The sequence below is a fragment of the Talpa occidentalis genome, unplaced genomic scaffold (genome assembly GCF_014898055.3).
Source record: "Talpa occidentalis isolate TD23 unplaced genomic scaffold, MPIMG_talOcc4v2.1 talOcc4.3, whole genome shotgun sequence".
Taxonomy (NCBI): Eukaryota; Metazoa; Chordata; class Mammalia; order Eulipotyphla; family Talpidae; genus Talpa; species Talpa occidentalis.
In genome coordinates this window covers 88,616,551-88,867,800 of record NW_023603184.1, presented here as the reverse complement: position 1 = coordinate 88,867,800, position 251,250 = coordinate 88,616,551, and the positions used below count along the sequence as shown (strand labels likewise).

The window sequence follows — 251,250 nt, the reverse complement described above, 5'->3', positions numbered from 1 at the left end:
CTCTGCCATTTTTTGACTGGATTATTTTCTTGTTTTTGCTGAGTCTCATCAGCTCTTTGTAGATTTTTTGTGATCAGTCCTTTATCATTAGTGTTGTGTGCAAAAATGTTTCTCCCAGTTGGTGGGGTTTCTCTTTGTTTTTGGTATTGTCTCTTTTGCTGTGCAGAAGCTCTTTTAATTGGATGTAGTCCCAGCTGTTTATCTTTGCCTTCACTATCACTGCTTTGGGTGATGTGTCTGTAAAGATGTCTTTGATGTGCAAATCACGTAGTGTTTTGCCTATATTTCCTTCTATGTATTTTATGGTTTCAGGTCTTATGTCTAGTTCTTTAATAATCCATTTTGAGTTGATTTTTGTGTAGGTGTGAGGTAGTGGTCAAGCTTCATTCTTTTGCATGTAGCGACCCAGTTTTCCCAGCACCATTTATTGAACAAACTTTCTTTGCTCCAATGCATAGTCTTTGCTCCTTTGTCAAAGATTAGTTGACCATAAATCTGTGGGTTCATTTCTGGATTTTCTATTCGATTCCATTGGTCTGTATGTCTGTTCTTGTTCCAATACCATGCAGTTTTGATGATTATGGCTTGTAGTAGAGTTTGAAGTCTGGGAGTGTGATGCCTCCATTTCCTTCTTTTTTTTTTCAGTAGAGCTTTGGCTATTCAGGGTTTTTTGTGATTCCATATGAATTTCATCAATAATTGTTCTATTTCTTTGAAGAATGACATTGAAATTTTGATTGGAATAGCATTGAATCTGTATATTGCTTTTGGTAGGATGGCCCATTTTAAATAATGTTATTCTTCCAATCCATGAGCAGGGGATGTCTTTCCCTTGTTTGTGTCTTCTTCTATTTCTTTTAACAGTGGTTTTATAGTTTTCTTTGTATAGGTCCTTTACCTCTTTTGTTAATTTATTCCCAACATTTGATTTTTTTTTTGTTTCGATAATAATAAAGGATGGTTTTTTGATTTCTTCTTTTCTTATATCATTGTTTGTGTATAGAAGGCTCTGACTTTTGCGTGTTGATTTTGTATCCTGCCACTTACTGAATTGATTGATGAGTTGAATTAGTTTATCTGTGAGATTTTGGGGTTCTCTATGTATATTATCATATCACATCGCAAATAGTGATAGTTTGACTTCTTCTTTTCCTATTTGGATTCCTTGTATGTCTTTCTCTTGTCTTATTGCTCTGGCTAGGACTTCCAGTATTATATTGAAAAGCAGTGGTGAGAGTGGACATCCTTTTCTTGTTCCAGATCTTAATGGAATGCTTTCAGCTTTTCACCATTGAGAATGATACTGGCTGTTGGCTTGTCATAGATGGCCTTTATGATGTTGAGGTATGTTCCTTGTATCCAAGAATTTCAAGACTTTTATCATGAATGGGTGTTGCACTTTGTCGAAAGCTTTCTCAGCATCTATTGATATTATCATATGGTTTTTATATTTCTTTTTGTTGATGTGTTGGATAACGTTGATTGATTTTCAGATGTTAAACCATCCTGTGCCCTGGAATGAATCCAACTTGGTCGTGGTGAATTATCTTAGTGGATACATGTTGGATTCTGATAGCTAAAATTTTATTGAGGATTTTTTGCATCAGTGTTCATTAGGGAATTGGCCTATAGTTTTCCTTTTTTGTGTTGTCCTTATTCGGTTTGTATTAGTGTAATATTGGCTTCATAGAACGTGTTTGGTATTGTCCCTTTCTTCTCAATTTTTTGGAAGAGTTTGTGAAGGATAGGCACTAATTCGTCTCTGAATGTTTGGTAGAATTCATTTGTAAATCCATGAGGTCCTGGGCTTTTGTTTTTGGGAGGTTTTTTGATTACCATTTCAATTTCGCTGCTTGTAATTGGTCTGTTTAGGTGTTCTATTTTCTTCTTTTTTTAGCTTTCGGTGATTGTAGAGTTGTAGGAATTTGTCCATCTCCTCTAGATTGTTGAACTTGTTTCCATATAACTGTTCATAGTAGTAACTGATTATTCTTTTGATTTCTGCTGTGTCCGTTGTGATTTCTCCTCTTTCATTGATGATCCTGTTTATTTGTGCTTTCTCCCTTTTTTCCTTTGTGAGCCTGGCTAGGGGTTTGTCTATTTTATTTATTTTTTCAAAGAACCAGCTCTTGGTTTCATTGATCTTTTGGATTGTTTTTTTAGTTTCAATTTCATTTATTTCTGCTTTGGTTTTTATTATTTCTTTTCTTCTACTGGTTTTGGGTTTTTTTTGTTGTTCTTTTTCTAAATCTTTGAGCTTCGAGATTAGGTTGTTTCTTTGAGTTCTTTCTTGTTTTTTGATGTGAGCTTCTATTGCTATATATTTTCTCCTTATTACTGCTTTTGCTGCATCCCATACATTTAGGATATTGGTATCCTCCTTGTCATTCAATTCAAAGAATTTTTTAATTTCTTCTTTGATCTCCTCGTTAGTCCAGTGGTCTTCCAATAGTGTGGTTTTTAATCTCCATGAGGTAGGATAGTTCCTTGCCTTCTTTTTATGGTTTATTTCTAGTTTGATGCCTTCGTGGTCAGAAAAGATGGTTGGTATGATTTCAATCTTGGTTGTATCTGTTGATGTTTGTCTTGTGCCCCAGTATGTGATCGATCCTGGAGAATGATCCGTGTGCGCTTGAGAAAAATGTGTACTCTGTTTTTTTTGGGTTTAGTGTTCTATAGATGTCTGTTAAGCCCAAATGCTCTAGGTCCTTATTTAGAGCTTTAGTTTCTTTACTTATTTTTTGTCTTGTTGATCTATCCATTGTTGATAGTGGTGTGTTGAAGTCTCCCACTACGTATGTGTTTTCTCTGATGTCTGTTTTCAGAGAGGACAACAGTTGTCTGATATATTTTGGTGCTCCTTCGTTTGGTGAGTATATGTTAATGAGTGTTATTTCTTCTTGAAGTATTGTCCCCTTGATCATAATGTAGTGACCACTGGGGTCTCTTTTTATTTTTTTGAGTTTGAAGTCTGTTTTATCTGATATAAGTATAGCTGTTCCTGCTTTCTTTTTTGGTCCATTTGCTTGTAGGATTGTTTTCCATCCTTTAACTTTGAGCCTATTTTTATCTTTTGTAGCTAAATGTGTTTCCTGGAGACAGCAAAAGGTTGGGTTTGTTTCTTAATCCAGGCTGCAACTCTGTGTCTTTTTATTGAAGAGTTTAGGTCCATTTACATTTAGAGTTAATATTGATATGTTAGCATCTGTATTTGCCATTGTGTTTGTCTTTCCTTTGATTTTATTTATTTATTCTTTTAATAACTACTTTTTTTTTTTTTTGGTCTTCTTTCGTTGTTATTCGTCCCTGTGAGGTTCTGGCTTTAGGATTCCTTGTAGTATTTTTTGGAGTGGGGGTTTAGTCGTAATGAAATTCTAGAGTTTCTGTTTGTCTGGGAAGATCCTTATTCTTTCTTCATAGAGGAAGGAGAGCTTTGCGGGATAGAGTATTCTTGGTTGGCATCTGTTTTCTTGGAGTCTGTTGACTATTCCCCTCCACTCTCTCCTTGCCCGTAGTGTTTTTTCAGAGAAGTCTGATGTCAGCCTGATTGGTTTTCCTTTGTATGTTATCTGTTTCTTCCCTCTTTGCCAGCTTCATTATTTTTTCCTGTGTCCTGGATTCTTGGGAGCTTTACTATTAAGTGTCTTGCTGTATTTTTCCTTTCGTCGTGGAAGTTTGGTGTTCTTCTTGCTTCTTGTATATCAATTTTCAGCTCCTTCTTCGCATTTGGGAAGTTCTCTTCAATTATCTCCTGGAATATTTTCTCTGTTCTGTTACATCTCTCTCTCCTCTCCTTCTGGAATTCCTATAACTCTTATATTTCCTTTCCTCATGGAGTCAGATAGTTCCCGAAGTCTTTCTACATTCTTTTTCCTTCATACTTCTCTTTCCTTTTCTGTTTTGGTTCTTTTTATTTCTGTGTCTTCAAGAGTACTTATTCGTTCTTCCATTTCATCTATTTGCTTTCATTGCTTTTCCCAGAGTTCTTTAGCATCTCCATTAATTCTTTGATCTCCTGCATTTCTTTTACTTCCCTCTTTAGGGACTCAATTTCATTCTTCTGACCATTGTTTTCCTTCTTTAGGGACTCAATTTCCTTCTTCTGATCATTGTTTTCCTTTATGACTTCTATCATTTTTTTAATCATGGCAATTTTAAATTCTCTTTCTGGAAGGTTCAGAAGTTCTTCCAAGTTGCTGTCGTTGCAATCTGGGGAGTGGTTTTCTTTTTGTGGTGTGCTTCTTCCTGAGGAGTTGTTAGGTTGCGTGTGGTTCTTCTACTCCCTACTGTCTGTTTTCTAATTTGTCGTATGCATTGGGACACTGTGTTGCTCGGACTGGCTGGCATCTTGGGTCAACTTCTCCGCTCCCCTCTGGCTCCTCCAGGAGCCATCTCTGGCTTCTGGGGGAGCTTTCTGCTGGTTTTAGGCAGTCTTTACTGAAGAAATGTTCCTGTTCTAAAATGGCGAAGCGGGATGCAATCCCTGCGCCTCCAGTCTCAGGCACACTCTTCTGCGCACCCGGTCTGCCCCGGACGTGGGTGCCTGCTCCCTCTGTGGGCTCAGACTGCTGGTCGGAAGGGGCCTGGCGTGGGCTAACTTCCCATCTGGCCACTGGGTCCTCCAGAAGCCTTCTGCCCTTTTCAAGAAGTCTATGGGGTGTTAGTGACTTTTTTTTCTGGTCGCTAGGTGGCACCAGAGATCTCTCCTATTGTCCTTGGGGGGCTGTTTTTCGACACCCCCCCACCCCCCCCCCGTGGGACAGGGAGCAGAGGGAAAATGGTAGGGTAAACCTCAACGGCTTTGGGGTGCTGTGTCTGCCTTGTGCCCCACCGTCGTGGAGAACCCACGCCCCGAATTTCGTGCCCCGGGTCTCAGTTCCAAAGCCCTCAGTTCCAGGACGCGGGCTGTAGCCCAGTTCAGTGGTGCAGGAATGGCGCCTTTTGAATCCCGCTCCCGTGCCTGGGCGCCTGGTTCCTGCTCACTCAGGGAGGGACTTTCACCTCAGTGAGGGCCTCCGCACATCTCCCTGCAAGCCTAGGTCGCAGGCGCGGGGACCTGGGCAGCCTCGATTCCAATCCGTGTTTGCTTTTTTTCCCCATCCGCGTTTGCTTTTCAAGCGCGCCAAGCGCGCCGCTTTCTGTGCAAGCTTACCGGCAGCCCGGGCTGTGTGCGGGTCTCCCGGGGGTCTTTGTTCTTCTCTAATGGCACCTGGAGCCGTTCACTCACCGCCATGGCGAATCCTGCAGGGTTCTCCACAGCTCCCGTTCACGGGGTGTGGTGGCTGAGATAGTTCCTTTCCACTCCCAGTCCCGCTTGCTGCGTCGTTTGTTCATGTTGGCCGTTTTGGTTTGTTTTTTTCCTCCTCTCTGCCTGTCGGAGAGTGCCGCCTCTGTGGGTGGGGGAGGGGAGCAGGGTTCTGCGCTTCCCTCCCTTCTAGTCCTCTTTTATGGCCACTTTCTTCTTCAGGCAGTTTGCTGGAGTCGTCCGTTTATCTTCCGTGTCCCAGTTCTCACTGGGACCTGCCGCTTTTCCTCCCTATTAATTTTTTTTAATGGGAGATCTTACTCGCAGCGTCTCCTCGCCGCCATGTTGCTCCGCCCCCTTCAACATTTATTCTTTTTAAATTAAGAGTCTTACCAGGACCTCTGATAAATGTAAAAGTTTGTATAAAATATACTTATTGTGTCTGACTAGATCATTGTCATCTATAGCACATACTCGTGTTCTTTTTATTTTTAAAAGCTCAAGTTTTGTAATTTATATTACTTTAATCTATTATCTAAAGCAATGTAAAACAAGCTATAATGTTCTTAGTAAGGGATAAGCTAATCTTCAAAGATTGTGTTCTTTTCATCAAGCTGAATTAATATGAATAGAAATATATATGAGTTATTATCACTAAAGGAGCAATGAATTGTTTTTAATGCTGTCCTTCTGTCAGGAAATGGCCTCTACATTTCTTTGAGACATTTAATATTATCTAATTCCACTGGAAGACTACTCTGGATGTTCAAGGCATGATTTTTTTTTAAAAAAAAAACATGTTTTTAAAGTAACAGATAATATCAAGAGAATTGAAGAAAATAATACAAATTTAGAGACTAGATTTTAATTCTACCATGTGGGCTGGGCTTAGAAGACATTAACAGTGTAGTGGTCATACAAAGGGTCATACAAACAGTACATAGAGGTCATATTAATACCTACTGAATGTTTACCAAATAAGAGTTTACATTAAAAAAAGCACCAGGGCCTCTTTGGCGGCGCAAGGGGTTAAGACACAACCTATGAAGCTATTCGCAGCCACTGCAGCATGAGTTTGATCCCCGGCCAGGGAGGTGACCCATATGGTGCAGCAGACCTCTCCTGACTCAGCCGCTGCTCCCCTTAGCAGTGCATTTCAGTCAATCCACCTATTCTGTTCCCCACTCTGTCTCTGGTGAATCCTCTCACCAGAGGTGAATCCCACACCTCTGACCTGTACCCCAGCTCTTGTATGCACAAATAAATTAATCTTTAAAAAAAAAAAAGCACCAGCAGTGGAATGAATAATGAAATAGTGTCTGGAAAGCATTCATGATGAAATATAACACTTCTTGAAAAACCTATAAGTAAAATGAAAAAGAAGATCGCCCTGAATATCACTGAAATTTAGAACTGATAATAAATACAAAAAAACTATTTTCATTAACTTCAAAGATATTAGACCCAGTAAAGAAAAAAACAAGGTACATCTGAGGGAAAAAAAAAAAAAGATGGGGAACTCTTCTTTCATGCTTTCATGCATGGATTATAAATAACTCATGGGCAATCTGAACACTGAGACCCAGATTCCAAATCCAAATCAGTACTCCTGTTTGTAGAGTGAGGCGATGAGTTTCCGTATAACACAGTGGAGTGTGTGTGTTTGTTGGAATGTAGCCTTTTTGAAATCTAGTATCTGGGGGCTTCTTGGTGCTCCAGAATTTGAGTGTGGAGTTCCAAATAGTAGGAATAGTAAAAAACCGTAGAAGTACTCCAGAGGAACAAAGGAAATTGGATGAATTCCTACTGAGCATTGAAATTTTGCTAAGAGATGTTCATATGTGAACCCTCTCACCATTAGCTATAGTTCTAAGAAGGGAATTTAACTAGCACACATGTCGATAGTGAGTGAGACCACAAGCGGACAAGCAATAAGAAATGCTTGGACATAATGCAGAAATATCTGTACATAAAACTTATAACTTTCAAAGTGGTGTTTCTCATGTGGAAGCAATACTCAGACATTTCTGGAATTATAACAACTTAGAAAATACTATATATCTCTTGGGGAAAAAGAGGGGAATGTTAGGATTTTTATTTCATCAAACAAAATATACACCCCAAATTTATTTTGTAATTTACCATGGATGAGGAGGAAAGATGGGTTACTCAAATCTTTTTGATATACCCTTCCTTCCTTTCTATAGCATCAATCATTTACCTATTCTACCTGCATTTATCTTCCCTTGTGAAGCTGAAGGTATGTAGAATGTTCTAATTTTACTATTATTTATCTTTTTATCCCCTCATTACTAATAATTTTAGCAGCTTATGTCATCCACATTTTTGTTACTAAGTGATAAGTTTTAAAAGTGTATTTCTTCTATTTAAACAGAGAAAATACTATGGCTTTGTATGTGCATATTTAGAACTTTGGGAATGCCCTCAATAAGACTTAAAAGGGTTTTTTTTTTTTGGAATTTATTCTTGTTGGTTATTTTTCTCAGTTACATGCCTCCCTATGGGCATGAGCATTAATGAACAGTTTAAAAATAATAATAAAAGGAGGCAAGAGTACATGGGGAAGATGAAGCAGTTCTAGAAGGAAGAATTCTAAGTGATAAAATGTGGTAGATAGAATATATAAAGAACAAAGAAGGGCATATTCAATCAATAAGCTTGCTACAAAAAGAAAACAAAGAAATTAAAAAAAAAAAAACCCAGGGAAGAGAACTGAGTTAACAATAATTTATCTCCTGGAATATTTTAACAAGTTACTAATAAGCAGCTTGAAGTGAAAAGGTCAGTTTGGATATTTTAATGACTTTCAGCACACTTTACCTTTTTCCTCGCAAAGAGGCAAAGAGAACATCATTTTTTGCAATGCTGTAAATTAATATGTGTATGGTGAAGGTAGGGAAATCAAGAGAGATGATTAGAGTGCTCTCCCCCTTGTCCACTTTGTTTTCTGACACCGTGCAGTGGGACATTGTGAACATTTTGTTCCTACGCTTGGAGGTAAAGCTGATCTAAAAGACTCATCAGAAATATAGACCCTATCCAACCACTATGGAGAGCTGTGTGGAGCTTTCTGGACCTACTAAACATAGAGCTTCCATATGATCCAGCAATTCCACTCCTAGGTATTTACCCAAAGGACACAGAAACATCAATTCCAAAGAACACCTGCACCCCTATGTTTATAGCAGCGCTATTTACAATAGCTAAGCTTTGGAAACAGCCTAAATGCCCAAAAATAGATGACTGGATCAAGAAGATGTGGTACATATACAACATGGAATATTACTCACCATTCAAAAAAGATAAACACATGCAATTTGCAGCAACATGGATGGTGCTGGAAGGGATCATGCTCAGTGAAATAAGCCAAAAAGAAAAAGAAAAATACCGGATGGTCTCACTCATAGCAGGAATCTAGAAAGCTTAAATAAGGGACCAGGAAAATGAATAACTATAAGAAAGTGAAAATCAAAATCAACAAAAAACTATGAACCAGAGACACTTTTTGGGGGGTGGGGGGCGGGAGGGGAGGGATTGGGGTCAGAATGGGGGGTTTGCAATTGTATGGGGGAATATAAAAATAAAATTTATTATTTAAAAAAAAGAAAAAAGAAATATAGACCCTAGTATAAGAAAGTTTATCCAGTGCCCTCTTGAAAGAAGTTTTGACAGACTGAGAATGGAGAAAATTAGTAAGCAGTATAATGATGAGTGTCTGGAGGGCTTGAACTGGGAAGACAGCCAGAGTAACTGGGCAGAAAGGCAGGGGAAAATGCAAATTTGGATGCCAATGATAAACTTGGTTTATTTCTAATTTTGCCCAAAGTGACATCAGAAAACTATGTCCCCAACAGGTGATATCTGATCACATTGACATAAGAAATTGCCTGGGAAAGGCAAATGGATTCATGTGCTAAGCAGTGTTTTAAAACCGTTTCTATTATTCTATAGCGGTTTTGTTAGGACACCATGGAATTCTTAATTTAGCCTCTTCAAAAACTTGTTATGAAATACCTATTACAAGACATGCTTGAAGAATCACAATTTCATCACAAAATTTCTCTGACTCTAACAGCCTGTAGAGATTTGGAAATTATAACAGTATTATAAATTAATAAGATTCTTACCTACTCTGACTGACAAGAGTTCATGGCATTAATTCATTCCTCATTCCAGAAGATGGAAGGTGATGAAAAATATCATCCAAATCATATGGATTTGATGACTAAATCTAGTGACTGGACTTGTTCTTTTGTTTTAGGGTTTTTATCTATCTGAATTGATGAAAGTCTCTCAATCTACAGTTTAAAATCTAGTTTGTTTTTGCCTTTTCAACTACAATAGGTTTTGGCTGTCCATAGAGGATCTCTAAAATGACTACCACATAAATTGTTCCACCAACCTTTCAATAATTCTTTCAAAGGCTGTCAGTTTTATGCTAGGCCCTCCTATATTTGTCATTGCTGTTGGTTGAGCAATTTCACTGAGTCTTTGTTCAAGGCCACAAGACTTTTTTTCCCCCTGCTAACCTCCACCTATCTATTAAGGTTCAAGCTATTTCTGGTGGAATTGCAAAGCATTTGGACTGAAGTCAGAAATCCGACTGAAGAAATAGAAAAATGGAATCCAATAAGGACAGACTAGAACATAAACTAAATTCTTAGTATCAAGATCTCTCTTGAATTTTTTTCCTCTTTTTTTAAAAAATATTTATTTATTCATGCATACAAGAACTGGGGTACAGGCCAGATGTGCAGGAGGGTGAGAGGATTCACCAGAGACAGAGTGGAGAACAGAACAGGCAGACTGACTGAAAGACACTGCTGAGGGGAGCAGTGGGCGAGTCAGGGGAGGTCTGCTGTGCCATATGGGAATCTCCCTGGCAGGCCCGGAATTAAACCCACACTGCAGAGGCCGAGGACAGCTTCACAGTGCTGTTCTCAACCACCTCCACCACCAGGGTGGCCCAAATTTTTTTCCTCTTATGAATTTTTAAGAGTACATGGCCTCAGTTTCCTTTCTGCAATAAAACTTATACACATCGAAGAATAGAAGCTATAAAAACCACCCCACATCTTAAACTTGCTTTTATTCCTGTACAATAGGTTTAGGTTTTGAGAACAAACATTCCTCCAATTGTTTGATCTTCAAATACAGGAATTAGCTGTAATTCTTTATTTTAATTCACATTTCCATTCAGACATCTAGTTTTGTCAATTCTGACTCCTACATGTCTCTATAATCCAATGCCCATTTATCTTCATTTTTACTTCTTTATTTTATGCCAAGCTCATCTCTTTCCTAGCTTATTATAATAGCTTTCTAACTGGACACCCACACTTAAATAACCTTCACATTGTTTTACTGGAATGGTTTTTTCTAAGAAAGAAGTGAATTATGATAGTCTTATATTTTATATGAGTCACAAAGATAAAATCCCAAATACAGCAAGCAGATCTGGTCTTTTCAGAATCTGGTGTGTTCTTACCTCCCATGAACAATTTTATATACCCCATATACACTGTAAGCCCCACATTTTGCTGAATGAGTCATGTTCTCTTTTGCTCTCTCTTCTACTCTAGCTACTTTTCTCACTTTGTCAACTTTGCAAACATCAAATCATTCTTCAATATTTATTACTTCTTCAGTAAGCCTCCTCTTGAATTCTCTTTCCCCAGTCAGGGAAAAAAATGACCCAGTCTCTTGACTTCCTAATTATCATGGACACGATTCTGTTCAATAACTCTTATTACTAAATATTCACATGTACATCTCTCTTCATCAGACTCCAGCTGTATGAATTTGGGAACTGCATACTCTTGGCTTTTAACACAGTACTTCATGGACGATAAAAGTGTTAAAACTATCTCTTGAAAATAATATATGAACTCCACGTATTTAAGGTAGTTTTACAGATATAGTGATTTTTAACATAGTTTGATATTCTCTTAATCATGTATGTTGTTCCCATTGCTTTTCAGAAACCCCTTACAAATTATTGTTTTACATTTTTACAGTTATAAGCTTCATCAGAATGGCAGTCTATTAAGGTGAACTGTTTTGTTTGCACAACCCCCCGTAGCATCAGAATCTTGTTGACTGCCCAAAGATGCTTGCTGAGGTATATGCACAGGGCATTTTCAATAATTAACACATCCAACCATACTAAATTAGAACTAGCTGAGGAGAGAGAAAGTGAACTTTAAAAAGATGTTTGCCAGAAATTCATCTGGTAAGAAGCCATTTCTGGAAAATAATCTGTGCTAATGAGAAAAAGAAGTGAAGAAAAAGTGGGATGTGGGCTTTGCTATTTTCAGTTCTTTGTTTTGCTTTCAACAAGGTGTCTCCAGTCCTTGCTGTGAATATTGTACATGCTGTCTGGGTCTCATACTCTGAAAAGTGCAAATGAAATCACGCCAAACCCTGGCACATGACATGTGTGGGAAGGCTACCTGAAATCATTAACTTAAAGGCAATTACCTCTGAAGATAGTTCTGCTGAAAACAAAAGACACATTAATTTGTTTCATTATTTTGGACATGCAAAGTTCCAAAAGGAACATTACAGACTGAATAAACAAGCAAAATTACAACAAATCATGATCACATTTTCAATTATTAACCATTATTTGTGTTCAGATCCTAGAAAAAAAAAGGGTTAGACAACAAACTCCTGGACTGTCTCTCAAAAAAATCAGAAGTTGTATCCTATGTTAATTGATAAGAATTATAGAGGACAGGGCCTCCCCTGGTGGCACAGGCAGTTGAGCACAGCGCTGTGAAGCTGTCTGCAGCTTCTGTGGCGCCGGTTCGATCCTGGCCCGCCGGCCGGCAAGGGTCCCACATGACGCGGTAGACCTCTCCTGCCTCACCCACTGCTCCCCTCAGCAGTGTATTTCAGTCAATCAGCCTGTTCTGCTTCCCGCCCTGTCTCTGGTGAATCCTCTCACCCTCCTGTGCATCTGGCCTGTACCCCGGTTCTTGAATAAATAAATGAATAAATCTTTAAAAAAAAAAAAGAATTGTAGAGGATATTTTTCAGTAAAATACCATCAATCTTAGTAGCTTCAGTGTGAGAGAAATTGCCATTTACAGTTTTAACCATAATTTTTTTCCCTCTGATCATTCAGAAAACCCAAACCTCCGTTCCCCCTTTCATCTGTTCCTTTACAGTTCACAAATAAATAACAAGAAGTTATTAAACCTACTCTGGCTTCACTGCACATATTCCAAATAAGTAAGTAGGCAAGGAAATAAATAAACACGTTAGAGTATATTCTTCTGTCCTTACATGAAACACCTAAGAGAAGTTTTGCTTTTATCCCTTTGTCATTTCCTTTTGTGGCACAAACTCCGCTATGAAAGATAAAATCCCAGGACACAATGAAGCATACCTAATACCTCCTTTTTTTAAAATAAAGAAATGGAATTTTCTCAGCTAGCTCTTGTAGAATGCCACCACTTTCCATATTTGTCACAGAACAGCAAATTTTCTTCAGTGTTACACAATCAAAATATGACAATTTATGGAATAGTTTTTTCCAGGTGAGGGGCTCACTTAACACAGAAATATACAAGACCTGGGATGTTAATGAATCAATAAATTCTCATGAGTTCTAAAAAATCAGGTAATTTGTGGCTGTCATTATCTTCTATCATAAGCAAAATCCACCATCATTCTGATATTTATTGTCTGATTGAGACCACACAGAGTTGACGGTGTGAGTCCGAGGACAGCAGACACTGTTGTCCTCTCAACTGTACACTGTGCTTGGAGAATAAAAGACCTTCATGTACAAAAAACAAAATCAAGATCATAACCCTGCTTTTAGGTTGAAAATCATTATCTCTACCCAGCAAAGAGCATTTCTGTGCTCTTTACTATCTATACAATCTTAACAGAACCTCATCTTTCTACTAAACCTGAAGGGGATGGAAATTTCCTGTTTTAATGATTCCTAATAACTGATATATTGGCACCAGTAGTGTACAGATGAACGGCACCTTGCAGACTACAGGGGACTGCACAGTGGTTTTACAAAGTATGTTTACATATTCATTTCATATTTATATTTGTTCAAATGGGAAATATACCACTCCAAAGTTATAGACCTTGAGCCTCCCTGGCGTCACAAGAGTTTGATCCCCAGCCAGGGAGGTGATCCACATGGTGCAGCAGACCTCTCCTGTCTCGCCCGCTACTCTGCTCAGCAGTGTATTTCAGTAGATCTGCCTGTTTTGCTCCCCACTTTGTCTCTGGTAAATCCTCTCACACCCCATTCCCTGCACCTTTGGACTATACCTCAGTTCTTGTGTGCATAAATAAAGAAAAATAAAACTTTAAAAAATGTATATGCTTTTTTTTTAATTATACCTGCATGACCCCATATGATAACCAATAGTCAGGTATGACTACTGAACATCTGAACTCTGGCTAGTTTGAATTAAGATGTGCTGTAAGTGCAAAATACAAACAAGTTTTGAATACTCAAAATAAGAGATGTAAACACTCTTACTAAAAATTTCTGTATTGACTGCACATTGAAATGATGGTATTTTTCATATATTAGATGAAACAAAATATATTATTAAAATGTATAAATTTATATCACCCATTTCTTTTTCCTTTTTTTGTCTTTATAATGTGGCTACTAGAAAATTTGAAATTCCATGTGGCTGATGTTTCAGCTCATACTGTATTAATAATGAATAGCATTAGACCATATTGTAAAATTCAAACACTCTTCTAAATAATCAGTTGTGATTTCAGTCTCATATATATAAGCTTCTTAAAATTCACATGTATCAATAATGATGATCTCACTTGAAATAAAATGGCTTTTCTCAAAACTGTGCTTCCCAATATCATCTTGGACAAACACCACTTTCTGTGTTCTGTGTGGATTTCTTTTTTCTCTGAAAGGGCTATATTGCGCTATACTATCAAGTGTCATCTGTTCTTGTGAGGATTATTTGTGCTGCAAAACTCTCAACACCTGGATACTCTGCTTGAGTGGACAGTTTTTCCAGATGATGAAAGTGTCTGGAACTACATTCTCATCTTGGGAGGATGGTGCAATCGTTTAACAGCTGTTCTCACAAGTTGGTGTACATGGCAATGCTGAAGGAAGTTCATGAAAATGCTAAATTTCCAGGTGCCTCCTTCCTTTAAGTTTGATTCAGAAAGTTTGGGTGGTAGCTAGGAGTTCATTTTGTCATATTTTCATGTAATTCTGATGTAGGTAGTCTGTGGACTACATTTTGGGAGGAACTATTATAGAGAAAGGACTGTGTGTATATTTGGAAGCAGAGATATAAAGGTCTCAACAAATGGTAGAGATGTTGGTCATCAGATTCCAGATCTTATAATTTATGTGTTTATAAAACTATATATTTTTATATTTCCCCTACATAAATCAGTGGCACACCAGTAGATAGAAACTAATCAGAGATTGAATGGTTATGGTTTTGAATTTCTGAGTTTGTAAACGACAAGTTTTTTTTTTAATTACTCAAATTTCAATTTTATCATCTATAAAATGAAATAGAATAGTTTGCATCACTAGAAGGTACAGTAAAAATACTGTTTTTGATTCTTTAAGCTTAAATACCAATGCTGTCTTATCTAGATTAATCTCTGGTAAGATCCAGTATAAAACCTGTTCTGTAGCTTGAAGTTAAAATACAATCTAAGTTAGAAATCTACCACCATTCGGATATTTATTCTCTGATTCACACCACAGATAAGACACTTTCAGGGCCCTGGTGGCACAAGGGGTTAAGCACAGCACTGTGAAGCTATCCGCAGCCTCTGCAGCATAAGTTCATTCCAGGCCGGCCAGGGAGCTATCCACATGGCACAGCAGACCTCTCCTGTCTCGCCCGCTGCTCCCCTCAGCAATGTATTTCAGTCAATCCGCCTGTTCTGTCCCCCACTCTGTCTCTGGTGAATCCTCTCACCCCCTGCACCTCTGGCCTGTACCCCAGTTCTTGTATGAGAAAGAGAATTAATAATCCTTAAGTTATATTATGTTGTATTGGCTGAAAGATCGTCAATTATTGTAATTGTTGATCTTCTTTGTCCTTTGCTATTTACTGACATTATTTATAAAATGCATATGGGTTATTTCCAGATCTCAAAGCAATCTGAACATTGTATTCTCGAGTCAATTATTCAGTTTTTCTATATGTCATGGTATGTTAATCTAGCAGGATGTGACATGAGTATGTGATATATGTGATTGATTTTTAATAATAGATCAGTACATGTAACAGAAAAAATGAAGTTACTACCCTTGTATTAATGAAATCCACCAACTTCAGTCCTTTTTCCTACTTTATCCATCCTATATATGGAATCCCTCCCCCCCAAAAAAACCTTAAATAAACATAGCAATTTTTCCCAAGAATCATTTTTATGCAATTGAGTGATCATACTGTTTGAGACATTTTACTAAATACATCATTGTGGGTGTGGTAAGTGAAAAATCACGGTACATGCCTTGCAACATAAAGTTTAGCAGAGATAAAGTCATTTGGAATATAATCAGCATTCATTAAATATTTGATGACTATATAAGTAATAAGTGAGTTAATGAATCAGAAAGGGAACAGATAGAAATGTAGCTAAGCAGTTCTGTTAAAATTCAAGAAGACATAATTGCTAACTACCAAAGATTGCTTATGTTTTATATGAAAACTTTGTTAGGTGTCAAAAGCTATATCCTGTGTTAAAGGAGGAAGAATTTTGAATGCTCCGTAAAATTGTCATAGATACCATTGTGTTTAAATGTTACAGCAAAGGCTGAAGTTTTTTGCATCTTCTCAAAGGAACTCCAGTTGTCAGCTACAGAGGTGAGGCCTAAGGAATTAAGAGAAATGCACTCAGAATGTCAAGTCCACAATAGAAAAGATCACTGGGTCACACAAAATTTAGATGCCAGGATACAAATCTTTCATTAGGTGGTTTTTCACAAGAGCAGAAACACTCAGTGTTTACATTTATAAACTCACATCTATAGCATCGGAACAGAGCACATGGGGAGACTAAAGACAGGGAGGCCCAGCATTTGTTGAGGGGAGGTTGTGTGCTAGACTCATTCTGTTATCTCAATTAATTCTGATACTAACACTGAGAGCTAGGCATAACTCTATTTTTCAGCACAGGAAATTAAGTTCCTATATCCTCAACTACCTAACAAATCCATATGGTAAGTAAATGTTGGATCCCAAATGATACTTTTAATTCTTCAATTTCCTATGAAATCTCTTCCAAAGCAGCTTCCCCTCAAGGAAAAAATATTGCTTTGCTGCCATGTGAATAATTTCTGGTATCACTAATGTTAGTTTAGACTTCCTGTTCACTGAGCCTCTGGTAACCTCTAATGTTAGATGCCATACAACTTCTAATGTTGAATGCAATACAAAAATGAGAAACAAATAAAAAAATATCAATTTTAATATGTGCTTACATTCAATGCAAATGACTCTTCATTTCTAAACAACATGGAGGCCGAGAGTACAAATAGGGCCGTCAAAGAAATAAGCAGAGGCTTTCTGTTCTCTATTCGTCTTCAGAACAGTCCGCCGGAGGAGCCACCTCTGTGCCTTGAATTCCGCTGCAGGTCACATCATTTTATCACAACCAATTAAGAGAGCTAAGAGGAAAATAAACAATTAGCAATTTGGTCAAATCCAGTAGATTTTTCTGTCTAGCTATATGTGTGTTTTCACTTCACAGCAAGTTTGAAACTGTGAAAACAACCACAGAAACAAAAGAACAGTAGTTGATGCTTTTAAACTGTTCACATTCTGTGTTACTTTCATGCAGTTGCTGTCGGTTGTTAAGGAAAGAACTTACTATGTTGAAATGAAAGACAAATTTGGGAGAAAATGCACACATTCGTGCTAGAAAGGGAGAGATGGCAAACTCTAAACTAGTCCCGACTCAGACTAGTGAGAAAAGATATATAATTGCCAGTAGCTCATAGGACTCTAGATCTAAACAATGGGCAGCCAGGTCTTTGGAAAATAGACACTGCTGAGGTGTGAATATTGATTCTCAGTGGAAAGACACCTGGAAATTCCTTACTTGCATGCTGAATTGAATTAATGGAACTGTTATGAAGTGCTGCCAATTTAAGCAAAGACAATACTATGATTCCCCTCTGTAGAATTATTCCTTCCCACGCCCTTTCATTTTGCAATAGACCTTTCTATTCTTGTACGTGCCATACTTTTTAGGAGTCATTTATTTATATGCTCATCTGCCTCCATTTAATTGTGAACTCTTGATAGCAGCGACTATATTGTATTTATTATTTTTTCACTGCATCCTCAAAGCCCCAAACACAATGCCTGGCACAACTGGGACAGAGTACATTCAGACAGCCACACAGACAGTGCCCATTATGAATGAGCTACTGCCTCCCTGCTTGGTCTAGGTCCTCAGACACATACATTGCTGCATTTTATACTCCTCTTCATATCTCCATTAGTACTTTGGCTCCTGTTCTTTTGCCTGTGGCCTCACATTTTCTCCCCTTACAAATGGTACTTCACACTGTATCTACAGCGATCTATTTCAGTTATATGCTACTCAAGTTGTTACACATGGTTTCAGTTAGGTTTATTTTGTCCACTTGTGAGGACATCCCAAGCTCATCTACTATGGCTTGTTGGAATCTATACATGAATTGGTGCATGAATTTGACATTAATGACTGAGTTGAACTTTTCCATGAAATAAAACAAGGACCGTTGATAACATATAATGAAACAAAAATTAAGATTGACCTAATTCTGTGAATCTATACTCATAAAGAAATGAACAGATTTTACTTATTTAACCATGTCAAAATAATTTTTAAGTGATTTTAAAAATTATTGATTTTCCTGGAGAAACTAATTTTAGAGAGAAACTTAAATACACACACAAGGAAAGACAACGAAATCTATCTTTATTTTTGAAGACTCTTGTGCTTAAACACAGAAAATTACCATGTGAATTAAAATCTAAGGTAGTTTTAATTTGCATGAGTTCACAAATCCTCATATTCATTGCACAGAGCTATACACTACAGCATTTTCAACATGGCCCATGAAACTGACTTCGTTTGTAGGTTGTCCCAGTCCTTGTTTTGACTCTGTTCACACACAGATTCAGATGCATTTTAATCTCCAGCTCAGCCCATACGGTCACCCCATGAGTATTCAGAATAATTCTCAGGTACATAGTCACTCAGCTTTAAAACAAAAGAGTGAGCATATCAAGCATGTAACTTATTCATCATCTTCAATATAGTCATTGATGAGGCTCAGAGAACAGTTAAAAAATAGACTGAAGGCTATTAATTTCCAATTCTATTTAATAGCAGGATCAAAGGCTGACTCTTCTCCCAGTGTGAGGGACATGCACGGTGAGAGAATGGATACTCAGAACCGCTTTCTCCACTGAACTGGGGTTGAAGCCTCAATCTGAGTAGGAGTTCAGGATCTGTTCTGTGATTTCTGTTGCTAAGCAACCGCTTCCTTTGTCTGCTTTGTTCAGAACAGTTGCTTTATTTATACTTGGTTTAAATGATGCAGATCATAATGTGAAATCATAAAAGAAAATAGGGGAAAAATATATTAAAATTGTTCCAGGGAAATTGCAATTCTGTATGAAAACTAATGAATGTTGATGCAAATAAAGTTCTCACAAAAAGCCCAAAGAACTGTAACTCAGCAGGTCTCATCTACCTGATACTTTCTGAATAGGATATAATAACCTAAAGTCAACTTTTGATATCCTCTATGGCCAACCAAGTAAAATAGTTAGGCAATAATTAAATAATGTACAATCATCTTGAGATCAATTTGCAGGGGAAAAAGTAAAATTTTTCATATATGATATTTAAGATATTGAAATAATTTGGAGATTAAAATGTGTTAAATTAAAAAAGTAAATTAAAAATAAAGTAGACAGAATAATGTTTAAGGATATGGGGGAGGATAGGTATGTTTTTAAACTTTTCAAAATCTGAAATATAATAAATTTCTCAGCAACTCTTACCTATTGTAAGAATTTACCTAAATAATCTTGATTGATAAAAACCTCACCTTTAGTCTATCATATGTGACCTTCTAATGGTTCTGAATTTATTGTTTTAAAGGTGAGTTTTGAGTGAAGCAAAAACAATAATACGATCTGATTGTTATTTCTTGAGTCTTGCCCATGCCTTACATAGTCATTCTTTTTCTCACTAGGTAGTCTTAATTTTTTATTATAACAATAAATATTAAGAGACAACAAGAACAATATATTTTAGCACTTTAAAGATCTGAATTCATTTTATCTTCAAAAGGCCCTATTTAGAAAATACAGTATTATAATCATCCCCATTGTATAGATTAAAAGCAAAGCAGAGAGGGATGAAATAATTTCCCCAGGCATCCAACCAGTAGGTTACAAAACAAGGATTTATACTCACATACACTGATATGAATCCCACCTCCTGAGCTATTAATCTAGGAGTTGTGATTATTTACCCTGTGACATAGCTTTGTGCTTGACTGATTTCTCTCTAAACCCTCCTTGATTTGGGTTTTCACAAAATAAAGAGTTAAATCAATATCATTCATCTCCATCATTATTATTCTGATGCCTACGAACCATGGGTTATAAAACATTTAAACTGCATTATTTGAGCTATGTTAAGCCCATCTAAAATGTGTCCTATTCATGTCATTAATTTTCATGCCTTTCCCACTGTTGCCTACAGTGATACGTTCTCATATTGCTAATGTAGACTGGTTTGTTTGCATACTAAAATGTCTTCAGGCCTTTGGTTTCTCATTATGTAGAAAAGTGTTAAATAAACACTAAGAATTAAGGACCAGATACATGAGTGCAGAGTATGTATAAAATCTGACTACTAGTTTTGAGGTTAATAAAATTTAGTCTTCTATTATGCTGAGGTCTCAGAATGATATTTTTCAATGTTCTCATAATTATAAATCTTTTGTTTTTTTGTTTTTTTGAACTCTACCTCAGTATTATTCCATAAAAATAGTTTGACTATTTTTTGAGGTAATAATAAGCATGGTGTCATAGAGGTGTTGCTACACCTATGTCTGAATGAAATTTTAATTTGACAGAATAATGTTTACTTTTAGCCTATACAGGGGCATTACTGAAAGAGGAAGTAAGTATAACATGAGATTTTAATGTCATTAGGATTTGTTGTTTTAAGGTTAAACTTCAATATTTCAATATAGGTCTGCTTTGCTTTATTATACATGCAATTGGCTTTTGATAAAGTCTTCATATCCAAGTCAATAATTCCCAAACCTTTGGTCCAAGATGAAAACAAACAGTATTCAAGATACATTAAGACCATTTTTTCATCATTGTGTAGCTTGGGTTAGATTCCATGTAATATTCCTCAAGAAAGCCAGTGTTTACATTGACCTGTACTTACTGATTATGATTTTATATTCCTTTTTTTTCCCCAAAAGAATAAATGAGAGTTCTCTTTTAAGAAATTTTAATTTCTATGTCATTTTCTCTGTCTGGGAATGGTTGAATTTTTCATAGAGACTCAGTACTAGAATCCAAACTTGATAGCTGAGATCCGCTTTAAGTATAAGGTAAAATCCCCTAGACTGTAGACTTCCACCTCTGTTCAAAAGATAGATCCACTCAAACATAATAAAGTGGGTTTCTGTATTATCATATATTTTCTTTTTTTTTAAGATTTATTTTATTTATTTATTTATTTAAATAATAGATTTTATTTTTATATTCCCCATACAATTGCAACCCCCCATTTTGACACCAATCCCTCCCCTCCCACCCACCACCCCCCAAAAAGTATCTCTGGCTCATAGTTTTTTGTTGATTTTGATTTTCACTTTCTTATAGTTATTCATTTTCCTGGTCCCTTATTTAAGTTTTCTAGATCCCTGCTATGAGTGAGACCATCCGGTATTTTTCTTTTTCTTTCTGGCTTATTTCGCTGACCATGATCCCTTCCAGCGCCATCCATGTTGCTGCAAATTGCATGTGTTTATCTTTTTTGAATGCTGAGTAATTTCCATGTTGTATATGTACCATATCTTCTTGATCCAGTCATCTATTTTTGGGCATTTGGGCTGTTTCCAAAGCTTAGCTATTGTAAATAGTGCTGCTATAAACATAGGGCTGCAGGTGTTCTTTGGAATTGATGTTTCTGTGTCCTTTGGGTAAATACCTAGGAGTGGAATTGCTGGATCATGTGGAAGCTCCATCTTTAGCAGGCTGAGAAATCCCCACACAGCTCTCCATAATGGTTGGACCAGTTTGCACTCCCACCAGCAGTGCAGAAGAGTTCCTTTTTCTCCACACCCTTGCCAACATTTGTTGTTGCTAGTTTTTTTAATATGTGCCATTCTCACTGGTGTAAGATGGTATCTCATGGTAGTTTTGATTTGCATTTCCCTGATGACAAGTGATGTTGAACATTTTTTCATATGCCTGTTGGCCATTTGCATTTCCTCTTCAGAGAAATTTCTTTTTAGCTCTTCTGCCATTTTTTGACTGGATTATTTTCTTTGTTGTTGTTGAGTCTCATCAGCTCTTTGCAGATTTTTGTGATCAGTCCTTTATCATTAGTGTTGTGTGCAAAAATGTTCTCCCAGTTGGTGGGGTTTCTCTTTGTTTTTGGTATTGTCTCTTTTGCTGTGCAGAAGCTCTTTAATTTGATGTAGTCCCAGCTGTTTATCTTTGCCTTCACTATCACTGCTTTGGGTGATGTGTCTGTAAAGATGTCTTTGATGTGCATATCCCGTAGTGTTTCGCCTATATTTCCTTCTATGTATTTTATGGTTTCAGGTCTTATGGCTGAAAGCAATTCCATTAAGATCTGGAACAAGACAAGGATGTCCACTCTCACCACTGCTTTTCAATGTAATACTGGAAGACCTATCCAGAGCAATAAGACTAGAGAAAGACATATAAGGAATCCAAATAGGTAAAGAAGAAGTCAAACTATCACTATTTGCAGATGATATGATAATATACATAGAGAACCCCAAAAACTCCACAGAAAAACTAATTCAACTCATCAATCAGTTCAGCAAAGTGGCAGGATACAAAATCAACACGCAAAAGTCAGTAGCCTTCCTATACACAAACAATAAATCTGAAGAAGAAGAAATAAAAAAAAACATCCCTTTTATTATCGAAACAAAAAAAAGCAAATATTTGGGAATAAATCTAACAAAAGAAGTAATGGACCTATACAAAGAAAACTATAAAACACTGTTAAAAGAAATAGAAGAAGACACAAACAAATGGAAAGACATCCCCTGCTCATGGATTGGAAGAATAAACATTATTAAAATGGCCATCCTACCAAAAGCAATATACAGTTTCAATGCTATTCCAATCAAAATTTCAATGTCATTCTTCAAAGAAATAGAACAATTATTGATGAAATTCATATGGAATCACAAAAAAACCCCGAATAGCCAAAGCTCTCCTGAAAAAAAAAGAAGGGAATGGAGGCATCACACTCCCAGACTTCAAACTCTACTACAAAGCCATAATCATCAAAACTGCATGGTATTGGAACAAGAACAGACACACAGACCAATGGAATCGAATAGAAAATCCAGAAATAAACCCACAGATTTATGGTCAACTAATCTTTGACAAAGGAGCAAAGACTATGCATTGGAGCAAAGAAAGTTTGTTCAATAAATGGTGCTGGGAAAACTGGGTCGCTACATGCAAAAGAATGAAGCTTGACCACTACCTCACACCATGCACAAAAACCAACTCAAAATGGATTAAAGAACTAGACATAAGATTTATTTTATTTAAACAAGAACCGGGGTACAGGCCAGATGTGCGGGAAGGTGAGAGGATTCACCAGAGACAGAACCAGAACAAGGAACAGAACATGCAGACTGATGAAATACACTGCTGAGGGGAGCAGCGGGGGGTGGGGGGGCCCAGGAGAGGTCTGCTGCACCATGTGTGTTGCTCTGAGGCTGATTAAACCAGCACTGCAGAGGCTCCAGACAGCTCCACAGCTCTGTGCTCAACCACCTGTGCCACCAGGGAAGCCCTATCATATATTTTCTTGTTAAATATAAATTACTTTTATTTTATAAAACCAATAACAGGCAAGAAGTATCTTAAGCTCAAATTATGTTAACTTAAAAAAGCACAAAATTATGAAGTAACTATTTCAGCAAAACAAATTATTGATATAATACCAATTCTATTTCTCAAATATGTGTCTTATGCACATGATTTATGTTTGAGCAATGGAAAGTCACCAAAGAAATGTAGTGTTTTCCCATAACTGCTAGAAAATAATCACTCAAGATTTATATGCAACACTTGAGTTTATATCTTTATTTTATATTTCATATTTTAATTTTTGCTGAATTTATCCATATTTGCACCTTGAGCAGCTTGTGATAGAATATCTCAAGCTGTTTTTTAATCTCTGATTAATATAGCATTCCAGGATGAGAAATTAACTTTAGACTAAAAGGAATTGCCTTCTAGGTAAATAAAAGTGTACAATGTACCACAACATTGCAACCTGTCTATACCAAAAATAGAACTATAAACAATTCTGGATGGCCCATAACTTGTCAAATTACCATTTATTACTTAAAATTATTAACAAATTGTATTTTGTACTCGAGCCTTAACATGTCAAATAACTGAATATTGAATCAAGGAAAGCTTCATTGCCATTTATATTTAGAGTCATCAAAGGGTACATAATTATATGTCATTCATCATCATTTACAACCATTTAAGTGTTTGATAATTAATAATGCTTTTCTCCTATAGAAATGCAACATCTGTCTATTTCTAGAGAAGGGCATTGAAATAGCCATATGTATTTAAGCTGACAATATTTATTGGTCCATAATGAGGTGGTACAAATAGAAAAAATGTCACTTGTGAATAATACATTTATATTAGCTTAAGTATAGAAAAAAATCATATGCTGATGAGAATGATGAAATTTGAAATATTCAGATGACTATGAAATGTGACCTCTTAATCCACTTAGGTCAACTCAAATTATTCCTAATTATGACTTTTTCTCTTGCAGAAAATTAGAGTTTCTACTCATTTGTTTATAAAAATCTGTCTGTTACAGGACAAATCTGAGAATTTCAGTCTAATTAAATGTATAAAACATTTATAAAAACAAAAAAAATTCAACTTAAGAAGATATTTTCTTTATATATTTATTGATAGAAATGAGATTTTTATGTTATGTCCACATGCCAAACAATTAGGCATAATTATATGGAGCTCTTAGAGATATCTGGATTCCTTGTTGGAAAGTCACTATTCTTCTGTTGTATTTCTTAATAAATTCTGTGCCTCCAGGATTTTAACAACTTGATATTTTAATGATTGTGGATTAAAACCATAGTCATTCAATACACAGAGAAGCTTTAGTGCATTCCAGGAGTTACCATCAGCAAGAGCAGCAGGGGTGAGCTTTACTAAAACAGTTTTGCCACAATGTGCCTATAAAATTCTAGCTGTTCTTAAATATTAGTCCTCATGTAGTTTGCCTCCTGGAAGTGAAATTCTTTGCAAAATTCTTCAATTCAAGTTCTTGCCCTGGGCATATGAATGGGTTTAGAATCAAACAAAAAATAGAAACAGCATACCCGCTTACTGATTCTACACATTCTGATGTCCTTTCTATTTTCCCCTTTCTTCTCATAAACACATGCTGCTACATTTAAATGGAAACAAAGTATATTTTTTAAACATGTTATTACATTATGTGCATTTGTCCTGTAGCATGTGTTCTAAGTTCCATACAATTTTTCAATTTTAGCTTACATCTGGTACTTTATATTTCATTACCCCATTTTGCCATAATTAAATTCCCTTTTTTGGAGATGCTTTAAAATTTGGATTAAAGCACCCAGTAATACAGGTAGTAAAATCATGTCCAGGACCTAAGCTATTCTTGATAAACTAAAATAGACTCACACTAAAAAAGACTCACCCAGTCTTAGGTGTTTCATCAGACTGGCAGGATGGATTTTTAGCTTTAGTTTTCACTCTCTTATGCATTAAAGAAGCAAGATTTTCCTTTCTTAAGTCCTTAATTTTCTGGTGATGTGATGCTTTGGATTGTTGCTTAATGTGGTACATAGGAGGAAAAAAGCATGAAAGAAGACAATCAGAGAGGATTGTTTGTGCCACATTCATCATTACATATACCTTTAGATAGTGTTCATGGAGTATGACAGGAGGGTGTGTCTGATTTGTCCTTGTATTTCTGCTGAAGAGCATTGTGTGGTCAAGGATTGATTTTTGAATTTGAAATAGGTAAAAAGGGAAGAATTTGAATAAAATATAAGCATGAGGCACATGGATGAAATTTAAAGAAGAATTCTACAATTACATTTTAGGGAGTTTTTCACCTTGTAAGAACTGAAAAACAAATTACATATCCAAATCTCTTCCAGCCTAAATTCATCAGCCAAGAGAACACAGAGGAGTGTTATAAAATCTACTGCCACATGGGCCTCCCCTGGTGGCACTTGCAGTTGAACATAGCGCTATGAACCTGTCCACAGCCTCTGCAGAGTAGGTTTGATCCTGGCCAGCAGGTGAGATACCCCATGGTGCGGCAGACCTCTCCTGTCTTGCCCACTGCTCCCTTCAGCAGTGTACTTCATTCAGTCTGCCTGTTCTGTTCCCCATGTCTCTGGGGAATCCTTTCACCCTCCTGCACACCTGGCCTGTACCACTCTTCTTGTATGCATGAATAAATCTTTAAAAAATAAGAATAAAAAAATAAAATCTCTTGCCACAGACAAATGAGATTTGAAAGCAGTCTAAAGCACCTATAGCTTAACAGAAACTAGATGTCATGGGGAATGCTAGAGTCAGATTTCTGGTTCCTTCCCAAAATTTTCTCCACTTCCTTGGTTCATATCTTTTTGTTCTTTTTCCTTTTGTTATTATTATTTTTTTACATCATTCTTCATTTTTATACAATATCTGCTTTATCATCTTGGATATAGCCCTCATGGAATTCCCACCACTAGTTCTCCAGGTTCATATATCTTAATGAGTATACTGCTCAGGGAACTAGAGTTCTTACACTTTTCCTTTTGTCATTAACCTTATTTCCTAGGGCTGGACTCATATTCTGATATTTTTTTCATCTCTGTTGGCATGTCCTGTATTAAACACAAAATTAAACTTGACTCTAAGTATTGCTACCCAGATGCTGAAAGATAATTAATTTCCCTTCCCTTCCACCTCCACCTGAACTTTCACACTTAATGGATCCTCTAAATGTCTAAAACCAGCCTACTTAGAATTTTTGTTTTGATTAAGTTTTAGGGTTTTTTAAAGCTTTTTGACCTTACTTTTCTCTCAGTTCAGAAGAGTCGCCTGTCCTGCTTGATTTTCTCATTTCCCTTGTGCTTGCTTTTCCCTAAAGCCACCATTAGCTTGTGGATTTCAGTACCCTGTGTGGCTGACACCATCGCAACCTGCTGAGAGAAACAGTAAACATGCATTCTAACTCTATAAATTAGCCTTTCTAGAACTTAATAAAATATAGCTAATAAAAGTTTATAGAAGAGCTTATGTTCATACCTTATTATCAATAAAATAATAGTAAGTCTCTCCTGCTCAGCTATATGTGCAGATAAAATAATGTTATTTTATTCTTTAGTTTCCCTAAACAAAATAAAATATTAACATAAGAGTAGTTGGAAACCGAATTCTGCTCTTAAGTATAAAGTTAATGAAAATTAAGTCCCAACCTTGGATGAACAAGTGAGAAGGTGTGGGGGAGAAAGAACACACAATGATTATAGATTCATCACCACATACCATAGTGCCGCATATCTTACCTGTGCGTGTAGGATTCCTTGAGGTTTGACCTGGCCTCTTTGAATTTTCCTGAAACAGTGGCCTTGCAAAATATTTAGTGCCATGTAGACTTGATCAAAAAAGAATTGAGATGTTGACTCTGACACTGCTACATTCATTTAGAAAGAAACCTGGACCACAAACACAGCCAAACAGAGTTACAATTTTCATGAATTCTTTTTGAAGATAACAGACTGTGCAAATGCATTGCTTTTCTTTCAGCCACAAAACTTTCCTGAAATTATAGTTACACAAAAGGAATGAATCCATTACAGAAAAGAAAATGGAAGCACTTATACAGAAAAAGATTTTTAAAACTTTCAGAAGACATAAGCAGGAGTCTGCTTGCAGAGATCAGAGGAGAAGGTATGTATGGTTTATGAAATTCTGCATCAGCAGGTCTATGTATCCTGAAAGTAGGGATAGGGATATAGTAAACTGAAGGTCTCTCTGTATCAAGTGCTTTATTCAGGGAAAGTGACATTCGATAGAAAGAAATTGAACTCAAACATAAGAAGGATGAATAATATTTGCTGATTAAAATAATTATAAGAGTATTCTCAGATATCAGAATCAAAGTATTCATAGAGATTTAGCTTTGAGAATAGAATGTGAAGTGAATTACATTGACAATGTAAAGTAAAAATGAATAGAGATAGTATATATGGACAAAAGTAAGAAAGGGGGAAGAAACTTATATGTTATCCTCATGCTTAGAAACAGGAGACAACACATATTTAAAAGTGGCTGAAACAAGAAATAAAAGTACAATTGTGATACTAAAAGTAATAAAGAACAGTGTCAAAATAATAATATAACTATGAAATATTGATATGAGAATGTCAAAAAGGAGAAGGCAAAAACTAAATCCTTAGCTTTTCATGATGCAATCAATAAGTATTACCTGAAGATGAATTAAAAAGTTAAGGTAAAAAATTTCATCTGTGATTAAAGAAAAAAAAAATCACTTTGGGAAATTAAGACAGAAAAACTATTAGAATGTGGCCTCAGGGGCCTCCCCTGGTGGCACAGTTAGTTGAGCACTGTGCCTTGAAGCTGTCCACAGCCTCTGCAGCGCAGGTTCGATACCAGCTGGCAGGCGAGGGTCCCACATGGCGCAGCAGACCTCTCCTGTCTTGCCCTCTCCTCCCCTCAGCAGTGTATTTCGTCAGTCTGCCTGTTGGGTTCCCGGCTCTGTCTCTGATGAATCCTCTCACCCTCCCACGCATCTGGCCTATAACCTGCTTCTTGTATAAATAAATAAATAAATCTTAAAAAATAAAAAAAAGAATGTTGCCTCAGGATAGGAACACAAGTTGGGAATGGGGATTTTAAAGACATACTATTTTGCTTGTTTGTTTTAAGTAACAATTATTTAACTTATATTTAAAAGTATGTTATAATTTATTAAGGCAACATTGGTTTACAAGACTGTGTGTGATTCAGAGGTATAGGTTCAAGTCTCTTCACATGTATGTTACCAAACCACCCCCACCACCAAAGCACCCATAATTCTCCTAATCATAAACCCATTCATACTATTTAGTTGATATTAATTACACTATTCTATGAAGAATAACAAAATCAGATTTATTTACTTCCTGAATTTAGCAATGAGTTCGACATTTATTCATTCTAAGTCATAGTTTTCTCAGGCAAAATTGAGATAATGCAAGTGAATTGCTTAGCATGATGCCTCAGAAAAACATACAGTCATTAGAACTGTACATTTTATTGACATGATTTTAATGTTCTTAGGTGGCATTGTGTTTAATGGTAGAGAGGAAAACGATAAATAATAAATCGTGAGGTTTTACATCCACCATTCCCAAACTAAAATACTAGAAGTCACTACTAGAAAGTAAGTACCAGAAATTAGAAACCCAAGTACGGGAAAGTAGATTTACATTATCTTGTGTGAGACTTGAAAGGAATCTTCTTAAGAAGACTGTATTTTGATCTCTCGCCCTACCATTAACACATCAGAGTTTGAGGTTAGGAACTGGAAGCCAGCATTAACACGGTGATTGTAAAAAGTTTTGTACCTCTGTTAGTGTGTAACCTGTTAAGCTTGGTGAGGATTCAAACCATTCTGATTCATTTCATACAATTTTTATGTAACTAACTAAGAGGAAATGATGTTTTGCATACTGATTCAAGTTTTAACTTGAAGTGATTTCCATTTATTCAAAAAAGGAACTTTTTAAAAATACATTGTTCTATTTAAGTGTAGGAGGTTTTGATTGGAGATGACATTAATTATAAGTAAGGCTAATTTAGCAGATGGATGATAATGAGATACATTGAAGCACCAATTGAGAGGAAAATAATACACACTTAGAGGAGAATTGCAGTGATTACTTACTGGTCATCTGTCGGCTATGTATTCAATATTTTAAATAATCAGATTAAGAATATTATCATCAATCAATAGGTAGTGCAAAAAAATTTGTGAGTTCTATTTTACCAAAATACATAATTTCAGTGATGTTAAAATCATATATAAAGTTGATGCTTATTAGTGGGGCAAAAATAGAGACTATGATTCTATTTCCATAGACTCCTCCATTAATTTTTACATTAACATTTAAATTGAGTTCATGTTTCTTTTAAATATAATGAAGTGCTTTCATGAATTTCTTTAAACATTATGCAAACATACAACACACAGTGTTATTATGTATTGTGCATAATTGCTTTTAATTCTAGTTTAATAATATTTAAGGAAGTTTAAGACATTATGAGGAGAAAGGTAAAAGAGTCATTTAAGGGCAATGTGTGACTGTGCTTTATGTTTGTTAATAGATTAACATAATGATGAATGTGCTAAGCCACCATTACTTATCATTAGTAAAGGTGAAGGTAAGAAATACGCGGCAATGCTACTTTCACAAGATTCTCCTCCCAAAGAGATCATTGTGAACACATTCAAAATCTTACATTGTTGGTTTTTTTAAAAGATTTTATTTATTTTTGTGTAGAACTGGGGTGCAGGCCATAGGTGTGGGGAGTAAGAGGATTTATCAGAGATAGAGTGAGGAGCATAACAGGCAGATCCACTGAAATACACTGCTGAGGGGAGCAGTGGACAAGACAGAAGAGGTCTGCTGCGCCGTAGGTGGATCAGCTCCCTCGCCAGGGTAGAACTCAGGCTGAAGCGGTAATAGAGTGATTGCTCGAAGATTTAACCGCTGGCCACCAGGGAAGTCCTAAAACCTTATGTCAAATATGATTTTTATAATTCCATTTGTGCACAGGTATGTCAACACACTTTCTTTAAGAAATTCCTTTGTATATAATTAATCAACTAGAATAAACTATTTTAACATGAAAATGAGCAAGCATATCCTCTAGAGGTGTCCATTCTCTATTATATATCTTTTAATTTCAGTTTTTCTTAAAGATTTATTTATTTTATGCATACAAGAACTGGGGTGTAAGCCAGAGGTGGGGGAGGTAAGAGGATTCACCAGAAAGAGTGGGGGGCAGAAGAGGCGGATCTACTGAAATGCACTGCTGAGGGGAGCAGCGGTGGAGGCAGGAGTGGTCTGCTGCACCATGTGAGATTCTCTCTGCCTGGCGGAGATTGAACCCGCACTCCAGAGGCTGCGGATAGCTTCACAGTGCGGCGCTCAACCACCTACGCTACCAGGGAGGCCCTGATTATTAAGTAATTTAATATGCAATAGGTACTTATAATAGGTCCTGGCACAAGGTAAGTGCTCAGATAATTAACTGGTTGTTGTTTTACTACCTAATATTTATTTCTCGTCTCTTTCTGTAATCTCCCACTGATCTCTAGAGAGTATCATTCAGTCTGTGTGTTTCTAGAGGGGTAGATGCCACTTCCTTTTCTAGAGCCCGGCAATGGATCATTCCTGACCATTTAGAGTAACATACTCCTCCATCTCAGTTAGGAATGGATGTAGGAGGAGCAATGGAAGGGGAGGGGCAGGATGGGCAGAGTAAGAGACTAGAAGTTAGGTGGGCACTCTTTCGTTTTTCTTTTCTTTTTTTTACTTAGAGGAAATTCCACAGATAGGAACAGAAAGTCACTGGTAGTTACTTCACATAACTAAGACCGTGTTTGATTACTAGTTACATTTTTTTTCTAGTTTGAGTTGTGCTCTTTGCCACTTGCAACAAATATTCAAAATTACCTTTTTTTGTCTAACAGGCTGAGAAGATAATTGCTTTCCTGCACTTAGTTAATTCACAGAATCCCTTCTTAATATTTGAGGAAGTGTTTGATAAAAGTCTGAGTAGATACATCAGTGTTAATCCTTCCCATATCTTCTTCTACTCAAGAAATAGTAATGAAAATAAATGTTCTTAGTAATATACATGCTGCCTCTCAATCTTTGAGTTAGAACACCAAGCAGGACTTTATACTAAACAACAGTCTGTCTACCACAAAGAATAAATCCAATCCTGAATAAGAATGGGTAAGGAGACAAAAAAATAATAGTTTCATAGGTGATATTTTGATACCTTAATCATGAATAACAGAGCAATGAGATTCTCTACTTAATCATAAAATATCATATTAGGAAACAAAAGAAAAGGAAACACTTTTCGTATCAAGAACCAGAAGTAGGAAAATGTCTATGAAAAATCCGCCGAAACCACAGAGAATCTACACATTCTGCAATGTCTGATTCAGTAAGTTGACATGTTCAGAAAAGACATCAACACAGAGATCTTAGGTCTGTGTCTGGATGCTCCTCGGGGAGCACATGCTTTCCTTACTGCTTAAAGGTTTAGAAATGTTTTGAACTTCTGTCTCTCATTTTGATCAAATATATTTCAGATTTCAAAAGGAAATAATTGAAATAATTTCTACAACACTGCCATTTCCTCAGCTTCAACATGACACCAACACTTTTCAGATATGCTTGCAGAGAAAAATATTTTGCCTTTGTTTTAAATTTTGATATACAGAGAGGAATATTTGAGAGTTCAAAGAAGAGCCCTATTTTCATTTCCCTTGTAATAAAAATAGTTCATTCCTTTTTACTGGTTCAACCTAATCTGAACTTTAATGTATAATAAGCTTGAATTTTGCAGAGTAATGCAAAATGGAAAATAATTTTAAATCTGGTTTCAGAACAAATGCTTACCCATTTTTAGATAATATTTTAGTCAATTGTATTTCATAGTGAGAAATGTTAGAAAGTTTTCTACCTTTTTGTTGCACAAATTTAAGAGTAGTCTAAAATTAGAAAATATTAGACAATTTTTATTATCATAATAAAATGCAAATGTTTTTTAAAAATTTTAAATGACAAATATAAATATAGCATTACCAAGGCATTTATTAACCCACTGATTATTCATAACATAATGTTAAGCCTTGACAATAATCAAGTATCTTCAGGATAGAAATGCACTGTCTACTTTAAGAATTCTTCTGCAGTTTGAAACACTATTGGTGATTGATCATTATCAACTAACCAACAGCAAAGGCTGTAACAAATCCAATAATCAGAAATTCCTTCCACATTAATACATGTAAGTTTACATTGATTTAATGCTATTAAGTCATATTTCTCAGAGCATAATCTACTTATGGTAAATATACAGTAGTGAAACCAGATCACAGTCGAGCTATTTTTCTATCACTTCAAAAAATCCTTCAGGCAATCTTTCAACTCTTTCCATTCATCCCATGCCCCAAGAGTTGCTGATCTAATTTGTTTTTATAGTGTTATCTTTTCCATAATGTCATATAAATGCCACCATAAAATATGTAGGCTTCCAAATCTGTTTTCTTTCACTTAGCATAATGCTTTAGTGATTCATCTGTTATGTTGCAATCATCAGTAGTTTATGCCTTTTGATATCTGATAAGTATTCCTTATTATAGAAATATTACAATTTTATCCATTGCATATAAATGGTCATTTGGACTATTGCTGGTTTATGAATGAAACTGCCATAACTATTTGTGTACATATCTTTATATAAGCATCTACTTTCACTTCTTTTGGGAAAATTCCTAGAAATGGAATTGTTGGTTCACATGTTAATTGCATAGTTGACTTTATAAGAGACTACAAGATTGTTTTCCAAAGTGCTGCACCATACTGTATTCCCAAAACAATGTAGAAGTGTTCCTGTTGTGCTGTAACCTCACCAGGATTTGAAATTTTCAGTATTTCTAAATTTAACCATTACAGCAGGTGTGTAGCATTATCTCATTTCAGTGTAATTTGTGTTTCCCTCATGACTAATGATGCTGAGCATCTTTTCATGAATTTGTTACCCATACAAACTTTTTGTTCACATCTTTAACTCTGTAATTTATGGTGGTGTTTTTACTCTTATTGCTGAATTCTAAGATCTCTTCATATCAGATGGAAACATCTTTATCAGATAGGTGTTTCATAAATCCATGACTTATAGCTTTTATATTTTCAGTGTCTTCTGAAAAGAACATTTTAAATTTTGATGAATGTTTGTCTTTTTTTCTCTATGGTTCGTGTTCTTTTGGTTCTGAAATATTTTGCTTTACCTAACACAATTTTCCGTGTTTTAGCTAAAATGTTATAATTTTTATTTGAACTCTATTTCTTCAGATTAATTTGGTAAATAATATAAATTATGAAAGTTAATTTCATTTTACATCTGGAAATCCAATTATTATGGCACTCTTTGTCCAAAGACTATTTTATCCCACTTTGAATTATTTTGGCACCATTATCAAAAATCAATAAATTTATCAATATATAGCCAGCCTGTTCTTGAACTCTGTACTGTCTCATTGATACTTATGTCTCCCCTTTTCTAAAACTAAACTGCCTTGAATTCTTATAGCTTTTGTTTTCTGAAAATGTCTTCATATTTAGCAAGTCTTCAAATATAATAGTCTGTGTCATCCACTTTATTTCTTCTTCTCAAAATTGCTTTGATTTTTTCTGGTGCTTTCCTATATAAATTTTATATAATTGAATGGCCAATTTTACAAAGTAATTCAAGAAGCTGATTTAGATTGTACTGATTCTCCAGAAAATTTTGAAAACAATTTTGTACCTGCACATTTTTTTTTCTTCCAATAAAAAAGATATGGTGTTTTTCCATTTACTTAGGTCTTGTTTAATTTATCTCCACAATGTTTTGTAGGTTTTAGTGATGAAATCTCTAAACCGTTCATCTTTTGATATTATTTCAACAGGTATTGGTAAATTTCAATCCCCAGTATCTCATTACAGTCTTCAGATAAAGTCTTTTTCTTCTTGTCCAAGTGTCATATTCTTGAATAGGTAGAGGATAAAGAGTAATGCATAACAGGAGAGATTTTAGCTGAGCTCATAGAGAATTTTTTGTAAATACAGTATTAAAACATGATAACATATTGAGTCCTCAGTGAATTACAGAGGGATACTCTGTAATCCCCAAATCTGCATGCTCTACAGGAGTACAGGCATCCACATGAACAAAGACAAACCAGACTGTTAGTGAAAAAGAACCTTAATAAAATTAGTGTGCATAGAGAAAGGAGAGAAGGAAAGATAATAGTTTCCCAATAAAAGATCTAAAGTTACCTATCCCCTTGTGAGTAAGTGCCCAGCCAAACAGGATGGCCCAAAGTGAGGCTACTGAGGCCCAAATACTTGGCACAAGTCTAGGTACCCTCTAGCAAAAGAAAAATATTTTGTAGAGAAAAATATTTTGCCTTTGTTTTAAATTTTGATATATAGAGAAGAATATTTTAGAGTTCAAAGAAGAGCCCTATTCTCATTTCCCTTATAATAAAAACATTTGAAATGATGATGTCATGTTAAGTAGTTGTGATTTGGTGATGAATTGTTTGTGAAGATGGTGAAAAATTATTGGTATTTTAGGAATGGGTGTGAGATGATGACATACATTTGAAGAGGTGTGAACCTATACCCCTAAATCCTATGCAGTGTTATCTTCATAAAATAATTTCATTAAAATGCATCATAAAGTGAGGATTGAGTTTAACAGAGATATGTTATTATATATAAGCAACAATAATTACAGTTTTGATCCTTCACTATGTAAATTTTTAATTTAAATATAAATATTCAGTGGACCTCTATTTCTATTTCTTTCTATGGATTTCTTTTCTAGCCAATATATTGCTTTGTCATCTTTAACAGTCCATGTTCTTTACAGCTAAACTATCTGAAAAATAAGATATGATTGTGTTTGTATTCATATTTTGGTTTGAGAAAATGAGATCCTAAATTTATAAACCTAAATGTCATAAAAGAAACAGAAAAAAAAAACTTTTGACAAAAATCTCACAAAATATTACAAACATTGAATCATAATGACTTTATGCTGTTTAACACTAACAATTTATGTTAAAATTTGCTAAAAGCAGTTAACAAACATTTTTGTTATAACAAAGACCAACACTATGTGTTGCACATCCCTAGATCCCAACATCCTAACTAAAATATAAATTTTATATAAGATCTAGTCTCATAACCTCATACCCAAAGTATTCAAGTTTCTTTTTTTTTTAAATAAAAAAAAAAGATTTATTTATTTATACAAGAACCAGGGTACAGGCCAGATGCACGGGAGGGTGAGAGGACTCACCAGAGACGGAGCAGGGAACAGAACAGGCAGGCTGATGAAATACACTGCTGAGGGGAGCAGCAGGCGAGACAAAAGAGGTCTGCCTCGCCATGTGGGATTCTCACTGGCCGGCAGGGATTGAACCTGCGCTGCAGAGGCTGCGGACAGCTTCACAGTGAGGCGCTCAACTGCGCCTTTCCTTACCATAATACCTCTGCATCACCAGGGAGGCCCCAATATTCAGTTTCAATTAAAAACAGTCATTGTATAAAGAATCAGAAATATCCCACACTGAATGATGAGTCATTCAACAGATGCTAACACTAGCATGACAGAATATTATAATTCTCTGATAAAGACTTTAAGGAAGAATGCCAACATAAAATAGACAAATGAAAACACATGGACTTATTTCACCAAAATAACGAATAGAATCTCAGCAAAGGAAGTAACTCATAGCAAGGAAATGGATGTTATTACCAATATCCATTTAATATTTAATAAACATATAATTTTTCCTATTACTGATATCAATATTTGTTTAATGACTGTCTCTTTCCATAGTTATTTATCTTTTCTTCAAATTTTTCATGAAGAAAACTGCTCAGGAGATAAGTATGACTTAATTTTTGAAATAAAATGCAAAATTACCCTAGAAACACTGTGCTATAGAAACTTCTCATCAAAAGTGTTTGAGTGTTTCCATTTATCTAGTATTCCTTGACCTGAAGGAACACCCACATGGCAGGAAACGCTCACTTTGACAAGCCCAGAGCAAAATTGCTAATTGTTAATTATGGTAGAGGCTAAGGGGTATTTAGGTACTGAAATATTTTATTCAACCTTGAATAACATAAAATGAAACAGAAAGTTTGAAAGATGCAATTTACACTGTTTAAAGACCTAAAAAGGTATTCATGTGAAGCCAGGGAAAATCAATATAGTTTCTGATAGTGTAACTTTCTGCATACAACAAATGATTACATTGCTTCAGATAAATTATTCCAGCAAAACATTATCTGTGTTATTATCTCAAGTTAATAATGCATTATACATTTTCAGTCACATTTGGGGACCATAATTCTGAGTTTAGTTTTAGTGCCAAATGATTCAGCTGTGGGTTTATAAGGTCATGTCCCTCTTCAGTCCTCCCAGAGCTTTCACACCTAGCGGTAGGCTTATATCCTTCTCTGCTCCATATTACAGAGAGGTTGTTTTCCAAAAGCCAAAAGATTTTGAAAGGCACATTTATTATAGCACATCAAAACCCAATGATCAAAGACACTAGAACAAGCTCCCGGCTTCAAGCAATGTCAGTAAGATGAAGTCTTGGATTTTTTAATTGTAGCAGACAAATTATTGATCAACCATCTAGAGTTTATATTATTCTTTATCTGGAGTGGCTATAGCTATTTGGGGAAGTGATTATACAACAATTATTTAGAAAATCCTAGAAAATAAATTTAAAACATTTAAGTTACCTTTATATCATTATGCTTCAAAAAGTAGATTCATGGAATGGAGTGACAAGTAACTGAAGGCATAATAAGCACAATAAGTTAGTCCTGGAATGTAATCCTGACTCCATCCAACTTTTACTAGCATATGATATAAACAACAATTACCTCTCAATATTCTTTTTCCTTACCATAAAAGGCAAAACAGGGGCCTCGCTGGTGGCACAAGGGGTTAAGATGCAACCTATGATGCAATCTGCAGCCACTGCAGCACGAGTTCAATCCCCAGCCAGGGAGCTACCCACATGGTGCAGCAGACCTCTCCTGACTCTCCCACTGCTCCTCTCAGCAATGTGTTTTAGTCTACCTGCCTGTTCTGCTCCCCACTCTGTCTCTGGTGAATCCTCTCACCCCACACCTCTGGCCTGTACCCCAGTTGCATGCATGCATAAATAAATCTTTTTATAAAACTGCTAAAAAATAAAAATAAAAAGCAAAACAACATCTGCTTACACTGGTTTTTATGTGTGTGCATAATAAAGGAATATCATGTAGTGCCTGACATGAAAGTACCTATTATTTATGGTAACTAAAAAATTCTTGACCCTTACAGGTGATTTAATGTAACACACTGAACTGTAATTATGAACTACGTATCTACATCTACCACCTCAACTGTGACTTCCCAGTGCAGAGACCCTGTCTTATCTTTGCGCTCTGTTATCTAAAAAGTAGATTTTGCTCCATACATGTTTGCTGGGATCAACTGAAAAATACCTTATGCTCCTGAAACCATCTCATGCCAGGTGCAAGAATGACCATAATCGAATGTAAGTATATGAATAAAATGTTTATGAGTAATTAAATTAGCACACAGGGACTTAGTATGCAATTCAACTTGCTACTGAGTATAACATTGTTGTATGGAGTTAATCATTGTATCCAAAAACTCACAGTTTGTCTTTATTACCCATTCTTGTGATATAGTTATTAATACTCTGGAGCTTTACAAGTCAGTGTTTGATAAATGTTTCTGAATTTAATTGTATATGTGAAAGAAAATTTATTACAAAATTTCAATAATTTCCTGAGATGTTTTTCACATATCAAGAAAAAACTAAAATGCTTATTAAAAGAAATTATTTAAAACTACATATAGAGAAAAATGGTTGAGTATTGAGACTCATTATGGAGATGTCAGTCATGATCCCTTGCATCTCTCTTAGGTGATAACTTAGTACAGATGCAAATACATTGTATTAATAAACTTCTGATATAAACTGTAAAACAACTTAACGTATCTGTTTCTGTGACTTTCATTGGTTGCTATCATTAATTATATAATTATTTTACATATGACATATATTATGTCATAATTCATTGCATAGTTATAGAATTATTATATAGTATATGATTTTATGTTTATTGAAGGCATATTATTTCTTATTACTATCATACATTGCCTACTATTCTCTTGCTTAAATTATCAAGTTACACCTACAAAGTATGAAAAAATTGAAATCTTTGTGATTCTCAATTGCCTTCTTAATGAGTTTTAATTTACCCACATTTTGCTATCATTTCATTTTTAACTTTTCATAATGTGTGAGTATATGTATAGTCAGTCACTTGTCCATATGAGGTCTCCTCCAATCCTACACCAGAGTCTACTGCTTTTCCTGAAACATAATTCTCATACTCTGTCTTCCTAGATCTAACTGTGCACATATGTTTTATGCTTCCAAGGTCCTGCTATTAAGATAAATTTTAATATGATGAATAATGTGATAAACTGTATCAAATCGTTCTGACATAGAAATGTCAGATAGCAACCCTCATGTAGGTCATTCCTGTCCACTTTGGAAGTGACCTTTTACAATAAAGGCAATTCACAATACTGAATGTTTCAGACCAGAAGGGAAATGAAGTTGTTATTTGTGTCATTTCCACCATGTAGTCAACATAAGCTAGCTAGAAACAGAAGGGGTTCTTTCTTTATGTGTCCACATTCGCAGCACTCAGGCAAATCACATTGAAGAGACATTTCACACAACATATTTCTTAAATCCTTCCCCTTCTATCTTACTAGCTTCCTTCTCTGCAGTTCATCATCCTTTGAATGAACAACCAATTGGTGTCTCATTGGATCCTAGTGCCTGTACTTGGCACCTTTTAGTCATCTCTGTCAGTGGGACTCATCATACAAATCATCGTGTGTAATGCCCTTGTTCCCAATTCTTCAGTGGTTCTCACCTGAAAGACAGAAGTTCATGTTTACCATACAGCATGCAAGATTGCTGTCATTTGTTTCCTTTTCCATGTCTACCATCCTCAAACATTAAGATACAGGAATATTTAATTACTAGCTCTCCAAAACCCCACTCATATCCCCAGCAATGTCTGCATTTGTGTTCTTTTCTCTGAAGTACTCAGTCCAATTTATCAGAAAAGCCCTAACCTTCTTTATTTATTAATATGTTGCCTGTTCTATAATACTCTCTGCTCTTACAAATCAATCTAATAGATTTTTTCACTATTTCCTTATTTTTCTTTTATAATATACTCACAATTATTACTAATTTTATAATTTTTTTTTTAAAACGGGACTTTTTTTTTTATAGAGGCATGTTTTTCATTTATTTATTTATTTGTTTGTTTGTTGATACATGCACTGGGTACAGTCAGAAGCGCGGGAGGGTGAGAGAATTCACCAGAGCCAGAGCAGGGAGCAGAGCAGGCAGAAGAACCGAAGTACACTGCTGAGGGGAGCAACGGGCGGCAGGAGAGGTCTGCGTGCCATGTGGGACCCGCCTCTGGTGGCCGGGGAGCAGCCGGGGATCGAACCGGCTGCAGAGGCTGCGGGCAGCTTCGCAACCCAGTGCTCAACCACTGCGCCACCGGGGAGGCCCTAATTTTATAATTTTTAATATGAATGCCTATCTTTCTACTAAACTGCGTACTTTGTGAGAATGTGGACCAATTATTGGCATCACTGTGTCCCCAGGCACTAGCATAGTGATAGCGCATATTAGGATCATAACACGTTTACTGAGTATTTGAACACTAAGGCCTCTGGGCTACTACTCACATTCTAGTTGGATATGCTAATGGTTAGATCATTTTTCGGACAACACCTGTATTTGTTTTTAATATCCAGGGGCCTGGAGTAATAGGGTTGTACATGTGCTGGATTTTCCTATAAGCCAGCATTACTCAGCTTTTATACCATTAGTATGATGGACCCACAGAGTAAATGTAAAAAGGAACCATGGTCACTGTTAGTCACTAAACCTATTATTGTGCTAGAAAAAAAAACTAATTTATCTAACATTTATCATTTAGTGTCTATCATTCTATTATCTAACCCATAATATTTCTGATATTTAATAAATAATGTTCTGATCCTTGACCATTTTCATAAAACTTTTCATAGGTTAACTCAATCTATAGATGCTATAACTATCTTCATTTCATTTCATTATAGATGAGGGAATTGAGACATATATGCTTCATAGCTGGTCCATATGTATGAATATATAGGAACAGGGATTTTATCTCAGTCAGTGTAGCTATAAAGGTTTTAGTTCTCATCTACTACACTATTGCAATTTTTTATTATTTCTTTTTATTTATGCATACAAGGATTCACCAGAGACAGAGTGGGGAGCAGAACAGGCGGATCTGCTGAAATACACTGCTGAGGGGAGCATGTATTTCATCAGAGGATCTGCTGAAACACACTGCAGGACAGACAGGAGAGGTCTGCTGCACCATGTACCATGTGGGTGAGCTCCCTGGCAGGGGATCAAACTCCTGCCATAGTGGCTAGAGATAGCTTTGTAGTCCTGAGACTTTAACCCCTGTACCACCAGGGAGGCCCTGTTGCACTTTTTAATTGACAGCAATGTCACAAGAATTTGACACAGAATGTTTCTGGACTTGTTTGATTAATAGTTATTAAGTCCACCCAGGGTTATTTGCAAGAGGGATTTTTCTTAAGCTGGAGAAAGTAGGGAAATGATATCTGTGCAGGCATCTGGGAGCATTAGAAAGGACTACTGAAGATGGCATGGGGCACATCTTAGGTAACAGGTCCCTGGTAGGGGCAATGAACTTATGCTGAAGTCTTAAGGAAAGGGGAATCTGTGCTAAAAATAAGAAGCTGTTTTTACACAAGGGCTAGGCATAAAAGCAGTTCTCAGAAGTTCAGATAACTAGTCACTGTAATATAATTTCTGCACATGGGCATATAAGCACTACGAAGCTCTGGCCCAGTGGTGCTAACAACAGAGTACTTCAAAAGCTTAGTGTAAATGGGAAACACCTCTGGAGTTGTTGACGTGCAGATTCTGATTTAGTAGGTCCAGGGTGGGATTGAGATTCTGTATTTCTAAGAAGCCATTAGGGTGATATTAATGCAGCTAGACCAGAGATTTTTCTTGGAAAGGGAGGACGCAGCCTCCAGGAAAAACTGAATGACTGTTTTTAAGGTGTGAGCTTTGAGAACTGTGGAAATGGCAATAATATAAGGACACTACAGCTACAAAGGTGAAGAATTCCCCTTTGAAAGTTTTGTGGGGTGTGGCTATCAAAAAGGAGCTAGAGAGATGACAACAACAAAAAAAACCTAGAAAACTATTTGCAAAGAACATGTGAAACAACATATAAACTCAGAATTTTATGTTTGTGTATTTGAGCTGATCTAATTTTCCTGTTATTCAGAAACAGTGGAAAGTCTTCTTTAAAACATAATAATTAGAGTCAAAATAAGGGGGGAGGTGCAATTGTATGGGGAATATAAACAAAATGAAAATGCATACATTGTGCAAAGATGAAAAAAGATGTAAGAATTATATAAAATAAAATAGTTAAATAAAAAATAATAATAATTTGGATGATTTATATTTTTATTGCAATTTTTGTTACAGGGGTGGTGCCCAGGAAAATGGGAGGTTCCAGGTTCCTTGCCACATCCAAAAGAAGGTGAAGCTGAGCAGGGAGGAAAAGAAGGTGGAGAGACTAGAATGGGAAGCAAGCAGGATGGAGAGCCAGAAGGAGACGTGCAGGAGGCACATGGAGCCTAGAGATACATGAAGAAACTACAATGCCTTTTGGTCATGGATAGGGTGACACAGATGTGGGTGAGAGACCTGAGGGGATGTGACAGTGGCGGGTTTTGTCTTTTTTTTTTTTAAGATTTATTTATTTATACAAGCACTGGGTACAGTCAGAAGCGTGGGAGGGTGAGAGAATTCACCAGAGCCAGAGCAGGGAGCAGAACAGACAGACTGACGAAATACACTGCTGAGGGGAACAGTGGGCGCGGCAGGAGAGGTCTGTCGTGCCATGTGGGGCCCGGCGGGCGGGGATCAAACCTGCGCTGCAGAGGCTGCAGGCAGCTTCGTAACCCAGTGCTCAACTGCTGCGCCACCAGGGATGCCCGGCGGGTTTTGTCTTGATTTTGATTTTGCTCTTTTCCCTCCAGACTTGTCTGGTTGTTTCTGATGCTTTTCTGTGGGTCCCACTGGAAGGTGCTTTAGACTTGTGGCAAGCTTTGGGGCCTTGCTCTGGGCCAATCCTGCTTGGGCGGACTTTTACCCATGAGGGGACAGGTAACTTTGGATTCTTGATTTAGAACTATATTCTTTGCCTTTTTTGAATTGTTTCCTAATTGTATTAAAGTTCCTGCCCATTAAAGTCTCATATGTTTTGTGTTGATGCGGCGGATGGCAGAACCCATTTAGAGCAGGCAGGTGTAGGGTAAGGAAAAAGTATCAGGCTTTTCTGCCCTCCTGCCATTAGGATAGATGAGGGAACCCTGTGGTCCTGAATGCATGCCTGATGGCGGGCACCTGAAGAGGGTACACCTGGGCTGAGAGACTGCATTATTAAGGGCCGCATTGCGGGGACGCCAGCTGAAGCCAAGAACGAACAGAAGCTGAGAGAACAAGAGAAGCAGAGAGAGCCCAGAAAGAGTGAAGACTTGCTGGGGGCTGGGAGTGTTAGGGGGAAAGAATGTCCTGAGCTAATTCCATACAGGCTTTGTGGCCTCCACCCCCACTCCAGACCAAAGCCAACAGGACATTGGGAAAGACAAATCCCATCACCACCAAAGGGAAGGTGGCTGGGACCTGAGGGTGGAGTTAAGCAGCCAGGGTTGGTATAAAAACCAAACACGTGGGCCTTGGGGGGCTCGCTCTCTTGCTCGCCTCCTGGCTTCACAGCTCCTGGCTCGCGGCCAGCTCTCAGGGTGCCATTTGGGATTCCAGATCGGCGGATCAGGTAGGTCGCATTTAAAACTTTGTCTCCCACTTTTCTCCGAGTTGTACATTTCCTCATTTGCCCTTCCCTTGTAAATGAACCTTTTATTAACCTCTTGTGTGTGCCTTCAGTAGAGCATTGATAAGTCCTTTTTAAGTGCGGGTGAGGACCCACAGTCAGGCAACCCGTTTTGTATCGGGGCTGCCCTGTAACAGGAGGCCTGCCAGCCTCCCGGCCCCCCAGAACCCCTGCTGCCACGTGCCTGGTAAATCTAAATAAAAAGTCTGCAAAAGCCACTGAGGACTCTGACTCCTACTTTACCAGGTCTGCATGGAATCTTAGAAAACCTGCACTGTGCCATTCCTGCCCCTACAGCAGGTTTGTGGGGTCTGGGGTGCCCCTCTCCCTGCCCTGTAACAGTGTCACTCACTGCCTAAAATGTCTCTGTGCCCAGAACTAAGTCTCTGTGTCCCAGCCCTTATCTTAGTAGACTTTTCTTCACCATCCTAGTCCCAGAATATCTTGTTGCCCCTAGGCCTGCCTGGGGTGTTTGATTAGTCCCCTTTGGAATGTGTTGCCTTTATCTCTGAAGCCTCCTTTTTCCTCCCAAGCTTTTCATGGTCTATTCTGACCCTAAGGGCTCTGTGCTTGCCTTTGTCTCACAACATTGTGAAGGGTACATTTGTAAGAGCTATGCTTTTGTCTTACATTAATTGATACAATGAAGGGTGAAGTAATATTTTTTTTCCCTTTTACTTGACAAAGATCATAAAAATACTCTTCCTATGGATACAACTTTATTACAAGGTCATAATGAGTCACAGGTATCATGAAAATGCAAAATAGTTTAGTACAAATTTCTCTGTATGCTAGTAATTATTAATAGCTCAGTAGGCCCAATGTCAATTAACCTCCATGGCCTAAATGAAAGAGGACTACAGGTTACATTCAAGTGCTAGAACAATGCAGAAAGCAATGCTAAAATGTCACACTTTAGGATGTTTACTGGAAGGGTAAAAGGTTTTATTAAAAAAATCATATTTGTAGGAGTCAAATCACAATTAGCGCTACATGTATTTCTGTAAGAGTGTTTAAATAATGGCCATCTTAAGAGAAGTAAATAAAAGTTTTTGCTTCCTCTTTCATAATGGTAATTCATTAATAGGAGAATAATACAAATATTTACCTTTATCAGTAAAAGATTTTGTGATTTTATATTTCAATGCCTATTTCTGAAAACTCCTAATGTCAGATTTCTAGATTTTTTTAAAAAGATTTATTTATGCGTACAAGAAATGGGGTACAGGCCAAAGGTGCTGGGGGGGGGCAGTGAGTGGACTCACCAGAGACAGAGTGGGGAACAGCACTGCTGAGGGGAGCAGTGGGCGAGACAGGAGAGGTCTGCTGCACCATATGGGTCAGCAACCTGGGAAATCGAACCCGTGCCGCAGTGGCTGCAGATAGCTTCATAGTGCTGCGACTTAACCAGTTGTGCCTCTAGGGAGGCCAGATTTGTTGTTGTTTTTTTTTTTTTCAAAGAGCTTGTCAGGCTATGCTGTGTGTTGGGATGCTGGCAGCAAACTGCTTTGCAGCAGAGGTTTTTATCTGTAATCTCTTGTTCCAGGTCACAGTTTGGCCCTTGGTCTTGCTTTTCACAGTAGGAAAAAATGCTATCAGTGCAGCCTTTGCCTCTGAGGACAGATAGGACACAACACTCATTTGTTATTTACCCCTTGGGTTCTTGCCATTTGTGCTCCTTATAGTATTGAGACCCTTATCTATGGTAATATCGTTCACTTCAGAAACAACCAGAATCCAATCAATAATAGTCAGAAGATAATAAGAGACAAGAAGAAAGGAAATATGTGGGTGATTTGATTTGTGAGATATGAGAAGAGAATGTTAGAAAATAGGCAAAAAACAAGTTTTTCCCACATATACTTGTTCTCACCTTTGAATTGGTTCAGAGAGATGTGCTAAGCTCCTAGAATAAGATACAAGATATTAAACTTGACTATCTCTGTGCTCATTTTGTAATATCGGATAAAATTACATAGACTAAAACATGTAATTATATCATCTATACATCCGTATCTATATATTCTTTAATAGCATTAGTACCATACATTTATTCCTTATATTCTCCAGATTTCAATTGTTATAAACCTATCATGTTTTACACAACTAATAAGAATATGTTTTAGTAACTTGTTTAATTGATATGCCTTTTTCATGTTTATCTAAAATTTTTCACTTTTATCATATCATTTTCTATTCCATACATCTTCAGACTCCTGATCATTTGAGTACATTAGACAATTTTCTGTCCCTTTCACATATCTCACCCTTTAGGATAGGCATGTATCTTCTTAAACTATTCTTGTAATCAAGAATGATTTTCTTCCTATGTGCAACTATGTAAGTCTCACTAGACGCTTTGATCAGTCTGTCAATGACCTCTACTCATAGACACCAGGAACATACTATAGTTGAACAGGTTGGGCTTATTACTAGTTGCAAGGGAAAATGTACACTATGGGGAACACAAGGTATCTCAGTGAGAGAATGGTGAAAGGACTGGTAACAGTGTTTGGAATTGTTTGAGGTGATCTGAAGGAGGGTTCAAGGATTCAGGGGTTTCCAATATTTCTATCTTATTTATATTCATTTCTACTGTCTTATTGTACACACTATTCCCTCAAGAACTCTGTTGACTAGCTGTAATGATGGAGGCAATATTCTCTTGGTACTTAACCCAGAGTGAATGTGTTCAACAATTTATGACCTAACATTTACTTTAAGTTTTGGTAGGTATACTTTATCAAGTTATGATATCATTTTAGATTCTGCCATGAGTTTTCATCATTAATAGATATTAATTTTAGCAAGAGCACTGTTAACCTATTGAAGGATGATAAATTCTGTTTATGATGTTTTTTTAATATTTGTTTAATGAAAATAAATTTGATTGCCTAATGGAAATCATCTTGTTCTAGAATTGTTATTTTTTATGTTCCTGGGACACCAGGCAAAAATGTGCTTTTTGCAGAATAGGGTGATCTCAAATTGAAGTTCCACAGAAAAAACTTTAGGAAAGATGGAATTTACCATTCGCATAATCATTGAACCTGTTTCCACTGGAGGATTTAAAGATAGAGAGATAAGAAAAAGACAGAAGGAAAATGGGCAAAGGTTATAAACCAGATATTCACAGAAAATATAAAAGGACCTTAAAATGTGAAAATATGCCTAAACCCCTTCATAATGAAAGAAATGCAACATAAGTCTGTATATTTATATTTTATAAATATATTTTATATTTCATCTGCCAGTTTGAAAAAACGTGAAATAAAATCTATAATCAATTGTACAGGTTGGGTGGGAGGTAAGGAATTGATTGATGACATTGAAGGTGAGAGTTATAAAGGAATGACAGTTCAATGCAGTGCAATAGGGCGATGTCTATTAAAATATGAAATTTTAACCCAGCAAATTCTCGGCTGAGCCTCTATCTACATATGTGAAGTGACAAGTGAAAAAAATTAAGGTTTGGATGACTGAGTGTATGTTCGTAGTGAGCTACCTTATGTAGAAATAGATTTTTAAATAGAGTTGCATACATACACACATACATATATCCATATACATATAAATAATTATACAAATACAAGTCTGTGTGATGGCATGCACACATATAATTTTTTAAGAATTCTATGTCTAGAACTGCATAAAATGTGTCTAGAATATTCCATTATTAATATACTTTACTTAAATAGAACATTTCTGGATATAAACAAAATGAATCAACAATAGTTTTTGCCTCAGGTTTGGAATGAAGCAGTTCAGTGAGGAGAGTACAGGAGACACATTTTTCACTATACGACCTATTGTAAATTCTGAATTTCATACTGTGAAATTGTATTATTTGAAAGGTAGCATTATGAGCCAGAAGAATTGGGACACAAAGTTCATATCCAATATGTTATAATAATTACCTGTAGGTAGTCAGCTGGAGATGGAAAATGGATTTCCTTTAAATCAAATAAAAAAAATTTTGAGGGCTTAGATTTTCTGGAATTTCTTTGAACAATTGTAGATATCCTGATAATAACTGTACATTGATAAAGAGCTGTGCTTATAGCTAAGCCAGTTTTTCATTGTCTTTATTCTTTCCATCAATTTTTCTCTTCTAGTCAAGCAGCTCAGTAATAAACATGGAAATTTATTGTATTGAAAAATCACATTTTCTCTACTTTAGAAGAAAATTTTACCTTTCATTTCCTAAAATATTTCTCCAGGCACTGGCCTCCTACCTGTCATTAATGAGCAGGCCTCTTTCAAGGAGGAGATAGGGCATGTTTATTGATGTTAGCTTCTGAGTTTTGACAACTGGAAGTCCTGTGGGCTGGGCTCTCCCTGCAGTTTCCTGGCACCTCCCAGTTCATTTCACTGTATCCACTCCATCCCCCTATCTGCAGAAGCCTGAGGGAAGTATATGCTCACAAGGCAGGTCAGGACCTTTACGAGGTCGAGCTGCTCTCACACCCACACTCTCATACATGCTCACACCCACACTCTCATACATATCTCCCCATGGTTAAATCCACAGCAAGCAGCTCTGCCATCCCTGGGTGCAGGTTTGTTTGTTTGTTTTCCAAAATATTTATTTATTCATACAAGAACTGGGGTACAGGCCAGAGGTGTGGGGAGGGGGGTGGTGAGAGGATTCACCAGAGACAGAGTGCGGAGCAGAACAGGCAGATTGAGTGAAATACACTGCTGAGGGGAGCAGCGGGTGACACAGGAGAGGACTGCTGCGCCATGTGGGTTGTTCCCTTGCTACCTGGATGGGGATCGAACTCATGCTGCAGTGGCTGCAGACAGTCTCATAGTTTGCGTCTTAACACCTTGCGCCACCAGAGAGGCCCCCTGGGTGCAGGTTTGAACCACCCACAGTGCCCCAACTGATCCCTCTCCCCCACTCTTTTGCCTAGAGATGAATATTCTTCAGCATTTCTTCAGTCACACAATTCCGCATTGGTCTCCAATGTTCAAGGGGTGCTCCAGTTTTGCTCCACAGGATGGAATCCTCTGAATCAGTGCTGGCCTAAATTCTCCTAGTTTATTTTCCTGACAACAAAGCAGAGAACCTCCTCTGAAAGAGACCCTCCTTCTCTTCTCAGTTTTCTTCTTTTCTTCCTTTAAATACTTGTAATATTTTTTATTTGGTGAGCCACAAACTCTGTTCTAGACTTCTTTGCAAGTAAACTTTATTCTTTTTTTGTTATTTTATATTTGCACCCTATTTAAGTTATATAGATGATACTTTGGGCAAATGAGGGTTACAGAATACATATGGAGTGTTTGATTTGTTATATGTTGTGTTAAAATTATAAGGCAATTGCATTCTACTATGCCAGTAAATCCTGTCAGCTATCTTCAAACATATTCAGAATACAGCCACCTGTCAACATATCCACAACTGTCTCCTTGGTTCTTTTGTCAGCACTCCTTTTCCAGATGATTGTGTCTCCAAAATGATCTTTCTTGGTTGCTCATGCCCCTTATCGATCTATTGTCAAGAAAGCGGCCTGTGTAAACATGTTTACATGTAATTAAGATCAATCTTCTGTGCTCAAAATCCTCTGAATAATTTTCACTCATGATGGTAAAATTCAAAATCATTAAACTATTTCTCACATCATCACACAAAAGAAGACTTAACTTGTCCCTGCCTTGAGATTATTCCTACTTCCTAGGATGTTTTCTTCTCAGAGAACTTCTGAGATCTCCTTCTGATCTTTATTCAAATACCATTCTTATTAAGGACTTCTCACTGTAGCACTTCTTATCATCCATTGTACATTTTTCTGTATAGCACTTATTACTATGTATGTATCATATATTTTACCTATTTGTTGTATTTATTGCTTATATCTATACACTTATATTTATACATACAGTATAACTCAGTGAGAAAAGATTTATGGTTGTTTTAGATGTTATATACTCCTCTCTCTCTCTCTCTCTCTCTCTCTATATATATATATATATATATATATATATATACACACACACATATATGTATAAATACACAGCCATCCCATTCACTGAACATGTACTTCTACATTAGAAGACCACTGGTCAAGTTACTTAAATAGGTATCTTCATTTTCATGATGAGAATAATAAGAAAATTCATTTCACTGAATATTTGTATAAAAGTTAGAAAGAACACACTATATATAAAAGAGCTGTCACAATGCTGGGATATAGTAAGCACTATGTAAATAATGACCATGACCATGGTAAAGCTAATAATGAATGATGATGATAGCTACATGATTCAGGGATTACTTGATTGGATTTGGTTTCTTAAAGCAGAGAATGGAAACAAAAACCATACTTCTGTTCCTCAAAAAGTTTAAACAACTAAAAGATGATTCGCCAGAGAAGATTCATCATCTCAAAAGTTTATGAGTATTTTCCTGCCATTGTACAGATATCTAGCAGGGCAGTATGTTTCAAATATATAATTTCATCTCCTGCTCTACTTGGCTCTTTTATTTATTATCCCTTTCCTTCCTATATTTACTGTGAAATTCAAAACATCGTCTTCTGAAACAAAGGATTCTCCTTTCACCTGTTTCATTATTGTAGCTGTGCAGTCTAGAATATCCAGGCAAGCGCCTGATCTTCCCAAGGATTTAATTCTCAGAAGAAATTGCAGTCTGTAGCTCATTACCAAATCATGTCGCTTCTTAATATAACTTCTATTTACATGTTTTCCATTTCAGCTGAATAGCAAACCACTTTCCCTTCCACATTGTTGGAATGTTACTTATATATGCCCACTCACTCTTCTTGTCATCCACAATTGTATGCTTTTACTCTTCTTGCAGCATTGCCTAAAACATTCCTCAGACAATGGGATACAATTGTACCAGCAATTTAGAGATACTATAATTACTTCATCAAAAAGGTTTAAGAATGAAAATGTCAAAATTAAGTATTAACACTATTCTGCAATAAGTTTTATATAAAGAGCATGCTGATTTTGAGGTATACTATAAAACACATTGTCTTAGATTCATTCCATTTTTTTTTTTTGCAAATTTCAAAACTGATATCAAGAGCTAAAATATGAAAGTAGCCTATTTTTAAAACAATAATTGGAATCTAAATACAGAACTTAGTTACCTTATTCTTACCCAGAAAAATGAAGATTTTTAAGGTCATAGTCAAAGGTTGCCTTGCTTAAAAAATTTTTCTTAGTGAAATAAATATTACTCTTATTTGTAATTTTAAATTTTAATTGGACTTTGAAGATATTACAAGTAGATACATTTGTAGGTAAAGCAGCTTTAAAATAGTTTCATGGTTGAAAATAATATTTGAACTCAATTATTAAGTTGATTTGTATGCATAGAGTTATGTTCATACTTAAATTATTTCTGTGGGGAAAGACTAAAAGGTGCAATGAAAAGCCTAAATTATCAAGGAAATAATTCATTGATAAATTATTCCTTTTTAAAAATTTTAAAAAGATTTATTTATGCATACAAGAACTGGGATACAGGCCAAAAGTGCAGGGGATGAGAGGATTCACCAGAGACCGAGTGGGGAGCAGAACAGGCACACTAAAATACACTGCTGAGGGGAGCAGTGGGCGAGACAGGAGAGGTCTTCTGTGCCATGTGGGTAGCTCCCTGGCAAGCCGGGGATCAAAGTGTTGCTGCAGAGGCTGCGGATAGTTTCACAGTGCTGTGCTTAACCCCTTACGCCACCAGGGGGACCCAATAAATTATTCCTTTTTAATAAAGGCATTAATATAATCTAAGTATTTGTATCAGAAATATCCAAAAAATTCAAGCATTGGCATTAGTGATATTTTGATTTTTAGAAACTGGATAAGTAGTCTATGAATATGTGCAAAGTTTGTCTTATTCATTTTCATGGCAATAAAATACACATTTTTTGCTGAGATTTGGTAAATTGTTATCTGATAAATATGTAGAAATTTTCAAATTTTAGCTCATGAGGTTTCTTTATATGTGGCTGTGGTTATTTTGTGTTATTACTTGCAGAAAGGTCACAGGATGAAGTTACATAAACCTGATTAGTTCAGTAAACAGTTGCAGCTGAATTTGATTGATGAAAACATCTTCAGTATCAAACTAGCCTTTGTGAAAATGCTTTTAAGAAGTTTCTTTTTTTTTGATTTTCCTTTTATATAGAGCATTGTTTCTTTATTATATGCATAGTCCAATTCTTATTTTCATTTTTTACAGGATTCAATTATATAGATTTACCACCATTTATTTTTCTTTTCTATTTCGGAGGACAATTAATTTTTCAATATTATGGGCAATGTTTGTTTTTTTTAAAGATTTTATATTTGTGTAGAAGAACTGGGTTGTAAGCCAAAGGTGCAGGCAGTGAGAGGACTCGCCAGAGACAAAGTGGGGAGCATAACAGGCAGGTCTGCTGAATAATATATTGCTGAGGGGAACAGGAGAGGTGTGATGCACCATGTTGGTTAGTTCCCTGGATCCAACATAGGCCGTCACAGTGGTAGTGCTGTGACTTAACCCCAGGCCACCAGGGAGGCCCCTGGGCAAAGTTATTGTGAATATTCTTTTACCAGTGTTCTGTTGTAAATGTGCTTGAGTTTCTTTAGTGTATATACAGATTGGAGATGCTGACTATAGATATAGGTATCTTAACTTTAATAAATAAGGCCATATTTTCTCATATAAATAAATGAAATAAATGTACCTCATTTCATTTTACCTGAAATGGCAGCTGACTTGTCAGTCTAGTTAACACAAAATGTAAGATCTGTTAAGTCAAATTTCTATTTAATTTTCCTGTCTTTTTAAGTTTGGGCATGCTCAGATGTTTGTCTTCAATTTTTTTGAAAAACTATCTCAGATTCTTTGAGAATGAGGATGTAAAAAGCAGGGAACAGGTTAAAATAAAGCATCTAAACAAATAAAACAAACAAAATCCTTAAAATGACTACTTGTATCTCACTTAACATCTTGTAAGATCTAAGAGCTATATATCACTTCTTCAAATCATTTTAGAAATCTTAAAGTAGGACTAAATAAAAATACAACTGGTAATCAAATTGGAGTTTTGTGTGGAGTTCTACACATCTGTTTTTGTTTTTTGTTTTTTAAGATGGAGAGAGCAGCAGAGGACATGTTCTAACAATTTCCTGTTGAACTCAAATTTCGGGAATTTAATTATCTGTTCATATTGCTAAATTTCTATTCAAAAATGTCAAAATTTCCAAAAGATAAAACAATCCTTCTTATGATTTCCATCTCCTAGATTTGATGCCATTATATAATCCCCACTCTTGCATGTGGGTGGGACCTTTATTTTGTTTAAATATAATGAATATGGCAAAGATTTGGATAGCTGCATTGTAACGCTTCTCTCTCTCCATTGCTGCCTTTGAAGCAAGCAGTCATGAATCTTACAGCCACAGGAAAGGAGTATTTCTTAATATGATCCTGTAACTTCTAAGTAGTAGGGTTATTACAGTGTGTAACTTAATTATAGTTCAAAGATAAGCAAACCCATACATTTCTCACTCAAGGATGAGAGATCAAGAGTAAGTTTAATTAGACCTTATCAAAAAATAGCACTCAGCAACTGTATTACATGTTTTATGTTAGAAGCTACCAATGAGTTGAATGTGAAAATAATACCAATTTAAGAGTTCAATGGACTTAAATCTATAACCTTCTGCAGGATGTTTAGAATAGTAATTGCACACCTATTAATACCTATGGACTGGGTTTCCTTGTACCACAGTTTTGGAAGAGATTTTGTGTGGGTCTGCTAGACTTAAGCAGCTGCTAGACCTAAGGGGCCTGCTCAGAGACCATTATAGTTACCTGCAGTTCTTCATTCCTATACAAGGTCAGAACTGCCCTTCAGAACTAGTCAATCAGCCATTTGAGCCAAACCTTACAAGGTGCCTTTCATTCATATCAATCAAGAGCAGAAATCTTGCTCACTCTGGGAAAGGTATTCATCAAGAGGTATGACCAGGAAAGCCCGGGGGGTGAGGACAGATGCATAAACTTACTCCCAACTCATACATCAGGAGGTATGACCGGGAATGCCCAGGGAGCCAAGGATCGATGTATGACAAGGGACCCCAGAAGCTGATCAGTGGAATGCCTTGTTGATAAGATTAGGACTGTGGCCTGGGGTCTGGGGTGTAGTTTCGATTACAACACTTGGTCATCAAGTGATTTAATTAGTGCATTTTTAATTGAACTTAAAATCATGGAAAACATATATTTTTTCAGATGAGTAAGATAGGCATTAACTTTCTTTAAAAAAAAATGCAGGGCCTTCCTGGTGGCACAAGGGGTTAAGATGCAACCTATGAAACTATTCACAGCCACTGCAGCACAGGTTTCATGCCCTCCAAGGAGCTATCCACATGGCACAGCAGACCTCTTCTGACTCACCTGCTGCTCCCCTCAGTAGTGTATTTTAGTCACTCTGCCTGTTCTGTTTCCCACTCTGTCTCTAGTGAATCCTCTCAGCCCCCACACCTCTGGCCTGTACCCCAGTTCTTGTATGCATAAATAAATAAATCTTTAAAAAAATACAAAAAATGAAAACCTAAAACTGTCTTGGATTAGACATAGACAGATGTTATTCCTCTGAAACACAAACCTGATACAAAAAACACCCTTTAATGGCAAGCATCCCAACACCAAAATTGTTATATTTTAAATCTTTGCTTTTTCACAGGCTGCATTTTACTGTCTTTTTAAAATAAACTCAGTGCACTAAAATGCAATAAGAGATGAAAGAGAGGAGATATACTTTCAAATAACATTTTCCTTTGGGGAACATTTCAGGTAATTTGGAATGCTTGATTGCAATAGTGGAGGAAAGTGACGTTGTTGTGAAAGTCAAATGAGATCAAAAATGATCTGAGATTATTGGTAGTTCTTTGGGGAATTATTTTTTTCTTCTTCAGATAGGGGGAAAAACATAAAGTGATTTCCTTTTTTTTTATGTTTTTATTTTTGGATTAACTTGCCAGGAATGAAATATTATATCCAGTTACAGCATCTATATCAAACTTTGCAGCTAGAATGTTTTTTTTCTTTTTTCTCATCTCTATTGTATATTCAATTTTTTCCAAATTCTTCTATAACATTTGGTAAGCCTCATAAATTCTTCTGAGGGATGTGAGCTATAAATAAAATTTCATGAAAAGTATTGGTTCCAATACAATGAAAATTGTGGAGTTCATTTATCCTGTGTAGGTTGGAAAAGTGAACTTTCTAAAATATATATCTGATTCTACAATCCCTTTAAAATCTTTAAAAGTTATCTTTACCATAGAAACCCAACTATTTTTTGTGGGTTATAATGTCTTCTATTAATAAATCTCTACTTACATCTATGGTTATTGCCTATACTAATCCAAGCCTTTCTGAAGTGCTCATACTTGTGAAACACAGCATGCTTTCCAAACTCCTTGAATCTATAGACACTGTTTCCTTCTTCTTTTCATTTTTGTAAAAATTTTTGTAATTTCTTCACATCTCTGAAAACAATTCCAGTATTGTAAACTACAAAGTAATTTTTAAGGTCTTCCCACTTTCCTTAGCTGACCCCAATACCACATCAGTTAAAAGCTGGATCACATTCCTCCTTTGTGTGTTTATTGTATCCTCTGCAGTTGTGTTTCAAAACATTCTGAATTCTGTGTGCTAATCAGCAGTAATCGCTAATCGATATGGAGTTCTTTTCCCTAAATTATTGTTTTTTTTTTCTAAGTTGCTATGTACTCTCTGAGTACATTTTAATTATAATTTCAATTGGAAATGACAACTCAGAAAGTTCATGTCAATGGACAAAATGTGGTGCTATTTCTACAATGTGGTACAAATTGATCCTATCATTCTCAAGCAAGAGTTCCCCCTATGTAAAAAGAAAATATGACAATCTGGGAAGTATTAGTAGAGTATTGGAGAAAGACACCAAATAAAATATATGATCAGTGATTAAGAAATAAATTAGTGGTTGAAAATAGATTATTGGTGTGGATAGTGGTCATTCACAGTTAGTGCTCCATTCCAACTATAAGCAATATTTTGATTTTTACCTTGTGATGGGGCATGGGGATTACTTTCTTTAAAACCAAGTATAATGAATACTTCCCAATGCAATTTTTTGCCTCTAGGTTGATCACCAATAATTATATAAAAATAATGCTTATTCTTTAGGAAACTGTATGTATGTTATACAGATCTTAATTTACCAAGTTTTTGCCACTCAATGCCTCTTCACACTTGAATATTAATTCCATAAGTCAATCAGATTGTAAAGAGACTGGTATTAAAATTTTGTCTCATATAAGATTTAAGACATTGAAGTTATAGATGTTATTTTCAATCCATTACATTAAACACTGTTTTGTTTTGTTTTTTTCTCCTCTGAAAAACTGTAAAATAAAACCTGGTTAGACATTTGCTTACAAACTATGACAAAAATAGATTCTTAAGAGAACAATTAAATAATGTCTGGTTAAATGTTTCCTCACAAGGAAAGATGTCATTAGGGCTGGACTTATTTTTAAATCTACATGTACTTAGATTAAGGAAAGGAAATGTTTTATTGAAATTATATTTTTTCTGCATAAAAGGGAATGAGAAAGGTTGATGTGGTAGTCAGGATAATGGTCCCCAAAGAAGTTTGCACCCTGATCTCTGGAATCTGTTAATATATTACTTTACTTGACAAAAGGGACTGACGTGTAAAAGACCTGAAATTGGGAAATTATCTTGAATTATCCAGATGGACTCAATTTATCACATTTGTCCTTAAAAGGGGATGAAGACATTAGAAGTGTGTCAACCAAGATGTGACTGTAGAAAGGTAGAGAGACCCATATTTTCTGTTTTTCATCATGGAAGGAGTGGGCAGTAAGACAAATAGTTGAGTAACATCTAGAAACTGGAAAGCCCTGGTGACTTACTGATTTATTCCTGTAAGACTGAGGTAGGATTTCATCTACAGACTTGAATATAATAAATTTGTGTTATTTATGCTTACAAAATTGTGGTAATTCATTATAACCATGGCAGAAACCTAATACAGTTAAAATAGATTTTCTTCTCAAAGTAGCAGATTAAACGTAAGTATTTATCTCAGATGCTTCCTCAAACTACTAAAACAAATGTAGAGACTTGAAAGGCATAGCAGAACAAGAGTAAGGAAAGGCAACAGTAGCAAAAATAACTACTTGAAAGTCTATTTTTAAAAATATCCTTTCCAATTTGTTGTAAGCTATTCAAAATGTTGGTTGCTCCTTTCACCGGGAGAAAAATGAAGGCTTGATTTTGGATCAGGGTAAAGCATTGTTTAGAATGCAGCCACCTAAGCACACTTGAAGAACTGTTCAGGTAACTGGGGATAGGGACATATTTTTTCATGAGCCCATATTACTTTCAAAATATTGACAGAATCTGCTGTTACTACAGTGATTAAGAGAGATTTATCTGGGCAGTGTTACTGACATTAAAACATTCTAAAGATAACAACAAAGAGACAAATTGTTATCAGATAAGTAGTCCAGTCATGTCACTCAACAGTGAAGACCATGATTGGACTAATTCTATACATTTGCACAAAACTTGAATGATATTTATAACTGCATCACCAGGAAACAGATGTACAATTATATATTAAAAAACTCTAGGGCCTCCCTGGTGGCGCAGGCGGTTGAGCGCCACACTGTGAAGCTGTCCACAGCAGGTTCAATACCGGCCAGCTGGCTGGCAAGAATCCCACATGGCGCAGCAGACCTCTCCTGCCTCACCCACTGCTCCCCTCAGCAGTGTGCTTCGTCAGTCTGCCTGTTCTGATCCCTGCTCTTTCTCTGGTGAATCCTCTCACCCTTCCACACATCTTGTACCCCAGCTCTTGTATAAATAAAATAAAATCTTAAAAAAAAAAAAAAAAAACTCTAGAGACAGAATTACACAGAGAAGAAATATTTAAAATACATTATCAGTAATAATTTGAAAGGACTAAGATTCTTCATCTGTGACAAAGAAAAAAGAAAATACCACTTAAAAAAAGAAACATAAGACAAAAAATGTTATTGAAAATTAAGGCTATATATAGAAGAAATGAAAATCTTGGAAGATAAATCAAATAAAAGTCATAGGAGTTAAAATTAGGAAAGTCTCCAAGAAAGCAGAGAAAAATTACAAAGAAATAGCAATTAAAGGGCCTCCTGATGGTGCAAGGGGTTAAGATGCAACCTATGAAGCTATCTCCACAGTCACTGTGGCATGAGTTTGATCCCTGGCCAGAGAGCTACCCACATGGTGCAGCAGACCTCTTCTGACTTGCCTGCTGCTCCCCTCAGCAGTCATTCCACCTGTTCTGCTCCCCACTTTGGTGAATCCTTTCACCTCCCACACCTCTGGCCTGTACTCCAGTTCTTCTATGCATAAATAAATTTTTTTAAAAAAATAGCAATTAAAACAGGAAATATAAGATATTAGAAAATTGTTCCAAGAATTTCAAATAATGAAAATGCTAGAAAAAGAGAAAAAAAGTAAATGGGAAGAAATAAAGAAAAATTTCCTGTAGCACATGAATTTCCTTATCGAAAGGAATCACAGCAAAATGTATTAAAATGGACCCACACTTAGACATTTTTGAAATCTTTTTTTTTTTAATTTATTTATTTATTAAAACAAGCACTGGGTACAGTCAGAAGCGCGGGAGGGTGAGAGAATTCACCAGAGCCAGAGCGGGGAGCAGAGCAGGCAGAAGGACCGAAGTACACTGCTGAGGGGAGCTGCGGGCGGCAGGAGAGGTCTGCGCGCTATGTGGGACCCTCCTCCGGTGGCCGGGGAGCAGCCGGGAATCAAACCGGCGCTGCAGAGGCTGCGGGCAACTCCACAACCCAGTGTTCAACTGCTGCGCCACCTGGGAGGCCCCCATTTTTGAAATCTTGAAATTTTAGAATACTAGGGAAGATAAAATATCCTGAGAGCTTCAACGAGAGAAGTAAATTTCATGCAAGGGATTAAAGTTCAGAACAACATCAGATGTCTCAATAGCAATATTAGATAGTAAGGGGAAAAAGGAACAGTATCAATGAAATTCAGAGGGGAAGTGATTTCTACACTAGAAAAACCTATTAAAACTAATTATGAAGGAAATATTAACTTATTTAAAAATAACAAGTTTTTGAAAAAGTTGTTACCATAATTTCTTAGAAACTCCTGAAAATGTGCTTCATTAAAACAAAATAGTAAACTAAGAAAGATGAAAATCTAGACTTCATGAAACAGGATTTCTATACCAAGGGTGTGGTGCTTGTAATCCTCAAGGTGATAACATAAGGGAGACTTCAACTTAGTAAATTTATGTCATTGCACATTGAAAGGTTCAGCGTGGTAAAGAAAAGGAGAGCCAGGCTAAATTTCTCAAAGGGAGGGAAAGTTTATTGCGCCCCAGGTGGACCTCACACACCCAAGGTGGGGGTCAGTGAAGCCACACACGTTGTTAGGGGGAAGCAGGGTTTTATAGGATGAGAAGCGGTCAGGTGGGAAACTGGGCTCCTATGGCAGGAAAAAGTTTGTTGGGGGGGGTTGGGGGGGAGTTTCTTTGTCTGAGAAGAGACCCATAGAGGGAGGGGGAAGGCTCATTGTCTGAATCCTCCAGGCAGGTTTTCCACATTCCTGCCCCCAGGTGGGCTACCTGGTGGGTTTTTGCACTCAGGCCTCCTGCATGGCCCTTTCAAACATGTCATAATATTTTTGTAAAGATTTTTTCAAAAAGACAAGATTGTTCAAATATCTAACGTGTTTGAAGGTTTTCTAGGAAAATATAGCTGGAAAAGACTCTGTGACTGAGTTAGTTATAAGCATATACATCAATAAGAAAATTAAAAACAAAACAATTATCAACGTTTGAGGGAAACTATGAAGAGCAAGAAAAATCCTAAAAATATGTGGACTGAATTGTGAGAGAAAATGAAAACACTGATGATCCAGTTTAAAATGACATAACGATATTGCAAATTTAGGGTTGAGTGGATGTTGTGGAGGTGTATTGAATAGCATAAGTTGAAATAGAACTAGATCTTCATCTACCACTGTGAAAACAAATAGATAACACTCCCAAAAGAACAATCAAGAAGCAGCAGTAATAAGAATGTTTAGGGATTTGCATGTAAATAACAATGGAACCACCCAGAGGGCAGGAACTATTCAAATTTGTGGATTTAACTTAATTAGAAACACACTGAATAGTCTCTCTGAAAATTAGTTTCTTCAAGTGTAAAATGAGGATAATCTTCACCATGTAGAATTGTAAAGATCCAAACAATGTTTGCAGATCAGCATGTGAGTGAATGACAGTGAATGAATGGGAAATGATGAGCAGGGGTTATGGATGCAAGTTTTAATAAGATGGGAAGAGCTATTTATTGTCTACAGCCTTCTTTTATCCTTAAAGCCTGAATGTTCTGAAATAACCAGAGTTTCAAGGAAACTTCCAAAGTAAAAAAGTAATTTGGTAAAAACATTCCACAGAATGACAAGGACCATCCTCTTTGAGTCTTACTAGGCCAGGAACTAGGTGCTTTTTGTTTTTAATTAATTGAGTTCAGATGTCAGGGAGTTGGGCATATAACATCATAGAACTCATGTGATTCAAAATTAGAATCATGCTTTTTCCATGAAACGTTTTCAGGAAAAATAACTGAAAATTTTCAGAAATATGATTTCATATTTAAGAATTAGGAAATCTATTTACTTACTTTACTTACTGTGGCTTCTGATACACTGATTCTGCCTTTGTAAGACCGTCATGATTCCTCCAAGTCTCAAGTAATCTGTTTTGTCAAGTTGACACTCTATGAGGTTGAAGCATCTCACCAAAAGGAGCCAAAATAAAACTAACCCTCAAGGAATGACTGTGATGGATGAAGTCATTGCCTTTTCGGAATTTTTTGATAGACTGAATCAAGGACTGTAATTAACTGAAAAGTGGACAAATGATGAGCACACTACAAATTAAACCAAATCATGTTTTGAAAGTTTAATGTAGTTTTTATAAATTTGAACTTGCAGGTAATGAATACATGAATTTTTATTTTTGTAACTTAAATGACCTTGTACATTTAAATAATTATATATTGCATGACATACAATGCAATTAGTTGGATGCTAGTTTGAATATGTACAATGTAATTCAAGCACAAACTTTGAAGCAGAGCTCACAGATGTGCTGTGCAGTCCAGACAAATTCTTTTCTTAGTAAGGAATAGTAGAAATTTTTATAACAAAATAGAATGTAAGCCATCTTCTCAAATATTTTACTCTTCCTCCAATAGAAATAATCCATCTGGTTCCATTCTATAAAGCAAAGTTTGTAAAACAATTAAATACTTTTCATAGTGTTAAAACTCATATATGGATGGATGCATTTTAATAGCATAAGATTTCTTGCAGAAATAATTGCTGATAAAATATCCTGTTTTTAATTTGGTATCTATTTACAAATGTATACTTACATATTACTGAAAAGGATGAATATTTATATTGAAGATAAACATTATCAAAATAGCTGTATTTTATTTACATCATTTTGATAGAATCAATCATTTACTATGGAAGGATGTACACCATGAAAATTTCATATGAAGGGACCAGTTTTCAGTTAAGTAGAGTTATTTAGTTCAGTAAAAACACTACATTTCACTTTCCTATTGTTAGTTATGACACTGATGGGCTGAAAATTGTCTTGGTTAAGTTGTCTTATGTCTCTGAGCTCTTCCAGCTTCCAGCGTCCTAAAATGGAAATACTGGAGGGTTTATTGTTTTTTTTCTTCAGTCAATATTGAAAGGTTCAGCGCGGTAAAGAAAAGGAGAGCCAGGCTACATTTCTCAAAGGGAGGGAAAGTTTATTGCGCCCCGGGCGGACCTCACAGACCCAAGGCGGGGGGCAGTGAAGCCGAGCACGTTGTTAGGGGGAAGCAGGGTTTTATTTTTTTATTTATTTATTTTTTAATATTAAATTTTATTTTTATATTCCCCATACAATTGCAAATGCCCCATTCTGACCCCAATCCTTCCCCTCCCGCCCCCCACCCCCCAAAAAGTGTCTCTGGTTCATAGTTTTTTGTTGATTTTGATTTTCACTTTCTTATATTCATTTTCCTGGTCCCTTATTTAAGTTTTCTAGATTCCTGCTATGAGTGAGACCATCCGGTATTTTTCTTTTTCTTTTTGGCTTATTTCGCTGAGCATGATCCCTTCCAGTGCCATCCATGTTGCTGCAAATTGCATGTGTTTATCTTTTTTGAATGCTGAGTAATATTCCATGGTATATATGTACCACATCTTCTTGATCCAGTCATCTATTTTTGGGCATTTGGGTTGTTTCCAAAGCTTAGCTATTGTAAACAGTGCTGCTATAAACATAGGAGTGCAGGTGCTCTTTGGAATTGATGTTTCTGTGTCCTTTGGGTAAATACCTAGGAGTGGAATTGCTGGATCATATGGAAGCTCTATGTTTAGTAGGTCCAGAAATCTCCACACAGCTCTCCATAGTGGTTGGACCAGTTTGCACTCCCACCAACAGTGCACAAGAGTTCCTTTTTCTCCACATCCTCGCCAACATTTGTTGTTGCTAGTTTTTTTAATATGTGCCATTCTCACTGGTGTAAGATGGTATCTCAAGGTAGTTTTGATTTGCATTTCCCTGATTACAAGTGATGTTGAACATTTTTTCATATGTCTGCTGGCCATTTGCATTTCCTCTTCAGAGAAGTTTCTTTTTAGCTCTTCTGCCCATTTTTTGACTGGATTATTTTCTTTGTTGTTGCTGAGTCTCATCAGCTCTTTGCAGATTTTTGTGATCAGTCCTTTATCATTAGTGTTGGGTGCAAAAATGTTCTCCCAGTTGGTGGGGTTTCTCTTTGTTTTTGTTATTGTCTCTTTTGCTGTGCAGAAGCTCTTTAATTTGATGTAGTCCCAGCTGTTTATCTTTCTCTTCACTATCACTGCTTTGGGTGATGTGTCTGTAAAGATGTCTTTGATGTGCAAATCACGTAGTGTTTTGCCTATATTTCCTTCTATGTATTTTATGGTTTCAGGTCTTATGTCTAGTTCTTTAATCCATTTTGAGTTGATTTTTGTGTATGGTGTGAGGTAGTGGTCAAGCTTCATTCTTTTGCATGTAGCGACCCAGTTTTCCCAGCACCATTTATTGAACAAACTTTCTTTGCTCCAATGCATAGTCTTTGCTCCTTTGTCAAAGATTAGTTGACCATAAATCTGTGGGTTTATTTCTGGATTTTCTATTCGATTCCATTGGTCTGTATGTCTGTTCTTATTCCAAAAAATTGAGAAGGAAGGGACAATACCAAACACGTTCTATGAAGCCAATATTACACTAATACCAAAACCGAATAAGGAAGCAGGGTTTTATAGGGCGAGGAGAGGTCAGGTGGGTAGTTGGGCTCATATGAGGGGAAAAGTTTGTAGGGCAGGTATAGGTTCTTTGTCTGAGACCAGACTTGTAGGGGGAGGGGGGAGGCTCATTGTCTGAGTCCTCCAGGCAGGTATCCGCATTCCTGCCCCCCAGGTGGGCTTCCTGGTTGGCTCCTGCATTCCGGCCTCCTGCATGGACCTTTCAAATATAATGTATAATGTTTCACACTGAGAAAACATGGCATGTATAGGAGATTGTTACATAAAGTCACTTTGATAAGAAGTCCTCCAGGCCAAAATATGTGAAACTGAGATGATTTTGTTTAGAATGATCAGTGTCAAAAAAATCAGCAAAAGAAGAAGAAAAAGCAATTCTTTATTTTTATCCAAATATATCAGACTTCATAATTTAGTTTCAACAAAAACACTGAGTCACCATATAATATATCATCAAACCAGGACATTCTAAGTGTAAAAGGGAGTACTATTAATAATTACACAGCAACAAGTATAAACCGGAACTCTCCTGGTAAACTGGGATGGTATGACCAACTTAACAATAGGGCAAAACTGCGGTTACATGCAGAAATCATATCTTTCCCATTCATAATATGTGGAAAAGATAAAAGAAAAACATTCATTAAATAAAATTAATTTTGGCAACAGTGGTCCTTTCTTATCAGGTAGTGACTGATTCAATTATCACTCCCTTCCTAAGTCAGTCACCTCTTTGAAAATCAATTCTTATTCCACTTGGTCATTTGCCCTGTTCTCCTTCCCTTATGTCAGATATTTTGACTATCTGAAAACAGAGCATGTGGTTTTTGTCAATTCCCATTGTATCCCTTCCCCAATATCCAATCGATAGACAATGTCCAATGGGCAGTGATATCCTCTAACTTACTCATGTCCAAATTCCCAGGAGCTGAAATGCCTAGGACATAAAAGACATGAAAAACTGTTGTGGAATGAATGAATACATTCAGGGACTTTAATTTTGGTCCCATAGTCTCCTTGGTACCAAAGACAAATTTAAATGACTCTCCAAATTAAATTATGGCTCTATTTAGTTTTAAGTGGTTAGACTTAATGATCTATACAGTTTCTCCACTGCTAATAAAATATGCAATGCTCCCTGGATCCCCATCTCTCCCTGTTAATAGTTCATTTCCTAAAACCAGCAAATAAGAAAGGTTGGAGGTCAAAGGGTAGAGCAACTAGCTTTTTCACAGTGGATGGATGCTCAAGATTGTTCATTCTGCTAGTAAGAATTCCCTGGTATATGTCTGCACCTACAGAATTTGGTTGATACAGAGGTAGCCAAAGGTGTGATTGTAATCAATTGTAGAATTGTTTCTATAATAATTTTCCAAGAAGATAATCATCATAAGATTACTAAAAAAAATGGGAAATGTTGGGAGTCCAAACCTATCATTAAAAATTTACATCTTAATGAGCAGAAATAGATTAATTCTGGGCAAATTTAGGTTGAAAATCTCAAATACAATTTATAGGAAAATCCTTATCCTGATAAGGAGCACTTAGAAATTTTCATTAAAATCTCTGCATGCCATATATTTGTTTTGCACTTGTTCAACTGAACAACAGTTGTAATTCTCACTAATGAATCATAAATACCAGACCTTAGGGTTAGAAAAACAGTACTGCAAAAATTATTTTGGTAGGACAGGCATCCAGTAAACCAATAAAATCAGTGTTCAACAAAACAAAAAAACTTAGGCAAAATATCTTCAATTCATCTAAACTGTAAATGATCTCAGGAATTTCTCTTGAGCTGAGTGACAGGCATGGAGTGTGACAGGTTTCCCAGGTGAGAAAAAAAGTCTATCCTGTTACAAAAGGGCCACAAACAAAACAACAGCAGGAAAAAAGAGACTTCAATTACACAGACATATTTTAAGCATGAATATTTATCATCTGTTTCACTATATTGTTCCATCACTTCAAGGATAAATTATTAGATTTTTTAAATGACAAAAGTCCAGAAAAAGAGTGAAAATGTTACCAATTGCCTCAATTCAAAACAGGGATCATTAAGTATGTCATTTCACACAGGTTCTGATATATTCAAAATAACTTGGCTACTGACTATTACAATGATTCAGCATTTGTTCAGAGCTCCTATTTGTATTGGATTATATATAAAACAGATTTTCAGATTTTAATTAGTACAGGAAAGGATTAATTTTCAAATCAATGTTTATTTTCCCCCAATACTAGCAATTTTTTTAAAATCATAAGAAATTTTCAGCATATTAGTATGCTTCAAAATTTACAAGTATATATATATGTATATACACATATATATATATATGGTTATATTTTTGCAGGGCCATAAATAGCACAAAGTTGTGTGACTCCCTCATATAAAGTAGAGTTGAAAATGTCCTAGGACCTTAAATAGCAAAAAACATTAAATTAGATTTTTAAATGACAAATAATTTAAGGCTAAAATATTTGGTATTAATAATTAATGCCAGAAGCCTCCTAACTTAATAAAGTAAACATGCACAAGAACTACAACTTTGAACAAAACATCACAATTTTATCAGATATATATATATTTGTGTGTATGTGTGTGTGTATATATATATATACATATACACACATATGTATATATTATGTGTATATATATATGTGTGTGTGTGTGTATATGTATATATATATATATATATATATATATATATATACACATTCCTGAAAGCTATCCTCTCATGTTTGGCTTAATACATGTTAGAAATGTTGTGGAGAGTATCACTCCTTTAAATATATATATATATATATTTTCCAGAATATACAATATAAATATACCATATATAAATCATGCCATAAAACTAAATGCAAAATATGCACATTATTGCATGCTTGATGTGATAATACATGCCTGTTAATAAGAACTTCTTTGTGAGGTCCTCCCTTTACAACTTTTGCTTTCTGCACAACAGCAATGCTTGGAAAGAAAGGATTCTCAACTATGCATATACGACCGGTGTGAAAATGTGCCTTTCAGATTCCTTAGAGAGGATAACCTCGTCAGCCAAATATTGGACTAAAACTAAATCGAACAGTAAATAATGCCTAAGGGGGATGTTCTGTTATGTGAATCGATCAGAGTTCATTTTTCTTAATTTGGCTGGAAGATTCCCTTCCATTCTGGCTGCTCCTCCAGCCATCTTTTGAAGCTTTGGTGGCAAATCAGCCACTGATTGGCTCATAGGATCAGACAACATCTTGGTGGTTTTAGAGACCAGTTTTTCCTCAGAGTTTCCAGGAACTGAACTTATTCGTTGAAGTTTCATGGGCAAATCTCCTAAACTGTAGGCTTTTTCTGAAGTTGTAGAACTCATCCTCAATAGTTTTTTTGGAAAGTCTTCTCTTCCAGTAATTTTCTGCAGCTTAGATGGAAGTTTTGTACTAATATCATCTAGTCCATCTAAGCATTCCACAGAATTATGTCTTTCTTTGCTGTTAGTTATGGCTGGTGCTATTAAAGGGGATGACATAAGAAGCATTTCCTCCTGTTCTTTCACACTATAAGGTGGGGTGGGGACTTCAAATGTTGCATGGAACTGGGAGTAATCAACTTTAAAGAATCCTTCTTCTAAGGAAATTACAGGGAAAAAACGATGACCCCAAAGAACTTCATCTTCTGTGTATGATGTTCGAGCTTGACAAGTCATCCCTATAATAATAAAAAGAAAGAAAATCCTTGATAAATCATGCATAGTAAAAACAAATGGAAAGCCAGTATGACTTAGGAATTCATTATGATTTATTTAAACTTTGTACTGTTTATCTGACTAGACTGAATAATTAATTATGTTGAAAGATGTAATATAAATGAATAGCTTTGATACATATACTTTCTTCCCATGAACACAGGGTTTGGTTACTATTATTGTTTTGGAGGGGTAACACATCAATGAATAATTAATTGTTCATTTCCCATAAACCAAAAGTAAAACAGGACAGCACAATTTCAGAATATATGTCTCCATAAGGAGATAAATGGAAAAATCATGTAATCATTTTTCATCCTTCTAGGAGCAATGTGACATATACAACAAACAGGATTCTGACACTTTTTTAAAAATATTTTATTTTATATAATTCTTACATCATTTTTCATTTTTGCACTATATATGCATTATCATTTTGGTTATATTCCCCATAAAATTGCACCCCCCCTTATTTTGACCCTAGTCGTTCCTCTCCCCCACCATAGTTTGTCTCTGGTTTATAGTTGCTTGTTGATTTTGATTTTTACTTTGTATTAATTAGTCTTTTTCCTGGTCCCTTATTTAGGTTTTCTAAATTCCTGCTATGAGTGAGACCAGATTCTGCCAATTTGAATCCAGAATTTACCAGTGTAAGTATCTTGACCAAGATAGACACTCAACTCAGTATCACTTTCTTTTCTGGTATAGCATGGGAAACAATAATTGTCTCAGCGCATTGCTTGAACATGAAATAAAATAACATATACAAAAATGGAAAGGGCAATATATAATGTATACAGATATTTGATTCTTAATAAATAAGAGCAAGAGAACTACTCCCAATTATTTGCTAATTGAATAAAAGTTGAAAATATTTCTATGAGAAATAATAGAGTTATTGACTGGTTCCATTTTCTGGAACTTTAATGCCAAAGTAAACATTTGCTCAAGTTTTAGAAATCCATATACTAACTAAAATCAGTAATCTGAGCCCAGTGATGTTTTGACTCCTGGTATATCTCTTGAAACTAGATACTGGATATCAGATGTATAATTCAGCTATTTGTAATTTATGTTGCTGAGATATCATGTATTCATGCTACTCGGGTTTTATTTCCAATTGTGTACTCTTCAAAAATCATCTATTTAGACTCAGCCTTTTGTTGAGTCAGTCAACCTCTGAATATTCATTGTGTGACTATTAGAAGTACATGAATAAATTAAAACCGTACATCAAATTTCAGTCTTGTATGAGTCAAAATACACAATTTTCTGTAAGTTACAAAGTTCACTACTTTCCTCTACCTTTAGTGTCAGACTTTTACTAGAGGTTATAAAATGTAAAATTATAGATGAATTTTTAAAATGCATCTCTTGAACAATTAGGTATAATTTAAACAATAATGACAGTCTTTCTTTTTTCATATCTATTCTCTGACACTTTATGATTTTCTATTCTATTCAAGTCAGTAGAGTTTGGATAATAAGATGTTGTTTTTGTTTTTTTTCTCCTTGACTAGCAGTCACACATAATACCTAGAATTAGGTAAAATACATATTTAAATATCCATGCTGAATAGGAATTAAATCCTTCATTGAATCTTTCCAAATTTTTTCCTATAATTATTATCAGATTATGACCACTAGGAGTAAGTTTCTGTCACTTATACAACCATCTTTTCCACTCAGCTTTTAAAAAAATATGTAGAAAATAAATGTCTATCTTATCTTTGGTACTGTGTTAGTTACTATTATTACTAATCCTCAATAACATTCTGCTAAGAAGACATTCTTATGCCCATATTAAAGATAAGGATCAAAGTGCTCAGGGAAGATGAATCTCTTGACATTCGTGGGCACAGATCAAGGATGCAGAGAAGAAAAGATGTCAGTATCATCCTTATATCTGATTTTTGTTATTAGCACTGCTATAATGTTTTACTTTGCTATGATGTCTCTATTATTTTATTTAAGAATCTGCTTCCGATCAATTTACCAATTTAACTTGGTAATGGTGGAAATCAGAGATTGACCAAATATCAGTCTTTCATCATTAATATTATGTCAGGAATAACCCCAGAAAATATTTATGAAAAAAAATAGTTTAAAAGTATACCTGCATAACATTCTGTATTTCCCAACAATTTTCTAGCCTTTGACAAAATATTTCAAAAGAAAAAATTATACATCACTTATTCAGAAGATAAAAATATGTATTTCTGATGTATTTGCATATTTGGTTTTATCTTGAGAAGTTTAAAAATCCAGAAAAGTATCCAGAATAAGGGAACAAATTTTCTAATCTATTAAGATGGATAAGAATAGTAAAGACATAAATATGCTTTATTTGTCTAAAGAAGCAGCCTTCAATTTTTGCTTAAAATAATCACTCATGAATTCTTTATGTATCTTTCTATCCAATATATTATTTTAAATATAAGAAAGATGTTTATAAATATGTATGTTCTGTTAAGTGATTATATTCTCTACAACTTGATCTTGATTTTAAAAACTTCATTAAAAACTGATGGTAGACAGATTTACCTGATATGAGGGTACAATATATGCAATTCAGTTTTCACTTCTGTAATGTAAGTTTCAAAGAGCGGAAGTAAATTCAGATCATGAACTTTAATTATGTCTAGCAATGGTAAATACTGAAAATATTGAAAAAAAAGATTATTATTGCCATCTAAACCTATTAAATTTTAGTGATTTTTTTTTTTTTACAATTGAAAAGAAATGTGAAATTAAAAATCAAAATTCTGTCCCTGGTATTTACCATTATGGTATACTACGTTGTAGATTCCCAGTTCCTGCACTGAGGTGTTTCCTATGGCCTTATCAGGGACCATACAGAAAAAGTAGAAAAACTTAAATGGAGAGGAAAATGGACGGAAAAAAATTTTGTAACATTTTTTCTTAGGATAAATAGCAATTAATTATTAAGTTGCTTAAGTTTCGGTCACACCTGATTTCAAATATTTGTTCACATAAAACTACCCGCAAGCCTTGTTACTAAAATGTCAGAGGACTATTTTGGTTGTAATAAAGTTGGGGATTTTATTGTTCAAAACAAAGTTTACTTTCATCCATAGCAAATTAATACTTGTGAGATAACATCATTATATAATTGAAAAGTATATGAATTTGGCTGCCAATTGTGCTACAAGTAGCTTATGAAAGTTAAAGTTTTCTGACCCCCCGTTTTCTCTTCTACAAAGTAGATACAGCAATACCCTCTCTTATATAAAGCTGTTGTTAATTTGAGATCAGTAGAGTACACAGAACTGTGGTTGGAGTTTAGCAGAGTCAATGACTGCTCTTTTTATCCTTCTGTAGTGATCAGTTTCATTTTCTGTTCTTCCTGAAAACTAATGATAATGCATTAATATAAAATGAGGAATTCTGACATGTTGGTAATTTTTTTTAAAGATTTATTTTTATTTATGCAGACAAGAACTGGTGTGTATGCCAGAGGTGTGTGGGGGAATGAGAGGATTCAACAGAGACAGAGCTGGGAGCAGAACAGGCAGATCTACTGAGAACACTGCTGAGGGGAGGAGCAAGTGAGACAGGAGAGGTCTGTTGTGCCATGTAGGTTAGCTCCCTGGCTGGGGATTGGACTGGAGCCAGCATGGCCATAGCTTCATAGTGCTGAGAATTTAACCCCTGTGCCACAAGGGAGGCCCCCTGTTAGTAATTTGTATTACAGAAAATTAAATTCAAGACATGTCAGATAGCAAGTAGCAATTCTCTTGGATTAAATAGCCAGTTAAACATTGAAATTATTTTTAAAAATAGAAAAAAAATGCATTACTCATATTCTCAGCTTTTAGGTTTTCTCAACATTTTTCACCAAAGTATCTCTAACATCAGAGAAGACTAAGTGCAGAAACTTGGAATGTATTAAAAAGACCTGCAGCAAGCTGAGTGACTACAATGCATTATATTATTGTATTTTGCTAATTATATTAAGAATAGGGCCTCCCCGGTGGCGCAGCGGGTTGAGTGCCGTGCTGTGAAGCTGTCCGCAGCCTCTGCAGCACGGGTTCACTTCCTGGCCGGCCAGGGAGAACCCCACATGGCATGGCAGACCTCTCCTGTCTCGCTCACTGCTCCCCTCAGCAGCATCTTTGGTCCATCTGCCTGTTCTGCTCCCTGCTCTCTCTGGTGAATTCTCTCACCTTCCCGCGCCTCTGACCTGTACCCCAGCTCTTGTATAAATAAATAAATCTTTAAAAAAACAAAAAAGAACATTTGCCAGCACTTTAGCCTTTGTTCTTCTGCAAGTCCTTTTTAGAATCTTGAGATGTAGGTACACAAATATTAGACATTCCTTATTCAGCATATAATAGTTTCAAAATTGGTTTCATTTCAATATTGGTTTCATTTCATTTTATTATTAATGTGTACTTACATATAAGCTTTAGATGCTGGATACCAGGAAACTGTCTATGATGGTCAATTTGTAAATTTTATAATGTATAATAGAGAGACTACTTTTTTCCCAATTATTGAAGTAACTTATTTACATTCTTGCTAGCATTTTGCAAGTATAGGATTTCCTCCCTTGAGTATAGTCATCATAGTGCTCCGACCACTGAAGTACTCATAGTCCTCCACCATAATCCATTGTGCTCTGTACTGAAAGACTACTTACTTCTGTTTACAAAGTTTATCTGTTTACAAAGTTTATCTTCAAATTGTGTTTAAAAAATAAATACAGATTTCAAATGAGTTATTTAAAATAAATACAATTATGTTTTCTAAGAACACATATTCATCATAGTGTTTTTCCTTGTAGAATGCTTTATCTCATGTCGTTTATTTTAATCCGAATTATTTTAAAATAATTTAAGCTTAGATTTATAATTACAAATCCCTCTTGAATCAAAATAATGCAGGTGAATAGTATTATTGAAAGGGTACTATATGATTGCACCTCTTAGCTGGCAATGTGGCTGTTTGCATGTTATAACCGATTCCAGACTTGAACAAATGTGATGAAAATCAACAGGAGCTCATCTCTGTGGAAACTGGCAAAGCAACAGATGCTGCTACTGGAAATAGCTGGGACTTTTGAATCTCTTGATGAAAAACATTTTGTGAAAAATCATTTATACTGTGCATTGATTCATGCATAAAATGTTACATATTATTGTTGAAATTTATTCCAGTGTTAGTATGTCAATTTAAAATGAGAGAGGCAACTTCTTTATTTTTCTTATTTCCCTTTCTGATTCTGCCTTTACACTATGCTGGTAATCTCATCTCTTTAACTGAATTAAATGTTCATTCAAATAACAAGTCTGGAAGGTTTTTAAATAAAAATGGCAGAGTGACTTGCTATTTGAGAAATCTTTAATTACACTTTGAGTTAACTCAGTTATTCTCTATTGTTTCTTTCTCCTGATCAGAAATGGCATCTATGTCACCTTCTTGAGGTGGGCATGATATGGTTAAACACAATATAACCACAGGGCAAAGGGAATGTTTGGATGCTGTGGCACAGAAAAATATCACACAATCAATAACTCCTGCACATCAGAGGCTTTATCTAAACCTTATCCAATAATAGAAGTTGCTTTGAGCAGAGAGAAGAGGAGGCAGGGTTTTCCTACAATGGTGGCTGTTTTCCATGTGTTCACTAAACAAAAGGGAATAAAAACAAATCTTCAATTAGACAGTGTGATAACAGTAATGATAGGCAAAATCTCTACAGAGGTTACTATGTGCCAACTATCTTTTTAAGTATTATCTTGAAACCCCACGGTAACTCTTTGAGGAAGATGATTTATCCCCCCCTTCCCACTTTCTAGAAATGTAAGCTGAGTCACAGAAAACTTATAAAATAGTAAGATCTCATAAATAGGATGTGGTGAGGAAAAATCTGAATTTAAGAAATGCTTAGAAGTCATGCTCTTACGCTCTCATTTCATTTTTTTTATTGAGTTGTACTGTAGAGCAAAAGGAATAACAGAATTTTTCATTAGAAATGTAATTAATGAACATTCAAAGTAAAGGGTTAACTTTTGGGCATGAAAGCACAAACTCTGATTCTTATTTGCTACAATAAAAACAGAAGTAAAACATGAAGAAAATGATCATGCATTTCTACAGAGTGGATCACCTGAGTTCATTTGAATGGGTCTGTGGAATGCCAGCCAAAACTCGGGGCCAGGATCCAGCACCACCACCTATCCTGTCTAACCTTGAGAAGGTGTCTTTGCCTTTCTGAACTTCAGTTTTCTAACTTAAAATTAAAGCTCTAACAGTACCTATGTTCTAAGGTCATCATGATAATATCTACTGTATGTTATATTTTAGCAATGCCCTTCTTAATAAAGACTAGTAATCATAACCATGTGGAAAAATATGATAAATCAAAAAGATCAATAAACTTTTAAGACTGGAAAGTGATGATCTTATAACTAGATCAGAAAAAACTTTTATTCTTATATTCACTTACCAATTGGTTAACATTGCAATTATTAATATAATAATGTTAACTACATATTGAATATTTAACAGCTTACCAAACATTGTGCCAGAGAGATTTTACATATTTAATCTCATTTAACCATCACAGTCACACTGTGAATCAGTTTTCTTTCAATGACAGGAGAATTCAAGTAGCAGATGGTAAGTGACAGAACTAAGCACAAAACCATACTAATTCCCAAACCCAAGTTCTTAACCAATATTTAATACCTCATGGACTTTTTTAGTTGCAGAGTATTTGACTCTGATGAAGGAAGGGGGAGGAAGAAGATGGGTAATTCTGTAAAAGGTGTCAACTTTGTATGGAAGGAAACTGGACTTCTAGTGGTCCCATAATGTAGCATAAACAAATGCTGATTTAAAAACTTGTACACTTGAAATCCACATTGCATTATAAACCAACATTATCTGAGTTTAAAAATTGATGTTAATTGTATAACTATCATGGTATGTATAGGTATAAATATATTGTAGTTTATTGATTATTAAGCAAATTTTATAACAATTTTAGAGAGGAGTAGAAGTTTTGGGCATGAATTCAACTCAATATTATCCTCTATTATTTACAAGCACTCGTTCTTACAATGCATTCACAGACATCCGTTTGCCATTATTACTGAAGCTAGGTCAAAGGATTCTAAATAAAATAAAATTTAAAATGACAAGAAGAAAAACCCAATAATATTTGTTAGAAAATAAAGTTCCAGTAAGAATTTATGCAACAAAGACTTGAAATCTAACACAACATCTAAGTTCCCAAAGAACAAAAGAAAGGAAAATAGTTTAACCTTGACAAACAGAACAAAATCTCAGGTCCTCTCAAAAAGGATGAGGTGATGCTAAGACTCGGCAACAGGTAGAAAATGACAGGAAATTCATGATCACATTCTGAAAATACATGTAGGAGAAACATGGGCGATATTCGGAGGCGGTGTCTGCTCCTCTCTAGACAGCAGGACGCAGACTGGAAGGACTTGCATGAAAATTCCCTGAAGGGCCCTTCCAGCTGCGTCAGGATGGCATGAACCTGAGTGAATGTCTTTGGAATTCTTGGCCAAGGTGAGATGGACATAGGCGGTACCTCAAACTCTAGGAAAGAGCCTCCAGCTTTCTTCCCACTTCTGTGACGCCTCTCAAAGATCTCTCTGTGAACCTCATAGTAGCATAACTGTACAATCTCGGCATTGTGGAGCTGGAGAAGACTTTCTGTCCTCTCCAAGGTGTCCACAGACGAGGAGGGAAGACCGTACGGCCGTTCCTGGCTATACACGAGTCGGCGTCCCCAGACGGGAGCCGCAGTGTATATTAGCACCTGCTGGCAGCGGTCACGAGCCACACTGACTAAACTTGAGGCCCGCTAAAGTGTAGGCTCCCAATGAGTAGATACCAGGCCGCGTGGTTTACCCCTCACTGCCCAGGACATGGGCTACACCTGCAGATGCCAAGTTTGAGACGTTTACATCACCACAGCATTGCCAAAGCAGAGGCGCTCCCTCCAGAGAAGTACTAGTAGGCTTAAAGCCAGGTAGTGAGAAGGGCCTCCCCAGTGGCCTAGCGGGTTAAGGCTCAGTGCTACCGTCTCTGCTACGGCCTGAGTTCGATACCCGGCCAAGGGAGCCAACCCACGTAAGGTGCAGAGGGCCTCTCCTCTTGCCCACTGCTCCCCTTAGTGGTGCTTCTCAATAATAGTTCACTCTTCCTATGTGTGTCTCCATCTCCCCACCCCCCCCCCGTCCCTCTCTTCCCCCCCACACCCCTCTCTTCCCCCCCCACACCCCCCGTCCGTCTCCTCCCCCACCCCCATGTGAGAGCAAGTCTAGTGAAACACCAGTTGAATAGAACTGTTTAAAACTAAGGGGAGCTCATCATGAGCCATCAACCTGGAAGCTAAGGGGGAGACTTACATTAAAGCAATGTTTTCAGCTGAGTAAAAATACACACAAACCTTAAATTGGCTTTAATCAGACATGATTAACAAGACATTGGGCATGTTAAATGACCTAGACCTTGATTACTATTTAAACTTCTGATCATTCCCTTAACATTGAAATGTTCCACTTACCACATTGTTTTTCTGCTTTTCTTTCATAGTACCTATTAAAATATGCTTTTTTCATTGTCAATTATGGAATCAAAACAGCTACCTATATCCATTTGTACAACTGTTTTCTCATACGATTTTTAGCATCCTACATATCTTAATGGTATAGGAAAACACTGCTGGAAATATCCACGATAAGACTGATAACAGAAAAGATTTTCAAGGGGAATATACAATAAATTTCTACCTTAAGAGAAATATTATTTTTCATATAAATTTATTTTGTAGAACATTATTCTAATCATAAAAAAATAAAACCTTTTGAAATATATCTGAAGCAGTAAGACATGTCAAAGCTTTTAAAAAATGTGTACAAATTACAATAATTAATGTTTATAATAGTTTGTATAAAATTATATACATACTTATGAACAAAACTGTTTGAAAGGTTTTTTCATAACCATTTTGTGTTGTGTTTTTGGTTAAATGTTTAGTCCCCTCAACACTGAAATTCTAACCCCCAATGTGATAGTATTAGGAGGTAGGGCCTAGTGTCTTTTGACTAATGTGATTTTTAAAAGAAATAAAATTGAAATAAGAAATAAAAAATAAACCCTAAAGTTATTTGCATGCCATACTAGTTCAGTCAAAATCTAGTTATGTTACCATCATAGTTCCATCTCTTTAAAAAAGTGCTTACCAGCAATAACTACAACACAAAGTACAATATGTTAGATCATATTTTTTTTAAGGATTTATTTATTTACACACACAAGAACTGGGGTACATGCTAGTGGTGTGGGTGATGAGAGGATTCACCACAGACAGAGTGGGGAACAGAACAGGCAGACTGACTGAAATACACTGCTGAGGGGAGCAGCGGGGAAGCCAGGAGAGGTCTGCTGCGCCATGTGGGTCACCTCCCTGGCCTGGGATAGAACTCGTGCTGCAGTGGCCGCACACAACTTCATAATGCTGTGTCTTAAATACCTGCACCACCAGGGAGGCCCCAGATCCTTTCTATATAAATTTTTGTATAATTTTCCTCACCACTTTATGAAATATATGCTATTTTTTTCTCATATGACAGAGGGTAATACTGAAATATTAGGAATAGAGGTAGTTTTTCCAATGTTGCACAAGAGATGGTGATAGTCCAGATATAAATTCAAGCACTCCTTTCCATAATCAGCTCTAACATATATGCTCCAGTTTTCTTGAATGGATGACTTTCCCATTAGTAACAACTGCTCCAAGCATATTATTCGGTACATGCTATTTCAACTGCTTGGAATATCTTCCATCTCTCCCTTTATTGACATGATTTCTCATATTCAAAGTCCAGACTATATGCCCTTAATTCTATTAAATCTTTTCTGATTTTTCTAATTTATTGTCTTTTAAGTATACATACTGTGGGGCCTCCCTGGTGGCACAAGGGTTTAAGAAGTAGCACTATGAAGCTATCCACAGCCACTGCAGCACAAGTTCAATCCCCAGTCAGGGAGGTGACCCACATGGCGCAGCAGACCTCTCCTGCCTCGGCTGCTGCTCCCCTCAGCAGTATATTTCAGTCGATCCGCCTGTTCTGTTCTGAACTCTGGTGGATTCTCTCACCCCCTGCCACACCTCTGGGCCTATACCCCAGTCCTTTTATGCATAAATAAGTAAGTAAATATGTCACATTGTTATTATACACACATGCACATATGCATGAACACACACATCCCCAAGCCACATTCACTAATTATAATTAGCTTCAATCTCCAATAGTGCTTAACACTTATTAACTTATTGAAGAGTCTGTCTTTCAGGCATTATGCTAGGTGCCAATTTACAAGGTGCTATTGCAATGGAGTGAAGGATCACTCACACTCCTAGTATAAACTCTTGAAAAATGAGTAGTAATTTGCTACATTCTGTATCCACCATATGAGAAAAACATATTTTTGGGGCAGGGAAGGAGAACTGGCAAAGGCACAACTAGTCACATCTAAGTATAGGATACAGTTCCTATTTGTTTACTCACTACAGTTTTTGACACATCAAAAACTATCAGATTAGGATCAACTTCTGAAGAGAGTTCCTACCCAATTTGGTATGTCTAACATTGTGCCAATTATCTGGTATTCTTAAGAACAGACAGTGAGAGGGCCTCCCCTGGTGGTGCAGGCTGTTGAGCATCGCGCGCTGTGAGGCTGTTCGCAGCCTCTAAAGCGCCGGTTTGATCCCGGCCAGCCAGTGAGGATCCACATGGTGAGCAGACCTCTCCTGTCATGCCTGCTGCTCCCCTCAGCAGTGTATTCCGTCAGTTTGCCTGTTCTGTTCCCTGCTCTGTCTCTGGTGAATCCTCTCATCCTCCCACGCCTGTACCCCGGATCTTGTGTAAATGAATAAATCAATCTTTTTTAAAAAAAAAAGGACAGTGAGACAGAGGGAGGAAAAGAAAGAGCAGGAAGGATAAACATGTCTGTGTAGAAGTCAACTTTCTGAATGGCAGATCTCCCCTACCTGTTCACCACCATTAGAGATGATCACTAACAAAATGAAAGGAACATAATAATAATAATGAAATAGACATCACTCATTAAGTCAATTTTGATTATATTCTGCTTTTAAAGTAATAACTTATTAATCAGGCCAACCAAAGACAACTTTGAAGCATCTATAATAAGAGTTTCTTATTATGATTAGTGAAGTGTGGGAAAAAAAAGTATCAAAATAAAGTATATATAATCAGTCTACAAAGTATGAATAACACTTGTAAAATGAAGTAAAACACATGTTGATAAATCAGAATGATAAATAGATTTTTCCTTAGGATTTTGTGATATGATACACAGATGCAGTTTTAGATATATTTACTAGAGAGAGGTTAGATTTATCTGCATATAATCATTAAATAGTATAAACTAATTGGATATTTTGATACCTTGAGGCCTGGACTTATAGTTAAATGTAAATTTCTGGTAAAATTTCTTTTCCTCATGCACCTATAACATTACTTTATAAAATGTAGTATATTCATTTTTACTTGATAATTTAAAATTTGTTTTCCCATTAATTTATGAGGCCACCTTTTAATATAGGCTGCTACATCTTTTTCAATCACAAACTATAGCTAAAGCTATTTTTTAACATCTCCTTTGGCAGAAATTCAAATACTTCTTGTTTGCTTGCAGGCTTAGAACAGAGCCGGAATAAATATTTGCAATTCAGCAGTTGTTCTGGTTCTGTGCTTTGCAGTAAAAGGTCAAAGAATTTTGCTTCTAATTTTGCTGGTATGTTATTTATAGAATCTAACTGAAAAATAAAGTCCCTATAATTTTATGGGGGCTATTACTGTCTTTTTTATTTTAGGTGTGAAAATACCATATCACAATAATAATCACAAATATATGGTATTATAGGACACATATTTAAAAGAAAAATAAAATATTAGTTTAAACATGTATATATATATATATATATATATATCTTGGGAAAAATTTATTTTCTTTCATAACATAAGCAGGTATTTAGAAGTCAAACTATTAAGTTTCCCTAAATGACATAGTTTCTCATAAATCACTTTAAGGAAAAAAGTCAACAATATAAAAATGCTAAGACAAATAATACATGAGATCAAACATTTACTTCCTAAAAAATGACATTTTCAGAATGTAAATGATAACAAAACTCTATAAGTTTATGCTAAATATAATTCAACTCCTCAGGCAGCCTAGATTCTCTCTCAGGTTTTAAGGTGAAAAATGACCTGTCTACCAACATTCTGTTAATATGGAGAAGTCAGAGGCTAGAGGCAAAATTCTCACTTGTCCTGGTGACCTTCTGGGGAAATTTTATTTTATATATATACAAATGTCTTGACATTTAGAACAGAATAACGTATATCATATAAACGATGCTAAAATATACAAATTATGAAATTATCCAATGTTCAAATTATAATAGCATATGTTATAAAACAATATAAGCAATGTCTAAATAAGGAAGGGAGAGAAAAAGGAGGAGGGGCAAGTGAGTTGATCTCACCATTAGGAAATCAAGGTATTGGACTCACTTAGTATTTAAAGGATTAATAACTGGTAAAAAAGAGCTTTATTGTTGATTGTACATATTCACAAGTATCAATTTTTGTGTCATGCACAATCCAAAACTACTTCCTTATACTACCCATTTTAATAGAGTATGATAGTGATGCTTAACCTTTAATATATCACTTTTTGAACAAACAAAACAACTATGACAGAAATCTCACTCTTTTTTTTTTATAATAAATCTTTTTTTAAAAGATCTATTTATTTATTTATTTATACATACATACATACATACATACAAGCACTGGGTACAGTCAGAAGCACGGGAGGGTGAGCGAATTCACCAGAGCCAGAGCAGGGAGCAGAGCAGGCAGAAGGACCAAAGTACACTGCTGAGGGGAGCAGCGGGCGGCAGGAGAGGTCTGCGCACCATGTGGGACCCTCCTCCAGGGGCCAGGGAGCAGCCGGGGATCGAACCAGTGCTGCAGAGGCTGTGGGCAGCTTCGCAACCCAGTGCTCAACCGCTGCGCCACCGGGGAGGCCCAGAAATCTCACTCTTAAGTACCCAAAGAATACCAAAACACTAATTCGAAGGGATATGTGGATCTTATGTTAATTGCAGCAATATTTTCAATATCTAAATTATGAAAATAATCCAAGTGACCAACAAAAGAGGAGAGGATTAAGACGGTGTTGTATACATACACAATGAAATATTACTTAGCCACAATAAAGAATAAATCCCACCATTTGAGACATAGGTGGAACTGGAGGGACTTATGCTAAGTGAAATAAATCAGCAGACGGACAACAAATATTGGATGATTTCACTCTTATGTGGAACACAAAGACACGAAACAGGAATAGTCAAGACTAAACCAAAACAAATCCTAGAAATTTGACTGCGCCTACCAGAGGGTGTTTAAGGAAGGAAAGGGTGGAAAGAGCATTAACATTTGCTGAGGATTATTGCTGCTTTGGTTGCAGGCAGTATGGTGTGGTGACATGTATCTAAAGAGATGTGAACCTATACCACTACATCATGTACGATGTTGTAAAAATCATTACCTCAAAAAAATACAATTAAGGAGCCTCCCCGGTGGCGCAGCGGTTGAACGCTGGGTTGTGAAGCTGCCCGCAGTCTCTGCAGCACCAGTTCGATCCCCGGATGCTCCCCGGTCACCAGAGGAGGGTCCCGCATGGCGCGCAGACCTCTCCTGCCGCCCGCTGCTCCACTCAGCAGTGTACCTCGGTCCTTCTGCCTGCTCTGCTCCCTGCTCTGGCTCTGGTGAATTCTCTCACCCTCCCGCGCTTCTGACTGTACCCAGTGCTTGTATAAATAAAAAAATAAATCTTAAAAAAAATACAATTAAAAAGTGTAAAGAGGGGCCTCTGTGGTGGCTCGAAAGATTAAGTCTCAGCACTATGAAGCAATCTGCAGCCATTGCAGCATGAGTTTGATCCCTAGCAAAGGAGCTAACACACATGGCTCAGCAGACCTCTCCTGTCTTGCCCTCTTTCTTCCCTCAACAGTGTATTTCAGTCAATCTGCTTGTTCTTCTCTCCACCCTGTTTCTAGTGATTCCTCTCACCTCCCCACACCTCTGGCCTACACCCCAGCTCTTTTATGCATAAATAAACAAATCTTAAAAAAATTTAAAAAGGATTAGAAAATATGCCACACAATAGTACTATCAAATTTACAGGTGATAAATTTGTACCTAAAAATGGTAAAATATCTGAATAGACATTTCATCAGAGAAGATACACAGGTGGGAGTTAAACATATGAAAAGATGTTCCACATCAGGTCAACAGGGAGCTGCATATCAGACAAACAATGAGAGACCAGTTTGCACCCATTAGGATGGTCAGAATCTGGAAAAGTGATAACAGTAAATGCTGAGAACGATGTGGAACAACAGGAATTGGCATGCATTGCTGGTAGGAATGTAGTATGGTACAACTACTTTGGAAGAGTGACAGTTTTGTACTTTGGAGGAGAGACAGTTTTGTACAAAACTAAACATACTTTTTTATTTTATTTTACATACTATCCAACCATCAGACTTCTCACCATTAGGAAATATCTAGTCTATTCATATAAGTATATAGGTACAACTATATTGCTGTACCTGATTTTTAGCTCTAAAAATTGTATGGAAGCAAAATATATTTTTTATGTAGTCTAAGCTAATTTCCAAAGTCAAAGCTAGACTCATTTCTACTAAGTAAAACTATGAAATCATTCTTAATAGTACAAAGAAAATTTTCTCTTTATCATTTTTATCCATCATTATTGCTTATACCTTCTACAAGGGCTGTATTTCCTTGGATGCTGACAGTTTCTAGTTATTTATAAGCTGTTATCATATTCTTTTAAATATACTTCTTCCATCAAGCAATACACATACATTTTCTCAGTTTTTCTTCAGATATCAATCTTTAAGTGCATGTAATATCAAATACATGGTGAAAGAAGTAGAGCTTACTATAAAGCACTATCATATGAGATCTAAGTCTAAGATTGTTAAGAGTATATCCTAGGATCTCAACAAAGAAACCGTCCTATCATAAGAGAAGAGAGAAAGTACATGGAATATTCAGGAGACACAGAAAGTAAACATTCAAAACTTTAATCTGCTAAAGGTAAATGTGATACTTATGAAGCTTAAGCTACAGGGACTTTCACCAGCATAGGTTCTATTTTGCATGCATCTGGTTTCATAATTTTATATTATATTTTCTTAAAGAGATTCCCCCAAATTACAGGATCAGCCATCCTACCTAGGTTTGCACCTGCAAAGTGCTCTAACAGGAAATCAAAGTGAAGCTCATTGACTTATAGTGCATGCACAATTAAAAAGATATGCCATTAACTTGGTAATACTGCTTTAAAATCCACCTTTCTTAATATTAAATTTGAAAGATTAAATATTCTGTATACCATCTACACGTATTCCCTACTTCACCTCAACCTCACATCTTTTTCCATAAATTTCTCAGTTTACATATCTCTTTACTGTTATCTTGTTTCTCCACCCAAGAGCTAGTCCAAAAAACAGCCTTTCATAGTACCTGCAAATATCCTGAATAAGGACTCATCCTCACAACTGCCATCTTGTCTCTCATGGAGAATTCAACAAGTGTTGACTATTAACACTAATACTATTATATTAATATTTATTTTTACCCACCAAGAATTTATTATGCAAAAAATTTTCTATAGTGAAAGGTTAAACTTCCATTTTCTTTGAACACTGAAAAACTTATATCAGATAGAGGTATTTATTGTATATTTAGGAAAAAATTGTACTCATCACCAGAACAATGTGTTATACCACTCAGTGGGGATAACTGATGTGTTTTTATCAAAGGCTATGACACAGTCTGAAAAGTGTTCTCTTGAAATCACTTCAACTGCTCTGTGAAGAATATATCTGATCAGGGCAAGATTGAAGCAAATAGTTGGGAAGCTGGTAAAAGATTTGACCAAATAAGTGACTGTGGTGAAAGATCAAAAAGATATTTAGTAGGCAAATTTAACAGGACTTGACAACTGATTGATTCAAAGGTAGAAAAGGCTGGTGACCAACAATTTCACATTATTAGAGTGATGTAGATGGACACACCAGAAAATTTTACTTGTGCTTCTCATAAGAGAGGAAAGAAAAAATAGTAAATTAAATCATGTCCTTTTTCCCCTGAACTTTCTGATTAAATTTGTCTGACAGTTTTGTACCATTATGCCTGCCAATTTATAGTCCTAACAGCCAGTAGCATGAGAAAAATAGCCATCCTCATCTAATCATATGCCATTAAACTAAGAACAATTATTTCTAACTAACAGTCTCTCCATTCTGTTAAACTCAAAGGAAATGTTATGACCGAAATGTCACCTCAAATCTCAAGTTTCTATATCTGGCATTAATTTCATTAATTATAGCTTCTTTGTTTTACTCTTATTCTGCTGACAGAGCACTGGCTGAGTCTCAGCCAACTAATCAGATTAAATGCATTGAGTTTGAAATACACCATGCACATCTTAATGCAATTGTTTTGTCAAGGCTTCTTTCTGAATAAACAGATATCAATAATCTTAGAGGGACTTGGAGATGTTAAAAAATATAGTTATAACAGATGACATTAACTTTCTTATAATCAAGAAAAATGTATTGGAATATATCCAAAATTCACAGCTTTCCAAGAATATGAGAACCAAATGGTCAAGAGTTCTTATAAGTAATTATGTCCATTGTAAGTTGAATAACCTTTTTGCCTGAAGGGTGCGAATAAAGGCAACCAGAATAATTTGAGTCATAGAGACTTTAGGAAATATAATCTAAAAATACTAGCTTGTATCAAGGAGGGAAACTGGGGCATAGAAAGGTAACATGCCCACATTACCGTTTCCACTTTCTATACACAGTTGGTGCATTAAATGTGTACATTAGAAAGGAGAAATGGAAAAATTAGCTTAAATATGAGATAATTTGAACACAGTCTAAATCCTTGCTTTAAAATGAAAAGTTGATATTTTGTCTCAATTATCCAGATTAATTTAATTCTCTTTATAAGTTTAATTACGTTCTGTGTTACCCCTCCTTTTAATGAACAGTTCTGGTTGTTATTAGAATATGAGAAGGGAACGGCCATCTGTCTCTTTTTCCACTGTCATTTAAAAATAATATTTGTGTTTCAGTTCTTGGTATACCTATTCTGAGGTCTTGTTAGCTACTTTAAAACTCTAATTAGGAGAAAGAGGCGAGTAACAGAAACAAGATGGCATGGCAGAAAAAATTCAGGTTTTTTAAAAATTACTTTAGATCTAAATATTATGTAAAATCTATTACATGTGAGAGAACACTTCTGGTGTAACGTTTTTTGATACAGCAAACTGATGATGCAAGTTCTAATTTTCTACAGTGTTGTTTGAAAAATTCGAACTAAATATTTTACTTCTAAATAATTCAATCTAGAAATATGGGGCAAAAGTTCTTAATGTTGAAAGGATGTAAGATTTTATATATCCAAATGCATGGAAGTGATCCTCTGCCAGAAGGATCACCATTCAAGGCAGATCCTATGTCCAAGCCTTGTGCTTCACATTAGAAGTGATTAGCCCTGTTATACCCAAGTATCCTGCATAGGCCCTGAGCCCTTCATTCTTGTGACTAGCTCCTCTGAACTGCTTGTGACTTACCATTGTTCCAGTTATCATTAGTATATTCATTCATTTAGATATTCAGCCCTGTACTAGGCACTGACTATAAAATGATGAGCAAAACAGATTTGATCCCTGCTCTAGTTGATGAAAGAGTCTAACAAAGGACTGATTTTCAGACACAACACTTCAGTGAAGCATAATAAATTCTGTTCTAGGCACCTCTGGAAAACAAAGCTGGTACAGTCCCCCTGGTCATTGGAAGTCAAGGGAAGCAAGGAGTCCTCTCAAAATAGCTAATACTCAGAAGGATCATAAAGGGCAAGTTGAGACAAAGACTGTTCTAGGTCAAGAGGTGTACATACCAGTATACCCAGAGAGGATGCTAGAAAACTCCTTGAAAGTATTCATGGAAATCAATTATGGACAAAGCATAGGCTACTAAAAAAAAAGAAGATGATGATGATGTCAATAACTAGGCAGTGACCAGGTCAAAGAGAACCATGAAGGCATTTAACTAAGCAGATTGAGATTGAGATTCAAATAGGTGACTTGCTTAATGTGATTACTTCCTTTTCAGAATTTTTAAAATTTTCCTTTCAAAGGTCTCCTGTACATAAATTGCATAGGATTGCTAGCACCAAATAAATCACATGACTATTTTCCCATCAAGAAGCTTCACATATGTTTTACTGCATCTTCTTTAAGAGGAGCCTATTACAATCATTAATTTACTGTAGTTAACTACTCATTAATTTATGGCAGTTAACTACTGTAAATTAATGCATCCCCTAGAAGATTAGCTATACATGTATTTTTGATATAAAACATTTTCTAGTTATACAATCCCTTATCTGGCTCCTGCAATATCTGAAACATACAGAATTGTAGCTAGATTCTATTTCCTGGTTACCATGCATGAAATATGTATCTATAGTCTTATTTCTTGTGATTTAAAAATATACATTATTTTCCAATTTGTGAGTACATTTCCATTGTTCTCAAAAGAAATATGATTGTAAGCAAGAATATATCTTAAGTTTATTGTACACTGAATAATACTTTTTTTTCTAGTAGTTGTCCCTCAATGAACACTAACATTTAAATTACTTTGAAAGGACTAAAATTTGATGCAGTGTGATTTTGATGTCAAATACATTTTAGGCACTCAGATCTTTGTTGAAATGAAGGGCTGATTATTTAATATTCATGGAGAAATGTGTCATAAGTACATCAAAAAACAAATATTAAACAAAAATAACATTCCAATGATATAATCTCAAGTGTAGTATAATATAAGTACAAATAATATGTTCTCAAATTCATATACCTTTAAAATCAAAGCAAAAAAAGCCACATACTCCACAATAGGTTTTACTTCAAAGAGGTGGCAGCTCTTCCACTTATTCATTCAACAATGATATGATTTATGCCAAACACTAAAAGATCATTAGATCAAATATAAATAAATGACATAAAATCCCTGATTTATGGATGACACAGTGTGAAAAACAAATTCCTCATAAAATGCCATATGAAAGAAAAAAGAAATGCATATAGGAGTAGTAATGTAATATAAATTGGACTAAATATTGGATATTGGGGTGACATCAGAGATTTAGAATATTATTTCAAATTATGATTTATTTGAATAATTTATTGAATATATCTTTTATTCAATAGGAGGCCATAGATATAAGCTGAGCTTGAAATACATGAAAAACTTAATGACTCATAAGGATAACATGAGATAGGAATGGATATAGTCAAGGACTAATGAAGAAAGTGAGATTAGTGACAGGAGATTATGTGTGAGAGATGTAGGCATTAGGATCTTGAATTGCAGCAAATGCTACATGCACTGAAAATATTCATGGCTTGAGGGAATAAAAGATTGAATAAATAGAACCATAAGTTGTTCCTGGACTTGGGCCACTGAGAAGATGTAGGAAATTTATACACTGTATTCTAGCTTTTTTCTTTTTTTTAACCTCTTCTATGTTCTAATTCTAAATCAAAGTTAACTGTCCCTTGTATCAAATTTGTTTATATCCGAACTATTGCTCATATAACTACATCTAAGTACAATAGTAAATGGGTAAAAGTCAACTCAATGTTGCATATTCATGATTTGTACTCTATATTTTCTTAGTGTTATTACAGTAATACTTTGCAAAATAAGTGATTACAAATACCTACTAACACTATGAGCTGCCAAAAAGTGGACATTATACCATACTTCATTAAAATTCTCTTCATGTTTGAAAAAAAAAATCATGTTAACATTTTCACAAAGTAGCCAATGCCAAATAATTTCAGTTCAAGATTCAATTATTAGTTAGTTAAGCTAAAAACATTTACCACTATACTACTATAAACTGTTTTTGTATTTATCAGATTATTTTATTCTATCCTGTAATGGTGTGTTTTACACTTAAATGACACTTTCTAAAAGTAAATTTTTATTTTAATAATTTGAAAAATTATAATATATTTTTAAAGTATTTTAGTATGTTAATTAACATTATGACTTACTTACTTGGAGCAATTAGAACCTTAATCCTCTAAGGTATGTTCCACTTCCAAACATACTACAGTGAAATTCCAGAAATCGTGCTACATACAGTATCAGCTATACTAGCTAAGGTGGTTATACTTCATCTCGTCAAGGAAGCAAAAGCAAATGAAAAGATACCTATTTTCTGGACAATGATGAATGGACAGATTGTCAATGACCCAATTCTTCTAACATGTGCCACATTCACTATTTAATTTTGCAATGACAGAAACTGAAATAAAACATATTTAGAAATTTTCTCAGGTGATTAGAATTTCTAAAATGCCTCAGTGGTTCAAGAGAATTATTAAACAGAAAGGAGATGAAAACATGAATATATCTTTTAGTGTTATAGTTTTAATTCCACATGTTAAAAATTTTGTTATTATTTACATATGATTTATTCCAATTTAGATACTTGAAAACCTGCTCAGTTTCAATTGCATTCAACTGCAGATATCATACTCCAAACCTAAATCCTTGAGCCAGAAAAATATTACACTGCTACTTTGTTTTTAATGTTTTTGTGAAGTAACACATCTTCAAGTCTGAAAAGTTTACTAGATTCACTTGAAATATTCTAAATCCAAAAATAAGAAAGAAAAACAATTCAGTCTTTAGCGTCATTCTGCTGTGAGTTAGTGCACATTTTAAAAAAAGCATATTTCCTTCTTTTTTGGGATAGATTTTGGTGCTAGCATTTCCACTCCATCATGTAGGACTCTGAGGCAAATTTTGCTTTCTTGAAATTAGAACGTCATCACTAGGAAAGTACAATATAAAACTAAAGGAATCTTGCTTAAATTCCAGTGCAGAAAATGATTTGTAGATAACCTGATTTTGAAGGAATATCGTGAAAATATTTTAAGATGATTGCTAGCCTCTGAGCCTTTGCAGTAGATTATTTTCTAGTCTCCAATTACTTAGTAATCTGTCCATGAGAATAATGCACTTTAAGGAAGAGTGTCTATGATTTTCACTCTTGTGTCCAGGTTATAATCTCTCAATACTATGTTAACATACAAAAAAGGATGCTGAGCGTTTTTAAGAATTGGCTTATTCCAGGTCTCAGACAAGAAACACAAAACGAGAGTTTGACATCTTGTAATGAAGCACAAATAAACAACAAGAACTGTTAAAGTCAAATGGAATTGTGTAAAAAAGCCAAAGGAACCATTGGACTAGTTCTTTTAAGATACGGGGAATTTCAGGGTGAAAAAGAATAATGAACAATTAATAGAAATAAGAGCGTGTAAAAATCCATGAGCTCATAATACTTTAAACCATATCTTACCTATTTATACATACAGATATAGAGAGACAAATTGCTTAAATAAAGAGGAAAATAAAATTTCCAATTTTCATTAGAAGTAGCTGTAAAATCACCTTTTACTATAAAAATTGGTAATTAAAGGGAGAAAATGGTATTTCAAGATGTTATCGACTGAATTGTGTCCCTTCAAAATACACGAAGCTTTAACTTTCAGTATCTTAGAATGTGACTAAATTTCTCTAAAAAGCTTTTAAAGAGATAAGGTTAAATGAGGATGGAACTCAGCCAATATGACTAGTGTTCTTATAAGAAGAGAAAGGAAGGACTAATGAGAACCGAGAAAAGTCCATGTGAGGACACAGCGAGGAGATGGCCGTCTAGAAAGGCAAGGGGAGACCGCATGAGAAATCAAAGCTGCCAACATCTTGATCTTGGGCTTCCAGCCTCCAGAACTGTAGCAAATAAATTTGTTTTTAAGCCACCCAATCTGTGGTAATTTTTTACGACAGTTCTAATGAACTAATATACAGGATAACTACTCCAGATTTTAATTGCAATTTTTTTCTTCATAGTGTGGCTACAGGAAATAAATTCTAAAACAAAACAAAACAAAAATTAGAAAATTTACAACATTTTGCAATACCAAATGAAATAAATGAAACAATGATTAGCAATGGATATTAAAACCGTAAGGAAAGTTGATGGGGAAATTACACTGTAATAACCTGCTGGGACTGCCTGTATCTTCACTAAAATGGAGCATAGTGTATACGTCCTGTATGATACAATAGTAGGTACACAGCACCAGCTCTGAAATACTTTTGTCAAAAAGATAAAACCTAAATCTGGGTACATATTCAACACCATTGGCGAGCAGTCAGACACTCAAAATGTAGGAGAATCTTCCATCAATTGTTTTAATTTCTTTAATAAATTGTTTATAGGGAGTTGGGGGACATAGGAAGTGGGCTTGGAAGAAATAAAAGATTGAAAAACTGGTGAAATTCAAATAAAGTGTATATTTTAGTTTATATTAAATTACACTAATTTCTTCAATGTGATCATTGCAATATGGTTACGTAAGACTATAGTTAGCATTAGTGAGTGATGACTACTCTGTAACTATACTATTTTTGCAATGCCTTAATATCTTTGAGATTATTTCAAATTTAAAATCAAAGGGAACAAAAATGCAAAGTGCACAGTTTACTTCATTTCTCATCTGAATGCAACATCTATAGGAGACTTTTAAAAGCCAAATGGAGGGCCTCCCCGGTGGCGCAGCGGTTGAGTGCTGGGTTGCAAAGCTGCCCGCAGGCAGCCTCTGCAGCGCTGGTTCAATCCCTGGCTGCTCCACGGCCACCCGAGGAGGGTCCCACATGGCGCGCAGACCTCTCCTGCCGCCCGCTGCTCCCCGCAGCAGTGTACTTCGGTCCCTCTGCCTGCTCTGCTCCCCGCTCTGGCTCTGGTGAATTCTCTCACCCTCCCGCGCTTCTAACTGTACCCAGTGCTTGTATAAATAAATAAAAATAAAAAATTAAAAAATCTCACATCTGTTAAAAAAATAAATAAAGCCAAATAGAGAAATTCAAATATGAATTTGTCATTAGATAGATTTAATTTCATAGGTATAAAATAGTATCTTTATAGAAGAAAAACTCCTTATTTTGAAAAAAATACATTTAGAAATATTTAGTGATAAATATCAAGATGCCAAGGATTTGACTTTGAAATTCACAGAAAATAAATCAGTATTAATTTTCACTGCTATTGGTTGAATGTGGGATGGGTATATGGAAGAGAATTATCCTTTCCACATTAGTTGGTTTGCTTGCTTTAACCACAAAAAGCTACTACAAATTTATAATTTGTATCTTTTGCTAAGTATGCTATAAGAGTTCTGGGTCTATTCACAGCATCTCTCCACAAGGCTGAATGCAACTGCTTTCTGCTGTGGAGTGTAAGTTTCATGTCCTTAACTGTGACTAGGGCTGCCTGGCAATCTCTATGCCTGCCCCAGGCCTCCAGGAGAATTTTGCAAGACAATAAAGAAAGGCTTTTGCAACTAAAGCTCAAGTGCTATAGGATTTCTAATACTTTTAGCTTGTTAGTGAATGAGAACAAAACAAAAATTATTAAATGCATGAGACATGATTGGTCCACAGTTACAATTTTCAGAAGTTCTGAAAATTACATGGCATGCAATTGAAGAGTAATTAGCAGAAGAAATGTAACTTCCAAAATCTCTACATACTTAACTTTTATTATTTTAAAAAGAAAGTTGTAAAAAAGTCAGTGTAAGATGATACTCTAGTTAAGTTTCAGTATTAGAGTCAGACATTTATTAGCTGTTTGGCTTTCCTTATCCTCTCTCTAAGCTTTAGTTTCTGCATCTGCCTGTGAGGATAATAGCAGCACTTAGAATGGTAAAAAATAGCTGAGACTTAGCAAAATGTCTGATGGAAACAACGATGAGAGAAATCTAAGTAATAATGATGCTATGTCAATTCTGTTCTCTAAATGAAGTAGACATTTCTGTTGGAACAGTGCTGGTCATGTGATAGGCTATAGATAGCTAATGGATATTCATTTTTCAAAAAAATGATCTAGCTACCCTTCACTAGCTAGCTCTACAGGAATACGTTTTCAACATTAACTCTTATCCTAGACTCAGGACTCAGTAAGGTTTCTGACACTGAGGAAGGATAAATTGTTCCCATCACTTAGAGGAGACCAAATTCATATCTGGTATGATAAAAACCTAACTCCTTTTCCTGATTTTTATTGTCTCAGGTTGCTCAGACTGCCATAATAAAATACCAGAAAGTGGGCAGTTTAAACACCAAAATGTATTTTCTCACAGTTCTGGATGTTAGAAATTATACATAAAGTTGCCAGCCAATTCAGTTTCTGGGAGAACTCGGCTTGCAAATCTACATTCCCTCTGAGGCCACACATGGCCTTTCTTCTGGGTACCCATAGAAAGAAAGAGATCTGTCATTCTTCCTCTTCCTGCAAGGCCACTGATTCTTCTGGACTAGAGCTCTACCCTGCAGATCTCATTTAACCTTAATTATCTGTTCAAGGTCATATCTCCAAATACAGAAATAGTGGTAGGTTAGGACTAAAAACTTAAGAATTTAGGGCTGTGGAGGGGAGACACAATTGTGACCATAGTACATGTCAGTAGAACTTGTTTTAACTTTCCCTTTGTTAGGGGGAAATGATGTTCACCATAAAAGGGGAGCAAATATCCCTGAATATTCAAGTGTGACTCAGCATTTTAACAGAGGAAGAGGCAATAACAGTAAAATAATGATTTCATTTTCTAACAGATGTGAAATACGGGGATATTCTTTTTTTATAAATAAATATGATTTTGGTCCATCAATTTTTTTGCCTTGTGTTTGATTCTTGGTTGGATAAATGTACAACTTATTTAAGAGGTGGGCTATATGTAAGTATAGAGAAATGGATAGTACAACAAAAGGTTAAAACAAGAAAATAACATGAAATTAATGGGGAAAAGATTGAACCAGTAGAAAGTACTTCCCAACAATGAAATCTATTAGAGCAGGGAAAGTTCTCCTGGGGGAAGTATAGAAATCTTATGGACCAAGTCATTCCAAACACACTAGACAAAATAATCAAAAATGGCATTAAGAGAACAGTCCCTTAAGAGAAAGATAGGGGTAGGAGGTTGATTAGATAATCTAATAGAGCTGTCTCATCTTTAAATCTCCATGATTCTAACATTCTATGAGATTTTTAGACAGTTTGATCACCCAATAGAGAGACTTTAATTTCATTTTTTATGACATATCTAATCTGTGAACAGCAGTGATCATGCAAGCTTGGCCTGGCTTGCTCTCTGGGGCTGGGATTTCTGGCATGGTGCTAACTACAGCTCTAACATAAACCTCAATGAAACCAATAATTACTAAGTAATCCCTGTGCAAAACTTCCATCAGATATCTAAAGCTCATATCAACACTGTTAATGTAGAATTATTGAAATTTAAATCAGAAGTGTTTATACAACACTGTGATGAGATAAAGTGATTTGAGACTGCTTATCATGATTAAGGCTGCAGATTGCAGGTTATTATTAGAATGAAAAAGGAATATGAAATTAATGGGAAGAAAACCAAACATAGGTTCTTATTGTCAGGGGGAAGAAAAAGGTTGTTATCTTGAAGGCAATTGATGCAGTAAAATGATTGTGGTATCCTCTTGTTTCCTCACATTAATCACTGTTATAACTGAGGACTGGCATGGATATGACATAATGCCTCAGGGACAGAGGACTTGCCAGGAGAACAAAAACAAAATCCTGAGCTGTTTAAATTCTTTCACTAGGCTTTATCTTTTAGATAAGAAACTATTATTAGTGACCAAAGTAATGGTCAATGAGAAATTGCAATAAGGTTAAGCGGATAACTGTGAACTTCACTTGAAATCAGTATTTCAGATCATTTCTACATATTCACAATTACATGAAAACATCATTCCAGGGAAATTTGTTTTTCCCAAGACTTACATAAACTGAAAGTTTAAGGTAAAAGTTATTTACTGTGACTTTTACTGATAATTCAGAATTTTCTACCCATTACTGTATAACCCAAGGTTATAAAGCATACTGCTGATCATCTATCAATACATAATTTTTACAGTTACTAAACAGCCTGTTTATAACTGATTATAGTCAATTGTTAGTGCTTTTGTGCTTTCAGCAGTTCAAGTATCTTTAATAATATTTGTGAACATGGTTTTTCAACTAGAAAATGACTTGTATCAGCTTAGAGATCTCATTTATCCAAATATCACACTGTTTGACATATAACTGGCAGGTAGTCAAAAATGTATATTGTGTGTTATTTGAAGGAAAAAGTTAAAAGCAAGTCTAAACCTCAAACAAATTTTTTCTAAATCAGTGTCAACCATACTGTAGTTTAAAAATGGTTTTTAAACATATTTTGGAAACCTTGACTAAGTTCCAACAATTAATAGTAATGGTCACATAATACTATGTAGAGCAATTTTTATTCACCACAGGTACATCTATAAGGGACTTATTTAGTTTGATTATGCTAATTTACTGCCTTATTGAAAAATACTCTGATTTTCTCATAAAGGTTTCCTTCATTTTTTTCTGTCGTAAATAATTTTGAGAATCTGTAAAATGCCACATAAAGTAAAAGCCACCTGAAAGATATATTCTAATGGAAAGAGATAAAAAATAAACAAATGACTGAATAACATCATGTCAACTGTGATAAATTCTTTGAAGAATAACAAAGTAGTGTGATAGAGCATGCATTTATATTTTGGGTATCAAGAAATTCTGCCTGATAGGCAGGTATGTAAATAAAGTGAGCAAAGGAGGCATCAAAATATCTCGCAAATTGGGGTTACAGCAAAAAGATGGTAAATGCAAAGGCCCTGTGGTAGTTGCTAACTTGACAAGTATGCTTAACAGTACGTAATTCAGTGGGACCAAGTATCAGAGGAAGTGAGGCAATAAATATTAAGAACTGATACAAGAAATCTGTTGATGTAGATCTTGTAGAGTGAAGCAAGAAGATACACAGCGCAAGGAAGATAAGAAAGGGCCTCTTCCTACTCAAAATGCATGCACTACTCACATAAGCCTATGCATAAGTACAAATAAGGTCAATACTGAGTTAAGGTCAATACTGAGTTCCTTCAGACACTTTCCTTCTATCTATTGTAGCAGTGATTCTTTCTGATGAACACAAGCATGTGTACAAACCTATAAATAAATTACAAAGAAGGACACTGTTGAAAGCTGACTATATAATCAATTTTAATGTCTAATGCAATTTTAAAGAGGATAAAAGGAGGTAAAATAAACCACTGAACAAAACATAGCAGAACCTGTTTGCTATTACCAGTGATTAATATAGCTCTTTGAAACAGAATTAGCTTTAGAGGTTTTTTTTTTTTAAATCCTGTGTCTTCTCTATAGCAGAATTAATAGCCATGTATGTTGGAACTCATTTTTAGGAATGAGTTCAATTCAAAACATATTGAAGCCAAGAAGAAACTCTTACTTAAGAAAAAAAAAATACTGACAAATAATTATAAAAATAAGGTTTTAAAGGAAATGTTTATATTGAATAGAAGTCAGAAAATTGAGGCAACTCTACTTTCCTATCTGCCTAACTCTTGGGGGCAGTAGCAGCTATTCTGCACATTCAAAACGCCATAAATACTCTAGGCTTGCTTCTGTGTAAGTCACGGTGCCTGCTTTAACTGTCTTTCCTATTTATGGCTGTGATATTTTCCAGAAATACTTTCTGCCTCTATAAGTATTTTGTTAAATTGCCTATCTTACAATAAATCCTTTAGCTACCACTGTATTCTGAGTATTAACAAAACCTTAAAATGTTCCTAGGTGGCCACTTTTTACAACAATGCACATAATAACATCACTGATAATATATTTTTGCCTGAAGGCCTTAGAAGGTATTTCTACTGAGATAATTATAAGTGAGAAGGATTGAAAAGTGAGCAAAAATAATTTTTATCAATTGAATATATTGAGGGATTTCCTCTGGTAATATACTTTGTTTTTACACTATACAAATGCACAATGGCTTAAACTATTATTATACCTATATATGTTTTAGGTACGATACATTGGAAAGCGTTGCTAGTAAGCCATCGTGTAACAGGGTGGTCCCAGGAAAGGGGGAGGTTCCCTGCAATTTTTTTACTTCTCCTGGGAAAGCAGCTATGTTTGTCATGTCAAAAGTCACATAAGTAAAAACGAGAGATAATGCTCAATTTGGTTAAAAAAAAAAAACAACAAAAAACTACAACCTTTTAAATGTCCATTAGGCAATAATCTTAACAGAAGATTTGAAGAAGTAATGACAGGGCAAGAAAGAATGTGACAAGCCTAGAATCATGACACTGTTTAGGTAAAGAGAACTGTCACTGCCCAGTGAGTAGCAAATATGCAGACAGCACAAGTAATTGATTAGGATATGCATTTTAAAATTGTGACTACTTATCTGAGGCATGGAAACCCATTTGTGGAACATAATATTATAGGGTCAATGCATTTATCTGACTCAATAGACTGTAGTGCATTGTTCTTTATATAAGAGGGAGAAGCTGACAATATCAGTTGTGTAACTCAAGTCTTCCTACACCCTCTCCTTAGGGCAAAAAAGTTGCATTTGCAAGATCAGTAGCAAGAGTTTTATAAAATTTTAATCTCCAATAGGAAACCCTATTCATTTACTTGATGATCTCAACATCAAATACCTGTTATATCTCATATTTTGTTCAGCAAGTTATAAAATTGATTTCTCATAACAAATTTGTTTTAAACAGTAGCATATATATCTAAACCTATACTTTAGCAGAATTCATTAAAGCAGGCAAACATATGTTAAAGAAAAAGGAGGGTGAGAGATTTTAGCTTTGGATCCTAATAGATTTTTTTTCTCAATAGAATGTGAAAGAATCAGACAATGGAAAGGCAACCCTGATCATGATTCCACTTATGATCAAAAACATTCTATTGATATTTGGGAAACAAGTAGAGGAAATCTCAGAGGACCTGAGTATCATGCTCGGTCTTAGAGAAGTCATGGGTGATAGGTTCCTATCAGCTACTCTTCATGTAGACGTTTCAGAGAAGTGTCAGTGGTTTGACCTTGGAAAAGACTGCTGTGCTAGCAGAAAAAGATGCACCGGTGCAGACTGGCTAGTGATAAGGATTAATAAGCCAGGGTTAAAAAAAAGACAGAACTACTTCTATTGACTACTAAATATGTGAAAGAAACTCTTCAGACATCCAACACAGTGCTTAGGAGTTGAATCCCGCTACTTACTGTGTAACCTGGGTTAAGATGTTAATATTGATGGAGGACAAGAAGAGAAAAACTGGAAAGGAGGCCTCACAAGACTAAAACCTGACTCACAAGGAGGTGGGGGTCGAGGGGAATAACATGACCATTAACCCAGCTGTAGAGGTCGTGACCCTCAGGCACCAGGGCCTCATCACAAGGCAGGAGACCCAAGCAGGATCAGATGCTACAGGGAGTGGAGCACAGACCTGAGGGTAAAGATACGGAGATTGGGCCCACCCTAGAATCTCTGGTCCCCTTCTAGCTTTGCCTGTTACCGAACATCAGCAACAAGCAGGCTACTCCACGGAGGAGTGACCCCTCCCACAGAGAAAAGGACTATATCAGTACAGTCTCTGCACAGGCCCAGGGCAGCACTCCCACTGCCCACCTGTGACTATGCAGGTGCCTCTTTTCACCAACTCTCTCCCTCTGCAGGGCAGCAGCTTTCTGCCTGCTGGTGACCTGTACCGGGCTGGGACTTCTTTTCACTGACCTCCCTCAGCAGAGGCCGCTCTCCTCAAGGGCTCCACAATCGCTCTCTTGGTCGTCCTCTTGGTCCCCTTAGGGAAATGGCAGGGACTGAAGGAGGAGTTAGAGTCCACTTTCCTGTCCCTCTGTCTGATCTCTCCTACCTTGAAAAGCTCTTGGCTCTTTTGCTAATGATCCCACTACCTACACCAAAGAATTTCGTTATCTTACTCAAGCCTATGACCTTACAAGCCATGATGTGCATGTTATTCCCCTCCACCACTACCTCCTTGTGTGAGTCAGGTTTTAGTCTTGTGAGGCTTCCTTTCCAGTTTTTCTCTTCCTGTCCTCCATCAATATCAATTCCTGCATCTGAAAAATAGTGATAATCACAGTATTTACCTTGTGGATACTGCCTGAATTACTGGAGACACTAAATGTAAAGCACTAACATATATGCTCAATAAATTCTAATGTTTATTGTAATTTATTATTAATGTACAAAATCTCCATAATGAAGTTTTCACTGCCTTTTTTTCGAAATTCACTCATTGGCTATGTCATATTGTTACAGGGCAGGGAGAGGGGCACCCCAGACCCCGCAAACCTGCCTGCTCTAAATAGGTTCTGTCATCCACTGCATCAACACAAACATATGAGACTTTAATGGGAAGGAACTTTTATACAATGAGGAAACAATACAGGAAAGGCAAAGAATATAGTTTCTAAATCAAGCACCCAAAGTAACACGTCCCCTCGTGGGTAAAAGTCCACCCAAGCAGGATTGGCCCAGAGCAGAGCCCCAAAGCCTGCCACAAGTCTAAAGCATCTTCCAGTGGGGACCCTCAGAAAAGGATCAGAAACAAACAGACAAATCTGGAGGGAAAAGAGCAAAATCAAAAGCAAGACAAAAACTGCCATTGTCACCTCCCCATGGGTCTCTCACCCACATCTGTGTCACCCAGTCCACGACCAAAGGGCAAGTGTAGTTTCTTCACGTGTCTCTCTGCTCCATGCGCCTCCTCCAGGTCTCCTTCTGGCTCCATCCTGCTTCCTTCCTTCCTCAGTCTCCTCTGCAGCTTCTTCTCTTCCTGTTCAGCTCCACCCTCCATTGGGTGGGGCAGGAAACCTAGAACTTCCCCCTTTCTGGGGGCCACCCTGTTACAATATGACTAAGCAAAGTACACTATGGACAAACTATTCTAATGTCTCCTCACCCAGTTATGGGAGAACTATAGTAAATCAAATTGAACTTTCACAAAGCCCATGTTAATACCCAATTTACGGAGTACCTATAACAATGAGAAAAAGGAAGATGCCCAAATGTTTAAAAAATGACTTCAGTCTGAAAAAAGGGGGTTATCATTATCAGAACAATACAATTAATTGCCAGGAGCCTGCTGCCCTGAAGAGAGCTGGAGTTTTTGGAGAAAACCTGTTTACTCTGCATACAGAGTTCCAGGATGTTAGAAGTTCTGCAAACAAAAGTTCTTCCCAGAATTGACTCCTGTTCTTTTTTTTTTTTTAAAGATTTATTTATTTCTTTATACAAGAACAGGGGTAGAGGTCAAATGCGCAGGAGGGTGAGAGGGTTCACCAGAGACAGAGTGGGGAACAGAACAGGCAGCCTGACAAAATACACTGCTTAGGGGAGCAGCGGGCGAGACAGGAGAGGTCAGCTGCGCCATGTGGGACCCTCGCCTGGTGGCCAGGGATTGAACCAGAGCTGCAGAGGCTGCGGACAGCTTCACAGCGTGGCGCTCAACTGCCTGTGCCACCAGGGAAGGCCCAACTCCTGTTCTTTAAGGACATGCTGGCTTGTGTGCATGTTCCCTACTAACTAGGAAAACTTATTTTCAGCAGTAACATATTAACCTGTACAAGCAAAACCACAGTTGCATGCTATTTTCTTGTTCCTTTGTTCATATCTTTAATAAAAGCTTGGGCTGGGAGAATGAAAGGCAGAGCTGCTCTCCATGGCACTCTCCCCAGCCTCCCCCCACTGCAAATTCATTTAGACTCTAAGTCTTCATTAATGGCAGAGAACTTCATTGGCTGTCCTGTCTGTGGCAATTAATGTCTTACAAGAAATATAAAACAACTTGAGAAAATTTGTAATTTATCTTCTCAACAAAATTCAATAGATTCTGTAGTTTTCACAACAGAAAAGTCATGACATACTAGGATAGTTTGATTAGAGATTTTTTTAAGATTATTTTAAAAATTAAAAGTATATAAATATATACTACCACACTCCTATCCCTGTCATAATAATTTTCTAATATATAATAACATATATGCTATAATTTTTGCTTAGTTTTCTCACCCTTTTTCATGTGATAAATATATATTCTATGTCCCACACATTGTGACAAAGCAGTTTATCAAAACATCTTTGATTATATAACTGCCTGTTTGGTTCTAATGGGCTTTATTTTTGATCATCTGCATTAATTTTAGAAATCAATTTCAGCAAAGTTTTACCTTTGTCCTGAAAGGGAACCGCTAATCAAATGAAATCTTTCCTGTTTCCTGCTAAAAGAGTCACAGGTCTGGTACAGTAAATAATGTAAATTAAATGTAAACAAGTTTTGCCTATCTAGATGAGATTACCTAAAGGAGGTTACTTTTTTTTTTTTTTTTTTTTTTTTTTTGGGTGGGAACCTCACCCAGCCGCCAGGGAAGGAACCAGCACTGCAGAGGCTGCGGGCAGCCTGGCAGCCAGGTGCTCAACCGTTGTGCCACCAGGGGAGGCCCTAAAGGAGGTTACATTTTAACAAGGCCAGACAGCTGCCAGGCTTACTGATCTTCCAGGGCATCCTTGAATACCTGTCTTTTGTCACAAACTTTTGTGCTTAGTGACCGATGTTATCAATGTAAGATGGTTATTTATAAAAGATACCCTTTGTCCCTAGACTGGTGCTCAGACCTTACAGGCCTACCCAGGTCTGGGACCTCATGCATGAGTACTAAAGCTTTCCTGACCTCACCATTTCTGAAGTACCGCTTGTTCCTCTCCTGCCTGGGTAAAAGGCTAGAATTTATTTCTGCAACAGTACTACTGATTTTTCTCATCCAGGAAAAAGCACTCAAATTTTCTTTGAGCTGAGAAGGAATTATACTTAATTGAAATAAGTCAGAAGGAGAAAGAAAAATATTGGATGGTTTTACTGATAGGAGGAATAAAGGGGAACCAAATAAGACATCCATGTAAAAAAATAGTAACAATACAAAACACAACAAAACAAAAACAGGCAATTATAAATCAGAGACATCCTGCAGGGGAGGAGGAGGGAGAGGGATCAAAGGGGGGGAGGGAGGAGCACAGGGGGCTGTGTGAGGGTGCACAGGTGCATTGGTGAAGGAAATTCTATGGGGACTATACCTGGGGGGAGGGAGCAAATATCATTTAAAAATGAACAATGATGTAAAAAAAAAAAAATAATCAGTCAGCAAACATTTATCAAAGGACTAAATTTGACATAATTATTTTTTGTAATGTTCTTGAAGCAGGTATAAATATTTGCTTTCAATTTCATTTATTTCAAGGTATTTTGTATTTCTAGTAAATTTGAACCGTTTCCTCTAATATTTTCTACTTGTCACTCATTAGTAGGAAAGGATGCTGAGTGAGGCTTTTTCCTTTGTCCAACATTTGAAACCTAGGAACAACCTGAAAACCCAAGGAGGCTATAAGTATAATTTATTTTTAACAGAGCTTTAAGCAACAGGGACCTGATCCTTCCTTTCAAACTTATTAAGTGTGGTATCATTGGATAAAATACTACCAGTCCCTGCTACACAGCTACAGTTCCCCTAACCTATCTGGATTCATTAAGAGGACTGAAAAGTACACTGAAAATTGCTTCTGACCTGGCATTTCTGAAGATTGAGGACTTGCTAGAGCAAATCATGGCAGTGGGATAAGATGACAGTGGGGTATTGGGGTAAAAGTTCACAGTGAGCTGACAGAGGCCAAAAGCAGATAATGCTGCCATTCCAAGGAAGTTGGAGAGAGTATATGGAAAAAACCATCCTCCAAACATTCATCTTTCCTGAGGAAGCTACTTTATCGGCAGGGTGTCCAAAAGCATAAGGAACTCATTTTAAACCACCAACCTCCTATCCTTATAATAACTAACATAATTTGTCATTTAACACCCCTATCATATTTCCTTTCTTTTGACCAAGTATTCCAGAAGATTTAGAAGGGATAGGGAAGAGAATGTTTCCAAACCACACTTCTTTCCCACATGATTCAAATGAATGATTCCAACATTGTTTGACACCCACTAAGTTTCTCCCCTCACCTGAAACCAAGTGTCAATCAGACAATGGCTGGGTTTAAGTGAGTACATTATTTATAATGTGCTTAGAGATGTGTGGTACATATTAAGAGAATGATAAATACATAAAAGCAAAGAATCTCATCCAGGCATTATCCACACATAAAAAAACCTACTCATCCTATTTCAACTCTGGACAAGAGAATGCTAGAGATATCACACATGTTCTAAAATAGCCTTTAACTTGGAATAAAGGAACACATATGAGCAGGGACAAACAAAACATTTTTTATAAGGGCTTGAATGCAAAGCACTTGCGAGTTAGGGAACTATTCTGTATTTAGATCTTAAGTCTCTATTACAGTTTCATTTTACTGCTCGAAGAAATAGCTTACCCACACTAAATGCCAATTAAAATTTAAATTATACTTCCATCTAGTTAATTTTAACTTTTACTTTTTAATTCATCTTGACCTTGGTACATTTTTGAATATTTTGCAAATGTAAACCAATTACAATTGTAATATTTAATGATTTTTCTTTGCTCAAAACAATTTGAAAAGCCACGTTTAAGACATGTTGAATTTGTTTCTGGGAGTTTTGCTTTCATTAACTGCTGTATATTTTTATGATAGTATGGAATTTTAGTAATGATCTCTTAATGTCCATAAATTGTTTTAATAATTGACCCTTACATATCAGCTAGGATATGTAAAATGTCCTTATCTTGTTTGTTGAAAACAAGTCTCCAACATCATTACAACCACATTTAGTTGACTGTACATATAAACTCTCCACATATGTGGTCCTGAACTAAATTGAAAAAAATTTAGTAAAATAAATGTGTATCCATTTATGTATGTATATTCATGTATAAATATATTTTTTTACTGATGAGGATTTTCATATGCAATTGGCAAAATATAATGTTATTTGTATATAAAGACTCATACAAAGGTAGAAAGGCTTGTATAAACTGAACGGCAATGCAGTTCTTTGAGCGTTAGGTAAAAGTTAAAAATCATTGTGCGTAAGATGCTACAAAGCACCTGAGAACCCAGAAAGTTTTCTATGAGTATAAAATCAAAACTGTTTTAGGTTTCAGTTTAAAGACAAACAAGACACAAATACTGTCACAGGGCGACCCCAGTGTGAAACGGACTGGCCTGACTGTGGGTCCTCAGCCACACACTTACAAGGGACTTATAATGAGACTCAACTGCAGGCACACACAAAAGGTCAATAAAGGGTTTATTTACACAAAGAGGGAAATGAAGAAAGGAATGATCACTTAGGGAGAAAGTGAGAGATAAATTGGTAAAAGTGTCTTACCAGTTCCGCTGAGTTGGAACCCCAATAACATGCTGTAGGATAAGGTAAAAAGTGTCAGGCTTTTCTGCCCTCCCACCATCAGGATAGATGACGGAACCCTGCGGTCCTGAATGCATGCCTGATGGCGGCACCTGCAGTAGGGTGTGAGCCTAGGTAGATGGGATTCACCTGGGCTGAGACTGGGCTTTTAGGGGCGGCGTTACGGAGACGCCAGCAGAAGCCGAGAAAGAAGCAGAGGAGCAGAGAAGCCGAGAGAGAAGCAGAGCCATGAGAAGAGCAGAGAGAATGTGAGAGAAGGTCAGAGAGCCCAGAGGGAAGACTTGCTGGAGGTTTGGAGGCCTACCAGCCTCCTGGCCCCCCAGGGCCCTTGCCTACCGTGTACCTGGTAATCCCAATAAAAGTCTGCAAAAGCCACTGAGGGGTCCAGGACTCTCTCCTCCTTTACCCGGTCTGCTGGATCAGGAAACCTGCACTGTGTCCAGTCCTGCCCTCTACACATGTTCAAAGCTGGCAGAAAAACCAAGGGCCCCCACGGCCCACATGTCTGCTTATATACAAGCCTGGCTTCTTAACTCCACCCTCAGTTCCCAGTAATCCTCCCTCTGGTGGTGATGATACTATGGGATTTGTAGTCCTTGGTGTCTGGATCTCTTTAGCCTGGGGTGGGGGTGGGGTCCATAAAACCTGAGTTTGTGGAGTTCATTCAGGACATCTTTTCCCTCCAACAATACCTCCTCTGCTTTTAAAGCAAACTGTCAAATAAAGGAAAAATGTTAAGCCAAGGTTATCTGAAGCTGAAAGGGGGAAAAAAATGACTACTCTTTGTCGATTCAACATTACCTACTCTCAGCCTTGTATGAGTGTCTCTGGTAATTGCTTTTTGCAGACAATTCATTTCACCTCTCAATTTGGTAATTAACCTGATTATCTTATTAATTAGCTAACTCTCTAGCACAGTCATTTTTATAACAGTTTCTTAGGTGAAATCATTCCCTCCTCTTCCCAAATTTCTGACTATTAAAATGGAACTCTAATCTCTCAGAAGTCTATGGAAAATGCCTCTTGTACAGTTACATTGAGAGAAAAATTTATGAAGAAGTGCAGATTTTCTTCCTGTTGCCCATGTCTGCTCTGTCCCCACTGGTGGATGGGGTATCTATGTCTGCTTATATTAGGGGGGACAGTGCAGGGTAGATGAAGCTATTGTTACCCATCAATGTTACATCATTGCGGCCTATGAAACCAAACTGAGTCATGTTTTCAGTTTCCAGACCATTTATCCTTATACCACTGGTTGACAATGGTGCACTGTGTGTTGCACTGGCCACCCAACTTTGTGCCAACAGTGAAGATATTCGTGCATTCAAGGTGTTCCATGAACACTTTATACTTCTTTCCACTTCTAGCCGCCAGTGTCATGTCTTTTTTAATTCGTAAAGGCTAGTATCATTACAGATCGTATTAATAGCATGATCTTTTAAAAAACACACTGAAAATATTTCTGATTCCATTCCCTGTACCTTCTCTTGATCTACACACCTTAGTAAAGATAGTGTGGTCACAAATGTGTTAGCTCTCCAAAATGGTACATCTTTTATTGGTCAGCTCCTGGATAAAGGTCAGCATCACAGAGATGATTATATGGAACTATTTTTGAAATGGTAGATATACCCTATCATCTTTACCTTGATCTCCTTAACAACTAACTCAGTCCAGTCTGGCAGGTATATTTGCAGGTGGAAGCCGGGTCAAAAGGTGGCATACAGAAATCAAACTTAATTCTGCTTTAGCCACCTCAATTATCTTGCTAGGTTGAAAAGGTGCTCAGGTCCTAAAGACAATCATCACTAGGTTGAATACTGATTCCTGCGTCCATGACAGAGACCCATGTGAGACAAGTGGTGGGGTATGCACATTTCAACAGTTTCATTCAAATGCCTGTTTCCTTCTAACACTACAGGCAAAAGGTCAGGGTACATGGAGATAATAAGAGAAAATGTCAGTTTATAAAAACTGGAATGGGGCATATTAATTTGTGGGCGCATAAGGAGAGAAACAACTCCATCCTCTACGGAAAAAATACCTTAGCATCCAGAATGTATCTCTACATCCAGAATATACAGAGCAGGGAGGGTCATTAATGATCTTTTGTCTTATGAGCCACCCTGGAGCTTTCTTCAAAAGGAAAACAGTCCCCTCCACCCCCTGCAGGACTTTCCCAAACAACAGAAAGCTCCTTAAATTTTAAAAGGCTCTTGGATCTGCAATTCCTCATTAAATGATAGGAGTCCTGACTTCATCATCCATTTCCATAATTTAACTAGTAGTCAATCAGAGACATTAGGGTGCAGCCACAATTACTATCGTTCTCCCCAAAAATGTCTGGCAGCAACTCTAAATCATTTCCCTTTCCTATATTTATCTCTCTGGAATTCCATGTGATCAATAGCTGCTACTTCACAAGTGGCAGAGTCAGATACTACTGGTCAGACTGATGGCCCTTAGACCCTTAGACAATGCATCCAAAGATAAAAGATGAACCAGAGTTGTGGATCCTAAAATTAATAAACGCAAGAGTTTACATTGGAGATACTGTCAACTTGTGGCCGCTGAATGATGTAAATCATCTTTTGAGTGAACAAAAATTCCAGTTAACACTTTCCTTTTAGGAGCACCATGTGCGTCCCCAGGGCGACGCTACTTCTATGGAGACCAGACATGAACTTGTCAGTTACTTGCTCTGATTTGCACCTAAGGAGTGGTTTTAAGAGCTCTTCTGGAATTTAAAGCATCACCACCCACGGTATATCCTGTAGGTCTCAGATGACTGTGGAGAGCTCTCTAGAATGGGTGCCCTTGTTGCTCAGGGAGCTCCCAGGAGGTATTAATGACTCATTGTAGATGCACTCGATGGGTGGTAATCCCAGCAGTGGGCGTCATTCAATTAGAAAGGGTAGTAAGATATGTGCCTCTGACTTTAGCTGAAGTTTGCAATGATACCATTTTGCAAAATGAAGTTATATAGGTCAATTTCACTGGCCAGGATGAATATAGAAGGTCATATTGTCCTATACATCCTGCTTTCTGACCAAAATGGAACCTATGCAGTCACTATTATATACAGTTGTATCTGTATTAATTCTTCTCAAATAGTGGAAATGCTATTTGAAACTATAGAAATTGCAGAAACTGAAATTATATATCATGATGCTTACAGGATTTATTCAACTGATGGAGCCTGAGTCTGAGGGTTCTAGTTGAGGTCAATAGTGCAGGTTGGCTCTACTCTGCTGCTATGAGTTTTGCTGATTTTCATTCTAATTAAATGTGGTACTAGACAAATTGAACCAATATACAGTTTTTCTTCACTACCCAAAAGCAGAAAGTTCCTTTTTTGGTATGACTTACTATGTTATTTAATCAAAAGTTTTTCCAAGTAAACTAATGGTAGTTATCATTATTCCCAACCCCCCCCCCCACCAAATAAGCTACCAAATTATACAAAATAAGAACATTGTACTTTCAGATGGCAAGGAAGCACAGGTCCGTCTCTGTTACTAACAGTGAGTGATTAGAGTGGTCTGTGAAAGGCATACTTGTGTCAAAATTTGAATTTGCGCAAGAAAATGCTGGGCGAAACCTTTTTATTTATTTATTTATGTTTGAACTAGATAGTCTGCTAAGGCTTGAGCATCCCTGAATGTTCCGGCTTAGTGTGCCAGACTGCAAGACTCATCCATCTCCTGACACCAAGCAGTTTTTCTAGATGTTCACAAAAGCAACTAACTACATAAACCAAGTTCACCAGAGTGTGAGGCGATGTAGCTGCTGCTCCCAGTTGGGAGGGAATGTGTATCTTTGTCATTTGCAATAAAGTTTGCTGCTTGCCTAAAGTATTGGGCCCTGGGTTCTACATTAGAGACACAAACTCACCGCCTATAGCACATCTACCTGGGGTTCACTGCATAGCAAAAAGGATAGAAAAATAAGGAGATAGTCATGCTACTCTGCCTATGAGTAATAAAGTCCTTTTCCTTTTAGCATGTAGCGGTGACTGGTTGACTTGGTTTGCAATTCGGGTCAAATCAAATCTCAGAACTTTCACAGCTTTTTAGAGAAAACACAAGAAGTATTTTGAATGGGCTACAATGTATTATATTTAAGCATCTCTTAATCATGTCACAAAAATATTTTCAGTATATTCTTGTAAGTAATAAAAGACACACTAACTAGAAAGTAGCTGGCTAGGATTTAAACTAGGAAATATGGACATCATATGCTTTACTTTCCTATACTTCTCTATATGTTGATGTAGTTCAAACACATTGCATCATTTTGCATTTTCTTTAGTAAATTACCCATGTTCATTTTATGTAATTCTGTTTCTAACTCATTAAAACCACAAAATTTTCCAAGTCATATTTTCAAAATTTATAATTACTTTGTCTGATCACCATTCTCTTTAATTTGTGTTATATACAAATGTTTTTTAAAACTATTTAATTGTAACATACCCATGTCTTACAACATAAGCTATCATATGAATATAATAAAGTTCAAAGGAGGTTGATTCAATATTAGAGTTTAAATTCAGTATATCATAGCTCTTTCATTGAAGAGTTCCAGAAATCTAGATGCCAAAAGTTTATAAAGACATAGTCTTTCAGCCACTTTGTCCCAAACTGTACTTTATATGACTCCTAGACCGAAATTATCCCTGAACTACCATTCACAAATTGACCAGGCAGAGAAAAAGATACATTTAAAATCGTTGCACAGTATTATAGGACTGTTTTCTGAAAAAAGAAAAGGAAAAAAAAGTGACCTATCTACTATTCTAAGTACAAAACCATCCAACTTCACAAAACAAGGCGTCTACTTCCTCTTGGTCCAAGGCGATCCCACCCCTCCAGTTTTTGCCCCTTTTTGCCCACTCACACCACTTTGGCAGTAGAGCTACCCCAGCCTGCTGCAGACATTATTCTCATTGCTCCTTTTTAACCATCTCTTCAGTCTGCCAGGACAGGGTTTGTGCCAAATACTGCATATTCACCCCTGTTTTAAACTTTCTCCCAGTTATTAAATGCATCTCTTTTGCACACCTACCTATATAGATTATGACTTTCCACATACACACATATTCCAATTGCTAAACAGATTTTTTTGGAAAATTGTTCTCAAGGTTCCACTTGTTAGTTCTTTAAAGTAAGCAAAGCATTCTTTTGAAGTTTTATATATTTTGATGCACCCCTTTATTCTCTTCTCATTATATTTGCTTCTTGTGAATTTTGAAGATAATTTTACATTGTTTTCCTTAGCCATATGTTCTAAAATCTGATTTGGGAAGGAACTTTTGGTACATAGAAAATGTGTGACCTGGGAAATCCCTGGAGCTTTATATTGAAATACAGGAAAAACTTAAATGATACAATAGAAAATTGATAATGTGTAAATATTTTGTACTCTGGAGCATTTATGTTTAAAGTTGATAAAAGTTAGGAATATGTCAAATATTTAATAGCACTTCCCCCAGTTAGGAATAAGGCTTTGAGTCAAAATGCCCCATATTTTACCCTTTAAACCATTACCTTTTAGTATGTGAATATGGATAATCTCCTTAACTCCTCCCCTCTTGCATTATTTACCAATACTACGTGCCTAATAACTACTTTACAGTGTAGCATCCATGTAAATATCACCTTGCATAGTACCTGGTACATAGGATAACAGAGTAAATCTGAGCTATTATTATTTTATGAGAAATTCAACAGAAAATTTATTATGAAATTATGGGAGATAACTTCTCCTTTCATGTTTACCTGACTACTATATATCAGTGTGAAATATCTGCTAGACATCAGGAAATATTGAACTTTTGCAAATATGGAGAAAATAGGAAAATAAAAGTTTGTGTGACCGATAAGCAGAGCAAGTTCCATAGTATTAGAAATAACTTCAGTAAATTTACTCACTTTGATGTAGCTAAAATGGATACTTTTCAGTTAAATTGAAATCATTATCACTATTTGTTTAGCGCTATCCCACAAGTGTGTGCTCTGAAAATAATAATCACAAGACTGCAGTGGGGATCTCCTTGGTGACAATATGCTGGGTTGTCTAAAAAATTTCACTTTGCAGTAGGTATTAATTTTGCTATCTTATAACTAATGCCATTGCTCAAAAATTACATTTGAGAAAGTAATAGCTAATAAGATTCTAGATTTCCCAATTTTGAAAGAGCCCTCAGAACACTGAACTCTTTCTTAGAAATAGAAAAGCTTTCTAAAAATAAATTTCATTTCTTAATACAGAATGCAGTGAAATACTAGTAAGACAGTATCCTAATGCTTAGATTTGGTAATCCTATTTATGTTCTCTCAATGTTTTCCTTTAGTTCAAAAATCATACTAAAATAGCAAAAGTAGCATGATTATTCACCTACACTATAATTAGACTATTTACTCATTTTGTATTATTAATCAACTCTGATTCAGTTTTAACCTTGACTACATTTCATTTTCATGCCACAATTTATCTTTATTTCTACTATATTCATTTTGTCAAGAAGATATACTAATTATCTTAATTCTAACTTCAAATCTCTAACAGAGGGGGAAATAGCAACATTCTTCCATGTGAAATATGTATTTTAGTAACCAAAATTGAAATCTTAGGTATTGGAGTTATAATTGAAGATATATAATTCATTTTAAGAACGAAAGGTAAAATCATGATTAAGAACACACAATTCAGATTTCCTTAGTCCTTCTTTAAAGCTCCGTATTTGATCAAAAACACTATGGAGATGCACAAACCAGTAAAAAGAACACAAATGCAAAAACTGGTTAAAAACTGAGACTCTGCAAAATCACAGAATCAAATCATGGCAGGGACCAGAACGCCAGGCAGACACAAGCTTGCAGAGGATGGCTCATCTCAGACACAATGAGTCACGCCTCCCCTCATAACCACCGGTCCTGGCTCCCAACAGCACTTTTTACCTTACTGTAGACAATGAGGAGACAAGAAGGCTAGAGAAATGGTACAACAGGAGAGCTGTTGTCAATTTTTTTTTTTTTAAACCCTAGAAACATCACACAATTGGTAGCAGGGTCTTTAATCAAACACACATATAAATAGCTATACATTGCCACTGGTTTTGATTTATAGCTAAAATCAAATAGCCCGGGCAGTTCTATAGATCCAAACTACATTAATGAATGTGTGTGTGGTTTTATTTTGATTTAGGTGTAATGTGGAAGGGAAAAATAAATCAGGGTACTAGGAAAATTGAGGTAGGTAAACACAATTCTTTCCTAGTACCAAAAACTAACAGGTGATAAATTCATTTTCTTAAAATTCAGTAAACAGAAACAAATAAACAAAAACCAGAGAATCTATAAATAATAATAATTAAAATTCAGAATATATTTTTGCTAATTCATATTTTTACTATTTACCAGTCATTGTATCAAATACTTAATGTCTATCCACTCAATAACCCTCCATATGCAGTGGCACTTTAGTTTACATTTTATGGTTCAGGAAAATAAAGCCAAAGTCACTGAAGGGGTTAAGGCAAATGACTTGCTCTGGGTCATTCAGTTGGCATGAGTGGGTAAAAATGGGATTTAAAAACTCAGGCATTGGACACCAGACACAGGCTTAATATTCCAATTTTTTTCTTCTGTAGCTGAGGCTTTAGAACAAAATGACAATATCTAAGACTTATTCTAAAACACCTGTTGGGTACTCTCTCAAATGAGATAGGGACCCTAGGGACACGGGTCTCATAGGGAGGGAAAGGCCACAGCAGCCTCCTCCTGGGATGGGAATGACACTGTTCAGGGTCCTGTTTCCTTGCCAACCTCCAATTAGGCTTTTCTATTTTGTACTTAAAACATAATCTATATAACAAGCAAATGTGACCACATGGAAAAAGCACAACAGTTAAACATATTTTTTAAAGAGGATTCAAAGTATATTTTTGAAAATAAATGTTTGGAGTCATCAAAGAGTGTCAAACTCTGCAACAAGATGATGGGTCACCAAGAAATGAGCAGTGAACAAGATACTAAAAGAAGCTGGCAGAAATAAGAGAAAAATGCAAAAAGTCCTAAATACTGACGCTCAGTAAAATCTTTATTAAACACTAGAAAAGGTGGAATTAAAAACTGACGATTAGTGATGTAGAAGGAAAACATAAGAAGGGTTCTGAAATTAGAGAAATAAAGGTACTAAAAGAAAAGCTACAAAAATTTAATGAATGTGTGGAAAAGAAATGGAGGGTAAACCAATACACTCATTTTCATTCATTTATTCAACATTCAATTACTTTTTCCTAAGACTACTTAAAAACTAAAACCTCTTGCCACTAAAATCATAACCGTATTTTAATGGAATTCATAAACCGAAAAGTGGCTCACCTTTTCCCCTATTCTGTTTAAATTTTAGTGAATTCCAGGTATTCCTATAGAAGACAGTAGGATTAAAAAAAAAAAAAACACAAACCTGCTATAGTCAAAGTTATTAATAGGGAACTTTATAGAGTTCAACAAGGAGAACCGAAACCTATACAGCAAAGTAAGTCACTGAAGACTAGAGAAAATAACATAAGTGAATTAAAATATACATATTCTTTTGACTTTTTTTGAGTTTCAAGGGTAATGGAGTTCAGACATTTCTTTTTTTTTGTAGAGTTCAGACATTTCTACCGAGGATCCCCTGTCTCCTTCAAGATTAAACACAGGGCCTCCCTGGTGGCGCAGCGATTGAGCGCTGGGTTGCGAAGCTGCCCGCGGCCTCTGCAGCGCCGGTTCGATCCCCGGCTGCTCCCCGGCCACCCGAGGAGGGTCCCACATGGCGCGCAGACCTCTCCTGCCGCCCGCTGCTCCCCTCAGCAGTGTACTTTGGTCCTTCTGCCTGCTCTGCTCCCCGCTCTGGCTCTGGTGAATTCTCTCACCCTCCCGCGCTTCTGACTGTCCCCAGTGTATGTATAAACAAACCAACCAAACAAACAAATAAATAAATAAAAACATGCCTCTATTAAAAAAAAAAAAAGATTAAACACAATAATACCAGTTTATTGACTCTGTCCTCACTATTCTATTGAAATTAAAACCCACTTCTGGCCCTCCCTGGTGGCACAAGGGGTTAAGTCTCAGCACTATGAAGCTATCAGCAGCCACTGAAGAGTTTGATTCCCAGCCAGAGAGCTAAGCCACATATGGCACAGTAGATCTCTCCTGTCTTGCCTGCTGCTCCCCTTAGGAGTGTATTTCAGTAGATCTGCCTGTTCTGCTCCCCACTCTTTCTCTGGTGAATCCTCTAAGCCCCCCACACCTCTGGCCTACACCCCAGATCTTGCATGCATAAATAACTCTTTAAAAAAATAAAATTAAAACCCACTCCTAACTTGATCCATTCTGCTCTATTTTTATTTGCACTTAGCAGTTAGCACCCGCGGATGTTTTATATGACATCTTATAAAGTAAAGACTAGAATGTAAACTCCATAACAGCTGGGACTTTATGATATTTGATGAAGAATTGTATGAAGAATCCTAAGAACAGATACATATTAAATATCAATTATGTGGTAGTTTTATTAAGACATGAGATGCCCAGGAAGGGGGTGGAAGACAGGTTATACATACAGGCCTCAAGTACCTACTCTTGGGGTAAAACTAGAAATGTGGTTGGAAAGGTAGACTGGGGTCAAGTAACAAAAGAGCTTTTATTCTAAGGAGTCTGGATACAGTTCTAGAGTCAATACGATTTAGATATTGAACTGCTCAAGGTAAAGGAAGATGGGCGTGTGAATCCAATATACAGAGTCTTGGAAATACCTGCATAGGATTAGATTGTTAGCGTCTTTGTCCCTCTGCCTTTCCCCACCACACTTCTTGCTTTCTCAACATTTTCCCATTAGTTTCTTAAAAACCCTATCATTTCTTTCCTTTACACTATGGAATTTGTCTTTCAAATTTATAGAAAAATTTATAAAATCCCCTGAGATTCATATTATATATTCGACTACCCTATTTTTTAACTCATCTCAACATACACACAGATGTGGTTAAACTTCAAAGGTTCCTAGAAAAACCTTAATATTTTAAATATGTCAGCTTCCTACAAATACATCTAAAATTCAGTGCAATCTCAACAAGTTCTTAGTTGTTGCTTTTTTTTTTTAGTAGAACTTGTCAAGTTGATTCTAAAGTCCATCTGGGAAGAAAAACTGTTCAGGAACAGTCAAGATATTTTTGAATAAACTAAAATAATGAGGAAGGACTAGCCTTTCTTGATATCAAAACATACAAAAGGTTATAGTGATTAATGTAGTTTGGTTTCACTGTAGGAATAAATCGGTTGAAAAGAATAAGGTCTAGGAATATTGCAACCTGAGCATTAGGATATGTGGAACATGATATTTATTGCAACTGTATTTAGTATTAAAAAAACTTAGAGCGGCCTTCCTGGTGGCCTAGGGGTAAAGTCTCAGTGCTATCACCACTATGGCCTGAGTTTGATCCCTGGCCAAGGAGCTAACCCACATGGCACAGCAGACCTCTGCTGTCTCGCTCACTGCTCCCCTCAGCAGTGTATTTCAGTAGCTCTGCCTGTTCTTTCCTCACTCTTTCTCTGGTGAATATTCTTACCCATCATACCTCTGGCCTATACCCCAGATTTTTTATGCAAAAATAAATAATAAAAAAAAAAACATAGAGACAACCTGAATGTTCAACCTGAGGAAAATGGTTAAATAATTTTTACTAACACAGAACTCTAGAAAATAAAAATTGAAATCCCTGAAAACATATGGAATATATGAGGCTATGTAATATATGAAGTCATATACCATAAAATATGGGATATAGAAAAGGATATCTACAATATAACTCATGTAAAAAGGCAAGTTGTAGCATGATATGCATGCCTATGTACATATATACATCTATGCATATAATTACACACATATAAAATATGGACATACGTATCTATATAATCAACATTTAATACCATTTTTATAAAATAATAACATCAAAATCAGCAACAATATCAAAACTAAATGCATGCATGTATGGATCTGGGTAAAAACAACATACAGCACAGCAGACTATGAGTGGTGAGGTTTGAGAAGGAAGGGCTTCATGTTTTATTTTATAAAGTTCTGTGTTATTGGAAATTTTAAAATATCATATTTCATATTTTACTTTTGTAATTAAATTTATATCTGTGCAGGCATCATGTTATCAAGTAAAAGACTTTACAAAATCCATTATCTAATTTACCTTACATCAACTTTATGAAACACAACCACACATTAATATCTCAATTTTACAAATGACAAAGTCAAATGATGCCCCATAAAAAGTAGCTGGAATGTTTAGGCATTAAAACAGACAGCCAACTTCATATGCCAAACACCTAGAACATTGTATGTCTCAGAAAATGTTGATAAACATGAATCAGAAACCAATTGTTTCTAAAGGTCAAGAATCTGTTGTATTTTAATAAGTAACATTATTTTACATTCTTTGACAATATAGGAAAAGCCTCCTAGACACACATAGAGGTGACTAAGCCTTTTGCTAAGTGCTATTCAGCAGTTGTGTGTCACAGGTTCTTATAGCAACATTACAATAAAACGGGCTCTAGACTGGTTGTAGAATAGAATGGGCTCAGCCAATTATAACCACAGATTGTTAAATAAAATATTTTGAAATACTTCCCACCTTTAAAAGAAGAGTTTACACAACTGAATATATATAGGTCCTCCTAATAAATATATACTGACTCTTATGGACCATTCCATATTAAAAGTAATAAGCATTAGTAAAACTAATAAGATAGAGGGTAACATACTTTAAATGATGTCTGTATCAAGCCATTAAACTGCCATAGAGTATCTTTTTTTTCATAATTATCATCACAAAGGAAACTTTAAAACATGATTTGAATTCACTGATTCAAAAACAATGACCAACTCTGAGTTCCATATTAGCTTTTCAAATATTGAATGCTTTGCTCACATTTGAATGTAAAACATGACCCAGTATCCTCAATTAAAAAATGATCAAAAGGTATCACTTCATTGAATTAGGTGTTTAGTGTGTAAAAAATACAAAACAAATATGTCAATATATCAGTAAAATCACTGAAAGAAAATAATAAAGGTGGGTAGTTGGGATATTTAAATATTGTCTAAATGACAAAATTGGAAAAACTGCATCTTTCATTTTATAGAAAGGTATGCTGAGGAATTGTGTACCCATAGAAATCCACGGATATTATATAGACTGTCTACCTGACTTGGCATTTCTTCCTTTTTTGACAATATTACCAAGTTCAGTCCTAGAATGAATCCCTCTGTTGTACAAATAATCTTGAACCTTAAAGACAGACTTCTATTCCTTCAGATAACCTCAAAAGTATGTAATTTAGCACTGTATCACAACTGTTGTTAACGACACTCAATATAGTTTGTTGTTTAATCCATCATCCATGTTATGCAAGTGACAGGAGAAGAAAGTCCAGTAAAAAATCTGCCATTAAAAAAAAAAAAAAAAGCAGTGGCCCATGGTTTTGTGAATTAGTCTGCAAGGATACTCCAAAAGATTCCCTTCTTTAAGAGTTTGAGTTACTGTCATTCATACTCCAATGGTGAAATCCAATTTCTCAAAATTAATTTTCCAAGTAGAAATCAAATCTCTGTCTTTCCTTACATTGTTGTGATGCTTTGGACCACATACTGATTTAACAGGATTAAAAAGAAAGCTCCTCACAAAGAAATGCAAAAAATAAAGTGGTAAGTATTCTTTTATAACTCCCCAAAGGTCTCCTTTTCAAGTGTATATAAGACAAAAATAGTGCTCATAATTTATTTCATCTAGGCACACAATTAATACTAAACATTAAAAAGCAAGACTTTTAGCTTAATAGAATAGCTCCAGAATACAAGATGAAAGTGTCCTTAATAAGCTAAAAGGCTGACATTTTTAAATAGAAAAAAAGTTATGCATAAAGGCAGTTAAATGAGCTTTAGTATTTAAAACTTCTGAAACATTTATAAAACAGTAACATTAGTATAGTGAAATAATCCCGCAGCATTAATTTTAAGTACTGCTTGTCCACTGAATGAGTACCACTCTCTCACATATATACACTTTCTATATGAACACACACATGTATAACATACATAGTATAAACAGTTTCTAAGAGATAAGTTTACTTGATTTTTGTTTTTCTAGGTGAAAGGTGATAGATTTATGATCTCTCTTTTTTTTTTTTTAAAGAGGCATGTTTTATTTATTTATTTATTTGTTTGTTTGTTTTGTTTATACATGCACTGGGTACAGTCAGAAGCACAAGAGGGTGAGAGAATTCACCAGAGCCAGAGCGGGGAGCAGAGCAGGCAGAAGGACCAAAGTACACTGCTGAGGGGAGCAGCAGGCGGCAAGAGAGGTCTGCGCGCCATGTGGAACCCTCCTCCGGTAGCCGGGGAGCAGCCGGGGATCGAACCGGCGCCACAGAGGCCGAGGGCAGCTTCGCAAACCAGCGCTCAACCCCTGCGCCACCAGGGAGGCCCTATGATCTCTAATTTTATAAAAAATTATTTTCCTCTAAACGTAGAAAATGCATCACAATTTTATATCAAGTCCATTTATAAGAAGAACAAAAAAGTCAGCAAAATAAATTTCCTTAGCCATAGTATAAAAGAAGAAAAAAATAAATGAAACAAGTTCTGTATAGATAAAACAACATTTTTTAAATAAAAAATTTGGATATAATCTAGTAAAGATTCATGATGTCAAAGCCATTGATTAAAGAGTAATTATTTGTGACAAGGGACATGCATGCTGTTGTTCAAAACAATGCACACTCATTTGCTAGTTTTCATTTATAGACTTCATAGAGAAGCTAAAAGCATGACTGTTCAAAAGTAGATTCTTCAAAATGGAAAACTTTCAATTAGATTATTCCAAGATACCTCTAAATGTTGCTAAGAGAACAGCCTTTCCTGATGCATCTGCCTAAAAATCCTTTAATATTTCCCCCTTAGATTACAGTTGTGTGTCCCTCACTTACTGTGAGATTCCTAGTGGCTGTAATGCTGTCATCAATTTTTATTTTTTTATTTTTTAAATATTTATTTATTTATCTATTTATTTATTCATTCATTCATTCATTCATTTATACAAGAACCGGGGTACAGACCATTTGCGCGGGAGGTTGAGAATTCACCAGAGTCGGAGCGGGTAACAGAACAGGCAGACTGACAAAATGCACTGCTGAGGGGAGCAGCAGGCAAGACAGAAGAGGTCTGCCATGCCATGTGGGACCCTAGCCAGCTGCGGACAGCTTCACAGCGTACACTCAACAGCCTGCACCACCAGGGGAGGCCCCTCATCAATTTTTATAACTCAGTGATTGGCACACAGTTTGGGTATTAGGAAAGAAAATAATGTATTATAATTATTTATGGATAGGCAACTTTTTATTCATATGAATACTTCATCATTCACTTACATTTATTGAAAACCTACTATATGTTGGGCACTACAACTTATGTTAATAGAACTAGATGCTATATTACCTGTGATTGAAAATAATGAGGAGTCGGGTAATTCACTTATTGTTCAACAATATTTAGTGTTTCATATAAAAGGAAATATTCATCAAGGGTAATGATCACACTTGCTTTTAAGTGATAGTCATTATGACTTTGGGGGCAAGTTGCCAGTTGGCAGGATAACCCCCTTTGCTAGAGAAATGAAAAGAAAATTTAGCTGTGAGTGCTCTTCTAGATATATTTATTCCTGGATCTCCTGTTTTCCACTCAGTCGTACTGCAACATATTGCACACTGCTTTAGCTTGGAACAAGCACCAACTTCAAAATTCAATTTGGAGAACCTTAAAAATAGACTGAACATATCATGACAAATCAAACATTTTGAAATAACACTGTTGGCAAGGTGGCTTTTACTCAAAATTGAAAATGTTAACATTTTGCAAGAAGGTGAATTATTTTTCTTGGCAGATATGTTTTAAAGAACATTGAAAGGAAATACGGAATAAGAACAAAAGTTTTCAAACTAAAATCAGCTCTCATAAAGGAAATAAAATTATCAACGAAAACTGACAACAAAATATATATTATTTCCCAGTTGACAAAACAACTCTATCTGAATAATAGTCTCCTATAAATAAAGCAATAGAAATTCCTACTAGATAGCCCAAGTTATAAAATTATAGAATATATTAATCGTATTCTTCCAGTTAGATTTTAAATGTCAGTTACAGTCAGTAAAACCAAACTTTCCTCATAGATTGCCTTTGAGGAGTTTCTAGACACCTCTACTTCACAGCACTGAAAGTGAACACCTAACAGTTCCTGAAAATAGCAAGGCATTTGCTTCAGGGGTAAAAAAAAGAATTTCCATAATGTACCAGCTAAGAATCTATAAGATAGATACCTAGAAGTATTAAATCCAATAATCTATAGTCAATCCCTAGTCATTTCTTGTGGTACTATTCACTCATTTATTCATTTAACCAACACATATTTTTTAAATAATTTTTAAATTTTTTTACATAACTGTTCATTTTTAAATGTTTGCTTTCCCCCCATGCCCAGGTGTAGTCCTCATAGAATTTCCTTCACCAACGCACCCGTGCACCATCACCTCAGTCCCCTGTGCTCCTCCCTCCCTCCCTCTGATCCCTCTCCCGCCTCCTCCCCTGCAGTATGTCTCTGATTTATAATTGTCCGTTTATGCTTTGTTGTGTTTTGTACTGTTATTATTTTTTTATTATGTCTTATTTGGTTCCCCTATATTCCTGCTATAAGTGAAACCATCTGATATTTTTCTTTTTCCTTCTGGCTTATTTCACTGAGCATAATTCCTTCTAGCTCCATCCAAGTTCCTGCAAATGGCATGAGTTTATCTTTTTTGATTGCTGAATAATATTCCATTGTGTATATATACCGCATCTACTTGATTCAGTCATCTATTTTTGGACATTTGGGTTGTTTCCAGGTTTTACCTATAATAAATAGTACCACTATAAACATTGGAGTACAGGTGGTCTTTTGAATCAAAGTTTTTGTGTCCTTTGGGTAGATCCCTAGGAGTGGAATTGCCAGGTCATATTGTAGCTCCATTTTTAGTAGACTGAGGAACCTCCAGACAGCTTTCCATAGTGGTTGGACCAGTTTGCACTCCCACCAGCAATGTAGGAGAGTTCCTTTTTCACCACATCCTCACCAACATTTGTTGTTGCTTGTTTTTTTGATGTGTGTCATTCTTACTGTGTAAGGTGGTATCTCAGTGTGGTTTTGATTTGCATTTCCGTGATGATAAGGGATGTTGAACATTTTTCATATGCCTGTTGGCCATTTGCATTTCCTCTTTGGAGAAATGTCTTTTAAGTTCTTCTGCCCATTGCTTGAATGGACTGTTTATTTTGTTTCTGTTGAGTGTGTGAGTTCTTTGTATATCTTTGTGATCAGTCCCTTATCAGTTTGACTGGGGTGCAAAGATTATTTCCCAATCAGTGGGGTATCTCTTTGTGGTACAGAAGCTTTTTGGTTTGATATAATCCCAGGTGTTTATATTTTCCTTGACTATCTTTGCTTTGGGTGATGAGTCTTTATTTTTTTTTATTTATTAATTTATTTATTTTTAAAGATTTATTTATTTATTTATACACGCACTGGGTACAGTCAGAAGCGTGGGAGGGTGAGAGCAGGGAACAGAACAGGCAGAGTGACGAAATACACTGCTGACGGGAGCATTGGGCACGGCAGGAGAGGTCTGTCGCACCATGTGGGGCCCTCGCCAGTGGCCGGGTATCGAACCGGCACTGTAAAGGCTGCGGGCAGCTTCACAGCCCAGCGCTCAACCGCTAAGCCACCAGGGGAGGCCTGGGTGCTTTAAAGATGTTATTTCTATGCATGTCTTGTAGTGTTTTACCTATATTGTCTTCTATATATTTTATGGTTTCAGGGCTTATGTCCAGTTCTCTTATCCATTTTGAGTTGATTTTTGTGCATGGTGAAAGGTAGTAGTCTAGTTTCATTTTTTTGCATGTGTTGGTTCAGTTTTCCCAGCACCATTTATTGAACAAACTGTCCATGTTCCATTGCATGATCTTTGCTCCTTTGTCAAAGATCAGTTGTCCATATAAGTGTGGTTTTATTTCTGGATACTCTATTCGGTTCCATTGGTCTGTGTGTCTTTGTTCCAATACCAAAGTTTTTTAATTATTATGGCTTTGTAGTATAGCTTGAAGTTTGGAAGTGTGATACCTCCTTTCTCTTTTTTCATCAGTAGGGCTTTGGCTATTTGTAGTTTTTTGTGGTTCCATATGAATTTCATCACTATTTGTTCTATTTCTTTGAAGAATGTCATTGAGATTTTTATTGGAATAGCATTGAATCTGTATGTTGCTTTTGGTAGGATGGACATTTTAATAATGTTAATTCTTCCAATCCATGAGCAGGGGATGTCTTTCCATTTCTTTGTGTCTTCTTCTATTTCTTCTTTTTTTTAAAAAAAAAAAAAGATTATTTATTTATATAAGTACCGGGGTACAGGTCAGATGCACCGGAGGGTGAAAGGATTCACCAGAGACAGAGAAGGGAACAGAACAACCAGACTGACTGAAATACACTGCTGAGGGGAGCAGTGGGTGAGACAGGAGAGGTCTGCCGCGCCATGTGGGACCCTCGCCAGCCGGCGGAGATCGAACCGGTGCTGCAGAGACTGTGGACAGCTTCACAGTGCTAATGCTCAACTGCCTGCGCCACCAGGGGAGGTCCCTCTTGTATTTTTTAACAGTGTTTTATAATTTTCTTTGTATAGGTCTTTCACCTCTTTTGTTAGGTTTGTTCCCAAGTATTTTATTTTTTGTTTCAATTATAAAAAGGATGGTTTTCTTGATTTCTTCTTCTTCAGACTGATTGCTTGTGTATAGGAAGGCTACTGATTTTTGTGTGTTGATTTTGTATCCTGCTAACACTGAACTGGTTGATTATTTTGAGTAATTTTTCTGTGGAGTTTTTAGGGTTCTCAACGTATATTATCATATCATCTGCAAATAGTGATAGTTTTACCTCTTTTTTCCCTATTTGGATTCCTTGTATGTCTTTCTCTTGTCTCAGTGCCCTGGCTAGGACCTCCAGTATTATACTGAATAACAGTGGTGAGAGAGGACATTCTTGTCTTGTTCCTGATCTTAAAGGGAAGGCCTTCAGCTTTTTACCATTGAAAATAATATTGGCAGCGGGTTTGTTGTATATGGCTTTTATCTTGTTAAGGTTTATTCCTTCTATCCCAAGAATTTCAAGGGCCTTCATCATAAATGGATGTTGGACTTTGTCAAATTCTTTCTTAGCATCTATTGATATGATCATATATGGCTTTTATTTTTCTTTTTGTTGATGTGTTTAACTGACACATATTTATTAACTGCCAAGTCCCATGTACTAGTTGCTCAGTTTACAGACAAACGTACTAAAATTAAGTGGCCTCTACTCTCTGAAAACTTAAATCCTAGACAGACCAGCCTCTTCCTGTAGCCCCTTCCCACATCCCCTCCCTGCCTTTTCTCTCTCAAGTGGCCTATGGCTAACACTCGTCAAACTGCAAATTTACATTTCAAGATGATAAATTTTTGTTGTTATATTCACATTCAGATGTCTTTTATAAGTTTTAAAACCATAGATATAGCTTTATGAAATCACTTTAGAAAACTTCATGTTTTCTAAATATGTAAGAACTAGAAAAAAAAGGATTGAGCATTAATCAAGATAAAGTCAAACAATCACATTTTCCTGAATTTTTGTGATATAGTATAGTCTTAGAAGTCATACATTTTTAAAGAGACCTCTAAAGGCAGAAAACTCACACAGTAAGGCATTCCTCATTTTAATCTGCTTGGATATATGCCTGCAGTTTCTAGCTTTCTCCATAAATTGGTGAGCATGAACCGAAAAGCAGTTGCCATTGATTATTTAATATAATTTAATGTCATCAGTGTATATTCTCCAGTGAGCAGAAAGGTGGTGAAAAGCAGGCTGTAGGCACTGGACTACCTCAAAGAGAAGGGACAATGCAAAGCAAACTCAATAATATAATGCAATTTTTCTGATGAATATTTGCATTTTTCATTAACTCACTAATTCCTTCTAAGAACTTGAAGTCTTTTAGTTTCAGGTGCCATAACATGAACACTTAGAATCTATATTTTAAGCAAAGTACCTAAGTTTATTCTGTTCCATTAAAAAATGACCATTTTAGAAAGCACTTTCCAACACTCTAGTTAGCACAACTCTGGGTTTTTATTTCAAATAAAGCTGTTTTATTTTTAATTCCCTTCTAAAGATTTATGCTAGAGGCTTGTGGCAGATTTCCTTTATCTTTTTCCTCCCTCCAAGATCTTTATTTATAATCATAAAAGGCAAGTTTGCTCAGGAGATATTTTTCCATTCAAGTGCGTTGAAGTGTGGTTGACAGAGTGATAAACTAGGTTAATATTTTTAGGTAGGATAATCACGTCTCTAAAAACACACAAATAACTAAAAGAGAAATATACAAGGACAACCATGCTGTGAGGATACAAGATCTCTGTCTTTGGTCTTGCCTGTGATCAAAATAAAGAATGATGCTCCAGGCCAATACAATTTTGTTAGTGATTGATTTAAACAAAATCTACATTGTACCTAACAGAATTTTGTTGCAACTTTAACCTACTTAAATAACTGTGACTATGGGAAGGAGAGCTAGAAATGGGAATTCACAGTAAAATAACTGTATGAGCTAAAATATTAGCCTCTCACAGTACCATGGATTCTCACAAAATTAACAGGACAAAGGATTATTAGAGCAAAATCAGAAGCAGCATAGCTAGACTGGCTCCCTAAATTCCAAATCTCACGGGACAATCCAAAGTTATATATGGAGGTGGCAAGTGCAATGGGCTAGGCCACCAAAGAAGAGGCCCTGGCTTAGGGAATGTGCCACATTTACAGCAAGCAGTAAGAAGTCTGTTCTGCACACAGAGAAAACACATATAGGTCAGGACTGAATGAAGCCTTCTGGGATGCAATGCCTCACTCTCAGATTAACTTGCTGTATAAACAATCTTGAGAGAGGGTACAGGTTAAGGAATTCTCAGGCTTTACATACTGGACACACTGCCAGATTTGGCCAGGGTTGCCTGCCTTGCAGCAGGCTTTGCAGCCCATTGCTCAGTATCTACCCCAGGTTGGGGAGTCCCGTGATCATAGCCACAAACATAAAAGCAATTCGAGAAAAAACCACCCACTTCTATCCTTACTTTGCCTTCAGAAGAAGTTTCCTGAGGACAGAGGTTTTTGCCAACTCCTAGGACTAATGTAATCCCAAGACTTTATATCTAACCTACTTTATATTAGGGGTTTCATATATATATTTTCTTGAATGAAGAAATAGCTTCTGTCTGCCAGTGCACTCACCCCATTCTATTAGGCATCTTGCTGATTAACCACCTGGATCTGGTATATTTTTTACTTGAATTGCCATTTTTGGCTCTAAGAAAACATGGCTTATTCTCTAATTTTTAACCACTCAGAAATGTCTCAAAAAGAAGTTCTCATAACATGTATTTTAAGTACTAAGAATAAAAATTTCAACACTCCTCATTAAAGTACAACCATCAAATTCCAGTGGCCTTTAGTGGAGACTGGACACATCTTTTCCTTCAGTATTCTTTCCATGTCCTTCTCCTTTAAGCCTACCTCCTCTTCCTAACCTCTTCTCTAAACATCTCCTGGCCCCCAGATTGAAGGAAAGGAAGAGGAATATGAGGAAGAAATCAAAATCTTATTTGAGCAAGACAGTCAAAAATCGAAAGGGTTGTAAACTCTACTTGTATTCTTTCCTGAGTTATTCAAAAATCACCCTCCCCGTTGCTGGAGAACTCCTTCCATCCCATTCCTTGAATAAGAGGCAGAACCTATTTAGTAGACACCAAGGACTCACACTCAACAAATGCTGTACATTCCACCTCCCTCTTTAGGCTAGGAACACGGACTTGAAAACATGTCTCCTTACTGGAATCAATTCAAACCTCCATTCCAGTCATTACAAACACTCTTCCATCCTATGATAACCTACACTTTATAAACCTGTGTTTTGTTTTGCTTAGTTTTTGACAGGAGGGGAAACTTTCTTCAAAGCATTTACTCTCATGGTAAAACTTCAGTGAGCAATAAAGAACAAGCAAATATTTAAACATTAGTGTATCTCTCATCATACTTTATGCATCATTCATTTGGGAAGCTTCAGAGTAATTTAAGAATGTCAGATTCAGGACAAGTATGTAAGAAGAATAATGAAAGCAAGTGGAGGAGATAATTGAAGTTGATACAATGATATAATTAGGAAAAATCAAAAGTGTCAGAAGAGGATACAAGTTTTGTTTGCTGTCTGCTGTTCTATTTCCCTAGTAACATGGGTGTCAGAATAAAATTTACTAGAGCTAAAGTTTTTTTCTGCATATTGCCACATTACATGTGATGGCAAAATAGATATTGTAGGTTTTTTATTTCGCTATATTACTTTGAAAAATTTGTTCAACCTGTCCTGAAAGTTTACTATTTTTGAATGTCTGTAAAAATAGTATCTGTTATCTGTTAAGTAAACGGCCTATGATTATGCACCCCAGTGAGAATATTATTTATAAACAGATAGGATGAGTAGCCTTTACCTATTGCTATAGGTAATAAAATAGCTGTTTGTTATCCATCAATCTTGATGGAACTTGATTTCTGTGAATTTCTCAAATATTAAATAGCATTATTAATAATATTTTTATTAGAGAACTGATAACATTAGGGGTTCATTTGGTATTCCTTGGACACTTCCATTATCAAAATTACACACTTCTGCATAGAATGGCAACAAAGATTTTAGATTTCAGATAAAAATTTGCAATACCTGGATAAGAATATAAATCTATAATGTTGAGGACAGAGGATAAAAAAATTTACCCTATTTTCTCTGTGTATCTTTTGTGGTTATCTCTTTGTCTTGGGAAGGGTTTTATGTTTAATAAACTAGCAATATCTAACAAGTGAATAGTGATTTGTATATTTCAAGGCACTTTTGACCATATTGTATTAGTAATCAGAGTAGACTTCTCTATCGATTCTGTTAAGTTTATTAAGGGTACAACACGTGGAGTTAGCATTTTCCAAAGAACTTAATCTAGTTCCTTTGCTACTGTAGTTTGCTCCTTTGCTCTCACAAAGTAAACTTAAACAATTCATATTCCTAGATAATGTATATATCTTTAGTGTTTTTTTCATATAAAAGTCCATGATACTCCAATAAACAAAATAAATTTGAAGACATAGTGGGTTTAATTTCCCCTGTGGCCACTGGAGCCACTTTAAACTTAGCTTGATTATTATTTTGCCTTTATGGGCTTGATGATTAGAAAAAAATCTAAAGATTCTTATGCTGTTTCTTACTCCAATATTATAGAGTGAAGAAAAATATCAGCCACCAAATCTCTGAACCTTCATCAAATTAAATGTATGGAAGCAATATAACCTAGGACAACCAATAATAGCCAAAATTAAATTTATTATATTTTTAAAAGATTTTATTTATTTATACAATAGCTGGGGTACAGGCCAGAGGCGCCAGGTATGTGTGTGTGAGAAAGGATCCACCAGAGGCACCCTCTGCACAACCAGGGAGACCCCCCAAATTAAATTTATATCAACAAATTTCTCCGAATCCTGGTAAAGGATTCGGAGACCCTAAAATTGAACTTCACATTGAGAAGTGAAATTAGCTGAACTGGGCCTCACTGGTAGTGCGAGGTGTTAAGTCTCAGCACTATAAAGCTATCAGCAGCCAGAGCAGGAGTTCAATCCCCAACCAGGCAGCTAACGCACATGGCTAAGGAGACCTCCCCTATCTTGCCCATGCTCCCATCAGCAGTGTATTTCAGTCAGCCTGCCTGTTCTGCTTCCCATTCTGTCTCTGCTGAATCCTCTCACCACCCCCAGCACCTCTGGCCTACCTACATCACAGCTTTTGTATGCATACATAAAAAAAATAAAAAAAAAAAGAATCAAGAACATATAACAGAGTTTTGTTTAGAACTGTTATATCTATAAAAAGGCAAATTCTAGATAGCCATTTCCCTCCAACATACCCTCATTTCTCATATTGATACCACCTCATCAGGATACCATCTCATATGGATACCACGTCATCCTTTCAAACATCTTTGAGAAGCAACATTCATACAACTTGAAAAATCCACCTAAAACTCACAAACAGATCTTTTATACATCTTAAAAACTCTAGCAATATTAATATCAGAAAACATATTTGACTCACTATTTTTAAAAATAGAAATAATGTGTGACCCTATAAAACACATTACAATAACTGCTACTATCATCTCGAATTTTCCCATATTTATTTAAAAGACCACTTCTATTAGAAGACAAGAAATATCAAAGAAATAGAAGAATATTATCAAACATTCATTTAGATACAAGGAAACTATCCAGTAAGCTGCTTTTTCTGCAAAATTAAGAAAAGATTACCATTTTTTTCAGTTGTAGTCAAATAGTATCTCATTTTAAATTCTAGAATGCCAGCCATCTGAGGAATACACAAGGACCACTTGCTCAGCTCATGAGTTTATAATTAGGCTCCCCTATCTATCAAAAAGAGCTGGATATAACAACTAGCAATAAGTTATGAATTCTTTATTATAGACCCTCTATATTTTCATTTTGCTAGGTGCACATTTTAGATGAACTATATTCATGCAGGTTATAATTACTTTCATATATACAAAACACAGATATGTGATGTGTATGTGCTTCTTACTCTCTGGTCAGTGTACCTTAAATATTGATTATCTTGTGGTTAAAAAGTACCTCTTTTTATCTTATTTTATGCACTTTATGACAATAGCAATCATTTCTTAAATTTTCAAACTGAAAAAGTTGGCCTTGAAAAATACCTAGTTCTCTTTCTGAATATTCTTCCCTCCAATCAAGTTCTTAGCCATTCAATCAAGTATATGTTAGATTATATTACAAGGAAAGGTAAGATTGCGGTCATTAAAAACAAACAAAACAAAACAAAAAAAAAACCCTTAATCTCACTTATTTGGAAAGCACCAGGGAATAATACTTGGAAAACATGAGATCATAAGCAAAGGATGTTTAGCTTTTAAAAGGCAGAGATGAAAGATACTATATTTCAGTTAGAGGAAAAATTGTGGAAGAAAATGCATAAATGCAGAAGTACACAGGGTATATTCAAGGAACCCAAACAGTACTGTTGAACAGAACAGTAGGCAAGTTATGCCATGCTTATATACATTTAATTCCCCGAGATATTTGTTTCCCCATCTATTATCTGCTACATGCTATGATGGCTGACTTGAGGGGGATTGATAAAACAGAGAGAATAAGAAGGGGTAAAAAAATACCTTTGTAATGTTTGGAACAGTTACAACCATACTTTACTACCCCTCCTCTGGGGTTTCAAAGAGGCACCCAGTGGTTGCTGTGGTAGGGACGGAGGAGAGAAAAGCAGGGGGGCCAGCACACAAGGTTGAGTCTATCCCTGATAAAAGCAACTCCATAAATATTTGTTAAAATTATGCTGAGCTATTTATTCAAAAATAGGGTGAAGAGAGCAAAAGAGAAGAAAAAAATACTACAAAGCAGTATTTTAGAAAGCATGTTAGGAGGGGACTCCCTGGTGGCGCAGCGGTTGAGCGCTGGGTTGCGAAGCTGCCCACAGCCTCTGCAGCGCTGGTTCGATTCCCGGCTGCTCCCCGGCCACCCGAGGAGGGTCCCACATGGTGCGTAGACCTCTCCTGCCGCCTGCTGCTCCCCTCAGCAGTGTACTTTGGTCCTTCTGCCTACTCTGCTCCCCGCTCTGGTGAATTCTCTCACCCTCCCACGCTTCTGACTGTACCCAGTGCTTGTATAAATAAATAAATAAATCTAAAAAAAAAAAAGAAAGCCTGTTAGGAGAGAGGCCATTAGTGAATAGTGGCACTGGAAGAACAATGAAAGAAAGACAACAACTTCTAATACTTAATATTACAGAATTTACCAGAGTATTAAAAAAAGAAATAGAATAATGGTAATGGTTGCCAGTGCATTTGTTTCATAGAGAAGAAATAGTGTCTCTTACAGTTCAGAAAGGATGAGTATAAGAATCTGTGGATTCAAATCTATCTTAACCCACATGCCAGATGTGAGATCTTGGACAAGTTATCTAATCTCATTGTGTTTCAGTGTTCTCTTTGGAGATAATTATAATATCTAAATACCTTATAAGAATATTTATGAACATTATACAAATAATATTTAGTCACTTAAAACAGTTATTTACCATAGTACCACCTAAATATTTTGTAAAGACATGGAATTACTGTAATTCTGTAGTTAATCCAATTGCTCCCCATAATTCCTTGTCTTTATTGCTCATCAAGTGAAAAAGAATCCAACAAACAAGGGATAGACCTATGAACAATGTTAAAGCTGATCTTTAAAAAAGCCCCAAATCCTGTAAAATGTACAGGGGAATGCAGATAAAAGTCTTTTTAACATCCACAACTATTTCAAAACTATCTGAGCCACTCTGTCAATCCGATGCCACATCTGGGCATTTCTTCACCAAAACACACTAAAATAATTATAAAAGTTCTCTTCATCTAAATGCAGAGCTCTTCATTGAAAGGAAATAGGAAATTTAGTCTGAAGTAATTCAATTTTAAGCTTTATTCTACTTTCCTATCTTTACATACCCAATTAACTAACAAAGTAACCAAAATAGAGATGAGATTCTCTGAGCTTTGATCTGAGTAGAGCTTGTCAAGAAACCCTATCTCTCTCTTCCAAGTCTTTCTACTGAGGCATATTGCAAGGGAACACTTGATTAGTTCTCATGCATGGTACCAGACAGGCACTGGGGACACAGTTTTATTAATAGATATTTTTATGCCATTTGGTCTCCATTTTCTGGTATATAAAATGCATGCTGAAAGTGAAAATGTGTGTATGTGCCTGTGTGTGCACACACCTATGTGCACCAGCTTTATAATATGAATACTTATGCTTTTAAGTACATTATGCTTTATAAAAGTTTAAAAGTGCATGTTTCATCCATTTTCAACTATCTGCTATGTAAATAATTATAAGTAACATTCATCTAGCATCTACGATGAGTCACTCTTTGAGGACTTTACATGTTAATGCATTTACTCCTGTCAACATAGTTAGGAGACAACCACAGTTTTTATCTGTATACTATACAGAAGGAAACTGAGTTACAGAAAGTATAAGGAACTTGTCCAGAATTAAAGGGAAATAGCCAACAGAATCACATTTATCAAGACCTAAGAGTTAACAGCTCTTTTTAAGCATTGCACTGCTGCTTTAAATCACCTTATCAAACAACACTTCCCAATAATCAGTATGCACACGAGCAAGATGTACCTCTTAAAATACTACAAACAAAATAATAATTTTACTTAATTTAGTATCACTGGCAGGTCAAATAATCACAAGAACAGCTTAAAAGGAACATAGAATTATGTACCCACTTCAGAACATTCTCAGCATTCAATCCACTGAACATTCTGTCCAGCAGTGCAGACTAGTTCACCATTCGTTAGCCTGCCCTAATTAAAACACTGAATACAAGCAATTGAATTCATTTAATCTCTGTTGAGCGCCTATTAAGTATAAGGTCAACTTTAGTAGAAGAAATAAAAATTCATAGATGGACTCCATATTATATCATCAGTCTTTATATACATCAGGTATAGCTACAGTAAAGAAATTATGGAAGAGCTCAGGCAACTAAGAAATATCCAAATGTTGATTTTTTTTCCCAGTAACATCTATTTTTATCTTACTAAATCATTAGTAGTTAAGAAGTAAGCCAATGGGAAGTCAAGATCTTGCATGCTGTTGAATTCTACTATAATTTCAGTCGTAATTAAAATGCACATTACTTAAGAACAAATTCTAAATAGACTCCTCCTGGCTAATTCTTGCATCTGTACTTTTGTTTCATTGTGTGCTGCTTTTTGTTCTTTTGGAGACTTTTTTCTATTAGCATAAAATTCAAAACCAAGTCTTCTTTGGAAAAGCTGTGTATGATGCTTTGGTAAAAATGTGTCATATAAATCTTATTATCTTCGTGTAAATAATCGAGCACAAAATGATAGAAAAAGTTGTAAGGTTCATTAACGTTCTCAGGGTAAACTAATGTCTTAGTGCTACTGTAACAAATTACCAGAATTGTAGTGGTTTAAAATAAATTTGCTTCTTTTAGTTCTGCAGATCTGATATTGAAATGGGTTTCTCTGGACTAAAATCAAGGTGTTGGCATATCTGCATTCCTTTTTAGAGTTTTTAACTGAGAATCCATTTCCTTGTCTTTTCCACATTCTATAAACTACTTTATTTGCTTGGCTCATGCTCCCCTCCCATTTTCAAAGCCACCACTGATAGGTTCAGTCTTGCTCACATTCCGGCACACTGGCACTGACCCTTTGCTTTTCTCTTCCACATGTAAGAACCTCTATGTTACACTGAGCCCAATTAGATCAGTGAAGATATACCTTGTAACTTTATATCATCTTATTAACAACCTTAATTCTACTTACTACTTTAACTCCCTTTTGCATGTAGCATGTCATAATTAGAGATTCTGGTATTGTATTTAGTATAGGAGTTAGTTCTTTACTACTTGGAAAATATTTACATTAATTCTACTGTTCAAAACAAAAAAAAAGTTTGAGGGATAGCTTCTAAAGACATTTGTATAGTGTATATGTTTAACATACAGGCATAATACAAATGTATAAAGTAATAACATTACAACCACAAACTTCCTGTACACCATACCTGGATTCACATGCCCTTCACAAAACTTAGTCCCTCCCTGGCCAATCCACTTCATCAATAATCAGGATCTTCTGCTCCATCCCCACCACCACTATCTCAGTCTGTACCCCATCCAAATTTTGTCTACATAGTCCAATGACTCTCGCAGGCCTTTCCCTCCTCTACCATCCTTCACCCTAATGATGGTCCATTTAAATTATTTTAGTTTGATTAAGTCCCCTTTGAATAAAAAGTTTACATGGTTCTCTATCCCCTACGTGATAAAGTGATCTGAGAGACATCTGCCCTAGTAATCATTACCTGACCCAACATATGACCTGGAACACACAGTACACACACACACACACACACACACACACACACACCCCTGTCCCTATACTGAAATACTTATTATATTGAGAATGTGCAAAGCTGTCTCCTACCCTTGAGTGTTTTATTATCTTCGATGAAACCCCTTCTCTGTGTACCTCAAAACTCTTTTCATAATTCAATTAAAGTATTTCCTCATGAATAAGTTCTCCCCTCATCTTTCCAAGGTAGAATATTTCCTTCTCTGTATTCCCTCATAGAATATGATACGTTACTCTATTAGTTAACTTATCATCTATCTTCTCTTCCCATCTCCCCACTGTCTTTATACCTCTGATGGGCATTTGATCTCTTTAAAAGAAAGAAAGATATAACCATCATCTTTGAATCTATTTAACATATAACTAGAACTTATTAACATTTAAAATATTTCAGAAATAAAATTTATTACTTTATTAATGTATCATATACGATGTCATTATTGTACTAATTTAATCAACTATCACAAGAAAACTAACCATTCCTCACAAAACAATAGTACAATAGTAGGTTTACTTTTAAACTATCAAACTGTAAAAAAAAAAAAATTCCAACAGCTCATCATAATCCTAAATTAGAAGAGCACATGGAAGAGTCAAACTCTTTGGGAGTTTGATGCTGGGAGCTATTTTGGGGGCTATCCCAAACCAGTACATTATTCAACCATCACACTCAGGGATATTAGCCCTAACAACTGACTTGAAAAGTAACCAAATATTTATCTTCATAGGGCTGCTAGTGGGGATTCCCATGTTGGAGAAGCAAGCATCTTGACCCACTTCAGTTATGAAATATCATTCAATCTGGTCTATTCTTATCAATATTTCCTTTGCACAAATCCACAGAAACCACTTCCTGGCTAGAAGTAAATAATTCCACACTAACATAGTTGACTTCTTAAAATATTGTATATTCAATCTCCAAACTACACAATGGTATGAATGGTCAATATACTGTGGTTTCCCTGCACCAGACAATACAATATACCATATATGAATTAGTAATATATATTTTTTTTCATTTCAGAAGAAGAAATGAGGCTATGTCTGATTGGTGCCAGTTATTTACCAACTGTGCTCCTACAGGGTTAATATGTATTTAACCCTATGACACCCCACTATGCAGCAAGGTATTTTTGGCATAGGAAGAAACTAAAGTTTAAGGAATTACATTAGCCTCTTTTTGCAAAGGTCACAAAGATTTAGCCCCCTCCAATGACTAAATGCAAACCCTAAATAGTAAGCTTTTCTCTCTATTTTCCCATTAATTGAAGGAAAAAAATGAAGGAAAGAACAAGAATGGAGAATATTCCCCAAAAATACCTATGCATACATAATGATTAATTTGGTATTATTAAGTAAAATTATATTATAGTTCTTATGGCTATTTTATTGTTTACTTACTTACATTGCATTTAGTTGTATTAAAGGAAAACAACACCATGATAAATAAATTCCATTGCAATGTAATACACTAAAATTTGAAACAAGCTAAATTTATTAAATCATCAAAAGCTATAATTCTGAGCAAAACTGCAGAAAACATTTCTGGTAAAAGGGATTTCAGTGTACTTAGCAAAAATTACTAAATGGGACCTCCCTGGTGGTGCAAGGGGTTAAGACACAACCTATGAAGCGATTCCCAGCCACTGCAGCATGAGTTCAATCCCGGGCCAGGGAGCAACCCACATGGCGTAGCAGACCTCTCCTGACTCACCCGCTGCTCCTCTCAGCAGTGTGTTTCAGTCAATCTGCCTGTTCAGTTCCCCACTCTGTCTCTGGTGAATCCTCTCAAACCCACACCTCTGGCCTGTACTCCAGTTCTTGTATGCATAAATAAATAAATCTTTAAAACAAATTACTAAATGGAAATCTGTCATTTATTGTTGAAAGCGTTTCAGAAAACAAGTTGATTTCCCCCCACTTTGGGTTTTTAAATCTCTGAGTCCAGTATAGCAATCTTGATAAGAGCATACTAACCAGAAGTTGTGATTGAGCATTAGCTCTATGTTTTAATTTAAAAATGCATTAGCACTTAATAGATAGTTTTGGAAATGAATTAATTCAAAAATGAATTGCATAAAAGAAAATACAAAATAAACCCTTTGTTGTGAAAACTTTGAAGAAGCCTTTAACACATAAATAAGTTACTTAAATTTAGGCAAAGAAGTTCTTTAATTAGAAGGCAATACAATTTTATAGGTATCACACCTACTCTCCAACATAACTTCAGATTATTCCTACCCTTTGAAGAATTACTGAGAAAATAAATCAATGAACAAAGTACAGGACATCCACTACTTTATCAAGTAGTGGATGAAATGGTTCAGTGAGTTAGTTTATGGTTCTTTACCATTAGAGTTCCACCATTAAAAATATGATTATTTTTGTTGATGTTTTATTTCTTAAAGGTGACCATAATGCCAATATCCTTTCTTCAATTTTCTTTTATTAACTTAATCTGTCAATTAATTTGGGATATTCAACTCAGAGTAGTAAAACTGAAAAATTCAGCAAATTCATACAAAAAAAAATCTTTTAAAACTTTGAACAAAACATCACTGAAGAACAAATTTCCAAAGAATATTTAAAAAATTAAAACACTTTCAAAGCCCCACATATATAAGGGTAATATATCAAACTGGGGTGAAAGGGAAGGGTGAATTATGATTCAACTAATAATATTACCACTTTCCAATATCCTATACCTTTCAGAGCTATAAAAAGTATCAGTTCACTAGCAGGGGAAAAATAGTGAAATGGACACAGAAAGATAAACAGAATTGTCATAATGACAGAAAAGAAGGAAGTTAAGGATTTTATATAATGATGATTGTATGGCTTGCATTAGGTCCATAATTTCTGACAGCAGACCAAGTCACCAAGAAATACTCAAGATTTTCACCAAAAAAGAAATCAACAAAACATTTGCTTCAGTTTGACACACATACACCCACTAGACACACACATAGACATATATTCACACAAAGTCCAGAATATGATTTAGTCACAAGAAAATAACAAGACCATTTGCAATTCAATCCATATATTCTCAATGAAAACTTTTTAAAAGGATCCTACCTACACAAAATATTTTTATTTATGTGCATTATGTGTGAAGAGGTGTTTTCATGCTGGATTTACTATTTTGATCCACCAGACAAGTTTAGCTCATGTTCCAACTGCCTCTTTCCAATTTGATGACTTTTCTGTGTATAAATGTGAAAATTGGTTGAAGAGACTTCTGGAAAAATTTCTTTGGAACATTTAGAAACCAAGTGATTGGTATGTGTGATGCCATTTTTAAAATAGAACACTACAACATAACTTCACTTTTCTGAAATTCTTTTCTTAATGTGGAAGATTTTTAAAAGTCTATTTCCAGAGGATTACCAAGAAACATGAAAATACAAAACAAAGATAATAAAATTTCAAAACTCTTGTGGAACACAGCTACATGGTCATTTCAGATTTTTCTGGGATTACCATCATTTAACTAAAATTTTTTTCGTAACAATGTCTCTAAACATCTTTTTTTTTCCCCCAGAGGAACTAGGATATTAACTTGTTATAGTTAAAATATAGTTAAATATAGTTAAAAATTTTATAAAATATAGTTTTATAAAATATATTTTTTATAAAATATATATAATTTTATAAAATTATATAATTTTATAAAATATATTTTATAAAATATAGTTAAAATATAGTTAAAAATTTTTAAAGTACTTATATGCAAATACTGGAAAGAAGAGCTATATAAAAATTTCTCCAAAAGAGACATACAAATGAAGAAATTTTCATTATCATTTGTAATAAGGAATATGCAAATCAAAACCACACTAAGATACAACCTCACATCTGTAAGAATGGCCCATATCAAAAAGACAAACCACAGCCAGTGCTGATGAGGATGTGGGGAAAAAGGAGCCCTCTTATACTGTTGATGGGAATATAAAATGGTCCTGCTATGGAAGACAGTATGGTGTTTTCTCAAAAGATTAAAAATGTGTCTGCCATACAACTCAACAATTCCACACCTAGGTATCTATCCAAAGACTGCAAAACACGAATTCAAAGAGAAATTTGGACTCCCATATTCATTGTAGCACTATTTACAATAGCCAAGTTATATGAAACAACCTAGGTGCCCAAATACAAATGAGGGGATCAGGAAGATGTGGTATATATACACAGTGGAATACTACTCAGCTAGCAAAAAAGATAAACTATTGCCATTTGTGATAGCATGGACGGAACTGGAGGGGATTATGCTATGGGGAATAATTCAGAAAAAGTCAAAGAAACACAAATACTGGATGGTGTCACATTTCTTTAAAAAAAAGATTTATTTTGGGCCTCCCCGGTGGCGCAGCGGTTGAGCGCTGGGTTGCGAAGCTGCCCGCAGCCTCTGAGGCGCCGGTTCGATCCCCGGCTGCTCCCCGGCCACCGGAGGAGGGTCCCACATGGCGCGCAGACCTCTCCTGCCGCCCGCTGCTCCCCTCAGCAGTGTACTTCGGTCCTTCTGCCTGCCTGCTCTGCTCCCCACTCTGGCTCTGGTGAATTCTCTCACCCTCCCGCGCTTCTGACTGTACCCAGTGCATGTATAAACAAAAACAAACAAACAAACAAATAAATAAATAAACAAACAAACATGCCTCTATTAAAAAAAAAAAAAAAAAAGATTTATTTTTATTTATTTATGCATACAAGAACTGGGGTGTATGCCAGAGGAGTAGGGGGATCAGAAGATTCACCAGAGATAGAGTGGGGGGACAGAACAGGCAGATCTACTGAAACACACTGCTGAGGGGAGCAGCGGGCGAGACAAGCGAGGTCTGCTGTGCCACGTGGGTCACCTCCCTGGCTGTGGATCAAACTCATGTCACAGGTTCTAGCAACAGCTTGGTAACGCTGAGACTTTAACCCCTGAGCCACCAAGGAGACCCAAATAGTGCAGTATTCTTTATTCAATTGCTATTAAAGGAATCTTAGAGAAAAAATGGAGAGCATATATGCATGGGAACCAGTTCTACTCTATAAAATATATTTTAAAGCATTTGTTCTGGACCAGTGAGGTTTTCATTTTAAGAATATGTGTCATTTTAAAAATTATGTGCTGGGAGCAAATTATGATTGGCAAATGATAATCAGTCTACTTAGAAGTTATTAAAATAATAAAATATTACTAACTAAAATTTGATAAAACTAGAGACCAGTATATGTCCTTGACCATCTTAACACACTACTGCATACTGCTTCATTTGAGAACCTTTTTTTTTCCCAACTCACTGGAATGCCATAAATGGAAATATGAACTCTTCAGAAAGGACAGAATTAAAGAAAAACACTCTAGAAATTATGCATTGGTGGTATAATAGTTGTATAGTAAGTACAAAAATAGCTGAAGATTAATGAATTTGCATCTAAAAATTCATCCTCTGACAAAGCATTAAAGAAATAATGTAACATCTCATAATGACTACACCAATGTTTTTAGCAGATATAATTTACATATTAAGAAATGTTCTCAAGTATGAATAGTAGACATTCAATCAATTTAATAACCCTTTAAAACTTTTAAAAGTGCATAAAAGAAAATATGAAACCAGAAAAAATAGGTCTGGATTATTAAAAGAGCATTAAAATTCAGAATACTAGTAATCACTAACAAAAGAACAAAGAGGCATTAATTAAAGCACAACTTTATATGACTCTGGCTCAATGAGTCTTAACACTTGGAAGAGAAGTGGCAGCACTATGGATCTGCTCGAAACTGACAGGCATTCCAAAGGTGAAGTTCATCTCTGGATCACAAAATCTTACCCTAAACTCTAGGTACCTAAATTCCTAATGTAGTTCTTAATTATCACCAAATTCCAACTTTCATAACTGTACTAAAGGCAACCACCCAAAAATAGCCCTTGGTTCAAATATATGCCAGATTTAACAATCATCTCTTCACAAACTCACAGACATTTCTTAAAATTCCTATTTTGGTTCTAGATTTCAGTAATCAAAAAGAAAGCGATGCCATGGTTTCATATTTCAGGTAATTACAGTAAACTATTAAAAAAGGGATCCTATATATTAAAAAAAGACATTAAAATAATTAAAGCAATTAGTATAAATATTAATTTCAATAGTTACAATATACCATTTTCCCCATATTAAATGGCATTACTTTTCATCTAGGTTATCAGTTTTAGATCCATTACTAAATTCAGTTTGTAAATTTGTTCCAATCTGTTCACTGGAATTTATCATCCTACTTTCTCAGGGTTGATGGATTTTACATCAAAAAGTACTAAATATTCCCATGATTTTCGCAAAATAATTAATTTTTAACATGGAAATAATATTTTCATACCATAGTGAATTTAAAATAGTAAGAATTTTTTTAAATGTTCAATATTTATTTTGTGAAAAAAGTGATACTTGAAGAGATTGCTACTGCGCTTTCTGATTAGCCTTATAAGAAAAGGCCTCTGAAAGCAGAAATTCAGTGATAATAATTCAGAATGATTTTCAGGTTTTAGATGACTCTGGTTTTCTGAGTTAATATTTGAAGTCTATCAAATATTTCAGACTTTTATTTGCTAAAGTATATTTTCTTTTCCACCAATTAAAGAACTAAAAAATTCAGATGATCATTTAACATCGTACTGTAAAAATTATATTTCAAGAACAAAATACTGTGCTAATGTAGATTTTATATTCCTCAAGTCACATTCCAAATTCCCTGACATATTTTTAATACTCACAAAATGCACATTAGAATATTCTTTATTCCTACAATATGTGACAAACTGAAAAATGAACTGAGATAAAAAGACATTGTTAGCCATAGTCATTTTGGCTTTTATCTCTTGCTCTTTCTCTCTTTCAACATACTATCCTAGGGAGAAAATAAATTTAAGGTGATAGGGAAAGGGAATGAAATTTATCCATTGAGCATATTATTCAGCATATAAAATATAAAAACAGTGTGCATTTTTACACAAAATTAGATAAACATCTGTTTAGATATTTCCCTAAATTCAAATTTTCATTAAAGATGATTGGTGAATGTCAGTGTTGACTTACAGTTTCGCTCAAAACCAGTCATCTTCCCAGTATCAATTTGCATACTTTAGCATTATTTTTTCAATTTTTTTTTTATTTTATATACTTTTACATCATTTTCATTTTTGCACAATGTATGAATTTTCATCTTGGTTATATTCCCCATACAATTCCCAGCCCCCCTTATTTTGACCTAATTCCTCCTTCCCTCCCCCACCCCGTAGTGTGTCTCCGGTTTATAGTTGCTTGTTGATTTTGATTTTTACTTTATTATAATTAGTCCTGGTCCCTTATTTAGATTTTCTAGATTCCTGCTATGAGTGAGACCATCTGGTATTTTTTCTTTTTCTTTCTGGCTTATTTCGCTGAGCATGATCCCTTCCAGCTCCATCCATGTTGCTGCAAATGGCATGAGTTTATCTGTTTTGATTGCTAAGTAATATTCCATTGTGTATATGCACTGCATCTTCTTGATCCTCTTGACATTAGATCTTTTGTTTCTGCTTCTGCATCTGTTTCCAGAACAAATGGGGCTATTTCTCCAAAACCCGTGCTACTTCTCAGATTAATTTCAAAAAATCAGCAAGAGAAACTCAAGTGGGTATATTTACTCTCATACTTAGCAACAAGTCACTCTATGAAGCTACCACTCATGTTGTGCCCCAAGTTCCCTGTCTAATTACTTGCCTATCCCTTGCTATATCAGTTCCACGTATAAGGATTAGAGGAATCCAACCTCTGACCACAGTCTATAGCTATGCTCTGCCATCTATCAACATTGTTTAGTGCCACTGGCCATTTAAATAGTTTTTGTTCCTTTTTCAGGGACTTTCAAAACATTTTAAGCATGATGGACATAATGTTGCCAACTGTAATGGAAAACAGCTGCTGGGGAAATGGCTTGAGGTATGAGGGGTTTGACTATACAACCTCTGGACTTTTAGAATACACAACCCCTGGACTTCGTGGTGGGTCTTTCCTATTCTGCCCTTACATTTACCTTTTTAGCTATCCTACCAAAACAGCTCTGAACTATCCAACAGATTGTTACTTGTTACCACCATGCCTGCTTCTCACAGTATCATTCCATGTTGGTTAAGCAAGTGCATATTATTTTGATCTAGTACTTTCATTTTTTATATTTAAATATTTGATATGTTTATGAGTTGTCATGTGTATGGAAAGTATGTATCCAAATTCATCTTCTTTTCCAGATTATTTGTTTGCTTGCACTAACATTTATCAAAAAGTCCTGTTTGTGTGGGGACAAAATCACCATTTGTTTCCTTATTCTCAACAAATTTCCTATAACAATAACCTTTATAAATTATCTTCTTGACACTATTTATTAAAAGGAAATTTAATATTTTAACTATCTCGAACTTATCACATAAATCAAATTCTGTTGGTACCCTCAAAATGATGGCTTCAATATTTTGCTCTAAGAGAGCTGTCATCCAAAGAAGAGATGGGGATAACAAAACTGCTACCACTAAACTAGTTAATGAAAATTAAAGAATTTTTAATGAATCTTTATGATTACTAACCTACGCTTAACTCACTATCTTCTCAATATCTAAAGTAACAGTAAAAACAATGTTTTAAAAATAATCCCTGGGTCTCCCTGGTAGTGAAGGCGGTTGAGCGCTGCACTGTGAAGCTGTCCACAGCCTCTTCAGCGCAGGTTCGATCCCAGCCGGACGGGTTGAAACCCACATGGCACAGCAGATCTCTCCTGTCTTGCCCACTGCTCCCCTCAGCAGTGTATTTCTTCAGTCTGCCTGTTCTGTTCCCTGCTCTGTCTCTGGTGAATTGGTGAATCCTCTCACCACCACCACCCAACCCCCGCACATCTGGCCTGTACCCTGGTTCTTGTATAAATAAATTAAAAAAATCTTAAAAAAAAAAAAATCCAGGGCCTCCCTTGGTGGCGCAGGCGGTTGAGCGCAGCGCTGTGAAGCCATCCACAGCCTCTGCAGTGCCGGTTCGATCCCGGCTGGCTGGCGAGGGTCCCACATGGCGCGCAAACCTCTCCTGTCGCGCTGGCTGCTCCCCTCAGCAGTGTATTTCAGTCAGTCTGCCTGTTCTGTTCCCCGCTCTGTCTCTGGTGAATCCTCTCACCCTCCTGTGAATCTGGCCTGTATCCCGGCTCTTGTATAAATAAATAAATAAAAATCTTAAAAAAAAAAATCCAGAGCATAATGAATAAACAAACAGAAGACAATTTGTCAAATCAGAAAATTATCTGATTAGCAATGACACAAAATGATCAAGATACTATACAATAATACATCTTTAAAATACTGCAGACAAGAAATAAAAGCAAAGTCCTTATCTTTTTGTTCCTTCGATCAGTTTCTAAGAGACGTTTTGTAACAGTATTTAGGACTAGGAAAATTTCATCAACATAAATTCTATTCATCTTTCCAAGAAGTCTCAGGGATAATAAATCTTAACAAATCACTTTTGTGCATACTAACTGGAATTTCAGAGAGGATTGTTGAGGGAGCAGTAAAATAAAAAGATATAGACTAAGGAGAGATCATGAGAAAGCAAAAGAAAGATTATTAATTTTCGGTAGCTATGCTTAATACTGAGAATTACATATTGTCAAATTTCCTGCAAATGACATACTTATGTCCTAAGTTAGTGTGAAACTTATTTTGAAATTTAATCTGTTTTATAATACTTCTCCAGAACTAGTAATAGAAGTCAGAAGATATAATCACCTAATTGAAAAAGTCTTTTAAAAGAATTGAATTTGTTACTGAAAATTTCTGCATTAAAATTATCTATGGAGGAATGTTATTAATAGGCAAAATTTATTAATAGCTTCAGGATTCATAAAGCTTCCCTACCACCTATCTCTGCAGTAATTCATATAGCCACAGAATGTAAGGTAGAGCATAAGATTCATTACAAATGTAAAGAAAGTTCCAGCAATTAAGTAGGATTTGGATATTTCAGCTAAAATAAATCTGATTTAATTATTAGGGCTTTTATCCTTTCCATGGTGCAATTTAATGAAAATCATTAAGAAAACTAAAGTGAGATTCTGAGTTTGATAAAAAAAGACAATCTATTATAAATAAATAATTATGAGTTTTATCTACTAGTCAAAAAAGTAATAATCTATGAACAGCTCAGTAACACTTTGGTAGATAAAATGATAAGGTTTAACATATATGTAATATTTTAGTTTCAGCGTTATCAGACAGTCCCTATGAAAATGAAAAATACAGCTAATGATAGATGGTCCTTACTAAAAGTTCTTTCTATTGTGAGTAACCTAGAGCATCCTTTATTTCAATCTTACTTTCCTTGAAGATTGAATTTCATCATAACAGCAAAAGAAAATAACCCATATTTGCCATAAGTTCCTTATTATACAATCTTTTGCAAATCACCAGGATACATCATGCCATAAATATATGTCAGACCTGTTAATATATGTACTGTGCATATAAAGAAATAGAAACTACTGTCTTTAAAAGGAAAGTATGTAGATTAGAAATGGTTACATGGACTAATGGAGTTTCGTATTTTCTCTCTTCATAGCACCCTTAACAGTCTCAGTAATTTTTATTTATTTATTTATTTATTTATTTATTTATTTATAAGATTTATTTATTTATTTATACAAGAACCGGGGTACAGGCCAGATGCGCGGGAGGGTGAGAGGATTCACCAGAGACAGAGCAGGGAACAGAACAGGCAGACTGACGAAATACACTGCAGAGGGGAGCAGCGGGAGAGACTGGAGAGGTCTGCCGTGCCACGTGGGACCCTCACCGGCAGTCCGGGATCAAACTGGTGCTGCAGAGGCTGCGGACAGCTTCACAGTGTGGTGTTCAACCGCCTGCGCCACCAGGGGAGGCCCAGTCTCAGTAATTTTTACATTAGTCTTTCCACTAAAATAAACATTTACCAGTTCTTTTAATTAATTAGTGAGGTTCAAGCAACTTACTAATTATTTGAATCCTTACCAACTTGGTAGTCATTTTAAAAACTAGTAACATAAATCAAAAGAAAAATAGCATTTGATTTCATTCTTTAATAACCACAGTTACCTAACCAGTGGCGTGTGTGTACCCATTCAGCACCATATCACTTTTCAAAATCTGATCAGTTTGAATATTATCAATCACATTTTCTATTTCACATAGATTTTCTTATGGTAGCTAATTTGAATCATGGCAACTGTCAAAATTGTAGAGTCACAAAGATAAGAGATTGCCAAAAGTAGAATATGAAAACTGCAAGTCTCTCCAAATATATCTCCAAGTTTACTGAAATTCCAATCAATATTCCTGAAAGTCTTTTTCTAGAACTTCATAAGGTGATCCTCAAATTATTTGAAAGAACAAGTGAGCAAAAATACTGATAAGGGCACATAAATCATGACATATTAAAGCTCTAGTAACAAAACAATAGGGTACTGGTGCAGGGATAGACAATCTCTTTCTTATTTGAAGTAAAAACCTCAAAAACAGATGCTGGTATAAACAGAAACTTGAGAAGAAAAGGTGGAAGTGGCAATACAACTTGATGGAGAAAAAAGGCACTATTTCTCCTGTTAAAGTGAGTTATTCACATGGAAAAAATTGAAGCTAATCATTACCTCACATAATATAGATAACTGAATCCAAAATTAAAATTAGAACATTTACAATATCTAGAAAAATGGACAAAATTTCCTGAAAGGCATTAAGATTCCTAAAATATAACTATTTCTAAAGAAAATATGATTAAATTTAGCAATAATCTGAAGTCTACTATCTAGCAAAAATATCTCCATAAATATTTAAAGCCAAAAACCTGAAAAAGTAGTTACACAATGTGTTTTATAAAAGGTTATATCCAAAATAATTAAAGAATACTTGTTACAAACCAATATATATCAATAATGCAATAGAAAATCTAGACGAATCATCTTGGTCATTTGAGACTAGCCAATCTGAGAAAAGGTTAAGTTTTACTAGAATCAGAGAAATATAAATAAACCAAGAGCAAGACATCATTTCTAAGTCACCAAATAGATAAAAAAATTCTGAAATTCTAGTAACACCAAGTATTATAAAGGATATGTTTTTCATAGAGTTCATTAATAACTGGTTAAGAGCATAAATGGTATATACTTAAAAAGTCTGTTGCTTTACATTCCCTACTACTCTACATTTCATTTAGCAGTTCTGTAGTCACACAAAACTTGTCTTATCAACAGAAAACTATTAAATGATAATCAGTTCAGCAAGGCATGTAGTACATTAAACAGGAAACAAGCAATCCATTAGTAAAATACTGATAAATGAACACTTTATTCACATCATGAAAGACTACAGAGTTGTGGAAAACATGAAAAAAGGAAGTTTTTTTTTGGGGTGGGGTTGGGTTTTTTTAATATTTTATTTTATATAATTCTTACATCATTTTTCATTTTTGCACATGTATGCATTTTCATTTTGGTTATATTCCCCATACAATTGCATCCCCCCCTTATTTTGACCCTAATCCTTCCTCTCCCTGCCCTCACCCCCCCGTAGTATGTCTCTGGCTTATAGTTGCTTGTTGATTTTGATTTTTACAAAAAAGGAAGTTTTTAAAACATGCAATGAAATTTCTAAAAAGTGGTAAATGATGTGTTTCCCCTACATTTAAAAATGGAACTATCACTATTCATTTTATGAATGTATACACACTTCACGTGTAATTAAAAAAAATTTTAAAATGTGTGTGTGTGTGTTAATTCATGTCATTTTGGAACAGTCAATTCCTAGAGGGAAGAAAGAAGCAGAAAGAAAAGTGGAGGTAGGTCTTAGCGATTTGTGTTTTTAAAATACAAAACCTGAAACAGATATCTCAAGATGTCAACAACTATTAAATTGAACAGAGGATACATAAGTATTTCTTCTTACCAATATGTTCGAAATATTTGAAAAGCAAAACTAAATTGAATTAAAACCAATATGAAGAAGAAACCAATTACATTTAAAAATGAACCAACTCATAAAGCAGAGTATTAAAATTCTAGAACCACATCAACAACAAAAGTACAACATCCCTTCAGTACATCTGAAAGTTATCTTCCCTTCCCACACAGACTCAGGTATCAGTTCAACTGCACAAAGTACTACGAATTAGCATTTATGTCCAGCACTACGAGTTTGTTCTAAGGTGCAAAACATTTCCACATAAACTTATGTTTTACTGTCATGTGACTCACTCTGGTTTGGCTACAGACACAATTGTTATAAAAGAGCATGTAATGGAAGGTTTAGGAGCACCATCTGTTCTTGAGTCAGCAAAATCAAGAGAATTTCCATCATCCATTTTAATTATTGCTTATGAAACTTGTTTGACTGTTGTCAGAGGCCTTTCAGGCAAACCTAGGATTCCAATCAATAGCATTCAAGTTGAAATAATTGAAAATAGGAAATAATTAACCATAGTTCTGAGAAAAAAATGAAAAAACTTTGAAAAATACATTAGACTCACCCTTTTCCTTTGAATTGAGTTCTTCAGTAGTTAAACTATCCTGTATACTCAAGTTATTACTGAATTCAATAAAAAGATCAGGATTTGTTTCATGTCAAAAAGAAGCTTACTTTCTTAACATACCTTATCTGGGGTCTCCCTGGTGGCACAAGGGGTTAAGCACCACACTATGAAGCAATCTGCAGCCTCTGCAGCATGAGTTTGATCCCCGGCCAGCCAGGGAGCAACCCACATGGTGCAGCAGACCTCTACAGACTTGCCAGCTGCTCCCCTCAGCAGTGTTTTTCAGTCAGTCTGCTTGTTCTGTTCCCTACTCTGTCTCTGGTGAATCCTCTCACCCCCGCACCTCTGGCCTGTACCCCAGCTCTTGTATGCATAAATAAATAAATCTTTACAAAAAAAAAAACCATACCTTATCTGTTATCCAAGATGGCAATTCCTCCCTGAACATCCATTAGCATGCAAATGCACTTGGTTAGGTACAGTTCTTATGTTACTACTTTCTGTGCTTTATGTCTTTAATTTGTATCCAATTACATTTAATCCACCACTTCTCTGAAAGTCAACATCTTGGAAAAATTCTGACCAAGTGTCATCCTCACCAGACTAAAAATAACCCTTGTTCTAGAATTCTGAGGATTCTCCACCAAAACCCCTATAAACACGCAAGGCTTGAACATAGGAAATAACTGTCAAGAGATTCTTTATTGTCAAAAGATATAGAAAATGCTTGAAATTAAGGAACCTTACTTAGTTGAGATTATGTTCAAAATGTTTGAAATGCTGAGTATTTCTCCATTGTTAAGCACAGAACTTCTGAAAATGCTATCAAAATCAGAGAGCAAGACTAAGCTTACAAAATAAAGTATCCAATTTTTTTTCTACTTCATACTACATAATAAGATCTTGTGCAGAGGGAGAAAAAGTCAAAATGTGCAGTTTTGTAAAGTTGGGAAATACAGAGACGTAGATATGGAAGGGAAAAGGGCAAAAGACTTACTTGGTTGAGTGAAAATTGTATTTTAAGCTCCTCTTTCTACTTTTGATAGTCTAGAAGCACTATTTCTGATAAGGGAACAGTCTGAACCAGCTGTCTCAATACTAAACCTTCCTCCCAAAAATATTCTCTTCACTTATTATACTGCTCTACTGCTCACAAATACAAAATCAGCAGCTTTCCTTAGTTGCTCAACTAGAAAGAGCCCAAATAGGGGGAGGGGGGGAGAAGGAAAGGAATGAACATTCTGTTACATTCAAATATATATTTATTCTCTTGGTTTATAATATTTAATCTATTAAACACTATATTGTACTCTGAAAAACCCACACCTGCTGTGAAAATATATAATGCTTTGACATTTAAAAGTATCTTAAATTCATTATTTAATGTATTTCTAATGGCTTATGAAGACAACCTTCTTATTTCTCCCAAACATTTCCAAGACCATATAGCTCCCCAAAATAGATGTGTTAAAATTCACAAATTTTCATTTGTTCTAAATATTATTAGACTGAAAAGGACGTTATTCTTTTATACCACATGCTATATTTAATGCAAATGGCACTGGGAATATGTAACAACTTTTAACACCAGTTTTATTAAAATCTAACATATATAATTTCCTATATATAAAATATGTAAATTTATTGATATTCACTGGATTATCAAGCATGAGCCACCTTTAGGCTAGAAGATTTCAGTGCTTGAATTATAATACAGTGTTGTTTTGAAAATAAAAATACATGCCTAAAGTGTTTTACATATAAAAGGTAATTAATATATGACAGTTGCTACAATGACAGCCATTGCTATTTATATTCATAGATAGTAAATACTTCCCTTTGGTATTGGTACTAAATGCTATTGTATGTATGTAAAACAAAGAATGTAAGAACCTTGTAACATAGAGACAGCATCAGTACCTAAACATAAACTTCCTATTTATCTGACTTGAGGAAGAAAGAGATTAAATCCCAGTATTGAAAAAATACTGCTACTAAGAAAGCATATACCAGCTATGTGTTTACATAAATATGTAAAGCACTAGAAATTCAAGCACCATCATGTAAAAATTCTGAAGACCATCAGAAGGAAAGTAAAAATGGAATGTCCTCAGAGTTACATTTTTAGGGGCAGATGGTGTAGAAGAACAGCATACTTGAAACGTAACAGAATTGATGGTAGAACCTTCCATATCTCTACATGAATCATGCCTAATTTATAGATGAAGAAACCTTAGAAAGTTTAATTAACTTACCTAATATCAGAAAGCTTTACATAAAGAGTCAAACTTTACATATTTTTAAAGATTTATTTATTTATGCATACAAGAGCTGGAGTGTAGGCCAGTAGTACGGGGATGGGGGATAAGAGGATTCACCAGAGACAGAGTAGGGAGCAGAACAGGCAGATTGACTGAAATACACTGTTTAGGGGAGCAGTGGGCAAGACAGAAGTGGTCTGCAGCACCATGTGGATTAGCTCCCTGCCTGGGGATTGAACTGGTGCTTCAATGGCTGCTGATAGCTTCATAATGCTGAGACTTAACCCCTTGCTCCACTAGGGAGGTCCCTGAGTCAAATTTTAAACCCATAGTGTCCAATCTATCAAACTAACTTTTATTGTTTTTTTTAAAGATTTATTTATTTATACAAGACTGGGGTACAGGCCAGATGCGCAGGAGGGTAAGAAGAATCACGGGAGGCAGAGTGGGGAACAGAGCTGGCAGACTGACTGAAATACACAGCTGAAGGGAGCAGCGGGTGCCACAGGAGAGGTCTGACGCCTCATTTGGGATTCTCGCCGGCCGGCCAGTTGGCCAGCAGGGATTGAACTCGTGCTGCAGAGGCTGCGGACAGCTTCACAGTGCGGCGCTCAACTGCCCATGCCACCAGGGAGGCCCTCAAACTAACTTTTAGATGGGATTATTAATTTTTTTGACCTTGCTTTTTGTTTTGTTTTTTTTTTTAAGATTTATTTATTTATTTATTTATTTATGCATGCATGCATGCATGCAAGCACTGGGTACAGTCAGAAGCACGGGAGGGTAAGAGAATTCATCAGAGCCAGAGCAGAGAGCAGAACAGGCAGAGTGACGAAGTACACTGCTGAGGGGAGCAGCGGGCGGCAGGAGAGGTCTGCGCGCCATGTGGGACCCTCACCCCGTGGCCAGGGATCGAACCGATGCTGCAGAGGCTGCGGGCAGCTTTGCAACCCAGTGCTCAACCGCTGCACCACCGGGGAGGCCCTGACCTTGCTTTTTGTAACTTCATTTCCTTGTAAATTTAAGAAGCAATAGAAAATATGTTAATGGAGATTTAGTATATAAGAAAGGGAAAAGTATATTTGTGAGGAAACATAAATGAAAACCTTAGAATAAATACCTTTCTGTGTCCCCATAGACTTTTTGAAAACAAAATGATATGATGGTGAGAAAATATCTAGTAAGCCGTAATAAAAATCAAAATTACTTAAACTTGAGTAACTCTGTGGTGACATGTGATTAGAGGTATTCTTAATAATTTTTGTGACAGGTATTTTATGAGCAAATGTTTGTAAGAGCATAAAATATCATATTAAGTAAAATATGTAAGTAATAGGGTATTCAGCAACAAAGCTTATGTGACAAAAAACTGTCCACATGAAAACTAGGTAGTAGTTTTAATTTAGCGAAAAATCAGCAATCAATAACTTAAGCTCTCATCTCAAGAAATTGGAAAGCATGGTAAATCAATTCAAGAAGAAGAAAGGGACAGTGAATGTTAATAGAAGAAAAATGACAAAGATTGCAGGCATATTATAAAGAATCTCAATAAAATCATAACTTTATTCTCTGAGAAACTTTACAAATGTTGACATACTTCAAGCGAGACAGATGAACAGAAAAGGGAGAAAATACACATTACCAACTGTAGGAATGAAATTAGTGGTACCATTATAAATTGATATCTGCCATCCAGATAATAGAAAAACATTACAAATAAGCTGACATTGATTAACTTGACAATTTCGAATCAACATATTCCTTGGAAACACAACTGAGCAAAACTCATAAAAGAAAAACTAGCAAATTGAATAGTGCTATAACAGATACAGAAATTAGGATTGAAATTAAAAGATACTACGACTTAAATATCCTTTAACAAGTGAATGGGTAAAGAAAATGGGATTTGTGTGTGTGTGTGTGTAGGTATAGATGCATACACACAAAATCACACACACACAGGAATTATGAAAAGCTAGTCAGCCATAAAAAAGAAAAAAATATTGACATTTTTGACAACATGGATGAATGTTGAAGTCATTATGCTAAGTGAAATAATCCAGACAGGAAAAGACAAAAACTGTGTGGTTCACTAATATGTGGAATGTAAGTAAAAATTTTAATAAAGTCTGTTTCATGGAAACAGAGAATACAATGGGGGGTGCCAGGAACTTGGAGTAGTAGGAGGGGAATGGATGATACAGAATAAAGGATACAAAGTTTCAGTTATAAGAAAAATATTTTTAGGATGTAATGTATCACAAGGTGATTACTGTTAATAATACAGTATTGTCTACTTCAGGGGCTCCCTGGTGGCCTAGGGATTAAGTTTCAGTGCTACCACAGCTATGGCCTGAGTTTGATCCTGGGTCAGGGACTTAACCCACATATGGTGCAGCAGACGTCTCCTGTCTCACCAGCTGCTCCCTCAGCAGTGTATTTCAGTAGATTTGTCTGTTCTGTTCCCCACTCTGTCTCTCACACCTCTGCACCTCTGGCTTACACCCCAGTTCTACCAAACAATAATAATAATAAAAACAACAATATAATATTGCATTCTTTGAAATTACTAAGAGTATAGATCTTAAAGCTATCTCACCCCACACAAAAGAGTTATTATGTTAACTAGGTGAGGCCATGGATATGTTAATTATCTTGATCTTGGAAATCATTCTGAAATATGTATGTATATGAAAGCATATATTATATACTTTAAATATATACAATTAAGGTTATCAACTATTCCTCAACAAAATTAAAAAATACTGCCTCAATAAAAACTCCAGTTTCAGATAATTCACAAGATAATTTTATCAAAAATTTAAAGCAGAAATAATACCAACTTTACACGAGGTGTTTAAAATCTTCCAAATAGAGAAATGATTTCCCCAGCTGGTTTCATGATGCTGAAAGAAACTTGTAACTAACTTGACAAAGGCACTATGTAAATACATATGGAAGAGAACTCAGTTACTCTCTGTAATTTTTCTGTACATCCAACACTATTTTAAAATAGATTATTTTTAAATAAGAGAGTGGGAAAACTGGCAACATTCAAACAAGTTATGCAGTAAAGAATTATTGAGTTAATGTTAACTTACTGGTTCTGATAAATATTATAGTTATGAAAGATAATAAGATCAAGAGAAACTTGGTGAAATGTAACTGGGAACTGCATTACTTCTATAATTTTTCTGTAAATAAAATTATTTCAAAATATCAATTTTTAAAAGAAATGATAAGGCTAATTTCATGGATAAAATGAGCATCTAAATATTATATAATTGAAGTAAATACTTTTTTTTGATTTTGGAAATATCATCTAGATGATGTTTAAAATGTCATATATAATGCAAAAAAATATTTCTTCTCTCCCATCCCAGAGTAGTTTCTGATAACCTTTTCACTCCCATTTTTTTTTTCAAGTTACCAGGAGTCCTATATTTTCAAAGGAGAATTTTAAAACTGTGAGTAAAAACTTGACATGTTAAAAATAAAACAAAATAAAAATATTTTAGACTATAGAATGTAGCTTGTGAAAATAGGGTTTTAAGTATAAGAGAGTAAATCACTACTGGAACTTAAAACTTGGGTGAGTCAGAAAGCATTTATATTTCATTGTTAAGATACAGTGTACAATTAAGTTTCTACATGCAAGATTTTTCTTACAAACTTAAATCAGATAAAAGCATCAAATAAAAAAGGAATAAATGGAATAAGATATTTTTTCCTAATGTTAGCGCTAAGCCCAAACGCCATGATGCTTCCAAATGACTTTGAGTCCATCAGAAATGCTGCTGTTAATAAACATTGCTGTAATCCATTTATGAGGAATATAGTTGGGATACCTCATATTGAAAGTAATGGGGACCTGTCATATTATTGGCCTTTTGACCTCATAATTATAGTTTTAGCAATCCATTACAAAGAAATATTTCAATAGCTCAAAAGGCTTGCTACAAAAATAACGTCAATAAAAAATAATTTACTAGACAAAATTTCTGTCCAATAAGAAAGGATTAAAGTTTTCATTTAAGGTCAAAAATAAAACCAATCAAATAGGGTTGTTGTCTTAGAATAATATTTGTTACCATAAAAACTGCTCAAAATTATTTCCACGAAACTGTTTGACATATTGATTAGTTGTATCTATTAAATATTCTAGACATTATAATTTGTTTTATCTCATGTATATTTTCTTTCTGACTGTCATTCATCTTTTAATTTTATTTAGGTAGCTTTTATGGTATAAATATTTTCATCTGCATTTTGTGTTTATTGATAGCTTCCTTTATTTATTTAGAGGTCAGTATCTGTATGTACAATAGTTTAGTTGAATAGACCCCAAACTCTCTAACATTTCATATCTTAACTGGCACAATTATTATCCCAATTTTAGTCAAAGAGACCAAGATGCAGAGAGATACAAAGGTTTATATAGGAACTTAAAAGAAGTATTTCAAAAATGTTTGAACCAAGCCAATAATACATATTTTAGAAACTCTAAGAACTTACAAATAGTATTTAGGATACAATAGTGATTAGTTATTACTGTGAATATTATTATTGCCAAATAAAGTTACATAATATTTATAATCCCTAGAGTCAAGGTTACATCAAGTAAATCTACTTTTAGTAAACTAAATTTTTTTTTCAGTAAATATTTCACATTATAGTTTTGCTTTAACTAGAAACATGTCTCTCCATTTCTTCAAAATTTTTATAATTTTCTGTAAAGCTTCATACATTTTGTGTATCTTCCACATTCTTTGATTTATTCACACATATTTTATAGTTTGTCTGATATTTTATTGTGTTATTATGAATGGATTTGTTTTTTCCCAATCACATTTTCTATGTGGTTATTGCTGTTGCAAAGAACAACTACTGAGTTTTATTGTATTGCTTTTATAATGACAACAGTAAATGAAAAACAATCTCAATTTGAGTAGACCAAAGTGCTATTTCTGTATTCAACATTTTTTCCCTCTACTCAAGACAACATCAAACCATTTCATTTGAACAGATAGTTATAAAAAGGAAAACTTTTAAATGAAAATAAAGAAGCTGCATTTGCTAAAATGACTAAAAAGTAATTTTAACAGAGTTATGGGTTGAATTGTGTTCCATCCAAATTCCTATGTTGAAATCCTAATCCAAATACCTCTAAATCTGACAGTATTGGGAGACAGAGTATTTAAAGAAGTATTTCAGTTAAAAGGAGATTATCAGGGTACACCCTACTCTAATATGACTGATATCACTAAAAAGAAGAGATTTAGATAGTCAGACAGAGGAAAAACCATGTATGAAGACATAGGGAGAAAATGCCCAAATACAAGACAAGGCAAGAGAACTTTGAAGAAGCCACCCTGTTGACACCCAGATCTTGGGGGGCTTCTAGCCTGCAGAACTGTGGGTTACTTGTCTTTAAGTTAAGCAATAACTTCTTTCTTTTTTCCAAAACAGGCATGTACTGGTAAAGTTGTTTATTTGTAGTGAGGGCAGATGGAGGGGGTAGATAGTGTAAGAAGAATTGAGACTTTTATAAACATTAATGTTGTGCTCAGTTACCCTAACTCAACCCTGTTTTCTTGAAAAAAGGTGGAAAAGTGATTGGATCCATTTGTCCCTATGGGGTCACAGGAGTAAAGAATTCTTTGACATTATATTCCTCGTTAAAATATTTGTTGTTACATTAATATAATAAAAAAATAAGCAAAATGTAAACATTTTCAAATTCCTTCTCAAAATTCTTTAATCTTATTTATTTTGCAAATAGATTATCTTCTATTTTGCAAATAATTCTCCAGGAACTAGACTATAGCCTTTAATGTTACACTTAAAAAATGAGTAAAAAGAGTAATTGTTAACAGATCAAAATGCACACATCTTATGATAAGAATAATACTGATTTCTCATGAGAGGTAGTATTTTCAATTCACTTCTTACTTTATAGACTGTAAAGGACACCACTGAAGTGTTTTATATCATGAAAAAGTACTACAAGTTTAGAAAGCACCATTTACTTTACAAAAGGAATGTTCTGGGACTTCCTTGTTTTCAGCAACAACAGCAGGAAGTACTTTCTTTATTAGAAGCGCTTACTGATATTTTACAACCAGCCAACTAGACTTTATTACTAAGATCCAAGCAACGTGCTGTTATTGTGCATTCAGACAAAAACAACAACATCCATTATCATTATGGTATAATAACTTAGGGAATATATTTACAAACCGTTTTTGAGAAAATTATAAGAAGAAAATATCCAAGAGAAGTCTGGTATCTAAATTTCCTATGTAACTTTAGAAATCGTTGTGAACTCCCTTGGGCTTACTGTGATTCTTTTTCAAAATAAATAAACTGCAAACACATATATATATTATGTGTATGTATATCCTTACCACCAGTTATGATAATGAAATAATGTTATCTTTATCATTGTAGCAAATGTATTTTCTAAGAATCAAAAATTTCATAATTTTTGGTAAGCTACAGCTAATAAAATTATTTTATATATTTTATTAACTCCACTTCTAAGAAATAGTGCAAATATATATCACTCTTTCTCCTGTTAAGTATAACTAAAAGCCCTAGATTTGTATGTAAAACAATCATAAGGAGACTAAAAGTTGGAAAGAACAAAACAAATGGCATGACCAGGCCCCAAGGGAAAACATGGTGATGGATACACTGGGTTTTCATATATCCTAAGAACTAGCAGCCAAGATTGCCAATAGGCATAGGTTAAAAAAAAAATAAATAAAGCCCCAACAAAAGCCTGCTCTTTCTAGCCAGGACAAAGAAAAGGGCTACCCAGTGAATAGGAGTTTTTAGGCAATAATCTCACTAGTCCACTCAAATGATACAGAGAAAACTTTGGCCCAACCACCCCACACCAGAAAATGTTAAGTAGGGAGCCTAGATATTTGCCCTCATCTACCTATATCAAGGACTCCAACTTTGCTAGTGGAGTGGTCTTAAAGAAGACTGACAGAGAAGTCCCACCTACATCCCAGCTGTTTGAGTAGAGACACATGGGGTGGGCCTCTCTGGTGGTGCAGGGGGGTTCAGCACAGTACTGTGGGGCTGTCTATAGCCACTGCAACTGGAATTCCATCTCTAGCTGGCCAGGGAGCTGCCCACATGGCGCAGCAGACCTCTCCTGTCTTGCCCGCTGCTCCCCTCAGCAGTATGTTTCAGTTAGTCCACCTATTCTGCTCTCCACTCTGTCTCTGGGGAATCCTCTCACCCCCCCCTGCACCTCTGGCCTGTACCCCAGTTCTTGTATGCACAAATAAATAAATCTTTAAAAGAGAGAGAGAGAGAGACAGACAGACAGACAGACACATGGGGAACCTGAATTTCCACTCCCAGCTGAGAGTAACAAGGTGCCCTACTACCTCCTGCTGAGACTATTATAGGAAGCCAACCAGAAAGGCAGAACTTTCACAGTAACAATGCCACTTCCTCTTCCACCCTTATTATCATTGATATTTACCTGTGGAGCAGTAAGGTAGTAATCCCACTCTCCTACCAGAGAAATTTTCATGGAAGCCTAGTTAAGGACCATAATTCTTGTCTCTGCCTAGAAGTAAGGAAGAGACTCCAATGTCAATGGAGCATGTCTAGGAACCTGAACTTCTACACCCACCAAACTTTCTCCTGCCTGAACAATATTAGAGGGAGCCAGCTAAACCACAAGGTTTAAATAAGGTCGTCTCAAAAAATAATGAAGATCTCAAACTGAATGATAAAAAACAACAAATAGCTGACAAAACCAAGATGACAAAATGGCTAGTAGCATCTGAGAAAGAATTTAAAAAAGGTATCTTTAAAAGATTTAAGGAGCCACTGTAAACACGATTGAAACAAATTAGAAAAAAGTCTCAGAAAAGAACAGAAGATATGAAGATGAATTAAATGGAAATTTTAGTAGTGAAAGATATACAGTAACTGAAATAAACATTACCAAGAACAGAGGAAGACATTAAATAATAAGAGTGAATCCATTAAAAAGAATTATTAATCATAAATGTGTATGTACCAAAAAGCATAGATGAAAAATATGTGAAATAAAAACTGACAGAAATGAAGGAGAAATATACAAATGAACAGCTATAGTTAAAGACCAAAACCCTCTTTTCTACAACTGAATGAGAAAATTACACTAAAAATTCAGAAAGGATAGAATAACTCCTAATATCATGAACATCTAATCAACATTTACAAAATATTCGACCAATTAACAACAGAATATACGCTATTTTGTGTACTCACAGAACATATGCCAAAAAAGATCATAAATGTGGCCAAAAGAAAACCTTCATCAAATTTAAGAGATTTGAAATTATGTAGTACATGTTCAGTGACCTCAAAAGAGTAAAAGCAGAAATTAATGACATAAAGATTACAGGAAAATCTCTAAACAATGCACATCTAAATAAAGTGATACCATGGAATTGTGCTCACAATACAAAGGAACACACTAGTGATACACTCAACAACTTGGATGAATCACCAGAGAATTATGCTGAGTGAGAAAAATAACCCCAAAAGGTTACATATGATGATTCTATTTACATATCATTCTTGAATGACAGAATTAGAGACGAGATTAGTTGTTGCCAGGTACCTAGGAAAGGGGAAGAGTGGGTGTGGCTATAAAAGGGCAACATGAGTAATCCATGTAGTGATGGAAATATTACCTATCTTGACAGTTCCAATGTCAATTTCCTGGTTGTGATATTATACTGAGGTTTTGTAAGTGTTTACTGTTAGGGGAAATGAGGTGATGCGTACATGGGATCTCTATTATCCCTTAACACGTTTTGGTGAATCAATAATTATCATGAAATAAAAGGTTAGTTAAAAAAATTGAAACTCAATAAATGTTAACTAGCCCTAAAATTCACTAAAAATATTCTGGAGACTTTTTCCTAGAGTCACTTTGTCTGAATTAATCAGAGTTAGAATATAGTACAGAGTCAAAACTAATGCTTTAAATAAAAGAGGCCATCAGAAAACAAGGGCTGAATGGTTTTATAAAAGGCAGGTTGTGTCTGCAAAACTGAGGCTATAAGAGGGGGAGGGTGGTAGTGTGGAAGTCGGGGAGGGAGAGAGCCCCAGTGGAGCATGGCAGAGAATTACTGGGGCTTTGGTGGTGGCATGGTGTGAAAACATACATTTGTAGAGGTTTAAACCTATAACCCCTAAAACAAATACAATGAAATAAACCAACTTGGCATCAATAAACAAAATAAGATAGAAAAAAATATACAACATGCAGTATTGCCCTTACAATGAAGCTTGACTTTTGATAATAGAGATGACTAAAAGAGGCCAGTATCTATAAAGCACTGTATGCTAAATTATGCAGACCTAAAAAAGACAAACAAATAAAGCAGGTAGATCAATCAAGAGAAAAAGCCCAGTCAGAAAACAAGATCAAGAATATGAGATTCAGTCAAAAGATCAAACCAAAATTTTAAGTTTTCTGCTGGGCCTATAGGAAAGACAGAATCTAGAACAATAATATAAAGAAAACTGACTGGAAGTTTAAATACTTGGCTACCTGAGGGTCCTTACTTCCTCAATCTTCACTGGTTCAAAGTTTAGCCCCTATATGATAAAGGTACCTTTCTCCCTCCAGGGATTTGTCCAGATCAGAAATCACTTAGTATGTATTTCTGGTGGGGTCGAAAGATATGTTTAGTACTTGGGAGAGTCACTGAATAAAACTAGTCTTGAAGATTTTAAAATTAAGAATACAGTTACAAAAGAAAGTTTATTATAAATACTATTATGAACAGTAAGTTCAAGAGTAAACAGGTCAGCATAATGACTTTTTCACCATTTACTGTCTATGTACCTCTGGACAAGTTTCTGAAATTCTTCGTGGTTCTTTCTCAGATTCTCCACTAATAAAATTAGTATATTCTAAACATACAGTGTTTTTATAAGGTTCAAATGAGATGTAAACTTTGATTACTTATAAAAATACAGTGAATAAAATTCAAGTTTAAAGTCTTATGTTCCAAGTCTATATTATAAAGGGGTTATTAGGTTACAAGATACTTGACTTAAGTATTTGATAGCAAACTAAAGCTTACATTTTGTATTCTGCAGTTTAAATTGTTTCACAATCTAAAAATAAAACATTTTATTAATCAAATTTTCATCCTAAAATATAATTTGGTACTTTTTGAAAACAGTAAGTGTACTATTTTTTTTTTCCTGAGTATTCAAATTAAGAACTATGAACTATATGAGTTAGTCCAGAATCAGATCTTTTAGACTCAGCCAAATTAAACCTGAGATATATATTGAATTTCCTCATAGAAATATAAAATATAGTTCCATTACAAATTTGAATAAAAAATGCATAAAGAAAACCGTCTTTATGAGGCATCATCATGATTGTAAAGCAGTTGACTGAAAACCCTGATTTTCCAAACTTTAAGCTCAATACTATAAAGAACCAAGGAGGAAATCATGTTAATTTCTAAACTCTTTTACTGACATACTTACACTCTTTTATTATTCATAAATTTAAACTATTTAGAGTAGTTATTATAACAATATACTGTCACATATGTGACTGCATTTGTAGATATATAGACTTCTACCTCATTTTAGCCAAAAAGTACAATTTTAGAAGCTGTTATAGTTATTTTTACAAATAATTTAATGCACACAGAAACTTTGTTTTGCAACAAAATCAATACAAATAAAAGATTCCAATCTGTAATGTGAATGTGCTCAAGAACTTGTCACCAAAGCAATGCTATTTTAGAAAACATAAGTCTTCTGAAGACACCATTTTGCAATACACAAATGTCTTTATCTTTCTGTTGGAATCTATATAATCTGACATTAGTAATTCAAAGCCAATTTTTTGTGATTTTTCATTTTAAAATACTTTAAAAGTAAGTTAATTTTAAAAGTAAGTTAAATAGGGCCTCCCCGGTGGCGCAGCGGTTGAATGCTGGGTTACAAAGCTGCCTGCAGCCTCTGCAGCACCGGTTCGATCCCGGCTGCTCCCTGGCCACCGGAGGAGGGTCCCACATGGCACGCAGACCTCTCCTGCCGCCCGCTGCTCCCCTCAGCAGTGTACCTCCGTCCTTCTGCCTGATCTGCATCCCGCTCTGGCTCTGGTGAATGCTCTCACCCTCCTGCGCTTCTGACTGTACCCAGTGCTTGTATAAATAAATAAATCTTTAAATAAATAAATAAATAAATATGTCACCAGTAATCCAAGTTTTTTTTTTTTTTAAAAAAAAAGTAAGTTAAATAGAATGAACAAGTGACAAGTAGGGAACATATCATATGAGCAGTAAACCTCTATTCTACAGTAGTATTTTTCATATTTATTTGTTGTTAATATCAAAATTCTTTTACTTAAAATCTCAAAGAAACATTTGCATATTGAGGTCTCTCCTTCCCATATGTCCCTTATCCTCTATATAATTAGATTTGCCAATACTTTGCTATTCTCTTGCCCATGTGAACAAATCAGATTTGGGGTTCAGTGTCTCCTACTACATTGGAGGCAGAGGGATTAAATTAATAAATTCCTGCTTTACTTTTTCTTTAACGTATGCAGCTTTATTTCTTTCTTCTTTGCCATTTTAAGTTCAGTTATATTTTATATTTGTCTTTTATATTTGCTAATATATAGAATTAAAGCTATAAATCTGTACCTATAGGATTTAGTTTGTGGGATTCTTTGTCATTTTAAGTCGAATAGTCTGTACTCAGTTTGAATTATTTTATTTCTTTTTTTTAATTTTTATTTTTATATTCCCCCTACATTTGCACCCCCCTTAAGGGTAAATTATTTCTGACTCAAAAGTACTTGTAGTGAATTGCTGCTAGGAAACATGAACATTTCCTGAGACATAGATTAGGGGTAGGGAGGTAAATAAAAATGTCCTTTTCATGTGAATTTCTGTTTTTATTTCCTAGTTTCATGAAATGTAGCCAATAGGAGCATGTTCTGGCAATCTTTGGGGATTTTCTCCATAACTAATGCCTGGTAAACATTTGAAAATATCCTACAAGTTTATAAAAACTTATTTTCAGTAGGGAACAGCATATATCTAAAAATTGAATTTACAATATATCTAATATAGCAATACTGCAATATATCTACATGCATAATATATTTAATGAACTAAATTTGTTAATCTTCATGAATAGTATCCCCTCCATCTCATTACATTTTGTTGTTTTTGTTTATCATGTTATTTTGGAGAAATATGTCATTGTAGATCTGTCAAATGGCTCTTGTATTTAACTATTTTTTTAAATTATTTTAAGTGTCTTTTGTTTCACTTAAAGGTTTCTTCTGGTAGGCTGCACCTTTTAACATTTGTTTTTTTCATGCATTAATCCCTAAAATATATACCACCTGATTTAAAAAAAAAAATAATTTATGTCCTTTTGATTGGTATTTCTTAGCCTATCCATATGCAATAGTATCTTCATCTCCCTAACTGACCTTTGTCATTCTAATTATCCTAGAGCTAGGTTTTATAAACTAATCTAAAAGCTCCTTTCAAATAGGAAGTGGATCTCTGATTTATCAATGTGAAATAGTGAAGTTCCCATGGGTTCTTCTCTCAGTGCATCCTAGCATCATCTTTATCCCAAACCCAACACAAGTAAATTCTCCTTTAACCCAATCAAATGTTCTCCCAGGCTGAGGTTACAAATACTGAAAACAGCAGAGTGAAAAGGGGTCTAAATGGATCAATTCTTAGCAGATAATCATTACCTCTTCTTGTCTGTTGCCTTCTCTAAGGAGAAGAATTTCTTTGCAAGCTCCATAATGAAGAATGCCTCTTTGTTCTGAAACAGATTTGAACTCCAATTTTTGTATTTCAAATTTCTCTGCTCAGATTTCTCTCACTTCACTATTTGTTTAACACATTTTAGATATTCATCAAAATCTCTTACCTATGATTATATCCTTTCTTGCTTACCTGATTCTTATGAACTTCTTTCTTTGTGTGTTGTTTCAGTGAAATTTAGGGGAGGTAAGAAATTTAACTCCTATGTTTAATCTGTCATCATAAACCTCAACTCAATGTTCTAAGATCTATTTGCAGCTATGGTTTTCCAGTTAGGTATTGGAAATGTTTTTACTCAATTTTCTATTCAATTCTAACTACTGCTATTAATAGAAGATTTGACTGAAGAAATGACCATGTCCCAATATCAATAAATCAGTTTAATCTGACCATTTTTGAAACAATTGATCCCGTCACCTATTCTAAATTGACCAAAATATATCCTATGAAATAGAGCTGCTATTCACATATTACACATCCACCAATGTCTAAATATCTCAATTATATAAATAATTCATAAAACTCAAAAATTAAAAAAAAACAATTTGATTAAAAAACGGGCAAAAGATCTGAATAGAAACTTCTCCAAAGAAGATCTAGAGATAACAAAAAACACATAAAATGTTTACACCTCTTATTTTTAGAGAAAAGCAAGTCAAAACAGTAGTAATGCCAAATACAAGAAACTAGTGATGGAGAGGAAGTGGAGAGACGGGAACCTTTATACACTATGGGTGGGAAGTTAAACTGGCACATGCATTTTGAAAAGCAGTAATGGAGATCCTGACATCTTAATGACATGGGTGCATATAGAGGGAACTATGCTTAGTGAAATAAGCCTAACAGAGAAAAACAAACAGATAAACTAAATAAAACAGAACAAAAATTTTTTTTGAATTGTAAGACCAGCTACTGGTTACTGGAAGAGAAGGGATTAAGAAATGAGAGTAAACTGAATAAAAGGGGACAATGATTTGTTTCTGAAGGACAGCACTGAACTTTTAGTGATAAAGTTAATGTAGTTCATATATATGTTGATTTTCAATGATAAACGTAAGAAACATTGTTATTTCAATAATAAAAATAAAAGAATGAAGTAAAAAAATTAAAAAGATCAAAAAGTATTTTTTTAAAAAGCTCAAGGGAGGAAAAGAGAACAAAACTGCCATTGAAAATAATGTAAAAAAGCTAAACAATGTATATTTTTATTTCTCTCTAAGAGTTTGAACAAAATTTATCAGGCAAAAGTAACACAAGAGGAATTTGCAGGGTACCCTGGAGATAATCTAGTATAGCACATTGGTTACCAGTAAGTCACCTGCAATCAGAGCACAAATTTCATATCTCAGCTGCACCATTAAGGTAGCTGTGTGGCTTTGGGGAAGTTACTTAACCTCTCTGAAAATGAGGTTCATTCTTTATAAAATGCGATAACAGTGTCTATCTCATAAGGTGATGGCATATTTAAATAATATATGAAAAAACTAAAAATAAATAACACATGGTATTTGTTCGATATATATTTCCTAACATTACTAAGGGCTATTTTCTCAGAAAATATGGATACAGTACAGATGAGACAAGGCCCAAGTATGCTCTCAACTTTAATTCCAGCTATAAGATTATCTGAAAATCTATGCTGTAGTAAGCAAATATTCAGTTATTTGGTATCTAGTACAAAAGTTCAAACAGCAACAACAAAGACTAAAGTGCTTTGTCTTAGTCTTATTTGCAATTTGCATTATTCTGTCTGATAGAATGTAGTGAGAACTGGTAGATTCTGCCAATATGAAAGTTGTGGTTTTCATTTCATACCATGTACCCAGTACAGGATTTTATACTAACTTTATGCGAAAACATTGTCATTTCTTGATTATATAAAACTTTCACAAAAAAAAAAATACATAGAAGGGAGATTATAAAGAGTCAGTGCCAAACCAGACTCTTTAAAAGCAAAAACCTACCATCTGTAGCAGAGGACTTCATAAAACCCAGGGGTGTCTTCTTACCCAACTGTCAACACCAGGAAATGTGCCAAGGGGACAGATGCTAAAATTGGAAAATCTCATCTAGGGCGTGACATCAGAGTTCTATAATTTCTCTCTAAAAAAGCAACAGTCACCACAAAGGCAACAAAGTATTTAGGAGAAAACAAAGCAGCCTCCTTAATGAAGAATGGCTTCCATTAGTTATACTACTAAAATTCTATTAACAAAAATGAACATACTGGTTTGTGGGGTGGGAGGTAAAATCTGTATTGAAGCAGTTTCCAAAAGACCAGGAGGCATTTTTTTTTTTAATCATTGGCAACAACAGAGAACATATGATCAATCAGGAAAATAATAACAGAAGCCATTACTAAAAATAGGTTCCAATGACAGTGCAGATTGAAGAAAAACAATAAGGAAATCTCTTTCCCTGTTCTCTCCCTATTTTAACAATACACTCACACAGACCTGAAAATAAAAATGGACAACTCAAAGACAGCATTCAGCATTAACAAAGAAAAACAACTGATAATATCATTTCATCAGGTCCAGAAACACTGGTATCTTTCAGTAAAAATATTTCATGCACATTGAAGAATTGTTGAATTTGGGCTTTTACTTCTATCATAGAAATTTGGCTTAAAGATTTCCAAGTCTTCAGCTGTTTTATAAGCATACTGAATCTAAAAGTGTACTTGCTGACTACAGCTTTAATTTCCAAACCAGAGGTTGCAAACTCAAAGAGTGCAGTGCAGGTAACAGGAATGAGGTGAAGTTGCCTGTTTGAGGACTGAGGGAAACTGGCCACAGAATGTCCTCAGGACAGAGGACTGGTGCTGCTCAGCTGCATGCTAGAAAACAAATCTAGTACCTGCAAATCACATTTTTCGAGAAAAATTGTGAAAATCCACACTTCTACTTGAAATCCCAAAGTTACATAAGTGTTGATTTAAAAAAAAATGCAGTATTGTTCTAAAAATATGTGTTCCGTGATAACCAATAAACTAAATCTAAAGCACAGGAAGTTGTTTGTTTTACTTTTTGGGAAGTGTGTGATCTAGTCATTCATACCAAAAAAAAAAAAAAAAAAAAATCATGCGACTTATTTATATGAAGATAAAATCCATGATTTGCAAATTCTATTCATTTTTTATATACAAGAGATATAAACTGGCTAAAAAAAAATATTATAAAGTTTTATACTGCCCCCAATACCACAAGTAAAATTAAATTCTCAAGAAATAAAAGGAAAAATGAGAGAAATCTAGCACTTATTTGGTTTATTTCTGAAATGTAAGAGAACAATATAAATTTTCTTTTGTGTTCAGGTGAGAGGAAGCATTAATATAACCCAATCTGAATACTGGTTTATTAGTATTTCAGAGGAAAATTAAATCATTAATAAGGAGTCAGTTTTAATGAGATATAAGTCACTAAAAGAACATAGCTAATGGAAGAAAACAATATACACTCTTCTCCTTTTTAATATGAGTAAAAACAAATTTCAAAAAACCTCTAAAAAGAAAAATTAATAAAAGAAATACAATAGGTGAATAGTCTATCAATTTTGACTCCTATTTTGCTCCATAAAACCCTTATTATTCACTTTTATTTCATTTCATTCTAAAGCAAATTGGTAAGAGATTTTTCTTTCCATCATTCAGGTTTTTTTTTTTTTCCATTTCTACACCTCACTGCTTCTCATTTCTATTTACAGAGAGGAAAACTCATATATATATATGCCTACATGACTCAAAACCATATTAGTCTGTTCCTAAACACAAATGGAAATACTGAATTATTTACCAAGTAGCAAAATAAAGGCAGAAAAGCATTGTTTGTCAATGCGGACAGGTTCTATCATAAAGGTTCACCTGAGTGTTTTCTGTATATTTTTGTTCATTCTTTTCAATATTGAACACTCATAAGCAATACTCCCAAGAAATGCTAGGTTCTGCTCTGGCTGGTATAAACAAGAACTCACCGAGACCTAGTGTTATGTCCAGCTCTATTCCCCCTAATTCTTTTGATGGTCCCTTCCCTAACCTGGGTAGCTTTCTCATGCACATCAGCTGAAGTCTAGCCCATGAAAAATTCCTTCTCAGGACAGCTCTCTTCTCTTGGGTATTCTGCCCTGTGAATGTTACCGATTTGGACTTCTCTTAGCTCACAGTGTTCTCAACTCAGGGGACACTCCAGGCTCAATGTGGATCCTGCCAGCACCACAGTTTGGAATGGGTGACAGAGTAAGCTGGGGCAGTCGTAGGGCTCATCTGATTTGTCAGTCACCTCTCAAAGATCATTGCCCCTTCTGTCTTATATACAAAGTCCTAAAAGTTGTTGTTTCATAAGTTTGTTCTTTTTCAGTTGTTTCAGATGGGACAAGTAACTTGCTCCTGTTACTCCATTTTTGCTTACATGAAGTTTTCTTTTCCTATATATTTTTTCAAGATATATATTCTTTTACTTTCACATTCATAATTCCTTACAACTTCTATTGTTTCATTAAATAAATATACACAATATAAACATTCAGGGTAGGTGAGTGAGTGGCACTGGAATAAGTGATCTGCTTGGGTCACCACAAACAGAATGCAGCATTATCGATTTTTTTGGTTTTGCTTTTTTTTTTTAAGGGGAAATTTTTTATTTTTTTTTAAGTTTCTTTAAATTCTTATTTACACTATGGGCAGCACAAATAAGAAAATTTAAAAGAAATTCTCACCAAAGAAATTCTAATTTTAAATATTTGAGTTCACATATATAACCCGTAATTCAAAGGCGGTTTTGACCAGTGATCTACAGTATGTCAGGTTGTACTATAAGAGGTAAGAATCTAACTTGTAAGATAATATGGAAAGGTGTTATTCTTTTTCTTCTCGATATTCTTTTTTTGGTTGCTGTTAAGTTATATTTGTTGAGGTAATGTTGATTTACATCACAGTATCTATCTTAGAGGTATAGGTTTCGACCTCTATGATTATGTTATTTTACCACACCATCCACCAAAGCCCCAATAATTCTCCACTAGACTCCTCTTTCCCTTTTGCTTGAATCTCATCATGTCCCCATTCTGGTAGCCTTAGTCATAGTTTAATGTGCCTTCCTCCTCCTACTTTCACCCCCCCCCCTTCTTCTTTCCCTCCCTCTGTCCTCCTGGATGCCTCAGATTTATGGTCAGATTTCAAGGTTTGTCTTTGACCTTTGTTTGGTTTCTGTATATTCCACACATAAATGAAACCATCCAGTATTTATTTTTCTCCTTCTGAATTATTTTGCTTAGCATAATCCCTTAAAGCTTCATCCCTTTTTACTAGCATTAAAAACACCCTGTCACTGTCTTCCATTCTAAAAAGGCGAAATAGGCTGGCAAGACATGATACTTTTTATTGCTTTGAGTGCCTTTTAGTTTGAAATAGACTCAGGTTTTAGATATTAAAATGACTTTAATCCAGGTTGTAATCATTAAGCTTATGATATACCAACCAATGTATGATAAGTTCAGGAAAACTAAATAAAGTTTATGTCAACAACAAAAAAAGGAAGAAGCATCAGAAACAAAAACTCCAAGAACAATTTAGAAGACATGCAAACTTCTGATAAGGAATGCCATAAAGCACTACACACACTGTTCTAGCACATGAATAGAGACACAGCAGAGTCTTTTTCTAACAGCCCAAATATAACTTAGATTTGAACTTATTACATATTTTATTGTATCAAAGTAAAAAGATGAAGTTTAAATTGCATAAGTCAAGTCATAATATTTTTCCATGAAACAGGCAAAGGCCTGCACTCAGAATCAAAATATCCTGTAACTCTAAGTCATGTATAATATTGAAAACCAATATTAAACCTCAATAAAAATAGATAAATAAAATCAGAAAAAAAAATCTCAGTTTTCTTTTGCTTATCCTAAAAGATATTATGGAAGTGATGAAACTATCAAATATATACAAATGATGAGTTCATTCAGAAATTTTGATTATTGTGTAGGAAATAAGTATTAAGATGGAATTAAATGAAGCCATCCATGATAATATATGAAGGAAAAACTAAGATTTCAGAACAATTGGCAATGTCTCTACATACACTTAGTTCCACTTTTAAACTAAACTTAATATTCAAAAATATTTTGTACTAAGATTAATAATTCAAGGAAATTTAATTACATCCCAGATAAAAAGAAAATAATGCAGGATTTTATTAACTCTATCTCCAGTGTTTCCCTTCATGTGTACAGAAAAGCTGCCATGTAATTAAACCTATTCTTACAATGAAAGGTTGATTGTCTTGCAATCTCAGGTAGTTTGTGTCAACGGGAACACAGATTAAGATAATTATTCCAGTGACTGGGAGACAGGCCCACAAGAGGGGTACAAAGTCCAGTGAGCTAAAGCTTCCCTATTATTTGATTAAACATGTGTAGAATGGTACTTGTTTACCTAGCAGCCTGAAATGATGAGGACAGAAAAAAATGGCTTCTTTATTCTGCTTTCTCACTTAAAAAAAAATTTTATTTTCATTTATTTATGCATATTAGAATGGTGCTGCAGGCCAGAGGCTTAATTATTATAGCCTGGATTAAATAAATAAAAATAAATCTTTAAAAAAAATAAAAATGATGAAAATGTTCAGGCAGATAAATTTATTTTCTACTCTATTTTCTATTCCTAGGGAAAAAAACATATTTTTTTTCTCTTAAAGGCAATTTGGAAACAAAGATGACCATCCACTGAAAGGCTTATTATAACCCAATGAAAAGCACAACACTGGAGACTAATTTTGTAGAAATTAAAAATCTATGCTTTTAAATTTAAATTTATAATATAAAGTAAAAAAAACTGAACGATTAAGTTTAAGATTAGATAGCAAATTCAAAAACAGCAACAAAAAATTTAATTTTGTTCATTAAGAAAATATAAAATGGAATCCATCAAAGAACGTTCCAATAATCAAATTGGGCTCTTACCACAGGTAAACTGGTTGGTTTAGTCCAAATCTGCATAAAGGAAAGCAGAATTTGGAAAACAAAACATACCAGTAGGTTAAAAAATCAATACTAAAGTTTTTATTTGCTTTTCCTATATTGTGCTGGGCAGGCTTGGTCTCTGTTTCCTAGAAATGCACTAAACATCTGATTTATTTTCCATTCTTAAAATAAACCACTGATAAAAGCTAAATGTGTTTTTGTACTCTCCATCCCTGATCAACCCCTAGTATTTTCAAGTGATCTGTTAATAATACATGCTTTTGAATGATATCTTGCCAGATTGCTTTCAGCAGGCCCAGAGCTCTTGATGGGCAGTTAGTGAAACAAAACAAAGAAGGCAGAAATGAACAGCTAATGAGTTACTAGGACGCCAACATGGTATTTAGTCCATGAAAAACTTCACACCAAGTGGTAGTACAAAGGAGAAAACTGATTAAAGCCACAAATCTTTTGAATTTTGTTCCAAAATATAATCCTATAAGATGGTTTGATGTTTCTAAAAAGTTCCTCAAAGTCTGCAATTGTCTCTCATCTATTGAAATACCAGCAGATAAGAAAAATATACACTGTCATGAAGAAAAAGAAGGCATGAGAATAAACAACCCCATAAATGTCAGGCTAATAACATTAGCATATGACAAATTCCATAGCAACAAAATGGCCTGGGATGTCTAGGATAGTTAGAATCTTAACATATGAAAATATGCAGAATCAAACAAGATGCAAAACTCACCTCTGTCCAAACTATTCCTCTACAGTGAGATTCATAGTGGGAGGAGAAAAAGAATTTACCAGCACAATTTTAAACTATTAGATAGGAATTTGGACTTATTTCACAGTTTTAAATTGAGGCTTTGACATATAAAAGAGAGGTTACCTTTTCTCTCTTAGGGGCATTTAATCATCCCTGCATTCAAAGGGTACTTCTTTATCCTGCATCCCTCTACTATTACATAAATCATATAACAGAGCTCAAATGAATTATATACCCATTTCTCTATTTAGAAAAAAATACTTTGTTTTTTTAAATGTAGTTTCAATTTTTGTTTGGCTCAATGCAACAAACACACCTGAAGTAGGGAATATCTGTAGCTTTCTGAAGGATGTAATTTTATCAATAACAACAAATTACACGTGAAGAACTATCTACTGAAGGTATATTTTTAATCTATAATGAGATTGAAAGTAGAATAAGTTGGAGGGAGGAAACTCCTTGTAGGATTGTACAACTAAGTATAATATAATGTTGGATGTTTCTACAAATGTTCTAAGAGCTTTAACATTTATGGTTGCAAAATTAAAAGGCAGTGAGAAAAGTTGATCCTGCTTTTCTTTCCTTGTACTTTAGCCTTATATTCATATCAAAAGGCAATAGAGGTTAACACCAAATCACAGGACTGAATTATTTTATCACTTCTACACCACTAATTTTTCCCATTTTATATGAGCTTTCACCAGAAAAATAGAAAACTCTTGCTTGTAGTGATTTATATTTTAAATTATTAAATGAGAAACTTTCATTTAAAAACAGTATTTTTATTATAATGTTTTATTAATGTAACTTTTAAGACTTGGCTAAGCAAAACATGACCTTTTTTCCTGAGATTTTTTATTTTTTCCATTCCATTATTTTTATGAAAAGAATGTATATAAGAAATTATGTACAGCTAAAAATACTTAATTGTTAAAACTCTTCCCAATGAGGCAAGGTAGTGGGAGAGACTAAGCAACAGATAGAGAATTTCCTAAGAAATGTCCTTTCCTGAATACAATAGCAAAGCCTCACCAGGAGAAGTCTATAGACCTTTCCTATTCCTCTTTTTTTTCTGCTTATAACTCTGAAGTGATGTGTAACCACTAGCAGGAAAGACAAATATTAAAGATAGTGCAGGAGGCCAGCAGTCTGGGTCTTTGAGGACTTCCCTGAGCAGCTGGATCAGCCTGATTTCCTGTTCCTGAAAATCACATTACAGATGAAAAAATCAACTTCTAGCTATTGAAGGCACTGTTGGTTGGATTTTCTACTACTGTGACCAAATACGTGTCTCACTCATACAATATTATATAGGAGAGTACATATTCCAAACATGAATCAAACTTCCCATTTAAGATTACTTCATTACAATTTTCTTTATAATAAAAAATATCCATCCTCTTCCAAAAAGCTGAAATATATAGCCTGCATTTCTCCAGATACGTAGAGATATCCTCAGTCCTTCTCATTGATAAATCATGATAATAAATTTTTTGTCAGTCATTATAGGACAATATTTTACTGGTATTAGTGTATTTAATGATGAAAATACGAGGGAACATTATCAAAAATATAATCTAACAGACCAAAAAAAAAAAAAAAGACATGACATTCCTAAAGAATGAAACACACAATTGCTGAAAAGTGATATCTGAAAAGGTATTTTGAACATTGAATACCGTATTCAGTTCCTGAGCCAGTTCAAGAACTTAAATGACTGTTGCTTACTCAGTCAGGACGGGACGGGACGAGACAAGACAAGAAAAAGAAAAGAAAAAGCCCCTTTTATTTGTTGACATGTCACAACATTTTATTGTATTTACTATTAAAGGACAGGTGAAATTCCTCTCTCTAGAAGGCAAAGCTAATCATGAAAACTACAAAGTCTATATATAATACCCCCAAACTGTTATAAAGAAATCCAATGATTATTCATTTTCACCATGCTAAATCTGTACTTGTCAATTAAAAACCCACTGAAATTAAGCAAGTATTCATTTCTGGTACTCATTAATAAAATGTTGTAATTTCACATAAGCATTCACCCTAGGTCAATAGTTTTAGAGAATTTAGTTTGAGGAGATTGGTATGTAATATATTAATACATTATTAGTCTTTAAACATAAACTAAGAAATCTGAAGCCCAACCTTCCTCCCTCAAAAAAAAAAAAAAAAAAAGAGATAAGAACAGTTTCTACCTCCATTTTATATATGAGCCTATCAAGGAAAAGGAAAGCTCATATGCTTGACCACAATTTTGCAAATAAGAATATGACATAAAGACTCTAAAACCAGGAACTCTGACCACAAAATCTACACCTCTCATCACTGTGTGTGCTAATGGCTCTCAAATTCAATAGCCCAATCTCATCTCACACCTAATATATTTTAAAATCAACAGGTTACAATATCACGCAACACATTTTTTCTAGAGGAAAGTCAACTCTGCAAATACTGAGTCTTTTCACTAAGGACGACAGACTCATTCCAGCAGTTCCAGAAACCAAAACTTCCCCAAAACTGAAATCAAATCTGTAGTAAATTAAGAGGGAAGAGGTTTATTGAGACATCTCAAAAGTTTTGAGAATATATATTTTAGAAAATCCTCTGCTAAACTGACATCAATACAAAGTCGCCCGAACACCTACATGGCTATCCCAGCAACAAAGTAGGGTACCCTTAAATTTATTTATTTATTTGTTTGTTTGTTTGTTTGTTTGTTTGTTTATGCAAGCACTGGGTACAGTCAGAAGCACAGGAGGGCCAGGGAATTCACCAGAGCCAGAGCGGGGAGCAGAACAGGCAGAAGGACCAAAGTACACTGCTGAGGGGAGCAGCGGGCAGCAGGAGAGGTCTGCGTGCCATGTGGGACCTTCACCCGGTGGCCGGGGATCGAACCGGCCCTGCAGAGGCTGGAGACAGCTTCGCAGCCCAGCGCTCAACCGCTGCGCCACCAGGGAGGCCCTGGTATTATTTTTAAAGATTTATTTATTTATGCATACAAGAGCTGGGGCACAGGTCAGAGATGCAGGGGGTGAGAGGATTCACCAGAGACAGAGCGGGGAACAGAACAGGCAGACTGTCTGAAGTAAACTGCTGAGAGGAGCAGCGAGAGAGACAGGAGAGATCTGCTGCGCCACGTGGGATGCTCCTTCGCGGGCCTGGGATCGAACCCACGCTGCAGAGACTGCGGTCTGCCCCACAGTGCTGCATCTCAATCCCCTGCGCCACCAATAGATAAAGTGATTTATCTATTGATAAACATAGATCATAGCAGATTAGTGAGATCTGAGACTATTTCTTTTTTTTTTTTCTTTAAAGATTTATTTATTCATGCATACAAGAACCATGGTACAGGCCAGAAGTGCAGGAAGGTGAGAGGATTCACCAGAGACAGCAGGGAACAGAACAGCCTATTTCTATAAAGAGTAAACATTAACAAGAATATAAGTGATTTAGGGCCTCCCCGATGGCGCAGTGGTTGAGCACTGGGTTACGAAGCTGCCAGCAGCCTCTGCAGTGCCGGTTCGATCCCCGCCTGCCGGGCGAGGGTCCCACATGGCGCACAGACCTCTTCTGCCGCCTGCTGCTCCCCTCAGCAGTGTACTTCGGTCCTTCTGCCTGTTCTACTCCCCGCTCTGGCGCTGGTGAATTCTCTCACCTTCCCCCGCTTCTGACTGTACCCACTGCTTGTATAAATAAATAAATAAATAAATAAATCTTTAAAAAATACATATATATATATATACATATATAAGTGATTTAGCTGGCTATACCTACATTATCATTAAAAAAATATTAGGCCATAAAAATAACCAAGGCTGTATCTTTACTAACCAAATACAAAATGACACAAAATACTACTGAAATTTTAATATAACCAGAAGAAACTTAGAGAAACATAATTGAAAAATGTCATAAATTAAATTCCATTAAGATGATAATGATACGGAAAATTAAATTTAAGCAATTTCCTTTTATCAAAATCATATTTTACATATTATTGCACTTAATAATTTTATAATATATTAACTTCCCTTTGCCTTAGCAAAACCCAGGATAAGTAATGTTAATACTTTGAATAAATAAAATTTTATTCAAGGATACATCTTTATTAATTTACTTGGCAAAAAAAGATAATATAACCAGTTAGGGGCAAATTGGAGTCTAACTCAGCATTCTTTCTTCCAGACAAGCTGGCCATGCAGGTATAAGACCATATTCAATAGCATTTTTAAAATTATACTATGCAAAACCTCCGCACTCTAGAAGTTTTCAATAGAACCATACTTATAATGTGAGAAACTATATAAAAGGATCAATTGTATTCTGAAAACATTGAAAGGTACAGCTTTTGAATAAATTTATATTCTTTCCATAAGTTAAAACAACTTTTAGGTTACTGGCCTCTCTGCGTATATTCCATCCAATTAAAAAAAAATAGAAAGCTAAATGTTGTCAAAAAGCTAATAAAATAAAATTTGATACAAGAGAATCAACTATTTCTAAGAAAAACTGGAAGTAGAACTGTTAAGGTACACATTTAGAAATAGGAAGTACAGGAACAGGGGAATGAAAAATCTAAGCCACAATAAATTTGAAGACATTGTCATCTACAGGACTTCAATTCTGCAACACACATTCTATACATCATCTCTGAATTCTCAGGATAATTTTTAGAGGTAAGTGGAGAAAGTAGTAATACTTTTTTTCCCAAAGAAGGAAGCTTTCAAAGAAAAAACACCCTGGTAGTTGGTGGGAGATACAAGATATAAAAAGTAAGAAACAATAGAAGACAAATCAAGAACTCTGGAAAGAAGAGCCCAGAAAATAAACAAATAGGACACAATTTGTGTATGGCTAGTACTTACTGAACTAAATTATTTTGATAACAGCACAGATCAATAAATAATAGTAATAATAATGACAAAACTCTCGGTTAACCTTAAGCATGCTCATCAGAAGACATCTATACACTCACATACATGTTAATATTTTATAATCTCAGATACTCCTAGTAGCTTATTAATTATTCTAAAAAAGTAATTTACATAATTATTAAAAGTTTCCTTTTATCTTAACAGAAAATATTCATTTAATTTCAACATATCAAGTTTCTGAGATCTCATTTTTTCTTTAGTCATAATTTTATTTCTTAAAGAACTCTGAAACAAGTGGGGCATGATTCAAAAGTGCTCTCTAGATCTTAATTTTCAATCACAAAATACAAATATATAATTGAGGAAATTAAAAAAAACCCTTCACATTTTCTTTTTAAGAGTTTTTTAAAATTCTAATGCTAATTTGACAGTTTATTTTTCATATCACTATCCTAGTGGATCTTTTAAAGACTATGTTTCAAAGGGAAACTCATTCTAAGTGTTTAACATTTTAAAGAATAATCTAACATTTTAAAGAATAAACATTTACAATAGACATTGGATAAAAACCAATAATTTAGTGGCCTGTATCAGAAATGTGTTGGTTATTGTTCGGTGATAAAGGAACACTTATTCAGTGTTGGTGGGAATATAAATTGGAGCAGCCCTTACAGAAAACAGTGTGGATATTCCTTCAAAATCTAAAAATGGAAATACCATATGACTTAGTAATACCTCTTGCCTTGGTATTAATCCAAAGAATATGAAAAAAACTTATTTTAAAAGATTCAGGTACCTCTATATTCAAAGCAGCATTAGTTACAATAGCTATGAAAACATAGATGACCACAGAAAGCTATGGTATATATACTCAGTGATGAAATCTTGCCTTTTGCAACAACATGCTTAGCATAATCTCCTCAAGTTCCATCCATGTTGTTCCAAATATCTGGTTTTTATGCTTGTTTTTTGACAGTTGATTTAATAGTGGGGGGTTGTAAATGAGTTTTTTGGTTTTGTTTTTTATTTTTTTTAATAGCGGAGATGTTTATATATACCATATCTTAATTATTTTGTCATTGGACACTTGGGTTGTTTCCATAACTTGGCTAATGTAAACAATGTTGCAATGAACGTAAGAATGTATATATTCCTTCAAATTAGTGTTTTTGAATACTCTGGGTAGATATTTAAGAGTGGAATTTTTGGGTCATGTAGCAGATCTATTTTTAATATTTTGAGAAATTCCCATACTATTTTCCACAGGGGCTGGACCAGTTTATATTCCCACTAAGGGTTCCTTTTTCTCCACATCCTATTTTATTTTTTAATTAAAATAACATTGCCTTATAACATTGTATAGACTCCATGTATTTATTATTGAGAAATAACATGTGTATACACTAAATTAGGGTCATCGCTAAAAGTCCAAATTTATCTTTCACTATACCATTGTCTCTTCTTCCCCAATTTCCCAACCTATTCTACCCTTTAGATCACCACTAATTTTATGTATTTCAGGTTCTCAACAAACCTTCCCCAAAATCTTAACAAAAAGTGGATGCTTTTCTTCAAAATTCCACACTAGCCACAATCTATCACCTCTCATCTGAATCACTACTATACTAATCTAATTGATTGACCCATCTTTAGTTTTGTTCCATTTAATAATTTCCCCAAGATCACCTGTAAAATGCAATTGTCATCATGTCATTTTCCTTCTTAAAACTTGCCTATGGTTCCTTATTACTCTTAACAATAAGTACAAGCAAACAAATGACTTACAAGTGTCACATTTTTCCCTCTTGATTCTTCCACTATCATTTCCTGAAAGTTATTATTCTCCCTATAATCTTTCTACCTCTAACCATATGAATGTACTGTAGTTCCTTAAATATAGCAACTTGTCACTAGTTCTAAACTTTTCCAAGTTTGCTTCGTCTCTCAAGTAACACTCTTTCACACCCTTCTTTGCAAAACTAACATGGCATGACTAGGTTGTGAAGTCCACATATCCCCCAGCAGAATGATATATTTTCCAATTTACATTATACCCACTGCCTGTCTAAGGAATTTATCTATCACTGAATTATGAGTTTTGCTAATTGCGACCCTCAGACTTTCTTATTCAATAGTGTGTACTCAGTGTCTGGTATGGGACTTAGTGTATACAGGTTACTTAATACATACTTATTAGGAATATAAGTTATCTTAACAGCTATCACTGTTATTGTATCTGCCATAAAAAAAAAACAAAAAAACTTTGCCCTGGTGTTCAAAACCAGGCCTAGTTTGAAGACATAAATCTCTTTACTGGCTTTCCCTTCTGTTCAACAAAGCAATTAGCTGCTCTAATCTGAAACTTAAATCCTAGTAATAGAGAGAAAAGATCATTGACATGTTAACAAATTGTAATCTCTATGATTATCAATTATTTTAAAGTAATCAAGAAATAACTATAAATAAGTGAAACACTGCTGGAAATAAGAAAAATGCCAGTTAAGATTCAAAGCACAAAAAGCTATCCCAGACTATTCTACCAAATGGTTCTGAAAAAATGTACAAGTTGTTTTACCGCACTGAATCACTGTTTCAATTTATATAAAATGGAATGTTTTAACTAGATTATCATTAAAGTGCATTTTACCTTTATAATTCTATCATTCCAATTATACTATATAATGAGGTAACAAATAAAATTCAAAAATCATAAATGTGCCACTTTTTTCTTCATCTCAACTTTTTCTGGTACCAATAATATTATGGCTTTTGCAGTAAAGAAAAAAGAAAAAATATGATTCTTCAAAGCTGAAAACAGCATATTAGATTTTACAAAGCATATCCATGCCAGGAAGATGTAATCATATTGGTCAGATATAATTAAATGATTGGTTCAAATGGGATACTATACTTTAACTATCTGTACCACTGGCCAAGGGGAACCTGGAACACAGGAGGGCACTTTTTAGACATATATCAAAGATAAGCTAAATTCAGCTTGTTCGATTGAATTTAAACAATACTGAATAACTGAATTAAAGCCAACAGATTATCATTTTACTATACAGGACTGACATAAAAAGCTCAAGACCAAAGTCTGTCCTCAATTTCAATAAATCAATCTTAAAACTTTAGACATCTGTATGCTTTCATAATAGATCACTGTGGGGCAGCTATAGGCTACAATTTATAGGCTATAAACTATTAAAATCTTAACTAAATGAAGAGAGTAAATCACGTAAGTTTACCAAGTTCTGCATCTAATACATAAGAATTAAAAGGGGATAATGAAGTATATTCATGAAAAGGCCACTGGGAGAAATGCAGAGCAAAGCAAAACCAGAAAGAAACAGATAACACATGTTAAAACATTTTTGGAACCGATAATGCTAATCTGAATAAATACACACATACAAAGAAGCGACATCATTTTCTCTCTACATTTTCTAACTAGCACTGCCAAATACAGAAGGATTGGAGCCATTTCTAGGGAACTGCTGAATCAGGAGCATGAGTCAGAAAGTAAACCCTTACTGCTGAAAAAGTACTAAAAAAAGTGCTGAGAGCCCACATGGAAACAGACACTCAGTTCAAAAGGTCCAAGCTTTCTGTAGTCATCCAGGGACCCTGCTCTCCTCCCTTCTCAAACTTAATCTCTCATATTATGTGCATTTGGAGGAAAAATTTTCCCTCCAAGGAACCAGATATTACTTATATCTAAAAGCTGAGGTAAATATAAATACAGCACATAGTTGGTACTATCTGGGACTAAAGATATTTCTAATGGCAGAACATTTTCCAACCTAAATGACAAGAAATCTAAAATAAAAATAAAAGAAAATGGATTACATTATAATAAAAACTAATTTAGAAACACAAAGAAAACTGTTTGATAGTAATTAAAGGGATATTAATTAAGGAAGACTAAAAGCTTTCAAGATCTAATACCTCTATGGAATGTTCTCTGTATCCCTCTTCTCTGAAGCAAGCAGTAGGCAGGGATCATAACTAGAGACATTCTCAGCCTTATGATTATATATGTATACTTTTAGCACAAGAACTTTGCCAAAATACACCCCACATATTATCAACACAGTTAAACATATGCTCCAAGATAAGTCACATTTGAACAGAGAATTAATTGTCCTTCCTCCCCCACCCAATGAAAAATCTTTCTTCATGTTGTGATGGTGCTGTCACATCATCATTAATAAATATTAATAGATGCATATAAAAATATATTAAAATGTCATATTTTCATATTATTTTACTTCATTCAACATTTATTTTCAACAGCAGCAATGATTTTCCATTTGATTTTCAGTTCTAAACTCTCCTTTATGAGCGGAGTGGGTCAATGATCTTTGCTCTTTCAGGCAGAGACCAGGGCATAGAAATAACAAAGAAATAATTAATCAAAGTGAAGCAGTGTTGAATTGGGCCTAAATTCTTTATCTGTCAATATAAACTCACTCTATCTCAAATCATATCATCATTGTATATTAAAAGTACATTTCTCTCTAACCTTGGTAATCTTTGCAAAATTTACCTAAGAAAAGAAAGCCCTCAAATGGTTTAATTTTAATAACAGACAATGCGAGTCTTCATGTAACATTATGAAAAGTGTCTTTGAACTTTGTTTTAAGTATAATGATATTTCCTCCTTTCAAACTGCAAATAATATAGTGTTCTGGTCTAACGCATGCGTATCAATTTCAATGATCAGAATTCTCTCCATCAGTGCACTCAGTGACACTAACATTCTCATTTGGCATTTATATTACATCTCCACACAATGTTCCGCAATAGCTATCACATCTTGTTCTTGGTTATGATGATGAACCACAATGCATTTTAATTCATATTCCTGATTTTTGCTGTTTTCTACCCACATTAATTTGCATTTGGCTACATTGATCAGCACAGCCTAAATCAACACAAAACTCCTTCTCTGAAGACTTCCGCAATTTAAAGAGCAATGTTCTATTTAATTTTTGTCACGTCAATGTGGTAGATTAGGTAAAGATATTGTGGTCAAGCAGTTTACTCAAACGTATTAGTAATTTTCCTAGATGTTGCATTGAAGAGTTCTCCAATTTTCTGTACTGAAGAAGAATCAACTTCATGCTTATTAAAAATGAAAGTTTTCTGTACCAGGAATGCCAGGCATTAACACTTGACAAGATTTAAGTAACACTTAGATAAATCTAGACAAGCACCGAGTGGTCAGAATTTTAGCCTGCAATGCCTGATGCGGTATTCCCAGGACTTTACCTAGAAAATCTCTGCAAATGAATTAGTGAATGTCTAAACTATAAAGTTCATTGTCATTGAACTATATACCACACTGTAAATAAAACTGCTTTCCCCAATTAAAATTCTGAAATACCTACATTTACAAGTCAAGTTTACCCACAGGTTTTCTGACCTCTTTAATTCACTGCAGTTTAAGCAAGAATGTGACAAAGTATCAAGCCTCACCCATTCTTTTCAGCCACAGTAATTTACTGTATCAACCTCTGGCTCAACAAATGACAAATATTCACCCTAAAACACCAAGGACAGTATTAATAAAATGTTCTATTAAAGGGGCCTCCCCAGTGGCTCAGTGGTTGAGCGCTGGGTTGCGAAGCTGCCCACAGCCTCTGAAGCACCGGTTCGATCCCCACCCCTGGGTGAGGGTCCCACATGGCGCGCAGACCTCTCTTGCCGCCCGCTGCTCCCCTCAGCAGTGTACTTCGTCATTCTGCCTGTTCTGTTCCCCGCTCTGGCTCTGGTGAATTCCCTGGCCCTCCTGTGCTTCTGACTGTACCCAGTGCTTGTATAAATAAATAAATAAATGCCCGCTGCTCCCCTCAGCAGTGTACTTCGTCATTCTGCCTGTTCTGTTCCCCGCTCTGGCTCTGGTGAATTCCCTCGCCCTCCTGTACTTCTGACTGTACCCAGTGCTTGTATAAATAAATAAATAAATAAATATTTTTAAAAAATGTTCTATTAAAGGCCAGCAATGAAAATAATAAACAGAAAATGTGAAAATTATTCTTTATGTATTTTTGAGATTTTTAATGTTGAAAAAGGCTAAGGAAAATGCTAGAATAACTCCAATCAAAAATTTGAAAAGACCTACCTATCAATAAGGAAAACTTCTCAATTAAGTTGAAGCAGACATTTAGGAAGCCTAGATATTCTCAGTCAGTCAGGGTTCCTACTTTAAGCTCATATCCCAGAAAATCTTTCAGGTATAGGCAAACCAAGGCAGTTGATCATCCTACCTCACACATCAATATTTAGGTATTAATTTTTTTAAGTCCAAAAAACTTCCCTTCAATGATCTAGCAAAAGAAAATGATAATGTAGGATTTCATTTAGAAAATGCTCATAAAGAGCTACAAATTAAAAATGCAAGATTTTTAATTGCAAAAGTATTTTAAAAAGCAATGCTGAGATTTAACAATGATCCATTTGTCCCAGAATTTTAGCCTTATTTTCACTCAAGAAATTACGGAAAAGATGTTTCTAAAAGAAAGAAAAAAATCACAATTAAGAAACAATAAAAACCAAATATGTGATTACAGAAGTTACTAAGAAGAGGATACTTACCAATTTTCAATATATATAGATCCATGTGTCACAAGTTCTTATCTGATAGAGTAGAAAGTCTTATGAGAAACCAACAATTACTTTAAAAGGTAACCGCAATCTGGCCAGGGACCAGGAAACCAGAGAAGTAAACAAATGCCTGATTTAGGTTCTGGATACAAATACGAGGAGCTCAATTTAGTGCTTTAGAACCTATAGTGAGGAAGTACTTTCCAATGGTCAGGTCAGGAGAGTGCTTACTCATTTACCAATAACACTAGGGGGGGTTGCTGATCACTGAGGAATAATGATTAATTAAAATGAATAAATTAAAAATTGTAGAATCATTTGCAGAAAAAATAGCCACATCTCAATTATTCACGTTTTTGTGCTCTTTGTAAAATAATAATAATAATAATCAAACAGATTTATACCAGTAAGAAATCTAGAAAAGCACTCAGTAGTCAGAATTTTAATAATAACTGATGGACCAGTGGCTTGTTTGTGCTGTTTCACCTATTTTTCTCAAAAATTATTTTTTTCCGCATGTCTCAGCTTTTTCTCAGTAACTTGTAGAACTTCAGTGGGAAGGATTCTGTTTTTCCCATTTCTTTTAAATCACAAGTAACAGCTTTGAAACCAAAGGCTTTTTCATTATTTTTAACTGTCATATAGTTGCCTCAGCCAGACAATTCATGCAGGCCTCAATTACCTCTGCTCTGGCCTCGTGCAACAACCTAATAACCGGCCTGTCTCCGGTCTCACTTCCATTCAATCCATCCTCCACCACCAGCTAACCAGAGGGACCTTTTGATCATGTAAATATGACCATGACATTCTCCTGCTTAAAATTTTTCAAGGGCTTTTCCCCTACAGAATTAGGTCTAAACTATAACTTGCAGGTAGGTGATCTCCAGCCAGTTCCCCATCTCCTGTTCTATAATCTGACCATACCAAGTAATTTGATTCCTCTAAGAAAATATGTTGTCCTTTGCTGTCTCTCTGGTCAGAGAGGTTCCACTTGCCCTTATCCTGCCAGTGAGCTTCAACTTCACCTTCCTGTCTCTGCTCATGCTATTTCCCCTAGGAAGGAAATAGACCTCCTCAAGAACAAGTCACTCATGGGCCATATTTGTAGGTTCCTACTATAGTTTCACATATGTCTTTTTGAGCACATGTCACTGATACTCAATTTAGCTCAAATTTCTCCCTCTAGATTGTAGGCTTCCTGTTAAATCTTCTTTGTATTATCTTACACCTAATATAAATAATCAACAGGAAATTATTAACTTCCTATAAAAAAAACTATTTGTGACTCAGAAAACAAATTTATATAAAGAAAACAACTCTATTAATGTCACTTAAAAATTACAACAAACCAAACTGTTTAAAAGGACCTCTCACTTTTCTGGAGCTGTGAAATATAAAGTAAATAGCCATTAAAATCTCAATCAATAGTAGAAATTTACAATATATCCAGAGATGGAAAACAGTAGTATGAGTTGAATGTGATACAATTATGTGCATAAAGAAAATATTTTGAGGACAGTACACAGACTAATACAGGGGACATGGTTTTTCTTAACAATCGTGAGCCAACTATACAAGAAATTATGCATAAAAAGAATGATGAGAAAAATGAGCCATGTTGAGAATTCATGAAATAAAATTCATAACCTATAGATACAATAATTGTAACTTCACTAGTAATCAAAAAGAACATAAGAATATAAAATTAGCAAAGATAAAAACAATTATAACACCCATTGTGGCAAGTATATGAGGAAATAGGCATCATCGTGTATAATTATAAATGGGTATCAGTTTCTATATAATAGTCTTGAAATAGATATTACTAATGAACATATTTGTATGCCCCCTTACCAGTAATTCTATTCCTAGAGATTTATATGAAATATAAGATTTGGTGGTAAATAAATTAAAACTATAGAATATAAGAGTATTTGACTTATTAAATATGAAAAACCTAAAAATACCAACAGGGTAAGTAAAGATTCAGATAGATACATAAAGTGTCATAAAATAAAGTCATTAAAACTAATGGTATAGAATTATAATTTTAGATGAAAGATGGTAAGAATATATATACAATTAAGCAAGTTATAAAATAACACGGTTATGTAATGACAATTTATCTGAAGTTGGACACCTGAAAAGTTATTGGCCAATAATGTTTACAGTCAATAGCTGAAATGAAGAGTATAGTTTTTCTTGTGCATATTTGTATTTTTGTATTTTTTTCTATAATGAACATCTATTTAGCTCTTTCACTGAAATTTTTTTTAGTGAGTTATTAAGGAAAAACATGCAGATTAAAGTGCTAAAGTATTGAGAGAAGACAGAACAAATATGGCAGCTCTTATGCTGTGTGAGGGAGGTCAGAGAGGCTGCCCTAGAGCATGAAAATGGCATGTTCACAGCCATGGAAGTCAAGAGAGAGCAGGACTCAATTACTTCTGGTCATGCAGGACATATTATGGATGTTGTAGTAAGAAGTGCAGCCCTGTTTTCCCAGGAGAAAAACACATGCATTTAGATATCATAGTCACTAGGGATTTTTGAGCATAGGTATATCATGAATGTAGTGCAAGCAAATTTACCCAGCAACAGTACACAATATGCATGTAAGCAGAGATCCTATAGTTGCTAAATCCATTCCTGTAACAAATACTGTGATTTATAAGTACTATAATGTAGGCTAATGAAGAATAGTTAATTAAGAGATATTACTAAGATATTACTAAGATTACAAAGTACCTCTGTTATCTCACCTGCAGTATATTTGCTTCCATTATATCATAATCTTTGCTAAATTATGTGCCAGAGATTTTTCCCATTACCATAGGCACTTATAAGCAAAAGAGATGATTTTTATAAGTTTTTAATAAAGGAAAAATACGGGAAAAAAGAAATTACAAAGAGATAATGGCAGCCAAGTACCCAGATCTTGCCGTGCCCTTACTATTGCTGACACTTCTGCGTGAGTGCCCTTCTCCTAGGGATCTGAGCTACTCAAAATACTGTGTGTGGGCTCAAAGGTTACCTCCTCATTTCAGCCTGAGCTAATCTTGCCCTCCCACTTTACCTCACTTTATTTTTTTTTCATTACAGCTATCACTTTCTATTATTTTAGTTGAGGTACTTCATTTTGTTTTCTATTTCCCACATAAGAAAGTAATACTCACAAAGGCAGGAATTTTGTTTTGTTATTGAAAGCATCCTCTAGGGTCAAGAATAGGTGCTCATAGGTATATGTGGATTGTATAAATAATCCGGTATAATAAAGAAAAACGGGGGTATATGGAAAAAAATTGCAATAATTTAATAATTAATAGAGATAATAATAAATTTCCAAAGGAGGATGCAATTTGATGATGAGTTGGTATTTAGACAAGTTGATGCTGAATAGTGACATTCAAGTGGAAAAATTCCCTGAAATTAATAGCAACTATAAAACCCTATCTGGTGGAAGATTTCATAGCAGGCAATATAAGTAGAATGGTGAACTTGTGAGTACTGTGTTAATTCATTACAGAAAAAAAATAGGTATGCATTTGGGTTCTAAATGATAGGTGGCAGGGGTAGAAGAAAACCAGGAGGCACAGAATCGAGGAGGAAGAGGAAGGGGCAGTGATGAGGATATAACAATTGGAAAATATAAAGGACAAGAAACAGAAAGAAAATGTGGTTACTCTGAATTTAAGGAAGATCGTTAAGCATAAAGGGGTAAATAATAGGATTTTGTATTTTTTTTTCATGAGGAAAGAGCTGGAAATGTTTGAGGGCAAATAGAGTCAATGAGGTTTTAGGTATTAGGTTTGATAAGTATTGGACCTGAGTCACAGGTGGTAGAAAGCAGAACTAGATCTATGTTCTTATTGAAGGATAAGGACACCTACCCCTTCTACCTCCGCCCCAAAATCAGGAAAAAGACAAGATAATTATAAGAAAAGGATAAAGAGAGTAAAGAAATGTATAAAAATTGAAGTGTCCCTTTCTTTGTGAGAAAATAGGTAGAGAGATGATAGGCAAAGAAGGAATAGGACAGCTGGGACTGGGGGCATGGAGAGAGAGAAAAGGTCTAAAATAGATCCCACAGGGAGAGAGCTGGGGAGTACAGAAAAGACAATTAAAAAGACTGCCAAATAGCAGCAGAGAGCAGATTGAAGTTTGAAAGCACAGAGTCCTAATGAGCCAAATCTGCAATGCTGTTTGCCTCTAGCAGTGCTCGCTCTCCTGGGAGAAGAGACAAAGAGAGCAAGAGTTAGAGGTAACCTATGTTTAGGAATGTGCTGGCTGAGCAAAGAAGCAAAGGTTATTAATGAAGAGGCAAAGCTTGCATTCCTTGTTCAGAGTGAAAATTCAATTCATCTGAAGGAAGGAAGGCAATGACCCTGATTTCCAAGGTATTTGGACAATTAATTATTATGACTCCTGATGAAAGTTGAAATTTTTCATGGAAATGAGAATGCTTCTAATTTCTCAACGCCCTCCACCATCACCACTCCTGCTGAGACTAACGGATGGGAAGAAGCAAAATCTAAATGAGATGTTAGGGGGGACTGCAGTGAAGTGAGCAATTGGATATGTATGCTAGAGAGATGGGAGGTATTAAATAAAATCAATGCCAAAATGATAACTCTCTTAAGTTTTACGTATTTCCAAGACACTGGGTTCATTCATTTTTAAAGAAACTACATGCAACCCATTAGGAAAAAAGTGGTTTTTTCCCCACATATACACTTTGAGATTACTATATTGTTACTTTCACTTAACTACAGACTTTACTTCCTTATCAAATCCAAGCCCTTCCTACAAACACAATAAAATCATCTAGAGTGCAGAGGTGGCCCCTTCACCTATATGACTTCTCACCTGGCTCTTCACATCACGTCTGTCACTGTGCCCCAACCACCTCTCCTTTCTCTTAGTTTCTGGAATAAATCAGGATGATTCCCAATTCAAGTCCATTGTACAAGCTTTCACTCTGTCCATCATGTTCCACCTTTGATGGGCTCAGGTAATTCTTGTCAGGTCTCTAGTTGGGGGTCAAGCAGTCTCAGAGAGACCTTTCCTTAACCATCAGCCAAAAATAACTTGGGATGCATTCCTTATTTTATTACCTTGGTTTGTCTTGATCTCTTACCCTTAACATATTACTGTCTGATAATATCTTGATTATTTTGTTTTGTTTTGACATCTGCTTCTGCTAGTTAAAATATAACCCACATTAAGGAAGGAGAGTATCCCTGTCTTGGTCACCGCTGTATCAACATTCTAAAGCATTTCAAATACTTTAAGTATACAGAATATATTCAAGTACTTGTCTAAATACTTGCCTAATGAACAAATGAATGAATGATAAAAACTTAGTATTTAGAGCAAAATATGATAGAAAGTTATATCAAATAAGTTTATTCACAAAGCTATGTAGCAAAAAAAATGGTAAGAAAATATGATATTATTGCTGTTTGTAAAATGTCCACAAAATATAACTGTCTTTTCCTAAGCAATATATATTATGAGAAAGTAAAATTATTGTACATGGGAAGGAGAAAAGAAGACACATCCTTCAAAATGAATCAAATAAATCTCAGTAAAATGTTAAATGATCAAGTGAACATAAAAATGTTTATGTTATTTTTACCAGGCACACTGGGGTCTGGAAATAGACAGATTTTATAGTTTGAACTGTGCAAGACTTAATAAGGACATGTATACAAACAAAATGTCAGCTAAATTCTAACGTAAAATAAACGTAAAATAAATTCTATAAATTATGAGCAATGTTTTTTGCTGTCTTGCTATTTTAGATCTAGAAAACAAGTTTAATTAAGAGGTTAAGAGGAAACAGACTCACATACAATACAATTTTAAACTCTCCTTAAAAGCAATTTCTATACAAGAAATCTAATCTCCAGTCAACTTTTCACTTTTTCTGTTGAAAGTAGTCCCTGCCAGTGCATTGTTTAAAAAAAAAAAGAGTGGGAGAAAATGTTAAAATAAAACCTATAATCCCAGTGAATAATTTAATGCTACAAAACGTCTAACTACCATATATAGGACATTATTTATTAACTATGAACCTCTGAAATATGAAAAAGACTATGAGTTATGAATGCATAGTAAAATCTAAAAACAAACTGCTTCACTATTCCCTTAAAAGGCCCATGTAGAAGCCAAAAATCAAAATCAAGAGAATACCTAAAAAAACTTTAGAAAATCAGAATTGAGAGACATTCTACAAAACACCTGACCTATACTTTTCAAGTCAAGGTCAAGAATACAAAATAAGGGCCTCCCCGGTGGCTGGGCTGCAAAGCTGCTGGCAGACTCTGCAGCGCCGGTTCCATCCCAGGCCGCTGGGCTGAGGATCCCACATGGCGCACAAACCTCTCCTGCCGCCCGCCCGCTGCTCCCCTCAGCAGTGTCCTCAGTCTGTCTGCCTGCTCTGCTCTCCCCTCTGGCTCTGGTGAATTCTCTCACCCTCCTGTGCTTCTGACTGTACCCAGTGCTTGTATAAATAAATAAATAAATCTTAAAAAAAAAAAAAAAAAAGAATCCAAAATAAGGGCCTCCCTGGTGGTGCAGCAGGTTGAGCACTGTGCTGTGAAGCCGTCCACAGCCTCGGCAGCATGGGCTTGATTCCTGTCCAGCCAGGGAGATACCCACATGGCGCAGCAGACCTCTCTTGCCTCACCCACTGCTCCCCTCAGAAGTGCTTTCAGTCCGTCTGCCTGTTCTGCTCCTCACTCTGTTTCTGGTGAATTCTCTCACCCTCCCACGCCTCTAACCTATACTCCAGTTCTTGTAAAAATAAATAAATCTTTAAAAAAAATACAAAATAAGAACTATTTCTTCTGGCGTCTGAGAAGACAAGTAAATAAATGAAAAGCATAGTCCTTAAACTGGTATTGAACCAGAAGAACATACTTATAATGTAAATTACTACAAAAGTGACAAAATCTGAACATGGACTATGGCTTATATAGTAATATTTTATCATTGTTAAATTTCCTGTTTTTTTTTTCTTAATCACACTGTGATTTTGTAGGAGAATATCCTCATTCTTGAGAAATACACACAAAATATGGCTAAAGTGGAAAATGGATGGATGGATGGATGGACTGCTCGACAGAAGGATGGAAGGAGGGAAAGGATGAAGGAGAAGGAGTGAGAGAGGGGAAGAGAAAGAAAGTTAAAGAAAAGAAAGAACAAAAGGCTTCTGAGGTGATCAAGTGAAACAGAAACATCACTCATGTCAGTTATTAGAATAATAATAAACAATTGGTAGACTTTAAGCAGGTGTCACAAAGAATTATGTCATAAGAAGCAAATCAATAAAAACTGAAGCATCTGTTTGGCTCAGTACTTTCTCTATAAATTAATATAAATTGAAACTTAAGTGTAAAGATTTGTTGAATTAAAAGCTTTTGAATTTTTATTTAATTTTTTAATATATTGATGAAGATTATATTGTTTTAGATTGATTAATCTAAATAAAATCAATTTATTATATAATTTTAGAAATATAACATTATATGAATTTAAAAATATAATATTTAAACCATTAAACCAGCACAGAAATCAAATTTCAGATACAGAGTGACACACTGAAACTTTACTCATGCTCCTTAAAAATTTTAATATGTAAACTGAAGTATTTACAGCAATAGTAATAGGACAAGCAGCTTTGAAGGGTCTATTGTATCATTTTCACATTAAAGAGAAGGAAAAGAAGCTTACAGAAACTAAGTACCTTATTGAAATTTCAAATAGGTATTAGGTGACAGATGAAACACCAATGGCTTCCCTCCCCCTGTTCCTTGAGCAAAGCTTTAACCAAGAAGGGATCTCTGATTATGACATGGCTCCCATTCTGGCATAAAGTTTGCATGTATCTATGTTATTGACAATGTTATTTTCAATATTTCTATAGCTGATACCTAGTAATCAACATTTTACGGTTGTTTGTATTGGTTAAAAAATTGATAGCTAAAATATTTATTGTTTTCTCATTATTTGTAGAAAGGGTAGAACTCAAGATACATATGCATACATATGTATATGTGTGTATATCCATATACACATAAATACATCAATAGCATAGAATTATATAGGATATTACATTATTAGTTTCAGGCATCCCACAGGTTCACAAATACTGGATAATGTTTAAATCAAAAATAATATAGTGTGATTTATTGTTTCTTTCCTTTGCCAGCATTACTTTCCTTAGAGAGTAGCAAACTATATTTCAGACAACCAATGTTATATTGCATCTTAAGAAGTATCATAAAGCATGTAGCTATACCAAAACAGGAGGAAAAAAGGGAAAATTTTCTAATTTTTTTTTTTGTCAAGGTTCAGCTGGACTAATGTATTGATCCATTTTGAAATTAAAATGCTGTTTTAGCATACGTGTACATACACGGGGAATCTTCACTGTGGCTGCACATAGTAGCATATCAAAGCTTTATCTATGACACCCTGAATCACCATCTCAAAAGCAAGAATATGCATGCTGAGTGCAGGCTGCTCACTAATTACCCAGAATTTATTTTAACCTTGAATCTTTAAAGAAAAATTATGATTACAGAAAATCCAAGTTTATTAATTAAAATAGAACATCATAATCATTTGTAAGGAGTCACCTCAATTTTTTTTTTTTGCATTGAGTATTCCTGAGTTAACATTACCTATACAATCATCAAAAAAGTAAATTTTCATTTGCAAAGCAGTGTCTTAAGAAGCAAGTCATTACTTTCATTACTGTGAACTGAGACATTAACCTAATTTGACACATTTGTGCATATAATATAACGTCACGAAATAAAGGAAGTTGATGGTATATCTGTGTTTTTACTCACCAGTTGTTTCCACAATGCCTTCTAGAATGACGACAATCTCGAACTGTTCAGTTTGCATGCTTCTCTGGGACAGGTCATAAAAGGGGCTTTTGGCATCGATCACGTGGCAAATCGTGAGTGGGGAAACAAGAAAAAGTTGATCTGCCCCTGTGCTAAAACCTACATCCAGTTCAAGTTGGTCAAGGGGAAGGAACTCACCCTCAGGTGTCTGCCGAGACTAGACAAGCACACAGAAAAAGAAAAGAAATTACCACTTGCACTGAAATTTTCAAGGCAGTCCAACAGTCATTTACATCATTGCCTACATTCTGCACTATCAATCATTTGCAACAAAATCCAAACAAAGCATTATGCAGCTATGTTCGAGCAAATGGGCCGAAATCCCACATAGCTCATGTGGAACATACATGCATTATTTATAATATACAACTTACTATAATTACCATTCTCTAACTCATGAGATTTGGAGAAATGCCTGGTCCAACAATGGCTGTTAGTACAAACTGTGGAACGGAATGTACATGTGCCACTGCTTGACATACATCACTGCATGAGAGCTCACTGCATGCCAGATTTTTTTTTCTCACAAAGCAAATAAGTAGGCATTTCTTATGAGGTTGTTAAAGCTGTAAAAGGTTGATCAGATCCTAAGAAGTGAGGTATTGCATTATTACAAAGCCAAACATAACAACTTATTTTCCGGAAATACTGGAAAAGTAACTATTTTTGAAAAGTAACAGATATAAATTAGAAAAGATTTTATATTAAATTATGCTAGGTACACAACAGTTCATATACTAAAAATAAAAGTCACATGCTATTAGCTAATGTCTTTCAAAATCCTAATAATAACCTACATTAAATGTGTTTACTTCTCTATTTTATGAATTTTAAAACATAGTAAATGTGCTAAATTGAACTGTTTTCATCAGCAGTTTAAAAATCTACATTGGATAAACATAATTTACTAAAATTTGTAAATAATGTAATTCAGTGTTAATGTAAATCACTATGAAACTTAATAGACTGCTTATATGCTAAGACTCTAAAAGAAAATTAATCATGACTACTAAAAACTTTCAAGTCATGAAAGTAAATGTATCTTTCTTTTCTACTCATTTTCATTTTTTTCAAAAACTGTTATAACCATCAGGTAAAAGTAAATAATTAATTTATGTGAGTATGCTGGTCAAATAAGGGCTAGGTTAAACAGCTGAACACAGAAAATTTTGAAAGGGGAGCCTTGGGACTGGTCAAATGGGGTGTGGGAAAACCCAATATATTTTAATAGGTTCTTTACAAAGTTAATTTAATAAACAAAACAACTGTTAACACTGGTCTGTCCATTAAAGTGGTAGTTTGAAGACAAAATCTTATTCTCGGTGTTCCAAGAAATACATCTGCTTTTTATGTGAAAACACTGCAAAATGCAGCGTAGTAAGATGTCCTCCATGGCAAAACAGAACCAAGGGTTTTATATTGTGGATGATTCATCATGGCAACAATTACTGTGGCGTCTCAATAGCAAAATTAGTTAGAGGGGTAAGTTTGTAATTACTGATACTCAGAAATTTTATTTACATAGAAAAAAAAAGAAAATATTGAAAGTGTATTTTTCTTTACCTCCTTGTGAGTACTTGATGAAAACAGAAGAAAATGCTTTCTGACAAGAAAGAAAAATCCATGGAAAAGTCTGATGGTACAAAAATAAAAACAGTGGATCTAACAACCAATGTTGTAGAAACTAAGCCAGTAAGAAAAGTTCTAACCCAGTAGGAACAAGCACTCTTTGGAGCTTTCTCAAGCCACCTATGTTTCTAAATATTTTCTCAAATTAGTAAAATATGTATGAGACCAGCATCTTCCCAAATATACAGTTGTCCAACTAGTATTGATTAATATAACAAAATAAAAACCAAAACAAAATATAAATAAAAATAAAAACCCAATGTCATTGTTCTCTCACCTACTAAGAAACAGGTGCTATAAAAACACAAGGTGTTACTCTGATGTTAATAAGTAATGAACAGAATTTGAGATGTTTTTACTAATGATCCTCAGCTCTGTTTTTTTCTATAGTAAATGAAAATACAAAGATAATTCCTCAAAACATAATTTTTTATCATTTAAAAATAATTTTCCAAAAAAGATATATCTTTCTAATTACTAAATATGTACCCCCAATTAAAATTCATCTTCCTTTTTAGATGTTATTTATAACATCATTCTAAAAGGCTTTACAATAAGCTATAACGTTTGTATGCTCTCAATCATTCAACAAACCATGAAAAGAAGTGACCTAGAAACAGGCAGATAATCAGGAAAATGCCAGCCTAGAATAAACAACATGAAATTTTTAGCAAAGCAGTTAACTTACATATAAGTAATTTAGATTCAATCTCCATATGCATTCTGATTTTAGAAATTTGTTCTAGATAACCTATAATACTATGGGGAAAATCATGATATTTTGTTTCTTTGAAAGATGTTTTTCATGCTTATACATTTTTCAGGTAAGTAAAAATCTCTAAATATCCATTGAAAAATATTTTCCAGTGGGTACAATGTCACTTAACTTTTCTTTAAATGACTCTGAGACCCTACCTATACCCACAATTTTTTTTTTTTTAAGTCTTCTTTTGTTAGGTCAACAAACATGTCAGTCAATATGCTTACCTCCCTTAACTTTTGTTTGCTTCTCCAATCAACTGGGAAGTCCATTGACTACTGTGAATTCAATAGAAAGCTTTTCTGTTTAGAGGAGTAAAGGGTGTGGTTTCAGTGTGGCAGATGCTTGGAGCAATAGAATTGTCTGAGCTCCTCATTGGAGCACAGTTGTCTTATGTGTGCTCAGCCAAATACTTCCCATGTTCCAGAAACCTAAATATGCCTACCAAATACAATTTCATAATCACACACATGCTACTGTAGGTTTACAAGGAATTCTAATCTAGGCTTTTGAATTCTGGAGCAAATGCCAGAGATATTCTGGAGCAAAGGGTGGGGGGGAGCTTATGTTATTTCAAATTTTCTCATACAAGTTGAATGAGAGAACTTTTGTTCAAAGAACTGTGACAGGCATGTGTACATGAAAAGGAAAGATAGAAAAAAGCATGTGCTTTTATAATATTAAACTAAGATGTATACCTTGAGTATGTAATAGATAAATAGCACTAATATACCATCAGGTTCTAATTCTCTTACTTAGTTTTCAATTACCATATTTTATCCAGGAATTATAATAGGCAGAAAAAATGAGATAAAATTCAATTTAGCCTTTTTTTTGTGATGTCATCTTAAGAATTACAAGGAGTATTTCATTAACATAGCAGTTTGCTGATGGTTCACATTATCTCCTTAAATATTATAAACTTCCTAATTCCAAAGGGAACACAAAACTATGGCCATTTCCTAGATCAGAACAACTGCTATTTTTAAGCTTGCTGCAGTTAATCATTTAAATTTCTAAAAAGTTAATAATGAAGGCTGACTTCTGTTTGATGAAATAATCATTTAGAATCATAAAAACTACTTAATGAATTAGAAAATGTGAAAGTAGTAAAAGGAAAAACAGTTCATTAAAAATGGGTGATTTTTTAAAATTTATAACTTGACAGAAATTTATAATTTGACAGAACTATGACCTGAAAATGACTTTCATGCAATCATTATTTCCAATTATATGGAATCTGGGGGGAAGAAATAGGATCTTTCTGCTACTTTAAAGTCTATGATTGAATGCATTATAGTCAAATTCTGGATACGAGAAAAAAATAAGGAAATCTAAGGCTTAAAGTTCTTTAAATTTATTGTCCAGAAAATTATAACTACAACGTGATGGATTTTTAAATGCTTTTATACAGGACCCACATCACCAATACAATCAATTCTTTGATAGCTTTTTCCCATCTCCCTAACCCCTAACTCTATTCTAATTATAATCATGTCCTGTTTCCTGATTTGGGTGAGGTTACAGAAATTTTGAATAAGCCATTTAGTCACTAACACTGACTCATGAGATTTACCTCTCTCATATTTTAAGTGTTGATCAGAGCCTCACCACCTCCCACAAGTATCTACTAGAAAAACATATTCAGGGCCAGCACTCAGGATAGCAATGGAGGGGAGGGGCCTAATGTGAGAGGGACAGCTGTTTTTGCCTAACACTTGATCTGTAATTTTACTTCTCTTTCTTTAAACGTACAATGTGTGTGTTTGAGAGTGCGTGTATATGTGTATGTGTGTTAAATATATGTTGCAGTCAGAAAGAAAATCATGTGTAATGAGTTCAGAATACTATCTGGAAGTTAAATTAAAAAACGAACCAAAAGCAGGTACCAGGAAAAGGAACAAAAATGTCTTCTAACTCAACAGCCGTGATGGTAGTGGCTCAGGCACTCAGACCAAAATCAAAGTCAAGTAGAGGAAGATGTAGACCTAATTTTATGTTGACTGTCTATTATTAAATTTCTTCTGGGCCACAATTTAGTCTACATTATATTTCTTTGACTCCTTAAGTTTGAAGTTCCATGAATCCTAGGTGGGAAAAACATGACCAAAATCAAGTCTAAAATATTATTAGTTATTAATGCTAGACTGATTATCCCATGAAAAGATGTTCATTTAGAAAATACCTTATAGAATGGAATGTAATTTATCTTGTAATAAATTATATAAGGTTTTTATACCATTCAAATGAAAGAACACCTTTATAATTCCTTGAGGGCTTTTTATGGGATTTATAATAACTGTGGATAGGATTTGTAACACTCCTTGCACATTCCCCTCCTACTCACTTTTTCCTGCTTCTCTTTATCACTTGTTCTTACCTACTGCTGTTTATTTATTGGTCTTTATGTCCCTTATTTCTGTTCACACTGAGCACGAGGCACCCTGTACCTTTCAGGAAACAGACTAAAAATAAAAACTAAACAAAACAATATCCTACTATTATTTTAAAAGAAGAATCATAATTACAGTTTTCAAGAGGAATTCAAGTTCTATAACCATTGTACCTATGTCAGAGAAAGCAAAGTTAAACTAAAGAGGCACTCTGGCTTTTAAAAGATACAGTGAACCCACCTATGAAAGTCCCTTACCGCTAAAGAATCTAGTCCCAAGATTTCTGGGGTACTCAGTGTTAGACTCCTTGAATACTTCCACTAATGCCTTATGTGATGTCCAGAAGAACAGTGTTTTCATTTTATATTCATTTGTGGATTTATTTTTTTAAAGGACATAACTGTTTCAAGGTTAATAATGACATGAAAATTGGCCAAGATCAATTGGTAAACATAGTCAAAATAAATTCATGTAGAGTTAAAAACATAATCACATTTAAGTGCAAGGTAAGGAATGAAGACAAATAAATATATGAAAAAAATTAAAGAATCATGTGGGTAAGACTTTAACAAAATGTTAGAACATAGGAAGAAAATACAGAGCTTAATGGTTTTGCAGCCAACAATTTTGTTTTTATTGCAGTGGCACTTGATCAATTTGTATGAGGAAACCACAGAGCATCCAATTTTAGTTCTCCATATAAATGGAGAATTAAAAAAGTAGTACAAAAATAATGTATGTGACACATTAGAAGAGTAATGCAATACCTTTCCATCAATGAAAATTATCAATTTTACAGATGACTTCCTAGGAAAGAAAGGTGATGAATATTTGCAATGAATAATGATAAAAGTAAACAAAATTATACTTCCATGAAAAAACTTTATCTCAATTTCAAAATTTAGATCCAACAGCAGAAGAGTTGATCTTATGTTTACCTTATATAAATTACATTTGACTAGATGTCTGTGTGTCTGTCTATCTATCAATCTATCAGGCTTCTGGATAATAAGGTAGAAGGTCTTGAATACTGTATTAAAGAAGATTATTTAAAGTCTTCTAACAAGATGAAATTCTAGGGCAATCAACTATTAGAATTAGATCTGATAGAAGTCAGTCAAATTTCTCAATTCTTTAAATCTAATGCTAAATATTACAGCCCATTGTTTCAGCCAATAGTCTCAATTCTCTAATCCTGACATTTTTCACTAAAACTTTCAATTGGATTACATATTAACTTAACCATGCTATTCAGTGATCCCTGTTTTCTGGGTTAAAAAAAAAAAGGAGACTAAAATAATTGAAAATTCAAATAAGACAATATAAGGATAAGAAAAGGAAAATAGAATAGTTGTCTTAAAGGAGTTTTCTTCAGCTTTCTATAAAAAAATGAAGAATATATTAAAATTATATCCTTTAATTTTTATTTAATCTGCTTTTTCTCAATAGAAAAAGGGCCTAGTAATCCAGGCACAGAGTTTGAAAATATTATTAGAATGCCAAAATAAATGTCAGAATTTGCACACCTGAAGACAGAAATAGAGTTGAAATAAAAGTGCCTTTTGTATAAGAAAATACAAATCAAAAAGTTAGAAAGGTTAAAAACAAACTTCCATCAAAACTTAGAGAATTCAAAAGAAATATGTATGGAAAATTTCATCATAGCCAGGATTAGAAAACCATACCCATGTTCTTGTCTTCTCAAGAATAGAAAGTGCTTTATAATCACTAAATAGAACTCTTAATGTACAGTAAAATCTTCTTTTATTCAGCAAATCAGAGCTAAATTAAATTAGCTAACAGGAAAAACAAATCATCAATAGTACCAAACTTTTTTGCCTTAAGATGCTATATATTTCTCTATATTCAAGATACATAAATTGTACCTTTTAATAGCAAATGAAGGATAAAAAAACTGAATATGTGTAATATATTTAATAAGAAGACTGGATTAGATTGATATCAAAGTATTACTACTTTAAGATTTTGGCATAACTTCTCTTTAAAAAAAGTAGTTGACTGTTTTAGGTCACTTCTTCTCACTCTCTAAGAGAAAATGAGAGTAACTTAAGAAAGGCAAATCTGGCCTCTAATTTTTCTGAATGTTATTAGTTGCCTAATAAAACATGACTCTTTTTTAATGAAGTCTAAGGAAATGACAAGAACTATGAGAATTCATTTTAATTACCATGGCTACAAGAAAAATCAACTTCAAACAAACTATACTAACTGGGTGGTTGAAGGGTTGTCTCTGATCAACCCTCTTGCTTCACAAATAGCAGGAGATAATCTCAAAATAATCTTGTTTAACATAAGTTGGCACCACATGTCAGTCATATTTACTTCTAGCACTGACATCTTCCAAGCCAACAAAAAGAAAAAAAAAATTACAGGAATATATTTAAATTTAATTAGATGTTGTTTTTATCACCTTGTGTTAATACAGCACCTTGCTCCAAATTTTCAATACTATAAACTGTTTATTTTAATCAGGACACTTCTGGGGGTATATAAGCTACATGCCCATAAACATGAAAGTCATTATCAGTGGCCGAACCATTGCAGGGACTGGGTGCTTCAGATTAATTGTACCTTTGTAAAGCAAAACAAAACAAGGCTATGTTTTATTTATAAAACAAGGTTATGTTTTATTATAAATTAATTTTGGTTATTTCTGGTTTTATAAAAATAAAATTTGATAAGGTGTAAAAATATCTAAAAGTTATGGTCTTGAAAAGATATTTGCTTTAATAAAACACTTCATATGTTTAAAAGAGTAGAGGCCAACAATAAATGATGATTAAAGTCTAATTATGACTTTCCAACTGACCGATCAATATGGCAAACTACTTGTCAATAAGAACCTTAAAATGACACATAAACATTGGTTTTTTGTCAGAGACTCTGACAATGTATCAGCAAGATGCTCATATCTTCCTGGAAGGCCTACCTTAAAGAGAGATGATATATTTTGGTCTATTCATATAAGCAGACACATGCAACAAATAACACTGCAATAAACATGTCTCCAAGACAAGTGTTCAGCCTGATCCAATATCTGGCTTATTTCAACAGTACTCCATAGCACAATATGCTAAGAAAAACACAAATCTGTATGCAGTTCTCTGAAGGTAATTATAAACATAAGATCTAATCAAATTATCTATGCAAAGTTATCTTAATGAACATGGTCGTCAGAACCAGGCTGAAAATTTACTACTATGTTACATGAAATTCAGTTTACTTACTATGTATATAACACAGTAAATATGCATATATTGTGGGTGACAGGACAACTGAATTGCTTGAATCCTCATACTTTACTGAACATGTTCACAAGTAATTAGGATAAGGTCTCATAAATGAACAATGAAAGTGACACAAAAGCCAAACTATTTCAAAGCACATTGGATCACTTTTAGTTGCAGTGTAAGTTAAGGTTTATAAAATGTGTTGGTAGAGTGGAAAATGAAATTCAAAGGCACAACCCCAACTTAACTATCAAATTTCCATTTTGTTAATGCTGAGTTCTAAATCTGGCTATGGCTCTCTATGCAATGTCAGGAAAAATATTTAAGACTATCTTTTTTCAGTGTATGAATATTTGAACACTACCTCTGGCAAATCTCTGAAAAAGAATTGTAAATTCAACACACCCAGAGAACTGGGCTTCTATTCCTCATTCCCAGACTCCAATGGGGTGAATGCTTATGGTGGGCTTCTCTTCTTGGCTATAGTGGTGCCCCCTAAGGGCTATATGGACCTTGCTCTAATAACCATTCCATGTGCCATTTGTTTTAGCATTTACACTGCTGATGGTAGGAAGCAATCTTCTCTAATGGATGCTGAAAAGCTTCAAGTGAAATCTGTAATTGACAAAGGCTTCATAGAAACAGGCAATTAAGAATAAAATTAACAAGAGGCTCTACAGGAAAAGCACTCAGAATACTTCTCTAGGAAAATATTTAGTAAAAATAAAAATTTAAAAGAACCAGGTGTTGTTTCTTCCACTTTATTAACTGCTTCCCAGCTCAGTGTGCTTGTTAAAAGACCAAACGTACAGTGAGAGCTGATGTTACTAAGTCTTAGAGGAAGAATCCACCTGCTGATGTTATTAGGCAGAAAAAGAAAATACCTAAGTGAAAGTTGAAGCAAGCCCAGCACCTAATTCTTTAAAATAAAAGCTGTTTGGTTTCAGTACCTCCTGGTGAGTGGAGCTGTATTTACTGACACCAAATCAAAAGTGTTCTTAAGAGCAAAGTGGCAAGAGTAGGAGAAAATAGGGCACACGCTTATACCTGAAGCCACCAGGAGCCAACACCTCTCAGTAAGTGTTACTAATCCAGAAAGTGATACAAGCCCATCCGAATAATGAATATAAATAAGAGCGCAAGAATGAGCAGTTAAAGAGCAGAACTGTCAGCTGCGCTCCCCGCGCACAATCCCCCACTCTAAAATAAAGGAAGTTTACCTGTAGCACTAGGTAAGGCTAGGGGGCTGGGAATGGTTCTCAGGTGAGTTAATTCCGGGCCAGCGGGGTAGGCGGTGGCCAAGTGGGGAAGGGGCGGGTAGCACTTACTTTTAGCAGCTTGCAGCGGATCTGCGCGGAGACCATGTGGCTGTTGCGCAGGTTGCCCACCCTGAACATCAGCGTGAGTTTTCCGTCCCTCATGGAGATCACCGCGTGCTCGCTAAACATCAGGGTCTCCGCGCGCTTCTTTGGCTGGGACATCTTGATGAACATGCAGCCAATGAGGAAGGCGTCCACGATGGAGCCCAGGATGGACTGAAAGAGGAAGAGGATGATGCCCTCGGGGCATTTGTCTGTGATGTAGCGGTAGCCATAGCCGATGGTGGCCTCCGTCTCGATGAAGAAGAGGAAGGCAGAGGGGAAGTTATAGACATTGGCCACGCAGGGCGTGTAGTTGCCGACGTGGGCTTTGTTCAGGTCGCCCCGAGTGTAGGCGATCACCCACCACATGGACGCCATGAAGAGCCAGGCCACCGTGTAGGTAAGGATGAAAATGAAGAGGTTCCAGCGCCACTTGAGGTCCACCAGGGTGGTGAAGAGGTCCGAGAGGTAGCGGCTGGTCTCGCTGCCCAGGTTGCCGTGCTGTACATTGCACCGGCCGTTCTTGTCCACGAACCGCTGCCGCTTCTTCTTGGGCACGAGCTGCTGCTGCGGGCCCTGGCCGGGCCCCTGGGGCTGCAAGCCGGAGCCGCTGGACGAGGTGGTCACTACCTGGTAATCGTCCCCAAATTTCCTTCGGAGTGCAGACATAATACGGAGGGGCGAGCCAGATTCAAACAGGAAGCGAAGGCGCAGGAGCCGAGCGCTGCAAACCAGCACCAATAAGAAGGTGGGGGCGGGGGAGAAAGGGGGGACAAAAGCGAGCGCGCCTGGGGTGGGGGGGCGCACCCAGCAGGTATCTGCGGTCTTTGGCCCCTGCAGACGCCTATCCTCCCCTGGGACGGAGGCTTTCTTTCCTAGCAGAGTCTTAAAAAAAAAAAAAAAAAAAAAAGTGTCCTCCCGCACTTAAGGCAGGAGGGATGCAAGGACCGGGAACCCAAACCCAATTTTGCCTCCAAGCTTTTCGAGGTTTCTCCTGTCTTCACCCATCCCCGGCATCCCCGGCCACCCTTTCCCGTCCCTTCCCACAGCCGTCCTAACTACCCTGAAGCCCTACCAAGCTGACGGTTTCAAAATGAATGAGTTGATAAGCGAGTCCCACCCCACCTGCCAACTCGCCGGGCTGCCGGAGCTGCGCTACCTGCTTGGACCAAACCCTCCCCCTCCCCCCATCCCCTCACCCACCCCCCCAGACAGTTCCCAGCTCCCCCCAGCGTTCCCGCCTCCTATCATTTGGCCAAAATCCCGCCCAAAGGCATGTCCGCCCGGCACTGGTGCTACACCCCCTACCCACGCCCTCCGGGTTCAGAGTTCCCCGCTTCGGACTCCAGAGACGTGCGCGCCTGGTGTCCGCCGGCCGCCGAGTTTCCGCGGGTACCACCAGGGCCTTGGGGTGAACCCTCAAGGGTCCCCGGTAGCCCCGGCGCGCAACTGAGACACGGCGGTGCGCGACACCCGAGCACTCACCCAGCAGCGGAGGGCGGGAGGAGGCAGCGGGACGCAGTGGCAGTTTGGCCTCGCACTCTGCGCTCACCGCTGTTTACCTCGCCCCCACTTTTCCTGGTGTACCGCGATGGGCGCCAGTGCAGGTCCCCCAAGCTCCGCACCTTCCACAGGGCACCACGCTCGCTGCCCCACCAAGAGGATCCCGGCGCGCCCTGCACTGACTGACTTGGGCGCGGGACTTGACTGTTTTTGGCGCGGTGGTTTCTTAGCAGGCAACTGCGGTGATGCTGTCAAGGGTTCGATCCTCTGGCTGCCAGTCAGGCTTTCAGGTTAAACACTTACGCCGCTCTCGCTTTATCTCTGTTTCTGGGCACCTGACTTTACCTTGTCCTCCCTCGGTCCCCCAGTCCCTGTCCGAGGCTCGGTGGCCCCGGGTGGAAGATGCCAGGGGCGAGCAGAGGCGCAGGAGTGTGGAATTTGTGCTGGTGCGAGTAATCAGCTGCAGAGCCGCACTAGCCCCGCCTGTCCCTGCCTTCCCCGCTGCTCCACCAGCCTGAATTGCACCTCCGCGCCTCAGTTGAGCCTGCAGTGTCTGGCAGCTCAGAAAAAGCGAGCCCCTCCAATGAGAAGCAACTCTAAATCTGCTTCCAAAGCCAGCCAACTCTCCTTTCTGGCTCTCCTGCATCTGTCAGAAACCCCCAGCAAGCAGCAAATGCTGCTCCCTGAAAGGAGAGAAGTATAATATGTCTCTCTAAGCAGGACTCTGATTTAAACGAATGCCTGGGTTTGGGGATGAATCATAAACAGAGCTCTCAACTGAAGCTGTGATTAAGCACGTTCAGAACTCAAAGTTGCTAGAAGCAGAGGGTTCTTTAGGAGGGGAACAGAAAAAGAGGGAAGACACTAATGGGAAAGCTCCCAGTCCTCCCTGAAAATGGCTGTTATTACAAAGCCTCAGAATGCCCAGAGTTAATGCATGACTGTAACTGAGGGAACAAGGCTGGATTTTAATGGCACAGACATGCCAGTTAACTTGATGGAGGGACAAAGTGCAGAAATAGCTAATATACTGCCAATTTGTAAATACGAGCTTACTTTACCACATTTCATGTTTGCTTTAAAACGTCATGGTATCTTATGGCACATTCGATGCAGTCCAGATACATAAAATTGATTCTGTTGTAAAATCATCAAATCATGGGGTTGTAAAAGCAAAGGGCTGTTCTAAGACTCCCATGCAAAGGAAAATGAACACTTAATCATTCCACCAGTTAACAGCCAAAAGGTACTCACTTCTACCTCTCTACCCCTAAACCTTTGGGCAGCAAAACTTGTACCTTGTCAGTCATAAGTAGAGGACTCTTTCACTGTCACATGGTTAAACTATCTATCTGCTGTGATAGACACTTTCTCCTGCAGGGTGTCTGATAAAGAGTTAAGAAATTGTTATTTCCTAGAATTACATAAGAAGGGAAAGTAACACTATGGGAAGTGGAAAATGCTCTGGGTCTGAGATCATAAAACTTGATTTGAGTCCTGGCCCTACCAGTTTGCCATTTGTGAACTGTGACCTTGAGCAAATAGCAGAACATCTTCGAGACTCAATTTCTCCTCTGAAAAATTGGCAGTTTCAATATTTTCCCAGAGTTGCTATGAAAAAAAAAAAAAATAAAAGAATGAATGTGGTCTTATTAACTACTTTTTATTTGCTGTGAGGGATGTTACATACTGAGCTGTAAAGTCACAACAAGGCCAAGAAGAGATTATGAATGAGGTTTAGGAATTAGCCCCAGGCTGTGAACTAACTTATATTTTCCTCTCACCTCTAACTTTCCTGCTGATGCACACTGCCCTAGCAGACCTGAACATACCTATCACATTCTAGTTTTACAACAAATATTTCTTGGATCATTAACAGGTACCATGCTACATCACAAGGAAACTCCACATACATTGAAACTGTAATACATAATTAAAAGTTATCTCTATTGTTTTAAAGTCATCACTAAATCAATTCACTTACATAACAATATGAAACTTCTGTGTTTGTTAACTGGAGTATTGTTATCCAAATAGCTGCCAAATCCTTCTGGTTGCACCACTGCAATAACTCATGATTTTCCCTCTCTTTTTTAAGAAAGGCTTCTAACCTTCAAATCCCCACTTGATTTTAGGCCCAAACTCGAATGATTTTCTTGCCTTTAGCCTTTTATTCTTTCAAACTGTCTGAGATAGTCTTCCTAGATCAGTTTTCTTAGAGTTGTATGAGTTCAGCAGTGGAATGGAAACCAAAGAATTCACTGATTATTTCATTTGATCATTTCATTTACAAGCTTTTAAATTTTCTGAATTATGAAAACATGTTTCTATTAAAGTCACCATCTTCCAGTAACCAAATTTATAAACAAATAATTTTATTATTTAAGGGACATTGTCTATTCTAATCCTCTTATTTTACAAATAAGCAAATCAGGGCTAAAAGAGAAAATATCTTGTTCAATGTCAACAATATATAAATGGAAACTTTAGATCTGAACAAAGAATAATGTATCTCCAGCATCTGAGTGCTCTGTCATCCCTTACCATGTACCTAGAAAGAAGTCTAGAATCCTGATGTATAGGCACCATCTCCTTCCACTGTACCATGCTTTCACACAAGTTGAGATCTAAGGTCCTTTGAAAAATAGCCTAACTTATCTTTCCAAAATTATCTCCTATACACCTTTTAATGTGGGAAGCCATTAAAGTTGACTCAGCCAGTTTTGCCAACTTTGACTGTTAGCAATTCTCCAAACAAATCCTATATTGACATCATTGGTTTAACTTTTTTCTGTCACTTAAATGTCCAAACCACCATCACTGGTATATAAGGACAATGAAGAATTTCTCCACCTTTTATTTCAAGTGCCACCTATTCCCTGAAGCTTTACTTTATCTTCCCACTAATAATAATCTAGCCATTCTCTCAATTCTCATTTCCCTACAATTCAATATTGTATCATTGTCTTAATATTGTAATACTTAATACTGTAGTACTCCAGCTACCCCATCTTGCCTTGCATATGGCAAATAATTAATTCCCTTTTTAGAGAGTGCTAACATTTATTGTGGCTACTTTAATGTGCTGGGCAATCTTTTTGGAACTTTACAGTTAGTATTTTTACAAGCTAAAAAGATTGTGAAGCAGTGAATCAAAACACCCTGCACATTTTCAAGATCTCTATTCTTTCAGAGAAACAGAACTACCTGATAAGTGAAATATTTTCAGGATGCCATCATGTCACACATTAAATGTGACTGAGCCTTTGACCTATTTGTGTCATTGGGTCCAACTCCTGGAAAATGTCTAAAGATGAACCAAACTCTTCTTCCCGTCAGGACAACTGCTTCCATGGTGACATTCTGGAGGGCAGCCAGACCACTGTGTCCAGGCCAGGCGGGGTGTGTGAGGAATGGATTACAGAAGGCCACTTAACCAGGTGCTGGCTGATCGACTGAAGTGAAACATTGTAAATAGAATGGGTTAAAGGACGGAGAGGCACAAGGTCATAAAGTCAGAAAAATCCAGAAAAAGTAGAGTATAAAATCATTCGGAGCCTAACATTTAAAGATAGGGTAGTAGAGATTATAAATAAACTACCATACAGTTCTTATGGTGTGTGTGCATGTGTGTGGTATGTGTGGGGAGAAGAGGTGAGGGGTTGTTTAAAGCTCTATTTAACAACAAACTAAGTTAAGAACAAACTACATATTTATTCTGCCCAGAAAGTAATTCTGGCAGTGTATTATTTGCTTTGTCCAAAATTAGTAATATCATGTATAACCTTAACTTCAAAAATGAAAGTTATGATTCTGCATTTTATACTAAAAAGACATGACTTAGCACATGCATTCACTCTGTTATGTAACTGAGCTGTGTGGGGAAAAGAGTATATTTAATGTAAAAGAAAAAAACTGCTGCCCCTGAGAAGTCCAAATTCTAAAAATGACTTAATCTGCCAACTGTGAAAAAAAGAAAGGCTTTGAACACACCAGTATACCTGAAGTCCACCTTCTCATGGTTCATTTATTGCCACTGTGATGCTCACCATGTGATAGTCCGTATGGAGAGAAATATTAATTACTGGGGTGAAAATGGTATCATGTTTAATATTCCTTTCCTCCTAAGACTATCATTCTCCAAAAGGACAATGAAAAGATGAGCAGGCCTGGGATCTGAAGCACTTATGCTTCAAAAGACACATTGCATTTTCCACCATAAGTTCTGCTATATCTGGGAAAAGGTCACTTTTTGAAGTTCTATATGCAATTTTGGGCAATAGGATGGTGTTCCTTTTTTTTTTTTCTGTAGCCCTCCTAAAAAAGGATACTGAAGTTATTTTCTCTCTTGCCAAAAAAAGAAGAAAAAAAAAATGAAAAGAGAGAAATCAGTTTGAGATTTGATTGCACAGACTTGAGAACTGAGGCATTGCCATACATGGAGGATGACTCATCCAGACCTTAATCTTGGCTCCAAACCCTGGCCTCTGCCAAAGGATTCAGAGAAAGGCAAAATGCCATTGTTTAGTTGGAGGCCATTTATTTAGCAAGGTTCTCCTCTCTTGAACCCTCTTTGTGATCCAAAGCTGGCCATGGGAGTGGTCTGGTTTCTGAAAGAATAAGGGATTTTTAAAAGTCTTTCAGAAACCAAAATCTACTGAAAGATTTTTTTTTATCAGACCCAAAGGTTTATTGGCAGGACATCAAGGAAAAATAGCAATTTCCTCTCCTTGTTCATGTCAGCTGAGTTACACTTCAGAGAATTTTAACTACTGACAAGTAGAGAAATTCTCATCAATGAAGTCCCAAATGTCAAAATATTACAAGTACCTTGCTTCATTCAATACAGTAGACATATAATGTGCATAAATCATGTACCCAGCACTTTTCCAAGGGTTGTACGCACCAGAAATGATGACAACATCCTGCCACAACAATACAATAATGCAATATGCTAAGCACTTAATGGAAGAGCATTGCGTTGTTCACATTCAGTTTTTAGGAAACCCTCCTCCAACTTATGTGAGCTTTCCAAACCTATCAATCTGGAATCACATTTTATAAGCACTAAATGACCTCTGATAAAAGTACTTTATCCTAGCAATTTAAAGACAGATTTTAACAATATCTCTGAGAAATAAGATTTCTACATATTTGAAATAAGAAATAATGTGCATTCATCTTATAGAAGCTTATAAACATGGATTAAAAGACTGGGAAAAACAAAAACAGTAGCATCTTAGAGGTGGTAGAGTAAATTTTTCATCTTAATTTTCAGTTTTAGTATATAATGCAAAGACTGGAATTATTTAGCTTCTAATAGTTGGAAAATAAAAAGTATTTGGTCCTAATGGCCCCGCTCCTATCTCTGGCTGGTGATTTTGGAAGAACAAGACTTCAGCTGATAGCCACATCAGATTGGAAAAGGTGTTGTAGCTGGAGGCCATCAGCTCAACATACTCCTTCCTGCACAAGGGCAAGTTCTTGAAGGGAAATCAATTGGTACACCTCTGTGACTGCCAGTCAAAGGAAAGTAGCAAAATTTATCAATGTCTTTCCAGAAGTTTTGTTACAAATATTCATAAAAACTAGCAAAGTAAAACCAACTGAATATAAACACATTCTGGTACAATCTCATCAATCTTTTTTTTTTTTTGGTGGGGTGCCGGGAGGGAGGGCATAGAAAGGTAGGGGATAATAAATAATAATAAATAGGACCATACTGATTATAGTCTGTTAGAGGGCAGGGGTATACATTATAAATTTATTTTAGCATCTTCCAATACTGAGGCTGCATTAATGCTGTGAAGAAGGAGAGAGAGAGATGGGACTAACAAAAGACCTTCAGTGACGAGGGGATACATAACATAACTCAATGTTTCATGGCAACTCACCCAAGTGGAAAAGGAGAAAAATGAATAGAATTTGCTGAAATCTAATTGTCCTGCTGATAGTTTTTACGTGTGCATTCGAATGTACACCCCAGGTAACTATATCAGATTCTTGGGGGTCGGGCATTAGTATTTTTCAAAAGCTCCCTTGGTGATTCTCACAGCACAGCTAGGACTGACAAATACTCATCTGTGAAAACTGCATGCTTATTAATAGAAGAATTTCCCTGGGAAATGTCACATCCAGAAATACCACCAATCTTCCTTGCCCACTGCTGAAAGCCCTCCTTTGGCACCAAAGAGAGTTACTGAGATTAGTAACCGATTACAAATCACCAAAGCCCAGCATGTGTGAATCTAAACTTAAAATGACAGGTGGGTCTGCCCTCTTGGGAAAGACACTTGAGGAAGCAGGGCACATTGTGGATTGGCTGCAGCTTACTCCAGTCCTACCGCCCACCGTCATACAGAATAAATATGAATGGAGGGAGCAGGAATTGTAAAACCCATACATGCTTTAAGTTTTTCATTAATAATGTTTCTACTGCTTTCTGTGGATGTGAATGTAAAAAGGCTGGCATTTTCATCTCTCATCAGTATTTACCATAACTCTCTAAAATAAAAATGGAAAAAAGGAAGGATGGAGAAAGAAAGGAAAGGAAGGCAAGGAAGAAAGAGCACAAAAAATTCCCACAGACTGCTGATAAGCCAATGGGAAAGCATATCACTGGTCAAACTATGTGGCCACATGGGAAGAAAGCCAAACTGGGATGGACAAAGTTTACCTTTTTCTCTACACCACATTGTTATTTGGGGGTGAAAGGGTATACTAGAACTATAGAAATAAAGACAACAACCACTAAAAAGTAGGATGTAGTTTTTACACTCATTTTTAGAATTCTTTCAGCATTTACTAAGGAAAAATTCTTGATGATTTTCATTTGTATGTTCACTCTGGGTAAGAGAACTACCTTGAGTTTCTCCATTAAGTGACAGTATAAACTCACCCACATTAGTGTTTACCCAGTAGTCCACAGATCATCTTCATATTCCCCATGAGATCGCAGAAGAGCCCTGCAAATTCATTTAGGGGTGGAGTGGGAATGCATTAAAGCTCTCCACTTCCTTCTTGTGTGGTTGCCTCCTCCAACTTACAAAGTAGGCACTTAAGCAATTCAAATTTCCTGTTGAGTAAGTAGCAATTGTTGTTCAAAACTGATCTGAAAGTAAAAAAATTGGGTCTACTTTCTTTCATATGAAACTTCTACCTATTTATTATCACCTACAGGTACTATTATGACTGCAGAAACATACTTATTTTGTAGTAAAAATTAAATTTAACAATTATTCTCAACCTGCTCTTACTTCCTTCTCTCATCTCTATTAATTTCAAAGTCTGTTCTCCAAAGAATTTTTTTTTAATTGAGAGCATTCCTCTAAAAGTAAATGGATGTCAGCACCCTATTATGCACATAATATAAAGAAATCTGTTGTTCAACACTTACATCCCTTTATTTTTGTTTTGCATCAAGATGAAAGGTCAATAAATAAAATAAAATAAAAAACAGTGTGAAGTGACCAAATAATGAATAACTTACATACATAGAGTTCTTTCACATACTTCTTTTTAGTAAAACCAATGAATAAGGTATGTAACATTTAAAGAAGAGGTAAAAAAGAAGTCAGGTAGAAGGGATCTGTCAAAGCCTTATTCCAGCTATCAGTAAAACACATATTCTTTTTTGCATTCTGTGAGGCTAGAGCTGCTGTTGATGAAATGTCCTCACATAATCTGTCAATGTCAAAATGCAAACATCACTAAATAAACCCTTGTGTCAAAATGTCACATAATGATTATGCTTCTTGACAACACCAATGAATGACAAGGCTGCCTCTATGCTGTGAAAGGTCGCATACCAATTGTTAGATGCAACAGAGATTAAGGAAACTGTAGTCATCAGAATTCATTTAAACTGTGCAATTAAATTAGATATGTTATGTAACCAACATAATATCTACACTATGACTCTCATGGAATAAAAATATTTACTCAATAATTTAATGGAAATATTTAGTAATTAATATGCACTTCTGAATCTCTGCTATCAAGTAGATAATCATACCAAAAAGGGAATGTCAGATATTTTTCTTCTTGAGAACAGACTACAAATACTAGTGCACTTCAGAAAATCACAGAATATACCCAGATGACAAACTGATAAAGTCTTTGCAAAAATGTAAACAAAGTGACTAAGTTATTTAGTGGTTCTGAATTCCATACTGTCTCCTATTCCAGCTCTACTCAACGAGGAATAAGAGGCAGAGCTCTGTGGGATAAAATATGTATTATGAAAATATTCTATGAAATTAATCAGTACAATGTATAAGTGCATCATTAATTATTAGACATTTTAAATTAAAGAGTGATTGAAAGCTATTTCACTAACTTTCTACTCTATTTATCATATTGAAACATTTGATAATCCAGACAATTTAAAACATTAAATTGTTTTAAATTATGACATTTAGGACTGTGACTACCATCTCTGATGTAGGTGTGGGATTGATGAAATGTGAATTCTTGCTTTGCACTTCCTGGTTGTGTGATTTTTAGATAAACTATGAACCTCTCTGTGTTTGAATTTTCTCATTATTAAAATATCCATGTGAATTAATTTGATGTGAAGATTATATTAGACAATCTACATAAAAAATAATGTCTAATACATAGCACAAAATATTTTCAAGGTCTGTGAAAAAACAAATTCAAAACTAATTGTTAAATAAGATAAAATCGAGGCCTCTCTGGTGGCAGAAGGGGCTAAGACACCACCTGTGAAGCTATCCACAGTCACCCTCAGCACAAGTTTGATCCCCGACCAGGGAAGTACCCACATGGCACAGTAGACCTCTCCTGACTCACCCGCTGCTCCCCTCAGTAGTGTATTTCAGTCAATCTGCCTGTGCTGTTCCCCATTCTATCTCTGGTGAATCCTCTCAAACCCCTACACCTGTGGCCTGTACCCCAGTTCTTGTATGCATAAATAAATAAATCTTTAAAAAAATAAGATAAAATCAACATGAGTTTCTAATTTGCTATTAACCTACAGATTTTTTTTAAATATTTATTTATTCATGCATATAAGAACTGGGGTACAGGCCAGAAGTGTGGGGGTGAGAGGACTCACCAGAGACAGAATGGGGAGCAGAACAGGCGGATTGACTGAAATAGACTGCTGAGGGGAAGCAGCAGGCAAGATAGGAGAGGTCTGCTGTGCCATGTGAGTCATCTCGATCCCCTGGCCGGCCAGGGATCAAACTTGTGCTGTAGTGGCTGTGGATAGCTTCATAATGCTGTGACTTAACCCCTTGTAGCACCAGCGAGGCCCCTAATCTATAGATAATTTTATAGTCACTGAAATTAAAGAAATAAATTCCAAAAATTTCTAATATTTCTAGTCTCCTTTAGAATACTATAGGTTCATAAATTAATAGTCCTGTTTTCTCAATTCACCTCAACAGAAATAAGACCAAATTGCCATCTTCCCACTATTATTTAAAATTTGCAAAATCAGTTAATTTGTATATTGGGACCAAAAAATTGTACACTACCCCAATGGCCAAAACCAAGTAACAAATCAAAGCCCAAGTGAGCATGCATGCAATTATGGGAAATGCCTCACTGTCAAAGAAACTTAACACCAATCACATTCCTTCAACTCACTTTAGCTAGCTTGCTTTATCCTAGAAAATACGTTCCTCTATAAGGAAATCTCTGACCTACTAGGCGATCATGTCATGTTTCTGCACTGCCTTTTCTACCCCTCAGTGAAATTTGCTCTCTCCCAAAATCCCTCAGGAAAAGTGTTTTCCTGCTGATAAGGCACTGTCCTCTAATCCTTGGATTGTTTCCCCTTGAATAGAGGACATCAAAATTGTTACTAAATTGGTTCAGTTTTATTTGACACTTGGCTGTATCTGAAGTTACCCTATGTTGACTCTGCTATTTGTGGTCTAATAGGCACTTTTATTCACTCTTCTTCATGACACTGCCCACGAATGGGAGGAGAAAGCCATTTATTATCCCATTCCACCCTCCACCCCTTCAATCCCTGCAAGTGCTTGATTTTATACAAAATATTTGACTTCTTAATAGTCCAACAAAACTCTCAAAATAATAAAACTGCTAGCAGCACAACAAAACAAAACCTTCAGGTCTTTCCTATAGTGGAATATGAAAATTTTACACATCAGAATATTTCTTAGGAAGTGAAAGTGTTTGGGCAGACTCTGGGAAAATTTAAAGTGGATAGAACTACTTCAAAATGAAGCTTCAAGGATCGCTTGCTGGAGCATATGAAAAAATGTTCAACATCACTAATGATCAGGGAAATACAAATCAAAACCACAATGAGGTATCACATCACACCAGTGAAGAATTGCCCACGTTAAAAAAAAACTGGAAACAACAAATGCTGGAGAGGATGTGGAGAAAAAGGAACTCTCCTACATTGCTAGTGGGAATGCAAACTGGTCCAACCACTATGGCAAGCTGTGTGCAGGTTCCTCACAACACTAAAAATGGATCTACCATATGACCCAGCAATTCACTCCTAGAAATTTAGCAAAGAACACAAAAACACTAAGGAAACCACACTCATAGGTTTATTTCAAAAGGAAACCACACTCGTAAGTTTATTGCAGCGCTATTTACAACAGCCAAGATATGGAAACAAACCAAATACCTCAAAACAAACGAATGGATCAACAAGTTGTTGTATATTTACACAATGGAATATTATTCAACTGTCAAAAAAGACAAACTCATGCTAGCCAGAATAAGTCAGAAAGAAAATATAAATGTTGGATGGTTTCAGTTATATGAGGAATATAGAGAAACCAAAAAAAAGTTCAAGAAGAAGACAAAACTAGCAAGCTGACCATAGATCTGAGGCATACAGCAAGGGAGGGGTGGGGGTCAAAATGCACAAAGGAATATGGTGCAAGAGAGCACTATGGGGACTACACCTGAGGTGAGAAAATAATTACTGCACAAAAACAAACAACGATGTAAGAAAAGAAAAAATACGTTCACAACATATTGTTAAATGCAAAAAAGGGAGGAGGAGGAGGAGGAGGAGGAGGAGGAGGAGGCGGAGGAGGGGGGGGAGGAGGAGGAGGAGGAGGAGGAGGCGGAGGAGGGGGGGGAGGAGGAGGAGGAGGAGGAGGGGGGGGAGGAGGAGGAGGAGGAGGAGGAGGAGGAGGAGGAGGAGGAATTCAAAATTCACAAAGTTTATGAGTCTGGTAGTTGTTTTTGAAGCCAAAAAAGTTTCTGGAATAATACTCTGCTTTATATAAGGCAAATTCAACATAGCAGTTGGCAGGCAGCAGGTCTGAAAGGTCAAGAGACAAAGGGAGAAATAACTCCTGAAAACAGGAAAATCTCTGACAGGGCTTTGAACTAGATAAGGCCAACAAGTTCAAATGGAGTTAGAATAATCCTTTGAGAAGCATCAATGCCCCAACCTTTGCCTTAAAGCCCAGTTTTTGTGGAGGAGGGTGAGTGGAGGGAGCAGGTCCATTTCAAAACATTTACCTCACTAAGTTAGTGACCAGGAGCTGCTTTTTCACCAGTAACTTATCCTACTCTTCTGTGTGGATTACAAAATAACAAAATTAGAAAAAAGTTAGTGACCAGGAGCTGCTTTTTCACCAGTAATTTATCCTACTCTTCTGTGTGGATTACAAAATAACAAAATTAGAAAAAAGAATTCTGAAATTTAGAGATAAAGGTAGTCCAACCTATTAAAATAACTGCAAGTAACAATATAAAAACACTAGCACAGTATTTGAAAGGAAGACAAAGAAATTAAACTCACCTATCATAATAATGCACGTTTAAATTGATGCTATTTAAAGGGAAAATAGCTGTAATATAAAAAGTGTCACTGATACTTCAATTCTACATGCCTTTGAAACAGTAAGTAAAGCTGTTTTTACAGTATGTGAAAACTTCAGGGTATGCCTCAAATAAAAGCAAAAAAAGTGAGAGATATATATATATATAAATAACACACACTCTTCCCAGAACATCCTCAAATACACATTATAGAACAGATAACCTCATTTTCCAAAAAAAGGACACTTACAAGCAATATATTTATCTCATGCAAATTATGATGAAAGTATGGTATGGTGAGTAGAAAAATTTTACATTAAAATTTTATTTTTCGGAATTGCTTATTACTTACCATCTATTTGCAAGAAGCTAAGATTGACTACACAAATACCATAGTTATTGTTAATAGTTGCCAATGCTAAGTAATTCATAACCCCAAGCACCTTCTAGAAGTGATTAGAGGTAAGAGAGAAAAAAAATTTGGAACTTCTCATTAAATAGAAAGTTTATGAGAGAAGAAAAATAAAATGGCACCAACAGAGCTACCCCTGTTGAAGTTGACTTGGGTATAAAAATCCCACCAACCTCAACTTTCCTTTCTTATATTGGTCCCTGGGAAAGCCGAGACAACACAGGTATCTTAGGGGCATTGTCCATCCCCCATGACTTTCTAGGTAGAACAGAAGGAAGGTGGAGTCAGGAAGAGATGCTAACTTCAACCCAAACTGTGTCCCCTTCTGGGATTTTCACACATTTACATGAATGATAAGATTAACTTAAAAAGCAAATTCCTTGTTACACTTGAAAGCCTCATGAAATATAACTCACTCCTTCAAAGGGAAGTGGGAATGAGGCTGAGAAACTAGTACAAAAGCCTTAGTCATAGAGGGGATGAGCAATTCTGCCATAGGTTACCTGTCACAAAAATGTCTCTCATTCAGACACAAATGATCTAACATAATGCATGAATCTTATTAGTGTGCAGGTGTGAGAAAGGGTTGGTAGGATTCTACATAAAAAGAGAACAGAAATTTACTAAATTTATTAAGAAATTTACAAAAAAAAATGTTGAGTATAAGAAGCCTGCTTTGGTGCCCTTGCAGAAAATCATTAGCACAGTAGAAAAGAGTTATTTGAAAAAAAGAGACAACTCCCTGGGCAGGATCCAAGAAAAGTGACAGAGTTGGAAGTATACAAAGTTTTCTTCTCTGGATGGTACCTTCTACTCCTTAAGAAGGAGACATAACAGAAAAAAAAAATCCTACATCACTTCAATAGCCCTAGATCTATATGCCAATAATAATGAGTGACCAACATAGATTCCCCCTAAAATGTGATAGACAATGGAAGTTACTCTCATTGAAAAAGAATATACTGTGATCAAGTGGCAATGCGAGAGTTAACTACATAGAACAGGGTTAGATAACTTACAGTTTTTCCGGTTTAATAAATGAATTGGTCAAATTCCATGTCTTCTCATTTATTCACAGTCTATGCTTCCTGCAATATTCCAATTATTTCCATTGTGCTAAGGAGAGAACTGTGGCATTCACTTCACATGTTCTAGGTATCCTTCCAATGTGGATGTCTTTCAAGAGATTGGGTATGTGAGTTCATCCTCCCTTTCATCATTCATGTGAGATGCTAGTGTTGCATTTAAAGAGAAGCAAAGTAGGTAAGGTACTATGGATTCACTGAAGGTGCCTTTGCTTGGAAGAGTAATCCATCTTGTTATGACTGGGAGTCACTTTCCTTAGGCACAGTAGACGCAGGAGGCTACAACCATAGTTTAGGAAAGATGTAGCCCTACGGGATGAGACAGGGCAATAGAAGCCATGCGTTCTGTGTTCATGAGGTGGTAGAGGGCTGACTTCTGCCCTGCCTCATAGGACTAGATCTGTCTTCATGGGGAGGCAGCCACATATATAAGGAAATCTTAATTACCGGAACTGAAACTTTAGGTAGAGAAAAGATTTCAAGATGTGCTCCAGAGGCTACTGTTCAGCATTGCCTCTTCTTGAGTCACCTTGTCCTCCACTCAGCAGCTCCAATATTTCCAGCTGCTGTTATCTACCCAGCCCATGCCTCACAATCTCATAGGCATGATGTGACAAATAATTAAAGGAATTTGAACCTCAAAGGCATTAGATTCTTTTAAGATTTTTGTTTTCTAATCCTGGGTTCAGTATTATTTTTGAAAATCCTTAGAGTTCCTCTGCTTGTAACATACAATTATAGATGGAACAGGCTTCCTGCCTATAATCCCTTCCCAAGCTATCTGCCTTGGACTACATCTCCCACCTCCTTTGCTTTCCTATGGGAACATTCTGGGGTCAAATCCAAAATGGCTCACAAATAGCTTCACTCCACACACATTCTTGTTCCCAAAGAAAGTTCTCTTACCTAGCTACGCTGGCTGCTTTACCCAGGTATAACTCATTTTTAATGTGTGATTTGGGTTCTTGTTCTAGTATCCCTCAAGCTCCAGGAATCTATGTCAAACTACATGATAGTCTCCAGAATTTTTTCTATTTCAGATTATTTTTCCCATTCCTGTCAACTCTACAAAGCAATTCTTTAAAATTTCAAATAAATATTAATTTTCTCCTGTCAAGCTGGAAATGGTAGATGGAATATTGTTGGCTGAATCTATTCTATTATGACTGAGCAAGTCTCAAAGAGGTCTGACCTTAATTTTTGAAATACAGAGACTGGCAACTCTTGTGTTGCTCATGACTTTTGATGAATAAAACATAATTATAGCATTGATAGCATTACACATGAATCACACTACACCTTGGTCACATTTTATATTGTGCATTAACTGAAAGAAAAATATTTTGAAAATAAATGATAGTGTGGAGAGAACTGGTAAATACCACATTAAAATGTGATCTTATGCTATTAAATATAGTAGTACACTGTACTACCATAATACATAAGTGATAAGTCATCAACTGAACAGATTATATAAGAAGAAATCACTTAGTAACTTTGTATATCATAAAAGAATTCCAAGCCAGTAAAACAAGAATGGGTTCATCATAAATGCTGTTGTTGCTTAGTAATGTCTTAATTTTTCGGTCTATGGAAAACAGATCCTAGGGGAGATCCCTATTTTAGGGAATATAATCCCAGAAAACAAGATTGAAGGGAGAGCAAACTAGGCAAGGAAGGGATAAAGTCAATAGAGGGAACAAGAATTGAGCTGACTGATTGTTCCTCTGAGATAAACTATTTTCCAAGATGCAGTGTAGACAAATGTTTTTCATGACAAATCATCTGGGGTCAGAAAGCTGGAAAATTGATCTTTAGCTGTCATCCTCCTACCCATCTGTCATTGTTTGGCAAGACCATGACCCAAGGATTTTAATTACTCCCTAAATATAAAGCTGTACACCTGAAATTTAAATGTAATTATGTGAATGAACACACAAAACAAATCTTAGATTATGAGAACAAAATGGTGGTCACCAGAACAGAAGAGGGGAGACAAGTGGAAAATTGAGTCAATAGTATAGTGGTGGTAATAGTGCCTAGGGCTGGAATAAATGAAACAGGTGAGACAGCAGAACTGAGGTAAAACCATTTTGAAGTAGATAAATTGACTTTTCTGTAGGAAAGGGTCATCAACTTGAACCTAAATGCCACATTCTACCCAAAACACGTTATTTTATTGAATAGTTATAGAATAAAATATATAAAACTATCAAATACTAAGTGATGTTGATGCATTTCTAAAGAATTCCTATGAGTTCAAGTAATGGAAGAAACTGCAAAGGAAAAGAAAATGATAAGGTAGTCCAAGTTCTCTGCAGTACTGATAGTTGCAGAGATGCATTCCTTGAAATTTTTCTTTTCCCACCATCTAGAGCATTACCCCTTTCCAGATTCTCCTTCAGTGTTTTTAAATAGCATTCTCTAGTCTCCAACAAGACATCTCCTTCATCAGTTTGTATTATACACTTTCATCATAGCCAAATTCCTATCCTCTCTTCATGTAGTCTCTGAATGGTCTTGCCCACACTCCCAAATTCAATAATCTAGGGGATAATGACTTCCACATCTTTATTGCAAAACTGATTTCTAATGTTTCTCCCTCTAATTGGATACATACATGTAGTTGCCATATAGAAATATCAAACTCCTCAAGTTTAAATCAATCCCCCCCTTTTCCCAGGACACATCAATGCTCCTTCTTCTTCATCCTGAGGGTGTTACTGGAACTTATCATCCATATACCTAAGATATAAATCTTAAAGTTGTTTGACTCACCTTCTTCCTTTCCTTTCAGATTCAACACATTAGCCTCTTCTGTCAGTTCTTTCTCACAATGTTTCTCAAATCTGGCCTGTCTTTTCTAATTCTACAGCAACTACCTTAGTTCAGAACCTCATTCATCTGCTATATTGCAACAGTTTCCCATCCGTTCTTTCTCTTACCATGTTCTTTGCAATGTAGTATCTCTGTTATATTCCTGCCAAGTGATCTTCCTAAAAGAATTTTTAATTGACCATGCCCATATTCTGCTTTAAACTTCTTATTCCCATTTCTTACAACAGGACTGATTTCTTAAAAAATAAATTTAAACACTTAAGTTTACCTAGAAGACAAATATATAACCCTGCACCCCTTGTACCACACTGTTCAGATCACTGTTATATACCTAGGTCACAGTTTTACAATTTATCCATTTATCTGTCTGGGAATTCTAGAACGTACCTTCCCTAAAAATAAGAACTTGAAGTAATTCACAGGTGTATGTCCCAGAGCATAATACATTGTTTAGAACAGAATTACAAGGTCAAAAACGGGTGTCATTGAATGTATAATAAAAACAGAAACTGCTAAATTAGAATCATCCAAATATGCTCCAAAAAAGTCAAATAAGGGCCTCCCCGGTGGCATAGCGGTTGAGCGCTGGGTTGCGAAGCTGCCCGCGGCCTCTGCGGCGCTGGTTCGATCCCCAGCTGCTCCCCGGCCACTGGAGGAGGGACCCACGTGGCGCGCAGACCTCTCCTGCCGCCCGCTGCTCCCCTCAGCAGTGTACTTCGGTCCTTCTGCCTGCTCTGCTCCCTGCTCTGGCTCTGGTGAATTCTCTCACCCTCCCGTGCTTCTGACTGTACCCAGTGCATGTACAAACAAACAAACAAACAAAACAAACAAACAAATAAATAAAACATGCCTCTATTAAAAAAAAGTCAAATAAAAATATATGAAAATATGGTTTTATAGATAAGTCAGTTTGGAACATTTTAGGAAAACAGAATAAACATTTTTTAATTGGAATACTCAGATTTATTAATATTCTTTATTGTAGGTTATACCTCTAAAAAAGCAATGCAATATAGAAAACATTCACTGGAATTTTTGACTTCTGAACCAAATTTTTGAGGGGAAATTATTTTGGAAATACTTTTATATGCAAATTCATTAATTCACTATAATATAATGATGAGTTTCCTCTCATGCATATATTTACTTTTCAGGAAACTATATAATGTGAGTCAAAGGTACATTTCTATTAAATTTAGACTATTCTGCAAGGCATGTGAAAGTAACTTAGGGCAAGATTCCTTTTTTAACGCTATTCCAAGAAAGTATTGTGGATGGTGTCCTGTTCACCAGAACAACTATAATAAACAACAGATCATGTAATGTTTTCTGAATTGTATTCATATTCTTCATGAAACTGTTGACTTAAGCCTTTGAGAACTAAGGGCAACGCTGATAATGGAAAGCAGGCACATTTTCATTACTATGTCTATACGAAAGCACACAATCCAAGATACAGCAGTAATTAAGCTACAGAGAAATACAATGAAATAATTCTCAAATTTTGTAGGTAGAAAACGATTTGCTGTGATTATTAAAAGGGGCAAGTACTGATTCTTCCTATCTGGATTGGGACTCTGGGATGTTGTTTAACAAGGTTTACTGTATTTCTTATATAAATCATCCAGAAATTAACAGATAGAAATTTACATACACCACTTCCCCTGTAACAGTTCATTAAAAAGTTACACAAAGCAAAGTGAACAAACAGGATGTGACTGCTAATTTTATGTGCCAACTTGGATGAGCCATGTTGCCTAGAGATTTGGTCCAACATTAATCTAGATGCTTTAGTGAGGGCATTTTTAGATGAGATTTACATTTATATTAGTGAACTCTGAATAATGCTGAGTGCCCATTATAATGTGGGTGGGCCTTATCTAATCAGTTGAAGGTTTAAATAAAACAAAAGGCTGATTTCCTCCCTCTCAACTGAACAATAGGAAATTTTCTACTAGACTACCTTCACAATTTATCTGTAATATGAGCTCTCCTTGGCTCTCCAGAAGACTGCCTTTAAACTTAAATTGCAACTCTTCTAAGTCTCTCATCTGCCAGCCTTCTCCATCAGATTTTGAACTTACCAAGCCTCCACAATCATAGGATCCAATTCCTTCAAATCAATAAATCCCTCCCTCTTTCCCTTATTTCCTCCCTCCCTCTCTCATTCTGTCCATCCAATTGACTTTGTTTCTCGGGAGAACTTAGAAATACATAGGGGAAGGCATGGCAGTAATTATGTAATTACTTCTGTCTTGCTATTTCTCAAATTTGGTTATGGAATTCTTATTGGTTTGTCAGCAATCTATAATCTTTTGGGATCTCCCATTTCATTTACTCCTATACCTGCCCACACCACCCTATATTCCTGGTTAAACCAACCAGACTCTGTCTTTGCAACATAAGAAGAAAAAAAAAAAAAAAAAACAGAGAACATGAAGTCACTCTTATTTTAGTTACCTGACTAAATGGGAAACAACACAGAAGAATAAAATTATGAATTCCATCTTGGGCAACTGAACTTGAAATGTAAGAAATTGAGTATTTATGTTTAGGATACATACATAAATTTGACAGTCAGAATCACACTGACAAAAGGTCATGGTTTACATTCTTTGATAATATACTCTTTTTAGGGACTATGAATTATTACCAAGATGAGAAAAGAGTTGATTTAGAAAGTGTGAAATGTTGCAGTAAGAAGATTTTTTAACTTATTATTTATTTTAACTTATTATTTAATATGGTGAAGATATGTTTCTTTTACCTGTGCTTAAGAACTGCATTGCTTGGTTTGAGGAGGAAAAAAAGAGATCAATAAAAATTTTAAATGATCCTTCAAAGCAATTATTTTTCCCTTCTATTTTTGCTCATAACTTGTGGAAGTTTCAATTAATAACTAGTTCCTAATAGCAATTAAAGTTAACAATAATCAAACTCTAATCATTTCAATAAAAACATTCTTAGATTTTATCTAAGATATTAATAGACAAGTAACAATATGATTTAGTCTTGATATTAGAGAAATAAATGGAGTCTGATTATCAAAATGTCCAGTTTTTCTGACTCCAGGATTAATTTCAGTGATGAATCTGAAAACAGTGTCTGTGACAACACAAAACTATGGGTGATTAGAGAATTATAGTCCACCAAAAGTTTCTCAGAAGTTATCAGCTCTGGGACCCCTGGTGGCTGAGTGGTTGAGCGCTGGGCTGCAAAGTTGCCCGCAGCCTCTGCAGTGCCGGTTCGATCCTCGGCTGCAGGGCAAGGGTCCCACATGGCGCGCAGACCTCTCCTGCCGCCCGCTGCTCCCCTCAGCAGTGTACTTTGGTCCTTCTGCCTGCTCTGCTCCCCGCTCTGGCTCTGGTGCTCTGGTGAATTCTCTCACCCTCCCGCCTTCTGACTGTACCCAGTCCTTGTATAAATAAATAAATAAATAAATAAATAAATAAATAAATCTTAAAAAAAAAAAAAGAAGTTATCAGCATTGTCTCAAAAAAAAAAAAAAACTGAGTTTGCCCCCCCCCCAAAAAAAATGTTCATTCTGTAGAGACTTGGCAGATCTCAGGTGTGTGTATTGGAATCACTCAGCCCTAAAATTGATGGAGATATGAATTTAGACAAAAAATTTTGGATGGCAGTCAAGGATACGGTGGCTTTCTTTTAGCAATCACATTCTCCCCAAAGATGAAATAAAAGTGATAGATTATTGACAAAAGAACAACAGATAGAAACCAAGTTGTGGACCTCCCTGGTGGCACAAGGGGTTAAGGCGCAGCACTATGAAGCTGTCTGTAGCCACTGCAGCACTAGTTACATCCCCGGCCAGGGAAGTGACCCACATGGTGCATCAGACCTCTCCTGTCTTGCCCGCTGCTCCCCTCAGCAGTGTATTTCAGTCAGTCCACCTGTTCGGTTCACCACTCTGTCTCTGGTGAATCCTCTCACCCCCTGCACCTCTGCCTGTACCTCAGTTCTTGTATGCATAAATAAATCTTTTTTTTAAAAAAAGTTGCAACAAAATATTGGCTATGCCCATAAAATAAATACTTTAGGAAGTTAATCTGTTCTTCTAGGTAAAAAACTTAAGTATATTTGCTCATTGCCATTTTAAAAAACAACAATTTATACTTACTGTAATAAAATAAGTTCAGAGCAAGAGCGAAAGGCCAACAGTGAACAAGACCAAAGAGATTTCACACTCACAAATATCAGACTATTTGATATCTATTTTTACCAGTAGAGTCACATTTTTAAGTAAGTCCTTCATAGATCTTGGGTGTTCACTATAACTATTCAAGGGTTGCCTTTGGAAAGACCTAATCAATCCATCACTCACTTAGGACTCACAGGCTAGGGACATTACCTGGCAAACCCTCTCCTTGGTTGGAAGCACTACAACTGGTAGAGAAGCCCACAACATAGTAGTTATTAAATATTCTGAACACCTCTAAAGCTACTGTGGTTAAAATCTGGAGGAATAGTTAGACCTTATCAAAGAGACATGGTTAATCCAAAATGATACACAGGATGAAAAGCATTCATGTTTGGCTTTGAAATGCATTTTTGTACTAACATTTGAGCGTCTGTCTGATGTACTGAGAAATTATTTCAGAGATTAATGAAGCCATACTGTGAAGACCTGACTCAGGAGAACTGGGAAATTGTCCAGCTTTCTTTTCATTCTGCTTCCTTACTGAACTCTTCATTGACACCCACTCTCTGACACCACAAGGAATAGCTAAAATGTCTTTTAGAATAGTGTCAGTCCTTATAGAATGAAAGGTGAGAGTTTATTACAGACTTATTTTGTAGTAGGTAATGTAGATTTAAGAAAATAATCATATTTGTTGATTATATATATTTTCCTTTCATCCTTTAACAAAAGCCCCTGGTTTTCTTTTAGATATACCAGGACTTCGAGGAAAACTGGCTTCCCTCCCAGCTTCAGGCATGTCACCTGGGCACCCTCCAAATTTGGGGGTGGAATGTAACCTTGATTCAATGCATCACCTCCCCTTCACACAGTTGGGGAATTCAACTTGGTTCCTTCCCATAGACTATTTTTTATATAGATGTGAGGCCAAGATCTGCTGCAATTATTATAATAAAGTCATCATGAGGAAAAACCAATATATAAAGATGCACAGAACTAAGAGACTCAGAGCTAGTCCCTCATTCATTATATTATAAATCTCTGAAAGAAGTGATGTCTAAGCCCTTCTACCAATACAAGCACTTAACTAAAATCTTCCTTTATTTTTTAAGGTGATTAAAGTGAGACTTTCTCTTATTTGCAACTTAAGATATTCAAATTAAAAGAGTAAGTCAACAAACATGTAATTAAACTGATTAGGAACTGTCAATTATGTTAAAATATAAATGCTGTCAAATAATACAGAAGAAAATTTCCCCATGGATAATCACAAGTTAATACACACACGGCTCTCTTTGCACAAATACTGACAACATCATCCACTACCACTATCAATCTATATTACCTTCTTTATTTGAAGTCATTTGAGCTGCATATTTTCAAAGAATACATCGTAAGGAGATATAAATGTTTTGAGTTAAGGTTTATTTGATACTGGGAAAAGAACCTGCAAGATAGCCAAAGTATATCATATACTGGGATGTTCAGCTTCAAAGTTCTAGTGAAGTTTCTGTGCTTTAATCATAAGTAAATTGAATTTTTTTTGTACAAAGTATACAAATTTTGGTTAGAAGAATGATAAGCAGAACTGACATTAGCAATGAATGAAAATAACATCCAATGCTATGAATTAGACAGCTCTATGTGATCAATATCCTCATATTGATAGCATCATAGTCAATATTTTGAAATATTCAGAAGTCTTATGTCCTTTATAGATATTTCATTTGCTTTACATTTCACAAGTAGCAATTTTCTTATGTATTTTAGAACCAAAGGCAAAATAATAGAAATCAATAGTCCGCAAGTATAATGAAGCAAAAATAATGCTTTGTCATTGTTTAGCATAAGCTAGTAAACATAAATATAAAATGAGTCATATACAGTTTTTTGACCTATGATCCAGTTGTTGCACAATAACAATTCACCAGATAAAGTTTTGTCAATGTTACTGGGTATCTGCCTAGAAGTAATGAAGTTAATAAGGAAAGTATCATGATCACAGGTCATTATGAAAGTTAAGTCCCATAACTTTTTCTGTAAAATATTCTTGGAGACACTTCATTAGCCTTTGCCTGTAGTCAGAATAAATGCAGACAGGCCCTTCTGAAAGAGATCCCTGACCCATGCTGCCAGGGTAATGACTTGCAGGGGATTCTGCTTCTGCTGCAGAGGTGTGTGGGCAGCTGACAGGCTCATCAGCAGCAACAACTGGGAAAAAGGCATTATGACACTATGGAAAGATAAATCCATTCCAGCCACAGCAGGCAGAAAGAAAGACAGGAAGAGAAACTTAAGTGATGAAATAGGTGGGTTGGTTACTTCACTTGCAGATATACAAGAGTGAGCTAGCGACTGAAAATGTCTTCTGCAGAATCTGAAAGTTTTCAAGGAAAGTCACTAACAAATCAGCAGTTGGTATTTGGTATAAAGGAGTTCTAAAAAGAGAAGCTGTGCTTACTCTACCACTAGGCAAAGGAATAAATGGTATTACTCCAGTGTGCCAACTTCCTGTAATTCAAAAACAAGAGGAATCAATTATTAATTACATTTTGATAATCATATGATATATATTCATGGGCTTCTTTTTTTCCCCTTTAAGTACATAGACACAAAGCAAGTTGTCTCCCTCTTTATCCTAGCCATGAACTTGAAGTATAGAAAACATGATTGTAATTATTGATTTAAGCTATAAGTTCAGCCTATACAGAAAGAAAGCAGGGAAACACAAAGTAGTTTTACATCCATATCATGTAAGCCTTAACATTATCAGCAGCAGCATGACAAAATGACAGAATTGAATTACATTCTATAACTTGCAAATATTAACACAACTAATGTGTGACTGTGTTATCAAGAGGTAGGTTTCTCAGTGTAATCATGGAGAAAAATTAACCTAAATTGGCAATTACTGAAATACTGATAGAGCACTCCATGAAAAGCATTACAGGTTCTATGTAAAAGATAAATCTAAGAGCAGGAAAGGCTACCTACTATTCATGGCTCAATAATGCTGGCCAAAGAGATATTGCAATCGATTCTCTAATCTTCTAATGTCATGGTCTCTCATCAACTTTTTATAACTTGGCTTCTCATATAAAATTTTCTGTAGCAATGAATATAATTACTATTCTCATTATTAGTCATTTGGCATTCAAACTTTATGTATCAGCTCCTATGATTGCATTTAACAGAAGACTTCTCTACACACTTTAATTTCTAATCCTGAGAAAAGGAGATATGGAACTTTTTTTATGACACATAACATGCTATTAATTTCAGAAGTACAAGAAAATTATTTGATATTTTCATATATTGTGAAATAATCTCCACAATAAGTCTAATAAACAACCATCACCACGCATATATACAAAACTTTCTTGTGATGAGAAATTTTAAAATCTACTCTTAACTACCTTCAAATATGCAGTACAGTATTATTAACTATAGCCGATTTTATATACTCATGATTCATTTATTTTAAAACGAGAAGTTTGTACCCTTTGACTCCACCAATTTTACTCTTCCCAAACCCCCATCTCCACTGCTGGTAACCACCAATCCATTCTCTGTGTCTTGAGCTTGATTTTTGTTTGTGTTTTCTTTTGTTGTTTTGTTTTTAGATTCTAATTATAAAAGATGTCATACAGTATTTGCCTTGCTCTGCCTTGCTATTGCACTTAGCATAATGCCCTCAAGTTCCAGCCATGCTGTCATGGATGGGAAGATTTCATTCTTTATAAAGATGACTGAATAATATTCATACATATGCATATATGTATATATTCAAATGCAAAATATCAGATGTTAAAACTGCTTTAGGTAGAAAAATTACTTTAAAATAATACTTAAAACAAATTCATCAGGGTTAGGACTACAGAAAAAATGTTATAAGGCACCTAATAATGATAACATCTAGTGAAGATAAAAATGAAAAAAAAAAAAAACAAAAAAAACAGCTTTTCTAAAGAAATAAAACCAAACATTTCTTTTTTAGCAATTAGTTGGAAGATTAGAAAATAGGTTAGTAGAAATGCATAAAATCAAATTCATAATAACCTAAAAAACAAAAGTATAGGATTGGGGGAGTTTTTACAATTTTTTAAGGAAAGGCAAGTTTTTTTGCCTTTTGCATCATTTATTACACCAAAATAAATGATGCAGTGAGCATTGTCTACTTGGGGAAAAGTCTAAACATTGATTACCAAGTTAGTATTTGTACACATAAAGTAGCAGGTATATCCATTTTTTAGTTTACTGAAATATACAGCATTTATTTTTGCTGCTATTGACATTCCCAAAAATATATAAGCATGAGAGAATAGGGCTAGTTTACTCACATAATGCCATGTCTTTCATTCTTTCATTTTTTACCCTGATAGAAATGTCCTTTACTTTTTCAATTATTTTTATTTACTTTTAACTGAGGTAATAATTAGATACCCTCATCAGGTATTACACCATATTTTACCCACTATCATAATCCATTGTGCTTCCTTCCCTCTTTGTTCTTTTAATGTATCATCTTTTCTAAGAGGTAAGGAAAGAAAAAAAAGTGAGATGAGAAATAAGAATGATGTTGACCACAGGCTTTGAAAGAACTAACTATACAAGCCAAGTCAGTGGAAAAAAAAATAGTACGATTTTTAACAATTTAAGTTGTAAGGATTAAATAAGATATCATCTATTGAATGTTTAACTCAATGCCTTCAACTAAATAAAAGTAAGGGATTCAGCCCTTTCTACTCCTCTTTCTCTTTTTTTATCCAAAACCTAGGGAAGGGGTAGTATTTGGAGGTTTGCAAACCAGGAATATGGATGTCATTTCCAAATCCAAATTTCTAATTTTTAGTTTTTGGTCCTTTTCTTTAAATAAGAGCAGCTCCAATATTCCTGTAGGAAAAAAAAAAAAAAAAAGTTTGTTGCCAACACAAATTCATAGAAAAGAACCAGGGAATTCCTTTCAAACAGTATGTACTTTTCATGGCCTGCTGTGTTATTTTCCTGAAATTTCACATCGAATGACTCAACTGTTATGTCAAGCATTCATCTGTCTTTTTTTTACAATACAAATATCTTTATAAGAGTAGGTTTCAAACTGCTCTTTGGTAGCACAATAGCTTATTAAAACAACCTCTAATGGCATTTGAAAATGGAAAACAGAGCTACTGTGAAGCAGAGTCAGGAAGTCAGGCTCCCAGAACACTAAGCTAAAATAGTAAATTTGGAAAACCATTGTCTCATAGCATGTCATGTTTCCTATGAATAAGTTTAGCAATTCATTTTCTGCAAAGGCCACAGTAATGGTGATTGTAACTAAATTAGAAGGGCAACAGAATGTGGTGTCTTTGAAATTGAGACTATCCTTGAAATTGAGACTAGTACTAATTGGTCCTTTCTGACTATTTTTTTTAAAGATGAATTTTTCTGTGGCTCAGCTATAGCTACAGGATTAATGTGAATGGAGTTTACTTATTTTCCCACTAGTTTGCTTTATTGAGAATCATTTCATCAGTGGCCCCAGTTGCTATATTTTATTATATCATATTATAACTACACAAATGTTTCAAAAGGGTCTAGTGATTCTTAAATACCTAGGTGGTACTAGATTACTTACACTAAGAAATTAGCAGCCACCACTTCATTTGGAAATTATCCACTCAATTATAGTTATGTAGCCATTTCCAGATGTTCATTAGTTATTGCTTATTCAGAGAATTGACTATATTGGTCTTCATATATTTTTAGGTTTATTAGACTGTGAACACATACTGTAATTATGAGATGCAGATGAGCAACCATCTGCAGATATTTCTCCTCTTCTCAAGGACTTTTAGATCAAACTGAGTCATAATTCACTGATGAGTTTTCCCTGGATTAAAGCTTTACAGCACTGTAAATGACAATAATTATAGTGCTGAAAATATAATGTTCTTTGGACTGGAAACTTCCTTCTCTGTCCTTTCATATTTTAAAAATAACTTCTAAAATAAACATCTTGTGTGATATGTTAATAAGCCCTTTAGGCCAACATTATTAGGTTAGGTTTTGAATGGCCTATTATTGATAAATGAGCAATTTATTTTTACATTACAATTTGAGGATCAAATACAGCAACTTAAATAGTTACTAATTCTTAAAGATACATATTCTTCTAATTAGTCACCACAATGCATGTCTTCCTTTTCAGTGCAAAGACTCATCCTATCTCAGATCCACTGTGTTTGCTTTATGGGTATTTTAAGAAAATATTTATTGCAAATGTCTCTCACAGAGTGGTCCTCTAAAAGTTCTCTAAGTATTACCATCATAGCTTAACAACACAAATGGAATACTCAAATTTCTACCAGCAAATTGAATTCTCAGATTATTTGAAATGGGTATTTTTATTTTCCATTGTCTTATGGATTACATACTCAGAAATATCTGACTCATTTCTGAGTATGTCATTTTAATATTGTGAAGCAAAAATTATATGAATTTATGTGGTCTCTTGCAGAAAACTAGTTTTTTTTTTTTAAAGATTTATTTATGCATATAAGAACTGGGGTACAGGCCAGAGGTGTGTGTGTGGGGGGTAAGAGAATTCACCAGACAGAGTGGGGAACAGAATAGGCAGATCAACTGAAATACACTGCTGAGGAGAGCAGCGGGCGAGTCAGGAGAGTTTGCTGTGCCATGTGGGTAGCTCCCTGGCCAGGGATCGAACTTGTGCTACAGCGGCTGCGGATATTGCATCTAAACACTTTGCGCCACCAGGGAGGCCCAGAACACTAGTGTTTGTTTTTTTAATTAAAGCAAATTAATATTCTTTCAGAAGTAATATCTGAGATCTATAAAACTAGTGTACTAAATTTGGAAGATGATCTCTCAATCCCAATGTTACATTACTAAACACACATTGCACATCTAAAATGAGCAGGGTTCTACTGTATATTTGGTGGATTTGGAAAACATAGTTCAACATGGTTTTTGATGTCCTGCTTAATAATGGGATGGATATGTAGTTATAAAACTATCAACTCCAGTAACCAGAATTGTTAGTGCCAGAATATAGGTTCAAGTAATGTGCTGGAAGAAAAAAGATGAATATAAAGGATTAATTCTGACTGGGATTTCTTAATCTCCCATCTTCTAAGTATTCCTTCCTTTTGCTTTCTAGCACAGCTCTTTAAATAATCTTATACTTTTCTATAAATTTTATGGATTAAACGTAGGGAGCTAAAGGCTCACTCTCCAAAAAAGAAATGAAAAATAACTCAGCATAATCATGGAAATATAAATTAGAGCAAGAATAATATACCCCCCAAAAGGTAAACAGAAAGAGTATGTTTAATGTTGGTGAAGGTGTGAAGAAATTGGTTCTTTCAAACATTGTTGATGAGAATGAAAATTAGTTATGGTTAATTTAACAATATCTATCATACTGAGAAATTATCATATACCATTATGTGGCATTTCAGTTTCTGTATTTTTATCACAGAAAATAAGTGATACATGAATGTAGAAAAGAATGTAAAGTCATTCAGTGCGGTCATCTGAAGGGGTAAATTTTAGAATCAAATTTATTAATTAAGTACCCGTCAGGATGAGAATGACTAAATTATACAAGAATGAAATAGATCTCTCTATATTAAAACATAATTCTAAGATAAAAAAAATGACAAAATTCGAAATAATTTATTCAAAAACAAAGAAATACGCACTTAGAAATAATACATAGCTTCTAGGGACACATATATTTATATGTAACTGCAAAGAAACTGTTCTGGTAAAACAGTTTACTCAGAGAAGCTAAGATAAGGCCTAAGTAATAGCAGTAATGACAAAATGAGATTTTAGCTTCATCTCTGGTATTTAATAAATTTTGAAGTGTGAGATAAAAGGATGAACCATAAGTGCACAGCTTGGTGAATTTTCATTAACTCAATACATATATGTAATTAACTTCATTCATTAAGTCCATCTCATTTCCCATTCCAGTGAGAAAATCTCCCTCAACCTTAACTATTATATGATCTTCTAAAAACACAGATGAATCTTATTTTTACTTCAGTTTAATGAAATCATCCAAGAAGTTATTTTTTGTGTCTCATTCTTTTGTTTAACATTATAGTGTGTAAGATTTATCCACAAGAATACAAGAAGTAATATATTAATATATTTTTTTCTGGATAATTATTTCAGGTGTGAATCTGCCACAATTTATTTATTTATTATGGTGATGAACATCTGGGTAGTTCCAATTTGGGATTATTGCAAAGAGTGCTTGCATGAACACTTTAGCATATGTCTTTTGGTTAACATATGCATCCATTCACGGAAGGGGATATATGTGCTAAGTTGCAGAAAGGCTGGCCACAGCCATATGTATGTACACAGTTTTAGAAGATACTATCAAATATTTTTCCAACCTATTGATGTTTCAATAGTGTATAAGAGTTCTTATTGCTCTACATCTTCATCAACATTTAATATTTTTCAGAAACTTCATTTTTTAGGTACTAGAGAAAATTCCCCCATCTCTTGGGCTCCTCTGAAGCTGGATAACAAGCAAATTAACTTGAGACAAATTAGTAAGAAAAATGGACTAAATTTAATAACATATGCATGGAGAACTTACATAGCTATTAATTCTAAAGTAAATGGGATAAACCAGAGGGGTATCCTGTGCAAAGGGACCTGGGGCATAGCACAGAGGGGAGGGGGTTACACACGACGAAAAAGGGATGACAAAACCTGCCTCGTAATAGGTTTCTCTGTTAAAAAAGGTTGTTTGAGGGCCTTCCCGGATACGCAGCTGGTTGAGCACAGCGCTGTGAAGCTGTCCGCAGCCTCTGCCGCCGGGTTCAATTCCTGACCAGCCAGGGAGATCCCCACATGGCATGGCAGACCTCTCCTGTCTCACCCACTGCTCTCCTCAGCAGTGTATTTCGGTCATCTGCCTGTTCTGCTCCCTGATCTGTCTCTGGTGAATCCTCTCACCCTCCCGCGCCTCTGGCCTGTACCCCAGCTCTTGTATAAAAATAAATAAATCTTTAAAAAAAAGTTTGTTTGAGGGGCCTCAAACTACAGTGCAGAGCAAAATCTGGTTAATAAGTCCAAAATGCCTCTACTATCCCTATAATTAATAACCCTATTGTCTACTTAAAGACATTTACCTTACTTTTTCTTCAAATTAGTCTGTTAGCCCTTTGAGATTAAAGGTTCCAATAAAACTTGTGATGCATCATTGCACTGCCAAAAAGAAAAAAAAAAGGTTTTAGACTATATCTCTTTTGTCTTTTCTTCAAGTGATTGAGGAGCTCCTTGGAATCTTACACTACAAATCAGAGTCTGACTTCTGCTCTTTGATTTTTACTCATAACTTTGACTTTACTCATAAGACTAAATCTGGACATTAAGTTCTCTTCTTTTGTCCCATTGTTGCCCATCTTGGTGACTTTTAACCAATAGTGACATTAGTATTCACATGAAAGTATATAAAATTTGAAATTCAAATCAAGTATAACTATGCATTGTATAATAACAGCTAGAAAAAGTTCATGTGAAAAATAAGGTTTTTACATGACCAAAATAAAGCTTTTGGGAATTTTCTACAATGCATTTCCACATTTATTATAACATTGTCCCATTTTAAAAAATATATTCAAACTATTCCTTATTGCAAAACTCACAACATTAATATTTGCTAAGTTTTCTCCTTAAACTCAGTAATTATGTTCAAGCTTGCATTTTCATTATTATGTACTGGATATAACAGGAACCCATTAAACATTTGTTAACTTAATGAGTAACAAACAAATGTGCATTAAAATTGAATTTGCCTAAAATAAGAATATAAATCTACCAACATTCTAAAATATTGACTGGTTAATTCACTTAGAATGATGCTAACAGCAATGAAAATAATTGCATTTGATTTAATACCTCGTTTTAGCCTCTCTGGCAACTTTATAGTGATATTTTTAACCATAATCAAGTTGTAGTCTATTTGAACTGCTACAACAAAATATCATAAACTGGATATTTTATCAACAGCAGCTTATTTTTTTATAAAATGGTAGCTGAGAAGTCCAAGATCAAGGTACCTGCTGATTCATGTTCTGTGAGAACCCATTTTCTAGAAGTCTTCTCACTATGTGCTCAGATAGCAGAGAGGAAAAGAACTCTAAAAATGGTACTAATCCCAAATATCAGAACTCTGTCCTCATAACATAACCACCTTTCAAAGAGTCTACAATGTTAGGCAGGGTATGACAAGATAAAATACTACCCAAGTCATTATTTTAATGGTTAAGTTCTGGAATGTGGCAAAAAAGAATTTCATGTCCTAGTTCTCCTACTTAGTAGCATGTGAACTTGTCTTAGATCAGGCTGGTAAATCAAAATAGCCTTCTGGATGGTCTATATAGCAGAAATATATTTTCCACAGTTCTAGAGACTGCAAGTTCAATATTAAGATGCCAGTAGATTTGGTGGCAAATAAGCCTTTTACTTGGGTTACAGATGACTACTTTTTTTTGCTGTATCTTCACATGGCCTTCCCTTAGTGTGCAGTCCTGGAGAGGGAGTGATCTGGTGACTCTTCCTCTTCTTGTAAGGGCACTAATCCCACCATAATCACCCCACCTTCAGGAGCTCAACTAACCCCTATTACCTCTCAAAGGCCCCACCTGCAAATATAATTATTTGGGATTAGGGCATATGAATGGAGAGGTGCACAAACATTCACTTCATAATAAAACCTGAAAAATTTATTCTTCCTAAATTTCAATTGTCTTATAAAATCAGATAATAATAGTCCTTATATAGATGTCTATATTAAATAACAAATATAAAGTACATATTATCTGTTTATTTTTATGCAGTATATTGATAGCTATTAACATTAATATGTATTAATCATTTACTAGATTGTTTACTTCCTTCTGTGAGACCACAGTTCTGATAGCATCCTTTAAATGTTAACTTCAGCTACAGAAAATGGTTTAATTTCATTTGTCTATAAAATAGGAAAATCTCTTTGACTTTGCATATAGAATTTTTCTATTTAAAAATTCATATTTTTAACTTTAAATCTTCATGTGCCATTCTCTTATTTTTATTCTAATAGACAAAAATTCAAAAGTACCAAGAAAAATTTATGTGCATCACTGTAGTTTGAGCATTGTGTTTGGCCAGTCTTTTTACCTGCATTTATTGACACCAAAAAATAGTCCTTGACTCACCTTTAAATCTCAAAAGAATATTCTGTCCCCAGAATATAAAAAGTGGATGAGGGAACAATGATGAGCTGTAAGTGCTTGCTTGAGTGAAATTTTAAGTCAATAAAGCAATCAGAATCTTTTCATGTCTGTTATAATTACCACATTGTGTGCTCAATGTGTCAGGATATAGTAAGTTCTATACATCTGTGGATAAAAAACTCAAGTTTTCATCCATGGGTCTCTACAAATGGTACTAATCTCAAATATCAGAACTCTGTCCTCATAACATAACCACCTTTTAAAGATTCTACAATGTAAGGAAGGGTGTGAAAAGATAGAGACCCATGTTTCAGCCATGTGGAAACATACATTTGAAATATAAAGACATTTTAGGGAATTACTGTACCACATAAAAAGCTGGATTGCTCAGAAATGTCTACAAGGTCAGATTCTTTGCTGAGGATGCATATTCAGAAAAATAATTCTTAATGGGGGAGAGATAAATTTCAAAAGTAAGGCACAGTTGTCATTCTGCATTCCACAGTTTTCTTGTGAATGTTAAAGAGGGAAACCATTTGTAGTGTATTATTATTATTATTTTTAAAGATATTTATTTATTCATACAAGCACTGGGTACAGTCAGAAGCACGGGAGGGTGAGAGAATTCATCAGAGCCAGAGCAGGGTACAGAACAGGCAGAGTGACGAAATACACTGCTGAGGGGAGCAGCAGGCGTGGCAGGAGAAGTCTGTTGTGCCATGTGGGACCCTCACCGGTGGCTGGGGATCAAACCGGCACTGCAGAGACTGTGGGCAGCTTTGCAGGCCAGTGCTCAACCACTGCGCCACCAGATGAGGCCCTGTAGTGTAGTATTATTCAGCTCTCCCAGAGCTCTTGGTTCCTTTGGCCTAGACATCTTTTATGGTCAAAAATGCATCAACATCATATTGAGACTGAGGTGGCCAAATTCAAAAATATAATGAAATTATACTACAAATACTCAAAATGCAATTTCTCAGCACTATTTAAAATTTCTGTAAAATTTAACAATGGTAAATTACATCTTCGAGTTTACATTGTTTTAGGGAACAGATGAACTTTTGAAAAGGTGTGTGGTCAGCTAAATTGGAGGCTGAAATATCAACTTAAAAATGTTATCAAAATTTGCTGATAAACCTACCTAGCTTAAATTATAAAACTGAAGAAGAAATTTGACAGATACTATACAAATTCTCACCATAAAACATATAGAAAACAAATTCTCACCATATAGAGCCTGGTACAGTGTCCAAATTCAAGTTAAAGAATTCATAGTGTGGGGGCCTCCCTGGTGGCGCAGGTGGTTGAGCACAGCGCTGTGAAGCTGTCCACAGCCTCTGCAGTGCGGGTTCAATCCTGGCCAGCTGTGGAGATACCCACATGGCAAGGCAGACCTCTCCTGTTTCGCCCACTGCTCCCCTCAGCAGTGTATTTCAGTCAGTCTGCCTGTTCTGTTCCCCACTCTGCCTCTGATAAATCCTCTTACCCCCCATCTCTGGCCTGTACTCCAGTTCTTGTATAAATAAATAAATCTTTAAAAAAAGAATTCATAGTGTGTGTGTGAGAGAGTGAGAGAGAGAAAGAGAGAGAGAAACTAACTTGAAAAAATTGTGTGTGTGTATGTGCGTGCTTAGAAGAATGTCAGATGGCTTCAGCATGAGCAATTTTCAAAGGTTTTCCATCAAACAGGTCTAAAGAACTCTGGTGCCACCCACATCTAATTTGATCATCTAAGATCATCTTACTGTAGCAGCGGCATGGTAAAAATCAATCGGAACTGCCACAGCTATAGAGTTAAGACTGGTGTTAAAATTGCAACTCGGATGCATTCTATTAATTCAGGAAAATTGTATAATCCTTTAGCTTGGGTTTCTTTATCTGAATAATGGATATATTAACATTTATTCAAAGGATTAAATATACTTGTGGAAATGCCTACTTTACCACAAAGCAGATATTTAATAACTGGTTATATCCAAACCAATTTTTAATCTATATAAAGGCTTATTTGCTTTGTGAAAGTGCATGAAAGTATCTTTCCTGGAAGATTAGCTTTTTTCCAACTTCTAAATAGGGGAGAAATAAGAAAAAGAAAAGAAAAAGATTAGAGAAAACACACACATGGTATAGGATAACCCTAGTGTGAGGCTGACAATAATGACTTTTCATTCTGTCATCTTAACTGTGAAATAGAGCCCTTTATCTTAAAAATTATTTGCTAAAGAATATAGTTTTAGAACTCTTTTTTCCATTGTTTCATCATTATATGTTGGAGGGAGGAAAAAACACCTAAGTCTCTAAGTATGATTTAATGAATAAAGAATAGTGGCAAGAAGTAAAATTCGCTTTCTAGATTACCATTTTATATGCACTTCGCTAATGAACTGTAACATTTAAACACTATAAAAGTGTAACTAAATAAAATTTCCTCTTCCTAAAATGAAAATACATTAACCCACTGTAATCACTGTATTTATAGAATAAGTGCTTCAAGTTCAAATAGTGTTATACTCTCAGTATATTCCAAAATATAAATCAGGTAAAAGCTAAAATAACAAAAATTGAAGTTGAATACTTCAGATTGACATTTTGACCACTTTCTGTAATTTAGTAATCTTTGGAACTGTTTCTCAGTGCTTGTAAAAGAAAACCCTACCAGCAAGATAACTGTGATTAGTTAAGTTGCATTTTCTATTACTCAGAGCGCTCAAAAAATTCTCCCACTGGTATGACATTTGTAAGGTTACTGTAACCAAAAAAGAATTTCTCCTTTGAAATACTCAAATAAATAATTTAAATATATTTTTTACAGGCTCAAAAATGAAGACAACTGAAAGTCTCATTTTATATATATATATATATATTAGATATATAGATATATATGTCTCATTTTATATATTTTTATATATATATATATTAGAAGATTATAGCATATATCCCAATATGAACATCATGTATAATCAATAACAGGAAATGTGTTATAGATATTTCACTGCATACCTTCGTTTAGTTTTGAACTTAAATGCATTTAAAAACAGAGCATATATTTTACCAATGTATTCACTGAAATGATTGCATATTTTTCTGAATGTTTACTATACAATTAAATCGCATTTAAATTAGAACCCTAAAGTACATAACGTTCCAGTATTTACTCAATATTGAGGTTCAGAATAAAACAGAGAGTACACTTACACAGACATGTTGAATAAGGTTTGTTTTAAATCCTCTGTTGCACAAGCAGAGGGATGTTTTCCTTAAAACATTTTGTAATTACTGGGCCTCCCCTGGTGGCACAGGCAGTTGAGTGCAGCTCCATGAAGCTGTCTGCAGCCTCTGCAGCATGGGTTTGATCCTGGCCAGCCATGGAGATACCCACATGGCATGGCAGACCTCTCCTGTCTCGCCTGCTGCTCCCCTCAGCAGCGTATTTCTGTCTGCCTGTTCTGTTCCCTGCTATGTCTCTGGTGAATTCCCTCCCTCCCTACCCCACACCTCTGGCCTGTACCCCAGTTCTTGTATGCATAAATAAATAAATTTTGGGGGCCTCCCTGGTGGTGCAAGGGGTTAAGTACTGCACTATGAAGCAATCCACAGCCTCTGCAGCACAAGTTCGATCCCCTGGCTGGCCAGGGAGCAACCCAGATGGCACAGCAGACTTCTCCTGACTTGCCCGCTGCTCCCCTCAGTAGTGTACTTAGGTCAATCTGCCTGTTCTATTCTCCACTGTCTCTGGTGAATCCTCTCACTCCCCACATCTCTAGCCTGTACCCCAGCTCTTGTATGCATAAATAAATAAATCTTTAAAAAAATAAATCTTAAAAAAACCACATTTTATAATTACTACTATAGCTTCAGAGGGCAGAACTAAAAAACAACCTATACCTATAAGTGGGAGACAGATTTACACTAAGTATAAGATATAGTTTCTAACAACTAGAACTCTCTGTCCTAGGACATAGTAACTTGGAAGTATTCACCAGAAGATTGATCCTTCATCGTTCACTTCTCAAGGGATGATCAATAAAAGATAACAGCAATAACAGTGATCAAGAGATCCTTTAAGGCAAGTTTTACGGTACATTTTCACTGAACAAAGTGAAAATAGGCTAGATGAATTGTCAGGAGAGGAAAATTAGTTTAAAAATAAGGTGAGACTATTTTTTAAATTAAAATAATATATCAAATATAATAATATTGTAAGGGAAAAAATGTATAGTAATGCAACTAACTTCACCCATGCAAATAGCTGTGCAATCCTTTCCCACCTGCCAGCATGTGTGTTACAAACTTTCACTAGGTATATTTTTTTTTCCCAGTTACCATATTATCAATATTTTTGATAAGATTTTTATCCTCTCTGTACAAAAATATATGCTAATGCATGGTCATGAAGATGATTGATTATATCAACTGAACACTATTTATATGCCAGTTACCACTGGATGCATTTTGGGGTGATTATTTTATTTAATCCTTTCAACCCATTTACAGATAGGGTTATTTCAACAAGAAAATTTAAGTATTTTCTTCAGTATAGAGCTATTCTGTGTTGTAACCAGGTCTTCATATCAGGTAGATTCTTTAGGCTATTATATCATAATTTTTAAATAATGAAAATTTACTATAGATATCTAGTAGTGCAATTATGCATTAACGTATGTGGGGAGTATGTCTGATATCAAATGTGATTTAATTAGTATTTTCTCTTATCTTCTTAGAAATAGGAATGTATATGTTTCCATATAGCCTTGTAGTCTGTTAGCTGGAACTAGAAGATGATTACTTGCATTCCTTTTTGAGGATTGTCAATTTGACATGTAGGAAATAATACTTTTATGTGCCTAAGAAAAACTCTAGGAATATCCTAGAGTCAAATTATTATAGTGCTTAAATGGACCCAGTACTTTTTCTGGGTAGAAATAATTCTATTATGTGCCATGAAATTTCAAAAGTTCATAAAATTAAGCCAAGACTTTTCTACAAAAACTACAAAGCTCAAAAAGTCATGGTGGGTGGGGTAAGGAGTGATGCAATGGAGGTTTTAGTTCTTATCTGTCTTCAGATGGTAACGATTAGTTGTAGATGGGTTCTATTATTGTGGTTTTATTATTATGATAATGAAAAAGGACTAAACTATGTCAAAAGTTTTAAGGTGCTAACATGCAAGAATTATTTTTAAGACATAGAAGAATAAATACCTGATCCAACGGTAACTTTTTCTTTGTTTTCAATAGGATATACTGGAAATTCCAAGGACCAACGCTATAGAATGGGAAACTTCCTAGTTAAAAGAGTAGGAAAACAAAAGGAAATTTGTTTGCAACAATTAGAAGTACTTTTTTATTTGTCAATTCATTGTTTTTCTAATGCATTTAAACTCATATCTTGGAATAATGCCCCAAAATTATTGGTAATTTGCTTTCATTGGTACTTAAGAAGATTACTTCCTAAAGCAGAAATTCCTCCAGTTTCAAGGTTTCTCTTCTCTTTTCTGACTACATTTTGAGCAATTTTTGGTCTCACAACAGTCCTAGAATTAAACTTACAACTCCAAAATTAATTTCCAGCTTCTGAGTTGTGGAAAATTTCCATTACTTGCTCTGACCTACCTTCCTGTGGATTCTTGCCTTGCCTTGAGGGAAAATCTTGAAACTGGAAGATGTCATGAAGGAGTTAGTAGAGACAGAAAAGAGGGCACTGAACTCCCACATAGTAAAGTACTAGAGATAGGGGAGGTGAGGAAGAACTGACAAAACAGGGCCTCCCCGGTGGTACAGCAGGTTGAGTGCAGCGCTGTGAAGCTGTATGTGGCCTCTGCAGCATGGGTTCTATTTCCAGCTGGCCAGGGAGATACCCACATGGCACAGCAGATCTCTCCAATCTCGCCCGCTGCTGCCTTAGCAGTGTTTTCAGTCGTCTGCCTGTTCTGCTCCCTATTCTGTCTCTGGTGAATCCTCTCACCCTCCTACACCTCTGGCCTGTACCCCAGTTCTTATATAAATAAATAAATCTTTGAAAAAAAAAACAAAAAAACTGACAAAACAGACTGTCCAGGGTCAGAAAGGGGTTCTAGAGGCAGTACACTAAAAAGAGAAGTTATTTTTCTGAGGTGAAAACTGCTATTAGTAATGACAAGATCTAGGTGAGATATAACCATAGGAGTGTGCAGTGAATTTAGAGTAGAGGATGTGATTACTGGCAGAAACGAGGTCAAGTGACTGAGCAGTCACTGAATTGAAAGGTTCATATATACAAATTATTTTGAAGTACAAGAATTAATGACAGTGAGCTGGGAATATTTGAATATTGAAGATGTTGGCATAAATTACTGCAAGGGTGGGGGGAGGGATACAGGAATTCCAATTCCAGCAATGGAAAAGTAGGCAATGTGGAAAAAGTCTCTAGCTGAGAGGAGGTGGGAGAGCAGTTAAAGATATTAATAATAATTTAAAAAATCTATTTAGAAGTATTAGAGAACTACCAAGACAATGAAAATTTATGAGCCATAACCACAGATAGGCAGGAAAATGAAAGACAACACCAGATTTGAGATTGCTTTTTTAATATAGAGATATATCAATATATAAAAAGATAACTGAAAAGAACTACTGAAAATGTTGTCATACTCTGAAGCCTAAAGATTTCACAGAATCTGTGAAATCTGATTCTACAAAAATGAGGAGGGAAGAGGTGCCAGAAAATTGCCAAGCTTTGGATTGGAACCACAAAAGTCTACCAGAAATAAGGACAGATCAGAAATTTACTGGGCCTGTCTAAAATAGAAGCTCAACTTTAAGTTATCCAACTCCTTCTCCTTTCATTGATGAAGTTGAGCTGGAATTACAAGTTCCTGTAAATCAGAGGTGAAGAAACTAGTCTTTTGGGCAAATCTGTCTGCCTACCTGTTTTTTTTACAAATTAACTTTTTTTATAAATTAACTTTCATTGGAAAACAGTCACACTCATTTGTTTGTGCACTGTACAGAGTTGCTTTCTTGCAATAGTGGTAGTACTGAGTAGCTGTGACAGAGGCCATAATGACCGTCAAAACCTAAAAGATAGTTCTGGGCTGTACAAAAAAAGTTTTCCACACCTGTTCTAGACAGGGCTTTCTTACCAGGAAATAACTTTAATGGTTTTTAGAAGAAGATAGCATTCACACTTTCAAATTTTCCTGCAATTATTTTACATACAACTTCTAACGCTCAATTAAAAAAAAATTACAGATGGAGAAATGAAGAAAAGTGAAATGGATTTCCACTAGAAATAGACACTGAGAAAGGGAGTCAAGTACAAATATTTTTAAAGGGACATGGTATAAGAAGATGTTTTTAGAGGAGAGAAGAGGGAAAAAAAGAGGGAGAAAAAGAAAACTAATAAAGGATTTATTATTCAGCCTAATATCTCTAACTGAAGTTCAATATTCCTAGGAAATGCAAGGAAATATAAAACATGTTTCAGGGTTTCACAATGGGTGAGAAAACTGGGAATTTTATCCACCAACTTCCAAAGAATCACTGGAGGAGTGCTACTTTTGCAGACATTGTCTCATCAGCATTTCCAACATGCACTGTACATAATCCAAACATCTTACCACGGGGGTAATTAAAAAGGCAGGGAGAAAAAGATACTGGCAGAAGAGTAAATGGATTTGTAGTGTCTAGCAGATACAGCAGAGTATTGACGGTATTTTTCACCCAGGAAGACAACAGACACAAATTTTAATATAACTGTTCTTAACATGCTTGAGAAAATAAAAGACAAGGTTTAGAGATCTGGCAGAAATTATACCATAAAGTATAAACAAAATAAAAACTCCATAACTAAAAACAAAGTGACTGAAGTTAAGATCAAAGTATTGGTTTTGGTTTAATAGGGAGTTAGAAAAGGCTGAAAGAAGACTTAGTGAGCTAGAATATAATTCAGAGGAAAATATCCATATTAATATCTGATATGACAAAAGGATGAAGAATACAGAGTGATGAGATTCAGTGAAAATGTCTAACAGTGTAACTAGGGTTTCAGAAAGAGGGTGGACACAATACAAGGAAGGAGAAATATAAAAAAATAAAATGATAATGGTTATCCATTTCTTCAAACTGATGAAAGACATAAAACCAACAGACTTAACAAGTAATGCAAATTATAAGTACAATAAATACAAGGAAAATCAAATTAATAACATAAGAGTATAATCCCTGAAAACAAATGCCAAAGAAAATTTTAATTGGATAAAAAAAGAGACGTGTTCTTCAAAGAAGCAACAACAAAAGTGATAACTGGATAATCATTAACTAAAATGGAAACTAGAATAGGACTGTATTTAAAGCATAGCAAACTGCTACCCTAAAATTCTACACTCAGAGAATGTATCTTTCAAATATTAAGATAAATTATGCATCTTCTCATGAGGGAATAAAATAACCAGAACCTACAAACCAACTGTAAACACAAAACTGAGCAAAATACATAAAGAACTATGAGCAAACATTGGACAACAAGCAGTGCATAACTGGAATCTCTGTGGGAAGTAAAACAAATAGAAGTAGCCCCATTTTTTCCTTCAGTTTCCTATCTGAAGCCAATTACTAGAATGTTGATTTATGAGAAAGAGCCAAACATCTAGGCAATCCTGATGCCTTGCAAACAGTAACCAAAATTTGGAATGTGTGAGGTGGCTAGAATTTTCAAGGCAAAATATCAGAAAAGAAACAGCTATGCAGACAAAGAGCTCCAGAAATCTGCTTTGGGTTTGCATTTGCTTTCTCTATTACATAATAAATTGCCACAAACATAATGACTTAAATTATTATCTAACAGCTTCTGTAGGTAAAAAAAAAAAAAAAAAAAAAAACCAGGCACAAATTCCTTATTTCTTGGTACCAGCAAGCTACAACCCAGGTGTTTACTGGAGATTTGTTCTCATCAGAGTCTGAATGAAAGAAATATCTGCTTAAGTTTTCCTTGGCTTGTTGGAGAAGAATTTGTCTCCTTTTGGTTATAGAACTAAAGGCCCTGGCTTTTTACTGGCTATTGGTTGGTGACTGCCTCAAGTCATAGAAAGCGGCCACAATTTCCTGCCACAAGGCTTTCTCCATTGGCAGTTTCACAGCTTGGCTATTTTCTTCATTAAAATCAGTAGAAAATGAGTGTCTCCATTAGTCAGCTAAAAGTGTGTCTTATATAATGTAAAACATCTGGGATGAAATCCCATTATAATTACCACATTCTATTGGCTAAAAACAAATTATATGACCTACCCACAATCAAGGAAAGGGGATTCTATATGCTGTACCAACAAAGGGTACAGATCATTTGGTCCACAGGGTATTCTAAAGTGTAAGGACAATTAGTAATTTGAACAAGTACTGAGTGAAAGCCTCAAAATCTGAGTAGAAAAAAAACCGAGAGGAAGAAAAATTACCTGGTTGCTATAAGTTAAATAATTTTAAGACATCATATAAAGTCAGGAGATATTTGAGCTCCTATAAGTCAGAGTGAGGAGTATTTGTTGGAGACATGGGACATTCATTAGAGATCCATCTGGGATCATATTTTCACAGTGTATTAAATGTAGCCTGAGAATGAGGGCTCTCTAGACCCTAATTAAAAAGCTTGAAGGCACGCCTTGAAATCATAACAAGGAATCTAAGCAGGAAGGTCGTATGTGTGACTGTGACAGATCCTTCCAGGATTGTACCAGCAATTTAAAGATTATTTGGTTAATAACAATGATACATTGATATTTGTTTCAACATGTTTTCTTTTAAAGAATGAAAAACCATCATTGATTACTATGATCCACTGGCACTTAGTAGGAGCACATTGAAATGAGAGTGCCATTTTAGGAGAGAAGTGAGGAAGGCTCAAGAAATCATTTAATAAATGTAAATGATTCTGCCAAACATGAGGAAAATGAATTGTTTCTGAACTCCAACTGAATTAAAAAGGCAGTTAATGTTATCATCAAATTATCTTCCCTCTGTTACAAATTATATTCCCTTTTTTTACAACCAATTTGCCATCTCCTTTTACCTTTTATATTTTTGTTTCATTTTCAAACACAAAATTCTATCAAGTACTTCTTTAAAATAAAAGCATAAAATGAAAGTTTAAGAAGTGAAAATGTTTCAGGGAAATATATAACGAGGCATTATCATTTAGCAATGAAGCATTAAAGCTGTAAAGAAATTCTCTCCACATAATTCAATAACCATTATAAGATGGAAATTTAAAAAATGGATCTGTATATAACATGTTCTTTGTATAAATTCACTTCTGATACTGTTAAATGTGTATCTCCATGTGTTCCAAACAAATAACAAACTTTCAAGAGTTCAGAAACACATTTAATACAGACATTCAATACAAACACATTTAATACATATTGACCCAGCATTATCATAGTTAGGAATTTACATATATATGCATGTGTGTATATGTATGTACTTATATGTTCTCAAATATGTAAAATGACATAATTGCAGTTGTTTATAATAGTAAAATATTGGATAGCAAGTATTCTAATAGCAAAATATTGGAAAGAATTTAAATTGGTTAAATATGTATGGTTATTAATGGAATGATACATAGAAACAAAGGAATATTAAACTATACAGCAATTTTAGAAAATTTCCACACAATAACCCTTAATTATATTAGTATTCCCATTACATTGGGGAGGAAATAAAAACAGATAAAGAACAAGCAATATATTCAGAGAGGTTATACCATCAGTAAAAGTTGGTGTGGTATTTCAGCCAAGGCATTCATTGAAAATATCTCTGCCACCTAGGATGAACATAAATCCCAGTTTGCCTTTAGTAGTTATTATTAGTGGTAGCTTTCAAGCACATTTATGTTCTGGCTTGCATAATAATTCAGTGGTAACCCTGTATATAACATACACTTGGACTTTATCCCTATGAGAGAAAAAAAATGATAAAAAAAATGTACATTTTGCAGGCACCTAGCACTGATTTTCACTTTAATAACTAATTTTTCTCATTACTGTCTTTTACCATACTGAAATATTTTCCTTTCCCATCATTACACTTCAATAATCATATATTTATTTTGATGTTCCAGAGAATAGTTTATATTTTCCAAGTTTTCCAAGGTTGATTGCTTTGGCTCATAATTATAGCCTCATGTATATTTAAAAACTATCTCTCAATATTAATGTGCCTCATTCCTTTCCTGATAGACACAGTAAATTCCATATCCTAGTAAAAAAAAAAAAAAAACTTTAAAAAGATGACTCTTACATGGAACATGATGGAAAAACCTGAATAAATTCATCTGTTTTTTAGATAAAAGTCTGACATCTATATAATGGTGAAAATTAGACTCTTTTAATATATACATTATAATTATTGAAGTTATCTTAAAACACATTTATAGGGTAAACCACACCAAAAGAGCTGATTATACATTCTTCTCAAATACATATGGAACATTCAGGTGGATAGACCTCATGTAGGGTTTTAAAACAAATGTCAATAAATTTATGAAGATTAAAATCATATCAGGCATCTTCTTTAATTACAATGGAATCAAACTAGAAACTAACCACAAAAAGAAAGCAAGAAAAATCTCAAATATGTGGAGAATATGCAACATGCTAATGAATAGCTACTGGGTTAACGAGGAAATCATAGGAGAAATTAAAAAAAAAACTAGAATCAAATAAAAATTAAGACACATATACTATTGCTATCAGAACCTCTGAGACACAGCAAAAATGGTAGTAAAAAGAAAGTTTAGAAAGAGAGCCCCGCCCCCCAGGAGGAGACCAGCACCAGCACACAGCCCCGGCCGCCCGATGACTCCTGGAAGAACCAGAGGGGAACAGAGAAGCCCACCCAAGATGCCGGCCAGTCCCAACAACACAGTGTCCCAACGCATACGGCAAATTAGAAAACAGACAGTAGAGAGGAGAAGAACCACACGCAACCTAGCAACTCTCCAGAGAAAAAGCACACCACAAAAAGAAAGCCAGCCCCCAGATTGCAAAGACAATAACTTGGAAGAATTTCTGAGCCTTCCAGAATTTAAAATTGCCGTGATTAAAAAACTGACAGAAGTCATAAAGGAAAACAATGATAAGGGAAAAATAATCAACGATCAGAAGAATGCAATTGAGTCCCTAGAGAGGGAAAACAATGGTCAGAAGAAAGAAATTGAGTCCCTAAAGAGGGAAGTAAAAGAAATGCAGGAGATCAAAGAATTAATGGAAAAGAAAGTTTATAGCAACATAGGCCTATATCAAGAAACAAACAAAAATCTCCAACTACCCCCACACCTTAAGGAAGCAGTGGAAGAATAAATGAAAAGAATAAACTGAAATCACAGGAAGGAAGGAAATAATAAAATTTACAATGGAAATAAAAAAAAATAAAAATCTAAAAGACAATCCAAAAGATCAATGAAACTAAGAGTTGGTTCTTTGAAGAGATAAACAGAATTGTCAAATATCTACCTAGCCTTATTAAGAAGAAAGAAAACTCTAATAAACAGAATCAGAAATTAAAGAGAAGTTACAACAGACCTGGTAGAAATAATCATAAGAAACTATCATGAAAATCTTCAGGCCAACAAATCAGAAAATCTAGAAGAACAAATTTATAGAATCATACAACTTCCCAAGAGTGTATCAAGAAATGGAAATTTTGAGCAGACAAATCACAAGCAAGGAAAATGAAACAATGGTCAAAATGTCCAAACCACAAAAGCCCTGATCAAGAATAATTTCACTAATGAGTTTTACCAAATGGCCAAAGATAATCTAATACTTAGCATTCTCATACTCTTGCAAAAAACTGATAAAAAAAAATTGCCAAACACACTTTATGAGGCCAAAATTTCCCTGTACCAAAAGCAAGGAGGTCATACAAAAATAAGACTACAAACAAATATTCCTGATGAATACAGATGCAAAAATTCTCAATAAAATTGTAACAAGCTGAATTCATTAAATTCATTACACTGAATCCACTACATTAAGAAGATTATACAGTGTGACCAAGTGGGATTTACTCCAGGGATGCAAGATGGTTCAATATCTGCAATTGACCCTATCAACAAAAAGAAAAAACAAAAATTATGTGATCATATCAATAGCTGCAGAAAAAGTATTTGACAAGATCCAGTATCCCTTTATAATAAAAACTCCTAGTTAAATGGGGATAGAAGGAACATACCTCAACATAATAAAGACCACATAGGAAAAACTACAACTAACATCATACTCAATAGTAAAAAACTAAAAACGTTCCTCTAGGATAAATTACAAGACTAAGATGACCATTCAACACAATATTAGAAGTCCTAGCTAAAGCAGCTGGGTAAGAAAAATAACAGAAATCCAAACTGAGAAGAAGTAAAGTGATCACTATTTGAACTGACATGATAATATACATAAAAACCCTGAGGATTCTGCTAAAAAACAAAACAAAACAAAACAAAAACTACTAACAGTAAATCAGTATAGTAATGTGGTAGGTTACAAAATCAATATACAAAATTTTTTGTGTTCCTATATGCAAACAATAAACTAGAAGAGAAAAAAATTCAATAAAACAATACCATTTACAATCACATCAAAAAGAATCATGTACCTAGGAATTAACAAATGAAGTGAAAGACCTATTTAAAAAAACAACTATAAGATAATGCTGAACAAAATTAAAGAATACACAAGGAAAAGGAAAGATATCCCATGTTTGTGAATTAGAAGAATTAACATTGTTAAAATGGCCAATTATCCAAAGCAGTAAGTAAATTAACGCAATTCCTATCACAATTCTAAAGACATTCTTCAAGAAAACTCCACAAAAGACACCAAAAAGGCAAAGAATTTCTAATTAAATTAAGAACAGTGATACAATGCTCCAACACTTCTAATTATAACACCAAGCAATGCCAATTAAAACAGTATTACAATAAAAGTTACTGGAATAAAAATAGGATCAATCGAATAGAAATGAGAAACCCAAAAATAATCCCACATTTACATGGACAGTTAATTTATGATACAGTAGCCAAGAATATACAGTGGAGAAAAGAAAAAGTCTATTCAATCAATGGTACTGGGAAATAGGACAGCCAAATGTAAAAGTATGAAAGTAGACCCTATCTCAAACCATACAGAAAAAATTAATTCAAAATGTATCAAAGACTTGGATGTACAATCTGAAACCATAAAATACATAGAAGAAAACATAGGCAAAATGCTGGCTTCATTATGTCTTTGAGTACTCTACTACAATGGCAAAAGAAACCAAACTAATCGGACTTTATAAAATTAAAAAGCTGCATATCACACATCAAAGTGGTTCATGTACAAATCTTCAAAGAACTCATACAAGCCAACAAAAGAAAACAAACAACCCAATTAAAAAATGGGATGGACACTTCTCTAAAGAAGATATACAAGAACGTGAAAAAAATGCTCATCCTCATTTATTATCAAGAAAATGCTGAAAAAAGAAAGTGCATGCACTGTTGATAGGAATATAGAGTAGTCCAGCTTTTATGGAAAACTGCATGGAGTTTCCTCCAAATAAAAAAAATAGATCTATCAGATAATCCAGTAATCCCTCTCCTGGGTATCGTCCCTGAAAATAATACTAAAAGACTAATTTGAAGGGATATATGCACTCCAATATTTAATGCAGCATTATTGAATAGCCAAGTTATGGAGAAACAGATGATTGGATAAAGAATATATGGCATATTTACACAATGGAATTCTACTCAGCTATACGTAGCAGATGAAATTTTGTCATTTGTGAAAACTTGGATATAATGGGAAAGGATTACGCTCAGCAAAATAAGTCAGAAGGAAAAAGACAACTACTGGATGGTTTCAATCAGATGTGGAATATAAAGGGAAAAAAGCAAAGGAACAAACAAAAACCCATGGAGCTGAATGCAGTATTGAGGACACCAGAAACTGAGGGTGGTGGTCTGGGGGCAAAGGGAAGAGGGAACCAATGGACTGTGGTGGAGGATTCTTGGGGCTTCAGTGATGGGCATGGTGGGATAACTGATATTTGTAGATGTGTGAACCTATTCCCACTAAACATATAGTGCTGTAAACCAACATTACCTCCATAAACATAATTAAAAATAAACTCATCAGAACTAGTGTATGATAATAGGAAAATGAAATCAATCATATAACCACAAGCGTGTTATTAAATGAATTCAAATATTAGGTAAAATAATTGTAAGATTGGTGTCATTCAGAGTAAATCTGAAGTTAGATTGTTTTAAGGAAATCATGAAATAAAGAATAAATCATATATGACAGAGTTCTATTGTGAAGTTTAAATTTATTCAAAGACATCTTGTCTTTGATAAATAATCTGTTTAATCTACTATACCAAAACACTGATTTATATGAAAATTAGCCATTTTGACAGTGTCCATTAATCAAGGCTTCCTTACAAACCAAGGTGCACTGTATATAATTCTCTGCAGCATTTTAGTAACAAATTTGATTTTTCTCTCTGTTGTCTTTTCATTGCTAATTTCTAACTATTATTTTTCCTCCACCTTTTATCCTCAGGTTATAAACTAATTATATCTCTGTGATAGAAAATTATGCAACTTTCTCCACTTTCTATTTTTAAATACACTGTGGGTCAGGAGTGTTTATTGAGAAAGGTCATATTGCAGATCTCCTAAATCCATCAACAACAGTGAAAAAGTGCTAATTCCTCAGAACATCAGAATTTTTTTAAATTTATATAGTTTCCTTTATTCTTACCAAATGTAACATATTTAAAATTATAAAGTATTACTGGCATTGTTATGTTGTCTGCCAAACTAGAAAGATAAACATTTATTCAATACCTTCTAATAGCAGTAAAGAAATGTAACATTTTTACCTATATTTTACTTACCATATTTCCCACTATGTATCCAAAAGGTAAGAATATATGTATATACGTATATACTTCATATATATATTAATTACTTGAAGAGTAGATGTCCAGATTCCCAGAGAGCAAACCATAACTCTGAGAAGGATAAATAAATAACCTTGATGTAACAATTTTTTCTCACAGCTTTAAGGAAAAGAAGAAACATATGGTGGAATCCTTTCAATCATGAAAAGTGATATGCAAAAAAGGTATCTGGGAAACATTAGATCACAGAATTGACACAATATTGATACATGCCTGTGAAATAAAGGATGCATATGAACATATGTAATGATATTTATGCTAGTTCTTTTCAAATTAGTTTTGACTACATACTCATATATAACAACTTAGTAAGTAAAATATTTTGGAAAGCATGTGATTCTTTTTGAATTACCGTGTATTTAAGGGAGGAAAATAATTAAAAGAATTATGTTTTAGGCATTCAGCAAGTTTATAAGGCAGGAACATAAGTGCAATCAATTGCATGAACAATGTCTCCATTTTAGGTATTATTTCCCTAAAATGTTTAACAAAAAATTGTTCTCCTGACAGCATCCAAATCCCAGAAGAGTCGATTTTTAAAGCCTGAGCTACTGTCAAGCCAGAGGTAATGCAATTTATCTGTAAACAAATTAGTGACATTACTTCAGATTGACAGGTTGGAAATACTAAAGTGGTTTGGGGAAATGTATCTTTCTCTATGTCCTATAAATGGGATCTAAAGTTTGCAATGTGTCTTGGTTTTAAGATTATAATTGAGATATATTCACAATTAGTCAACAGCACTAGCTAGTTTGAATTTGCATTGGCTCTGCAAATTTCAAAAGTGCTGAATTTTCAGTTCCATAATATAGGCTGAGTCCAAGTAAGGTCTGATTTCCTTTCCAAAGCTCTCTCAGTATATTTTCTGGCTTTGATTTAAAAGTCACTTCACTTCTATGTAAATAAATAAGCCATTAATATCAAATAACATGATTTCTTTAAAATCAGTGATGTGTAAGCTTTTTGGAGTATAGAAATATTTGAAAATTTGTTTAAAGCTACTGAGGCAGTGTTGCTGAGAGGGGTATATGTTCTCTGTCAGTGTTTATCTGTGAAGGAGGACAGTTTATTTATTGTCAGATATCTTGGATTCTAGAAAAGAGACTAGGTGCAGCCTTGAATTGTCCCCTGCCTGGGATGGGTATCTAGAATATACAACAAGGCAGGTAACATCCATTTGGCAACATCCATTTACTATTCAAACTCAGGGCAAGTTGAAATAGCAGGAGTCAGGGTTGAGACCAGGAAGAATCTAGTTCTGAAAGACAGATTGAGAAACATTACAAGTTTTTGTGATAAAAATCTCAGAATACAGTCTGAACCATGAACTAGAAGACATAGAAAAATTCAGTCTTGGAAACATGAGGCCAGGGTCAAAGTATCAGCAAAGACTCTCTCTGAAGCCAACTGAGTTGCAACTCAGGAAACAAAACTCAGCAGATAACATTAGGATATTAAGTTCCAAGCTAGAACTGACGCATGAAAATTGTCTTCACTATGGTGTCTAAATAGGGCTGGTGGATGAAATACTATATTCTAACTAGAAGCAAGGGACTTAAGAGGATAAGAAAGCCTAAACAGTGCTTTAGAAAGTTTGATTTGGGAAGTGGCAAGGTATCACTGTAGACTGTGGAGAGTTATCAGGAACTCCCTCTAGATTATTCTACAGAAGTTTGTGGCTTGCAATTAGCCAGCACTAAAGATGCTTGGCAACCAATTTGTTTAGGTATTGACCCCTCCCAATTATACCATGCTATTCAAGGAAACTGACAGCATTTTCAGTTTCAGAGTAGTCCAAATAATTCCCAGGAATTAGTAGGAATGAACTGCTATAATTCCATAGGTCCTAATTATTCCCAGCAAAGGATGGCAATCCTGTATCACATGTCAAGTAAGTTGGAATGGCTTTCCCTGATGATTGTTATATGAACAGGGATAGTCACTTAGTTAGTCTGATCAGTCTGAAAGTAACAGCTTTTTTTGTTCAAAACAAAGAGTATTTCTCTCTCCCAATCATGTAGCCTCCGTAATTCCTAGCTGTAATTTAGTATTGACAAGAGAAGCCAGACTGAGGAAGAGTTTAAAGTCGAAAATTGTTGTGACCAGAACTGTGCACTTTCTTCCTATTGTGGTAATTCTTAATGAGTCAGTTCAAATCAGGTATTTTGTTCATTGCATCCAGAAGCATCTCAACTGACAAAAATCAATCTCTGCATTTTTCTTTTTTCTCTATCATTAAATAAGAACTGATCAAATCATTCTGATCACACTAATTTTTTTCTTCTCAATTTACATGCCTCCCTGCTTGATTTCATTGATTTCTAAGACTTTAATGAGTATCTGTTGACATATTCAAGTCAGACTTAATTATTGATTACCAAATTCATATTTCAAATGTCATTAGTCATCTCTTCCTGAGTCACCAACTTCTCAAATTAGCAATGCACTGTTGAAATTCTCATTTATGTTAGAACATCCTCTTCCTCCACCTGTATTCACATTGTTTGCTGTATTGTCATCCACTTAACTTGAAATATCAAGGTTTTATTATCAACTTCTTCTAGTTATTATCTAACAAGTAATACATATTTTGTCTTTTCTGTCTTCCAAAATATCCCCAAGTGCACTTCCTCTTTGCCCTTATTATGTAACTCTATAGGCCAAATTCTTCATCATCTCTCACATGCAGTGTTGAGATCTCCTCTTGTTTCAAGTTCCAGTCATTTATCACCCTTCTATCTATCCCAAAACACTTGCCAGAGTTATCTTTCTAAATCAAAAAAGTAATTCACCTTTTTCCAATGGGAAAGTCAAATGCTCAGCATGTCTTCCACATCTCTTCACAACCAGACCTAATCTATCTCTCTAGGTTTACCTTCTTCTATTACCATTCCTTCACACATTTCTAGGCACCAACCTAGAAATGTTCAATTTGATTGTCATACTTTCCATGCATGTCAATTTCCTCTTAAATCCATGCAGTGATATATGTTTCTTTCTTTGTTTCAAATATCCTGAACCCATTTCTCTGCCTTGAAAACTATTAACTATTTTCCAACACCCAGGTCAGTACATTCTCTAAAATCCATCCTTAGCAATAACCATAAGAAGAATTAATCTATCCTTGTATTCAAATTACATTATATGGAAAGTCTCATATAGCATACCCCTATCATGCTAACATGTCAAGTTTGAAAGTTTAGATCTCCTCTTAAATCATTAATACTTTAAAAAAAAACAGAATGCATGAGTCATCTGAAAATCTCTCAGACTGGATAACACAATTTCTGAAATATGCTAGGGTTTCAATAAAATCTATGGATGAAAATAGCTTCACTATCTCTCAGGATTCCACACAATGGAAAAAGGTATGCTTTCTTAGGAAATGATTCAATTTTATATCAATTATAGTTTGGGCTAACTACACAGATACTTTTTCTTCACTCTATTACCTGGCAATTACACTTCACCTTCCAGATTTTCCTCAAGGGTAAATAACGTGTTAATTTAATTCCCAATGAAAAACTAAAAAAGTAACACAGCTATATTGTAGATGCAAATGAAAGACTAAAGATAAACATGAACTCATTTCTAATAAACAACTCATTATGTCCTAAAGCTGTTACAGGTGGAAAATACATGTTTTGCACATCTACAAAATGTAATGAGGTTTGAATAAAATCAACAGAGACATAAATTGATATAATACCTTATATATACTTCTGTTACAGTTATTTTGGGATTTTTTTTTGCCCGGAGTAGAAGTCTTTCAAGGTAAAGAAGGGTGTTTTGTCCAACAGGGCAGAGTATGTGGAGCCAAACTTATGTTGACCCAAACACAGATCACCTCTCAGGAGCACTCATAAAGAGCTGCTCACCATATGTGCTATAACACCTTGTGGGACACAGTGATATTCTGCTCCAAGGTTCCTAACAGAGATGATGGTTGGCAGCCAAATATTATGTGCTATATTTTTCTAAGTAGCTTTGCAATGGTGCTAAATTCTTTTAAAGTGTTGTCTTGCCCTTTCTTGCATGAAGGTCTTGGCACATGGAACAAGAGGCTTTGTATTCGTTATGAGAATATAATTTTTGAGTTTCATGTAGACTTGGCACATTCATGAAAATTATGAAATTAACTAAACTGAAATGGAACAAAACTGTCATCTTGAGACAAGTCTGAACAAAAGAGATAGTCCCTAATATCTATATGGAATGTAGCCGAAAATCCCCATAGTTCATGTATGCTTTATTTAGATATTGTAGTCACATTCTAAAATTGTTTTGTAAGAAATTAATTGGGGGGAATCTAGAATAGGTAGTTCTGGATTCTTCTTCATTTTGTTTTTGTTACCACCATCATCATTATAATTTACTGAATGCTTTCTATGTGTCAAGTGCTATTTTATTTTAAGCACTTTGAATTATTAATGATTTAAATCTCATAAGAATCTTACAAAGTAAAACAGTGGCATTACACCCACTTTAGAGAAATTGAATAATGGGTTGTAAAGTAACTTTTCCAAAACACAGAGCTAGGAAGTGACAGATCTAGTGATAACAATTCAGTCTGACTTGACAGCTTACAAATTCTATCACTATGCAAATTGCTACTCTATTTTAGTATTGTCCAATGAGAACTATTGACTTTGTGAAATAGCTTACCATACAGGTCAAGATACAGTACAATTTAGAAAAATTATTTTAGTCTTTAATCATATCATTTTCACTGTGCATAACCATGTCTTGAATATTCAGGAGTCATTTTATATGTAAATTATATTTACCTAACTTCTATTAATTTTACTTCTATTAATTTTGAATTTAAGCATTGGAGTATATATTTGAAAGTAATCCCGAAAATACACAAGAGCAAACAAAGACCTGGATGTTTCAAATAGTTAATTTGGATACTTCTAAAAAAGTTATTCAAGACATTTTGGTGACGTCCAAAGAGCAAATCAACTTAGTTGTGATCAGATGGACAGCATCTCATGGTACAAATGAGATTGCAAAGAACAGTTCCCAGAAAGGAAGGAGTCTACAATAGCTAATTTGCAATTAAATCATGTAATTAAAAATTAAGTAATGAATTTCAATGACCAGCTTAGCTCTATCATTAAGAGGCATGAAAAGAAAACTGTTAAAATGTGGGAAGTTTCAGCATAGGATATATGGGTTAAAAATGTCAGGATATCTCCATGTCGTGGGAAAAGACCCTTGCAACTCACCAGGAGAGGAAACACTACCCAGTTTTCAACTTCTTACAAGCTGAGCTTGTAAAACATGAAATGAGATGTAAAAATGTTCAGAAAGCAGAATGAAATCAATCTGATTGCAACCAATTATTCTTTGGTTAACAAATTAAAAAAATCTTCATCCAATGTCTGAAGTTAAATAGTAAAACTCTCAGACTTAAGGTCGAAAACACAGTGAAATACATTAACGTCCCATTTAGCAGTAAA

The 251,250-nt window shown here is 35.3% G+C and overlaps 1 protein-coding gene across 2 annotated transcripts; it reads right to left on the bottom strand.

The window, feature by feature from the left end:
* Window positions 1–65,912: 65,912 nt before the first annotated feature.
* Window positions 65,913–197,522, bottom strand: KCNJ3 (potassium inwardly rectifying channel subfamily J member 3). 2 transcript variants are annotated; one of them, XM_037521831.2, is made up of 3 exons: window positions 196,740–197,522; window positions 187,319–187,535; window positions 65,913–66,661 (listed from the first exon to the last, which is right to left on the bottom strand). In XM_037521831.2, the coding sequence occupies exons 1-3, from the start codon at window positions 197,439–197,441 to the stop codon at window positions 66,075–66,077; spliced, it is 1,506 nt and encodes a 501-aa protein (XP_037377728.2). In that variant the 5' UTR covers window positions 197,442–197,522; the 3' UTR covers window positions 65,913–66,074. The 2 variants fall into 2 exon arrangements, with proteins under 2 accessions (XP_037377728.2, XP_054555160.1); XM_054699185.1 differs by lacking the exon at window positions 187,319–187,535.
* Window positions 197,523–251,250: the final 53,728 nt, after the last annotated feature.

Excerpts from the sequence above, each read along its gene's own strand:
- KCNJ3 (XM_037521831.2), bottom strand. The coding sequence starts at position 197,441 with ATGTCTGCACTCCGAAGGAAATTTGGGGACGATTACCAGGTAGTGACC. Across the intron at positions 187,536-196,739 it reads TCCGCTGCAAGCTGCTAAAA|TCTCGGCAGACACCTGAGGG; the intron begins GTAAGTGCTACC and ends GTGCTTGTCTAG. Across the intron at positions 66,662-187,318 it reads AGGCATTGTGGAAACAACTG|GGATGACTTGTCAAGCTCGA; the intron begins GTGAGTAAAAAC and ends TTATTATTATAG.